Genomic DNA, 283,925 nt, shown 5'->3' on the forward strand with positions numbered 1-283,925 from the left:
GAGACATTTTAAAATGAAGTACTACGTGTACCGTGACTGTTTGGGCTTAAATACATTCCCTGCCTAACATGTCCTTCCCACAAGGCTGCGTTGGCTCTCCAGTGACTCGCTGCAATATGTATCTCCACTTTGTTTCCTTGCAGACCATATCTGTACGACATCGATTGTACTGGCTAAGAATGCTTACAAACCTATTTCCTGCTGCAGGATGATCACATTATACACAATTACACACTCTAGGAATTTCTCCTGAGATCCAGCTGGGTACAGGCTGGAGTGGCGGAGGAGCCGGAGCGTGTGCGGAATCATGAATCATTCATTCAAGCTGGCTTCAAGCTCTTGGGTTGTGCGAGCATGTGGTGAGCTGCACGAGCTGCTTATTGCCCCCAAAAAAGCCTGAATCACCTAAATCATTCCAAATTTGGTTTCCACTGTGTGTACATTTTCTGTGTCTTGCCACTTCATTATTATTATTTTTACCATACCAGAAAGGTTTATGCAGAATTTATTCAAAATGTCTCAGCAGGAGAAGTCTCCATGAGCTGGGACATGCTGTTCCAAACAGAGACCTTCTCAGCTGGAACAAAATCCATGTGCACAAGGTTTCTACCCTCAGAACAGACCCAGTATTGCTTGTCCTGTGTTACTGGTGGTGATGGCAGCAGCAGCAGCACAGCGATACATTTGCATTGCAGCACCATGGGGTCCTGGGATGCCAAGGGACCTAAAACCTCAGCATTTCCCTGGCCTGGAAATCTCGCAGCCTTATATGGGACAGAGCTGACTGGAACTCATGGAGATGCTGTTTGCCCTTGAGAAGGGCAGGGATGTCACATGCAGAGTTTTTCTATAAACAGGGAAGCTGATGCTTTTCTTTGACCCACTCTTGGATCTGTCTAGCAAAACCATGTGCTGTAGTGTCACGGGAGGGACATGGAGATGACGTATGGCCATGATGAAGCCCTCAATGAGGACTACAAAGCCCATCAAGCTTTGCTGGCTGTCCCTGAGAGCAGGGCACTGGCACAGCCGTGGTGCCAGGGCTGCAGCGTGGCACATTGCATCACCCAAAAACCTGACCCTCCACCTTGCTCTTCCTCTTTCCTGGCCAAGCTGCTCCAGGAGCAGCTCTCCTGCCCCACGCTGCTTCCTCTGGCCTGGTGACACACCCCCCTGCACAGCACCACTTCCCTGGTATCCAGCTATGTTTTATCCACTGTTCCATCATTATCTGCCAGCTCAAAAGACTGGAGCATATTTGTTAGTTAAAAATTTCCTTTTAGGGAGCTGGCGGCAGATTATCCTGGCTGCTTCTAACAATGTGTAATCTAAGCTGTCACCCACATTTCCAATATTTTACTTCTGGCAAGGCTACAGCAAGGCTGGAGTGGAGCTGAGGGGTTGGAGAGCCCTCCTCACGCTGGATGGATGGTCTCTTTGACCTGGGACCTCACCAATCACATCACCTCCACCCTCAGGTCACCTGAACTTAACTTCAGTTTCTTTAACCCTCTCAGAGATCATACTCTATTGCTTTCCTAAGGCTATGACTTCCAGTTGCTTCTTTTAAAATAAGAGCTAGAAGTCAGTCACACGTGGTTCCAAGACCTGCAAAAGTGCTGAATGTTGTGAGCGTTGGGACAAAAGTCAAGGAAAATGTCTCCACAGAAACACTTCAGACATGTTGTTTGGAAGACCCACCCTTGCCAAGCGGGCTTGTGCACTCCCCTTGTGTTCATCGTAACTTTCGTTTATATTAACCTCTGCAAAGAGAATTTAGCAGAGGATTTACTGGCACACAATTTTTTCTAGTTTTCTGGTATGGCACATCCACTCATCTGGGGGGGGTTTAGCAGGTGCCCAGCATCTTGTGACAAACTGAAGGGACGTTTCCCTTCAGTGCCACGTGAGATAATGTCACTTTGACCCCATATGTTTCTTTCTTTCTGACTAAATAGCTGCTGCGTTGGTGGTTTTGCTGTGCTTTATCTGAACTCAGTGTAAGGCTGATGTGCTCGTTATGTTCTCACATTCCTTTATCTACAAAGCCAGGACCTGAAACAAAACACAGGCAATTCTGTAAGGGAAAACACAACTGCTTTGCATGCCTGGAAGAAATTGTTGTCTTACAGTTGTCTTACAGGTTTTTTCATTATTTTAATGGCTAATCCTAAACCAACTGCATCTCAGCTCTAACACCAGATCAAGTTAGAGACTGAAAAGTAATGAAAAACCAGGCTGAAAAAGGGCCTGCGTGTTGCAGGAGCTCAAGTCCTATTTTTCACAAGCAACCTGGGCTTTTAGCAGCCTAATTGCCATTTGCTAGCAGCTGGACTAGCTCTTAATGCTCAGTTTTGCAGAGGAAAAGGCTAATTCTCTTTCAGTGAACAGCATGTGTCAGCTACAGCAAGTGTAAGACTCAGACTTTGCTGTGCATATCATCTGGTGCTTCTGAGAGCTCACAAAGGGCTAAGCCCACCGCCTGCCTGTGTGGAGGATGGTGGATTTTCTGTTAGGTTATGGCTAACTTGCTTCTTAAAAGATTGTGTCATGCACTGAAACCTTCTTTAGCAACTAAATACTTCAGAGAAATTTTGCAGAGAGGTCCCTCGTGGGGCTGTCAGTACCTTCCCTCTGTGCATTTTGGTGAAATGATATGGTACCAGAATGGCTTTATCACCTCTGTCCAAGCATGTGGTGGAAGGGGACCAACAGGACACGACTCACCACAATCAGCTTTGGTCAAGTAGGACTTGAAAGTGGGCTGAAGCACGGGCTCATTTTTACAGCCCCCCTGACAGGCACCAGGGAGGAGGGTTCTTACTGTCAGGACAGATTGGAGCTCTTCCAGTATTCAAGGGCACAAAAACACTTCCTGCCTTTGCCACTGCCCCAAGCCTTTCAGCTGACTCCTCAGCAGAGGCAGGGTTAGAAAAGCACCAGTATCAGAACAGCGCACGGACAAACATCATGTTTGGTATTTGTAGATGTTTCAGTTTCCAGAGCCCTGCATTGGGCATGGCTGGAGCACCACTCTGACAGCGTCAGACAGCAGCGATGGACAAAGAAGTCAGTCTCCAATTGCTGTCATCTGTGGTGTGTCTCTTCCCAGTCATCTCCATGTGCTTTTGAGGGTCTTGTAACTCTTGGGGGTGCCAAAGGTCTTGGCAACCTCTGTGCAGGCTGTAGTACTGATTGTCCTAGGAGCCACAAACTGAGAAACACAAATTTCTGAATTAATTAAATATATAATGACACTTTAAAGTCTCTCTTATACTCTGGCGCTTTGAGCCTGTAGGGGACAGAATTTCAAAGGAAGTTTTCTGGCTTATCCCTCCAACTCAGCACTGGTACACAGAGGAACTGGGTCTCAGTCATGTCTTTGTCGTTTGGGGTTGACATAATTTTCTTACCAAGGTTCTCCTGAGTGTCCTGACAGCTCCCTTGTAGTAACCTACTCATGAGAGCCCACACTGCAGGCTCAGATGTGGGCGGGGTTTCCCCCTGCTCAGAGGATCAGCCCACCCTTTTCTGCTTTCTTAACTGAAGGTGGAGTCACTCCACTGAACGTGCAGAATGCCTTCATCAGATATTTGCAAAACCACACAGTTTCCTGCCTGGTGTTTTGGTAGTTATTCAGAAATCACATGTTAACACTAAAGTCATCAGCTTGTTTAAATGTACCCGGTTTCTTTTGATCTATATATCCTTGTGCTGAACCAAGTGTGACCATGCTTGTCCCATCCTGGATGCACCTTCATTCCCAGGTTTCTACTGACCAGTGAGATGTTGCACAGCCAGGAGGACCCTTGTCTCTTCTTCCTGGGTTTGCCTCCCCTGGGTAAAGATGTATAAATCAGTGTATGTAAACTCTGCAGGACCTCCTGGGCCTGAAGCCAGCCTCCATCCACATCCCTGCAGCAGAAGGCCTTCCATATATAAACCCAGACGCAAGCACCTCCTCTCTGAGATGGTGAAGTGGTATTTTTGGGTGCTCTGGTAATGATTTTCTCTTTCAGCTAGTCAGAAAACCCATGCCTTGATATTGTCCATCCGTTTCCTAAGTGTACAGCATGTCTTACCTTTGGTGAATATTTGGGTAAGCTTTTTTAAGCTTTTCCTTGCTATGACAGGACCTAGAATATCCCCCTCCTCCTTCTTTTTTTCTTTTTTTTTTTAAACCATTTTCATCTAATTCCAGGAGGAGTGCTTTCATAGACTGCCACATCTCCATGAAGGCATGAGGAAGTAAACACCTCTGAGCAAAGCCTCCCCAGAAAGGCAACAGCAGTTGGCTCAATCCCTGTCTTCCTACTCAAACCCTCACACTTCAAGCACTACTCAAACGATTACTTTGAGTTGCTTTAAGTACCTCCAGTTGTTTTCTGACTCGCTTCTGCTTTGGGCCTTGATGATGAGTGGGAAGCCTGAAAACACTTGTAAAGTCTGTTCTGTAGTTTAACATTTCTTTTATTCTTTTTTTGTGTGTGTGTGTGTGTGTATAAAAGACTTACGCCTTTTGCAGGGGAAAATGGCAAGTATTCAACATGCTTCCAACAAGGCAGAAGCATCGTGCCTTTGTGGCCCTACCTTCTTTGCAGAACAACACATTTCAGAAGCCATGGTGAAGACACCAATCATTAAAAATAAAGGGAAATCTGGAAAAATATAAATGCCAAGGAGGTTTTGGGCCTGGATTGCCTCTGGTCTCACAGGTCTTGGAGCACCCTGTATGCTTGGCTGCCACCAAAGCCCTGTGGGACCTTTGTTGCCAGCACCTTTGCCAACTGCAGTTCCAGTTTTGTAACTCCTTTCCCGAGATGTTGAACCCTACCCACACCTCAGGATAGATTATAATTTAAAAAAAAAAAACCAACTCACTGTTCCTGAAATGTGTCTTAATTAACTCTCAGCAATTTGCATTTGACAAAAGATAGAAGCCAGTTTCTCTTGTTCTACTGATCTGTGCTTCATGCCAGATGGGGGTGGCTTCGGGTCAGGTGTTTCCCAGACCTGGGGCTGTCTTTGGGATGCAAGGCAATCCAGGAGAGAAAAGGGAAAGAGAGAATATATATACTGGTTGGCTTAGGGTAGCTCAGCTCCAGATTGATCCACATAAAAAATGTATTGGGATGATAAATAATTTTGATAAAAGGTACTTGACAAACGGAGCAGCTGTTCCACCCCATGGATGAGGCTGTAAATCCAGTATTTATGGGCAGGGGCTCCCAAAGGACTTCCCTGCTGTGCCAGGTGGGTTCTGGGGAACGTCCGTTTTCTGGCAGCTGACGCATTCTGGATCTTACACATACTAATATTATCCCTGAGATCTCAGCAAAGAAAGGAGAAATTAGTATTCCTCAGCGGGACTGTGGGCACGTAGTTTGCTGGGGGCAAGGCCATGTTAGGTTTTCTGCAAGCAGTGCAAAAATGGGGTTTTGATTGGTTTCTAACCAGTCACAGTTGGCATATTTTAAATGATTATAAAAGACCTGACACTCTCCTGAAGAGCACGATTGCCCTTTAATTTTTTTTTTTCTTTGTAGAGGAGGCACGAAGGAAAGAGGTTAAATGACAAAACCGAGTCCTGCATCACTAGTGTGGAGTGTTCCCAAATATCAACATGAAAATGTATTGCCAAGAGGACATTTTAGACCCCTGATGCTATAGCCAGGCTGAGGGGAGAAACATCAGAGCCTGCTGCATCTGCTGAGGAGGCACACCCATTATTACATATAGCTCTGCTTTATCTAAAACTTGCAACTTTACCTTTAAATTTTAGCATTCTGATAAATAACACAGAGGTGCTTCAAAGGGTGTGGTTGCTTGCTATCCGGGAGAAGCCTCCTTTAGCTCAGGCCAGGCAGAGAGTGAGTCTGAGCTACAGAAACCAGGCAAGGGCACAGCAAGCACTCCTACTGCTTTTAACACCTCGCTGGGAGTGGCTTCTAGGCTGGTGTGTCCTCGGTGGCTTTGGCCCATGGTGGCAGCCCTCAAGAGAAGACAAATGCAACGGCAGTAGAAGAGGCATAAAGTAAACCTTGTGCTGGTCCTTGGTGTCAAATATTTTGGGGAAGAACAGCAGCTTGGAGGGGAGCTGTGGGTGAGTTAACCTCCTGGAAGTGAACCATCCACTGTCTCTTTCACCGTGGTGCTCCAGGACTTTGCTGCTTGAGTGCACCACCCTGTTCCCTTGTATGAATCTGTAGGGGAAGGGTTTTCCAAAGAGCCCTTGCTGATTTTCCATTTACTCCCCTCTCGCAGTGATTACAGAGGTTTGTACTTACACAATGCTTAAGTAAGGAAGTGATGAACTATTTACAGGGGATTTTTCTCTTGTATACAGCTATAGGAAAAATCCTGGCAGCAGGGTTCACACATGTAGTCCAGCTCTGCTCCAAGGATGCAATGGAAAAACACTTCTCTCTCTGGAGAGGAACCCACATCAGCAGGAGGACAAGCAATCAGTAAGTGATAATGAATCAGTTAAAGTGCATTTGAGATCAATAGATGCAGGTTAGGACACATGTAGCCAGTCATTTCTGAGTCTCTTTTAACACAGCTGTATGTTAATCTAAACCCCAATTATTATGCAATTTACAGAGTATAAATTTTTCAACATTCTCAGTTCAGTTTGGGCAGAGTCCTTCAAGTACTGCCTTACATGGGCTAACAGTGGGGTAAACCAGTCTGGACTTAGGAAACCAGAAAAATTGGGGCCACATGGTCACAGAATTATTGTGGAATAAATCACATGTTGGGGCGCAAACATGTTTCTTTGTTTGCTTCATTCCTTTTCTTGATCATCTTTTGAAGAATGATCCAGAGCCCAAAGCACCTGAAGCTGTTGCTAATTGGGCAAGGGCCTGTGTGTCACTTAGATTTACTCATTCCACATACACCCCCTCACAACATAATTAACAGTGGTGGCACTGCTAGATAATTAAATTTAGTTTTAGGCAGAGGTCAAGTGACCTGGATAACTTATATGAGGGCTGATGGCCTTCAATGAGTAAATCAAAAATAGTGATCTCAGGGTCCCCCACTGCTCATAGCAGAGCTTTGGGTCATTAAGGTGCTCATTGCTCACCAAGGCCTGTAGGAAATATGGCATTTTCACATTTCCCCACTTTACAAATGGAGATGAAATAGAAAAAACAATGACCTGTCACAGAATGATCCCAGTGTCTGTGGCAGTGGAAACGGAAATGGAGCTGAGGAGGGATGAAGGGACTGAGCGGGAAGGGCTGTGTGCTTCTTCTGTGGTTATTCTGTAATGAAAGATGGGATGTGGTAACTCAATTCCTTCATTTGGCTCGGTGGTGCCCTGCCCATGCTGCATCTCGCCCATAGCTGTGCCAGTGCTGGCTGGAGCAGCAGGGTCCAGCTGCCATGCCCAGAGGGGACCTGCCAGGTGGAAACTCAATTTCATGCCAAATGACTCACAGCAAAATATTTTTGAACCAGTTCAACTGAGTACTTTGTTTTGAGTCACGGTGACTGTAGCTGCGAGTTTTGTTTAGATGCTCCTGGCAGAAAAAAACAGTGTATGGAGAGACACAGATAGATTGGTAAATAAATAACTAAAAGAGTAACATATTGGAAACTTAATTTTTTTATGGAAAAAGCTTCCTGCAAAAAATGACTGCTCAGCTCAAGCTTTTCCTGCAGCTTGGCTGGGCACCAGTACAGCCCACGTAGCAGCCATGGCATCTCTGGAGGTCACTGGGTGCATATCTCCCCTCCAAGGCTCCTATTTTGCCCCAGGCAGCCTGGAAACAGAAGCCCTCTCTGGGATTTTCCTGTCACTTCCCTCTATCACTTTATACATTTCTTATTTCAGTGATAACAGGAGGGTTCTCTACATTTTTCCCATCTCGATAGGCAGTGGATAGATCATAATTAAATTGCAGCATAGCTTGGCACTTGGCACTCGTGCTGAGGATCAGGGCAATCTGTCTATTTGCGGGATTGGATACACATATATATATATATGCATATATTAATCCTTATGTTTTTCACAAATAATGCTGTGTGTTCTTGGATGGAAAGCACATTAGAACAAGCCAGCGTCCTCTCTCATCCTGTTTGTTCCTCCCTTCTCTCCCTGAGAACAATGACAGCACGAGGAAGTCTCGCATTGGTTTGTTACCAGTTTCCAGGCAGTTTTGCTTCCAGCTCCCCAACTACAAGCGCAACATGGCAATCCCTGGGCTGGAACAGACACAGACAACATCTGGTCTAGAAAAACACCACAAAAGATTCGGGAGTTTCTTGAGTTTAGCATTTTGATCAAATTTACCTTTTTATATGTGAGTGAGGGCTATTGACTGTGCACGATATTAAGGAGTGATGATTTGTAGCTTGGGAAAAAGGGTTAAATCCAGGCAGGCTGCCGTCACTGCGGGTGATGTGCAGCCCCGCGCGACTTCCGCTACCTGCCACTCGGGCAGTTCATTACCAAAAAAATCACATTCTGCTGCGCCCTCACAGCCCTGCAAGCTGAAACGCCGGCGCTGCCGTCCCCAGCCCCTGTCAGCCCTGCTGCAATCAGGACTAGTAAGTGATAAGCCAGGGATGCATTCCCCCGCTGCGGGCTGCCCAGCGAGCCGAGGGCAGAGGCACTGGCAGCACCAATCCTGCTGTTCTGGGGAGGCTTCAGCAGCTCCTTCTGGCCTTTGCTCCGTCCGTGTTCCGCAGTCCTGCCTGGTGAGGCTGCACCTCCCGCACCAGCAGCAGCACGCAGCCTCCCCACAACTGCATGGCTGTTTGTAATACCATTTATTATTACTTTTTGGAGCACATCTCCAATCAGAAAGTGTAAGAAAATCCCATCCGCCTGCCAGTTGACTCATGTGTAGGGTTTCCGCTTCCCAGATCTGCATATTGTAAGCTCCTGACACAAGTTGATGTTGTAAGTACGGCTTCCATACGGTTCTCTCAAAGGCAACAGATTTTTTTATACATATATATTTATATACGGCACCTGGTTTGGCAGGAACCACATCCGAAAAAGGGAAATAAGGAAAACTAAAAGCTGACTCTACCTAGCTATTGCTGGCTTGGGAGGGGGTTTGGCCAATTCCAAACACAGCATCAATCTCTGATTCCTACTATGGATCAGCATGGGAATTGGTAGGGCTGGGATGGCTCCCGAGTGCCGAGCGAACAGGTCGACAACAGGTCAGCAAATCCAGGTGTGACATCTGGATCCAGCTGCAGAAGAGCCAAATCTCACTGAGCATCCCGAGGAGCACAAAGCAGGCGGATGGCTGGTCCTCTGGCCTTGGCGCTTCCCACACTCCTGCCTGGCCGAATTTTGGGTTCAGCACCTGAAACTGGGCGGCTTTTCCCACCGGACCTGACAGGCACCACTGTCCTGGGGTCCTGGGATGGGGGAACCCAAGCGGCCTGGATCCCTGTGCCTTTCTGCCCAGGTCCAGCTTGGATCCGAACATCCCTGCCCGCGCTCTCTCGGGGGGATCTGCGTGCTGAATAAGCCCGTTTGTGGGGCACTGGGCGTGCACCCCCGAGGGTGCCGATGCTCGGTCCCTCCGCGGGTCCCGCGGCCACCCCAGGCTGTGTCCCCGTCCCCTCCCTCGCCCCTCGCAGCCCCCGCCCGCCCCTGAGGGGGCTCTGCCCGCCCCCGCGCGGCACCGCCCCCTGGCGGCGGGTCGGGCGCCGCCCCCGCGGTGACAGACAGGGGCGGCGCGGGGCCGTGCGGGCGCGGTGCGGGGCGGGCGCGGCGATGCGCCGCCGCCGCCGCCATCCCGACGCAGCCCGCGGCGAGCCCTGCCTGCCTGGCCGCCCCTAGCCAGCCGCGCTGCGGGCGGAAGGGCAGGGGCGGCGGCGGCGGCTTCTCCTTCCCGGCGCCCCGCATGAGGAGAGGCGTTAAATAGCGCCAGCGCCGCGGCGGCCGCCACTGCCCGCTCGGTGGCGGCGGGGCCGCCTGGCCGGCGGCGGAAACATGGCGAGCGACTCCCCGGCGCGGAGCCTGGACGAGATCGACCTCTCGGCGCTGCGGGTGAGGCGCCGGGCCGGGGCTCGCGGGGAGGGATGCGGGAGCGGCACCCCCCCATCCATCCATCCAGCCAGCCAGCCAGCCATCCATCCACCCATCCACCTATGCATCCATCCATCCCCCGGTGGCGGGGAGATGGGGCTGGGGGGGGGCCGCGGGGCTCGGGGTGTGTGTGTGTGTGTGATGTGCGCCTGCACGTATGTACATGCGGGTGGATAACCGTGTGCGCGTGCATGTGCATGCCCGCCGCCGCGTGTGCGCGCATCCACACGTGTGTGCATCCGCACATGTGTGTGTGTGTGTGTGTGTGTGTACCCGCCGCGTGGGGCTGCGGGCACGGCCGTGCCCCCGCAGGTGTGTGCGTGTCCGTGTGTGCGTGTCCGTGTGTGCGTGTCCGTGTGTGCGCACCCGCGCAGCGCGGCGGGGACGCGGGTGCGTGCGGCCGGGCGGGTCCCCGCGGCAGGGGGGCGCGGGGCCGGTGCCCCCCGGACCCTGCCGCGCTCCGATCTCCCCCCCGGCAGCACGCGTGGGCAGGCGGACACGCAGGGACCGCGGGGCCGGGCATCGCCGGGGTGCGGGGCTGCGCCCCAGACCCCGCTTTCCTCGCCCCGGCTCCGCAGCCTCTCTCCATCTCTCTCCCGCTGTGTCCCTGCGCGCTGCCTCCTCCTCACCCCCCTGGAAAATGAAGCCCAGCGTGTACCCTTGAAATGTCAGGCTCGTCAGAGGTGTCAGCCTCGGCGTGGGCTGTGGCCTGATGTCCCCCCGGTCCATTTTTCCTGTAACTTTCTTCCTTTTCCCCCTTTCTCCATTTTTCTGGCCGTAAGAACAGCTCGTTGGGAGCGAGCACGGGGAGTCATTGAGAGAAACAGCATTTATGCGGGAGGCAGCAGCCAGGCTGCTCCTCGCAACCCGCTGGCATAGACAAATAAATAAAATTAGGCAGAATCCGCTGAAGACTTGAACAAGTCTTCAAGACTTGAACAAGTGTATTTTTAGAAATATTATTTGCTTCAGTGCAAAAAAAAAAAAAAAAAAAAAAAGAGAAGTCTATCTTTATTCACTTGCCCTACTTTCTTCCTGGTGAGTTTCTGGTTGATTAATAGTGTAGATGATTGCTCAGCAATACACAGTGTACATGAGATTGGAATGGGGGAACCATCTGCCTTAAAAGCAGACCTGGAGCTGGTTTCCCCTCTTAGGTAGAAGGTGCCTTGGGAGAAAGGTTGCTGAAGCCGGTGGAGTTATTCCAGGAGAACAGTATAATTTGGGGGGGAGGGGGCCCTCTCCTCCTTCCCCACCCTCTGTTTTTTTATTTTAATTTTTTGTTTAACATCTGTGTCGGGAACTGTATTTGAACTAGGGTACCATTTCTTTTTAAAACTGTAGCCACACGTGCTTAGGTTTGGGGTTGGTTTTTTTTTTTTTTTCTGTTTGTGGCTTTTTAATAGCAATGCACACCATATACAGTCAGGGTTTTGTTTTCACTTTAGGAGGAAATGTATATTCCCTCCCTCCCGCTGAGACCCAGCGGCAGCGCCTGGTCGGTGAGCAGAGCAGTGCTGGCATTTCAGGATAAACGGATACAAGGGGACCTGAAACCCCGACCGACAGCGGGGTGGGACAGCAAAGCCCTGCTGCCCTGCCCAGTGGTGGCCAGTCTGCCAGCACGGGGCTGCTGCCACTCAGACCTCTGCCCCCTCTCAGGGGAAAGACCTGCTATGGCACTTTCCTGTGAATTATGAGAGATGTGGTGGTTTGCAAGCGAGACAAGAATAGGAACTTAATTTGCCAAGGAATAGATCTTCTTCTAAACTAAGCTCCTCTAGCACTTAGAATAATTGTTAAAGGTCGTAAATTCAGCAGATAGGGCACGAAGCGTGAATCATTCCATGGGGTCTGAATCAGAAATCAATAGTAAATTTGCTGCCTGAGCACAAAACATGGCAGGGAGGAGTAATTCCCCAAGCCTTGCAAAATTTTTATGTATTAAAAAAGAAGTGTCACATTGCTGCGGGTTTGTAGATGAGTCTGGGGGGAGGAGATGTTGCTCTTGTGCTGCTTGTGTGTTTAAAGGGGTGAGGGGTGACTCTGTGAAATGCTGGGAGCAGGTAGTGACTCAAAAATCTGGCTAAGGGGATGATTTGTTCCCAGCAGCGGGGAAAGGAAGCGCTCAGGACGCTTATCTCTGAGTTTGACTCACTGAAATGTTCCAGGAGGCTGGGGCTTATGAACCACAGGCAAATGTGTGTAAGAAAGGTGGACCTTTGACTCCCAGTTTGCTCTGTCCTTTGCTTTGGCATTCCTCCTCCTGTCCCAAGGAAGGGAGGTGGATTTGCAGCGTGGCAGTGTGCTGTTGAGGGCTGAGCATGGCACAAGCAGAACCCTGCACACCAGCATTCATTTCAGTTTGCTGCTGACCACGGGCTTATAGGGTGGGATTTGTAGATCTGGGCTGGAAGGTGACATAGGAGGTGGCAGGAGCTCCTGTTTTTGCCACACTGTAGAGTTTATTTTGGCCACTCAATCGGGCTCCACCACAGCAGTGCATCTGCTTGACGTGCTGGCGGCTGGGCCAGGAACAAAGCACTGAATTCTGATTAAAATGCACGGCCTGGTGCATCGAGTAAGCGCACTTGGGGCTGGCTCCTGCCTTCTCTGTGACATGTTTCTGTCCATCACTGGGCACCGTGCTCATTGCTGTGGTACCCAGGAGTGCCCTTGTGGGTGCAGAGGGCTGATGGTGCCAGGGTAGGAAGGATTCTTAAACCAGAGATCTTGCAGTGGTGGTGCTGGTAATGAGGATCGTTAATGTTGCAGAAAACTGTAACTTAAAACAACGAGGCCATCGAACAGGTAGCGCTGCATATTATACTGACAAGGGGATAAGATAAACTACATTGTAATGTTCTTTTGTATGGGCAAGGAGATATTTTTGCTAGTCCACTCAGCATGTTTAATAGCCGGATGACCTGGTGGTGTTATTAGCAGAATAATGATTAACGCAGGGATTCACACAGGCTGTTGACAGGCATGTTGGAGAAACAGATTTTTGCAATAAATGAGAATGAGCATGAGGAGGGATGAAGTGGGCTGTGGTCTCTGGTGGTATATGCACAGCTGATCCCAATAGGAGAGAGCAGAAAGATGGGGCTGGGTTTGGTGTTTTTTCCCCTGCTTTTCTTTTTGTCTCAGAAAATGCAAGAGCCCGTCATCTCTTGCTGAAGGCAGTGGCCTTGATCCTTCTCAAATATTCAGGTCAATAGCTTTTCCTCTGCTGCATCTATCTGCAGGGCTGGGCCTCTGGCTGATGTACCAGCGGTGGCAGTGGGCTCTTCTGCAGTAGCTGCCACACCTGGATTCATTTGAGTTGCTTTGTGAGGTGTGTGGGAGGTTATAGAAGATCTCAGGGAGGAAAACCTTTCCCAGGGAGCTAATAACCCCTGGGTTGGGACTGGTTTGGGGCCAGCAATCCCCCCCCTGCTCACAGCTCTTCTTTGTCTCCCAGGCAGGGTCTTGCCCTGGGCATTGGTCACCAGGCTCACCTGGGATATACAGCTTGGCTCAGGGTTTCCTGCAAGGCAGGGAGTTTAAAAAGAGCCTTTTTGGGGAAGAAGCAATTGTTTTCTTCACGTACCTGGATGTTGCTTTTGTTTTGAACTCATTAACAAAACCGAGGCTTTTGTTATTTACTTTAGTGAAGTGCTGACCATGCATTCTCTGGAAACTGTATCCTAAAATCGTTTGTTGTTTTGGAAAAGCCTGGCCTTTCATGCTCAGGCTTGGAGAGGAGACAGTGCAGAATTTAAGGAGCCGGTGAGTATTAGCTGTTGCTGGGAAGAATTGGATGAAACCCAAAAATGTCACTACTCTTCCTTTAGCTTTGCTTTGTACAGAAGTGAAGTTTCAGTGGCCATTTGTTTGCATTAGTTGATCACTGTCAATGAAGATAAAAGCTGGTATGTTAAAAACCCACAAAACTCAAACATGCTGGCATTGTCCTGTTTCTAGAACTTTGCCAGTTTATGGCATATTTCATCATCATTAAAGATTTAGGAGAAGTTCTAATGGGGGATAAGCACTGCGAGCCACCACTCAGGAGCATTACCCTGGCAGCATTATTTTAGGTTTCTTCTTCCACCGCCTTTTAGGAAAACTCTGTAGCTCAACAGAATTTGGGCAGCTTTTGTAAAGGTCACCTTCCTAAATAGAAATAGGAACAAACTTGACTGGAGATGACTTCTGGAGATTAAAAACAAGACATGAAAAGCTTTTTTTTTGCTGTGTTTTACGTGATAATGCTACCATGCAAAATTTGGGGCGGATGTTCAACAAATAAATATATTTATTCACAGTTCCCGAGGAAAGACACTCTGAGGAGTATTCCATCGGGGACTTAATCTGTCCTCTTCCAGTGTCATTCAGTGCATGTGTAAGCTATGGACCATGACAGTATCCATGTACTTTGTCTGTTTTGGAGCCTTTTGAGTTCTAAACCATAAAACTTTGCAGCAGAATACTGGTTTCTGAATCATAGAATGGTTTGGGTTTGAAGGGACCTGAAAGCTTATCTAGTTCCAAAACCCCTGCCATGGGCAGGGACACCTTCCCCTAGACCAGCTTGCTCCAAGTCCTTTCCAGCCTAGCCTTGACTACTCCCAGGGATGGGGCATCCACAGCTTCTCTGGGTTTTATGTTTCAGTGCCTTGCTACCCTCTGAGAAAATAATTTATTCCTAACATCTGATCAAAATCTTTCCTCTAATTTAAGTCATCCCAAAGGGATGGCGATGTCCAACTCCATTCCTTGAACCATTGGTGCAGGCATGCATCCTCTATGCAACCTGTGCGTATTCTTGTGTGTGCTCATTAAAGGTTCCAACAGAAAAGGGTCTGTCTTCTGTCAGATCTTTCTCTGGGGTTGATTGTATTCTTTTCTCTGCCTTTTGGAGTTGTGCAGCCCAGCTGCTGCTCTTCTGCAGTTACTCTTCAGCACTGGTTACTCTTCCTCATCTTTGCAGTTTTTCCACAACACAGTAGTGTATGGTGTTTTTGAAAGCATGGAGAGTTCTCTGTTCTCACTAGTGTTCCTTTGCTGGGCAGCCATAAAAATTAATAATTTGGAGTGAATTTATGGCAAAATATATGCTTGAGCAGGCTGAAGTTTGAGCACTAGCACTTTGTTGAATCGAGCTTTGAAGCAACAAAGAGCATTTGATTGGTGTGCATATTTAAAATAAAGGGTCTGTTTTTAATCCATGTGACAAGGAAGAGTTAGAAGAGGTTTTTAACCTTGCTTTGTGAAGGTAGTTTTTATCTGCCAGGCTTGTAGATGTAGTGGTGCAGTTTGTATGGGGTGAGGGAGGAAACAGTTTCCATTTTTTCTGTAGGTGAATCCCCATGAATGAATCACCCATCTGTGGAAAAGGTCCTTGGAAAGTATCATTCATGTAAGGCCAGGTCAGGTGAAAGCTGCAATCACCTCCTGGACTCAGGCTCAGAGCTGCTCCGTGCAAACCCGTGCCTGACTCCTCCTAATGCACTCTTACCCTTTGGAAGAGTAATTATAGACACCAGTGGGAGTTCTGTGACTCTGACCTGCAGACCAAGGACGGGGTATTGATCCCTTTCTCATTTCTTCATGCCTCATATATAAATGGGGAGAATCCTGCTAGATTTCCCGTGCTTCCCCTGGTAAAAAACTACCAACAGGCAAAAGAGTGCCTGTTGTGAAGAAACAGCATTGGCAAAAACTGTTGTGCCTTGGGGTGTGGAGGATGGTGTTGAGGGCTCAGGACCTAGCACCTGAAGGCAGCTGCTTGCCCTGGGCTGCCAGGGGAGCACACATGCTGTTTTCCCTTACTGCCAGCTACAGAAGAGGCTGTGAGCCTTGCAGAATAAAAGGCAGACCCTCATTCCCCCTCCCAAGGTTTTGGCTGATTGTTTCTCCCTGCTGGTAGCCTTTTTGGCCCTGACTGCTCTGCAGATGTAGAGCCTCCACCACATGAGTTTTCTGTTTGCTGATGCTCAGGTGCCTTCTTTGTTACCTTTCACACAGCCATTAAAGCAGGCTGCAGGTCAAAACCCACTAGTGTAAGTCATTGATAGCTCCGTTTAGTGAGAGGTTGTGTTTCCCACTTAGAAAGCCAGTAGCTTTAATTTCCTTCTCCCCAACCCCCTTCTCCTGTCCCGTTTTGTCACTTTCAAGTGTGGCTGCACGTTGGAACTGATGGTCAGTCTGCTCTGGGCTCAGGAAAACAATTTACATAAGTGAGATTTGATGTTTTCCATGTAAATCATTCATGATTTCTAAAGGAGTGTTGGCTAAGGAACATGGTGCTTGGAAAATGGATACTTCCCCTCTCCCTGCATTCCTCCTCCATGGCTGTTTCAAGATGAGCCCTGTGAGGGGCTGAGCATCCCCTTCCTGCAATAGGATGAGGATGCCCAGCACGTAGGCCCCCAGCCCTGGGGACCTCCTCCAGTGGCTCATTAGTGAAAGGAGAGGAAAAGCCACCAAGGTTGGAAAACACTGATAAGAAGTTTAGTTGGCACTCAGTTCTATCTCTCTGCACGCCTGATTTTTATTTTGTAATGGCCAATCAGAAAACGTTTCCCTTTGATCCAGAATGTCGCTTTTCCGTGTTAATTGGCTGCAGTGCTTGCCAGAAGTTCAAGGTTGTGTGTTGGTAGTACATGATGGCAATCAGGTGGGCAGCACTGGAGTGGCCAGGTTGGATCCCAGCTCCTGCTTCCACCCAGGGGGAGCCAGCAGCATGTCCTGCCCCACACTCAGAAGCTGAGTTACCCCGACCAGCAGAAGGGGTTCCCTTGGCTCTGCTGCAGGTAACCAGCTGTGCTCTGCCACAGGAGCCCTGTCAGAAGCTGATGGCTTCATGGAAACACCATCCTTTGCCAGTCAGTGACGCCTGGGTGGGTGACATGGTCCCATCCTTCCTATGGATGCACTGGGGTGAAAACAGCCCTAGCCTCTGGCAGATGTGGTCCCTGCCTGGTTTGTGCAGCTGTGAGCAGTGAGCTGCTCCTCCGAGCAAAGCCTGAGCAATGCAAGTTCAACATCCTCTTGGTTCTGAGCGCTCCTGCTGCAGCGAGGGTGGGTGTTTCTGCTTGCCTGAGCGCACGTGTGGTTTTCAGCTTCAGAGCGCACAAAACCTTTTGTTACAGTTTTTGCTTGTTCCCTCCAGCGGTGGTATTTCAGGGTGCAGAAAGTGTTGCTTTCAGAACAGTAAATTGTTCTAAAAGCAGCGCTCTTTAAAAGCCAGGGATATTGCCTCACATGCATATTCCTTTATAAGCTAACAAAAAAAGTAAATAATTTATGTGGCTGACGGTTTCCCCTCCCCTTCCTTTTAAAAACTCCCTTTTCTCTTAATTTTGAAACTCAGCAGGAAAAAGCCTGCTGCCAGCTGAGTCATGTGTTTAGTGCATGACAGAAGTGACTGTTTGGGATCATGCCCTTAATCCGCTGGATGGTGACTTTAGGATGCATTGGAGGTGGTAGAGCCTTTGCTGAGGAAAAGATCGCACAGCTTGAGCCTAATAAAATGTGTCTAATAACCGCTGTAGCATGCTATAGAAATACATGAGATCAAAGCTTCAGAGGCATTTATTTTCATAATTTGTGGGTCAGATCCTTGCAGGACTAATTGGGTGCTGTTTGATGTCCAGGCAACAATAGAAATCTCCCTGTAAATCAGAATATATTTGCCTTTTCCTTTTTCTTTCATACAAAAGCATAAAAGCTGAGTGTGATTTTGAGATAAACTGGCAAAAGTGAAGGCACAGGTCTCCTCCCTACCTCACTGCAATCTTTCTTAGCTGTATTAAGAGGGCAGTGAGGCACTGGAATAGGTTGCCCAGAGAAGTGGCATATGATCCAGGCCTGAAAATTTTCAAGGCCAGGTTGGATGGGGCTTGGAGCAACCTGGTCTGGTGGGTAGCATCCCTGCCCATGGTGGGGGATGAGCTTAAAGGTCCCTTCCAACCCAAATCATTCTGTGATTCAATTACACTGAGGCCATATAGCTGGCACAGTGACGAAAACAAACGTGTCTAGTTGCCAGATGTTGCTTTAATTAACATTGGTACTTCAGGAGCATTAAGCCTGATGGCTGTTGCCTACCAGGCTACTGCTCCCCAAAACATGAGCCAGGATGAAACCAGAGAATGAGTTTTGATGGTGCAGCTCAGTGTACCTCACTAGTTGTGAAACTCTGGTGGTATCTCAGCACTGTGGGAGGTCACCCCCAAAACACAGCAAGTCGGATATGCTGTGGGCTTTGCGGGGCACTTACAAAGTTCTTGTATTTATATATATAAAAACAATGTGTATAAATATATATAAAAATAAGCATGGTTCCAACTGTTCCCTCTTGAGTGGAACAGGACAGCAGGGTGTGGCTATGAGTGGCACAGCTTGTGTCCCTGTACCTGGCACATAGACCTTCTTCAAAACACAGGCCAGAATTTTCCAGGCTCACTCAGATAGGAGATGCCAAAACAGCCGTGAAACATGGCTGGGAAAGAAGGTGCAGTGCCCTTAAACCTGTGGGGTTTGTGGTTTATGGTCCCACTGAATACTCGTGGTAGGTGTTTGGGGAAGGGGCTTCTCTCGTGTGTCTGCAGGTGCCACCATTTGGGGAGAAAAGAAAGATGGGTGTGCAAGGCAAATGTTTTTGGAGGAGAACCAGAGGCCAAAGCAGCAAAATGAAAAGGACTTTAAATGTGTTTTCTGGCCATGCAGACAGGCTGTCTTCAGTGCAATAAATCTTCAGCCTTTACGTATTGATTAGCTTCAGTAAATAGTGTGATGACTCTGCTCTTCCCATTGCTATTCTGTGGGGATCGGTGTGTTAGTATGGCTGAAGAGGCTATAATAGCTAAATGGGATTCCAGTAGTGAGAGCAGTTTACAAATGCTCTCCAAAGTGATCCTCGCAGCCAGTGTGACTGTGTTTGACTGCTCTAAATGTAAACAAGTGCTCCACTGGTGACGAGGCTGGTAATGGCCATGTTTTCTAATGGGCAAAACTGTGTTCTCCTTGCCAAGTGTCCTGCAGTGACTGTGCCCTGCCCTGGCAGGGATGGTCCACTGGTTGGGGACCTGTGATGGGCTCATTCTGGGGGGGGTGAGTGAAGAGGAGAGGCTGAAATATGGGGCTGCCTGGCTAGAAAATGGAAAATGGCTGAAAATGTCCTTTCTTATACCAGCCATGCAATATGATGCAGTATTCAATGTGATGCTGGGCACAGTTTGAAGTGATTTTGCTTGTTGAGCTTTGCCCCTGCTCTTGGAGCCAGGGACGTGATGTGGCAGCCTGAAGGTGGTTGTGTTTGAGCTGTGGGCAAGCCCCAAATCCCTGAGCATTTGCTACAGTAAAGCATGAACAGAGCAGGAAGATGGGAGGGACAGCAGCTCGTTGTCCTTGTGGAGCAGCAATGGGAGGAGGGATGGATGGATGGAGAGATGCTTTAGCTGCTAGTTGCCATAGCTGAAAGCCCATCCAGAAGGCTTTCCATTGGCATCTCCATGTTTTGTGACAACCTGTAACGACACCATGGTGCAAGAGCTCTTCCAGAGCTAGTTTGGACCACGAGCTGAAATTCCAGGTTGCTCTGGAGACAGTGGAAGGAAAGATAGGATGGAGCAGATGTAAAATTAGCATAACAATACACCTTTAATTCAACTTGAAGGAAATAATTGAAGACTAGTTGTCACTTATGCTTGTGACCTCTGCCAAGATGACTCATGCTGCAATATAATATGAGTCACTTGTTAATGATGGCCTGTTAAGGAGAAAGTGCCAAATCCCTGTAACTTCTTCACTGTGCACTGTAAAAGCCAGGATGAAGAACGGTGCTCAGGATATTATTGCCTAGAAGTAACTGATACTTAAGAGTGCTGAAGCACCTTTACTTTGCTCTGGGTGACTCTGGCATGGAAAGGCAAAGGTCCTGAGCAGAAATGCTACTTCTCTGGCCTTGGTTTAAGAGCCACACAACACTGTGTACCTCTCCTCCCCAGCACTGCCTTGACATGATGTTGCCCGAGGGTGGGGACCCTGATAACTTTCCTTCCTGCCAGATGGCTCAGCTGGCCAGAGGACAAGTGCCTGCTGGTGGGAGAGAGGGAGGGAGGTGAGTGGGTGCTCAGCTGTGCAGAGGGCATGGAAAGCCATGGCCACCTCTGCAGAACATGGGGAGGGAGGTCTTGGGGACAACCTAGCCAATGGGACAGTGGGAAGGTAGAAATAAAATAACTCTGGGAAGGTTCCTGGGCCACCAATGATGCAGAGCCCTGGGCTGGAGACCTGCAGCCAGAAGCAAGGGGGAGGGAGGTGAAGAGCTGCAGTCTGTGGCCCTGTGGTCCTGTGCAGTGAGGGCTTGGCCAGGCTCAGCTTCTCCATGAACTCCTCACTTCTGCAGTGTGAGAAGTTTTTTATGGCCTTAAGGAACTCGCAGTGCTCCTGCAGCAATTGACTTGAGCACTCACTTGTTAATCATCTACTAGATGTCTTAAATGCTTCCTCTTAGTGAACTAGTGTTTTTCCTCAATAAATGAGATTTCACAATCCACAGAAGAAAGTGAGAGCCTGGTGTGAAGGTGCTTGTGACCAGGGGCAGGAGCTGACCAAGAAGTGATCAGCTCCTGTGCTCGGGAAGGGGTTTCTCAGTTGACAAAAGCCTCATGATTTTGTCTGTAGTCAGGAAATTCTGTGAAATGCTGACACACAAAGTTAACTTGAAAGGGGAGTATTTTCCCCTAGATCTCATAATTGTAGAGAAGCATGGAAAAAGGCCTTCCTGAAAGATCATAATTCAAAGGGCAAATAGAAGACTTCAAGTAGTTTATTGAAAATTCAGAAGAAAAAATGGAGATAAATGTGTGAGGCCTGCCTTCTTCCCCAAGTGATAAAACAGATCCCTGAGCTGCTTGTGCCATTCTTTCATTTTCCAAGTGAAAAGCTGCGTTACCTCTACCATCCCTCTCTTCTGCCACCTGTTCCACGGTGTATTTTGCCCTCTGGACTTTGCCTTGGCAGTCCAGACAGATCTAGCGTCCATCCAGGATCTTGCTGCCTTAGACAGTACCAGTGTGGGCACAAGGAGACAGGATGGTAGTGGTGAAGGGCTGTGGAGGAACGTTGAGGCATGAGGGGATGAGGAAGAATGGACCTGAAGGGAGAGAACTTTGCACTTGCATGTTCCTATGAAGGCAGTCTAAGGCCTGCCCTATGTACTGAATGTACGAGTTGGTTGTATTGCAGAAAATGGTGTGTAGTACCTTAGGAATAGTTCTCTCTGAGGTGTGGAGGAATGTTACTTCCTGAAGAGAAGCTGCCAGTGCGGTAGGACCCAGATCTTCACCACATCTGCGTTTTGTCTTGCTCGTTTGATAATGATCGCCCTATTCTTTATCAAGTTCCCTCTTTGGCGTAGGGCTCCCGCTGCTGTGGGAGCTCTCAGGAGCTCTCATAGTGCCTCTTGCCCAGGCAAAGGTTTACCATGTGATTGAACTGGAGGGATGCCTGGCAGGTGGGCAGACCATACCCCCCCAAAAATGGAGCAGCGTGGTTATCCAGTGAGAAAGGGCATAAGTTCAAAGCTGAACTTGGTTTCTCAATAAATCGTGGGTTTGTTTTTGCCTGTTGTCGTGACCTCTTCCGTGCTGTTGGTGTAAAGCAAAGTGCCTGCACAGAGGAAATGTCCTCAAGAGAAGATGCAAAAGCTCTGCTCATTATCAGAAACAAGTAAAACTGCTCCAAGCTAATATGGCTGCCTAAAAATAGAAGTGGTGTTAGGGGGAGGGACTGTCTTCTGTGTTCGTTTGCCCTTGATTTTCATGACATTTTGCTGCTCTATATTGTGTGTCTTGTTCAGGGGACTGTGTCCTGGTCACAGTGGAGTAATTCACAAGAATGTGGGCTTGTGTCAAAAAACATCATGAGGAGGACTGAAGAGCTTGTTGCGGTTTAGCAGTGAACTGGCAGAATGCAGTTATTCAGGTTTATTCCCTCATCCTCCTGCTCCTCACAGGTTCACAGCCTGTCCCTTGCTGTGATCTTGAAGCCTCCCCTGAAGGAGGGGGAGGCCTGAAGAAGGGATGTGACTGGCAGTGAGGCTCTGGGGTGGCATGGATCCCTGGTGCTGTGAGGTGGTGGGAGCAGAGGACATCCATCATGTGTGCACCTTGCCAGAGAGGACAGTCATACCTCAGCTGAAGGTTGCAGCATCTACTTTGCAGTTAAGGAAAAAAAAAAGAAAAGAAGAAAAAAATTACTTATGAGACTTAATTACTGAGTTATTGTTATTCAGTATTTAAAGCCCAAGTTTCATAACTGCCTTGTGATATCAGCATTCATGTTCTTTGTCAGTATTATGCAAGCAGCTCACCTTGTGATCATGAAATACTGAAAAGTGCTTTCTAATGCTCACCCTCGTTTCTCAATGAGTCCATAAAACCTTTTCTGCTTTCCATTAATTATGGAACAATGGGACATTTTCCTCTTAAAAAGAGCTGAGCCTTCTTTGTTTTTTCTTCAAGTTCTTGAGCCGGCTGCTCCTCTGAGACCTTTCTGTTCCATATGGCTAGACCAGAGTGGACATATCCTCTGTCCTTCACTGCACTGTCTTTTGCCACTTGGGACAAAGCAGGAGGTTTGTGGACCAATCTTAGGGGCAGAGGTCTTGCTCTACTGAAGTGGTTCCAGCTGGTGCTTGGCTGTTTCTGGCACTGGTGTGGTTGGTGTGATTTGCCTTCAAGGTTAACTGAGGCAGCTGGGAAAGACGGGAACAGGTCCAATGGGATAACTCTATTTCCTTCCCAAAAGAGCTGAAATACTAGCTTGCTTGTTGCTATTCAGTTGTTTTCCAAGTGGGAGTTTCTGTTTAACACCAGAAGAAGCCCTTTCTGGACCCAATCAGGAGCTGTGCTATAAGTGAGGCCCTGGGAGTGCAGCCCTGGTCACACCTGTGGGAGCATCTGTGCTGGGTCTGGATTTTCCCTACCTCCACATCCAGATTTTGCAGAAAACTCAGAGTAGACCTCTAGTTTTTCTCCTGATCAGTCCAGTTCTGCCACTCAGTGGCATCCAGAGAAAGGGTGGGACAGGGAGGGTTATCCTGTTCTGTGGGGGTTGCCTGTGGGCTGGCTCTGCCAGAGGTCGTGGGGTCTTCATATTGTTGGGAGAATCTCGAATGATTTCCTTGACTTAAGAGATGCAGAATTTAATCTTTCCTCTGAGCTTTCTCAAGAAAAAGGAAATAGTTGTTTTTTCCCATCCCTGTAGGAGGAAAGGGTTCAAATGTTTTCTCTAAGCACAGATGTGGAGTGTGCTGAGCACACTGGAGAGGATGTGTCTCCAGGCTCCCTGGCCAGTGCTGCTTCTCCACTTCTTCAGACTTTTCCTTATACACACATCTGGAGATCCATAACTCTTTTCACATGCTAATGAGGACTTTATAGATAACATCCCCTGTGAGGAAAGGAGTGCTAGGAGAGTCTCATAGCAGGGGAAATCAAGGTGAGGAGTGGTCAAGCATGTTCCTTAGATTGATTTATAAGCCATGCAGCCCTGGCAGAGCTCAGAGGAGAAGTCAAACCCTTTGGCCTCTCATCCTGTGTTGTAGCCATTAAACTATGCTCTCCAAAGATTAGATAACCTGTGGTTTTAGTGTCTGCAAGTCTTGATGAGCAAATTCCTTTGGATAAATGCTTTTCTTGTATACTTGCCAACACAGAGTGATGTTTGGGACATGAGGGAAGGGAAATGACTTGCAGGCGTCAATTTTCAGGAGATGAATCAGATGAAGAGATAATACCCAACAGGTTAGAGCTGTTGGAATGACTCAGTGCTGAGGATCACATTCTGTGTCTCTGGTTTAGACTCAGTGATATGGGGGACCCAGGGTGCAGCTCTACTGCCAGCAGCTTACCATGAGTTTGGATATTACTGAACAATCTGGATCTCTGGCAATGATGAGCACTGGAGTTTGGGCTTGGGATGGATGCTAAAGGGATTGTAGTAGCACAGTATTTGGCGTTACCCTGAACAAGAAGTCCAGCCTGGCTTTAGATTGCTTTAGATTGCAGTCTGGGGAAGCCGGTAGCTGAGTTGGTTTCCCTGCATCATGAATATTCCTTTTCAACACATCAGGTCTTCAGAGAAGGAAAGTATTGAAAAAGCATCTTGGTCTTGTACTCGTTTGTCTTCCTCACTGTAGCCTGGGGCTGTAAGATGGACCAGAGCTCAGCTGAGCACACACTGCATTTGGCTTACAGTGAAACTGCAGCATCTCCCCTCCCTTCTGAGCAGGAGAGATGGTGATGGGCCAGCTGGGTCTGCAAGGAGGGATGAGGTGATGCTTTCTGGGGATTTAGGGTGGCCTGGCAGAGTTTGTTGTACTGTTTATTTTCCTTTCTGAGGCAGTGTGTTGTTGCTGAAACACGTGGATTTGATTTCTGGTTATGAGCATCATTATCTGCTTCTGTAGCCATTAGCTCTCTGTCTTGCCCATGTGGGAAGCTGTAAGTTACTTCACCCGATAAGGCTTTTCTTATCTGTTCTGCTGTTTGTGTAGAATTGAAATTACTCTAGGAGCTATAAAAAAGAGGATAGAGCCTGGGAGTTGCAGCTGAGAAGTTGTGTTTCTTTTCCATACACAGATCAACAAAATGTCAATAGAACCTGTGAGTGCCTCATGCATCAAGCTGAAGCTGAGTTCTTGGTTGTGTATTATGTCTAGAACAAAACATATGTCCTGTGATTTCCTTTCCTTCCTTACATTGTGCAGCATCATCAGAACACCCCATTTGGCCTTTTAAACTCATCAGCCTGCTTGTGAAATATTCAGTAAAGCTTGGGCTGAGTTTGCATCACTGTCAGTGGGTTGCATCTTTCTGGAGTGGCTTTGATCTTGCTTACTCCATGCTGAGTAATTTACACTCCTCTCACATGAGCTATAGCTTCAATGGATGTGCCACCCTCTGAGAGTCTGGCCCTTGCAGGCTTCTCTGTTTCTCCTAATCATAAGCATTTAAATGGTATTAAAGCTGCTTATCCCAGTCTTGTGCTTTTTTAGAGTCATTAACACCTCTGCAAAGAAAGTGTAAAACTCCAGTAAAGTCAGCTGGTGGCACTTTGCAATGGTTTGAATGGTTCTAGGGGGAGCAGAGGGCTGGACTTCCTGTGCTGAGGAGGGTCTTTCAGAAAGGGGGTGCTGGTGGTGGTGCAGTGCCTACGGGTAGCCAGCACCCAGGCATGGTGGTGTTCCCCTTCAGCCTGGGGTCAGGGCTCCTTTCCGGGTGTGAGAACAGGCACCTCAAGCTTTTGTTGAGTTCCTCCCCCAGCACGATTCCCTAGAAGCCAGAAACATCCATCTCTCCATGTTTTCTGTTTAAGGGCACATCTCAAATGATGTCAGCAATTTTCTATTCTGTTACCTTTACAAAGAGACGTTGGTGTTCAAGGGTGATCCCACCAGGAAGTCATCCAAAAAAAACCCCAAAGCTGGCTTTGTTCTTCACCTCGTATGTGTTCTTGTGCAGCAACTGTGCCACAGTGGTCTGATCTGCCTCGTGGCCATGGAGAAGTCCCACTCTCGCTCTCATTCCTTGGTCTGTGGAGCCAGTTGAGCTCTGCACTAATTAATGGGAAATTGTCATGACTAACGTTTGGCTGGTAGGAAAAACTAGTAAGGGTGAATAATAGCACAAGATACATGGAAGTCAACGTTTTTCTCCTTGGAGGCTGTAGATGTAATCCACTTAATATTCTGTGAAATACAAGATTAATATTCTTCGGCATAATACATGTGAGGGCTTTTCTTTTCAGTTTGCTGGCAGAGGCACTGCTGCATTGCTAAAGCTGAGGGCAGGGGATTAGGAGGGGGGGAAGGTTGCTGACCCAACTTCCAGAGGATTCAGAAACAGCGAAATCTGACTAGAGGAGATTAAACTTCTTCCTTGCTGGCAGGACTTTTCTGCAAGAAGTGTGGCTCGCACTGGGATAGCCCCTGTTGAAACCTGGTAGGGTGTCTTTCACCTCTTTGGATGCCTAAATTATTGGGGAATAGATCTGATTTGCTTGGACTGTGTGGTGTGACTCTGCTGGTGGGCTCCCAGTGCAAAGCTGGCTCCTGCAGAGTGTGGAAACCAGTTCCAGCCTTGCACTTGTCCTCCTTCACAACATAGTTTTGCCATGATTTAAACTCATAGTACTGCTAAGCTTTGTAGAGGTTCCTTTAAAATAATAGTAAAGCAAAGCCCCTGTTCTTTCTCTTTCACAGGATGGAAAGAATGCAGTGAGTTGCCAAGCTTAAAGAGGAGTAGATACAGCAGAAATAAATAAATCAATCAAGACCATTTATTTTAAGTTGATTAATCTGATATGTTCATAGTTTTCTAAAATAAAATCTAGCCCCAGAGAGTTTAGCAAATCAAATAACAATAACGGCAATTAATTTAGAAGCAGTTACTAATGTTTCTCATCCCCTTTTCAGATCCCTAAACACACATCATTAATCTCACATCTTATGATTGTGGGCCAAATCCTCGTGGGGATGTGCAGTGTCTCTCTTGGGTTAGAGAAGAGCTGACCCCATTCCTGAGTATGGGGAAGGACTGTGGGCAGGGCTGAGATGAGTGGCTGGTGGATGCTGGCACTTTGTGCCTCCAGGAGGGTTTGGTCTGATTTTTCAGTTGAAATTCCAATTATTATGGGCTTCCTCACCTGCTTTGTTTTGTACTGGCCTTCAGCAGGATGGTCCCTGTAGTTTTACAGGGCTTGCCTAGCTGCTGTATGCATGTTTATATTAACGTTTCCAGCCTGCTCGTGTGAACTAATAAAAATCCTGGAGCTCTGCAAAGAGTTAGATAATGTCACAGGTGGTTCCAGGGACCAGAGCTAGCAGAGAGCTCCCAAGGCAGGGAGGTGTCACAGGGCTGTGATTTGACAGGGAGCACAGCTGATCCTGTGAAGCAAAATGTGGTGGTTGGATTTACAGGACATCGAGATGACTTGGAAAGTAAAACATACACATCTTCCTGGGATGTCTGGGAGAAAGGTCCCTCCACTTTGTCTTGTCCAAAGTGCTGCTCTAATGCATATATTAAATGAACTAATAAACTAAATAATCTGTGCGTCCCCACCGAGTTTGGTAATTCAGGGCATTGGGGTTTGAAATGAAAAACATCTCCCTGAATTTCTGAGAGTGTTTCACAATGTAGGAAGCCACCAAGAAATACAGAAGACTTGCTGTGGGAAATACTTTACACCCTGGCAAAAAAATTCTTGCAAATCACTTCAGCAACTGTGGATCAACCCTGACTTTTAGGCTGTTTTTTTGGCATGCATTAGGCAGGAGCTTGCTTTTTGCTGTGGGACCTTGTTTTCCACCCGGTTTGAGTGTCTGTCATAACCAGCCTTTCAGACTTCCTGCTGGATCTGGCATTGCTGGAGACAGCCTGTGAAATGTAGGAAAAAAGGTGAGAAGCCTTCCTTTCCCCTTCCCCACAGCTTGTTAACTCTTGGATGAGACACGTATTTCTAGACTGAAACATGCAAACTAACATATATTTGATATTATTTTAAAAAATTTTGCTGTTTTGTCAAGACAGTTCAATGTAAAAGTGAGTTTATAGTACACAGTTTTGGCAGCTTGTTGGTATAGTTGTGGGGTTGGGGTTTTTTTCAGTCTGTCCTGCAGAGTTCTGCTCAATAATTCGAAGTGATTTGTTCCCTGTATTGTCCTTTCTTGAAGCTACTGCCACTGGAGAGTTACCTGCCTTCTTGCTAACCAGCCCTTGTAGAGCCAAGTGTGAGGAGCTGATGACAAGTGACAGGCTGTGGGTAAACTCTTTGAAAAGCATGAAACCAGCAGATAACTCCATCTCCAGATGATCTGTGAAAACTGGGCTGATGTGAGAAACTCTCGACTGAATCCAGCAGGGAGGTGGTGCTTCTCCAGTGTATATAGGGACAAGAAAATATTGAAAAGTAATGGCACATCTTTAATCTGGGATGCAGGGATTTCTGGAATGCATGCCTTCATGCCTGGCTGTGTGTTGCTTGTTGCACAGATCTCTGCTGTTGAAGGCTGTAGTCTATGGGTTGTTGATACTACAACCCTTTCATCCCTGACAACTTTTCTGGTCAGCTCAGCCCACAACCATAATTGAAAAATAGACATAGAGGTACGAAACCATCCTAGTTTAAAAAAGCAAAAGGTTTTAAGATTGCTTTTCTTTTCTTGCTCCAAAATGCTTGTGGGAGTGAGATGTTCTCCTGTTTTAAAGCATCCCTTTTGGCCACAACTCTCACTGCAAGGAGGGAGCAGGGCTGTCATTTCTTGATAGAGGTGATCCCATATGGTGACCCCAGCAGCCTCCTGTGAGGGCTGCAGAAGCTGGAGTGTCCAGCAGTGCCTCAGGAAGGTGCAGACTGGGTTCTGTCACCCCTGCAGACACACTCGCACGAAGCCACAAGTGTGACCTGCTGTGGAGAGTGAATGTTCACCTGCATGTGAGAGGGTGCTCCCTGCTCTTGGCATGGGCTTGGCAGCAGCCCTGCTTTATGCAGTGTGTCTCCAGGAGTGGGATGTTAAGAGGCTGTCATTCCCAAAACAGCTGCCTTGCTAAGTAATTAAACCAACTCCTCCGAGACCCCATAAACCTTTGACAGCGTTTAGTGGTAGGTAACAATTTTAGCTTGACGCAATCATTTGCTGGCTAAGCTTGAAACTCTCTGTTTCTCAGAGGGATGAGATCTACACATTTAGGAATAATATCTTATTGGTCTGAAACTACACGAGTGACTTCCAGTGAGGAGAGCGTCCAGCTGCTGTGCTCTAATTGATGTCTGCCTCCAAAGAAGTGTGGTACAATACTGGTAGTGACTTTAGATCTTCTGGGGACTATAGATATGATTTATAATTGGCACTGCAGCTTTTTAGAGACACTGAGCTTAGCCAAGCCTTTTATATATTGCCCCGTTGAAGTTGTGTGCTTGAATTAGGCATATGTTGAAGGGGTTGATGGCGCTGAGGCTGCTTTCATCTAGCAAGGCATTGAAAGCCTTGGGGTTCACTTGGCAGTTGTGCTTTTGCTGATGCTTCTGGTCTGATTGGCTTCTGGCTGTTCTAAATGAACAGTCTTCTGTGAACTGGAAGGTGGGCTTGTCATACAGCGGCAAACAATTCACAGAGTCTGTCCTGGTGATCTGTGTAATGTGCTGTAGAGCTTTGAAAGGGTGAGAGGACTGGCTGCTTTGGAGGGAAACTAACTTCAAATGAAGAATAAGTACAATTGTGTTGTCTTGAGGGTTACTGAATATCTCAGCATTTTCTTACTGTGCTGAGACTCACGGAGGCCACATGTTCATCTTCATTAGCCTCAAGTCAAAACTAGCTGCCTTTTGCTTGAATGCCATCAGGACAGATGGACTCACCATGTTGCTAGCAATGCTTTTGAAGGAGTGGGGCGGAGGCTTGGACCCTTCTTGTTTTGATTGATGTAAATGTGTAGCTTGTGGGTGGCTTTTTCTTGGACTGGACTGCTCTGACATGCAACGTTGGAGGAAGGTTAATTTTAGATGTGTCATCGTTGTCCTCTCCTGGTGTCACTGCTGCATCTTGGGCTGTGGGACCCACCATTTGCAGTGCTACAGCTGCATCATTTTGGTTGGGAAAAACCATTTTTTTCCAGGTCACTGCATGTGTTCCTTACAGGCTTAGAGCTCCCACGTTTCATATTTGTGGAGAGGGTACAGAATGGCTGCTTTTTCTTTTGACATGCTAGAAAGGAGAAACTAGGTCAGAAGAGCTCTAATTTTGTGTGTGCAAGTGTGAGTCTGTGAGCAGGAAATCTGGAATAGTCAGTTTATTGTAGCTTCAGTGGCTTGGCCTCCACAGGGCCAAGTGGGAATGAGCTGTGTATGTGCATAGGGGATTTTGTATTTTTCTTCCCTTAGCACTGGTGTTGGCTATTCCTTTGCTGGCTGGGGGCTACAAATCCACACTTACATCCTAACTTGAACAGGTAATAGTTGAAGAAGTAATACAGTTTTATTGACTGAAAAGCCCAATGTGGTGATTAGTTCTTATTTAATTTTGCTGCTGCCAGCTATTGGCAGGTCTTAACTTTCTGGAAAAGAAAGAGACGCTCACATGGTGACTGGAGCTTTATTGCAGTGAGAAGCTGTGGAGGAGAGTGTTGGAAACCTGGGAAAGTGGATTTATGATTGAGCAAGTGGTAATGGACAGAGCACAGCTGTGGCTCTCAGTAGGGCCTGCCTGGAAGAGCATCTCCTGGTAAGAATGCTGCAGAGGAGTGGTTCAAATAGATTTGTAAACAGGCTTCTCAGCTGTCCAGGTGGGACATTTTTCTTCTGTTAATAACTTAGCCTTGAGAGCAGTTTTTCTTAATGCTGTGTAGTAATGCTGTTTCTAGACTAACATCTTTTAAGTTACAGAGCTGGGTATTTGGGGGTGAGGGAGGACAAACTGCTTCTTCAAAATGAAAACAAAGCCCTCGGGGAGTTCATTATTACTCTTCCAAGTAGAGCAGCTTGTATTGCTTGAGTAGGCAGGAGGTGCAGTGGTAGATGCCATTGATGATAGCTTGTTTTGTGAGTCTCTGGATGGGTGGGCGAAGGAGGGGAGGGTACCAAAGCTAGCAGGAGAAGGCGTGAGATTAAGCAATCCCTATGAGGGCTGAGTAGCATCCAGTAGTCCAGCATGGTTCTGCTTCATTGCTTGGCTTTTATCTCAAAAATACCTGTGCAGCCTTCTGAGGTTTTTTGCACTGCTTTAATTAATGGGCAGGCTTAGTTTCAGTCACACATCTGTGTGATTGAAACTTGAAAAAGTCGTGTCCCCAACCTCTTTTTTAGAAAGTTCACAGTAATTCAATCAGTATTTGGTTGCCTTGGCCAATGCCTTTCTGCTTTGTTTGCTGCTGTCTGCAGCTATATTAACAATCCTCTCCTGGCTTGTGTAGTCCATCTTCATATTACTCACAGGGCTGTTAACTAGAAGCGCCTTGGAGATGGAGGCAGCCAGCTGATTACTAAAAAGCAGCTGTGTCTTCAAGTGCTCTTCAAACCCCTCTATTTTTCTCTGAACTGCGTGTCATTTGGGGTAACTTCCCCAAGGTGATCCAGTACAAGTGCTTCAATTCCTGCTGTAGAAGCCAGTGGAGAAAGTGTTGCAAAATGAGTGAAGTGATGTGCCTTCAGAAGGAATAGCAGGGGACTTTGTAGAGCTTGAGGTTACTCAGGTCCTGATGCCTTGGAGATTTATGGCTGTCTGCAGAGCTTCTAGAACTTCTTGCTAACGTGAGAGGTGGCTTCACGGAGTATGGTCCAGCCCGAGCATTTGGCCTCGGGGAAATGAAATCTGGGCAGGTGTATAGTGTGAGAGCTGAAGGCTGCATCCTTGTACTCGTTCCTTGCAGTGATGCTTTGCATAATCAGAAATGTTACCCTGATGACAGTTTTGCCTATTGAACTCTACTGCTGAAAGGCTTTTCTGTTTCTCCTGCATTCCTTGCAAAACCTTTCTCACATTCTGGATCAATGATCTTCAACTTCTGGTTGGAGCTTGGTGGGGTTGGAAGACTCAACTTTCTCCAGGCAGTTGACACCTCAAGACAACCACTTGGGTTGAGAGTGCTGCCATGCCAAGCTGTGTGATGCCAGGTGGGATTTTGGCTCTCCCGGGCTGTCTGGGTGCCATGGCATTGCCATTAGTTTACAAGAGCCAACTTCTTGTGAAGAATGACCCTGTGGTGCTTCCCAGTGCCAAAATTTCTCCTTGCAACTGCCAGGACTCGTCTAGGCAGAGTCACCTGCACATAGACAGAGCTCCCTGGGTCTCGTGTTGAGGGTGATGAGTAAATGGCCTTTGTAAGCCCTTGGTTTTTCTGGGAGCTCTTGTTGAGGCTGTTTCATTTTGGAGATGTAAGGCAGAGGCTCATAATATCCTGATGCTTGGGAGCATTAGTTGCACAGGCTTTATATCTTGGTGGAGATTAAAAAAACTCTTCTGATGCCACGGAGCTGCTTTAGCTGATTCGTGCCTGGGGACACTCCTCTGTTACTGACCCGTAACTGCGCTGCCTCCAGTTACACAGTGCGTTTTCCTTCTCTAGGGTTGTAACATTTGCTTAATGACCGGATAGCTCCATGATTTTTGGCTGGAAGTTGTCATTAGCTGCTACAATTGGGGGACTAAGTGCACAATGATTACAGAGGCTCCAATCTCTGATTTCCCCTCGTGCGCATCCACAGCAATCGTGGTTTAATTGGTGTGCCCCTGGGTTCCCCTCTCCTGAGCATCTTTCCACTGTCTCCTCATGTAACCCTTCCTGTTACATCCTTTTTGTAGGAGGCTAGAAGGGAGGAAAATGAGTCTCCTTCAAGGAAAACAAGCAGATTTGGTGTACAGGCTGTATGTAAATATTTGCTGTGTTTATGGACACCTGCCTGGCCATATTTAAAGATGGCTAACTTGTGTTCTGCTCACTCAGCAGTCACCGTAGCCAGCACTAAGACACACCTGCAGCCCTTGGCCTGTAGGTGACTTAGCCCTGGGTGTGGAGATTGCTCTCTGAATAGTCTCCTCAAGCAAAGTGTTGGCTCTTTTGTGCCTTGGACTTGTTGAGACGTCATGGTGTAGGCAAGGACATCTTTCAGCTTTAGTTCTGTGGGGGGGTCTGGGTTAGGCAGAAGGGAGCAGTTTTACCCAGGAACCCACGAGCCCCACTGTGTGCTCCATGCTGATAAGTCTTCAAAAGGGAGGCATGTTCTGTTACTGAAATTTGAATACATCCTGCTTTATCATCCACACACAGAAGTCCCTTTTCTGATAATGCACCAGTTTCAAAAGTGCTTATTGAAATAAAGTGGACTTCTTTTTTTTCTTTACCCATGATACTGCTGGAAAGGGGGATGTCTCTGTGTTTTTATGTGTCTCAGACTGCTTTTAGCCACTGAAACTTTAGTACCACTGATTTTCCTGAGAGATTAGTAGAAACATAACGATTTCCCACTTGAATTTGAGCCTGTACTGGCTGTAGCTGTGGCAGCATGATCATATCCTGGCACAAGAGTGCTCAGGTCCCAACCCATCTCTGCCTGGAGGGACGCTGGGTCTGCACAACCCTTGCCACAGGTGCTACTCTGTGAAACATTTCCCATCCCGTGAGCAGATGAAAAGTCCTGTTGAGTGTTTTGTTGCTTTATGGAGACCATACTTTATGGAGAGCCTGAGCTTGCTCCTGTGTCTTCTGGCACAAGTTCTGAGTAGCAGTAGCGGGGAGGAGGGCAGGACCCTACCTTAGTTTAAGGGCTCTTGGCAAAGTCCTGGTGCTACTACAGCTGTACAAATCCTTTTCTAGTTCGAGTGAAGCTAACCTAGAGCTGAAAATTATTTGTGGGTTTGCCTAAACTAACAGCTCACCCCATTTTTTCCTTTTATTTGTGGGCTTGTTATTCCATGCAGATGTTTTCAGTTAGATACAACTCTTGTGAAGGCATTTTGGGGTGTGGGAAGAGGGGACTGCTGCAGGCTTATCATCTGTGTGTCCCTCCTGGATCAAGGAGGGGGCATCTGCAGAAGGTGGTAGGTGCCGGGCTGGAAGCAGCTGTGTGGGATGAGCTTTGCAGCCACCCCCAGCCAAGTGCAGCCCAGCGCTGCTGTGAGCCTTGATCTGCAGCACAGGCTATATTTGGTCTGAGATTATTCCCTGCTTGGCCTGGATTGGTCCTGGTTGGGGCTCTGCAGGGTGGATTTCTTTTTCCCCTAGCTAACATCACCCATGCTGTGTGCCTCTTTATTTTTCTCCCTCGCTGCCCACTCCAGCCTGCCCGAGCTGCTGTCGCTGCTCTCTGGTACCCTTCTGAAGCATCTCAGCAGAGGCTTTGTGGGATGTGCAGGATGTGCCCCTGGTACCAGGGACAGCCTATTCCCCAGCAGCCATTAAGATGCAAATCTCTTTTCTGTCTATGAATCAGTCCAGGGGAGGCCAGTGGGAAGCAGTTTTTTTTCCTTGCCTGCCCGATCCTTTGCTGTGTATTTTCTGGAAAGGCCATTAATAGCATGTTATTCCTGGGTCCTAATGGTGGCTCCTGGGGAGAAGCTTTTACCTTTGACTGCCTGCTGCATGGGAAGAAGGCAGGCTGAGGAGGGCAGCGTGGCTGGGAGGAGATATCAGCCCCCTCTGCTCCCTGACATTGCTGGTGCTCCCAGAGTGTTGGCTGTGCTGAGGTGGCAGCAGTCAGGGGAGCAGTGTCACTCCTGGCTGTGCTGAGAGATGTCCAGTTACCTTGGCAATGCTTCTGGAAAAATGCAGGGAGAAACAGGATGGAGAGGGGACATGGCAGCAGAGAAAATGCCTGGCTGGTTGGGAGCTGGAGTGGAAGATGTGGGTGATGGGAGTGATGGGGGAAAGCCCTCCTGGCACAGAGCTGCCCCTGGCTGGCACAAAGCTGCCCTGGGCACAGTGGCAGCAGAAGCAGATGTGGGGCAGGCAGGTCTACAGACAAGTGATGGATGGACTCAGGCAAACCTGTTGGAGCCACAAGTGTGATGTTTGCACACATTAGAGCAGTGAGCCTGGGATGGTGGGATAGGGTGCTCTTTCGTTTGGGGATTTGTGGAAAGAGATTGGAAAACATATTGCAAAAAGGAGTTCTTTTTATCAGAAATGGCCAGCTGCATCCCTGGGTGTTTCTCCAAACCTCCTAAGCATATGCCCTAGGCATGGCTTTCTTCTGCCTTAATCTCCTAGTGAATATTCAAAAATAGATATACTTGTAGCAGTGGAAAAGCCTCTTTCTGAGTTGTTTCAGCACTGCAGAGAACAACCCTTAGGAAAGAAACTCAAAAAATAAACAGCAGCTGCTGCCATGTTTCCCCCTCCCCCGCCTCCTCACCCAGTGTGGAAACCCGGTGAGTTGGTTCCCTTTCCCATCCATTCCTGGCATTCCCCTGCCTGGTACCAAGGCAGCAAAACCCACAGGCTATGCACACCCATCTGAGATGCTGCATGCTGGAAACCTGTTGTGCTGCAGCTTCACCTGTGTCTGCCCCAAGTGTCCAGAGGAAGGTGTGTTTGCACCAGGACAGATGTGTCCTCGGTGGTCTCCAAGCCTCCTCCAGCGCAGCTTCCCTGCCCTTTGCTGCAGATTGTCCCACTGAAGGCTGAATGGGGTGCCCACCCTGGAGTACCCCAGGGCTTCCTGGGCAGCCTGAGGAAGCTGCTCATATATGATGGAGGAACAGGCAGAAGTGGGATGTGGCATTTCTGAATGATCAGAGGGGTTGCTGTCACCCTGTCACGGAGCTGTGCCAAACCCCGGCAGCTCCACGGCAGCACGTGTTCCTGGCTGGGTGGAAAGTCACATCAGAACTCAGATTAATTCACTTTTGTGGCATTATTACTGGGTTCAACCTTGCTTCTCAGCTGCTCACAAAGATCCAGTGTTTGACTTTTGGACCCAGAAGCATCTTGAGTTCATGCGGCTTTGTAATGAATGAAACCTCTGTGTCCGTAACGGGGTGGTGGGTGTCCATCTCCTCTCTCCCCGGGAGTGCTGCTGGCTGATCCTCCTTGGCCTGTTGGAGCTGGTAACTGACCTGTCTGCATCCCCTTGGATTGCAGCTGGGCTTGCTGGGATGCCAGGACATCCAACAGCTCAAGTGACTCAAACCCCAGCAGGGAGGATAAGTGGTGGTGTGGGAAGCAAGTCACTCCTTGGCTGGGTGGGCTCAGGGACACACAGACCCCAGGGATGTCAGGATGTCTCCACATCCGCCGTCTTCCAAGGGGATTGTGCTCTCCAGAATTGGAGTGATGAGTACAGGAAAAGGAGGAGGAGCAGGAGAGTGTAAATAAAGCTTCTGGAACGGGAAAACCCACCGAGAGGAGAAAATAGCAACACTGGTTATTCTTTCTTTCTTTCTTTGTTTCCCCACCCTCCCTCGTGCCTCACTGCTCGTATCATCTTTGGACTGTGCTGGTGGGTGCACGTGTGTGTGACTGCACCTCCCCTGGCTGGGGACATGCCAAGTGGAGGGGGATCTGGGGACAGGGTTTGGGGTTTTGTTGCCACCTTCACAAGGTATTGTGTCCTCATATAGCATTGCCCTATATTTGCTCGTCTCAGTTGACAAGCCAGGATGTCAACAGCCAGGATGAACCAAACCAGAAATGGCCTTTAGACCAAGTAACAGTAGTGCTGCTGACCTCAGGGATAGACCTGGAAAGCCCTGCTTTGAGGCCCAGAATGACATCCTGTCGGTTAGCTTGTTTTATTCCAAAGCAGATGCATGAGAAAATCTAAGTTTTAATGGCGAATGTTTGCTGTTGTATTTGAAGCGTACACTGAGTGTTCATACATCGAGCAGATGACAGTCAAACAGGTGGATGCTCCCTCACAGGCACCTGCCTGGCATCTCCCAGCCCAGGTGCTGGAGGTGGGCAGCCCTGGGCAGGTCTGTGCTGCCCAGAGTGCTGGGGGTGCCCACACAGCACCATCACCGCGACAGTGCCACGCTTCTGCTCACTGTCCCTGTAATTCCCATCCCTGGTCTGCCTGAAAACCTTAAACCCCTCAAATCCCTTGTCAGACAAATGTTGATCTTCACTGAATGTTTATTTTTTCAGAAGTCTATAAATATTGTTTATTAAATATTTTTTTTCTTTTCTCCTAGGATCCTGCAGGAATCTTTGAATTGGTGGAGCTCGTTGGCAATGGTACCTACGGGCAGGTCTATAAGGTAAGAGTTCCAGCTGAAGTGATCCTGTTTGCCTTGGCTGTGTGTTGAGCATGGAGCATCCCAGCACATCACCCTGACTAGGCTTTGACCATTCCAGACCTGACAAGAAGCCCTGCTGAACTCTGGCCTTTTGGTCTTGTGTGCAAGTACTGTGTAGCACACAGAGCTCTTATAATAAGCAATTCACATTAGTTCTGAAACTGTCACAAGAAAATGAATTGCTTTTTTTTTCCCCCCTTTCCCCCCAGTTGCTTTTTATTGATTAGATGATGAGGAGGGAGTGAAAAGTCTGTGCTTTAATAGCTAAATCTCGATCTCTTCTAAGAGCTGAGTTTACGGCTGCAATAGGCTGCCAAATGAGTTTGCTACAGTCTAGTGCTCTGCTTGCACGTGGGCTGGCTGCCGTCCTTTCCACTGGCAGAAACCTGCTACAGGATTAAAAACACTATTAAAATGTTTTTATTGAAGTGCCTGTTACAGGCAGTAGGATTGCTTTAAGTTTTTCTAAACATCTAGAAGCAGCAATCCAGATGAGAATAGTGAAGGGATTGTGGAGAGCAGGATTTTAAAAGCATGAACTTCTTTACAAGAATATTTAAAATGCCCACCTCTACTATATTATATCACCTGTCCCAAACACATCTTAGCTTGGGGGATTTCCAGATTTTGTCGTCTTGGTGGGGTCTTTTTATTGATGATTCCTGTGCATTTGGGGTGGGATTGAATTATTTCAAAGTCTGGGGTTTCTGTGCTTATGTATGGTGGGGAGATGTTTCTTGTCATGGTTGCATGAGGAATTTGCCAACTGTTTTGGTTCTGTTGGGAGTCAGTACCTCCCCTGGGCCTCATTCTCCAAGAAACTCCTGTACGTGTGGGCACAAGTGCTGTATACACATGTACTCATGCGTGTGTGGGCACACAGGGATCCTGTTTACCCGTCATGCCCATGTTTCATTTTGACTGTAGAAAGGAACATACTCATGTGCTCCTGCTCTGTGGCTTTGGAGACGCAGCTCTTGCCTGTCGTGCTCTAAAAGACAGCAAGCTGCCCCTGCTGAAGAGAATGGTGTTTAAAGAACCAATGTTCCCCATCCTCCTGCTGCTGTGGACTAATCCTGTCAGTAGAAGGATCAAGGGATTGAAGTGAACTGAAGATGAACTGGAACTTCTGGAGTTTTAAATGTGTGAATTTTTGAACTGGAATAGATTTTAAAAAAAACCCAAAAACAAAGGAAAAACTGCCCCACCCCAAGGCTGTTTTTATCAAGGTTATATTCCAGGGAGCCTTCCCCTCTGGTATTCATTGTTTTCCCACCATGTGCTCCCTGCCACGGGAGCTCCCTTCTGAACTGTTTTTCTTCTCAGCTGCTAAAATAACGGTGGAAGGTGACCTAATTTTAACTGGTTCATATTTCTAACAATCCGTGGAAACTATGTGCCTGTAATGGCCTTTTCAAAGCATCATGTTTTTGTGGAGAGCAGAAAAGGGAAATAAGCTGGTGCTGCTGGTTGTGTGGCTCAGCTGATCGGATTTCCTCTTGCTGGGTTCGATTCTTTCCGTGAGTCTGTGTGTTACCTCAAAGGAGATAAAAACCACCCAGAAATGTCCCGAGTGTAGGCTGAACGTTTCTGTGTTCCTTTTCCCCATGTTGTACAAGGGGAAAATACTCCTCCTAACTGTTTTTAACTTGCTGGAGTAACCGGATTGTCCTCAGTGTGATTCACGTGGTGCCGGTGCCAGACGGAATGGTGCCGGGGGCGGAGGGGAGAACGTTGCTGTCCAAACCAAATTAGTAAGTATTGAGGTATGAGCTTAGGCTAAGCTTGCCTTCACAGCTCTCTTAAACTGAAGTCCGAGAGTAGCACACACTCTATAAACAAAAGGAGACTTTGATATAAAACATACATAACTGTTTATGGTGTCCCACCCTAAAACCCAGCACGGAAATAAGATCTCTGCGATTCTTTTTCTCCAGATACCACCGCTGTATTTATCTCTTGCAGCAAAACAAATGGATCAACTTTCAAGACACACAGACCTTCTGGCTCCATTCTAAATCAGCCCTTAGAAGTGATCCATACCTAGGAGCAGTGTCCTCTGTAATTAGATGGTTGTTCCACTGCCATTTCCAAATCCCTCTCAGGCAGGGCTGGACTGCTTACGGAATCATTTAGTTTGGAAAAGGTCTTTAACACTGAGTCCAGACAGTAACCCAGCAATGCCAAGCCCACCCCTCAACCATGTACCTAAGTGCCACATCTGTTAAATCCCTGTAGGGGTGGTGACCCACCCCCCTGTGCTGTGTTACCTGAGGTGCACCACTGCTGCCCTCCTAGAGGCTGTGTGCGCCTCTGGTTGTGTTTTTAGGTTCTGGTGCTGGGTGCCAGCCCAAGCTCTGCATGTCCAACCCCTGTGCTCTCAGCTAGGAGCAGTCACCTGGTGAGCATCACCTCCCCTTCTCATGGCTGGTCCCTCTCTGAAGCAAGAAAATCAACTTTCCTGTTAGGAAGAGGCAGAAGTGAGATGTTTGTACCAGGCAGGGGATAACATTTTATGTCTGTGTGCTGCAAGACTGCCAGAACAGGACTGCAGTCCTGATGTTTCCCCTAGAAAATCTGATATAGCAGCCAGGTCTAACACTGCTGCATGGCCACGTTTGTGCTGGAGACTACAGGTGTCCTGGTGGTAGCCAGCTGGCCTGCCCAGGACCTGGGGGGAAAATGTGCAAGGTGCAAACTTCCCACTGATCCCATGGGATAAAGGGCATGGTTATGTTGTTCTGACAGCTGAACGATCTCACAGCCCAGCAGGATGGGGAGCCTGAGGAGTGTTACAGGAGCCCTCAGAGAGCAGGGATTCATGGAGCCAGCCCCTGCCACACCATGTGCCTTTCTCCTTGCTCAGAGGAGGAGAGCCATGTTGGCCAAGCCTGGCGCACCTTGAGAGCTCCCAGAAGGAGGGCACCCACTGCCAGAGTGTGTGCACCGGGATGCAGCTGCTACTTTGATCCTGCTTTCTGGGCCATGGTTTGAAGATCCCTTTCAGGTGGTTCACAGTGCTTCTGGGAATCAAAGCCTTGTTCTGTGAGCCTTGTGCTCAAGGCATGGCAACTGATTTGGTTTGACCTCTGTGTTTTCAAGTAAAGGTCTTTCTTTGCTCAGGACAGCAGGTTAAAATATCCCTTTGGTTCTTCCCAGCTCTGGCCATACCCCAGTGACACCTGGGCACTGCAGGAGCCCTCGGCAGCGACCTACTCTGCTCTCACTTCTCTAACCCCAACCACAAGCTCTTTGCTTTGGAAAAATGCAGAGAGAAATAACATTCCTTGTTCTCTGCTTAACAATCTCTTGTGAATAGCTCGATTTTTATTTTAATGAGGGACCACACTGGTGATGATTTATCTAATTGAATCAGAAGCTTTTCTTTATTTTCTAATAATCCTGCATCTTATGTTACAGATTGTAAACTGGTTTTGCAGAAAGACTGAGAACTTGCTAGCTTCTGTGCCAGACATTGTGGTAGTAGTGAATTTTTGTGTCCTTGGATTTTATTTTTGTTATAGGTGTTTAAGGAATGACTATGAGGAATACAATGAGTTGGACTTGGGGAATTGAACCTTTGCCTCACTGGTTTATAGCTGATGGCTGAAAGCAAAACTCTAAACACAAAACTCAATAAAACCCTTCAGAGCATTATCTAAATTGTGAGGAAATGCTGCTTTTATGTCCCAGAACATTACTATTACTGTTTATTTCTACTCTGCATGAGAGCAAACAAATACTCCTTAAAATACTGTGTGTGCTAAGATTGCCTGGATAGATCAGGGCCACAACCGGTGGTGTGTCCAGCACCAATAAATACATGGGTTCAAAGTCAAAGGACACTGGGTTACTCAGAAATACCTGTCCAATAGATGGTTGCAAAGCTTGGGGACCCATGTGGTGGGCTACTTACTGTGCATTGAGTAAGTGGAAAACCAGAGCAATCCCCCAGTGTTCTTATGGGCTTAGCTATGGCCATTCAGACAGTGGCCCATGGATGGTGTCAGCCAAGAGGGATTTTGATGCCTTTGCAGTAGTGAGAAAAAAAATCAGGAAGTAGATCAGATGGTAACCTTTGTACCTCTCATCTTGTGTATTTTACAACATTGAAGTAAATGATGTTGAGATTACATACTCATGTGTTTCTTGCCAACTGTACCAGGAGGACAGTGGTCATTAATGCCAAATACTGCTTTGCCTTGTGCCCTGTGGATATGGGTCTCCATTTACAGCTTCAGCACGGTTTTATTTCACAGGGAACAAGATAGAGTTTGTGGGCACCTCTGTAACTGCACAATAACTATTGATTGTTTAATTATCTGGTAAATGCCATATAATCACCAAGCTATTACGCAGCAATAGTCGGTGCTCTAGTTTAGAGTGTGTGGGATCCACGTGCCGCCAGTGTCAGCTGTGGCCCTCCAAGGAGCTCCTTTACCATCACCACGTGATGGGGCAGGGCAAGGGAATCACCCCTAGGAGCCACCCAGGGCAGTGGAGCACTCTCAGGCTGTCCATGTCCTCTGCCAGCCCAAGTGAGGCAGCTGTTTGAAAAAACCGTGGTTTTTGTAATTGCTCTTTGTTGTACTCTGTGTGTGTGTGTCTGTCTGGGGTACAATACACAGGGGGAAAGGTTGAGGAAATGCATCCCAAGGTCTTTCGTGAGGATGTATTTTTTTCCAGCTGGTATTTGCCGGAAGCCAGGGCTGATCCACCTGGAGGCAAACGCCCAGATTTGACCCAGTAGATGGAGATGTTGAAGTATGTGGGTATGAGAAAGTGAATAAAATATTTGAAATCCAAGGTCACCTGTTGCTGGAGAGCTGGGAGCAGCAGGGGTGCTGGGGCGGTTTGGTCCCTGAGACTGTGAGAATGTCCCAGGCACAAGCCTGTGTTTGATAATGTTGTCCTGGACTTTACATAGATGCCAGAGGAGGAGGGTAATGTGTCCCGCGCTCCTGGGTGCTGTTCGTGCACTCCATGCACAGTGGCATCTTTCCTCCTGGCATCCCCAGGCATTCCACCAGTGCAGGTTGGTGGGGTAGCAGGTAAACATCTTTAAAAAGGGCTTTTAGAAGACTCCTTTTTCCTTTAACTTATTTTTGAGGGTGGATATGAGAAAATGGAGTGGGGTCTCTGCTGTGTTCAGCCTGCCTGACATCTGTCTCAGTCTGGCTGCTGCTGATCAAGTGCTGGGCCCTTGCATCAGCCCTGGTGAGAACAGAAACTGTCCAGGTTCCTGGGTCATTATCAGGAGTTCAGATAATTAGCCTGAGTCAAGAATGACAGTAATTGTCTTTAATCATCAGTTGGTTTATTGTCTCCCTTTCTGAAAGGCTGATGGTCAATAGCTCGATAATTAATCACTGTTGCTTTGTCTGTGTGGAAGAAGCTACCATGCCGCACACAATTAGTATTTCCTGGGGATTGTTGCTGTAAAGAATTAACTGTAGTTTATATACCCAGCTTTTACAGCTGCAGACTGACTGCTGTGCCTTACTTGAGAGTCCAGACTGAATGTGTGCACACCGGTGCCTGCAGACCACCCTTGTCCCAGCGCCTGGCCTGCGGTGCTGGGTGCTGCTGCTGAGCACACCAAGGGCACCTGGTGCCCCCATCCCCAGGCTGCTGAAGGAATTCAGAGCCCCATCATGCTGCAGTCTAAACAAGCAGCTCCAACCCTAGACAGCCAGCTATTGCATTTGAAGGTGCACTGTGAGCATTTCTCTTTTCCCACCTTCTTGTTTCTCAGATGAACTGTGATGGTGTGAAGTTGGGTGTGACTTGAGCCGCGTTGGTGGTTCTGGTGTTGTATCCTCAGCTTTGGGTCCTTTTTTGTGTTTTCAAGCTCTTCAGAGGTTACTTTTGCTGCAGGGCACAGGGCAGGCTGGGTGTAACCACACGTGTGTGAATGTGTGTAGCCATCCTTCCTCATGCTCTCATGGTCACTGCACATGAGGGGTTGGTCCCTCTGGTTTGGGAAGCTCCCTGGCTTTCCCCATGGTTTAGTGCTGCACTGAGAGCCTGCTCCAGGGACTGAGGCAGGGGAGCACTTTGTGTGTGTGCCCACCCTGCCCTGTCCTAGGCTCTTCCTTCCACGGAGATGGTTTTGGGGTTGGCTGGTCCACTCACATCCACATCCAGACACAGACCCTTGTGGGCGGGCACCGGCCACACGTCACCTTCAAGGTCAGGGATGGTCTGTGTGGGTGTGAATGGATTTACAAGACTTACAAGCTGCTTTATAATCCTTCTGTATTACAAGCACAGTATAAAATATTAAGCCATTGTTTCCGCTGGGATGGCTCTGTGTGCTGGAAGAGAGGATGGTGGTGCTGCCGTGTGGGGATGCTCACCAGGGCTGGGGTCTCCATTGCTTCCACAGGCACCAGCTTGCAGGTGGTGCTGGGCTTTTATGAGCTCTTACTGGGTGACAGGAAGGGGCTGGGCTGGAGTACTGGTGTGTGTGATAACTCCTGTAGCCTTATCAGAAGGAAAACGGGTGATCTCAATTTTTTCAGCTTCCCCACAGTGTTATAGTAGCTCTGGAGGAGAAGGTCCTTTCCATGCTGACTCAAACGGAGTGTGTGTGTTTCTGAAACACAGATTTGTTTTTGCCATGCAGGCAAGGAAGTCTGAACTGAAAAATGCTTAAAGTGATGCTTCATTCTTACAGAAAAAAAAAAAAAAAAAAGGCAAAAGCTTTGTTACCAGAGCAACTGGTACATCTTGTGCTGCTTCATTTCTCTGAAACACAGAGCGAGCCCTCAGCCCTCCCTCCCCCCACAAGAAACCAGCCCCCACACACCTACGCACCAATATGTCACATTAGCTTCGCTGCTTTCTGAATAATGGAAGGGAAAGGTGCTTTTTCAGTCCCAGAGAATGCAGGTTATAAAAGGTGATTTAAAATGTTTCTGCATTGCTCCCTTTAAATCTCTGTTCCCTTTCCCTCCCTGCAGAGTTTGTGAAGGGAAAGGGCAGGGTGAAGGTCAGGAGCAGACTGATGCATCTGTGGAGTGACATTTGTCCAGTCTCTCTTGTATTGCTGGATGCTCTGATTCTGTAAATACTGCACAGTTTTGCAGGACAAAGGAAATATCTGCGATGTCTTAGGGTTAAAAAAGCTGCTTTTAAAGATGCCAAGTGCAGTCAGTGGTGCTGCAAAGCATGGGGAACGTGTTTGTGTGGGTGCCAGGCATGGATAGGGACAGAGGGAGAGCCCTCTCCTTGACTTGTGGGCATTAGAAGGTGCACAGTGCAAGCAGCTGCTTTGCAGATAACAGGAGCAAGCACCGTGTCCAGTGCCACCTTCTCCTGTCCCAGAGGAATGGCTGGACTGGGAACTCAGACTTGTCTTTTCTCAGATCTTTTGTGAGGACACTTAAAAGTGAGAGGTGGGGGTGCAGTGTGGGACAGGCGTTTAGAAAAGAGCCAGCTTTTAGAATTTGGGTTATTACACGTGAAAGCATCGCTCTCTGTTTTGGGAGGGGTGGCTTCTTGTCTGCTGAAGCTCCCATAGCTCTGCTCGCTCTAGGATCTTACCAGCAGTATTTTACTGGCTGTGACTGGTGGATGAGATGTGCGTGCTGTAAGGCTCGGGTGGGTTACAAAAACTATTTGCTGTTAGTTTATATCCCTCTAATGGTAGCCCCGGGCTGCAGGGCGCAGGTGAGGAGCTTCTTGCTCTCAGCTTTTTGCAGTTGCAAAGTTGGATATTGTATTTAAGAAGTAACAGGCTCTTCTGGTGAATTAGAGCCGGGTGCAGTGCGCAGGGAGCCTGGGGCCAGGTCCTCACTGCTCTGGACTTCTCCAGTGACCTTTGCTGAATGACTCCTCTCTTCTCCTTTCCATCTTTCCTTTCCCATCCCTGTCTTTACCTCCTTTCTCGATATCATCAGAAACAGCAATGCTGGTGTGGTCTGGGGGGGCAGAGCTGGGAGCTGCTGGGTGGCACCAGCACTGGAAATCCATCTATGAGGCGATGGGGAGGCTAGGTGCCCCTGCAGCAACATTTTGGAAACAGAAGGCTGGGAGCAAGGCTCATTCCCAGCGGAGCAAGTAGAGCAGCTGCTACTAGGTCAGCTGAGGAAAACAACCGAGAGAAGCACTGAAAAGTAGGTTTTGGAGCCGGGAGGTGTTTTGTTCCTCCCAGCTCTGAAGGTGCCACTCTCAGCTAGGAAGGCACTTTTTAGAAAGCTGAGAGAAGAGGATGGGAGGAGCAGCAGGCTGTTGGTCCAGGCTGTGCATTTGAAGCATTTGTGAATGCTGTGGTGTTTGTCTTCAGAGACATTTCTTGCTTGTCATTTTTTTATGTCATTCCCAATTTTGATGCAGCTTGACTTGTGGCTGACCCTGAGGACTCAGAGGCAAGCAATGCCTACAGGGAGCCAGCTGGAGCTCTGCAGCTTCTCCTGGTTATGCTTTGAAGGCTCACTGCAGAGAGAATGGTGTCTCTCTTGAAATCTGCTGTTTATTCTTAGGTTTACCTGGGAAGCCCTTTACACTAATTACCTAAAGATGGAAAGCGCCAAGCAAACACAGCCTGCTTCCAAATGTTGTGGGATTTTTTCCTCTTCTTGCATAAGAATGGCAGATTGGTGTAAATTTTTTTTGGTTTTGTTTAAGTCTTCAAATTTTTTTGTGTGTCTTTAGGTGTCTTAAATTCTTGTGTTGAAATGTGCACATGGAAGTGTGTGGCTAAAGGCCCAGGTCCATCCTCACATCCCCTTGTCCCCCAGCCCATCTCAGCTCATGTGTAGGTAGCTGTGAAGGAGTTTGGGGCTGCAGACAGTGCTGCTATCAGCTGGAGAGGGATGTGGGGGAACCTGAGCCGTTGTTAGCACAAGCTGTGGTGATCCAGCCCAGAGAGTCCTGTCAGGTGCCATAGTCACCTCTCCCTGTGCCCAGTGCTCGCCCTTGGGTGTGGAGCATCCCAGCCCGTGTGCTCACACAGTTATCTGCCTTGGGCTGGGCTACACACCTGTGCACTGATGTCCCAGGGATTGCTGGTATTCTCAGACTTCCCTCCCCAAGGTTTTTTTTCTCTCCTCTGGAGCAGGGCAGTGCTCTTAAAGAGGAGTTGGTAAATGCTCGTTTTCCATGTGTCACCTTGGTTTTCCCAGCAGAGAGGTTGTGATGGGATGCATCCAGGAGACTCAGAAGTAGCCCACAGGTCTGCAAGAGGATGAAAAATTTAAGGGCTGGATGGGGGATGGTGGGCTTTGTCTTGCTGTGAATCTCTAATTTATTGTGGTGGTTGGACCTGGGGGCTGTAGGAACCTCCTCGTTTGTTGGGCTATTTCATTTGTGAGGTTGGGGGGTTTCACCAAGAGTCACCCAGTGTCAGCAGGAGGAGCACCCTGGAGTGGAAGGGATGCTGCTTTGCTCCAGTTTCTAATATTTACAGGGATGTTTGTGACCCCTGGCAGTGAGTTTCCAAAATGAACAGCCTTCTGCACACCTTTGTTTTTTTCTTTATTTTTTAACCCCACTGTAAAGCCGAACCTGACAAAAAATGATACTTGAAATGACCTGGAATGTGCAGGAGCAAAAAGGGACAGGGAGGTAATCCAGTCCATTATGTTTAAAAATGGGAGCCCTGGAAGGATGGAAGGGAGAGAGTTTTGTAAAGGACCAAATTGGGTATCAGATGCCTGTAGTTAATTTTACAAAGCTGCCCACATGCCTGGTCTGGAAGCTGTGCTGGCTTTGTTAGCTCTCAGTGGCCACTAAGGATGGAGAGGCAGAAGCACCTTGGCTGGGCAAGACCCATTAGTGTGATGTGCTGCTGTCACTGGAGGAGATGCTCCTCCTGGGCTGCAAGGAACAGATGATGGTCCCATCACATCTTATTTCAGGGGATGTGGCCTTAGCCTGATGTAATTATTTTTTTTCCCCAGTTTGTGCTGAGTGGGGATATTGTTTCAATAGGTCTGGTTTATAATGAACAAAAAATTTTCTTAGCTCCTTACAGTTCTTCTGCTCCTCAAGAAATGGTTATTAACAGGGTCAGTGTGAAGGAATGTATTTTATGTTTGCCTGTGTGGTATCTAGAGCAAATGAGGTCAGGATTATATAGTAAAACAGCTACATTAAAAAAATAGTAGCTCATGGATTCCTTATTATTAGTTAAAAGGTGTGATTCGTGCCTCACAGGTTGGTATTGTGTTTTCCTTGAAGTAACTGTTGGTGTTTGTGCACTTCAGGGTGGTTCCTCCATCTGGGCAATCAGTCCTGGGGTCTGCAGGGATTCCTGGTGGAGGCCTCAAGTTTGGGATGGTATGGGAATCTTTGGTACTGAGCTCTCAGTTGAGCTTCTCCTCTGGAACCCCTATTTTAATGGTCAGTAGTAGTAATCAGATGGAGGGTTGGAAGGGAAAGCTAGGAATTCATTCCAAGGCCTCTGCTCCCTATCCTTAACTTTCCTGATGATGGTATAATGACCAGGGCATTGGGCTGGTGGGGCTGTGTGCCTGCATTCAGGTCAGTGTCCTGTGTGGCAGAGTTGATTTGCATTTAAAAAGCCCCAAGCTTACAGTGGCTGTTGCTGAGGGAAAGTTGAACTCGATGGCAAAGGAAACAGAGGTAAGCAGATGTGCTGGGAGAGACCACCATCTCTTGTGCCCTGCTCTCTGGGGCCAGCACAGTGAGACATGCAACCATTTCACCCTTCCAGGTTAACTCTTTTCTTCTTGCTTTGCATCCCCATTTGAAAAGATGGGAGGTTTCCACTCTGGCATATCTTGCTGTTGGTAAGTCTTTATGCCAATACTTTCCTTGGCGTTGCAATTTCTCCCTGAGCAAAACCATTATTTGAGAAGAAGATGCCTCATTCAGTACCTAACCTGAGCATTCAGAAGTCTCCAGCCAACCTCCCCCCTCCCCACCTGGGACTCTTCAGAGTTTGAAGCTCTCATGGACAACACAAAGGCTGGAAATGCATCTTTGTTTTACAGAGGTAGAAATTCAGTATAAGCAGTGATCAGGGCTTAGGAAAAATTGCAAATTCCACTGGACTTGCCATTAGTCTCTTGTGTTTTTTAGAACAATTATGGCTGTAGTTGAAGTCGGCAGCACCAGTGGAAATGCCTTTGCGTTCCTAGGCTTCAGAGATTTTCCCTTTCACACTTTAATTCAGCAGGTCCAGGATCAAGGCCAAACCTTTTCTTTTCTACATAACTAATAGAAAGACAGCCAGTTCAGCAAAATTTCTGTAAATAGCCTGTTCCAGATGAATTGTGAATTGTGCATGTGAATGCCAGTAGGGCTAACACGAAGGGTAGTTTGCCAAAGAAAATGGAAATCTTGTGTTAGAGAAACAGGCTTCCAAAATGCAGTGTCAAATTACATTTTTGGGCTCTGCAGAAACATTGTTTGCTGTAGTCATGAAACTGCCAAAAATGCAGAAAAGTCTTGATCTGTGGCGCTGAAGGGCAGTATCCAGTGGGTGAGTCCTGGTCACAGAGAAAACACTCAGCATCAGCTGAAAATCCTGCAGCAGCCCAGCACTGAGCTGGGCCCGTGAACACCTGCTGAAAGGACTCCTCCAGTATTCTTAATGTTTTTTGAACTGACAAAAGCCAGCATCTCTTGGGATAGTCATGGTGTGATTTGGAAGTACTCTGCCTTTAGCATCCACACTGATTCAGGGGCTAGGGGGGCAGTGGGCATCACGGGGAGGTCACTCAGCTGGGCAGTGACCCAGGGCATGGCTGTCCCCCAGCAGGGATGCTGTCGATGGAGTTCAGCCCCCCCAGGAGCAGCTGGATTTGAGGTCTGTCACTGTTCAACCTTTAAAAGCCACCATGGATGGGGTACATTGTTCCTTCATGCTGGCTGCCATGTGACTCCTTGGACTGCAGATGGAATTGCACACATGCTGCTGTGCTGGTGTGATGGATTGTGCAGTCACAGGAGAGCTTTCTGCTTGAGGAAGGGCAGGGAGAGGCTGCTTCTCCAGCCATTCATGTGTCTTTGGCCTGGGTTGACTTGGGCTCTGTGAATCGTTGGCGTTTAGCTTTGTGCAGAGAAAGCAGAACACGTTTGCTCACCCAGGTTAAGCACTAACAGCACCACCTCCATCTTCCAGCCTTTTTCTCTCTTGTGGCAATCTTGGGGATTTGTTTTTGTTTGGACCTTTTTTATTTGCATCTGCCCATAGTAGCTAAAACTCGGCCGAGGAAATCTGGTGCTTTTCCCATGCTGTTCCACAGCAGATACAGGGTTGCAGAGCAGTGCCAGCAGCTACAAAGGGCACCTAGCAGGGGATTAGCCAAAGGGCTGACAGAGAGCACAATTTTGGGCTAGGCCATGTGTCTAAGATGACCCTTCTTCCTCCAAATCTGCCATCTTTCTTCTAGAAGGCACCCTAAACCTGTGATATGGCGCTTGGGATTGTGCTTAGTGAGGACTCTGCATATCACCAGTGAATCTAAATACAGTGGGACCAGTGTGTGACCCCTGTCCCTCAGCTGGCTGACGCCCTGCCAGGGGCATGTGCCTGTGAGGGTCCAAGAAACTCCAGCCAGCTGTGAGGCCATCCTGCATCCCTCGGAGGGGATGCATCTCCTGGCATAGCCACAGCAGTGTGTGCCTTTGCTTATGCTAATTACTGCCTTCAGCACTATTCCAGTGGTAGGGAATGTTCCTTGGGCTGTGGGAGCCCACAGCTGAGCTGGCATGGGGAGAAATCCAGTGAAAGGCAAGAGCAAATGCTCTTGGAAGCTCCAGCAAACACTCCCAGTGTTGGGTTTTCTTCTTCCCTCACTGGTGACTGTCTACAACCTGTTTGGGAAGGCACTTGAGAAGAAATAAGGTAATTGCATAATTTAATAACAGATTTGAGAGTGCCGTTCTGAGCACACCAGCAGTGTGGAGGAGCTGGGGCTGTGGAATGTGACTTGTCTTGCACGGGAGAGATTAATCACGTCGACTCCTGGGAGACAGGTCTGCTAGAGAGGTGGTTGTGTTGGATGCACTGTTCATATTGCTCAAATTAGGCTGTGTACAAGAGCTAATAAAATCAGGAGGAAAGAATTCCAGCAGAAGCGATCAATAACTTGAAAGCGTTTTAATTCAAAATTAGAAAAATGAGAATGGTTATGGGCAAGGAGAGTGTGTTAATAAAGGAAAATGAGTATTTGTTACTGCTGGTGTGAAATGAGATAATTTAAGAGATGTTCTAAGTGCCTTTTGTCACAGTTAATGCCTTTTGTTAGATTTCCAAGCAAAATGGAGCCTGTGACTTTCAATTTCAGGGTTCTCAGATGATCAAAATACCGTGGGGCAGCCTGATCATCTCATGCTTTACTGGAATGAGGTCATCAATAACTTTTGCCTGGGTGTGATTTACACAGTTGTCAGTGTCTGAATTGCCATAATATGTCTCTGCCTGGGAAAAATGCTGCATTTGGAAGGGGAAAAAAAAACCAACAAAGCAGAAGCTCTCTGGGTAGCTGGTTCACTGCTAATAATGGATACAGAAAAGTGATTACTTGTGATCCATTCAAATAGAAAGCCTCTAAAGCTGGAGGCATGGAAGCTGTTGCAAGGTCAAGCAGTGTCCTTTAAGGAGAAATAGGTGGCAAATGCTGTCATTGGCAGATAACACATCTGCAGCATCATGAAAAGTACATCTGAAATTAAGATTAAAGGTGCTTTGCACTCGTATGGAGTGGGGGAAAAGAGAAGATAGAGATGAAATCAGAAAAAAGAGGATTAGCTTTTGGTGAGTGACAAGCAATAGCTCTGGCCAGGGAGAGATTTAAGCAGCAAAGTGCTCACTAACCCAGGGAATTATCAAAGGTTTCTGCAGCTGCTTCCAACTGATGGTCTTCAAGAGCCTGGAATTCTTTGTGTTTGAACCTTTCTCTCACCCCAAGCCTGTGTGTGTACGTGCACATGCAAAGTCTCATCTGCAGCCCCGTATGTCAGGCTGGGAATGCAAAAACCAGAGGCCCTGGTCATCCTCACTTGCAGGAGTCTGCTTTAATTTTAGATGCCTTAGTTTACAATGAGGCAAAAGGGGACCTGACCTGCAGCTATGCTGGTAGACCTCATTCTTTTGTTGACTTACATTGCAGGTCAGGGCACCAAGAGCTTCTAAAAATGAAGTCATTTTGTCTTGGCAGATGTTTTCAAGTCTCTGCTTTCATAAATGGGGCTGGGAAGCTTTGCTGAAGATCCTGCAGGAGAAACTGGATCTCTTGACTGATGGGTATGAGCCAAAATTAGCTTATTTTGAGATGCTGAAGAGGATGGCACTAAGTTTTGTCAGTCCCACAATGCTGAGAAACCCTAGTTTCTGAAAATAGGTTTTGGCTATAACCTCTTTGAGGAGTAGAAGGACTTTGACCCTTAATAACTATGGTACAGCAGTGGCTTCACAGGTGGGAAATTTGGATTTGGGCTTCAAACTTAAGTGATCCCAAAGGAAAATACCTTCCCTGAAGCAGAATGAGAAAGATCCAAGGGATCAAATGTACTTCTCTTGCACCTTGGGAAAACACCACAGCCAAACAACACCTGTGGGTTTGTCATTCAGATTGGACCCCTTGGTGCAAATCTTATTTTTGCAAAAACTTAAAAATGTTTGGGGTTTACTCTGTTGTGTAAAAAAGAGTGTGTTTGCAAATCTCAGGCATTTTGGGGAATAGTGGTGTTGTCCTGGTGGTGATCAGCGGTGGCCAGGGCTTCTTGCTTCCTCTATGGCAAGATGCTCACTGACATCCAGATTATCAGGTCAATAAATACCCAGGCATCTGGGAGGCCTTTCTGGTGTCTGGTCGGTAGCTGACCTTTTGTTTTGCTGAAATGAAGATCAGCCTTGAGATCAGCAGACTACAGTGAAGATTGCATGTCCATGCTGTAGGATAAAAATAGAAACAGAAACTGGAAAGGGGAAATATCGTGTCTGTTAAAGATTATCCATGTGCTATTAATGTACCAGTGACCAGGCCTCTCCGTGAGCTTGTGGAAGCTTTACCTGCATAAAAAAGTTGTGTCTGAACTACAAAAACCTCCCAAGTTTGTGTCCTTCTTGTACATGTGTGGATCTTGCCTTTTTCATTTTCTCATGTGTCCAAACCAGTCTTATCAAAGGAGCATAGTGTTTAATCCAAGGCAAGTGTCAGAAGAATAAACTACTTTGGTTTTCTTCCAGAGAATCTGTTTGGACATTTAAAGACTCAGGAGGGTGGCTTGTTTTGTTTTGAAACTGTTCTTGTTATGTTTATCCAGTTGTTTTCATTCTCCTTTTATTAAAATAAAACGGGTGAGGTGTTGGGGTCCCTCCCCTGCCGTGTAGCCCTGGGAGAGGGGCCCTGAGGGCACAGACACGGGGTTCCCTGTCCCTGCTCAGCCTCGTTCCCATTGGTTGGTTTGTGTCCCCTGCGCGGGCAGAAGGACCCTTGGTCCCGTGACTGGGACAGTTCCTCAGCGGAGCCCCGGCCATGCGGCTGGAGAAATAAACATCTCTGAAACAGCTATCAAGAATCTGTCTGTCCATATATATATTTCCTTTCCACGGGACTCCTGGTTTGATATATGCGTGTTGCAGGATCACCACGGCAACAAATGGTGGAGATTGAGAGCAGAACGATCCCCGATCCCTAAGCGACTGATTTGTGTGAGTAAACCCTGGAAACTTTGGATTCCTCTTCTTGGTTTTGCTTTGCTATTCCATATCTAAACTATGGAGGAACCGTGGGAAGACTCTTGGCTCTCAGAGCCGCATATGGACATTTATCTTAAACTTAAAATGATTCTTGAACAACGATTTGTGAATTTTAGCTTGATTCAAGCTCAAAAAGAACTGAAACACTTCCTGTCATGGTTGTTTAAGAACTTTTTCTATGTTTCTTGGGATTTAATTCTTACCAAGGGCTTTTGGAAAACCGTTTGGACACAGTTAATACTAGAGTCAAAATATATGCCGATGGAAGAATATTTTCGTGAATATTATTTAGTTACTGAGACTGTTGAGCAATGTCAGCTGTGTCCTGGTGAAGGGAAGCGTGGCGCAGGGACCGTGCGGCCCAGGCCACGTGCACCGAGCGCTCTGAGAGCAGCAGCGAGGCAGTTCCCGCGCGCGGGCGGAGCCACGCGAGCCGCAGTGTCGGTGGCGGAGCGAGGCGCGGCGGGAGCGGCAGGACCCGGCGGTGCCCGAATGGTCCCGTGCAGCGCGTGGTGGAGCGAGCCCCGGGAACGCCCGACCGAGAGGGGCGGCACGCGGGCGGCGGCTGGCGGCGATGGCGGTGGAACGGAGCCGCGCCCGGCCGAGACGCGCGCTGGAGCGGGGCGCGGGGGGGGTCGTCGCTCGGGGGCCCGGCCGAGACGTGGGTGCAGCGCCCGGCAGCGGCAGCGAAGCTGCGACCAGAGGAGGCGACGCACGGAGAACTGAGCGGCGTGGCCCGGCCCGGCCCGCGCGGCCCCGAACGCGACCCCGAACGCGACCCCGGGAAGAGCGCGCAGGCACCAGCAGCCCCGAGAATTCCAACACGGGAGCGACCGAAGGAGAGAGCAAAGACGCAGCGAGACAGAAAACAGCAGCCACTCGAAAAAAGGAAAAGATCATAGCAACTAAGACCTTAGGGATAGTAAAATGGTATAATGTTAAGCAAAATTATGGTTTTATAACAAGGTATGACAACCAGCAAGACATATTCGTGCATAGAACTGCTATTAAAAAGAATAACCCTGAAAAATGCATCCCAAGCTTGGGAGATGGAGAGGTGGTGCAATTCAAAATTATACAAGGTAGAAAAGGGTTACAAGCATCGCAGGTCACTGGGCCTGATGGTGTTCCTGTAAAAGGCAGTATATATGCAAAAAATCGTAGTCATGTTAGACAGTATCTCCATTGTAAGCCCCCCCTACAGTTTCCCTTTCCTAATCCCACCTTTCCCTTTTACCCTATGTCCTATTACCCCCAGTGTATTCCCAATCCGTTTTTTCATCCATGGTTTCCCTCACAAAACCATGCTTTTGCCAATTGTTTCCCCAAAAATCCCTTTCCAATGCCGAGTGGGGGATGAAAAGGGGGAGGGAAGAAGTTAAACCCTCTCCTGCCTCAGTTTCCCCACAAAGCATGCTCAGAGTTCTGTCTCCCTTCTGTCAGCCCTAAGATGTTCCAGAGAATCTGTTTGGACATTTAAAGACTCAGGAGGGTGGCTTGTTTTGTTTTGAAACTGTTCTTGTTATGTTTATCCAGTTGTTTTCATTCTCCTTTTATTAAAATAAAACGGGTGAGGTGTTGGGGTCCCTCCCCTGCCGTGTAGCCCTGGGAGAGGGGCCCTGAGGGCACAGACACGGGGTTTCGCTGCCCCTGCTCAGCCTCGTTCCCATTGGTTGGTTTGTGTCCCCTGCGCGGGCAGAAGGACCCTTGGTCCCGTGACTGGGACAGTTCCTCAGCGGAGCCCCGGCCATGCGGCTGGAGAAATAAACATCTCTCTGAAACAGCTATCAAGAATCTGTCTGTCCATATATATTTCCTTTCCACGGGACTCCTGGTTTGATATATGCGTGTTGCAGGATCCCCACTGCAACAGTTTTCGTAGTCTTGTACAAAATTCTTTCTGCATTTCTTGGCACTTAGTTATTAATGAGGCATTTGTTCTGTTTGCTTAAAAACCTCCCAGCAGCTAGCACGTGTGTGCTATGCAAATTATTTGTGGTCTGGTTAAATACTGTTTTACTAAGAAGGGAATAACTGAAATTAGTAGAGGAAAAATAAGTAACATTAACCCTCTGTAGGTTGTTCCCTTGTTAATTATTTTGGTGATTTGGCTCTTGAACTGAGTGTGCCGCTGTTGGAAACGGCAGTTTGGGACTTGGGCTTGAATAGTCACATACCCTCAAGTGCTTACTTCGTGTGGCAGTGGTCCAAAAAACTGCCAGCATCCTAATTAATGCACTTTTTCAATGGACAATATTAATATTATTATACTGTAAAATGAGTAATTTGAATAGAATGCCTTGCACTCTCTTGATCTCTTGTGGATAAACCTACAAAAGGCCACTGGCACTCATCCTTTCAGGCCTTAATGGGTACAAAGGCTTCTAAGTAAAACTGTTTGGAGCAGAGTTACCTAGAAATGTGTAGCAAATATAGTGTATCTGGTAGGGATGGTGATAATTTGTGAGAGTGGTGAAGGAAAATGTGAAGGGAAATGGTTGTAATAGATGAGCACCTCCGAATGATGGAGGAGTGAGGCAGCTCTCGGGGTTGACTGGTCCCACGACATTCATCTGAATGATGTCAGCCTGGCAGCAGTGATGCAGGAGTCCCTCAGCTGAGCTGGTGCTTAGAGGAAGGTAGTACTGAGGGCGAGAAAGCAGATATATGTCTGGCTGGAAAACAAAAGACTCTCAAGGCTGGTTTGTTTTATTGATGCCTACCATTAGAGGCTACCACAAGATTTACTGCTGACTTTAGCAAAAGGAATGGAAGTGCAGAGAATGCTGTGAAAGAAAAGGGATCCACCCAGGGGGAAAAGCAGAGGTGCAACTGAACTAGGAAACACTAGATTTAGCAAAGAGGTTGAGGTGTGAGGATTGTGGGATATGTTTGGGTAAGCCCAAGTCAGTTACTGAAGTATCCAGATTACTCTGTTCACCTGAGATATGTGCCCTGTGTGTGGACAAACCATCCCAAAGCAGATACTCTCTGCCTCTCCTAAGGTCTGACTGACCTTGAGTCCTCAAAGGAAGAGAAACTGGCTTTGGGGTCAGTATTGAGGGAAAACTGCTGCTGAAAAAACCAAACAAGTCTCAGCACATCTTCAGCACTTAGTGCAGAGACGGCTGTTAGCTGGGGGAATGAACTTTGCAGTTGCTCCATCCTCTCAAGAGCCCTTGCTGGTGCAAAGAGTGCAAAGGAAGGAGGTCCTTTTGATAGCTGCAGATTTGGCTGTGGTCCATGCAGGCCTTGGGATCCTGCAGAGAAGCTGGTCTGTCTTCAGCAGCAGAGGAGAAAACCTGTGTGAGTGCAGAATTGACGACAACAAATTTGACTGGCTCAGTGTAGGAATGAGATCACTTTTAGCAGCATCAGGGGAGACTTTGAAGAATGGATAAAAGGGAGCTGAGTGAGAGGGCAGCTGTGGATACAGATTACCTGGACCCAGGATAGTTTTTGGTGGCGTCACACACAATCTGTGCATTCCCAGGGTCTGGCACCGGCCGTGGTCTCTTATGGAGGATGCAGACACACCTTACATCTCAACAAGCAGAAGGCATCTGTGAAGAGCAGCATTTTTCTACAGAGGAAGGTGATGTTGTAGTGCTACAGGGTTCACTGTTTTAAATTGATTCAGTTTGCTTTGTATATGAGTAGCTTTGGCTTCTGAATGAAAACTTAACCATGGAAACTGGAGCTGCCAGTCAGAGCAGCAATCCCGTTTCTGCTGAGCCTGGCCTGACTCTGCTCTGCTGGTGGCATTTTGTGTCTGTCTGTGGCCTGTACAAGCTGTTGGAATGAGGCAGATCTCTTTTCCTGAAGGCAACTCATCAGCCCCTCTGCCAACAGCCAAGATGGGGAGATCAGACTGAATTACCCAGCTGACTTTAGATGCTGCCTTCCCTCTGCAGGTAGGACCTAAAGCATTTGTGTGTGCCTGCTCAGGCTGCATCCCTTGTCTGGTCAAAGATGGGTGGCTTCTCCTCTTCTCAAATAGCTTCAAATCCCTCTTTCTATGGTGTGTTCAGGGTGTACTCTTAACTTTGGTACCACCTGTGAGCTCTTCCCATAAGCTGGGATATGGTGAATCCCGTGCAAACACTGAACACAGATGATTTACACTCCATTGCGCTTTCACACCCTGGCACGTTTGTGCATCCAACCACAACACCAGTGGCCATGTTAGCTATCACTTGGTGCATCATGTTCCAGCTGGAGCACATCCCCATCCTGCGTCTTCATCGAATGTCATCCTGAGAAATGGACTCATAGCCCAGCGATCTGCACTGAGCTCTGGTACCTGGAGAGCAGCTCTGTGGGTCTGTTCCCATCAACTTCTGGGTAGGCTTTCCCACAGATATCAGCAGGTCTGCCACTTCGTCTTCCTGGCTCTGTTAATTCGGTTTAATATTAATTATTATAGATCTTACTTTATTTTTTAAGGTGAAAGGAGACAAGAAGAATGTTTTCAGGCTGTGCCAGAGATTACTTGAATCTCTAAACAAAGGACCCACTGTAAAGATTGGAGACATCCCATTAGCCAGGAGCTCATGGAAAAACTCTAGAGGCTTTTAGAGCCCAGGTTAGTGTTGTGAATTAAACACTGAAAACCTGTTTTATTATTGCAGCTTTATGTGAACTAGCAAACCTCCTACAAGGAGTTTTCGATTAAATGAGTGGAAATTAAAAGTCCACATCCCAGGTGCTTCTCCACTGTGGCCATGGGGGCTGGCTGGGGCTGGGGCTGGGGCTGGCAGGCTCCCGGTCAGCCCCGGCTTTTGCCCTCTGCAGCTCCCTCCCTTGAGCAGAAGATATTTTGGCGAGCGGCAAAACAGCCAGTGAGGCAAAAAAAAAAACCAGAGAAAGGAGAGAGGAATAATAATAATAATACATCTAATACTCCAGCCAGTTGGGAGGGGAGGGAAGCGGGGCCGAGTGGTGCAGAGCTGTGACTCACAGGCAGCTCCGCTCCCGTGCCGAGCCAAGCGAGCGCAATCCTGCAGCATCTCCGCTGACAGCCTTGGCAGCTCCGGGGCCGCAGGGCTGCCCTGCTTCCCACATCCCCTCATCCTCCTCTGCTCTCCTTTCCAGCCCGGTGTCTCCCACCCGTGGCGTGGGCACCGTGAGTGCTGCCCAGACCAGCCCGTGCCTCCGCACGGAGTCTGCCCTTTGCTCCAGTGGGATCGAGGAACGGGAATTGTGTCTCTGGAGCGAGGTGCCCGGTGCTGGGTGGCACTCCTGGGCACCCTCCTGCTGGGCACATGATCTGCTGAGCTGAGCTCCCTCGCTGCTGCTTCCATCTGCCTGTGTCTTTGCTGCCAGAGTTCATAGAAGTACCGAATCTATTTTCCTGCCCACACTTGCTTGTCCTTAGGTGTCCTCTTTTAGTAGAGCGGTTTCATTTTAATTGATTATTTTTTGGAACTTTTGGGAAGAAGCCTCAGAGAAGGCCTTAAAATAGAGAAATCATGTAAGTTTAAAGATTTTTGAGGAAGGCTGGGAAAATATTCTGCAGCCTGCTCTGTGACCTTTCCATGTCTCCTAGGAGGCTGAGATCAACTTGTTTTTGAATAATCCCCCATTTGCATTGAAAATATGGAAAATATTTGTATAGCTGCATGTTTTGCTTCAAGGTGAACAGAAGTAAGTTAAGTCTCAAATATACTGACTGGTGGCAAGCCAGGACTGCTGCCAGGAGGGTGTGTCCATCAGAACACCAATGCACAGGGCATGATTTTTTATTTTTATTTAATCTCATGAGAAGTCTACAGTTAGTCAGGCCAGGCTTAAGGTCAGGCTCAGCTCCACCTAGAAGCTCTCATGGCATTTTATTCAGTTGAGCTTTAGAGGGTTTATTGCTTCATTTTTTAGCCTCAAGCCAGAAATTGTTTTCCCCCTTTCTGCAGGAAGGACATTTTCTCACAGATCCTTTGCTTTGCTGATGACGGAAGGAAATTCTTCTGAGCCAAAATATTCAAATGATGGTTTCCTTCTAGAAAAAAAAAAAAATCCTTTTTTCTTTTTTTTTTTTTCCTCTTCACTGTAAAATGTGTGTATAACACAATACCTATCTGAGGAATGTGCAGTATTTTTGAGCTTTGGTTCCCACTCTGGGGTTTTGCTTTGTTTTTAACACGTCTTTGCAGCATGAGCTGCTGCTGTTCCAGCTAGCTCCGCTTGCTCCACATGGAGGCATTTAATGAGAGGTCTTCCAAGGCTCCCCTTTCTTAGCCACATGCCTTTTCCTGCCCTGGCCCGAGGTGAAGCCTGGCTGCTCCTGGAGGAACGCGGAGTGCCCTTTGTGGGAGCAGCTCGTGGCAGCAGCTGCTGAGGTGACAGTGCCCTCCATTCCAGCTGGAGCAAAGCTGTCAGCCAGCAGCCTGAGAGGAGCTCAGAAATGAACTCTTTATTTTCTAATTACTGTTATTTTGGCAGATTGTTCTGAAGGCTCTGTAACTGATCTCTGCTGCGGTGACTTTGGTGAGGGGTGGCTCACTCCAGCCTGCAGAGCTATGTTGTCCTGGTACAGCATTCTCAGCCTTTGTCAAAATACTGTTTCTTGCTAATTTTCTGTAATGGTGGAGGTACTTGAAGCTGGGACTGAGCAGACAGTGAAAACTGCAGTGGAAGGATCTGTATGTTCATCCATCTTTCCCTGCCCCACGGCATCCCTGGTTGCCCCAGGCAGTGCAGGTAATAGGGATGCTATTCTGGAATAGCTACCCTGATGTCAGGGCTAGCCAGGGAGATGTCAAGACACATACTGTTTTGAACAGAATGAGGTATCTGCTTACAAAGCAAATTACTTCCCTTGGTTGAGTTCCCCCCAGGTTTGCAGATTGTCTGTAGAGGTGAGACACCCAGCTTGCTTGGTGTTGCAGTGAGGAGAGGAGATCACCTCTGTGGTTATTTAAGGATAAATCAATCAATGCTCAATCTCATCCATATTTGCTCCTAATGTGTTTGTTTACATGTTCAGCCCAAGCATATGAACAGCCCTTTTAGAATCAGGGGGGAGAAGATGCTCCAATCAAAATGGAAAATTACTTTCTGCAGCATTTTATCTAAGATCCAGTCCCAGTTATTTTTCCAGGACTAGCTGGATGTGATGAAGAACTAGGTGCCAGCAGATTATTTCAAATTCCTTTTTTCTTTCCCTGGGAAGACAGAGAGGGGGGAAAAAAGCTGTCAGGGCTCTTACACCAATGTGTAAGAGGGTGCGAGGGAGCTCTTTGGGGAAGCCTCAAGGGGTTTACTGCTGCCAGGGTGGTGGTACAAGGGTCCCATCCCTACACCTTGGGGTCACACCCTGGCCTGTCAGAGGAAACAGTCACTGTTCCTTCGTAGGGACCGAGGAATCCGTGGTGGCAGGACACCTCGAGGCAGGCAGCTGAGTCATGGCTGCAGCAGGGGCATGCTTGGGGAGCAGGGACCGTCACCCCGGTCCCCCCCAGAGCATCCCTGCCTGTCCTGCAGGGCTTCATATGGGATGCAGTGGGTGTTTGAGCACAGTGGAGGAGGCATCACCTCCAGCAATTAAGTTTTTCTTCATTCCCAGCATCTTTCAGTTCTGAAGCAGCATTTACATTCATACCCATTTTTCCCCTGGCTGCTGCTGCATTTGTGCCGGGGGAACCTTTTTGGCGAATGTCTCTGACAGAAATGTGTTTTCTTATCCCTTGAAGCTGAAAGCCATAAAGAAAAGAATGACTTTAATGAATAGACCTTGCCGAATCACCACCTTGAAGCTCTAGCTGCTCATGTGAATCAAAGCTGGCTGAAAGTAGGTCATATAGTAAAAATGAATTAGGCTTACTTCACATTTTATTGACTCTGCCAGTTTTTCATTCATAGAGGCTTGTAGTTTGGAGTGTATCTTGTCTTTTTAATGCTAGGCTGAGGTAAAAGGGGAGAATACTGTTCTTTATTCCCTCCCTTTTGCCTTGCATGTTTCTGGTGGTTGATTATATGATGGCTGGGCTTTCTCTTTCCTGTTTATTTATTCTTTTATTCTCTTGCACTCAAGAACTGCTTAAATGATGACCAAATTCCCATAGTACATTTACAAGTGGGTATTCAGCCTGGTCCCAAAAGTTTGTGCAACACCTAAATTAGTCTTAAAGCTTCTGAGAAGGGTTGAAGTGGTGAGGTGATGCCAGTCTGCAGGCAGAGGGGTTACACTGCATCTCCTCCTTGGTGCCAGGCTGGGCAGGAGGATGGCATCATGTGGGTTAGCACCGAGAGGGGTCAGTCCGCTTCTTCCAGCCTCTACCCCTGTGAGAAATCCTGGATTTTGGGGTGGTCGGACCTACCTTGCCATCTGGCGGATGATAGACTCCACCTGTTAATTTGTACAGTGGCTCAGCTGCATCGTGAGCAGTTTATTCAGATCAAACTTTAATTTTGGTGTAAATCCTTCAAGCATCAGTGGTTCCACTGCTCATCCATCAATCCCTGCTGGTGATTAATTACTCTCACTTATAAATGATGCTCTTTTTTTCCCATTAGTCATTGTCTGTCTTCAGTTTGGAGTCATTTGGTCTTGCGGTCTTTGTCTGCCATTTTCTGCCTCTGTCTGGAATTGTGATTTCTCGTGAAATTTCTGCTGGGATTAAACAATCTGGTCTCGGCTTTAAGAAGAAGCTGGGAGAAGGAGGATGGAGAGAAGGCAGAAACATTGCAGTGGTGGGATCCATGACTTTGTGCATGCATTGTTCATTTAGAAGACGTTTTTTAAGGGAGTCAAAAAATACACAGCACTGAGATTTTGTCTTGTGTTTAGGATTTCTGTTGTGGCTAATAGCAAAACAGGGAATGAGGGCAGCTTCTCTAATGATGGATGATTTTCTCCTGCCTTCCTGTCTCTGTTGCCTACTCTAGATGGCACATACTTTAAGGAGGTGAAAAATCCCTACTGATAAATTAGGATTTGTTTTGCAACCTTTTCTCTGCAATTATAGCTAACTGCTTTGATCTCAGCTGAAGACCTTTATCCAATGACAGAATATAAATCTTCTCTACCTGTGGTTGCATAGCTTAAAGAAATTCAGCCAGAAACTGTCTGGGTAGGAAGAGAGTCCCCCCTGGTAGCCCTGTACCAGCTGATTGGGGAGGGCACAGCAGATAATACAAGTAACCTCTGTCCTTATAATTACTGCTGGACAATCCACACATTACCTAAAATCCCAGCTTGAAAAAACTAAACTGTTTAATCTTGTATAATACAATGTGAGACATAGATGAAGGCCTGTAAGTAAGCCACTATTCTACACCAGAAAAGACCTTCATTGACTATTATGTGAACAATAAATCTTCCATTTTCTCTTAAGAAACAGTAATTTCAGAATCTTCAGCTGCGATGGGTATCTCCTGCTGACAATAGAAGTCTGTCCTTCGGCGCATCATCAGCATCTTGGTGATGGATGCTGTGGACTACACTGTAAAGATAATATAAAATACTGTCTATAGTATGTGCTGGCAGCCCTTTTTTAAGCCTTGCCGAGTATACAGGTTGGGAAGGTGCTCTGTGTATCCAGGAACACGTCTTGATTGTCACATTTTCTGTTTTTAACAGTTCCAAGATATTTTTGCTGTCTGGCTCTTGGTTGCTAGCAAGGAGCTCCAAGGAGATAAGCTCTGCTCTTTGGTAGGTAGGAAGCTGCCTCAGCAGACATGGCAGAGAGGGATGACCTCTTTCACTGCTTCACCAGCAAAATCGAAGCGGAAAACCGAGTGGATCAATGGGAGCCATAATCCAGTTTCCCAGCATGGAACTGGGTCACGGGAAGCGCGGGTGGACCGGGGGCTGAGCCGTGACCAGGAACCTGCCTGTGGGTGCAGCTCCAGCGCTTGGGGACAGCTCAAGGTCACATCCAACTGCTGTTCCCCTGCAGTCTGATGGGCGCTGGCTGCCCTACAAGGGAATTGGTATGGGAAGCAGGTGAGGGGTCAGACAGGAATTGTCTTCAATATACATCATCATTAGGCTGATGTGGACACTGCTGGAAGGCAAAACGAGGAGTCTCTGGCTCAGGATCTACAGCTGGAGGCAGCTCTGCTGCCCAGGCTGTCCCTGGAAGGAGGTTCTGCTGTACCTTGTCATGGTCTTGGCGACTCGTTACAGGAGATCTTGACTCCAAATATCATGGACCCAGCAGGACCACGTAGTTCATGATAGAAACTGTTGTGATGAGCAGAAATGGAAAAATAATTGTGACGAGGTCAAGACGAAAAAGGAAACGTTGCCAAAACCTTGCAAAGTGCACATTTTAAAAATACACTCCTCAGCACTAGCTTGTTGGCCACCAGACTTCGGCTCTGCTTCCAGGCCATCCACAGCCACTGAGGGCTCTCTGGCTTTAAAGATAGATTCCATTTTTTTGGTGCTGAGGAAGACAAGAGGATAAAGGGATGGAGCTAGATGGACTCTGAACTGTTTTTATTTCTCAGACTGTTTTTTGAGAAAATATTTCTTAAAAAGAATTGCAATCTTATTAAATGGCTGCACATCTAAATTTATTGACAATTCTGAGATTTTTTATTTTATTTCTTTTTTCATGGCTTAATGTTTTATAATTCCATGGAAGTCGGGTAGCAGCAGAGGGGCTTGGCCTCTGTTTTGGAGAATGCTCAGGTAGATCTGATTTTCCAGTAGTCTCATTACAAAGCCTCTTTGATTCCCCTAGAATTCAGAGCAAATCAGGGTCAGGGTGTCAGGTCGTTTCCTGCTTTGGCTGTAACGTCGCAGCACAGACTTTTTCCATGCAGGGTTCACATGCTTGAGACTTGAAACCACCTCCATCAACATTGGGAGGTACGTGCGTGCCTCCATCAGTGCTGCTGGTGGCTTTGGCCAAGTCCTAGCTGGAGTTCTTTTAGAAAGACTGCAATCAGGCAGGCAGGTGCTGTGCTTTGACCCTCAACTTCCTCTCCCCTCTCCCAGTCTGTTCTTAAACCATTGTGCATCAGGCACGCGAGGAACACAATAATAGTTTGAAGAGAGCATTAAATAGGCAAATAGCCAACTTTTGTCCTTAGTAGCTGCATTTCTTTTTTCCCCTTCCCCTCCTGTAATGTATAGTTTCTCTGTTATTTCTTTTTTTTCCCATTTCTTCATTTATTTATATCTTTTCCCTGACTGAAATTGCCCTAGTTACAGCTGTCACATCCTCACTTTGCAGTGGTCTGATTTGGCAGCCCTGTTCCCTCGTAAAACTTACAGACAAATGAGGGCGTTTAACTCGCAGCATCCTCTGGTTGCTCTACACTGTCACAACAAGATTAGAGCAATTCACGTAAAACTAGAAAACCCAGCTGTCTTCTAGGAGGAAAGTCTGTTCCTTCATTCCTTCACAGGATGTGAAGATGGAGCAGTTTTTTGGGGAGAGCTGCAGCCCCTGTTATTGCATGTCTGTGTTTAAGCCACGTTAAGTGTGTGCTGCATCCTCCTCTATTAACGGGGGTTTCGTGGTGTTCTCTGTCCGTCTTCTGCTTGGAGTCGACTGGGCACCATTTCATTGCTGCTGGTTTAAATCCCAGGCTGAGCCGTATTGTTCCTCGGAAATGAGCGGAAATAACTCGCTGAGATGACTGCCTAAGTAATTTACTCTTGGAGGAGCATTCTTTGTGCTCTCTCTGAAGCAGTGATGAGGAAGGAAGTAGGATGCTTCTCCTGCACAGCAGCACATTGAAAAACATCTCCACTTCTTTTTCAGTGACACAAACAGATTTTGCAGGCCATCCTAATGTTCTGCTACCTCCTGTCCAGTGACTGGTGTGATCCATTTCAGATTATCTAGTATTTTTCTTCCTGTCAGGAGCAAAAATTGGCCTTGCCTTGTGGCTGGTGACAGAGGAGCTCCTGGCATTTCCTGAGATGACTCATCTCTCGCCATGTTGTTACATTTGGAATGACTTTGGACTCTGTGGTGCTTTGGTGATTAATCTGGCGTTTCCCTTAAAGGGCTTGCAACAGTGATTCCTTGTGGCCTTTTTTGCTGTATAAGTCATTGAGCTGTGGTGATGAGAAACTTTGTGGAAAAGGGAACTTTTGGGGTTTCCTTGCTGCGGGATTAGTCAGATAATGCCCGGTGGGCTACAGCTTGAAAAGGATCAGACGTATGCGGTCAGGAGTAGGACAGGAGTAGGATTGAAGAGCTGAATGTTTCTGCTGTGCGACGTGGTTTTGGTATGATCAGGACTGCTGACCTTTCCGTGCCTCCCTTGGCTCATCGGTACCGTCAGCCCAGCGGGGACACTGCTCACTTTATTACAGTTCTTGGGTAACTGATGCCAAAACCACATTTTCTAGCCAGTCCTTCTGACTCCCCAGGGAGTTGCTGAATGGGCTGGTCAGCCTTGTGAAGCTCTGGGAGGGTCCTTGGTGTGGTACGTGGGGTCTGGTTCAGAGAGGGGTCATGGGGGACCCAGGTCCTCTGCTGCAGGAGGGCTCCAGAGGCACTGGTCTCTGCAGGCAGATGTGCTTGTGACTGAGGAGGACCTTCACACTTGGAGGAGATCACATCCCCCATGGAGAAGACTCAGTCCCGAACCCGTTTTCGGCTGTACAGATGAAAGGGTCAGGGCTGGTGAGCAAGGATACTTGTTTCTGGGGAAAACAGGGGCTGCTGTCGCTCCCATGAATTTATGACGTGCCCCACCATGGGAACAGGATTTAAAACCTGGAAGGCATGGCAGTTTGTTGTTTGGGAATATACTTGGTTACAGAGCCAGCCTTGTGCTCTTCAGTGGACCATCCTGTGAAGGAAATAGGGTCAGTCTCTGTGGTAAAGCACTGTGATCTGATACTGATGTTGCACTTACTACTGCATCTATTACTCTGCTAGGGACCACACTGCTCAGTCTCACCTTGGCCCCTCAGGGAGAGCCCAGGAGAGGATGAGCAGGTGAGAGATGAATTTAGGTGGAGGTGATACAGGAATCACGCTTTAAAATATACTGGTGTGGATAGAAAAACTTCCTGCTGATTTTAAAAGAAGTGGAACAAGTGGAGTCAGAGATCTCCCTGTGCCCTCCACAGTTTGTGGCATACATGTGTCTCCAGGCCAGATCCTGCTCTGTCCATACCTGTCTGCATCTCAGGCTTCTTAGTATAAGAAAATGAGAGTCCTTTTTCAGAGTGGCTTTGAAAGATGCTGGGCTTTTTGGCCAAATACCCAGGACTTCGCTGTGATGTTCACAGAATGACTTCTGTACAGACGGTTTGATATGAACCTTGGCTGTGCCACCATGAAAAAGCTGGGATTTTTGCAAAGGCTGGTGTTCATGGAAGTAATATAAAAATTCTATTTGTTGTCAATACAGGAAAGCACACGCTGAAGATCAAAGCTCATATTACAAACTACTCTCTAAGTTATACCCGTGTGGTGTTTGAAATGTTCTGCTCAACCCTTTTAATTAAAGACTAAACTCTGTGAGACAATTGCTTTGCATCCCTCCCCTCATCCCCCTTTGCTTTTTTGGCTGTTTCTTTAAAACATATTCCCTCTTTTGGGAGGAATGACTGAATTCTGTTGCTCCTTCATCTCCCAAATGTCCCAAGGTATGTTATTTTCTGGAAAGAGTATAGGCAGCGGTATGGGCTTGCTGTAGGAGCAGCAGGACTTATGGTCCCTGTTTCCCAGTGAGCAGCAAAACCCAGTGGGTACCATGCTCTGTCCCCAAACCATGGTGAGTTCAACCGTAGCCAGATAATGTGTCACCCAAAAGGCCTTGGCTGTTAAATACCCTGCTCTTCTGCTCTTACTGGCAAAGTTGTCCCTTTTGGTCCATGGAGAACTGATGGTCACCTCAGGGAGGACCATGGCAGCGTTTTAGTGCCCTGTTGTGCCAGTAACATCCTCCTCTTTGCTAAGCATCACTTTTTGTGGTTTCTTTTCCACTCTCATCTGTGACTCTGGGGTTCTTAGTGGTGTTGCACATCCGGGTGTTTCTGTGAGTGCTGTCAGCGCTTGGAAGGCAGTCAGAGGCTTTGATGTGTCAGGTCAGCTGAGCTCAGCGTAGCGTGAGGGTTCAATTGTGCCACCTAAATAAACAGCGTTTTACCCAGTCAGCTCTGCTTTTCCTGCCTGCTTTGAGAACAGTCAGAGATGGGGTCTCTGAGAACAAAAAGGCAGCAGTGATGTGAAGAGATGAATGAGGGACTTCTCTGATAGACAAGTGACCATCACAGAAGGGCCTGGTGGTGGACCTTGAATATTGCTGATGCCCATTGCCTGTGCAAGGAACAAAGCTCTCTCTGTAGTCTTTTCTTGTTCTTAATATCTTAATATCTATTTTCTTCTTGATACCTTGTGAAAAAATGGCATCAGTCCTGTGATTAAAGTTCAAATAAGCATCTCCTGTAGGACTGAGACCATTTTCTCATGTGAGCGCTGTGCATCTACACTAAATGGCTTAGGAGTCAGGGAGCAAACGACTGCAATGAAAAAATTGCTCTCATGAACCACTGTGTTCGCACACCCTGTTATAGGAGAATTCCAGAGTGTGTTCAGTGGTGTATTTGCAAGAAATAGATGGGCAGAAGGGACTGTGAGTCGGGTGCTCTTATATCACACGGAAGGAGAGAGCAATCTCATTCTTGCTGTTCAGAGGAGCAGAATGCACCTATATCACAGCAGCAAATTGAAAAGTCGTGGGTAGAAGATTAGGTTTACTAGCTGGAGAATGCCTCCTGGAATTCAGATAGAGCTGTGCCATTAATAGAGCATTAAAATTTGATAGCTCTTGGCTTTGTTGGAAGTCTGCATTTACAGCTAGTTACTGGGGCATGCTGTCGACCTGGGGGAAGTGGTGGAGGGTCACCATGGTGGCTGATGGAGCGTCCACCAGCATCTCCCTCTGTGCTGCAGCCCTGCTCCCTCCTGTGGGTCAGCTCCAGCACCTGGGTGGTCATAATTTGTGGTGGCCCTGCCTTGGGCAGGCCTTGGACCAGATGAAGGTCACTTCCAACCCGTACCCTTGCACGTTTAAAAAAGTTAGGGTGCTGGTTTTGTCTGTGGAGTCAGCAGGTGTGAGGAACTGGCTGAGCTGAGCAAGTCCTGGTTTAGCTGTGCTGCTTTCTGACTGTCCCCACATGTGAGGTGGGTGACCAGGTGACATTCCCACCAGCAGGCCAGATGAATGTCTGATTTCTGCACCATCAGTACCGGGATGTGGTGCATGTTCCCTTTGCCTGTGGGCAGTGGCTAATCAGTGGGCAGCCAAGGGAACGTCCCACTGAGCACCATGGCCTTTTTCTGGCAGCACTGGCTGGACATTGTTCCTGGTTCAAGGCCCTGGTGTTTCCCAGGCAGGGCTGGAGGTGGGAGCAGCAGGGTTGGCAGGGCACGCCGCATGCCTGAGCTCAGCACACATCATCCCCACTGCTCGCTTCAGAAGGTTTATTATTTTTAGACGAAGCAGGAGATGGGAATGTGCTGAGCTGGCTCATAAGACCTGCCAAAAAAAGAACATCTTTCAGGACTTACTTTAACTTCCATCCCTGTGTCGACAGAAGAGCAATCTACCTGGAATTGATAAGTGGTATTGCTTAGAATCAGTACAACTTTTGTAACACCTCCATAAGGTGTGAAATCTATTACATGACTGTTGGAGGAAATCTGTCAGGATAAACATTAGACTTTAAAAATAAAGCAGGTGTTTTTCATGCAGAAAAATTTAAGTACTAGATTTTTAATACTAGTGCTAAGAAAGACTAAGGTACTTTGTGGGACAAATCATGGCAGCACTCTTTGCACTGGGACTGTTGGTGCTCATGGCACAGTGTCAGGCACACAGCCCTCTGGTTGAGAAAAGCAGTGGAGAACACCATACTCCTGGTGCAAGGACAGGCAGAGCTGCTGGCTCTAACATTCATGGGATTGGGCTTTTTTTCATCTGTACTTCCCCAGTTTCACGAGTTAAACTCTAGAGTTGCTTCATGAGTTTGTAACTGATCCTCTTCAGCTTTCTCAGGGCCAGTGATGCTTTGAAGTGGCCCCAGGTCCCGCTGGGCAGTGGGAGCTCCTGGAGGAGACGCTGGCTGAGGGTGTTTGCCCCTGTCCCACCATGTGCCACAGCCCAGCAGCAACTGCAGAGCAGTTGTGTGACAGGGGGAATGCAAGGCCTCCCGTGAGCGGGCCTCAGCATGACGTGCACCTTCAAATATGCTCCTTTATTCTTGGCCCTTCCAACCAGCAGATAAACTCGTGACTTACAGGGTAAAGACAAACACCAGAAGCACACCCTTGAGTTATCTTGGGTGACATTATTACTGTGATGAAGTACCTTGCAAGGACATTATCACACTGTTTTGCTCCGTTATAAGGTCAGCAATTGAGGGCTGAGTCAAGGAGGGATACAGCATTTTTGTTCTGCACAGTGAGCTTTATAGGGATAACTCATTTTTCTCACAGACTGATAAACTACATCAAAAGTTTTCAAGACCTGTAAAACTAGGAGTAAATTTAAACTGTATGGAGTAGAGGTAGCCTTTTTATTTAAATCTTTTTGTGTACCTAGCCAGCAAAGCATTTAGAAATAGTGTTGGCTGTAGCTTCACTGAACCAGGGACAGAAGAACTCCAGGTTTGTAGTGAGAGGTAATGTCTTTTATTAGAACAGCAGTTTTTAGCCAGGCTGGAGGAGCTGCCTGAGCCTTGGGGCATGCTCAGTCCTTTCCTCAGCCTGGGAAAAGATGATGAAAATATTTTCAGCAGACTGTTGACTGTGTTAGGCAGCATCTAAATTGGCTTCCTGGGACGGCGATTCAGGTAGGGTGGGAAAGGCTGTTCTGTCTCCAGGCAGAATGGATGGGATTTGTTTGCTTCCGTAAGGAGATCCAGGATCCTTGGGTCAATGGCTTGATGTGAAACCCACTGAGATAGATGGGAAGACATTGGGGATCTCTTGGGTTTGGGGACAGAGCCCAGGCAGTCTTATTTATGTCCCCATCCGGCTGCTCCCACAGAAGACAACTTGCAGGTGTCCCTGGGAGCGGGAGAGCTGGCTCAGCGAGCTCAGCTTTCTCCTTGGCTATCAGTGCTTTGCTTCCATAAGTGAATGTTTTCTGCCAGAAAAATGTTCCCAGCTATATTTTTTTTTCCACTGGCTTTATGGAAACACTGTGCCTTTCTTCTGCTGGCGTTCCAGCTGGTGCCTGCCCTTCCTTTGGTGCATACCAAGTCCTCCCTTCGTCACGGAGAGGGGATGCCCAGACTCTCTTGCTCAAAACTGGTTTGCATTAGGAAAAAAAAATACACTTTTCTGCAAATTAAAAGTTTGTTTTCCATGGAGAGTCTTGACTTTGTTTTCATATAGTTTCTTGGGAAGTTTCTTCTCTTTTGTTATGGGCTTTTGGGGATTTTTTAAACTGTCTCTACTTGGTGCCAGCCTGGAATTGAGCATGAAAGTGATGATATGCTTTTTAGTTGAATTTCCTAAAGAAATGAAGCTGCTGCCACTGGCATGGTTATCAGGGAGTCTCCTCTGTCTCTAGGTCAGGGAGATTTCCAACCTCCCAGCTCATCCCAGCCAGATTTAACAAGAGTAGAGGTCCCTGGCACCAGCGAGTGTCCCAAAGACAGGTAGTTGGAATAAGCAAGAGACCCTCTGTGCTGCTGAGGGAACAGCTGCAAACACTGACATTATTGAGCATCGAAGAATTTATATTTATGAGTGGCAGAAAATAGTTTTCATAAACTGCAGTGCTTGTTTCTCTTTTCCTTTTTTAATGAACAGAATGACTCGTTTATACAAGATGCTTAAAGGGCCTTGTGTGCACCACTTACTTAATGGCTTGTAGTGAGCCCTGATGGGAAAGTGACCTAGTTCAAGTCCCCGGAGGCTACTGCAATAAAAATGATTATGAATAAAGCTACTCTTATCACCATATGGCAGTTTCAGGCCTTGCACATACAGAGTCTGCAGCGATTTTGTCCAGAAATGGTGAGCTTTTTCTTAAATAAATCTATCCAGCAAAGGCAGCAGAGGAGGGGTTGCCATTATTAGTATTCTTCTCTGTGACCTGGCGTCAAAATCCTTGGTGGCTGGAAAGGGGAGGATGGGTTTTGTTCTGCAGGTTGCCCTGGATAATGTGCTTTGGGGAGCTGAAATCCTCCCATGGAACAGAATCCGTTTTGCAGGTGCAGAGCACTTTACTTTTTCCTTATAAGCCCAAGCAGAGATTTAATTGCTGCTCTTCAGAAGTGCAAAACAAGAGAATGTAATAATTAGAGCTGTCAGGGTGTCCTTTCTTTCATGCTGATGCTGACATTAGCTGGTTTAAAGCCTATTTTTAACCTCTGCAACATTGAAGACTGACTGTGTATTTTCAGTCTGGCTTTATTTGTTTCAAACTTTGTAAATTTTAAGTAGTGGAAAATGGAAGAGGTGAGGAGAAAGAGGAAAAACTGGATGAAAAAAGGAAGGAAAGAGGAAAAACCAAATTAAGTGAAAAATGCATTGGTAAATTATGTTCACCTTACAGTGAGTATTTTTCTTTTTATGAGCCTGCAAGTTAACTGGAAGTTAAAAAATCTCAAATCGTAAAACCCCCAAGTGCCTGGTAAGATAAATATTGTGTTTAATGTGCCTTCAGACAGTACCTTGGATACAGCAGGCAGCAAGAGGACTGTTTTTCTTCTTCAGTAGTCATGGCTTTATCCAGCTCATCCCTGACTCCTCTGGGGGTTATCCCGATGAGCCAGCAGCAACAATAGGAAACCAGGAGGTGCTGATTCAGCACTCTGCATATATTGTATATAGGTACATATATATATGTATGATAAGTGTTAAAAGTGAGCCACTGCTCCTCTACAGCTTTGCTGGGGCAATGGGGATTCACTGGTTTTTACTGGAGGCTCACAAAAGGCTGAGCTGGGCGAGATGCACCCATGCAGGGTGCTGAGCACTTTGCCATGTTGTAGTAAAGGGTCTTTCCTTATCCTGGAGGGATAAACCCAAAGGGCACAGCGAAGCTGGGACTTCTTGGGTTGTCAGAAAGGTCACAGTCCTTCAGGGCTGGTTAAATACTTCATTTAAACTGAGGCAGGGATGGAGGAAGAGCAGTGTGGTTGTGTGCTCTCGGTCTTGCTAAATTAGTGGCAGAATGGGATGCTCAGTCTCACCACATGGCTTCCCATATATATTCTCATACATTTTTCTCTGTCTGGCTGTAGGGAGAGGTGGGGATGGTTCTGTGGTGGAGGACTCCTCTTGGATCCATCTGATGGTGGAGTGAGCTCTGCCACGTTGCTGGGTAGGCGCTGAAATCTTGTGGCTGTAGTTGGATAATCCCAGGGAAGGCAGTGGGAGTCTGCACAGAGGTGCATGTTAGCCCACCTGTTGTTACAGGAGAGCACAGAACGTGGTGTTGGCAGTCGATTTATTTTATTTCTTTGGTGTTTCTTGGCATGGGTTGCTCATTCCCTGCTTGCCTTCTTGGTTCCTTGCGGATGGATTAGAGCGTCATCATGCCACTGCTTCTGGCCCCTTTCTCACGCAAGGTATTGACATCCAAAATACAGATTTCTAATCCTAAAATTACAACCTGCTCTTTCATAACATGAAATCCGTTAGCTAATCTCCAAATACTTCCCCAGCCCCTCATTAGTCACTTTGCACTGTTAAACTCTCAGGCATTAAAGCACAAATGTTACATACACCCACTGGCTCTGAACCTGCCAGTCCCGAATGACGATGGGGTAGCAAAGGATGGAGCTTTCTAGCTCAGGTGGGCTCAATGCTGCCCTGGGGAGTTGGTGCTTTTCACCTTTTCCTTCTCAAAGCCTCTTGGAGTGCATTGTGACACCCAGTGATCCTGACTTTCCTCTTACGTGGGGGAAAGTGAGGAATGTAAACTGCTGGGAGGCACTGATCTAAATCTGACCTGAGAACTGAGGTTGAAAACTTCTTCCCATAAGGCTGGTCCAGCTGTAGTTTGTGTTCTGTAACCAGAGTTAAGCCAGAACCTGGCTCCCTCCATATTGAGCTCAGCTACTTGCCCATCGTGAGTGCTGTGGTTCTAGAAGCTCTTGAGTTTTGCTTGGTTTTGTAATTAACTTTTTCTGAAAGAGCAAACCAGGACTGTTAAGATTACTGATCTGTTTTATCCCTCCCCCAGTAATCAGGAATGAAATGGGCATTTCTGCCAGCACCAGAGCTAATAAACCTGGTTTTCTTTGTATTTATGTCTCTTGGTTGATTGAGTACTTCCCTAATTAAATTAGGATTCTATTATGTCTGCTTATACCTATAGTCTCTCACTCCCATTACTTTTTTGGCTGCTGAGGCTGCTATAATTGACTGGAGAACGAGGCCAGCAGGATTAAAAGCTGTTGGAGATAAACCTCCTGAAAGGCTGCGTCCAGCATCCTTTGCCACCCAGCTGCCTGTTGCCATGAAGTTGGTAGAAAATAATTATCTTTGATGCCTTTGAAGTTAGCTAATAGTGCTAAAGCTTGCAAGTGCACGCATGCATGCACCCACGTGAGTCGAATCCTGGCTCGTTCCTGAGGAAGCGGGGATAAAATGGAGGAGGGATGGTATCTTTTTAGTCCAAGCTGAGCGTGGAGGGTTTTGCTCTGCAGGGCAAGGAATGTGTGTGGTCAGCATGCTGAAGTGTGGTTTGGCAGGCGCGGAATGGCACGGTGCGCTGGTGCCATGGTAGCGCCGTGTGTGAGGGGAAAATGGGCTTGCAAGTGAACACTGAGGGGGTTTTGTGTGAGCAGCAGTTATTCCCAGATGTGATCTGTACCCAGAAAACCAGGCTGTGCCTAGAAGATCGTGTGCTTGAGTGCTGGGGTAAGTCCTACTGGTTTTGGGATGGGTGGGAGATGGTTGAGCGTGTGTGAAAGCAAAGGTGCTTCTCCAGGAATGCCACAGCACAGACATCAGTAGGAATAAATAGAGTGGAATAGCCCCTGGAAGGCTCAGTGCCCTCATTCCTGCCTGCGAAGGGATAACATGACACCCTCTGAGCAGGAGACCCACCATGCTGGCTGTTCCCACACAGGAACCCTGCAGGATGCTGGGGTGCATTTCGGGAGCACTGCAAGAGCTTCCCAGTCAAGTGTGCCCGAGACTTGAGAGTGGGAGCTCTGTCCTGTGACAAGGTTGAGAAAACAAGTTAGTGGGTCAAAAGGTGGCATGGTATCTTCCTCCATATGTTACAAGAATCATGGAATTATGGGAATTCTTGCTGGAAATAATTTTTAGCCTGAAATGTTTGTGTCAGGTTTAGTAGTGTAGAAAATATGTGAAAATCAAGGCCCTGTGTGGCAGATACCCATTTGTGAATAATTACATGGCAGCAATGCTCAATTAACCTTTTTTTTTTTAGAGAAACAAAACATAAATTTGCAGAAACACAACCTTAGGACTGCAGTAAAAAAGTGAGTTACCTGAGAAATGTGAATCCTTACATTTGCCTATGTGACGAGAGGGGGGAATTGCTAAATACTGGTGTGGCAGCACAGCCAGATCTTAGGAAAGTAGTCATAAATGGAGAATGTTCTCAGCCCACCTTTTTTCCCCTTTCTTAAAAGTATATAAATTCTTTTACAGAATGGAACATTTTTGCAGCCTTGGAATTGCCATTTATTTCCCTGTAACTAAATTAGATGTACTTTTGCTTTTCTGAGTTAGCCTGTTTCATTTTCCATGCTTTTAGGTGCTTTTTAGCTCTAATTTGTATTGTGTCCAGGTGCCACAGTTAGAGACGGTGGGGGAAGGAGAAACCCTCCATCAGTCCTGTCCCTGCACCCTTCTCGAGATGAAACTGTGGGGTCAGTGGCTTTTTACCAAGTCCTCCAACCTCCTTTTCAGATGGATGTCAAGTACCAGGGGGATACCTGGTGTCAGGTGAATGCCTTGCCATCCTTGCCAGGACTGTGGTGGAAGTGAAACAGGGAAAAACAGTATGTGAAAAAGGGAGGAAAATGGAAAGACTGAAAATGAAGGGGTGAGAGGAGGAGGGCAGTGAGGAGGCAGTAAGGGCTCGTAGGACTTGGAAAGCTGGAGGCAAGCTGCTGTCAGACAATGCCACAGAAAGCCTTAACTTGTATTTTTAGGGACACTTGGGTTTATACTTTGCTGCAAGTAATGGGTTTGGGGGAGGAGAAGAGAAATGACTGCTCTTCCTGCCACCTGCTCCACTAGGCTTTGTTTCACTTCTGTTTTCCTTTCTTGGTACCCACAGCATTTGCAGAATGAGAGGTGTTGGCATCCTCCCACCCCATTGCTCCTGGGACTTGCCCCAGCACAGCAGAGCGTTTCCAGGTGGCACATGAGCCAGGGAACCGTGTACCACCCATCTCCTGGAAATCTGCTTTATCCACTCAGTTGCTTAATAGCAACTTACTAAGTTGGTAACCTCTTGTCATCCAGGACCAGGTTTGCTATATGTTGGAAGATTTTCCCTAAGTGTTTGTTTTTCAAGTGGCTCTGGGCTCGGAGCAGAAGAGCAAGGGCTGGGTAATCTAATCTGCATAAAATCATTCAGGAAAACAGGATGCTTATTTTGGAAGGACAGGTATATTTTTGACTTGTTCACTGAACTTTCAGAAGAGGAAATGGTTTGAGATTTCCTCAAAGGGATTTCAAGCTGTCCAGGAATTTCAGGGGAGACCAAGATCTGCTTTTCTGTTGTCACTTGGGGTGTTTTTCACTTCTTCTTTCTGCCTTGTATTTTCACAGAACTGGGACACGTTTGTGCTAAATCACAACATTGTGCATTACTGATAATTTTGGCAGGTTTTATAACTTCTAAAAGACTCTTCCCCCATCAGCATTTAAGACAGAGAATGACTCTCATTTATCATCAGCATAAGCCCTTTTGGGAGGGAAGGGACCATCGTTTCAGGGGACATTAATAGGCTGCTACAGATGGCATGTTCTGAGCAGGTATAAGGAGCTTTTCCCAGGCTGCAAGTGCTGCTGAAATCTCTCATTCTTAACAACTATCATCCACGACCACAAAACCCAACTTGCTGTCAGGGGACAGCTTAGCTTGGCCATCCATCATTCAGGTCACCTTAGTGGTGACTGATCTCCTTGCATGGTTTACATCTACAGCAAGGCAGTTTATCCCCTTTATATTTACATTTATCTTCAGGGTAGGTTTTATTTGCTGAGTTCCATTTCTTCCTGGTCCATCACATAAATGCTTTGAGAGCCAGCGAAGACAAGGAAAGATACTGCAACAGAAATTTATAGGAGTGCTTGTGTGTGAATAGGAACAAGATTTATTGAAACCTTTGGTTCTTCTTGATCTGGAAGGTACTGGGAACAGTAGCCTTCAGGGAATACTTCAGCTCAGCTCTTTCAGAGGCGGGTAGGAATTTGGAAATCTGGAGGAAGGAAACAAAATGTTAAAAGCTTAAAAAAAGAAGAATAGAAAAAAGAAAGAGACTTGTAGCACAGGTACCTAATCCAGTTCAGATATTTGTGTGAGAAGTTTTGATGATGGCTCATTCTTTTGTCTGAAATTACTCATCTTCCTCCTTTGTTTGAAGCACTGGAGGCTCATGGCTTGTAGGCAGCAAGGATGAGTTGTGGCTTCTGCAGTCACCTCCTGTGCAGTCCTGGTGCTGCTGCCAGTGGCTTCTCAGTCACAGCACTTGCTCCTGGTGTCATGCCTCTAGAGGGTGATGACCTGAATGGAGACAAGTTGGGCATTGGCGGGGGAGCAAAAATGGTCTGTCGCATTTGTTGCCCCGCTGTGTAATCTTCTATTTTTGTATGACTGACTGAATGGCAGATGGGCTTCAGGGGAGCAGGGATCTTCTCTGTCATGCCCTGAACAAAGGTTTTCTCCCTCAAGTCTCCAAGCATATCCAGAGGTTTAAGTTCATGGTCTTTGCTGTAAAAGGTGCCTTTGCTGTAAACATGCTCTGCTTCTCACAGTGCTGCTCCTGTCTGAGCAAATGCAGCCCTGGCATTTCATTATTCTCTGGGAGTCTCCCAGCTGCCTTCGCCCACCCAGGAGTCCCCCAGGTTCACCTCTTGCAGAAGCCGTGACTGTGAGGAGCACTAGGACATCCCTGCCTCACCTCAGCCCTTCACCTGCATCGTGGGATGAGAGGAAATGGCTTCAAGTTGCCCCAGGGGAAGTGTAGATTGGCTATTAGGGAAAATTTCTTCACAGAAAGAGTTGTCAGGCACTGGAACAGGCTGCCTAAGGAAGCAGTTGAGTCACCACCCCTGGAGGAGTTTAAAAGATGAGTAGATGTGGCGCTTGGGGATGTGGTTTAGTGCTGGACTTGGCAGTGTAAGGTTTACAGTTGGACTCGTTGACCTTAAAGGTCTTTTCCAACCTAAACAATTCTGTGATTACTGAAACAACAACAACAACAACAACAACAAAAGAAGAGCCAAGCACATCTTATAGCTCCCTCTGGGAAATGTGATGTCTGTGGAAATATTAGAAACTAAATCCCAGGGTGATATTTCTGCAGCCAGTGTGTCCTGCTGAGCTACAGCTGTGGGAGGGATGAGAAATACCAGGCAATCTGACAAGTCAGTTTTCTGCTCCAAAGGCAAAGGGGCAGGTTACATTTATGATGGTATTTGTACAGAAAACCACATCTGTCCATGGGCTTTGGGTTATTTTTATGGGCATTAGAGAGGGGGTTGATCTTTTGCTCTCACAGACTGCTCATTACCCCTCTGATGCTGGTCAGATAGTAGGTGATAGTAACTGAATTTTTTCTTTTATCCTTCGCATTTAAGGAAACCTTCCCCTGTTCTCTCATAAATGCTGGCAGCTCCCTGTGTACTGATTGGAAACAGTCAGTGCTGCACTGGCGGAGCTGTCTGAGGCCAGGGTTGAAGCTGCAGAAGCCTGAGTCATTTCGTGGAGCAGATCAGCTTTTAATTACAATTTCTAGTGTGCTTTTTAAGCAGTCTTGTGGAAATGCTGTGTAGAAGCATTTGAATTAAAAATGTAAAGAAATTTTGTTGACTTTTTTTTTTCTTAAGTCTCCTGGGAAAACAAAAGCCCTTTGTGGCAGAAAAAAAAAATTAAGAATTTATAGGGCACTGTTGTTTGAAGGTGCAAATCACGGCTCTGCTGCGGGGTACGGGTGCGTGAGGAACAACTCCTGGTATTCACTAACGTGTTTCTACACTTAGGCAAGGCTTTGGAGGCTTTTTGCAGTATAGCATCACCCACTGCATCATCTTTATGGGGTAACTGCAGTACTATTTTACCCCTTTTGCTGGGGGATAACATCGAGCAGCAAAGAGCCCAGTCTCTCACCCAAGGTCAAGTGCACTTGGTGGGGATCCAGGAATAGCACCCAGCTGCTTGGCTCGGCCTTGGCCTCGCATCCCAGGAAATTGCCTCACGCCACACATCCCTGGCTGTGCTTTCCATCCTTTCTTGGAGTTTAAGACTCTGCAGCGCACTTAAAAATCAGCATTAACTCAATCAAGGCTCTAATGTAAAGGAAATTCATGCACCCTGTTAAGTGTATACCAAAACTTACCCCTGGCTGTGGGGGTTTGAAGGAGTGGGCAAACTGACAGGTTGGGTTTATTTCCCTGGAAAAATGCAGGGAGGTTTTCCCCTGTTCTTACATGTTGGTGGCTTCTACAAATCACCTTTGCCCACTCTGTTACAGGTGACCAGTCCCTGAATACCAAGCAGCATGAGCAAACTGGTGTTTTGTCTGACGGCCAGCTCTTGCTGAGGGGAAGGACCTTGAATATGAAAGAGCTTTTTAATGTGAATCTGCCTGTAACCTACTGGTGACTTTTAGTGCTTAGCAAACATTGATCCTGCTGGGAAAGGGTTAAAAGCCTGCGGTGGCCTGGGGGAGTGGCATGTTGTCCTGGCTGTAGGGAATGGGATTTCTGGGTGGCCTGAGCTGTCTTTAGGTAGGAGCAGGTCTGGAGTTATGCTTCTAAAGCTGTATCTTACCAATTTCTTTCTCTTAGTACAGCTGAAGTTGCAGGTTTGTGGTGTGACTCAGTGCAGTGCCTGGCCTTGGTTCCTTCCTGGCGTGCCTACAGCATGGCATAGTCCGTGTGGATTAGCTGTGGATGAGGTGCCACACTGAGCTTTTCAGATTTCCACTAAGATCTTTATCCAGTGGAATAAAAGGCCATCACCCCCTGCCCATATGTGTTCTCTCTGCAAAGCTGCAGGCAGCCTTCGTGAGCTGCCCACGTTCCTGCAGGCAGCTTTTTGGGCTGCTTTGAGAGCTTTTTTGTCTGCTTTGTTTCACTTTGCAAATAACAGTGAGTAAAATCCATAGCCTTCAGTCAGTTCCTTCAAACTGTACAGCATCGATTTGTGTCTGTACATGTTATTGCTCTCTGAGTAGGGCCCTTAATGGCTGGAGAGCCCTCCCGCATTGGTAACCACACCAGGCACTGGCTGCAGTCCCGGAATTGCCAAACAGTGACGTGCTGTGCCAGTGCTGGGCTCGTCCCTCGTGTCCCCAAGTGCTGAAGGTGGCAGGGACACTCGGTCCTTTCTGGCTTCCTCCCACTCATTCCTGAGCTGTACTGTTCCCATGTAATCCCTGGTACCAGCTTAACCTTCCTCTGCTTATCCCAAGTCCTCCTCCTCTTTTCCCTGCTTTCAAATTCCTGGCTAAAGCCTCTCTCTGCTGTGCTGCCTGTGGCAAGGCTGGATGGGGGTCACGCGTCAGGCTGGGGAGGCTCTTCTGGTTTGTGGGGTCTTTCAGGGCTCACTCCTTTCCTAGAGGAGCCCTTGCACCCCAGTTTCTCTGTTTTGTGGAGAAATGAGGACCAGTGAGGGGCCCTGGGTGTCCTGGGAGGAGGACCCTTTGCCATGCAAGGGCATCCCAATGGTGCCATCAGATCTGTTTGGCAGGGAAGGCAGGGAAAGGCAGTGACCTGGCTGCCTTGCTGCTTCATACAAAAGCTTTGCCTTGCCAGTGCAACGGTAGGAAATTCCTGCTTGAGAGAGGAGACTGGGAAATGGAGAAGCTGTAAAAGCAGTGCAGTTTAATCTGCTGATCGACGCCGTTGATCCCAGCCCACAAGGCTGGCTTAGAGGGTGAGCCACAGAGGGGCTGTTCCGCAGCGGAGTCAAGAATCTCATCTTTATCCCAGACAAAGCAGCGAGTGCACGTGTGACAGATGTAAATCAAATACAAGGGTGAAGGGGGCCTGCATGTCATTTCTCAGCCTCCCTTTTCCATTAAACAATTCTAAAATTTTGCTACTCTGTACCTGACTTGCTTGAAACATCGGACAACGTGAAAGCTTTGATGTCTCCCTGTGCAGCCAAATTCGTATGCATATCACAGAGGATTGCTCTAGGCATGGCTGGGTCTTTTAAATCAGTAGAACACAGGCACTGCAAAACGTTTATTGACTCCTGACAGTAAGTGACTCAGGGTAGGATGGGATGGACAGTAAGTTGTCAAGGCTGCTCAGGGCAGACAAAAACCCTAGAGGCGACTCTGGATGAAAGGGAGTGTGATGTCCATCTGCCTTCAAGTATGTGAGGTTTGAAATTGATATTTGAGCTGACATATATAGAGAAATGTGCAGCACAGGGTCTGCAGTATCTTGAGCTACAAAGTCATTGGGATTAGGGGAGCACCTCAGCGCTCCACAGCACAAGATATGGGGTTATTCATGTCGTTCTTACACTCATTTTCCTCACGCTACGACCTCAGTCACCCAAGAGATATATGTGAGACTTTCTGGCAGCTGTGGTATTTTCTCCTAAGCCCCATAAAACGTAAGTACCTTTATCAGCTTGTTACTTCTACCACCCTGAGACAGGGACTTGGAGTCAGCTGGCAACTGATGAATGAGTGAAGCCTGAATGTATGAATTGGCTCAGGTGCCAGTCAGCCTTGCCATGTGGGCAGGAATCAAGGGGGTCAGATCTGTGTTGATTCAAGTATTTGCAGGACTGGAAAGACTCAAAGAGGGAGGCAGTGGAAGGGTTGTAAGGATGGCTTGCTTAGAAAGTGGTTCAAGGTGACTGGACATAAATCCTGGCTCATGGTGTGTAGGTTCAGCCATTACCAGCATTGGGACTGGACCTCAGAAGTCCCCAAATTTCTACTGGATTTGGGGTGTTAGGGTTGGTGCACAAATGAACCCAGTGGGTTTGTGTTCAGGCTCCTTTCTGCAAGCAGGGAGTCGTGGAGCAGGTGACAGAGGTGAGAGCCCCATTTGATAACCCCTGCTGAGGTGTCCAGAGAGATCCATGGTGGGATCTCATCCTGAGTCATCGTGTCTGCAGAGAAACAGGGCCATGGGGGACGTGGGGCAGCATGGACAGCTGTGCTGTGCTGTGAGCTGAGCTAAGAGTCCTGCCCTGCAGGTATGTGGAGAAACACAGGGAATGGGAAAAATATGGCTGGGAGAGCAGGCTGGGCTGCTCAGTCAGCTGGGGTGATTCATGGGAACATGGGCACGGTTGGTTTGTGCCATTGGCAAGTCAATGAAATGCAATGGAATCCCTTCATGAAAAGCCATTGACAGCCATAGAGTTAAATTTCCTGAATTAAATGGTCGGGGAAACACCACAAATATTGGGCTTTCCTTTGTACTCAGTGTTCCTTACACAGGGACAGAAAAAAAGCACAAAACCCTCAACTAGCTTTAGATAACAGATGCCTCTGTGTTACCTGGCTCCCCTGTTGCTGTCTCCTGCCACCAGTGCTGTCCATCCCTGCTGCCAGAGAGGATGCCAAGCACTCAGGTTCACAGAAGGTGGTTCTCCCTTGCTGTTGTTGGTTGAAAAATCACCATGCACTTTATGTGCCACCTCCAAAACTGAATCTTGCTACTATAAAACTAGACCCGAAGTCAAGCATATGGCACTGCAGAGGTGTTTCCAGAAACTGCATTTCCATCACTGTGTGTAGTGTTTTTTCCGTAAGGGCCATTTTTTAAACTCGGTTTGCAAGACAGTTACTGATCTGGGGAATGGCTTAAAGAGCAGGTGACACTTCAGATGTTGCAAAGCAATTGTTTATTGTGTGGCACAGATAAATGGGGTACCAAAAGCCTGAGGAGGCTGAGGGGTACCTGTGTCCATTAGTGTTCTGGGATGGATTGCCATGAGAGGCAGCCGCACACGTTTGCAGGCATTAAGCCCTGTCTGCCCTGCAGCAGGGAGCAGGTTAGGAACAATCTCTTTTGAAAGGAATTGTTTCTCTACAAGTACAGAAGAAATAGCAGCAGCTGCCAAAACACACAGTTTTGTAGAGACTGTGCTGGTGCCCCTGAGCTCTGGACACAGCAGCTCGTTCTCATACTGAGCTTTTGCTCTGAAGTCATGAGCAGCCCCAGTCATTACAGAGAAGCTCCCTGGTGCCCTGGGATGCCTGTTCCTGTGTCCTGTACAGAGCTAGCTTCACCTGTGATGGGAATTGGTGCTCTGAAGCTGCTGGGCTTATCCCAGAGTTTGGGTTTGAATGTTGAAGCTGATGTGGTTCTGGCCATGGGTAAAGCCATCGTGCCCTGGGACCATGCAGAAATGCTTGGCTGTGGGCTGCAGACAGCAAAAGCGCGTGGAACTTGGGATCTGCGTGGCATTCTGCAGATGTGACAGCTCCCTGCTGCAGTCCAGACCTGGCCAGGTCTGTGATGGCCCCTGCCACACGTCAGGCAGCAGGGCTCTGGGGGGAAGGTGCCAGCTGTGGGATAGCCTGGCCCGTTGGAGAAGGCTGGGTCTTTCTTGGGCCACCCTCGAGAGCCAGGCATCTCCCTTGAGAGTACTGGGTGGGCCAGGCAGCACTGTTGCCTCTACAGCTCAGTGCTTGCCACTGGGAGGAACAACCTGGTGCCTCTATCAGAGATGTGGCCTGTGTGAAAGGGTGCCTTGTGGGTCTCCTAAAGGCAGATTTAATTTTAGTTATGAATACTGCAGTGTTGAATAGGCAGCGACATGAAACAGAAGCACAGTGGGGGTGTTAAGGGCTGGTAATAACATGGCTGTCATGAACTAATGTTGTTGGGAACAGGCTGTGCTGCCTCTTCTTAGCTGTGAAAATGTGCACTTGCAGAGGAGCTGGGGCAAAAGGAGGACAGGTTGTGTGTGAGAGGAAGGAGCACCCCAAGGCCTGGCTGCTGCCCTCCTTGCCTGGGGGGCTGCAGGTGATGGGCTGCTCCCCTTGGCAGAGACCCGTGGGGATTGCCCTGTGTTGGACCTGGGAATGCTGGGGCAGGGAGCAAAGCTCACAGAGGGCCTGGGGAGGCTGCATGGGGTTCAGTGGTAAATAGTGGCATCCCTTTCTTTCATCCCACTGATACTCTTTTGAATCCTGCTGCCTTCAGTGTGGGACCAACTCAGTGAATATTTTCCTAAACAGTGCTTGTCATTCTGGTTTTTATTATATATACATCACTCTTTGTCAGGAACATCTCTCGCTCCTTAGTCCTTTGGTGCCTCAGGTTTCCATAGGCTGCTCCTAAATCCCATTTGCAGTGTGTTTGCTGTGTGTTGATGATCTCCAGCTCTCTCTGCTCCCTGCAGTGGTGCTCAACCCACTCCTCTTCCAGCCTAGACTTGCTCACGTTGAGGCTTTGACCTCCCTTTCCCAAAGCAACGTTTGTTCCTGGGCTCTGGGAAAGCCCTGACAAATGCAGAAACACCTTGAAATCTGCTCTGCCGCAAGGCAAGGTTTGCTATGACCATGATGAGCAGACCTTCAAAAGCTGCATCTTCAAACACTTGTGGGCAAAATCTGTCACAGTCCTTGGTGTGACCGTGGAGGAGATACACAGCCTGGCATGGCCAGTGTGCTGGTGCTGAATGGTGCCACAGAGAGGGGGGACAGGCTTTCTAACCAGTGTTTTTCCCTGGGTGGAAATCAGAAGTGGAGCAGGCCACATCTAGAGGAATCATCTCCAGAAGCTTTTGGAAGGATTCAGGCTCTCTGATGCTGATTTTGGACTACTTAAGGCAATGGTTTTATCCATGGAAGAGGGAAACCTGGTTCTTCCTGAGCTGGAGGAGTCTCCAGCCTCATTTGAACTACAAGAGGGATAGAGGATGGAATAAGTACAAGCACTGGCGTAAGGGATGTGTTTCCCTTATGTAGGGAATATAAGACTGTAGTCTTGCTCACCTATATGCTGTAGTGCATGTTATTTCTGGAGATGAATAATATGCTAATTTAACAATTTAGTTTGTTAATCTAATAATCCTGCCTTCTTTACTTAACGTCAGAGCTATTGTGGAGCTGCATTAATGGAATTGCAGCTCTCTGAGCTGCAGGGTCCTGATCAGAGCTTGGATTGATACAGAGGACTGGAAACACTTCAGTCCGAAGGTCGGCTCTGGTGGGTCAGCACAGAGCATTAGCTTGGCCCTGTGCAATCAGAGGCTTCTGTGCTGGGAGCAGACTTAGGCTTTTCTAAAGGGAAGCTCTGGTTGTTCAGTCCAAACTGATGTATTAATAAAAAAGCCCAGCTGAGAACAAACAAGCAAGCAAAAAAAAATCCACTTTGTTTAGTTTATCTTTGAGTTTTCTGAATGTTTTTCAAGATTTTACTCTCCAAAAGCTTGGAAAAGATGACAGGTGTAAGGGGAGGAGTGAAATTTGTGTTTGTCCTGCTCAGGGAAGGTTGTCTGCTCTCCAGAAACAGCCCAAATGAAGGCAGCAGGGTGGGCAGAGGTGAAGATCGGTGCTCGAGTGAGCAACCAGTGTTCTGCAGGAGAGCTCAGGAGAGCAGAGGAGCAACCCTGGAGCCTCACCTGGCCACCAAGTGAGATGTCAAACACTGGATGCACCTTTTTTTGTTTTTCATAGGTTTGCCATTTCTGGTGTCAAAGCCTTGGAGTTTCAGGTGTGCCATGTTTATTGGAGGATGATGTTTACAGAGCGTCGAAGTGCGGGGGAACAGTCTGGGTGGTTTAAGTGGAATTTGCCCCAAGTCGAAAGGAACTGCAATAAGTCAGTCATGTCCTTTGGTGCCTTGAGGCAGTGGGATCACTTTGAAGCTTTGCAAAGCTGTTTTTAAACCCAGGAAATGATGGAGAGATGGAAGGGTGTGGAGAGAAGGAAGGACACTGCCATTGTGGTCACACTGCTTCTCTCAAAAAGCTCCCGCTGCAGTAAAGCAGAGAGATGGGGCTGAATTCCTGGGCAGGGTAAGGACTGGTCCCCAGGTGGTGTTCTGTGTCCCCACTGGCTTGAAATCTCACTCCCAGTACTGGAGTCAAGTGCAGGCAGCAACAATAAGGTTTGGCCCATGATTGCTCTGTTTTAATCAAAGAGATATGTTACTCTTTGTTAAAATAAACATTTTCCCCATCCTGTTTCATGACTCAATTTTTCTGATGCTGGCCTGCTATGCAGAGTATCCAATGTTTTAATTACCTTCTGAGATACATGGATTTATTTCAGATGTATTTGAAGAGATCTGTAAACCAAGTGCAAAGCTCGTGTATGTCATTTTTAGCCAGCTTGTTTTGGAGATTGCTGAATTTTCACACTAGAATAAGCCTATTTTTTACATCAATAAGTATTTTAGCCCCTCAGACTACTTGGAGAGGGGATTTTGGCACCCTCAAGATTGCTTTCAATGGGAAACCAAGTACATAAATGTGCCTATACTCTGTAAAAGCTGAGAACAAATCATGCCAGGTGCTATAAAATGGTCTAATGTACAGCAGGATAGCAGTTCAGATTCACGGCTCCTGTTGGAAGGCAAAGCTCCTTCTCCCAGGAAAAATTGGATGCAGTTTTCAGTGCATTAGTGCTAAAGTGCCTTCATGCTAAAAATCTTGGACCGAGTCCCTGGATTACCTTTAACTACAGGAAAACAAGGAACTGGCAGGACCTAGACCATAGACCTGTGTGAAGTTCTGGCTCATCCCAGGAGATCTTGGCTGCAGAAGGTCTTGAATGCTGAAACAGAGTCTGGAGGAGATGGGACTCACCAGTGAACACCTTGAATGGTGCCTGTGCAGAAGTAGGGGCTGGGCAAAGAGTTTCTCATAGCACTTACCAAAAATTAACACAGAGAAGTGAGCTGGTGACTTCTAACCTGGTAAAATCTCTGGTGTCCTGTGCCATTCCCGTTGTAGGAGGAATATGCAGGATGTGGTGGTGCTGAGGATGTCTGATGGCTGGGTTTGGAGGCAGGAGTAGGACAGTAGAAAGGTTGGTTGTTGGGCTGCTGGCACCAGGCTCAGTATTTTAACTGCAACAGAAATGTAATGGAAGAAATTTACTTGGGAGGTTTCTCTGCTGCCAAAGTGGTAATATTTGGACTTCCATGAGAGTTTTTGTTGTTTGTCTCAGTTCACTGAGATTCTCTGTGAGACACAGCGTTCCTCAGTGGTGAGGGCTGGCGTTGTGGTCTGGTCCCAGCAGGGCTGTTCTTGTCCAAATTTCAGCAGGGCCTTGCAAGAGCACCCTGATCCCACTCATTTTAATATTTACATGCAGCATGAGTAAGGGCAGTGCAAAATGGTTGGATTATAAGTGTTTTGCTGTAAAGTATCAGACATACAACATGGTTACTCCCCTAAGTGCCTGCAGTGGGAATTTTGTATGCACAGGGTGTTGGAGGCTGCGTATCCAGGCTGGGAAGTGTAAGAGATGTTGCTCTGCCTGGCAGAAGGAAATGGGAGCTCTGCATTTCTCAAGAAAGTGACAATTCTGGTTGTGTCCCACTGGCTGCAGCAGGTGGTGGGCCACTTATTTTGTTGGATGAATAAAAGCCGACAGCACAAGTTAAGTAAATATGATGGAATACATTTCTGGGTACAGAAATTGCAGATTTTGCTTAGAGGTGAAATCCGTGCTTGTGCTAGGAAAATTTTAAAAAGCAACAATCAATCATCCTCTTTCTGTCCTTAAAATGTGGACTTGAATTTTGGGCCAAGATATGAAGTTGTTGTCTAAAAAGGCTGATATTGAGGCCAGGGTTTATTTATTTAGTAAATATAATGCCTGATTGCATCAATTGATGTTTAAAAGCATTTACCAATGTTCTCTGGTCCGTTACACTTTATGGAGTGTGAGGACCACAACCTTTGAAGAAAAAAAACTGGTGATGCTTGCTTCATTTGTAGAAATTAGTCTTAATACTTGACATTATCAGGTTAGTGACAGTTGATATAACGTTTTGAGAGTAATTAGGAGCATGAATTTATGCTCAGGTGGATGTTTAATTAAAAATTGTGGCAGCTTTGAAGATCATGCTTGAATAATCCTGAGGCTGAAATGTGCGTTTGTACCCAAGTGAACTTTGACAGCAAATCTGGAGAGGGGGAAATGCTTTAGTAGCTCAGATTTCCTCCTGTAGGTTTTATGCCATCAGTGTCTGTAACAGTGCTGAATTCACGAAGAGCCAGAGGCAGAACCTGCTGTGGGACAAGAGCAGGGAGATGTTGGAGGATGTTTGTGTGTTCGAGGCCTCTAGGAGCTGTACCCCAGGTGGTGCTGGCAGTGCTCCTTCAAGCCATGCAGTGCTGGCTGTGAACAGCCAACATGGGGGTGACCAAAGTCCTCCTGGAGAGCTCTTCCTTCCTCTCCTTGGGTTTCTGGAGGTTCACCCCACGTGAGTGGGGAGGGAGCGCTGGGAAAACCCATGGTTACATCCAAAGCAAAGGCGGTGTCGTGCAGGAGTTTGAGCCCTGCAGCAGGGTGGGGATGGTGGTGGGATGGTGGGATGTGGTGGAAGGTTGGGCTCAGGGAATGATCCTGGTTCTCGTGCACCTCTTGCCCTTCTGTGCGAGCATCTGGAAGCAGCTCACCCCCAACAAACGGGAAAATCCTGAACAATAGGAGATCAAGAGGGTGGGAAGACAAAGTGTTACAGATTGCTGAGGAGCACATCTGCTCCTTTCCCACAGCAGACAGGTGACTAAAGGCAGGCAGGAGGTGAGGAGGGCGCATGGAGCAAGGGTGGCTCAATGATGGCTGTTCCCTGCCAGCTACCTTTGCTCCTGTCACCAAAAGTATTGCTGGTGCTGTGGTCTGAAGGCTACGAGTGACTGTTTTACCCAGGAAAGGTCCCATCCTCCTGAGGGCTTTGCCTTCGGGCACCTTCTCCAGCATGTCCCTGGGGGCACCAAAATGGAGGACTTTTGAAAAAGTGGAGATTTTCTCTTGAACTTCAACACTTCTTGCCTGTTTTGACCCACATCTTTGGTGTCGAGGAGGCAGAGTTGAGCAGGGGAGCAGGAATAAGGCTCAGTCTTAGTGTGGTTTTTGAGTGGAGGGCATTGCTGTGGTGATGGTTTAAAGGAAAAATCCAAGTTTTTATGGGTGAAGGACGCGCAGGAGGTAAAAGCATCACAACAGGGGCTTTTTGGTGCTTTTCTTATCCTCATACCCCAATCCTCTTTTGTAGCTTTCTTACAGCAGCACAGATTAACACTGGAAAACTTAACACTTGACATTAATTAATTCCCAATTTCAGCTTGCCTTGGCTTTGGCACAGGTGGCTCCACTGCCTGATCCAGCTGGATACTTTGGAGAGACTGCAGAGGCATGGGTGCTTCTAATCTTGCTTCCAGGCTTTGGGCACAGGCACTGGAATCTGTGTGGCCAAGGTGCCAGAGTTGGCTGGTGGCTGACGCTGTGAGAGGGCTTTGCTGCTGCCGTGGCGTCTTTTAATGGGTACAGGTTGGATGTTGATTTAATTCCTCTGTTATATTTCTCACTTCCAGTTCTCAGTGTCTTCCTTCAGCCTCTCTGTATACTTATTGCAAATTCAAGAACATCTGCAGTAGGCTAAAAATCCACTGGGTTTTCTAAACTATTTATGAAGGTTTCACAGCAAGTCTCAGTGCTGAGCAGTAGGTTGAATTAAAAGGGATGGTTGGCTAGTGAGGAGATGCCTGTTTTCCCTGGATGGCTTCGTCTGTCAGGGTGAAGCTCTACAATCCATCGTCATGAACAAACTATAGAACAAAAAAACCTTTGCTACAGTATCCCAGGGTGAACACTTACTGGTTCTACTCTGCCTGATTTTTGCGTGACTAAGTGCCCCTCATGGCTTACATTAACATATGTTTCCGAGTGGTTTATTTTGTTTTGGTAAATGCTTACACGATATTAAATTCTTACCATTGTCTGTAAATATTTGGGAGGTGTGCAAGGAGGCAGCAGATTCCTGGGAGAGGGATGCTGTGGACACATAGGGATCCATTTCTCCTTGGCTAGTACTGAGGGAAGCAGCAGCACTTCACCACGGCAAGGCTGGGGCATTTCCTTAAAATATAAAATGAGGTGGTGATGCATCAGATGAAGGCAGGTATAACTCCTAAATCCATGGTTTGAAATGCCCCAGCTTGCTTCCTCCTCCTCCTCCTCCTCCAGTTCACAGGAGATGGGGCGTGCCATGGTCCAAGTGTTTACCCTGCTGGTGCTCTGTGGGCTTTAATTAAAGTGTCAGTACACGTGAGGACTTCCTGGGCAAGCCAGCAAGGATGAATTTAGGAAGAGGAGGATTTGTTTCTGCAGATCATGCTGTCTAAATAGATGGTGTCTAGCGACGTGCCCCTCCTTCCCGACAGCCGCATCCAGGGGATGCTTCAGCCGCTGCCCGGGGCTGCTGGGCTGTGCTTGGTTCTGTTCCTTTTTATGTTGCACATATTTTAAAATAAAGCTCTTTTTCCGCTGTTAGAACATGCAGTTGCTCAGGACATATAAATTGTGTTAATAAATGAGCGAGGCGCCCTGGTGGGTGAATTGGCTTCCTGGTGAAGTCATAAATTTGGAGAGGATGATGCTGCCTTGCTCCACAGCCGGCGCGTGGGTTTGCTTCCTAGCGCCGTGCCTGGAAACCTGAGGGACCAGGCAGAGGTTCCCATGTCTGGTAATTTAGGGTTCTTGAGCTGAGATGGTGTGAAAGACCATCTCCAGCCTGCAGGAGGGCTGGGAGACCTGACACAAACCCCAGCTCATCGTGTACGCTGGTGTGGAGGCAGGACAAGCCTGCAATTTAGGAAAAGCTTCTATTTTTCCCTGTTTGTACCATGCTGCAGCTTGACCCCTCTCCACCTCTGCTCCTGGTTGTGTCCTTGCTGTGTTAATTACCAGTGCTGCAGGGCAGGAGCTGCCATTCTCTCTGTGTCTTCATATCTCACATGATGGGGCCTAGGGCAGCTCCCACGGTAAATAGGGATGGAAACTGGGAAGTAGGGGTGCTTACCTTTGCCTGCCAGCTCTCCTGTTTGGATCAGCACTTGCTGGCTTTCCTGGAGGAAAAGCATATTTTCCTCAGACTGCCTGGTTTGGAAGCAGAGCACATGTCCTCCAGTTGGGGGTGGGAATGATTTGATATGAACAATCTGGATATGATGTTGGGTGATTTGTTTCTCGGGAATGGAGGAAAGGCTGGGAATTGCTTTGCTTGATAGCAGTTGTGTTGGTTTTAAGACCTCATAAATAGTTGGAGCTCTTTTATATTTTCACCATCTCTCCCAGGCATTTTCCCATTAGGATTAATGTAGTCGAGCACTGTGCAACAAACAGTTCATTGCAGTGGTTTGCTGATTTTTTCAGTTGCTGAAAATTTAAAAAACCTCTCTAGGCTGCTAACCAAGGCTTTCAGAAAATGAATAAATTACTGGTCAGAGTGAATATGGTACCCTGCAGGCCAGGGGTCCCGGTGTGTCCCCAGGTCCATGAGAGCTGGGATGGGACACAAGTGGACTGAAGGCAGTGTGGGTATCCCAGCCAGCACATTCCCATCAGCTCAGCTCCAGCAGCCCATTTCCAGCCGAGTCATGCTCTGTGCTCAGGAGAGGCCCTGAGCTGGTTTTTGTGCATGGCTGAGCATTAAAGGGTATTTCCAGCACTTGTTTGCCAGGAAAATACAGCACTGAAGGCCCTGTACTAATTAATTGTAATGGCAGGAGGAAAGGGAGGGAATTGCTTTCCCATCATAGCTGCTGTGAAGATGCTCTTGAAAAAGCAACAAATAATGTGTGGATGCTGCCAGGGCGAGGAGATTGTTTAAGGATGTTGTTCACTGTGAGGAAAACACTGTCACTGAGCAAAACCAAACAAACTTCTCCCTTTTATTTTGCAGGGTCGTCATGTTAAAACAGGCCAGCTTGCTGCTATTAAGGTTATGGACGTCACCGGGGTAATGTATCCTCCTCCTCCTCCTGCATCCTTAAATTACAGATAAGGGGAGAAAGGGGAAGGGGTGTGATAATGTGTGGGGGTGGGTGGAAAACTGATGTTCCTGGGAAGTAAATTGCCTTTGTCTTAATGTGATATGTGCCATTAAGAGGTTTTAGTTTTAATAAATACTTGAGAAAAAAATAAATCTGAAAGAGATTTGGAGACGGAGTACTTTCACGCTGAAACAAAAGCAACATCCAGTTCCAGCAGTGGCTCTTTTAAATGCCTTAATAAATTCTGAAGAAAATCATAGAATTTGGGTTTGGAAGGGACCTTAAAAATCCAGTTCCAACCCCCTGCCATGGGCAGGGACACCTTCCACTATCCCAGGTTGCTCCAAGCCTTGTCCAACCTGGCCTTGGACACTTCCAGGGATGGGGCAGCCACAGCTTCTCTGGGCAATCTGTGCCAGGGCCTCGCCACCCTCACAGGGAAGAATTTCTTGCCAATATTCCATTTAACCCTGCCCCCTGTCAGTTTGAAGCCATTCCCCCTTGTCCTGTTGCACATGACCTTGTCAAAAGTAGCAACAGGATTGTGTATTCATAACTCATTTTTGTTTCTCTGCATCCATGATTTTCACTGAAGAGCTTTTGTTCACCAAAACTATGTTGCAATTATTGTCATGAATAACTTCACAAGGCAAGTTGAATAATTCCTGTGCATCCTACTGATAAAGAGGAAAAAAACCACACCACCCTGGTCTCAAAGGTGGCTCTTTCGAAACTTATGTCAGAATGAGAGAACCAAGAATTTACCAATTATTAAATGAATAACAAAATTGAGGGTAAGACTAGTTTCACCACTTCCCAGTTGCCACAAAAGAAAAACTGAGTTGCTATGATCCCTAAAACCCTAAACAGATCCATTTAGGAGCGTGGCATGAAGATGCTTTTTCTTCAATAATTTTTTTCTAAGTGCAGTACTACCCCTGCCAAAGTTCCTGCACTGGAAACAATGCCAGGCTTGGGAGTAAGAATGTGGTATTTTGTGTTTTGGGATTTTTTTTTTTTTTTTTTTAAACTGGAATAACACATATCAAAATTAGGACTTGATCACAATCTACCCACCTTAATTTTTGAGTTAATGTTTTAAATTAGCTTTCAGGAGCTCAGCACATACAGAAAAGACTCTCTGTGAAAGCAGTCAGCTGGCCTTGGGAATCTGTTTTGAAATACCTTAGATGCTGTGGTGTGGTATTAATATCTATGGGACCTTCATCCAGGTTATTTTTGGTGCTAACAGGTGAAATGATGTGTGGAAATAAGTCTGTAAATGTGAATGAGATTTGTTCCTGTTTACTTGCAGTATCTACAAGTGCCATTTATCTCGTTCCCGTGGGAAGCAGGCTCTAAGGGAATAGGCAGACCCACCAAGCATAAACCCATGACATAAATAGCAGTGAAATTCCCATGGGATGAAGTCTGATGTTAGAATGAATTTTAGCTGAGAAATCAAAATATTACTCTGAGGCCAAACACAGGCTTAAATTTGAATCCTCACTTAATTCAGTGGTTTGAAAACACCATTGCTTCCAAGGAAAGATATTGGAGGAAAGTACCTGAAATCTGATCCCGACCAGTAATAATTTCATACACATCTTAAAGTAGATGTCCCTGATCTAAAACTTCTCCTTGGCAAAGCTGGCCCTCATTTCTGAATGTGGAAGGTGTAAATCAGGTATTTGTCATGGGATGTGGTTTTTGGATATTTAATTATTTTCCCCTTAGGTTGCTTTTAGGCAGGGAAGGCATGTTCAGGGCAGGACCAGGCTCGGGCAGGATGGGCAGTGACCACGGTGCTGGCAGTGCAAACCTGTGCCATGGTGTGCCAGTTTAGACAAATTTGGAGGGAAATACCCTCTGATAGAAGGCAGGTTACAACCAGCCCTCCCCCACCAGGTTCGGGGAAAAAAGAAATTTTCCTCGGAGGAAAGTGAAAGAGATAGAAAACTATTTATTTAACAAACACACAGGAAAAGTGTAATAACACTAAATAATGAAACCTCTCGCTGTGGAGAGAAACCTGGGAAGATTTCAGAGTCCTTCTGTAGGTGTGGTCTCTCTCCTCCTCCTCAGAGCTGGGTGGGTGTGGGCCCACCTCCGGGGCCTCGGTGCAAAATTCTCCTGATGTGTTCTGATGTTCAAACAGTCCAGAAGAGAAGAAGGGAAAAGCCAAAGTCCCAGAAAACCAAAGTTCAGCTCTCGGTCTTCCTCCGGAGAAGAGGAGCTGAAAGCTGGCTGTAAAGCAAGAAGGGTGCTTCCTCTGCTCTTGCTGCTGCAGCAGGAGAGGAGTGTGTGTCTGTGTCCTTGAACAACCATTTTTGAAAAGTTCACTTGGTTTTTTCCTCTCCCCCCTCTCAGGCTCAGTTTAAGGGCACAGAAAGGCACAGAATTAATTACCGGGCATAGAACAGCAATAGGGGATACAACATCATAAAGTCAACCCAAGACACATGGTGAGGGCTGCTTGTGCCTCATAGCTTGTGGTGCTGGAGACACTTCCAGAGCCATGTCTTCCAGCCACTGCAGGAATGGTCCTGGGTATTGCTTCTGGAGGAGTTTCTAAAGCTGGTCCCTGCATTGTGCCTACAGCCATGCTTGGCACCTGATCCAGGCTCAGTGCAAAGGCTGCTGCTGAAAACCCAAACTCACTCCTTCACCTCCTCCTCACACACAATTTCAGTGCTTCATTTGATCCTGACCTTCCATCTCACCTGTTTTTCCAGGATATCTCTGTTGACAGTGTGTCTTTCAGAAGTCAGCAGAGAACAGACTTAGTGTGGCCATCTGCAGCTTTTAGAGGGTAAAGCCCAGGCTGGATGGGACTCTGAGCAACCTGGTCTAGTGGAAGGTGTCCCTGCCCATAGTGGGGAGGTGGAACTAGGTGATCTTCAAGGTCTCTTCCAACCCAAACCATGGTGATTCTGTGTTCACTGAGCTCCCAGAGCAGCGTCTCATCCTGACCACGTGCCTTACACTAAATCCGGACAGGCTCCTGACAAGGACGCTTTGTTTAACTCATCCCCACTCTTGCTAATTGTCTGTTAGGGAAGATTGCAGAATAGAGGCCCTCAAATTACAGCACTTCATCAGTTTGGGCAGCTGCTATCTCTGAATTAAGAGTTCAGATTTGTTTTTGAGGGGCTGGTCCTGCTGTGTGCTGCATGACCTACTTCCAGCGATGGATGCAACAGAATTGATTGATGGAGGCAAAGTGTGGCAGCAAAGCCTGGCCTGTGGCTTTTGTTGGGTTTGGGATTGGAGTATTTGCAGCAGTTTGCTGTGATGGTTCCATTTTCTTCCCTTCCTCACTGGATTTGCTGGGGATGATTGATCTCAGTAGGCCTGCTTGGAGCAGGAGCCTGGGCCAGAGCCCCTGAGCCTGGCCATGCAGACACGTCCTCAGGTGCCATCCACAGCTCTGATGCTTTGGAGGTGTTTTCCCCCCATTTTGAGTTCTTCAACTTGAAGACAGAGTTAAAATAAAACTGTAGACCAAGTATCCCTCTGCCTTCCCTTCATTTTTTCCTGGAGAGCCAGGAATGAATTGAGGGATGACTGAAAAGCTGGCTGGGTGCTCAGAGAGCTGGAGGGATTTTGTGCTGAGGGTTGCTCCTTGCTCCCGGCACTGTTGAGCATCCAGCTGCTTTTTAGTTGTTGCAAAGGGCTTCAATTAAAAAAATCACCTCTGTGGCCTGATAAACTTCATGTTACATTCCTTGGTTTCCTGGACAGATGAAAACGAGCAAAGTTGTGTTGACTTGAAGAAAAGAGGCGATAAAGGTTCTTCCAGAATAGTCCCCTGGTTTTCTTTGTAATGTTTGAGTCTGTTCCTCCTCCTCTTTTGTGCTTATACCCTCTGTGTTCTTACCAAAAATAAAACTGGAGGTTGTTTATGCAAGATCCATCCAGATATTTCTTGTACTTGTTCCTCCTATCCTCACCTTTGCTGTTCTTCCCTGAATGGAGGAGCGTAGTCACTAAATCACTTCCCATGGTATTTTGGGAAGAAAGACGTGTTTCTGTCCATGTTGTGTGACACCTGGTCAGGGGGCACTTGCTCCTCGAGAAGAGCTGCTCCTGCAGCTGTGCTGCTCTGTGGGTGTCTTGTCCTTTGCCCATCTGAAAAACTGAGGTCAAGAGAGGCAGGTGAGGGACACGAGGGGAATAAAGGAGGATAAAGAGCAAACAGCCCTTCTGGTCCTTTATAAAAAAGCTCACTGACATCAAGGTGCTAAGTGCTGCCTGTGGAAATACAGCGGGCTGGAATTCAGTCAGCTTAAAATAAAACCAGGGCACGTCTGATGGGTCTGAGAACAAAGAGGTGGGATATCAAAACAGGAATTGGTGTGGCTCCTCTGCCTCAGCTGCTTCAGCTAATGCCACTTTGCAGATGGGACAGAGAGGGGCTGGGACAGCCCATGGGAATGGTACTTGTCACCAGGACTGAGTTAGTCTGATGGAGTTTGTGGACAGGCAGCACCTGCCTGCTCCCAATGTGGTGCCACCCCACCACCAGCAACTCCTGATTTCTCCAGAGGTCTTGTGCTCCTTCCATGGTGGGCAGGAGTGATGTGCCAGAGGGCCTGGAGCACTGGAGCACTTCTGCCATGCAGTGGTTTCTAAAAGAACACCTTGGACCTCTGGTGTGTCTGTGAGGGTGTGTGATGCATCACTGGGGTAATGCAGGTATGGTTGAGCCTCACAGCAACATTAGACTCCAGTCCAGCTCTCAGGCTCCCAGGATCTGCTGCAAAGTGGCTGTAAAAAATGGTGCAAAAAAGCTGTGAGAGTTTGGTCAGGAATGGGGTGCTTGGAGGTTCACCCACATACAAAGACAACTCGGACCCTGTGAAGTGCCATCTCCTGATGCCTTTGGTTTTGTTTTTCTTTTCTTTTCACCTCATCCCAGGATGAAGAGGAAGAGATCAAACAAGAAATTAACATGCTGAAGAAGTATTCTCACCACCGAAATATTGCTACGTATTATGGTGCTTTTATTAAAAAGAACCCACCAGGAATGGATGATCAGCTCTGGGTAAGTTGCTTTCTTCTCTTTAAAATAACTGGGATTTGACACAGATTATTTACTCTGAATTGTCCTCTTACCAGCACCCAACTTACACAAAACTCCTTATTTTGCATCCATCTTTTTCAAAGTTATGCCTTTGAACAGGCTTTTGCTGCACTGCAAAACATTTCTCCATTTTGCCATAAAATCTTCGCAGGCTGATTGTAAACCCATTTTTATTCTTTGTTACTATATTCAGATGAAAATCATTCCATCCTCTGGCAGTTGGAGGGAGCCGGGAGCTTTGCTGGGAAGATGGAAGCTGAGGGGGGATGCTGCGTGGTTCCTGGCAGCTGTTGGTGCTGCCCCCTGTGCTTCGTGTTTCATGGAGCCTGTGCAGGCAGATAAAGAGGAGGGGAACAGTGAGGAGAGGTCAGGGAAGTCTGTGGCTGCTCAGCCACTTCGGTGGAGACGCCTGACGTTGCTGAAGGGCACCAAGCTGCTTTGTGTCTCCGTAAATCCTCAGCTGCCTCCTCCCGCTGCTTCCCTTGTCAGGGCCTTCTCGGGTATTAATTCAGCATTCCCAGAGCAAGGAGGATGGAGTTTAAATCTGCTCTATCCTTGGGGAGAGACAGAGCATCAGAGCCCACTCCCTTTGGCAGCAGCTGGTGCTCAGGGGCCGGGCAGGGCAGTGACACCACAAATCAGGGCTCTGGCCGTTGCTGTAAATTTAATTAAAGTTGTGCTGTGTTCTGAGCTTGGCTGTGCTGGTTGGAGTCTCTGGAGCAGCAGCCTGCAGTGCCCGTGGCCATCAGAGCAGCAGCGTAGGACCCTGCTTTCCTTAGAGCTCCATTGAAGAGAAGGCTACGTTGGAATTATCATCAGTACAATGACCTGGGTGTTGTCCTGTGGTCAAAAAAGTCTTTATTTCCTCACAGTCCTGTAAATCTAGTCAGTTCTGCCTTAGCCATGTGTGGTTTCCAAAGCTTTTCTGTGCCCGAGCAAGGTTGCTACAGCATAAATTTTCAGGAGTAACAAATATCCATGGTTCACCTGGGAGACCATGGAGGTGCTGAAGAGCAGCAGCACCCTTTTCCCTGTAGTTTCTGTACTACATAGGCTTTATTTTAGCAAAACATTTAGTGACTTCAGCTGTTTGCCCTTGCAACCACATGCCAGAGCATCCAGTGGGAAGTGGAGGGATTCAGAGGACATTCCCCCCAGGAGAAAACTGGAGTTAATGGACTTCTGTGCTTTTTTGTTCCCCAAGACTTTCTGGTACACTGAATTATTGGGAAGGCTTTGGGGGCTTGGACTCCAGGAGCGTTCCTAGCCTGGGTGTTCAGGGTATTTTTGGTGGGAACTCGTAAAAAACATGTTCTTTGCAGCTGGCCTGGGATTCAGTGAGGCGAAAGCTGTCAGGCTGAGAAATGCTTTTTCATCCCAAGAAATTCCATTTGGCTTTGGCTGGTTTATAGTTTTTTTTTTTTATTTTAACTGAAATATTAAAACAACCCACAATGTTCCTCCTTGTGCTGCAGGAGTGCCTGGAGGGGAAAAAACCCCACCAGCTGTGTGCCAAGTCCCCCAGTAATGAGAGGAGCCTTCCCTGGTGCTGGCCTCTGCTCAGTGGCTTTACACTGGTTGGGTCTGGGGTTTGTGTGCTCTGGCCAGGCCAAGAGGGTTTGGTTTGGTTTGGTTTCTTTCCTCCAGCTCCGGTACAAAGGGCTCTTGGCGTACACAAGTGTTAGTAAAAGAACAGCCCAAACTTTCAAAAAGAAAAGCTCACTAGAGAGCTCCTTGGATTAAGAGGCATGGCATGAAGAGCGATGGTGTGGAGCTGTGTCAGGGGAGGGTTGGGTTGGATATCAGGAAAAGGTTCTTCCCTCAGAGGGTGGTCAGGCACTGAACAGGCTCCCCAGGGAAGTGGTCACAGCACCAAGCCTGCCAGAATTCAGGAAGTGTTTGAAGAAAGCTCTCGGGCACAGGGTGGGATTCTGGAGGTTTTCCTGTGCAGGACCAGGAGCTGGACTCAATGATCCTTATGGGATCCCTTCCAGCTCATGAAACTCTAGGATTCTTCCATCAATCCCCATCACCATGGTATAGCAGAGGAGGCTGTATGTGCTGTATCACCTTCATATACCCCAAGTCAGGGGGAGAAGGTGGTCATCATCCAGCTGTGCTGCTTGTTCTTGCCCCCAGGAGAGGTAGACTAGATAATCTGAATTCTCTACCAGACTGCTATCTCTCCTCTCAATTTGAGGCCTTTCTCATGGGTTAGTGAAAAAGATTTTTTCAAAACCTGCTTTTCTTGCACAGGGGTGTGAGGGGTTTTTTTGAGTCCATGCCCAGTGTTGGGACTGGTGGAGCTATTCCTAGGAAAGCTCCCCAGCCCTGGAGGAGAGGTGTGCTGGTGCCACTGTGTTAAATAGGTGCTGTTTCAGGATCTGATTGAATTAGGACTCATGTGAACTCTATCAGTCTTGCCTCACAGATAAAGGCTTGTTTATTTTTCATTGGCTCTTTGTTGAAATAAAACGGTTTCTGATAATGCCCAAGTAATTCTTTTTATCGACACTCAGGAGGCTGATACGGAAATAAAAAATAGGGAACTCTTTCAGTGGAGATTAAGATCTCTCGGAAACGTGGCAGGCTTCCGACATGAAATATTGTTGGTGCTGCTGCTCCATTCCACAGCAGCCACTTGCCCTGAAAGATGAGCTCAAGCTCACTAAACAACCCTGTTTTCAGAAATTAAAGAGCTGTGCAGAGGGTGTTTTAGCAGATGTATCACAAATCTGCTATGTTAGGCAAAAAAAAAAAAAAAAGGAAGCAAAAGTCATAGGGACAACCTTTATGGAACATTTTAAAAGAAATTTAAAAATATGGGGTAGGTTTATTCTTATGTTGGATAATGTGTTGCGTTCTGAGGTGCTGTGGGTCTTTGTGAGGGTTTGTGCCTCTCACTAGCTGAGCTGAGGGGGTCCTGCTCTGGTGCAAGGGGACAGGGAAACTGGGATGATTTCCAGGGGATATGAGGACCCAGATAATCAGTTAACTGCTGCTTCTCAAAGTTAAACTCATTAAATTCCCCTTGCTCATCTCAAATCTAAGCTATGGGACACCAGGGTGTGCCTAACCCAGGGGGGTTGTTTTGAGATATTTTGGGGTGAGTGTTTTTTAAAATGGTGGGAGATGAGGCATTCATTAGGAAGTGTGAACTGGATGGGGGAGGTGACCCCATCCCAAAGGACCTTTGCCCTGAGGACTGCTGGAAGCTGCAGACACTGTGCTTCCCATACACTGTGCTCATGTGCACGGTCATGGAGGTGCCACTCAGCTGGACACTGGTCATCTGCCCTTGCTGTCCACTGTGCACTGAAACCATGGACAGAGCAGCCCCCTCCCAACATAGGCAGCAGGCACAGGGGCTGTGCTGAGTGTGGGGGCTGAGCAATGGCTGGCGGCAACCCAGAGCCCACCCAGGGCAGGGCAGAGCCCAGCGCGGTCCCCAGGGCCAGCGGGGCTGGCTTCGATGGATGGGCTGCCATGGCAACCCTGCCCACGGCCACATCTGTCACCAAGGGGGACAAATTGCTAATAGGCAGGTTGCCAGATACCCACGTGGTGGGGGTGGCCTCCAGGGTGTCCTCTGCAGCAGATAATCTGGGGCAATGTGGGGGGAAAAGGAATGAGGGTGATTTGGGAGCAGCCTCTCAGTCAGGGTGGCACCACTGCAGCCGTGCAATGCTCAGGGATGTGATTGTGTAGTTGCATATGTGTTTTTTTACTCTGTTGAGCTGTGGGGGCCCAGTGAATTGCTTTAGGGTAATGTGAACAGAGTCACACCAGGGATCTGGAGAGCAGAAACGGGGGCAGCAAGGCTCCATTGAAAATTGGGCATGAGCTGTCAAAGGACTGGGTTACACCTATGCAGCTCTGAGCAGGATTGCTCTTAATCTGCTTATATACCCTGAAAAATGTTTTTGGGCATTTGCTGATTCTTTGCATTACAGAAATTGGATCATGAAACATTTGAGAGGGGTCTGTTTTCAGCTGAGCTGTATCTCTCTTCAGTCCCTCCAAGCTCTGCAGTCCCAGGGGAGCGTGAGGGGATCGGGGCTGCTCCTCCACTCCTGACCGAGAGCTCAGGGTTACCAGAGCAGATTGCTGCTGCTGTCTGGCAGAGTGATCCAGCACTATTTAACTCTCACTCCTCTTCAAAGCAATGTCAGTGCTGTAAACACTTCAGGACTATGAGCCCAGCTCCTTTTGCTGCCATCCCTAACCTGAAGCCTTCAGCCTGCTCAGGACCCATGGTGGCAGCTGCCTGCTGCCTCCCCAAGGGGCGTGGATTGCCTGGCTGGCCTCGATGTGCAGGGAGGTGCAGGCAGGGCAGAGCCAGGCAAGTCATTTATGGAGGAACTCGTGTGAGAGCAGTTGGATGCTGCTGTTGGAGAGGAGAGAGTGCAGCCGTGCTGGCCCCAGTGCTCCCACCCCAGCACCAACACAAGCAATGAAAACCTGGGCTTATCTTGCTACTGAATATTTTATTTGCTGTTTAACACCAATTTGATTGCCATTTCTGTTTCTGAAATGGGCATCAGCTTTTCTGCAGATCCACCAAGGGAAGGTCTCTGTGCTTTTAATGCTCTGTCACTGGCTTCAGGTCCCACGATGCAGATGGTGAGGGACTCTTTTGCATGGGAGCCAGGTGGTGGGGTGGGATGAGAAATTTGGGTGGCCTGGGCATATGGGACCATGTTGCACCCAGGTTCTGTTTACACACACAGCAGAAGGATTGATTTCCAGTAGCATTTAGCCTGAGGGTGTTGTGTGCTTGTTTTCTGTAACTTAAAAGAAGTCAAATTGTTCCTGGGCTGGGGCATAGGAACACAGAAGGATGTGTTGTGTAATAAAGGATTTGATTTGGGGAGTTCCTCTAGACAAGCTGGAGCAGTTCACTGTAGGATGGATTTGGGTTGATGTTCTGAAGGGTTTGAGCTCTTCCAGGTAATACACAGCAGAGATCGGAGAAGAGGTCTTGCCATTCCCAAACTGAGGAAAGTGGTGGTTGATTTGAAAACTGCAAAGGCTCTTTAAACAAAAAATTCATGAGACAGCAGGACACAGAGATTTACAGCTGCAGCTTCTGAATTTGCCTTGCTTATGAAGTTTGCTGTCACTCTGGTATGAAGAGCTAAGTCAATGCTAAATGAACTGTATTTAAAAATACTTCCTCAATAAATGTCCTTGCAAATTAAATTTCAGAAGATGATCTTACCTTTAGCCCATCTTGATGATAATTTTAATTATGGTTAATAAAAATTCAAAATGCATTTCCAGTTTATTGTCTTACTCCATTATGACTTCATCCCTTAAGAAAATTGGTCATGATGCAAGTGTGTGAGGGCAAAGCACTTTCCAAGTGCCATTTGAAGCCTTTTCTGAGTATATTAAGCTCTGCCCTAAAATCAGCAAGGACTTATGTTCATTTTAATTTTTCTCCTGGAAGACTGTTCATTTCCAGGCTAAACATACCCTTAGTGTTGATAAATTGATATTATGGCAGTATCTGCATTGTTTTTTTCCCTCTCTGGTGCTTACCTGTCCTTACTGTTGACAGTATACACAGATATCCCATACATTTGCATGGGGCAGATTTTGGCTGGTGACCCGTCCATTTCTGCCCTTTCTTCCACTTCTTGAAGCCACTTTCATGACATAACAGGGATATTCCCAGAATTTTTCAGCACCTGTTCAGGAAGAGAAGAGAAACTCAATATCAAAACTAAAGATAGGAGCATGGTCAAAACCAAGTAAGGTATAGTCTGCTCAAGTATTTTATTTAGCCCGAAGGTTTATGGCCATCCTGTGTCTGGATTTTATAATCATTATAATTTATTATAGTCTTAAATCACTGCATTTGTGCAATTTGGTCAGGAGTAACCCTTCTGCCGTTTTAATTCTCTTCTTGGCCTGTGCTTTTGGTAGTGATGTCACTTGCTTGGAGAACGTTAAAATGCCATGTAAGCCTCATGTGATAAGAAACTTGAAGCATGCACATCGAAGAATCTGGCAAGGAACCACTGGCAAGCGAGTATCTTTAAGCAGGAAGCAGATCTAATTGGAAAACATGGTTTCACATCTGAGGAGAAGCACTTGCACAGGCCTTGGAGGAAGCTTCTTTCACACATGGGCTGTGCTTGCTTTCTGGAGCACGCTGATGGCTCCTGCACGCCCTGGGGATCTGTGAAATCCCTGGGAGGCAGACTCACATCCCGTGCTATTTTTGTAACGTTTATTTCACAGTTGTTCAATGACAAGATTAAGTTTGGGCTGGGTTAGATCATTACACTTCTATATTTGATATTCTGAAATTTTGGAAGTGGTACAAGCAGTGGTGGCCAGTCATGTTGGAACCAACCTGAGCAGCAGGACAGCAGCTCTCTTGTGGGAGGCCTGACACTGCTTGGCAACCTTCCCCTCAAGGGAAGTTTCCTGCTCAGAAACATGATCAGAACCAAAGGTTGTCTGGTTAATAAAAAATAAAAATTGAAAAGTACACCTGGTTCTTAAATCATAGGAAGCTTTCAAATATCTGCCTCAGTGCCTTTGTATTTTCAGAGTTGAAGAACTTATGCAAGAGCCAGAGTTTTGTTTTATTGCTGTTGATACTAAACATTGATCACAGGTATAAAGTAGGGCATGTAGGGGTAGGGTTTGAGATTCTGATCTCCTGCACTGATTTTCAGCACTGGACTGATTCCTGTTTCTTGCTCCCAATCTTCTGGAGGGCCACAAGCCTTTCAAGCCTTCCAGCCTTTTACTGTTTCATTTTATAGCAAACCCCAAATGGATTACAAGCTGATAGGTTCAGGATGATGTCCCAATGGCTCTGCGTAGCACTGTGGGGTCCCCACAGCAGCAATGCCAGCGTTGGGGTCCTGCCCTGGGGCCAGGCAGCCCGGGGGATGCTGCTGGTGGTGTCACTGCGTGACATTTATGTCGTTAATTACATTCCTGTTCCCTTTGGCAGCTGGTGATGGAGTTCTGCGGCGCGGGCTCCGTCACCGACCTCATCAAGAACACGAAGGGGAACACCTTGAAGGAGGAGTGGATTGCCTACATCTGCAGAGAGATTTTGCGGGTACGTGTCCAGGGGGAGCTGAATGTTGTTGGGAGTGTGGCAGTTGAGTGCTCAGGGGACATGGGAAGCCTTTGGCTCTGCAGACTTCGTGGATGCTGGGCTGCCATGGGCTGGAGCCTGTGTGGTGCCAGCAGGCCTGAATGATTCATGTGCCTGTATGATGCATAATAAATAAGTCCTGCTTAATGCCCTTTAGCTCTGTTAGTTCCTTGAGTTTTAACCCTCTTTTTCCTTCAACAAAAATATCATCTCCTGTTAGTGTTAAAAGAGCAAAGATTTATTTACTTTACAATTACGTTTTTAGTTAACAGAAAGGTGGAGGACTAATAAAGTCTGTGGAAAGAAGAATCTTCCTGATTAAAAAGCATCCTATGTTTTATTAAATCCACATGTCTGACTTTAATGAGGATGCTGCAGCTTTTATATTCACGATATAAATGTTTGACTGAAATGTCTTAAAATGGGCCATGCCAGAGTTTCATGTACTGAGAGATGGCAGCTTCAGCAAAGACTTCCCTGCATTTTGCACTGCTGAGGCTGGAGGATGGGATTGTAATGGTTGCCCTGCATTAACATCTATTGCTCTGGGAACTGAAGATTTGTTCAAGAGGAAACAGAAATATTTGGCATGTGAAGGAAATCTGTACAAGAGCCATCCAAGTGATAGGATGAGAGGAAATTGCCTCCAGTTGCACCAGGGGAGGTTTAGGAAAAATTTCTTCATCAAAGGGGTTGTTAAGCATTGAAACAGGCTGTCCAGGGAAGGATGGATCCCCACCCCTGGAGGGATTTAAAAGAGGTGTGGATGTGCCACTTAGGGATGTGGTTTAGTGCTGGCCTTGGCAGTTGTCAGGGTTATGGTTGGACTAGATGGTCTTAAAGGTCTTTTCCAACCTAAACAATTCAATGATTCTATTAAAGAAAATGAGGCAAAAATGATCTTTCTGAAAGGATGTGCCTGACACTGAGGCTGCTGTGGCTGTCCAGAGGTGGCACAGCACTTCTGCATTGTCCCTGAATGCCACTGTCCACACCAGCATGATGTGCAAAAGATGCTGGCACTGTAACTCATCAGCTGTTGTATGGACACTGCTTTCAGTGCCAGGAGGCCACAGTTACATGGGCTTATTTTAAAATGTGTATGAGCTCCGTGAGCCAGCTCCTTAAAATAGTCCTGGCAGTGAGTCAGAACCCAGCCTGACTCATGTCCTGGGGCCACCATCGAGTGCCACCCGTTGCAGTTTGGCCACAAGTTGGGGCAGGTGACCTCTGTGGGGTTTGGGGTGAGGAAAGGCTCCCACCTTCACATGGCAGAACGTGGCTCACGTGGTTCGGACAGTGGTGGACAGTTGGAATTCTGACACGAGGCTCAATCCCACATTGTTAAAGGATTTATTGAATTTCAGTGGAATTTTCACTTTGCTCCGATGCTCAAAGGTGCCTGTAACCAAGTATAATATGGCTAAAATAAGGACTCCCATACAGATATAATCTGTTCCACAGTTTTCCCAAGGTGACGAGCATAAAATGACTAATAACTACCAGAAGCGATAGCAGAAATCCTTTTCTTCCTCAAATATGAATGTTTAATGTGAAATGTAAACCTAATGCAAAATTAGTTTTTGAAGTAATCCATATTTTTCCTAAGATGGCAATCTGGGTGGATGTTACTTTGAAACTGAAATAATAAATGAATGAAATAAAAATGTGCATTGCAAAAAGAAATTAATGAGCTAATAAACCAGCACAACAGCAAAGCCAGTTTATCTTTAGCCTTTGAGACAGGCTTTTTATTTAAGCTATATCTCTGTTAGGGATATGTGCAAGTTACAATATTTGTATTTGCATGGTAGCTTTTTTAACACAAGCTTCTCAGTGTATTGAAATCCAGTTTATTGGACCGATATAACAAGAGAATTGTTTTGTTTAGTTTCTGGATGATGGAAATAGAGAAAGGAGACAAACCTATTCTGTTATTTCTGCCGCAGAAATGGCTCCCTGAGGCAACGGAGCACATGGGGGAAATCATGTCTGGAGCGATGGAAGAATTTGGGTTAATGCAGGTTCCTGCAGGAATGTGAAAGATTGGGTTTAATCCCTTTAGAACTGACAGGCTCCTTGCCAGGCATGTCCTCCCAGCATGGGACATGGGACAGTGTTTGGAGCATGTGATAAACAAAAGCATTCTCCAGTGCTTAACTCCAACTGTGAACCTTTCATTTCTGGAGCATAATTGGTTGAGGAGGAATGTCAGAAAATAACATGCTTTGAACTTGGGTTCCTCTAACCTTTCTCTGAATTCTCCAGGGATTGAGTCATCTACACCAGCACAAAGTAATTCACCGAGACATCAAGGGACAGAATGTATTGCTGACGGAAAATGCAGAAGTGAAACTAGGTAAGGGTGGGTTAGAGCTCCTGGAAACTGCGGCTGGGCTGGCTGGGGGGAAGCAGCAAAACTGGCTTGTACGTGACCTGAAGAAAGAGGATGGGTACCAAGAGCTCCTCTGTGGGTTTTGTCATGTTGGCTTCGATAGCATGGCCTTGGGTGTTGACTGAGTGCTGTGCCTTAAAGTGCCAGGGGTTGATGGCCAGGTTCTGCTTGGCAGAGGTGCACTTGCAGTGGTGTTTCTGTTCAGACAGCTCTGCCACAGGTACAGGTTAAACAATCAACACCAGTTTTTCATGCCCTGGATTGAAAACTGCCCTGTGTGCATCACCAGATGGTGTCAAGGGCTGTTCCCCCACAGCTGCATAGCAGTGTCCTGGAGGATAATCCATTCAGTTTAGTGTGACATGGTCCAGACTCCTTTCCCAAGCTAACCTGATGGAGGGGGCTTAATTTGCAAGAACTACTCTGAATTTCGTGCACTGTGTTAGTCACCCTGGCATTGGTGTGGTGATCATATGGAAGGCAGCAGATGAGTGCAGATGATGTGCTCACATCCTTGCTTGTCCAGTATCAATGTTAAGGCTGTCTTTGCACATTTTTATTTATGCTGGTATTGGAAAATCCCTTACACTGGTCATGTGTGGTGCAAGCCTGGTTTTCCCATGCCTCCTCTCTCCATCTACAGCAGAATAAAACCCTGGCTTAACAGATGGCACCACCAGCTCATTTGGCTTTATGCTGGTGAAGATTCCCCTCCAAGGGGAAATTGTCTGGGGCAAATCTCCACCATTGTGTTGTGCAAAGTGCAGTTAGTGGACCATAGAGTATTCTCTCATTGGTTTGATTTCATCATTTTTTGCTTCATTTTGCAGCTCTCTGCTTGACATTTCCCGTGGGCCGTTGTCCTTGGCCCTTAGTTCCTTAAGTCTTTTGCATTTCTGCCATTTGCAGCAAGAATTTAGGTAGAAAAATGAGGCTTCCACCAGTATTTGGCAGGCTTTAATTCAAATGAGCAAGCGTAGAACAAAGGCTGCTGCTTATTCATGTTGCTAACCCTGTTTCTCATTAGTATGAGGAGCTGTGATTTCTTTTCATTGCCTCCTGGCAAGGAGGAAAAGGCACAGGGTTTTGTACAAAACCTGGACATCAGATGATCAGGTTTGTCCTTGATTGACCTCTGTTGATCCCAGCAGAGATCAAACAGGGATGTCTTCAGCCACATCTTTCTTTCCTAGCCGTGTGGCGTTGTTCTGAACGAACACAATGTTTTACATTCAGCAGCAGAGTGTTGCTCAGGTTTGTCTCTGACCTTACGGTGCCCCGTTGTCTCCCTGCTCCGCAGTGGATTTTGGTGTCAGCGCCCAGCTGGACAGGACGGTGGGCAGGAGAAACACCTTCATTGGAACGCCTTACTGGATGGCCCCCGAGGTCATCGCCTGCGATGAAAATCCCGATGCCACTTACGACTTCAAGGTACCTAAATGAGCATCTTCTTACTCAGGAATCCAGAATATCCTTGCAGCTTTGAAAACACACTGGCAGGCAGCGCAGGCTCCTCCTGCTTTCTGGCTGTGGGATTTTGGGATGCCAGTTCAGGTCCATCCTGAAGCTTTGTTGTGCTGTTCACGTATCCAAATTTACTGTGAGGAGTCTTTCCCCGTGTGGAGAAAGGTGTCAGACTCAGGTTTCCTACCTGCTACCCTGCTTTTTGGTGCTGTGTATTTAAATACTCCGGTCAAACAAGCTGTATTTGCTCTATTTACTCTGGAGAGGAGTCAGGTCGGGTTTAGAAAGGGTAAAATCACATCCTCTGGCCTGCAGGCTGATATTTGCAGGGAGATGTGAAGGCTGCCACACAATCAGACATTTAGGGGGCTGACCTACTTTTCACATGTCTCTCCAGCCTGTTTGAAGTTTATTTTTGGAATGGTGGCAGCACAACATCGCTGCTGAGTTATAATGTGGCACAGAGCTCTGTGCCATGCAGCAGATCCACAGGAAGGTTCGGAGTCCCACCTGCCCATTCAAACTGCAGAGAGGTCTGATGTTTAAAGCAGGGAGAGCTTAATATAGTTTATCCTGTTTCTGCCTTACTACAAGTTTCTGGACACACATCTGTAGAAATATCCCTTGGGTTTTTATTCCTTGTTTTTTTGGAGTGTCCAGAACTTGAATTTCTAACTCCAAGCCTGCTAAGGTCCACTGAGTGTGTCCAGAGAGGAGGTCAGGACACTGACACATGAACTCTGGGGGGGAAGCTCAGGCATGTGTGAAGCTCACTGTACCTCTGTTTGTGTGCATGCTGAGAGGTCGCTTCACAAGGTGGTGTTTAAAAAGGGCTTTGAGACCCTCTAGTGTGAGCTGCTTTCTAAAAGTAGAACACTCCGATGTAACAGAGCCACAGCCCACCATCGTGGTACAATTTGGGCTGCAATTACTGATCATTCAGAGAAATTTTTGAGAAATGAATGATTTTAAGGTAACCAAATGATGCTTTGCTATTGCAGCCATTTAAGTGCATCAGTCAGCTTTTGAACCGATGGTTTTCCAGACAGCAGCTCTCCAGTCCGAGTTCAGACTCTGGGTTACGGAAATAGTTAAGGATGGGGACGTGTAGAAATAGTTTAATCTCCAGTTACCTATTACTCTTTGATTAACCAATTACAATGGGCATTTCCTCAGCTCTGCTGAGGGCAGTGCCTCATGACAGGGCTGCACCCTGCACTGGCTGCTCTCACCACTTCTCCGACAGCTGCCTGTGCCACACTCTCATTAATCACAGCTTTTTATTATTCTTTCTCTTAAAAAGGACTGATATCTTCATAGGCTACTTTCTACCCTCTGAAATCCCCGAGGATTTTCCTCTTGCCAGAATAACTGGGGCACTTAATATGCCGTGGACTGATGCACAGGCGGCAAGACCAGAATCCCTCTATTGTCCCCGAGGATCAGATGCTCGCAGCGAGCCGGGCGCTCGCCTCTCTGAAGTTGGCCCTGGCCATTTTTCCATGGCTGGGGGTGTGGAACAGGAGGCTGATTGCTGCTGACACGCTCCATGCAGGGTGCTTTCAGAGCTCCTGGTGATGTGGGAGCCACTGGACATTAGCCCATACCCCGGATCACATCCCCGCACCTGATGCTCTCACTTTGAAGTAGGGTGGGGAGGATGTAAATGATAATTATTTCTTTTTAAAAGGATGCAAATCAGATGCTCTCAGGTTTAGCTGACTGGCTTAAGGTACTATATACAAAAGATGAGATTTATAGGGTGAGAAAAGGAATCCTCACAGGCTTAATCTGTTGGACAAAAAGCCTCTGATCTCACTGTTTTCTTAGCCAGAAAGAGATGCCTGTGTAATCTATGGAAGGAGGCAGTAAATACCTCCTCACATAAATAAACCACTTTAAAAAAGAACAAATAGAAACCCCCCACTGCTGAGGTTATTTGTTGGTTTTTTCCCCAGCCAGTCTTCCTTTTTTCTTTAGAGATATCTTCTCAATAAGCTTAGAATCAAAAGCACGGGGAGAAAGAAGCCTGCTTCCCTTCCCAAGTCAAGGCAATGCAAATACATTAGCACAGCATCCCTTTGCTGGATGGACTGAAAGGCTTTTCAGTCTTAAAAATAAAAACCACTCAAAAAAATCCTGAATTCCAGATCATTATAAAATGTGTGCTTCCCGCTGAGTTTTCTGCTTTCTCTGGGAGACTTAGAGAGGTGATAATCCCTTTCTGTATTCCTCCAGCTTTAAGATCACTTGGCATCTTGCATATAATACTGGGCACCTCAGTATGGAAAGACACATTAGGAATTTGGAAGGAGTTCAGTGGCAACCCGGAGGGAAGGGGTCATGTGTGCTGAATCATGTGGAAAGACTGTGATAATTAAGTATGCAGCAGAAATCCCAGCTGACCAGAAACAAAGAATGGATGAGACTGTGCTGTGAAAGGGCTGAAAATAAGATTTGAGAGAGAATTTTTAAGCAGGTACAAAGATGTGTAGCAAGGACAGCATTTGTTAAGGGAGAACTTGAGCTAAAAACAAGGAAAGGTGCCTTGAGATTGAAAATCCAAGTTGTCTTTCCTGGGGGGGTGTATGTGAAAAGGTGCTTGTGGTTCTCTAGCTCTGGCTGGGGTTTTGGGACTCTGTGCTGGGAAGAACAACCTTTCTGGGATTTATTCACGAAATCGTAGGTTTAGAGGCTTGAGGCAGTTTAGAAAGGGCAGCTCTTGAAGTGGAGAGGAGAAAGGTGAAGTGGGACTGCAGGGACATGGCAGACAGCAGGGCAAGGGAGAGCTGGATGTACAAGAGGAAGGGTGGAAGGCAGAGTCCATCCCTTCCAGCTTTAGATGAAAGCACCAACATTGGTCTGAGTCACGTTCACAGTCCAGCAGATGGGTTATGCTCGTCTTCTCTCCCTGGGCACGTACAGCCTCTGCCTCCTGCCCTGCCAGGAGAGCCAGTCCATCCCCTGGGACTCGTTACCAGGGCTGGGGGTGCAGCCACAGCTCGTTAGTGATGGTGGGGTGGGGGGGGAGGCACTGGAGGGCAGCTCACTGCTGCTGTCTGGCTGGAGCTGGGGATTTGGGTGTCCCTGTTGGCAAGGGGGAAGATGGAAGGAAGAGTGATACAGGTATGAAATCAAAGAGTTTCCCAAATAGGTATGTCGTCTCTGCTCTGATCCTTCAGGAGACTCAGGGATGAGCAAGGCTTGCGAACAGGGTAAATAAAAGTGTCCATTTCTCCTTCCACTGGCAATGTCCCTCTGCTTTCTTTCACAGAGTGATTTGTGGTCTCTGGGGATAACAGCCATCGAGATGGCCGAAGGTGCTCCCCGTGAGTAGAGTCATTGCTCTGTTCATTATCCCTGGGTTGTAACATGTTGGGGTTTGCTGAGCACCAGCCAGAGCTCGGCTCTGTGCAAGAAACACAACCCCAAGGTTTTCCCAAGCAACCTGGGCTTGCTGAAGCGGAGCTCGCAGCCGCCATGGAGACAAAGCTGCCAGGGCAGCATGGCCCAGGGGGCAGGATGGCAGTGAGCAAAGGCAGACCTGTGTGACCCTGATACATGTTTGGGCACTCTGGGACATGGTTTCCTCAAATAAAACACGGATGAAGGAGGGATGGAGGACTGGAAGCAGGTAAAACACCTAGGAGCTGGTGTGACACCAGTAGTGACACGCTGGGTTCACCTGGTGCACCTGCACAGGTCACACTGCCGCAGTTTTCAGCATAATCCTGGGACCGTCCTTGCTGGAAAATGCAAGTAAATAAAGCAGAGCATGGTGGCATGTGATGTGGCTGTCCCATGCTGTGGCCCATTGATCTCAGCACCTCACAGGTGCTGAGGACGTGGAGCTGCAGGAGCAGAGGTGTCCCCAGCCAGCTCCTGCATTGACCCTGACACTGCTGGGGACACTCACAGCCCTTGGATGGGGACATCAGCCCTCACTTGAGCCCCAGGGCTGGGGATTGTCTGTAGGGGGTTGTTGCTGCAGTCATCCTGCCACGAGGGTCTGGCAGCCTCAGAGGAAACTCAGATCTCCCAGCTGGATATCTGTGCCATGTTTAATGCCTCTTTTTACAAATTGCAGCTCTGTGTGACATGCATCCCATGAGAGCCCTCTTCCTCATCCCCCGCAACCCGGCCCCGAGGTTGAAATCAAAGAAGTGGTGAGTTTCTTTCTCAATCTTTAGGAACTGTGAAAACATTTCTGGAGCAACCTGTTTCTGCAGCCAGGCATGGTGGGGACATGGTGTTGGCATTTATATAGTTTTAGGGGTTGGTGATGATCCCCAGAATCAACCCCAGAATTGAGGTTTGGTCTCCTTTGGAGAAGAAATTTGTTCTGAAGGATCCACCGTGGGATGGAGGGCTTCCTTGGTATGCAGAGAGAGAAGCATGCTCACCCTGCCATTTCACAGTGCAGAGTTGGTTTTTCCAGGGCAGTTTGTGCAGCCTGAAGTCTGATGACACTTTGCTTGGCTCCCGTTTCGTTCCAGTTAGGTTCTGTTCTCAAGTGGAAACATGTATCCAGGCCAAAAAAAAAAAAAAAAAGGATGGTTTATCTTGAAGGCCCAGGAATGCAGAGATTTGTACTTAGTTTGGGCTTTATTTTAAAATTTTGCAGGAAAGGATGCATCACTGTTTTGGGGGAAAAAAAAAAAAAAGGAAAGAAAGTGAGGCATGCCAATAAAAACCCACAGGAAAAATATTCCTGAAGCCCAGCAGATGTTGTTTTGTTACTGTATGTTCTGTGTTGATGGAAGTGGAGTCCTTAAAAACACTTGTCTTTGGTTTGTGCTGTTTTCCTGCCCCAGGTTCAGCAGTGGTTTAGTCAGGAAAGATCTGCCACATGTTAGAGAGACAGCACTGCCCCTTGTTCCCAGACAGGCTGAGCTCACAGGGGGAAGTTTTCCCTTAATCCTTTAAATTTTGCTTATTATTTTATTTATTACAGACCAGTAAAAAGGAGAAGAGCCCATGGTAGGTATTGACAACATCTGGGGCCACAGCAGCAGGTATTTTGTTGCTGACAGAGGAGTGAGAGGGACTTGGAGTCCTCTGCTTTGGATGCACGGTGTTGGGCTTTTAGGACCAGCCTAAAACCTCACCTGGGCTTTGGCAGGAGGCATCTCAGTTCTGTCAGCCTGATCATCAGCTGCTCCAGTACCAAGCCAGGAGGAGAGGGCCCATTCCCAGCTGGCTCTGCAGAGGGTGTCAGATATTCTTGCTCTCTTTGCATGACCTTTTGAGGATGCCATTAGTCAGCTGAGAAAATAGTGTAGGTGCTTGTTTTCTGCCAGATCACCAGTCTGCTCCTTTGTTATTCTCACTCCTACAGCACAAAAAGAATTGTGAGACTTCAGAGTTTATTTTTCATACAAAAGTGCTGTTTATTCAGCAAAGACTCCCTCAGCCTCCAGGCAGAGGGGAGCTGATGAAAGCAGATTTTGAGCAGGATGTTTCCCCATGTCCTTAAGGTAAAAATGGAGCTGGGATGGAATTTGTGTTTTAGTCCCTGCCCTGAGATTGCAGGATGTGCTTAGTGCAAGGTGGGGGGTTCCTGGGCACCACCTTCCCACACGTCTGGCAGCTGTCCCAGGTTTGCACATCCTATGGTGTCTGCCCAGGGCTGTGCTCTGCCTGTGCCGGGGTGGCATCCTGGGTGCTTTGAGGGAAGGATCTCCTGGGAAGCCATAGTGTAATAAAACTCCAGCTTCAAGGGGCAACGTGGTGCTCACCTGGCCTCTGCTATCCTTCCATGAACAAGCAGGGATCCCTGGTGTCCAGCAGAGTTGGGACACGTGTACCTCAGGCAGCTCAAACCTAGATCCATCTTCCAAGCTGTCATTGCAATGGAAAGCTCCGAATGATCCAGATGAAGCTCCACCAACTCCTTGAAAGCAAATTTTTATGGCATTTTCAATGTGTCACTGGGCAGATTTGTTGTCCTTGGCTCATTTCTCAGCTGGAGGTTTTGGACCTTGCCAGAATGGGTCCTGGAATTCTGCAAGCCCGTCCAAGGAAGAATGGAGGTGTTTGACCAGGCTTTTGGGGTGGCTCCCTGGCAGTCAGTGGGCTGACTTTCACAAGCACAGGTCACAAGAGCAAAGCAAAATGGAGAAAGGTTCAACTTGAACCTTGAGTTTGTCCTTGCTTTTGTGCACAGCAACACGTAAATAAAAGTACACCACATGGGCAGACCATCTTTTTCCTTACACGTGGAAGTAGTGAAGGGACTCCAGCACCTTTGAGGGTAAGTCAGGAAAGCCAAGAGGGAACACTGGCATGGGAGCCTGTCCTGAATTAAAAATTGCAGAGAGGAAAATAATTTTGTTGCTTGCTAAATCCTCAAACTAGCTTTTAAAATAGTGCTGTGTTCCTCTGAAATTAAAGTCGTTGGTGTATCATTTTCTTTCCCAATTAAAGCCAGCCAGCAATGAAGCTTTATTTTCTTCCTCCCCTGTTTGCAGGCAAAATGAACTCAAACTTTAGTGATTTTGTTCCCATAAACCTTTTCTAGCCCTGCCTTGTAAAAGACATGAAACCTCTTTGTTAATGAGGTGATATTTGCACTGTGATACCACTTTTCATCCAAGCAGCTGCAAAGACTTTGCAAACATTGATTTAAGCTTTACAAACCCCAGGAGCTGGAGGAGTGTGTGCTTCAGGAAGGTGGGCTGACCTGGGCCTGGGGAGGGGATGAAAATTGTGGTGGAGTTCTCCTAGATCAGAGCCAGGGAGAAACTGGTGTTCTGCTCCAGTGAGGGCTGAACTGTGCCACTGGACAGGCTGGCTTGTTTAGAGAGGAAGATTTTTGGGAAATCCCGTGGCCTGAGCTGGAAAGTGGACAGGAAATCCCTGTCCATAGCTGCTCAGGCACCAAAGGTGTCTTAGGGCATCACGGGGCACTGGGACCCCCATCCCAGCACTTCCAGGAGGAAAACCTTTTAGCTACTTCACCTGTACTGTATTTCCATATGCTCTGGACCACACATCCAGGACTGGAGTCTCTCCAGCTTCACACCAACGAGGGAGAATCATATTTTAGAAGTGGATTTTTTTTTGAGTATCACATTGATTTTCCCTTCTGGGTACACTGAGAACACTGCACTTCTCAGGGCAAGGTGGAGAAGGCAGATTTGCTCATTAGCAAAGCTGGAGGGAAGATTTAATTGGATCCACTAGCATATTTTATTTTTGCATCTGAATTTGTATGGATTAGCACTTAAAAGTTAAATCACTTCTAGTCTCACAGCTTAAAAGTAAAATCCCTGAAAGCTTATTGTTTTACTACTAATGCAATTCTGTAGTATCTTTTGGCTTCTGACATTAATTTATATTCATTTTCTTATTTGCTAAAGCAACACAGACTACAGTAGCCTGTCAACATCTTCCTTTCTTGTAAATCCCCATTCTCTTGAGTTTATAATGTGGTGAAATTAGTTCCAGGAAAACTTTGGATATGCAGCACTTGAGACTAAGACAAATTTGTTTATTAAAGATTTGGCTGAAACTGTTTTAGCTGAGGTTGAATGTAGCTTTGTGGGCAGGGAGGCTGTGAGGAGGGCAGGGCTCTGTTCCCATCTCTATCAAAAGAGCATGTCCCAATTTCTTGGATCAGGGGCTTGGTGGCCCCCTGGACCTGGTGGGTTGTGATGCTGCTGAGAGAGCAGGGAAGAGCTGCAGGCAGCAGCATTGCCCAGAGGTTGCCTGAGCTTGACCCAGCCCTGCACTATTGGGACTTAAATCTAAAAAAAAAAAATTAACCTAGCGTGTCGCACTCATCTTCACAAAGATTCATCTCCTGAAACACTGCCCGAAACAATCCACTCAGGCACTGTGTTTATATCTGTGCGCATTGTATCTCGTTTCTACCTGCAGTTTCACAGGTTCAGAGGGAAGGGAGGAGGAGCACTCCCTTGCTTTTTCTTGGTTGCCGCTGGTGACATCTGGCTTTGGTGGTTCTCTGGTCATACTGATGGTTCCCAGCTTTCTGGGATGATGAGCAAGAACTGAGCAAAATCTTCTCAAACACCACCAAGTTTTTTTCACTTTCTAACATGAGAATCAATACATTTACCTGTTAATTCTGTACCTTCCTTCCCTGTTCTTGACCAGGTCTAAAAAGTTTCAATCCTTCATTGAGAGCTGCCTAGTGAAGAACCACAGCCAGAGACCAACCACGGAGCAGCTGATGAAGCACCCCTTCATCCGAGACCAGCCCAACGAGAGGCAGGTCCGCATCCAGCTCAAGGACCACATCGACAGGACTAAAAAGAAGCGAGGAGAGAAAGGTCAGTGGAGAAGAGAGGAGGGTTAGTGGAGAAGCAGCACTCTGAGCAATCCTTGACCTCTGCCATGTGCTCAGGCATCCCTGTCTGGGCAATCCATGACCTCTTCCATGTGCTTGGGGATCGCTAGTGCAGACCAAGGCACATCCATGTGGGTAAAAGAGGGAAGGCAGAGAGGACTGGGTTGCCCATGGTCTCAGTACCAGTACCCCTCACTCAGATGGGTGAGTTTCTTTGCAATCTGGTTGAGTTCAATAGGTGTGATCCTCTGTGTGACCACACTTCCTGTGGTTTTGGGGTCAGATTGTTTTGTTTGGTTTGATTCCTCTCAGTCATTGAAATGAAAATAAATACCCATAACTAAACAATGGGTGTTATGCAAAGAAGACAGGTGACTGTTATTAGAGTTAATCAGTGTTTTTAAATACTGGTTTTTTCCTAATGAAAAATGGTGTCTTTTTTTAGCCCAGGTGGTAATTTCCACAAGGAACATCTAAGCTTTGATTCATTAAAGCATGTGTATAAAATTTACGTTTGCATAGATCCGTGCTGGCGTGTGGGAGGGTGAAGCTGCTAAGCCGAATTTTCCCCAGCTCACGTATTTCATGCTAAGTGTGTTGATCTACGTGACATCCCTGCAGCACCAGCGATGAGCAGGGCTGTGCAAACGAACATCCAGATAAGACCCTTGCCCCAAAGCAATTCCTCTGACTAGGAATAACCTATTAAACTGAATGTTTTCAGTGAACTCTCCAGGCCCTATCAAAGTCCTCTGCAAGAAAGATCAGATAGCAGAAGAAACTTGTTAAAGTATTCAGCTGCTTGTGAACTGAATTTTAATTTGAAAGCTCATTTGTAGAATCCAGCAAATTAATACATTGCTATTTCTCTTCTTATTGGTAGCAGAATTAATTTTTCATGCGTACCTTCCAGCCCCTTGTAATAGATTTCACTACAATCAAAACAATAAAATGGGATCCCAATGAAGTATTAAATGTGTTTAGTCTGGCAAATGAAGGTTGGACCCTAGAGATGGAGAGTAATTGGATAAATGTGAGCCTTTCTTTGGCTATAATTCCCTTCATCCGATAAGGATGATATCCCAACAGAAATTGCAGTATGTAACACAACATTGCAGTGAGCTTTTATGTAGATATCTTCATTGTCTGGAAATTACATGGATTTGCATAGGAAGAGTCCATGTTTAGGGAAAGAGGAGCTGGTGCCTTCAGAGCCTTGGTTGAATCCCACCATCCTGTGACTGCGGCTCCAATAGCTGGTGGGGCACCTCCCGTTGCAGAACCGTCCTGAAGAAGGGGGTCACTCACTGTCATATGGGGATAAATTCTTATTTCATGGACTTCCCCATCTCTATATCAAGGGGCTGTGGCTGTCAGGGCTGTTGCCCACTGTGCTGCTGCTTCCCTGGCTTTGTGGCCCCCATAAAACCAGAAAATATAGAGCAGTAATGCTGCTTATTCTTGGTCATGCGAGGTAAAGAGAGTTGGCTGTTCTGCCTTCAGAGCTCTGGGGTTTTCAGCCACTGGAAAAACAAATGAGTCCAGCAAAGGGCACTGATGAGCAATTCTGTTCCTAGATGAGACAGAGTACGAGTACAGTGGAAGCGAGGAGGAGGAGGAGGAAAATGACTCTGGAGAGCCGAGGTAAGAATCAGCATTTCATTTGTACATCCCTTTAGCTCTATATAAAATCAGTTTGGATTATGGGCTCCTATGAAGTGAAAATGGAAAAAGGACAGTCTGAGCATTGAGTCCTGTTCCCTGGCAGAACAGAGGATGTTCTCGCTGCCAGCTGGTGCATGGGTATAAACTGATGCTCTGGATCACCTTAACCAAAAGATGGGGAACAAAACCCCATTGCCTGTGGGATCTGCAGCACAGCATGGTGCTGTCATGGGAATGTGGATATTGAGATGTGGAAAAATGTGAGGTGAAATTAAAAACCTCTTTAAAATGTGGTTCCTTACATCCAAGTGCGACTCTATGTTTCTGTATAATTTTTCACCATGAAACCTCCCTGGTGCTGCCGCAAGCCCTGTGGGGCTGGAACTTTCTTTGGTGGCATTTTTCGTGGCATTTTTCAGAGCCATTGTAATTAGTATCAGGTTATTCCATTATTTCACTGAGATAATGTAGTATTTTAATAGCTGGCAATGATTCATGCTAAATGTGCTTTGTGCACAGCTAAATATAGTGTGTGCCAGCCACTGCAGCACCAGAGGCTTTGGTTAGAAACTTAATGTAAAGGAAACCTTTGCATTTACAGTGAGTAGATGACTGGTGAGCCATGAACAGAGCTCTGCCACCCTGGCCTGGCACTTGCAGGCCCCCATCCCTCCATCCGCCGCTGCCCAAGCTCCGTCAGGTGTTCGGATGCTGTTGGGATGGAGGGGGGAGGGTCCATGCTGGGAAATGACACAGAGGCAAGAAGTTCAAGGCTGCATGGAGGGGATCTTCTCTGATGCTTCTCCTGTGTGCAGCTCCATCCTGAACCTGCCCGGGGAGTCGACGCTGAGGCGGGATTTCCTGCGGCTGCAGCTGGCCAACAAGGAGCGCTCGGAGGCGCTGCGCCGGCAGCAGCTGGAGCAGCAGCAGCGCGAGAACGAGGAGCACAAGCGGCAGCTCTTGGCCGAGCGGCAGAAGCGGATCGAGGAGCAGAAGGAGCAGAGGCGAAGGCTGGAGGAGGTAACTGGCCAGGGCCGAGCTGGTTTTGGGTGGAGCAGCAGGATTTCTGGAGGCAAGTCCCGAGGGACTGTTCTCAGCCTGGTTTAAGGTCATGTCCTGACCTCTCTAGTCAGTAACCCTGAGCATTTTGTTACACTGGTCAAGCCCCTCTGCTCATCCTTTTGGCATAGCCACCTCCAGCCACTCTCCTCACCATAGCAAGTGTTGCCAACTTTTGTGAAGGTAATAGAACTGGTTTGCTATAAATAAGCCCTTGGAATACCAAACCTAAAGGGGTCCCTAGAACTACTGAGCAGAGTTAGCCCATGATTGGGGTGACAGCTGTATTCAGTCAAGGTGGGCAGAACTCATACTGGTCCAGCATCTGTCAAGTTCATGATCATTATTTGCTCCTGTGGCCTGTTACAGTTGAAGAAGCTGAAAAGCTCCATTTTCCCTATCCCTGGATCCATGTGCCGTTTGTGTCCCATTTAATCCCTAATTTCAACTTCAGTCCTTACAGTCCCTGCCAATTACAATTCCACTTGCAGGGGAGAGGCAGATGCCTGCCTGACTTGTGCAATGATCCATATGTGCCCCAAAGGATAAGATTTCATTACCCTTGTCTTAACATACCAGCCACAAATGCAATTGGTCATAAAATTATCCACCCCATTTAAAATCCAGCTGCAGGATTTGACTGTGTGACTTTGGGTGTCCCTGAGCTGCTCAGCCTGGCCACGTGCTCTGGAGGAAGTGCTTGCTTTTGCTTTAGCTCCTGGTTCTTGTATTGAAGAAGTTCACCAAAAAATAAAGGGGCTTTTCCCCACCTCTTGGGTTTTTTGATGGAGTTTTGCACAGACACTCATTGCCTTGCTCTGAACTCAGCCCAAGTGACTCATTGAAGGGTTCATATGTTGAGGGTCATTCAATTAGCTTTCTGAAGAGGTCACCTATACGTCTGATAAAAGGATTTTTTCAGTGAATGGACTATTAGAGCATCCACCCCCTTAATTTCCACTAGCCAGAGGTCTGTTACTCTGGTCACCAATCTCTCCCTGTACTGGGTAATGCCTCAGGCCAGGGGCACAGACAGGAAGGAATTTCAGGCAGCTGATGGTGATGGTATGGCTCCTCTTCGAGGTGGTCCTCTGAGCTCCTCCAGGGCAAAAATCAACACAGGCAAATCCCAGGCAAAGCATTTTTTCAGTCTGGTAAGTATGTAGGTCTGTCATGTTATCAGAGCACAGTGTGTTCAGTACTTTGTAGGTCAGGCTTTGCTAGAGCCCTGCGCCCTTCCCAAGGCTGGCAAGCTGCTTTGAGAGAGGACATGGTTTGCACATAGATGCACCCCAAAATCCCCTGCCCCAGTGGATGTTTGTGAGGACTGTTGTAAGGAAGCCTGGCTCTGCCTTTGTCCCAGCCTGCTTGCTGCAAGCAGTACAGGAGCAGAACAACAGCAGAATAAAAGCAGACACCAGATTAGCTGCAATCCTGTAATGAATACAATGCTTGCTGGTGTATTAATATGTTCTCTTCACATAGAAGAAAATTGTTCTCTCTTTGCTGCTTCCTAGGCAGGTTTTGAATGGAGGACTAATCCCTTTGCTAAGCTGGTGAGCTCTGCCCTGAGCTAGAGAGTTGCTGCCTTGCTGGGCTGGGCTGTGCTCAGTCCCCTGGGCTCTGCCAGCTCCCTTCTGTTCTGTCCCCAGGTAATTAAAAGTTAATGCCACCATAGCCAGGATTAAAGCCCAACGCCTTTTCTAGTGGCTCTGAACAGCCCCATTGGGCTCTTCACCCATTGCCTTCTTCCCATATGGCTTACAGCTTTTGGACCTCATTTGAAAAGGAGATGTGCTGGAGCAAAGCTGGCTGAGAGGTGTTTGCAAGCTCCTGCCATGTCAGAGGAGTGGGGAAAGGCAGGGGGGCTGTAGTTGAAGAGCATCCTCTGCCCCCCTGATGCAATCAGTCCCATGGGCTCAGCCAGGATCAGGGCAGATGCTGGGGCCAGCTGGCAGCTGTGGTGGCCCCATCTTCTCAAGTGCCCATTTCCTCAGGTCCATCTGTCCAGGTTTAGCTTCACCTGCATCCAGCCACAGAGTAAAATGAGCTCTGTTCTCTATTAGACACCGTTTGCGCGGCGGGCAAGAAACAGCTGAGTTGCTATGGTGAGGATTAAAGCAGGAGTCCTTGAAAGAGGTGCAGACCTTCTGTTGCAAACGTGGTGGGCTGTGGCAGTGGTGAGAACAGATGCTCCCCAGCACGGCTGGCTGTGGCTTTGCCAGCTGCAAGGTGCCCTGAATCTTCAAAACCAGAAAATCTGTAAATGCAGAGATCAGCAAATGAAGTTTCATCGCTGCTGCAGGGACATACCTTGGTCTTTGCTCTTCCCAGATATTTTGGGGCAGGAAGCATCTGATGGCCAGACAGAGGTAGCCAACAGCAGCTGTCACAGCTATGCTGAGTTGGATGTGTCTGCCCCGAGGCTCCCAGCACACTCCATGGATGTGGAGTGCTGCTCCAGCACTCGTACCCATCCCAGCAGCACCCAAAGGCTCCAGCAGCAGCCAGGCTGCTCCTGCCAGGCCTCTCTGCTTTTTCCTACACCAGCTTTGCACTAACTATTGTTGATGACTCTTGGCCATGGATTTATTTTGGTTAATGGGAGCAGGATTTCTTCCATGCTACTTTATGGTCTGATTAAGATGGGGTGTGGCTCCAGCAGACTGTACTGTACAAGCAGATCTCTGGGAGGAGAGACCAGTGGAAGACTCAGATTACTGTGTTTTCAAAATAAATTTGACCTTTAAAACCCAGTAGAGCAGCCGGGACAAATAAACCCTTGGAGCTGGTGGCTTTTGGGTCTCCTAAGTCAGCCTGTTCAAGCTGCCAAACATATTGCTGTGTTTACAGAAAGAGCTCCTACTCATCATAAGATGCCATGGAGGTGTCCAGGCTGAGGGAATGAGTTGGCATTTGGGCCCAAGTGCAGCTCCAAAAGGATTGACTTAGGATGCCAAGCTCAGAAATGGCTGGAGTTAATTTGTACTGGAGATGCCCAGCAAAAGAGCTGAAGAAAGGCCTGTTAGTGGGATAACTGGCCCATTCCTCTGTCAGTGCAGGCCTTCAGGAGGTTTGGTGGTTTTCCAATGCTGTCTTGAAATACTGGCAGGGGTAGAGCTCCAGCCCTTTCTCATGTCTCATCTAGCAGAGCTCAAAATGAAGGAATCTCATTTTTTCTGTCACCTTGATCTTTCTAAATGGGGATTTCTGAACGTCTCACAAAGTACCTCCCATGTTAGGGCTTTTTTCAGGAAATCCACCATCTCCTGATGTTGCTCCAACAATAACATCAAATGCATATAGAAAAAAGTCAAGTGAGGAAATCTGGTGCTCTTCTTATGCACTTCTTGGTGCCCCCAAGACCTGCTGCCATCCTCTGCATGTCTCCTTGCATCTGTCGGACACTTGGGCCTCCTTTTTCAGAAGCTGACCAATTTCCTTCTCTGAGGCTGAATCTTCTTTCAGGCAGCCAAAGAGATTTAGATTTGCAGCTGTCTTTAATTGCAGTGGAAGTAAAAAGGCCCAAGCTAGTTTTGAAACCAGGACTTTCATGGGAGCAGCGTTGCAGCTTTGTTTTCCCTCATGCACAAAGTTGGTCTCATGAATTCAAAATGTGCACCAGAACTAACCCTCAAATTTGAGAATTAAATATCAATAGATCCAACAGCACTGCAGAAAATGTTTGTGTCATCCAGAAGGGTGAATAGACATGAATATATTTTAATTTTTCCCTATATATACATATATTAGATATATATAGTTCCCTAATCAGCCTTCCATTTGTTGCTGGCACAGAATGAGCCTTGATGCACTGGTTTAACCAGCAAAACTCCAGCTGAGCTGTAGGAATAACACATCCTGGGGTCAGGAGCTTTAGGGATCCTGCAAGACAAATCTCTGTGCAGACCCCTTGGCAGCAGTGGGCAGATGGAGTCAGAGGGCTTTATATAACCTCATTTTTCTGCCATGTTGTGGATTTTTTTCCTTTCTAGGTATAAAATGAAGGTCAGATCTTTACAGGGAATGTACAAGGCAAACCTAAGCATCTTGCTGTTTGCATGTGAGGTTTCAGTTAGTGCACTTACAGAGCTGGATGTTCAAGGGATAAAAAATTGCTGAAGCTCCTGTAAATGTTAACCAGCAGAAGATCATCGACTTAAAGCTCTTAAAAAGCAATGCAAAAAAAATTCAGCAATTAATTATAGATAAATTTAGGTTATCTAAAATGGTGGTGTGTTGTTTTCTTCTGCATGTGCAGGTGTCCTATAGCTTGTAGGAACCTTGTCATTAAGATGACAGCCCCGTCACAGTTGCATGGTACGTGGGGACACTGCAGTGGTCCCAGCAGCATTCCTGCACCCATTTCCAAGGAGAGCTGTGTTACAGCAGCTCCTGTAGTACGGGTATGAGCTAAACCTCATTTTTCTTTGGTCAGGAAGCATGTAGGGCTCATAGTTTCTGACGCATGAGATTTTTCCTGCATGGGGCATCCCTTCATAGTGATCCCTAGTAAAAGCTCTGCAGTGGTTCAGAGCAAATCAGATCCCTGTTTGCCATGGTGGGAAGTTCTGACCCAGTTTCTCTACCAGTGGGAAATACCTCTCCATGCTCCAGTGCTTGGTCTGTCAGGAAAGATGATGTTCCAGCCACAGTCGCCCTTTCCCTGGTGGCTCAGATAAATGAGCCTGTCACAACAACGCAACCACCTAGAATATTTGTTTTCATTTGTCACTTGGAATTCCTCTTCCACTTCTTTCCTGGCTCATGCTGGTGTTTGGGAGCAGCAAGCCAGGGTTTCCAGGAGCTTCTTCTTGCAAGTGTCAGTGGCTCTCCAAGCTCACAGGGTTCGAGGGGTGGCGGCAGCTCACTCGTTGCTCGTAGCCCAGGATGTGTCTGATCTAGCAAAGTGAGCTTGCTCTTTGAAGTCCTTGTTTCATGCCAGGCCTCCAAGGCCCTTCCCACCAGAGGTTTTGCCTTCATGTGTCTTCTCTCATCAATATTTAAAACCTGTCATATCTGGTGCAGCGCAAATAAGATCCCATTCTGGCTTACAAGCGGCTACATATAGCTTTACCTGCAGAGTTATATAAATGCAGTCCTAATTAATTGGTGCGCTTGCCTTGCATGAATAATGGATCTGGATAGTGTAAATACACACAGTAGTTTCAAGCTTGGAGAAATGTGGGAAGTGTGCTCTTGCAGTGGGAGAGGGAGGGCAAGAAACAAGGAGAAAAGAAGTCAAGGAAAGAGAGATCTTTGAATCTTTCCTTTTTTTTTTCTTCAGTTTCTAGGTGCAGTTGTTTTCAGCTGCATCTCCCTGATCCAAATCCCTGCTTCAAAAAGGGTCCCCCTCATCCTAGTGCTGCTCAGACCTACAGGGGAGACAGGGGCATTGCTGGAGGCTTTGCCCGCTGCAGTGCCAGGTCCTCTCCAGATGTTTGCCAGCTGCTGCAGCAGGCCCATGCAGGGAAGGCAGCTGATGCAGCCCCGCTCTGCTGGGCTGCAGTGTTCAGCTGAAGGTGCTGGTAATGCGACCGTGACAAATGACTTGCTTATAATGTGACCTGACAAATGTGCTGTGGAGCTGGAGGGAAGTGCTGCACTCCTGGCCTCTATGAATGTGTGTGTTGGATCCTGCTCACAGCCTGAGCCCCAAGAGCCTGGCTGCAGCAGGGTGCAGAGGGCTTTAAGTATCCACAGGAGCATCAGGCCCAGGTTTGAAAGAAAGTGGTACCTGTGGGCCTCTATTCTCATTCCTTGAGTTAAATAGGCTTTTAGGAGGCTGATGGCGAGATGCTGACTTGAAGGAGAGAAGCCAGAAGTGGGGCACCTCGCTGGGGCACATGGTACCCAGGAAGGATGGTGTGCTACTCCCTCCTTAAGAAAATCTCTTTTGCCTCCTTCTTTGGAAGGATTTGGATTTGTTCACCTACTAGATGGGAAATAAAGACCATTTGGGTGATTTTTATTTAAGAAATAGCTGTGGTATTCGGGGCCTTGCCTCCTGCCAGCCAAGCCCAGCCTACACAAGTGTTATGTGCTTTATTCAGCAGCATGATAGTTTAACTAAAAAAACCCTAGCCATTAAAACCCACCCCAAAACCAGTGTGACACAACTGTGATTGGAAGCTCAGGGTAACATTTATTCAGCACATTAGTTTGAAGATCTGTGCATCAGAGGTCATGGTAGAAGTGACTATCACTTAAGGAGGTCAGGGAGTGCTGGTGAAGCCAAGAAATCCTGTGTATCACCAGGCTGCTGCAGAGTGACCGTGTCCTGGTGGTGAGCCCTCTGCAATTTCTAGTATAGAGTTCCAAAAACTACAACCAGGCCCACATTCATTCCCCTGTTCCCAGCGAGGACAGGCGTACACACAGAGTAGCACACGCGTCCCCTGCGTACGTGGGCAGCGCGAGTGACTGTGCCTGGCGTGGGACACTCCGGTGTCTGGAGCTGGCAGGTTATTTGAGGTTGGATGCAGTTTTTCCTTCCCCGAGGCGAGTGCAGCAGCTCTGATAAATATGGCTATAGGTGGCACTAAAGCTGTGCTGCAGCTGAAGGAAATCATTGGAGTCCCTGTGGATGTTACCTGTGGGTGAGGAGGCGGCCGCAGGACAGGCAGCGGCTCCTGCCGAGATTGGAGCATTGGGGTCTTTAAATGTTTGTTACAATATCTGTAGATTTATCTTTATGGATATCTATCTGTAAAGATATCTGTAGATGTATATCTCCACAGAGACACAAATACATAGAATATGGACGAAAATAGAGTATCTATATAGGTATCTACGGATAGATACAGACTTTAAATCCATCTATACAGTGCATGTTCCTGCAGAGCAGCAGTTTCCCACAGAAGCTTCTTGGTCTCTGGAATGCTCAGCCGGCTCTTCAGCTGCTGGCTCCAGCCCTCCCCATGATTTAGTGAATGCATGGCAGTGCCAGCTTCTCCAGTGACAGCATTCCCACTGCAGTCTGCTCAGCCACTGTGTGTCGGCAACGGGAGAAAAAAAAAAAAGAAAGGGGGAAAAAAGGAGGAAAAAGGGCCAGGTTTCTGCTTCAGTGGGTGCCTTCCCATTGGCACGTGGCTGCACCCAGGAGATGATGGAGATGATGGAGTCAGGGCAGGTTGCGCGGCTCCAGTAGCCAATCCCAGCATTTGAGTGCCCTCTGCCGATGCTGGCTGTGGTGCTGCGGTGAGGGGCTGCTCGGCAGGGCAGCACTTAGCTGCCAGCCCCTGCTCCCAGGATGGTTTGGGCAGCTGGAGGAGTTAGGCTGGGCTAAAAGCACGCATGTGGGGGCTGCAGGTGTCACCCAGGGCCCCCAAGATGAGTCACAGCAGGCTGTAGGTTGTCATCACCCCAAAATTCCCTGGATTGCTGTCAGCAAAGGTGCTACAGAGTGGAGCAGGCAAGGATGCGACCCAGGAGGGAGTGGGTAGGCATGATCTGAGAATGGCAAGGGAAGTCCCATCCTGCTCATTTGGTGCTTCAAAAAGGAAAAATGCTTGGATTTTGAGTCTTTGTTGGTTTCTGGTCTCAGCAAACATTAAGAAGGAAGCATTCCCCTCTCGTAGGCTGCCTCCCTCATCCTCATGGGTGGGCTTGGGGCTGAGATGTGTTACCTGCAGGCGATGGACTCGTGCAGTTCCCGGGTGTCCAAGGCCTGATTAACCCCCTGGCTGGCCACACTAGAACGTGGGGACCATGCACTGCCCCCATGGCTTCATCTGCAGGTGGGAGAAGAAATCATGATCTGGTGCTGGCTGGGAGGATGCTGTGGGTTCTCCACAGCCAGTGCCAAGCACCGGGAGTGTGTGAAGATGGAGTGGGATCAAGGAGTCCCTCTACCACCCAAATGGACCAGCCTGCTGGCAGGGCATCTCCAGAGGTGGGTGGGAGCACTCTGGGTCTGTGGGCAAGGTGACACCCCAAAATTTATGAGAAAAAAGACTTTTGAGCTCTGGGGGAGAGGAATGGGGATGCTGACCTGTGCCTCCTGCCCCTCACAGCAACAGAGGCGGGAGAAGGAGCTGCGGAAGCAGCAGGAGCGGGAGCAGCGCCGGCACTACGAGGAGCAGATGCGGCGGGAGGAGGAGCGGCGGCGCGCGGAGCACGAGCAGGTAACGGGCTGGGAGTGGGGCCGTCGCCTTCAGCACGGATTCCTCTGCCTCTAATCAGGGATTTTCTTGTAAACACTCATTTTTTTACCACTTGAGAGCAAATTGCTTAATTGTTAACACTGCGTGTGTCGCTTTCACTGCTGTTGTTTATTTCTGTGTGGATCCACTTGCTGGCCTGCAGATGTGAAGGCACTTGATGCAGGTTTTCCACACCCGCTTGTTGGGGTCAGATTTTTTATTATTCTTGGGTAACGTTTGCTATTTCCCAGTGGTTTCTGTTCTTGTAGAGTGGTGGACACCCTGGGCTCTTCAGGCAGGGATGGAGGGTGCCCGGGCTGACTAATCAGATCACTTGGGCGGGGCGGATGTGGGTGCCCACCTCATTCTTCCTCCTCTCCAGAAATACTGGCTCTTTTACCTTCTCTCTCTTTTTCCTTTGATCCTTGCTGCCCGTGCCTCCAGGAGTACATCAGGCGACAGTTAGAGGAGGAGCAGAGACAGTTAGAGATCCTGCAGCAGCAGTTGTTGCAGGAGCAGGCGCTACTTCTGGTAAATGGGAGGCCACGGCCACGCTTGCCGCTTTCTGCCCGTGTCACATCCGCATGTGCCCGCGCGCACCCGTGTCCCCCCAGTGCCTCCTGCCGTGCCCAGACGTGGGGGACTCTGCTGTCACCACCCTACCTGGAGCCTCCTGTCCCACTCCGTGGCTGCAGCATGCCTGGATCCCCCGTTCTGCTTGGGGCTGGGTCCCCTCTTGGTGCACGGCTCTCGTTGCGTCCCCTCCACGGCATTGGCGTATGTGTGCCCTCGTGAGAGGAGCAGCCCTGGTTGCTGCTGTGAAGTTTTGGAGGCTGTTTGCAGCATGTTGGGGTGTGTTGGAGCTGTTGCGTGCCTGCATCCATCAAACCCACCCTGCCATGCTGTTCTTCATGTTCTGAATGCAGGCTTTTGTTTTAATTTCCTCGCAGGAACACTGTCTATTCCCTTGTGTGTTGTTTGCATTCTAGATGTCCTCTTTTTTATTTAATTTGGGTTTGAGTTATCTTTTTTAGTGCTGGTAGCTGTTACTCCTGCTGCATTTTCCTTTTAATCTACAGGGGTCATTATTTTTTGGTCTTGCTATTTTATTTAGGAAAAACAAAAACCCTCACACAAGCCCTTGCCTTTTAAAAGGACTTTTCAAAATTATTTACTCCTTAAAACTCATAGAGCTGTAGGGATTCAGAAAGATCACACAGTTGGCTTTGCAGTCTGGCTCTTCCCAGGATCAATTAATTGGTCCTACAGAGAAGTTGGCTGCAGTTGGGTTTCGTCTGACCATAACATTGTGGAATGGTTTGGGTTGGAAGGGACCTTAGAGACCATCTCTTTCCAACCCCCCTGCCATGGGCAGGGACGCCTTCCACTAGACCAGGTTACTCAAAGCTCCATTTTGACCAGGTGATGTTTGGCACCTCATCAAATTAATTGTTTGTTTTTCCCATCCAGAAAAACCTGTGCAAAGTCAGTGGTAACTCCTGAGCAAACATCATCCCTCAGTGGGTCTCACAGGGTTTCCCTGACAATGCAGCACTCACATCCCCCATTCCTACCAAGCGGGGCAGTTCAGTTGCTGCAGAGCATCAATGGCAGAGTCACAACTCTGAATTTGTTGGCTCTGCTGTCTCTTCTTGGGAATGCTTTACAGCTCAGTCCCCAAAGTCTTTCAAATCGGTGAGCTCTGCCAGAAAACAACCTTTCAGATGCTCAGGCCCCATTGTTCACCCAGACAGATAAATCTGCAGGTTGCAGGCTGGCCGGGCACCTTGTCACTGTGTTTTCCCCTGGGCAGGAGTACAAGCGCAAGCAGCTGGAGGAGCAGCGGCAGGCGGAGAGGCTGCAGAGGCAGCTCCAGCAGGAGCGGGACTACCTGGTGTCCCTGCAGCAGCAGCAGCAGCAGCAGAGGCAGGACCAGAGGCCAGCAGAGAAGAAGCCCCTCTACCATTACAAAGAAGGGATAAATGCCAGCGAGAAGCCAGCGTGGGCCAAGGAGGTAGGGGAGAGCAAGGAGGATGATGGTGCTCGTCTGTATCCACAGGGCTGGGTCTGAAACACACACACAGCAGGTTGTGCTCCACAGGGTCAGGATCCAGCAGATGCCATCAGCTGTGCTGGGAATGCTCCCACTACGGTGCAGTGTGTCTGTGTGTGTGTTTGTACAAGCAGGGGGGAAGGAGGTTTTGCCATGAGGGCAAGGGAGGAGGAGAATGGATCCCTCCTGGACGGGTTCAGCCTATATGGGGGCTCGTGGACATAGAATCATAGAATGTTAAGGGGTTGGAATGGACCTTAAAGATCATCTCCTCATTCTCCTTCCCGGCATGTCCACAAGTCTGCAGGGGTCAGGGGTGAATGCAGAGGGTGGTTGTCATGGGGTTCCTTGCTGAGTCCTAATTCCGCATGGTCAGGGGTTGGACAGCTTTTCCCTCCAGGCTCAGAGCTCTATCCCTTGGGGTTGCTCTTTCCTGATTTTTTCACTTAGGCAAAAAGAGGGAATTGTAATAGTTGTGAGTTCTTGAATATTAATTATTGCTTCTCTGAATAGTCTTGAAAAGATTAAGACATGCATTGTCTGCAGTGCGGATTCAGGATCATGTGCAAACTCTTTCTCCTTAATCTCTTTGTGGTGGCTTCAGTAAGACTGGTGCCTGCTCTAGCTATTCATTTTTCTAAAGTTCTCTTTTGTTTACTTTTGTGACCCTACTCCTGGGCAGAAAGATATTTTAATAACTTCCCTGTTGCTCCTACTAAGCAGGAGCAGTGCTCGGTGTCCTTTAGTCCTGGCAGACGTGTGATGTGCATCCAACATGTAGCTGGTCTTTCCTCTTGGCAGTCCTCAGCTGCATCCACAATACCTGCAAGCATTGAATGCTCAAGGAATTCAGCTGCCTGTTGCTAAGAAAAGGCCAGTGATATGTTCTTGGCCTTTCTGAACCATCACAGAGATAGATGTGGGTGTCTAAAATTCTTTTCACCTCTTTACACACTCTCTTGGATTTTTCTTTTGTTGCCTTCCAGTTCAGTCTTCAGTCTCTTTTGGTGCCAGTGCACCAGGTGATAGATTTTCATGGAGTTGCATCATCATTCTCCAGCCCTTCCAGTGGAAAAGGAGGTTTGATAAGTGGGATTGCAGATGAGGTGTTCCAGATGTGCTGAGCTGCCTCTGACAGGACAGGCTTCCACCTGGGTGGTGCCTCTGCAGCTTTATGTGGAACTGGGTCGCTCTTGTCCATCTGCTGGAGCGCTGAGAGTAGGTTGTGGGCAGGGAAAAGGGAATAAACTCTATCTTTCGTTGCCTGGTTTTAAGTAAACCCTCTAGAACATAGCTAAAGTACTTCTGGCACTGTCTGCAAAACTTTAGCAAAGATACATAAAAAGCAATATTATTTTTTATCTGGGGTGAAGGAGAAAAGTGCTGGATTTAGCTTTCCCTTTCAAACACAAAGGCCCATTTCTTCTCTTTCATGGAGCTGGCATCTTTTTGATGCTGTCACTGGAAGCAGGACATTGGGAACTGCACAACATGACTAAGAGCAGCAGAACACGGCCTCTTACCCTTTGCTGAAATCATAGGGAAGGTGAGGTTTCCTCTTGTTGGGGAACTTCTCCAGCTTCCACCAATTAGCTCTCCAAACCCTTTATTCGTTCCCTGTGTCACTCTCTCTGGTTTCTAATTAAATGCTGCAAGCTGTGGCATCTTTCTGCTGTTGGGAGCAGTAGTTTGATGTACTGCCTCAGCACAGCCCCCTTGGGAATCTCCCAGAAAGACTCCTCTTGCCTCCATCCCATTTTATCTTCTGCTTAGTCCCACTTTTAACACAATTCAGGTACTTTGCTGCCTATATTGAAGGCCCACCTTTGCTGGCTCCACAGATAGATTTGTGCTGATACTTAATGAGCCTACCATGGGTCTTGCTATAGTTTAGCAATTTCCATACCCAACCCATGCATACTAATTTAACAGAAATACTGAGACTTTGTTTTCCTGTGGGAACAATGAAAAGACAAGTCTGGTGCTCAGCCTACAATTTCTGGAGGCTGTGCAAAGCTTACTTGGATATTTCCTGAGGATTTTGCATTATATCCCATACTGCCCTTGTTTTTATGCTTTTTGGTCTCAAGTCTTCTCTCTCAGGAGCTTGATCACCATAGCTGAGCCCTCCTCATGCTGTGCCCCTCTTTGCTTTTCATACCTTTCCTTTATGCACACATTTTCCCACCTCACTTGTTTTCACAGGGTGACCCCAAGACCCTGCAGAAGTGGGATGAAGCTTTAAGGTGAGGCTGTGGCCTCTCCCCTTGTGGTTGTGTCCCTGCATCCCCTTGTTAAGGGACTGGCCTGTTGGTGATGACAAAGCTCTGGGTGAGGACCCAGCCTGTGCTGCATCTCTCACAGCTTCCCTAGAGCACAGTCAGGGATTTCTCTTGATGCTAAATGGAACAGTCTGAGCAGATAGTCCTGCCAAGATGCATGGATGCACATTCCCTTCTGCTGCCCCTTCTACTCATCTTCCTGTTGTCCAGGCTTATCCACTGGAAGTTAACTTGGGAATGTAGCTTGGTGCTGTCCCAGACCTGCCCTGTTTATCCAGGCACATCTCTTATAATCAAGGACTATTTGGCTGTTTTGGAGATCATGTTGGGAGCCTCTGGTGATCCAGCCAGGGATGTGGCATTAACACTCTGAGCTGTGGTCCTGTAATTAGCGGCTCCCTCTGTTACTGACTGTTCTGTTAGGGACCAATATTTGCTAAACAAGGTGTTGAAGACAGCCAGGGACAACTTGGTCAGCTGAAGGATGGGTTTGGGCGGGAATATACCACACATGACCCTGCAGAAAGGAGGGGACAGGTTTAATCAGACGTTTCCCACATGGTGGCTGGCCCCTGTGGTGCTTTCCCACTGTTCAGAGCTTCCCAGGAACTCAGGGCTCAGCTGTGCATCGCAAGCTGTTCTGTTCTCTGCCACAGCCAACGCCCACATCAGCTCCTCCTTCAGTCACCGTGGCTTTTATCCTGCTCTCACTTTGAAGTGATGTATTAAAACATTAGCAGCCTTCTACTGGGACTGCACAGACACTGCTAAGGATGTTTCCTGTTTTGGGGAATCTTGAGTTCAATTAGAGATGGTCTGTACTTGAGCAATGATGAGTTCCTGAAGGGTTTTGCTGCTTTTTCGCCCTTTCTGCCTAGTAGTGGAACCAGTAGGGCCCCACAAAGCACAGACAGAGAGTCCCAAGAGCATCTTCTGCTGTGCTGGTGCTACAAGGTGCGAGTGAGGAGATGCTGGCAGTGGGAAATCAAGCACCTTTCTCCTTCCCAGTACCCAGACATCCCCATTTGATCGCTCTCCTGCCTTCTTCTCCACACCAGCTTGGACATCCTCCACAATCAGCTGCACATTAGGGCCTGGCACTGTGCCGGGGAGCAGCAGGAGCGCTCGGCGGCGGCTCCATCTCCGCCTGTCGCTGTTGCTGCCAAGGTTTGGCTGATGAGGAGATGGACTGGAGCAGCCTGGGACCCAGCACCTGTGCTGCTGCTCGCTTTCCAGAAGGAGTTCTCCTTCCCACCCTGCTCCCCTTCCCATCCCTGTGTCCTCTTCCTTGGGCACTGCTGAGCTGAGCTCTGCACAGCCTCTGCTGGCTGGTGGGCAGTGCCTGTGGAGGTTGTGGTGACCTTCTAGGACACAGCAGTAGCTCAGGTGGCCCCTCATGAACTTAAAAAGGAAACAGTCTGTAACACAAATTTCTTACCTAGATTTTACTCTGTGTCATGCTCAGTCTCTGAAAAGGATTCATTTTTATTCATATAATGGCTCTTCTGTTTCATATTTACTTACTTAAGAAAGAGCTGTGGTTCTTTCCAAGCAAACCTGTTGTAAAGATTGCCTTTTAACGTGGCATCATCCACGGTGGAATAGAGACGTGCTCAGGGTATTTAACACTTTAATGACACATAAATAAAATATACATCAGATCTCGAGGTATCAAAAATTCTGCATAGCATATGCTACCTGAATATCAATGCACAGCCTAACTGCAGGATGGCACAGCTGGGTGAGCTGAAACCACTGTGTTCCCATCAAGGGTAGCTGAAAGCAGTGGGCTTTGGGTTGATGTTCTCTCTCAGTAACAGAGGATTTTCCCCTCCCATACATGACAATGTGCCAGACTCAGTAAATCCAGATCAAAGCCAGCCATTTTCTGGCTGCCATGTTTATTCTTTTATTCAGATCAAAGAAAACCACTCATTGTGGTGTTTATAACAGTGAAGGAAAATCGTCCCCTTGCTTAAAGATCCATTTGAGAAGAAGCAAGAGCTTCTTATGAGTCATCTTCTAGGAACATCTCTCTGAAGTGTGCTGCCTTTTCTTTATTTTTTCTTTTTAATTTCTTTATTTTTCCACTTCGTATTCAGAAATTAATTAAACGTATAAATACAAATAGTCCTTTTCGTGCCTTTAAAATGCATTTATTGCACAGTTTGTTGGATAACTTGGATTCCATGATCACAGAATCACTTAGGTTGGAAAAGACCTCCAAGATCATCAAGTCCAACCTGTGACTGATCACCACCTTTTGATCAAACAATAGATATGATATACCTAAAGAGAAAAGAGCTTTCTGTATGTTTATGCATACCCTGGATTTCCATTGGAAATGGGTTCTTTGGGGCACTGACCCCTCTGCCGTGCCCCACAGGTGGAGGAGCGCTCCCGGCTCAATCGCCAGAGCTCGCCGGCCATGCCCCACAAGGTGGCCAACAGGATTTCTGACCCCAACCTGCCTCCTCGGTCAGAGTCCTTCAGCATCAGCGGCGTGCAGCCAGCCCGGACCCCACCCCTGCTCCGACCCGTGGACCCGCAGGTAATGGTGCTCCCCCGTTGCCAGGATGCTGGGGGTGCTGGTAAGGAAACAAGGAAGAGTGGATGGAAGGGAAATAGCATCTGGCTCCCTGGTTTCTCAGCCTTAAGCATATTCATGAGTAAGAGCAGCATCTACATGCATGAGTGTGTTCCTCTCGTCACCTCCATGTGTTAGTAACATCATGCTGGTTTATACCTTCCTTTGAAGCATCACGTACTGGTTACTGCTAGAAACAAGCTGGAGGACCAGGAGGAACTGCTGGTCTGGTCCAGTGCAGCTGTTGCTCTGATCCTCTTTGGATCTGGTTTATGTAAAGGACTAAAACCGCAGCACCTGGTACAAAAGACCCGGGATGCTTTGATGCTGAGGATCATCAGAAAGAGGTTTTGCTTTCTTTGCCGCTTTGATTCAAGGTTTTGTTTTGGTTTTCCATTGAGTTGACATCAGTCACAAACACATCTGGAGAGGGCATAGATCACCGTGACTGTCACAGAGGAGGGGCATCGTTATTTTAGAAGTTTCTCCCAGCCATGAGGTCTGCAAGTACTCGGCCACCACAAGCTGTAGGAGTGTCAGTGCTGGCTCTGGCCAAGCCCCTGGAATTGCTCCCACAGATCCACAGATTCCAGCAGGGATTTCAGAGGGAAGTACAAAGCCTTTGCTCCAAGTTCAGTTGGGCTTTCTATGGAATATTTGTCAACTAAGTGCCAGCCACATGTGGCACCTCCAGTACAATGCCAGCTTTAAACAAAAATGTGCAGGAAGGCCCTGAAACATACTTTTTTTGCCCAACATACATGGTCCGTATGCACTGGGAAGTGACCAAAACCCCGCTTCACTGTCATCCCTCTGACTGACCAAATATTTTTCAGTGACCTTCTTGGCGTCCTGTGCCATCAGTAGCTACAAAAGACTTTTGTTTGGCAATAAAATCCTAGTGAAAGAGTTGCTTGAAGGCCAGAGCCCCGTGTCAGGGTGTGTGTGCATACACGTGTACCCGTGAGTCACAGACGCGTACAGAGATACACGTGTAGAAATTTCAAATGGAAGTCATAACCCTGCTGTATCAAAGGAGTGCAGCTTCACAGAGTCCTGGGAAGAAGCTCTGATTTCACAAACTGTAACCTTGTGATTTTCTCAGATTTCCCAGAGCAGATGTCAGTATTCCTTAAACTTGAAACCTGTAGAGCTGATGCATGGGATAAGGGCCACCGAGACCTGTAGAAATTCATGCCTCAGGATATTTTTTAAGCTATCTATGCCTCACAATTCCTGATGATTTTTAAAAATCAATTATTATTTCTTATGTTTCCTTCTTTTTTTTTTTTCTCCTTCATTTTTAACATGGAAAATCCATGCCAGACCTCATTAGCACAACCACAGAGGTGCAGGTGTAGGATCTGGACTTCGGGCCAGCAGCAGCAGAGCCTGGGGAGGGCACGGTGTGTGCGGGAGCGTGATTTTTAACAGATCTTGCGTTGAAGTGATGTAAGTCAGAAGTTCCTGAAACCAAGGCAGTGCTGATCTCAGACCAAGGGGGCTTTTCAGTGCATCCAAAGTGCTAATCAATTTTTTTTTTAAATCAAATTTTTAAATCTTTTTTTATTCCTTTTTTTTTTTCCCCCCCTCCATTTTGACTGATAGTTCTGTTTTGACTTGGTGCTTAGATTCCACATCTGGTCACTGTGAAATCCCAAGGAAGCTCCTTGTCTGGGTCTCAGTCACTGCATGAACAGCCTGCAAAGGGACTGGCTGGGTTTCAGGAGGCTCTGACGGTGACCTCTCACCGCACTGAGATGCCAAGGCAGAACTCGGACCCCACCTCAGAAAACCCTCCTCTGCCCCCTCGCATTGAAAAGTTTGACCGAAGTTCTTGGTTACGGCAGGAGGAAGACATTCCACCAAAGGTAACACAATCGCTCCTCACTTTCAGCACGTCAGAGGCAGTCCCAGAGCTGAGTCCCTCTGGCAAAGCAGAGTGGGCAGGACTGAGCCCATGCCGAGGTTCTGCAGCGGGTGCTGACCTGCCCAGGGGCTGCATTTCCTGAGGCAGGGGTTTGCAGGACGTGCTGGGAGCTGCTCTTGCCTGCAGAATGGCTGCAAAACAGCGCTGCCCTCCAGCAAAGAAAGTTCTCGAGCCCGCACAGAGGCCAAAACAAATTAATCTCTTCTTTCCCTTGGATAAAAAACAACCTTCTACTTAAATGGAATTATAGGAACATAAAATTTGTCATACTCAATAAGACAGGTCCTTTTTAGTCCAGTACCATGCCTCCAGTTGCAATCAGTATTTGATGGAAGACTTGTAAGGGCTCCAGCAGCTTTATACATTCATTGACATTTTGACAGTGTCTGGCAGTACCTCTTTAATTAGGATTCTTCTGGACCAGTATTTCAATCGTGTTGTTTATACACCTTCACTTTGGAAGAATTATAACTTGGCCATTAAAGTTCCCCTTAAAGTGAATCAGTGCTAGGCTGGGAGGATTTCTACAGAGGAGAAATGATTATAAATTGATTAGTGGCAGGGCAGCAGTATTTGTCCCTGAGTGAGAGGCAATTTTTCTGTGTATTTACAAAGTGAGTGACTTGCCTTTTTACGAGCAAAGTCACAGTTACCAGGTAAGCCTCCCTTGTTCAAGGGATCTATGGTGGTGTCTTGGGTGTTAATAATGCTCCTATTTCTGCTGTCACCAAGCAAGAGGGGACGTCAGGGCTCTGCTGAAGGAATAGCAAGCCAACAGCTCCTGGAACTGTCTGTGTGCTTGGCTCCTCCATAGTGCAGGAGGGTGGCTGCCTGATTTTAACCTAATTAAGAAAAAGCCCCTGCAATTTAATGTTGGCTTTTGCCATGAGTCCTTTGAGGACACTCAGCCACAGTGATGCCCTACGTGGTGAGACCGTGGCTCCTGGGAGAAAAGCTGTTCTCCAGCACGATGCAGTATTTTCCCCCTTGGCTGAGGGAACATGGACTCTGGAAGGGATCCCCACCAGATCACATTTAGGGCTGTTGTGTTGGCAGTACCACCCCTGAGGAACCTGACTTCACGCTGGACTGCCCGAGGTGGGTTCGATGTGTTTGCAAGCAGGAACAAAAGGACTGCCCCGAGAGGCAGGACCGGCTGTCTCCGTGGTCCGGGGTCTTGTTTCTGCCAGTGCTTATGGCTGGATGCTTCAGAGGAAGGTGGAAAACTCCCCAGGTCCTGACTGCAGAGTACCCTACCTGGAGGGGAGACTGCTTTGTACTGAGACAAGCTGCAGCTGGTGATGCTGCAGAGTCTAAAGCATCGCCAGCTCACTAAATCTTTTCTTATCTTACCTAATGCAACCGTGTGTTTATTCTCAAAAAAAGCCAAGCCTAATCCTTTTTCTTGCTGATCCTGACAAGCCCTTGGCCTCTCTATTACCTGGTGCAAGGTATTGCACGGTGAGTATTGTCGTGCCTCTCCACATCACCTGAGGTGCTGAGGGATGAGGCCACTGCACCTGTGGCCATGCAGTGATGCCCAAGCTCCCATGAGATGGGGCAGAGCTCCAGGGTTACCTGTCACAGCCCCTGTAGGCTGTGGTTGGCTTTGGGTGTTTGTGCTGAGCCGTTCTGCCAGCAGCAAGGTTTTGGCAGCAGCATCTGAAGCTCAATGAAGGTCAAAGTGTTTAATCACAGTGTTAGGTGGGTCAGTCTGGATCTTCCCACTGTCAACCCTCTTGTTTGTCCACCAGTCAACACCTCCTGTCTGCTGGCATGTGTCATATCTGAGCTAGATAGAAAACCTCCGTTGTGGCTGTGAAATGCACTTCAGTCTGAATTTTACCTTAAAAATTACTTTCATGGGTTTTGTTAGATTTAGATTATATATATTTGTGTGTGTGTATGTGCATACATTTCTTTTCGAAGTAAGTGCCCTGTTTGGTGGTAGCCAGGCTGCTCTGGGGGCTCCTGTGCCAGGGGCATCCGTGAGGGCACCTTTGCAGCTTGCTGCTGCCTCACACTCCAGCGATTCCTTCTAAAAGCTGAGAGCCTTGTATTGCCCTAAATACTGCCTTTCTCTCTGTGGGAAATCAGTTGTAAATCAGCCTTAAGGCAGTGCTGGAAGGTGATCTTGTGATGGCTCAGGTGTGTGAGCAGCCCAGACTGGGTGACTGCAAATGTCTCCATTCTCTTCCAGGTGCCTCAACGAACCACTTCCATATCCCCTGCCCTGGCAAGGAAGAACTCCCCAGGCAACGGCAGCGCCCTGGGGCCCCGGCTGGGCTCCCAGCCCATTCGGGCAAGGTATGGACATGGAGGGATGGGCAGGGGTGATCCCAGTGTGCCACTGCTGCGCTGCCCCCGGCACCGCCCCGCTGGGAGCCCAGACGTGGGCTGGGGTCTAGCCCTGCTTTAGCTGACTGGAACACCACGACATTTGCAAGGCTTCTCTTGTCTCTGGGATGAATTTTTGCATCCATTAGTGTTTTGTACTGACAAGGCTGCGAGCACTGGGATGACTGGAGGCTTTGCTCCCTTGGCTGAATGCATTCATGGACATTGTGGGGTTTGGAGGTGGATGCTGTGGAGTCAAAGAGCGGTTTGGGTGCTCCCCTTAGGTCCTGCTTCTCACCCCTTGCATATCAGTGGATCCCTATAAGCCAGTGGGGAGGTCTCAGTCATACATTCCATACATTTCTCATGCATCAGAGCGGTTTTTCACAAATAATGACTGAGGAATGTGCTGCAGGACAGACACTCATACAGCTTGCTGAGATCTTCTCTAGATGTAGATCAAGGATTAAATACCTTTCAGCTTCCCAGGACTCAGGCCTTTAGCTTAGCCAGATCCAGCTCTCTGGCACAGCAGTGAGCACCCGAGGAAGGTGCTGCGTTGCCCCACGGTCCCATCTCTGCCCTGTCACAGCTATCCCTGGGCATGTTTAAAACGAGCAGGGGAGCTGACAGGCTCTGCTCAGAGCTGGATGGAAAAAACACAGCTTAGTCATGCGAGAGCTTGTCTCTGCTTCGCAGAACGAGACCTCAGACGGGCAGATCCCGGGAGAAATGCGAGTTCCAATTAGCCTTGCATGATGGAGCTCCTTGGTTTCTTCTTCCTGCCTTGTCCTCAGAGGGTGAGGTCAAAAAGTGAATGCGGGGATGTTCATCGTTGTGCTGTCACCAGTTTGAGCAGACGCCTCCCTTTCCAGCTCAGTGCCCTCCCTGTGCCTCAGCAAACTCACAGGCAGCAGCCCCGAGTCGCTGGCAGGGGCAGCAGTAGGAGGAAGAGTATTTCTTCTTGTTCTGCTTTTTTTTTTTTAATTAGATAAAAAGCATATCATGGATTGTTGGTCTTCTTTGCCAAAGGCTGAAACATTTTGAATTCTTGAAAACGTTGTTCTTTTAATTAGCTGTTGCTTGAAGGACAGTTTAAAATGCAGAGGGATATTGGACTGTGTAGTCCTTGTAAGGGATGGTATTGGAAGTAAAAGGGATAATGGGAGTCAGGGATTCAAGTTCAAGGTTGCCCAGTGTTTCCTGCAGCCTCACTGTGCCAGTTCTGGTCAGTGCAGGTAAATACATGAGTTGCCAAAGTTTTCAAATATGCTTCATCAGTTAATTTAGTCATATGGCATGAACTGGAGGCCTTCAGTTTGATGAAAATTGGAAATTATTAGGACGCTACCACACGTCCATTAAACTTAAGTATTCACTGAAATAATTTCATGCTTCATGTCTCTCACAGTAATGTAATATTTTTCTTTTTTCCCCCTCTCTCCTATTGGTTCTTGATTCTCCACATGCATAAATGTAAATATTACCAAAAAATCTCTTCTTTTATTTGTCACCCTGTTGTGACAAATGAGGGAGTATTTACTGTACATTTTAAAGAGGACTTTGAATAAGATCATTTCCAGAAATATTGTATAAAATCAAATTGCCTAACTCTGCATGAACATCTCTTCTGATGTCATTTCAATGCCAAGTAAGAATTCATTTCCTAAAGGCATCTGATACCCAGAGAGATATTAGTCACTCTTTGTGTATCAAGGGCACTTTTTATTCTAGATTTATCTGTGTTCACAAGGGTGAGAGAAATCAAGGAGGAAAAGTGGATATCTGATGCAAGTTTGAAGTGAAGCCATGAAAATTGGAGACACTGAATAAGTGGTACAAGTGGTCTGCAGCCTTGTTGCAAACTTTAGATCCTTGCTTTGCTGCAGTCTTTGTCTAACAGCATGTCGAAAATTCCTGCTTTTATGAAGAATATTGGTGGCTACTTAGGTAACTCCAGCTTTGCAAATCTACAGACAGGGAATCCAGAGCAAAGAATCTTTTAGCTGTTGCCACATTTGACAAAATAAGAGCAGAAAGCTTCTCTAGGCAATTTTTTTTTTGTCATGGTTGTAGTGCACCCAAAATTGGTGGCCTCAGCCCTGTCTCCTCCAGCTGAGGAGGACTCTCCTGGCCTTTGCAGCTGCCCCCATCAGTGTGGGAAGTGTCTGGAGCCCTGCGGGTGGGTGTGACCCTGGCTGATGTGCCCCCTCTGTTTTGTCCTCCCACAGCAACCCAGACCTGAGGAGGACAGAGACCATCGTGGAGAGCCCCTTGCAGAGGACCAGCAGCGGCAGCTCCTCCAGCTCCAGCACTCCCAGCTCCCAGCCCAGCTCCCAGGGTGGATCCCAGCCCGGCTCCCAGGCTGGCTCCAGCGAGCGCAACAGAGTCAGAGGTGAGCTTGGAAGCATCCCTCAGCACCGGGCACACTTTGTGAGGCTTCCTGACAAGCAGGAAGGGCAAGAGGTCTGTGATCTCATGCTTGTTTTTTAAAAAATTAAAAAAATCGAAGGATCCATCATGTCTGCTGTGCTTTTGTGACCTGCTGGCCTCCTTGCAAACAGAGTTGCCAACAGCCCCTTTTCCCTAGAGGCTGATGTGGGATGGCCACGGCATCGCACTGCCAAGTAGCCTGTACAAAAGGAGATGGGGGTTATGCTTTAAGGTAAACAAAAAAAAACAACCAGTGTGCTTCCTGTCTTCATCCACCCAGGTGCACCTCTTCTGACGTGGTATCTTTGGGAGTGTGTTTCACTTTTAATTGATACATAATTTTTTTTGGAGCTTCATCTTTGTGCCTGAGATGGGATCAGAGGAGTGACGTAGCCTATAAGAAGCTTTCTCTCAAATGCTTTTGCCAGGCAGCAATGCTGGCATGGGGTTTATGTTTGTAGCCACATTGATCCCTCCCTTCCTAGAGCTCCTCTTAAAGATGCTCCATTCCCCTGTTTAATGGCAGTGAAGTTGCCACAGCCCGTACACCGCACACATCTGCATTCAGGCACAGTCCCACACTTCCAGTCCCCAGGGCTGAAGAGCATTAAGACAAATGCTGCCTCCATGCTTTGACTATTTTACAACTTGGCCATAAGATGATGTGTCTGTTGTTGAAACCATCACTCCTCTAGATAGTCAATAAAAGGAGTTTGTAACCCATTGTCATTTTGGGTTTGGTTTTGTTTTTACTAATGAGGAATCCTGTGACAAATAATGTCCTAGCAATGTCAAATACTGCAGAGCTTTTCATTTACCACACGCCCTGCTCTTCTGCAAAGTAAATTTCTTTCTTTAGTAGAAAAGGAGCAGTAACTCTGCAAGAGGGCTGTCAGTGGAGGCTGAGCAGGATTATGACTTCTCTTGCTCTGTTGGTGGAGAAGCAGAAAGGAGCCAGGAGGGTTTTTCAAGACAGCAGAAGCAAAGTGATGATGAAGCCCCTGCGCCCACTTGTCCCAGCTGACAGGATGCAGTGGTGGCTTTCGGCAGCATTTTAATTCCCACTCTCTCCACCTGCCTCTCACCCAGGGAATGCCAAGCCCGAAGGGTCTCCTGTGCTCTCCCATGAGCCCGCCAAGGTCAAGCAGGAGGACAACAGGGACGTGACGCGACCGAGCCGACCCGCTGTGAGTCCTCAGTTACTTCCCGTGGGAATGCTGCCAGCCAGCTTGGCCGCGTTTCCCTTCGGTGCGGTGGCACAACTGCGGGGACCCCAAAAACGAGGCTAATACTGCTGCTGCTCCAGCAGAGAGACTGGAAAGCAGCAGTATGGCGAGAGCCCCTGGGAGATTTGAATGCTTAAGAGAGTGCATGAGTTTTTACCAGGAGCCCAAGCCTAGGGGAAAGCACTTAAGCCTGTGTTTCCAGGCGAAGCAGAGGCTTAAGGGCTTTGCTAGCTTGGGTGCGGCAGTGGCCGATGGCACATTGTTGTGTTCCGTGCTGCATGTCCCCCGCAGCACCCGCGGAGGGATGCTCTGCTCAGGAAGGCTGGGGAACCAACCAGCCCCTGACAGCCTTCCCAGCTTTAAACCCCACCTGGTAGTGGTCTCTGTACACTCCCCTTTTAATAGTCTGAGCAAAATCTCATCCGAAGTGTTTCCTCCTGGTTTAATGCTGTTGACATTTGTATCTTAAAACTGCAGAGTCGGCCTAATAACGATATGAATTTCCACTGCTTCTCTATTTTAATGTGTATTAATGTTTTGTTGATGATGTTTTTTTTTTCTCTACACTCCACAGCATTGAGCTAACAATTCTAATTTTATTTCTAACCTGCTTGCCCTTCCTCTGGCTTTTTCCTGTCCCGATCTGTTTCCTCTGATGCTGATTATTCTTCCTTTACCCACAGAGCTATAAGAAAGCTATAGATGAGGTTAGTGATATCTTTTCTCAGTGGGTCATGCCTATGCAAGGTTGACTAGTTAGTGCTTAATTCCGAGCTGGGTTTTCTTGGTGCTGGCGTTGATAAAGGCGGCGATGCGATCTCGGGTCGGACGGGAGAGCGAACCGGTGGCGTTCCAGCGTCGGGAGCCCGCCCGCGGGGAGGGGACAGCACTGCTGGTGTGCTCTGCTCAGCCCTGGGCTGCCCAAAACCCCCTGGCCACACCATTTGCATGGAGGCCAGGGCAGAGGCATCCCGGCGTTCACATGGGGGAGCACGTGGTGCTGCCGTTGTTCGGCGTGTTGGAAGGAGAAGGAGCGAGAGCGGAGGTTTCTCCTGCCGGTGCAGGAGGTCGGGCAGCCTGGACCCCTCACCACATTCTGCTCTCAGCCACAGCCCCCGGCCACCCGCTGATTTCAGTGGGGCCATCAAGTGCTGTTTGAAATGTTCTTCTAAGCCTAATTCGAATGAAGGAACCTGGACAACAGAGCAGTGGAAATACAGTGGGTTGTTCATTCTCATGGACCAGCATCCACTGCAAAGCCAGAGTCAGCAGAGCCATCTTGGATCTTGATGCTGGCAGTGCTGGTCCTCATTCATCTGCTTAAAAAATGAGAGTCCTGAAGTACACCTTTTTCATGTATGATAATATTTTAAATGTGCATCTGGCAGTGGTGAGTGTTTAAACATTCATGGGAAAAGACCCAGCATTGCTAATTTAGCATTTCACTTGCCTCACACATGCATCCCTGTGCACACTGCTGATACTGGTAACTGCAGGGCTGTAGTGGAAAGCACTGGTTTCAGCAGCCTCTCCTGCAGCCTCTTTTCTCTAAAAATAGAAGATACGAAAGAAGGAAGATGTGCTGGTTAGTTAACTTGTTCTCTTGGATAAAATATGAGCAATACATTTTGTTTAATGAGGTGCTTTGTTAAGAAAAAAGCACATAAATCAGTGTCTAAATAGAGGCAGCGTGTGTGCTAAATTCAAACTGAAGGAGCAATGTGATTTTGGAAACCAATCTGACTTGATTCCAGCAAATATTAAATCTAAAGAAGGCTTTGTAATTAAAAGTAATTAAAGAGCACTGTCACTACCAACTTATATATTATGTCACCCTCAGTAATAACACTTGGAACATGTGTGGAACTACAGAGCACTTTCTCTCCAGTTGTCAGATTGTTTTTGGTCCAAGAGCAACTCGGTGAAGCCGTTTAATCCTACAAAGTGCTCATTACTTACAGAAAATGATAGCATCAAAGAATTAACCATCCTGAGGCAAAGCTTTAACTAGGAAATATGAGTTATCTGATGATATTGTCTGGGAGTATTATTACTCTTGTAACTTCCAAATTAGTTATTAAAAAGTAATTAAGCTGATTTTTAAAATACTTGGCTATTGGCTAGCGATGGCCAAAGAAGGCTGAGAGGGTGCCTTGAAGCACATTAGAAATGAAAGGTGCAAAAGAGAAGTAATTTTCACAGTCCAGTGCTGTGACAGGGAGGAGCTCAGTCCTAGTCCTGCGCTGCAGAAGTCCAGCTGCAGTTTTAAGAGGCTCTTACAGAGTCCTAAAATCCCTTTTAAAGTGAGAGGCTCTAATCCAATTCAAAGGCAAGTGCTCAATAAAGAGCATGTTTGATACTCTAAATGGAAAGCATTGTTAAGCTGCTGAAATTCTTATTTAGGAAAAGAAGCAGTCGTATCATAGAAGCTGCTACAGCGCTAATTAAAATAATTAGTTGTCGTGACTGCAGATTTGACTCTATTTCAATCCCAAACATGTTGGCATCAGAAAGGAGCTCTTGAAATACTGCAGTCTCTCTTTAATCATGATAAAGAGCCTTTCTTTAAAGGTACAGAGAGCATTTGGAGTGATAGAGAATTACAGAATCAGGGAATGGTTTGGGTTGGAAGGGACCTTAAAGTTCATCTTGTTCCCACCCCACCCTGTCCATAAGCAAGGACACCTTCCACTATCCCAGGTTGCTCCAAGCCCCATTCATCCTGGCCTTGAACATTTCCAGGCATGGGGCAGCCACAGCTTCCCTGGGCAGCCTGTACCAGGGCTTCACCACAGTCTGAATAAAGAACTTCTTCCAAATATCTAATCTAAACCTACTCTCTGTCAGTGTGAAGCCATTTCCCCTTGTCCAGTCACTCCATACCCTTGTCCAAAGTCCCCTCTCCAACTCTATTGGAGCCTCTTTGGGTACTGGAAGTTGCTCTGAAGTCTCCCTGTGGAGCCTTCTCTTCTCCAGACAGAACAACCCATATAAAACCCATCAGAGGTACCTGCTGTGAAACACGGATTGACCAATTTGATTTTTTAAAAAAACAAGGCCTTTTTTGGTGTACTAATACTTATGGGTCTGATGCAAAGCTCTCCAATATCCAGGGGAGTTTGTACATCAGAGGCAGGGCAGACCTGGGAGCAGAATGTGCAGCTGTCACCAGTGGGAGCCCGCCGGGAGGTGTGGGTTATCAGCAACCAAAGCACAGATTGCTTACAAAACATTCCTACCTCACCATTAAAAAATAAACTGGGTTTGCATCTCAGCCATAGAGCTTTTCCATCCTTTTCTCCACATGTCAACAGGATAGATTTTAAGAGCTCCTTTTGCAACCATAATTAATATTGCCGTAGTCGCCCTGCTGGAACGGTAAACTGGAAATGCAGTAAATGAGAGTATGGCCGTAAGACAATTGTGGAATTTAGTCTTTTTCAATGAGTTTCTTTCTCCCTAATCCTTTATCTCTGACCGAATGCACTGATGGCTACCTCGGTCACTAATATAGGGAGAAATGGTAAGACTGACAATTGCGATGCTTTGTTCGTCATGTGCATGTCTTGTGCAACAGAGTTCTCTAACCCATTCTAATTCGAGCTCTCATGCTTTTCTGCCCTACTGCTTCCCCCTGCATTGCTATAAAAGCATGTAAGATAACAAAAAGTCTCTTTTCTACACGGTGCCTGCCATGTTCCTTGTTTTGAAATAGCAGTGTCTATTTTATATGACTGTCGGGTCTGAGACCTCATCAAAGTCATGGTAAACTGAAAAATTATGAGTAGGCTTTGGGACTGCTCCTATCTTTTTTCTTGTTTCAAGACTTTTTTTTTTTTTTATTTTTCCCTTAGCTTGTAGGCTGCCACATTTCACATAAAGTGCTTAATGGGTCCCGCTGAGGGATTTATTTTTTTGTTATTATTATTTTTTGATCGTGTGGCTGACTCAGAGCTGTGACTCCAAAGTCTGGCTGAGCTGGGCGCTTCTCCTCGTGCTCCTCACCGCCTCTCAGCAGCCGCCCGACAGCGGGGACTCACCATGGAAGCAGCTCTTGACGTGGGGATTGCACCACTCCATGGGAGATGCTGTCATTGCTTCCTTCCCAAATGCATTTATTACAGAATAAATACCATTACGGGGTCTCTTTGAGAAGTTTGAAAGAAGAGAAAACCCTGCAGGAGAAATTCTCCGAGCCAATCTTTGAAGTGACGTTGTTTTCCAGTTTACTATGATGGTGACTGAACTTCACCTTTTCCAACAAATATAATTTTGTCGTGTATATACATATAAGTGTGTGTATATATATGCACATACACGTTCCAAAGAGAAAAAGAAGAGGTTGGCTATTGACTTTTCAGTGAGCGTAAACCAGTTTTGTTTTGTTTAATAAATGCTACATGCTACAAACATTGTCTTACGTTTGTCTCATGTTTGTAACGACTCTGTAAAGCTATTTCTTGTTGCTCGTGCTGTTAGCATTGGCTTTTGGAGAGATGTATGTGACGTTCTTCTTGCTCTGAATGTAACAGCCATCGCTTCCTTGTTTCCTTGCCCCCATCCCCTGTAGGATCTGACGGCTTTAGCCAAAGAGTTGCGGGAGCTGCGCATTGAAGAAACCAATCGGCCCCTGAAGAAGGTGACGGACTATTCCTCCTCCAGCGAGGAGTCAGAGAGCAGCGAGGAGGAGGAGGAGGATGGGGAGAACGAGACACATGATGGGACCGTGCCTGTCAGTGACATCCCACGGCTCATGTGAGGAACGCTTTCTTTTGGGGGGACAAACCATGAAACTCCAGGGTGGGCTTTTCTGGAGATGCAACCCCGATGTGTCTTGGCCTGGAGGTGAAACTCTGGTGTGTCTTGGCATGGAGGAGCAGTGGCTGTGATGAAGGATGTGTCCGTGTTTGGTGGCTGGCACTGGGAACAGCGTCATGGTTGCAAGGGATCATGTACTCACATGAGTGTTTTTCCTGTTCCAAACTGGAGAAATTAATGTGAAAAACTGAGCTATTTCCGCTGCATATTCAGTTAATGTTGGCTCAAAGCTGATGGAGCTGTTCCTGCTGATGATCCAGGCAGGTTTTTGGCCAGAGTGGGCACAGCTGACCTCACCAACACCATGGGCCCTGCCCATGGGATGGGTGTGTTAAAGCTCTGCCTGCTCTTGAGTCTTTTCTTGCCCCAAATTAAGCCATGCTAAAGTGTCAGTACTTGGTGGCCTGCCCAGTGCCAACTGGTAGAGCCAGGATTGTAATAATTCTGAATCTTTGTCTTGGATTTCTGCCATTGGCTCAGTCAGTGTTGGTGGGTTAAAGTGGTGAAATGACGAGGTCAGCAGACTGTTGTGTCCCATGGGACACTTGTGCTTTTGAGTCTCTCCAGATCAGGGCAGCACAGCTTCAACACTCGCAGGGAGCTGTTGCCATGCAGAGAGAGTTCCTGGAGCATCCCTGCTCAGGCTTCCCACCCAGTGCTTTGCAGGGGCATTTCTGGAGGTCTTTGCCTGGCAGCAGGATCTAAATTCTGCCCCTTTGAATTTGCAAAGGAGCTGTGGGAAAGTTTCAGGGGATCATTTTGATCAGTTAATTTCCATTTTTCCTGCTAAATGAGTTGCAGTCGATATAGGCATACCTGGCTTCAGGAACATGGTTTAGCAGTGAGCATGATGGTGCTGGGTGAATGGTTGGACTCAAGGAATTTAGAGGTCTTTTCCAACCTAAACTATTCCTTGATTCTCTGATTCATGGTGGTGGGTAGGGCATGGAGCAGCACAGAAGCCCTCTAAGTGGCAGGGAGACCATGTCTCCTTGGGTCAGTGTTATTCAGAGTGCCAAGCTCCTGGATTGGAGCTTCCTTCCAGCAGAAGAATTAAAACAGAGCTCTTGGAATTGGTTGGAGCAAGTCAGGAGGCAGAGGGATGGCTCTGAATGTGCAGCAGTCGGTTGGGCAGTCAGGCGTGCGAGAAGGGGCCTCAAGCTGCTCATGGAAGAGGAGTTTAATCAGGAGTGGTTAATCTGTGCTGACATCCTTCTTCAGACACCTTGGGTTTGACACAGCACTTCCCAGCAGATAAATGTCTCACTGGGTGCCTTGCAGTCACATGTGGGGGATGACAGGCACAGCCGTGAGCTGGATGCCCCCAGCCCCTGCCAGTCCAATGCCACATGTCCCATAATGTCCTGTCTCTGTCATGTCCCAGAGATGGAGGGTGGAGATGCAGGGGTGTCTGCAAGCAGAGCTGCACTGGCCCATGTCTGGGAAAAAAGAAAGCAAATGCCCTGAGTTACACCCTTATTTCACAAAAGGGACCTTAACTCGAGTTCAGCCTCGATGTACTGCGGTGGTTTTTTGTCAGAGATTTATTTTTCTGTGTTCAGTGTTTGTCAGTGGAAAGTGGGGCCAAGAGAGATCATCTCATCTTCTGCTGCACCTTCTGAGTGATCTTCATGTCACCCATGTTTAAACTTCCTTGGGTATCCTCCCTGAACATTTGGCTGCTCTTCATTCCAGCTCTATCCAGGTCTCTCCTGCTGCAGGATAAACCTATCCGTTGCTTTGTGTCCCAGTGGACAGGAGGGGTTGTTTATTCCCTCCTCCTCTGGAGATACCATTTCTCCATCTGAACACTGATGACTCCCTTCAGCTCCCTCTCCTTGAGCTGTGCAAGCCAACTCTTGCCTGTGGCCAGGGAATTCTTGCAGGATGACGTGGAAATCTGGGACCTCAAAGCTACCACAGCCATTCATTCACTGGCTGTACGGTCTCAAAATTAACATAACCTCCTCTGGCCCTGCTTTCTTATTTTAAAACTGGAATAACTCTGCTATTTTCTCATCCTTTGATGAAAGGCTAATGGTAGGGAGGTGTGAGCTCCTCTCATGAAAGGTGCCATAGGAATATGGCACGCTGTTGTCTGGAGTGCCTTTGTGATGCTTGTCCAGTTGTAGGTTTGATACGATACAGGTAAGGAGCCAGTCCCACCTTGGGGTCCCCAAGGCTCAGTTCTCACCTTGGAGCAGTAACCCCATGATTAGTGCAGGCTTGTTTTGGCTTTTCACCGACCAGGCTCCCTCACAAGCCTCCGGGCTTGTTGGTGTGCACAGGAGTTAAAGAGTGCATTGCCTCACACTGATGGAAGCAAGTGGTCTGTGTGGCTTTTAAATGCAAAGTAACAGGTCTGATCATCCAGGGGTGCTTGTCATTTGCCTGACGATTTGTTCAAGTTATATTTAAGCACCCAGGCTGCCAAGAATGTAATAGTAAAGTAATGGGGGCTGCTCAGCACCTGTGACATCCAGTCTCAGGCAGTCCTAAAATTTAATAAATTCCAGCCTCCTTCTTGAGATAGGAGCATGGAAATTTCAAGGTGAAACCACGGGTTAGGGCTACATTTTCACCGGGAAAACAGCAGAAAGCTACAGGACACAACTTGTCCTCCTGCCCACACCTTCTCCAAACCCCACCCCTCCCTTGTTATTTGCCATCAGGTGCTCTGGTGTTCCCTTTTCAGGAGTTGAGATGGGGAATAAAGGGAGTAAATTTTGGGTTTCTGTAGCTTTTTTAAGTAGAAAAAAATGACACAAAGTAGAGCAGGAGTGCCACTCCTTGTTACCTGTTCATCAGTACTCCTCTCAGGACACCTTGGGATAAGAAAGAGAATGGTCCCTCTCTTTGGTCTCTGTGCTGTATCTGTAGTTTATCAACCTAACCCTGGTCCTGTATTTCTGGCAGCATCAATCACTTCCCCATACAGCTAAGTGGATATATTTTTCTAACTCTTTTTCCTGGGAGATACAGAGCCTTACCCTTATTGAAATAATACGGTACTAGAGGATTTTTCATCTAGTTTAACAGAGGAAATACTCATCATTAATGCTTTTCCATCCTGTTCCCAGACCAACAGGAATTCCTGGAAGCAACGAGCCGTACAACCTGGGAATGGTGACAACCCATGGGCTAGAGACTTCCCACGCAGATACGTTTAGCAATATTTCAAGGGAAGGGACTTTAATGGTGAGGGAGGTAAGTTGTAAAACAAACACTTCCATGGAGCATCTTCAGGAGGTTTTGCCCATGTAAGCACAAAAACTAACAGTGCTGTGTGTCTGGAACACAAAACACCAAGTAAATTGTGCTCGTTAGCGCTCTCGTTAATGCAATTTACACTCGGAGCAAATGTGACAAGTGCAAATGTTTCTCAGAACTACAAACAGCAGTGAATGGCAGTGCTAGGGCACGGCAGGGAGGAGGCTCCTGCAAATGGCTCTGCTGTAACCCCACCATTGCTCCAGGCAGCAGGAGTTACCTTCAATTTACAGCATTTAGTTAATTCACTTGGAACTGGCCCGAAGTTTCCCCTCTTCTTCCTAGCCTTTGCCGCCTGTGACTGTTAGAGCCGTGCAGTGTTTGTAGAGCATTTGGGGGCTTGTAGCAGAGGCTGGTCCTGCTCAGAGCCCACTGTGGGAGGCATTGGGCATCCCAGATGGATGTGAGCCAGTGCTTTAGAGGTGGGAGCAATGCTGAGGGATGGTACTGCAGGAGTGGGGCAGAGGAGGCACCTTCAGTGGCTGTGGAAGATCTCCCTCAGTGTTTCTTGGTTTCCCAGTAGCTGGAACGCTCTGGTGATGCTGCTGGAAGTGCAGATGGACAGCTGGACTCCTGGTGAGAGGGCAGGAGGCCCTGGTAGGGATGCAGTTAGGGAGCAGGGGAGTCAGTGTCCCACCAGCACATAAGGGTGGTGGATGGGAGAGGAGAAGGAGGGAGGGGAGCTTGGAGTCAGCAATCATAAAGGAAGGATGTTTAGGTCAAATGCAAGCGAGACTTGAGCAGCATTTTAGTTCTTAATTCCATTTATCTAAAATATTCACATATGAAGGAAAAAGGTGAATGCAACTTTGAAAGAGAGGAAGGAGTTTGCAAAAGAAGTCACAGCATGTTTTCTGCCTTTCTCTATCAGTTTTGGGGGGGGGTGGTAGTACAGTCCACCTCATCCCTCACTGGACTGGAGCTGTTCAGAGCAGGGGTCCCCATGGCTCTGCACCTCCCAGAATCAGGGAGGATGATTGGGTGAGTGGGAGAACAAGGTCCTGTGTAACTGGCAGCTGTTTCTGAAATGAGCTTGTGTTCAGCATCACAGCAGTGAAACCCATGCTGTGCCAGTGAGGCTGTGTGAGAAATGGGATGCAGAAGGGTTCAAAAGCCATGGGCAAGACAGGCAGCTGGAAAACCCCACTGGGAGGAGAAAGCATGATAAGAAATCCAAACTGTAGCCTCGTGCTGGGTGTTTACTGTTTTTCCCCTCCTCACCACCATAGCCATCAGAGGATGGTCTCACTGAGGTTGGTGGGCTTTGGGCAAAGGGCTTTTCACTCTTTGGTGGGATGGCAAAGTGTGGTTGAAGGTGATGGTAATGAGCAATCAAAAGATAAATGTCATCAGGACTAGTCAGGGGCTTGGTGAGCCCAGTTAGAGTTTCCACTAATCCCAGTAAATGGGTAAATCTCTGTGACAATCTCATTGATGTGCTCCAGGTAGGTGAAGTTCATCAAAATGGCAAAGGGAGAAACTTCCCAGTACCTGCCTTGCACAGGGAGGGGATGGAGAGGAAGGGGAACCCCAAGGAAACCCAAGGAGCGTCGTATGCAGGGCGAGCTGCCGGTGGTTCTGCCACTCCTGCGCTGCTGCTGCTGCTGTTCACTGCTGGTTTGGGTCACAGAAACATGGGACAGGGCTGTGCTGGCGCTTGCAGTCAGGCTGCTCTTTGCCATAGCTGTGCAAAGCTGTCCAGGCTAACGCTGATGGAGGGCTCAGATTCTGCTGTCGCCAGGGGCCGGTGGCCGTGTGGGAGGAGAGCTGGCCATGGGGTTTGCACCCACAGGAGCAAGCGCAGAATCTGCCCTACATTCCTTTTCTTCATACAACAGTGATCAGGCTTCTCTCGCTGTTTCGTGGCTAATTACTCTGTATTGACTTTGTCATTAATCCTGTCTTTAATTCTCCTGGAGCGGGGGGTTGGTTTGCTGCTTGCCAGACTGCATGGGGATGGAACAGAGAGGGTCCTTCTCCTGCGCTTGCTCTGGGAACGGGGAACTGCCGACAACTTAGTTTTGTTTGGTTTTTTTCTCTTCTTTTTCTTTTCCCTCCCCCGCCCCCTCTCTTTCTTCCTCATGCCTTGTGTCTCTGCAGACCTCTGGTGAAAAAAAGCGTTCTGGCCACGCAGCCAGCAATGGCTTTGCAGGTCACATCAATCTGCCTGACCTGGTGCAGCAAAGCCACTCGCCGGCGGGCACGCCAACCGAGGCCCTGGGGCGAGTCTCCACGCATGCACAGGACATGGACTCGGTGCCTGAAGTAGGTGGTGGGGGGCTCCTCTTTCTCCTTTGCATCGCTTTTAAATCAAGTATTAACATCTCTGCCCCGTGACGGGGCTCTTCTGTTTCCCTCCCTGGCTTTCTTGGCTCTTCCCTCTCTGCATTTCTGGTCCACGTGGGTGAGTGTAGTGGAAATACGAGGGAGTCAGATGGGTTACTGCTACAGGGGTCTGTGGCTGATGAGAGAAAGATTTATTAGGTCTTTCAAGCCCACCAGCTGGAGTTCTGGTGGTGTGACACGAGTGCTGCCAACTGATGAGAAAGTCCCATGTTTGTTTGACACTTGGATATAAAAGGAAGTGCTGAGACCCAGTGATGCCATTAGCTGCAACTGGGCCCAGCTTCCATCTGTGCAACCTCTGATAATTATCATGGCTGAAAAGGTCACCAAAAATCAAAGCCAACAAAATTCCAGATAGTTCTTCAGAGTAGGAAAAACCTGCACACGTCTAAAATCGTGTGTTTCCTGTCATGGCAAAGTGTTTCTCTTCTGGTAGGTGTTTTACAGGGACACAATTGAACATCAAAACTGTATAAAGTGTAAAAAGTCTTAGAAAGTACAAGATGTGACAAATAAACCAAGGGAACTGATGTGTCCTGCTCACCATCCCTAGCTGTGGGAACCAGACACAGTTCTCGTTTCCCATGAGAAATCAACCCATTTGGTGCTAATTAAGCTATTGTATTTAATGTTTTTGTTTCATTTTGTGGATTGTGCTTCAAAAGTTCTGCCATCCTATGTTCTTCCATAGAAATTACGTTCTCACTTTATGGTGTACTTTTACAAGCAGTATAAAAATAAAAATTTCTTGGAATTGGGCATTGATAAAACGTAAGAACAGATGGTGCCTGACTTGACCTCAAGTTTTTATCCGTTTCCTCATTGGCATTAAAAGCAGCAATGAGGGAGTTGATCCTGAAAGTAACACCTTCCACGGTCATCCTGGGGCTGCTGAAATGCAGCCTGGGATCGGGTTTAGATGTATTCATTTATAGAATATCAACCAAAAAGATCTTTTCCATATCTAAGACTGTATTTTTAGAGTTGACTGAGCAGGGCGTGGGTGTGAGTGGAAACTTGGGGATTTTGTTCACGGGCTTCCAGGTGACTCATGCAAGCACGACCTCAGCCTGCATCTTGATGCTCTTTGTAAGCCACCACACAGGTTTAGAGGCTGTTGAACAGGACCTGGAGGAAGATGAAGTCTTAATATTTAAATATCAGGCTAGGAAGCTATTAAAATGTCAGCTTCTGAGGAGAAAAACTGAATGTGAGCAAGGAAAAATGCTCGGTGCATTGGGATAAGGGGTTTATTCGTAATTCATTTGCTGGAAAGCACCTGGCTCTCAGCTGATAATCCCTGCAAATACTGAAATCTTCTCTTCCTTAAATTGCTATTGTTGTATGGAAAAGACATCCAGCACAGGGAAAAAAATCTATGTATTTCTTGGATAGGGGAGAAGCACAAAGTAGTGCTATCTGTGCCCGCAGCCTTCCCTGCCGCAGGCTGTTAACTCCTTCTGCGGGCCTCAGTTGCCATGTTCTGTTTAGAAATCCATCCCGTTTCTATGGAAACAGCCAGGCTGTCAGGGAATAGGGTTGGGAGGGAAGCAGGATGTGCAGCCTGATTTTGGAATGGATGCTGGCTTGCCCATGGATGCCAGCCCCAAAATGCTTGGAAAAGTCACGAGCCACGAAGCTGCTCCTACACCTGTTTTTTTGTGCCCCCGAATCCTTTGTAGCCCACTGGAGGACAGGCACAGGCCCAGCCTGGTTTCAGTGGGGATGTACCAGGGTGGTGGTGTTCCCCATGGCACATCTCCCCACGGCATGGGGGACTTGTCCCCATGGCAGCTGTCACACGGGGTCTGTGGCAGTGGGCATGGGGAGCAGCCTGGGCTTGGTGACTGGGTGAAAGCTGAGGAAGATTAATTTCACAAAAAGGACAATGTCCCAGAGAAGAAAAACATGAGCTGTAGTGGTGCTGCAGAGTGAGCTGGGTTTTGCTGCTGTTGCAGCTCTAAACTGAGCTCATCCATAAAGCATGTCCTGGGTAAATGCTGGAGTGGGAAGGATAAGCTGCTCAAAGAAGGTGGGAATTCACGTCACTTTGACTCCAAAGGCAAGGATTTCCTTTTGCTCAGAAGGTGGTCTTAGCCTCATTTTCTGCCTTAAAGCAACGGTTTTAAAAAGAAAGCAATGTGACACTGCAGTGTGTTCATCCCCAGATTCCCTCAGTGAAGTATTGGCTCCAGCATTCCCTGTGATACCCTCAGGTTAAGTTTTGTTAACTTAGAAATGCCCTTTTCTTCAGTCCCCCTTGAAATGCTGGGGACAATTTAAAACTGTGCCAGCTGCCCCAGGCCAGGGCTTCACAGGGGCTCCTAGCACCATCCTGCCAACTTCAGCTGCTATGGGAAAGTGGGAAAAGCAAACCTTCGCCTGCCTGACATCCCAGAGAGGGTTTAAGGCATGCAGACAAGTAAACAGGTGGACTGATGATCTTAAAGGTCTGCTCCAGTCTAAATGATTCTGTGATTCTCGATTGGTTTTTATCTGCGTTGGCTTTTGCCTCTGGCCCTGTGGCTTCTCTGCTGACTGTCCTCATGGCTGTGCTTCTGCCTGTGAGGAGAGAGCAGAGCCAGGCCCTGCTCCTCCCATTTTCTGTTGCTCACAGACACTCAGAAATCCAATTTAATGTTTGTTTCTGATTAGTTTTGGGGAGGAGGAGCAGATGTTCATAGAGGGCTCAAAAAGGGCACCGCAGAGGCAGGCGCTGTTTGCTAATTAGAAAGTCTTACACGTACACAGATGCACAAAATTACTGTTATTTCTGTGCTCTGAGCTCTCTCTTTACTGTTTATTTTCCAGTATGGTATGGGAAGTAGCACCAAAGCCTCTTTCACCCCCTTTGTGGACACCAGAGTGTATCAGACCTCGCCAACCGATGAAGATGAAGACGAGGACGAAGAGTCATCTGCTACTGGTAGGAGGCAGTGTGGCCAGTTTGAGATGGGAGTGCTTTGTGGAAAAGCAGGTCGGGGAGCCTGAATAACCCCAGTGAACCTCTCTTACATTTCACTCACTCTTGTCCAAACATAACTCCTGCCTGTATCCTTGCCCTCTCCAGCTGCCATCCATCTTTTTCTCCCCCACCAGCAAAATGCCACCAGAAAGGTCTGGGAGGAAACAGGGAGCAGCAGAAATCCACCCTCCTGTCTGCTTGGGCAAACTAATGTCTTGTAACACAGTGATGCCTCCCTCATCGAGAAATAACCCGAATATTGTCATTGTGTCCCAAAAAAGGAGGTGACAGAACAGTTAACCCATCACCCCTCCCTGTCCTCTGGTGTTTCCTTGCCAGCCCTGTTCACCAGCGAGCTGCTCAGGCAGGAGCAGGCCAAGCTGAACGAGGCGCGGAAGATCTCGGTGGTGAACGTGAACCCCACCAACATCCGTCCCCACAGCGACACCCCGGAGATCCGGAAGTACAAGAAGCGCTTCAACTCGGAGATTCTCTGTGCTGCTTTGTGGGGTAAGCCCCGGGCACGCCCGGCCCTCGGCGCGGCTCCCGGGAGCCCGTGGTGCTGGGACGGAAATGTGTCACCGCAGCACCAAGGCCCTGCTTCTACTTGGCCCCTTCTCCCTCCCCCAAGGCTCACATCCCCCTGCGCTCTAGGAGTGACCCTTTCTGTCCACGGGAAGGTCCCAGCATTAGCTGGATTGGCCACACTTTGGGTGGCAGCAGAGACAAGCTCGGGGTGTTGTCCTTGGGAGCAGCCGTGGCTCCTGGCGCCCATGGCCCTCTCCTCTCCAGGTGTGAATCTGCTGGTGGGCACAGAGAATGGCCTGATGCTGCTGGATCGAAGTGGGCAGGGAAAGGTGTACAACCTCATCAACAGGCGGCGATTCCAGCAGATGGACGTCCTCGAGGGCCTCAACGTCCTCGTGACAATATCAGGTGCTCCTCTCGTGTTTTCAGCCCGTCATTCACCTGCTCGGCCACAAGCCCCAAGTAGTTCCAGCTCAGACAAAACCTGCTCACTGGTGTCAGAGGGAAGCTCCCAGGGGAGATGGAGGTGGTTTATTCTGGAATCAAATGAGTTAAATCTGCCTTCAAGAGAGTTTGGTCCCTTCACCTGCTGACTGCACATCATCTCCAGCCTCCTTTAGCCGTGAAGGGGGGTGCAGGATACAGGCAAGGCAGGTAGTCACAGCTTGAGGGGCAGAGAGCTCTGCTTTTGGCTCTGTTTGGCTCTGGCTGAGGGAGCCATCATCCGTGGCTTCAGATTTCCAGTTCAGACCACGGCTGTGCTCGGGCTGTCCCAAGTGTTGTGAGGGCCACAGACTTTTCACTGTCCCCATGTTTAGCTGGGAGCTCCAGAGTGCTCATGTCAGGCTTATGGGGTGATTTCTGGCAAAAACCCCAAAACCTCTGTAGTCCAGCCTCCCAGGAGAGCATCCAGCATCCTCCTGCAGAGCAGCCCCGAGGAGCACACGGGTGACGGAGCCAGGGCAGAGTCTTCTCCTGCTGATACCTGTCCCACAAAGCTCACAGAGGGCAGCAAGATAATGCTCATTAGGAAATTGCTTGATATCATCCTTCTATTTGCTTTCACATTGTTAACACCCCCTGGCCTTGCTCAGCATTCACCTGCAAATTCCTGCTGCCTCCATTCAGACAGAGCTCCAAACTCCCAGCTCCATCATTTACCTTGGTCTGCAGCTCCCCTGTGGTTTTGGGATACAGCTGTAGGGATAAGGGGTTTAGTACAGCTGGAAAATGAGTGGGGGGAGCACCAAGCCCCAAGATGATGCTGAGAATGAGTCCTGGGGACTTGTAGAAACCTGTGAGCAGACAGGGTTTATCATTTGGGTCCCATCCCACCAGGCTTGGTGTGAGCTGTGTCCTGTCCCTGTAATGGGGGCTCTGCAGCCACAGGGATTTTGCAGCCATGTCACAGCCATCCAAGAGCAGGCAGCCGTGCAGGAATTTGGCAGCCCCTCAGCATTGCAGAGCCCAGCACCAGGCTTGCTGGCAAACAGCAGTGCCTGTTGCAGGTCAAGGAGCTCCTGTCTCATCTCCAGGGTGGAATTAATGTTGTATGAAGGAGAGGAAAGGGACGAAACCAGGTAGCTGAGTGGTCGGATAAGCTTTTAGCTGTATGAAGGTTGGGGTCACTGCCCCACTGAGCCCCACTGTCCCTCTGTGAACACTGATTTATAGGAAAAGGATTATTTCCAGCCTGTGGGAAGCAAAACCCTGGCTTTTCCAGTGTCTGCCTGCAGCCTGTGAGACAGAGGGCTGGGCTTTGCTTTCCATATATTTCTTCCCAAGGAAAAACCCAACAATTAAATTGCTATTTTCCATTACTGTTTATATTACTTTTATCATGGAATGGACTTGAATTCCATCATCTTGTGATTGAAAATAAGCACTGAAACCTCAAGATGGCCCATGCAAACGTGCTCTGCTCTGACAGGGACGTTTCCTTTGCCAACAGGAAAGAAGAACAAGCTGCGTGTGTACTACCTGTCCTGGCTGAGAAACAGGATTTTACACAATGACCCTGAGGTGGAGAAGAAGCAGGGCTGGATCACAGTTGGGGACCTGGAGGGATGCATCCATTACAAAGTCGGTGAGTGGAAATAAATGTCTGAAGAGATGTGGTTTTGTTCTCTAGTCTTAGGTCTGACCTGACAATTTGATATTAGAAGTATGGGTAGACCATAGCCACAAGTAAATTTGGAATTAATCTTTATGCATTAGGTGGACTCCATGTAATGAGAATCAAGAGAGGGATAGCCTGAGAAGCTGTTCCTGGAGATGTGTCAGAAAGAGAGTGAATGTTTTTAAAATTGGGTTTATTTTTATTTTAGTGAAATACGAAAGAATCAAGTTCTTGGTGATTGCCTTAAAGAACGCTGTAGAGATCTACGCTTGGGCTCCTAAACCATATCACAAGTTTATGGCATTTAAGGTATGTTTGCCTTTTACACTCTGTAATTGTAAATACATGAGATTTCTGTACTCAGAGCAGTAAAGCATCCTGCTTATGTAGCTGAGCTCCTCAGGATGCCTGGCAGGCATGGGAGACGGGATCCTTGCTGGCTGAAGAGATTGGATATGTTCTGCTTACGGCCAATGAAGAAGTGTTATTATTAGTTTATGCTAGCAGGCTTTACTTAAGGAATGTGCAGAAAGCTGATCAAATGCATATGAGTAAAATTGAGTTGGGGATTTGGGTGGGTGTTTTTTGTGGGGTTTTTGTGTTTGGGTTTTTTTTTTTTTCCCCTCTGACTAATTTTTAACATACAGTACAAAAATAGGCTGGCGTGATTTTCTATTTTCATTTTCAAGGTCCTCTCCCCTTCTGCAATGTGGATTCTGTTTCAAGACAGAAAGTTTGGGAGAGTGACCCTCTCTTTCTCTCTTTCTCTCTCTTTTTTTCTCCCTTTTCACCTACCTTGGCTTCCTGAGGGAGACCTTCCTCCTCTCCAGCCTGCCAGTAGTGGGTATTTTGTACTTAGTCCTTTAGAGCACTTTTCATCCCAAGCTCTGTGCAGAGACAAGTCACAAGGGGCAATGCCTTGTGGAGATGTTCATGCTGAGTAATCTGATTTTACATCTTTCCAACACAAATGGACTTACTCAGTATTAGGTCACATTTGCATTTTCTGAACAAAAGCCAGAATAAATGGGCTCAGTGACATGGAGAGCTCAGCAGCATCAAAATGGTCTGGGATCCAACTTCCATGGGCTCTGAGAGTGTTGGTTGGTGTTCCTGGTGCTGCTCCTGCAGCCTGGGGGGATGAACATCCTTGCCTTGTCTTGTAGGCAGGGATCTGTTGGGAGAGGGAAATGCCACTCACTGATTTTCCCTGTGGGGATTCAGAGTGGTCCTTGCACAGAGTGCCAGGAGCCCTTTCCTCTCCCCACGGGTGTTTCAGTGTCCTGCTGAGCACCTAAGCCATGGGGACATTGATCCATGGCTGGGGGTTGGTCCCAGCCTTGATGCAGCAGGTTAGATGGAGCAGGGAAAGCAGGTCTTTGCTAACCTGACTGATTTCAGCTGCTCAAACCAGAGCGGTGATCCCTGCCAAGAGAGGAGGTGGGTGGTCACGGATCTCTGCGGAGAGAGACTGAACACACGCTCATGTAAAACTGAGCTGTCGCCTTCCTTTAGAGACCAAATCCTTGTGTTGGCCTCGGGCTCTTGTGAGAGAGAGCTGTGTTTGGCAAGGGTGGGCACTGATCTGCTGGGATGGCTGAATACCCTCTGAGGCATCTGACAGGGGAACAGAGAGGCAGCAGTATAAATAACCACATATTTAGTAGGAAACACAGTCAAATACAATTTCAAAACCATATCACGCTGCTGCAATGGGGATTTGTTGGTTTTCAGTGATGCTCATGGAAGGGATTATAAAAGTCTTTTGCAGATCTCCAGCACAAGCCGCTGCTCGTGGATCTCACTGTAGAAGAGGGTCAGAGGCTGAAGGTTATCTTTGGATCCCACACTGGTTTCCATGTGATTGATGTAGATTCTGGGAACTCCTATGATATCTATATACCATCTCACGTGAGTACAGAGGCAGTGCTGCTGCCTGAAGAACACGGGGCACCAGTGAGGTTTGGACAGGCTCCCCGGGGGCTCAGAAGGAGGGACCAGTGATGGGTGTGACATTCCCTAGTGCTGTGCTCACTTAAAGAGGACGTGGAGCTGTCACATACTTCATGTTCATCATTTGCACAGGCTGTTTCTGCCCTCATGCAGGAGCAGTAAAGTTTAAGGTTGCCATGTCCCACAGAAAGGAGAATCTGTCTGTACACTGCATTACTGCATGGAGCAGTGTATCCTCTGCAGGATTTTCTTGTTGGGTCATTTAAGCTCCATCCATGCTGCTGGCCCAGCATAAACTGGTCTTGGGGAAACTGTGTCACTAAACAAATCCAGGAATTGTTGAATCTGATCCAAGCAGCAGTCTCCTTTGTGAGAACTGGCAAGAGCAGTGGGAGAAATACTGGTGCAGTTTGGGATGGTTTTGTGTTGTCTTAGCTATGGAAAGGTAGATATGGGTGGAAGGTCAGTGTAGCTGCCCTTGGAGCTAGAGGATGATTGCTAAAAAATAGGATATTTCCTCCCTTTCCTGCCTGTAAAATTCTGAGTTTATTTACCTTGATTTGAACTGGTGATGGATTCATCGGCTCAGTCGCTTGCTTGTGTTCCAGCCAAGTGTCAGCCATCAGTCTTGGGGGCGTGTATGTTGTGATCTGTCTGTAATTGCTGAACCTGTTTATCCTTGCTGTGTCAGACAGCTTTGATGGTAGGGTAAACATGACAGTTTATTCCCCTTCAGGCTTATCTCTGAAAGCCTGTGCCTGTTTGGGGAATGGAGGGAGGGCTTTGTTCTCTAGTTGGTTTGGGCTTTTTTCCCCCCAAGGCTCTGCTCCCTTCCCCTTTGTCCATTCAGTGTAATTCTGACTCTCAGGGTCTGTTTCACCTGCAGATTCAGGGCAATATTACTCCTCACGCCATTGTCATCCTGCCCAAGACAGACGGGATGGAGATGCTGGTGTGCTACGAGGATGAGGGTGTCTATGTGAACACCTACGGGCGGATAACTAAAGACGTGGTGCTCCAGTGGGGAGAAATGCCTACTTCCGTGGGTAGGTCAACCCTTCCTCTTCACCTGCTTAAAATACAAGCCACAAGTAAGATGAGGAGTTGAGAATGCTGAGATAGAGTCGTTTGGGCTTTTATCAAAAGGGATTTCCCTCAGCCAGCTCTGAGATGCAGCTGCTAAATTTCTGCAGTTTGATCTTCCATAATAAAAGCAAGTGATTTCTTGCAGATTTGAAATTTTTGAGTATGAGATAAGATAAATGTAAGATAATGCAAGCTGTTGCACTGGTGGGATACTGTGTTGAGTGGAGGGGGGCTGGGTGTGAAGCTGGGAACCCTTGCATTGCTCTTCTGGCTCTGCTGTTGCTCAGCTCCACAACCCATGGAGGTGAAACACTGCCCAGCTCCTGACCTTCTGAAATCAGAAGAAGTGGTGCTGCTTCTGTTTAAGTTGCTCAGCAATTTCTGGATGAAAAGTGCTCTGAAAAGGCTGCTGTCCCTGCAGGCAGGGCACGCGGGACTGTCAGAGCTCTTCCACTGATCTGCTTAGGCTTTGAGTAACAGCTGATGAGAGCTTTTCTGCCCATTGCATAATATTTAACTCAACACAAGTTGTAACACCTGCCAAACGCTTCCTTTTGACAGCCTACATTCATTCCAATCAAATAATGGGCTGGGGAGAGAAAGCTATTGAAATCCGGTCCGTGGAGACAGGACACTTGGATGGAGTATTTATGCACAAGCGAGCTCAAAGGTTAAAGTTTCTATGTGAAAGAAATGATAAGGTAAGTCCACTTCAAAGCCTGTATCTGTGCTGCCAGCTGCAAGGAGCTTTTAGACCTTATGTCTGGTTTGTCTTGAGTTAATAATTAATCTGAAGGTCCTGTTTAATAAGAAGTGCCCATAAGCTTATTCCCAGTTAATTTTCTCCAGTGGAGGGAGACCTCAGCCTGCAAGATCTCTTCCATGTCTAGCTGAGATCTGCATTGGCTTAGCTTGACTTTCTCACAGTTCTTTTATTTGAACATTAAATTGAGGCTTCCAAGTGAACTCAACAAGTTGAGTAGCAACAAGGGTGTGTAAGTGACCCTGATTTGAGCTCTGGCGCAGAAACATTTTGATGCATCTTAAATTATTTTCTTCTACAGCCTTGTCTGTTTCTGTGGACAGCAGAGAAAAATACTGCTCTGGAGGGTCACCAGAGTTGCATGGCTGTCATGTAGATGACCCTTGCCACAGGTGTTGCAAGGAGGGCAGGGAATGAGGAGAAATTGCTGGAGGAAAAGGCATATTTGCATGGAAGAGATGGTTAAATGCCAAGGTCTGTTTCTGCTGATGGTGTTCCCTCCTCTCACAAGGTTTCACTAAGATAAGTCAGGACCAAGCAGGAGGGAGATCTTTCATAATGAACACAATCACAAAACCAGTGAAGAAACTGGTTGCTGTGTCCCCAGAGCAGGGTTTAATAATGTGCAGTAAGTGAGCTTTGAGGCCATGATCACTTTAGTGACTGAACAACATAAAGCTGAGCACTGCCCTACCTGGGGCATGGAGTTAGGCTGAAGCGCCACAGGAAAATGTATCCTAACTTTGCAGTTGAGTATGTCATGGGAAGCTGCCCAAGAAGCTGAATTTAAGTTTAATTTAAGTGTAATCTAATTGTAACAAAGCTGGAAAAAACCCACCTTGATCTTTCTAAAATACTGGAACCAACTGATCACTGATGGGTTTGAAATACTAAACCCAGATGTTTCTCTTTCTGGACAACTGGTTAAACTGGTAAGATTGAGTAATTTTTGGTTTTAATAAGGACAGAGGCTTCAGACTGTCTGCTTCAATATTTGCAAATTATAACTTACATATTTTTTAAGACTCCCATTGGGATCAAATGCTGGTGGATCCTGCTAGAAGCACCAAACCAGTTCTTCATCCAGAGTCCTGATCCGTTTCTGTGCTTTGAGCATGTTGAAGGGAAGTTGTTTTTCTGGGCTTTACTTTCAGGAATAGCTGAAATACCAGGACTAACTTTTCCAAAAAAAGCCATTTCAGACTGAGGCAGATATCGACCCAAATGGTGAATGTTTAGCAAGATCCAGACCACTGACAGCAGTTTTTTGTTAGTACTTCATAATAAATGATGCTGTGGCAGTAAAACCTGGTATTTTTAAGGCATTCCAAACTCCTTTTGGTAGTGAGAGAGAAAGAGCTTTAATTACTGCATTTACTAATGAGTGGCTCAATTTAATCCCAGTCTGGCATGGGTTAGCTCCATCCTCTGAGTATTTAATAAGGGTTTTTTCTTTCCAAACAGGTATTTTTTGCATCGGTGAGATCCGGAGGAAGCAGCCAAGTGTTTTTCATGACCCTCAACAGAAACTCCATGATGAACTGGTAACAGAGGAGCACTTGGCACTCACCACCATGGCATTATTTGTAATTTAAAGGACATTAAACACATGGACTAACACTGTAGAGGCAGGTGTGGAGGGCACCGAGGAACCCTCTCCCCACGCTCCCCCGGTGCCGCCAGCCCCGGGGCAGGGACTGCAGCCAGGGATGGACTTTCACGCTTGGAACCCCCGAGGTCTCCTGATTACGCTGTGTTATAGTGGGTTATGAGTTTTCCTTTATTTTATTTTATTTTATTTTTTAGTTTTACTTTTTCTTTGTCCCCTACTTTGTAAGAACGGGGAAAGAAACAGTGTCAAAAAGTCTGTTTTTAATTCTGTCTGCCTGCTAGCATCAAATATATAGTATGTTGTAAAGTTACCAATTAAATCTGGTGAGAGACAGCACAATAAATGTACCTTTTATCTTTGTGATGAAGGCCATAACCATATAGCTGGGTAATTTTAGAAATCTTTTGCCTTCACCAACATTTACATGTTGCTTTTGGCAGCAACGGCTTAACGGATTTTTAAAGAAGAGAAAAAATAATAGGTTTTTTTCCCCTCTTTTGGGAAATGGATTTTAAATGGCTAAACTACTAGCCTTAGACTAATAAAAATCAGCTACCATTTTTGTCAAGTCTGTCAATCCATATTTCTATATGGATCTTCACATAATGGTGTGTCTTGATAGGGACAGAGGTGCCCTTTCTTGTTGCTCCAGAGGTGCCCGCCAGCCCCGGGGCTTGGCCACGGGCACCGGGACAGGGGATCGGAGGAGGAGAGGACGGCGGAGCTGTCGGAGGAGCCCCGTGCTCGCCCCTGAGGGGGATTTGTGGCCGCAGACGGCTCCCGGGATGCCGTGGGCACCAGACCGTGCTGCCAAAGCTGGCGCAGGTTGTGGGCGCTCGTTTCCCCGAGTCCGGAGCCGGGCACTGGCGTGCGGAAGCAGCCGGCACAGGGATGGGGACCACGAAACAAGCTGCCTGTCCCCCACGTTGCTGGATTGGGCTTGTAAAGAGCTTAAAAAAAATATATATATGTGTGATTTCTTCGGCCAAGGGTCTGAATCTACTTGTTTTCCACCCCCTCCACTCCCTAGGAATTACCCAACATACAGTGAAAGACAACATCTGTGCCGAACCGTGTGTGTGTGTTTAGTTCAGGTTGAATCGTGTCCTTATAAACTCTGCTCAGTTGATTTCCGTTTTCGGTGCGTATCTGGGGTTTTCTTTCTCAGTAGCTGCAAGCATGGCCGCCTGTGGTGTTGGGGTGTCGCATAACAAGGTCTGTGTTGCTGGTTTTAACCTACCTCGTTTCGGTTGGGGTTTGTTTTTTGGTTTGGTTTCGGTTTTTTTTTCGTTCCGCTGTCGATCACAGCGCTGTTACCTCCAGCGACATATAGAGAGCTTAACTGGCAATCTTGGTGTACTCAGTAACGATGGCTTTATTAAAAAATGATTAAATCAACAGGACTTGGTCAAACTTGAATCTTTATCAAGGGTAAGAGGTGATGTGGGGTGGCAGGGGTGGGATGGGCTGGGCCACCCTCACCTGAAGCATTCTGTGGGCAGGGTGTCAGGGTTTGGTACCGCAGGGATTGCCAGCGGTGGGACTCCCAGGATGTGGAGTCCAGGGAAAAACAGGTGGGATGTGCTTTGTGGTGCCTTCTTCCAGCACCAGGCACCCTCCCACTGTGCTGGTGCAGCCTGCAGCGTGTAGGGATGGCCACAGGACCACAATACTAGTATTCAAACCCCATATAAATCCCATCGCCAACACTGATTGCCACCAGCTCTTTGTATTTTCATTGTGGTTAAAATACAAATTAAATAAAGCCCAGAGCTTTTATTGTGTTGCAAACTGATAACTGTTTTGGGGTGATTTTGTTCTACTTCAAGTGACAAATGCACAGCTTTGGATGATTTTTTTATTACGGGTTTTTGGGTACAGTGATGAAATAGAAGGAAGTCGTTGAGTTTAAATGACTCAGGTGGTTTGTGAATGTATTTTTCTAAATCTCAGAATCATTTGAAGCAAAAATCACAATAAGCCAATATTGCCACAGTCTTGTTGATGGCATGTGTGTATGGAGATAACACAGAGCAAATGCTTTTCTGGTGCCAACCACAATAAAACACAAAACTTCACCATTAAGCCATGCCTTTTATGTTTGGGTAAATAAACCTGGGCTGTTGGAGGACATGGAAGTAAAGGGGATTTCAAGGGCTCCCAGCCATGATGGTCTTTGTCTGGAGACTCTTGGGAAGGTGGTTTTGGAACAGGAAGAGTGCAGGGAAGTGGGACGTCCCTTGTGATGCTGCCCAGCAATAGGCAGTGGCCAAGGGATGTTGTGATGGACCTTCACCACCTGAAAACTGCTCTTCTACAAAATCAACTCATGGTTATTATAAAGACATTTCCCCTCCAAATGTTACTAGCTTTGATTTGCTTGTCTTTTGCTGTAAGTAAAATGTGCTTATGGTTGATCAGTGCTCTCAGAAACTACTTATTACTAGTGTTTAAAGAAATAAAACCTGGGGCTCATTTTAAAACCCTGTTTCTGGGACTTTTCACCCAGGAAAGGAAATCTATTTGTTCAGCTGTGCAGTGCTGCAGGAGGAAAAAGCAGTGTAATGTCTGTGCATGCAGGGGTCGCTTGAGCCTGTTGAAGATTCATTTATTTACAGAGTTGCTGTGAAATATCGTATAACTTCAGGGATGAGTCATGGTAAATGGAAGAAAAGCCCTGAGAGCTGGCATGAGGCCGTGCAAGGGCCCTGGTTAGCTCCACCACCCTGGGGAGATGCTGGGTACCACTGCCAGGTGAAGGGTGCTCAGAGGTAAGGCTGTAGCAGCTGCTTGTGGGAACTGAATCTTTTCAAACCTGTTTCAGAATTATTATCAAATGGCCTTTTTCTTGTTGTGAGATGGTTTGGGGGTTGACACTATGTGTTTTGGGACAGAACAGGGATGCTCAAGATGACCCTGGCCCCAACCCCAGAGCTGGACTGGTTGCTGGAAATGGTTGAAGTTGTGCTGCAGTTCCTTGTCTCGACGTGAGCCCACTTAAGGTCCTTTCCTGCTCATGCAACAATTTGATACTCTGTCATTGGGGCCAGAGTGAGTATTGTGTGGGCTGGCAGAGACTGAACCTGTCTGTTCCCAAAGGTGGGGGGTGGAACTCCCATGTCATACCCTGTCTGTGTCCGGGGTAAGTCGCCCACCTGGGCACAGCTCTGAGGAGATCCAGCAGAGATTTCCTCAGCAATAAGGATGCAGTTCCTGGCACAGGATGCCTGTCACAGCCCTGCAGCATCTGTGTCCTGCCCTGTGCTGCCACTTCCATCTGTGCAGTCGGGACCTGCAGCAGGAGAGGTTTGCTGGGTTTGCCTCCCAGTTTTTCTATTCTGGGACACACTGCACCACCCAGAGTTGGGGGTGGGAAGGGGCTCATTAACCTCTGGTATCTTTACAGCAGTGCTGTAAATGCGCCAAATTCTCTCTCCTAAATGTGTTTTATCAGCCTGAGCTGCTGTCTCACATGTGGCCCCAGCACTGCTGCCTGCCCCAGCTGATGTGCTTAGAGAGGAGAAATGAACACGTAATTTCGGTTTTGTGCTAGCCACTGATGTGCTACATCAGCCTGCTCTTAGAGATCCAGAGTCTTGTAGACCAGATCTACCTTTTTTCTTTGTTTTGGTTTATGGCATACTTTTCCTTTTTTTTTTTTTTTTAACATCAAAGCTGCCTCTGAATGACCCAAAGGCAGTAAAATGGGTGTGCAAATTACCCCAGCACCTGGGAGTAGCCTCACAGCCCCTCTGGAATCTTTGAATTCCTTCCACTGAGGTGACAAGCGTGTTCAGCTGTTCAAAAGCAGAGCCCTGCCATAAACTTCAGCCCATTGCTTCTATCACACAGTGTAAGATTATCAACAACACCAATTACACTACACACAACATAGAGTGGGCAGTAAGCATGGCAATTCTGCCTAACTAACATTATGCACAATTCTTGCACTTTATTATTTAAATAAAGCATTAGCAATAATGCAGGCACTGTTGTTTGCCAATCACCTAACCACTGCCTGGCCAGCTGGGGAATGGGTCAGTGTTGCTTTGGGCTGTGCTGTGCCACTCTCTGCACCCTCTGGACTGTGACCACAACTGGCTGTCAGATGGGCAAGAGATTTGATGGACTGATCATTCATCCTGGTGGAGCCAGGCCTGATTCTCTGTCCTGTAGGACCATTGTGCTTCTGCTTTTCAAGCTAACAGTCAGCCCCTTTGGGAAGTGATTGCCATGACAGGAAGATTTACACACCAACCTTTCCCATCCATGAGCCTCAAGCTGGCCTCTGCTAATCAGCACATCCACATCCAGCCCCCTGTTCAGAGAAACACAAGGTCTGGAGTCTGTTAGTGCCACTGAGAGTTCAATATGTGCTTAAATTGCCTGGGGCCAGGCTGTGGAAGAGTATGTGACAGCCCAGCTGGCACCAGCCAGGGGCTCAAAGACACAGGTGAGGCAGTCCTGGCACTGGCACACAGCATCCTGCCTGGCAGGGAGGGTGAGAGGGGCCAGGGAGGGATGGGAGAAGTCTGGGATAGCTCCATCCTTTTGCCACCATACCCGGCCGAGGGATATGTGTGGCTGTGGGGCTTCCTGCCTTTGGCATCCAAAGTTTCCATGGAAGTTGAAGGGCTGCTTCTGGGGAGGTAAGTGGTGTTCACCCATGCCTCCCCAGCACTGCTCCAGCTGCTCCACACCCCGTCCCCAGGAAGCCAGATTACAGGAAGGTTCTGCTCTAAGCAGCAGTGGGGAGGGCATGGAAAGGCCACCCTGCTCGTGGGATGTTGGTGGCCTTTGATCCCTCCAACTCCAATAGGATGGGAAGAGTAGGGAGGGAAAGCATCATCCTCTTTTGGCCAGGCACCTGCAACAGGATGGGGATCCCAGAGGGGTACATGGGAATCCTGGAGGGGGACATCTGTCCTGGCAAGGATTTCACAGTGCCCGAGGGTTTCAGTTTGGGGTCTTGGGTCAGGGCTCCCATTTGTTTTCTGATTCAAGCTTGAGCAGCCTGGTAACTGTCAAATCCTGCCAGTCCCATTGTGAAGGTATTTAACTGCAATGCAAAGAAACTGCTTGTAAATGCCTGGGTATCCACACACAGCGAGCAAACAAACACCATTGGCAAAGATCTCAGCAGGAAGGACAAATATTGGGGAAAACTAAAAAGCTCATCCTTGGGGCCCTTCCTGTCACAGCTACACCAGCCCAAGAGGGGAATGCAGGTGCTGTGGCTGAAATCAAAGCCTGCTTAATGCAATGAACTTTCCTCCTCCAGTTAAAGTTTTACTTTACTGGAGACCAGTGCAAAGATTAGTGGTCTTACACTCATCTTTGTTGTTTTTTCTCTTGCTCTTCCTCTGTAGAAAGTACATTTTGTGCCCATGTGAAGCCTGGCTGACTGAGAGCATTTTCCAATGAGTGCTGTGATTTGGCTGCCGGACCCATCAGGGGCTGATCTGGAAGATAATGACTTTAATCAGCATTAATCACCTTCCCAGCTGACTCAGATTTTGGCACGGTCTGCTACCACTAAGGATGCCACTGTCCCCCCAGCCCTGCAGCTCCTCTCTCTGACCATGTCAAGGACAGCAAAGCCCAAGCCAGAGCGAGACCAGCTCAGACCAGCTTGTGCAGATGTGCAAAGTTCATGAAAACCAAGTGAGCCAAGGCAAAAATATTTGGCAGCATCAGTAGTATTTGGCAGCATTGGCAGTATTTCCCAGAATCCACAACATTTGACAGTGCAACCATCAGCTGGTAGTGCTGAAAGGCTCACTGTTCCACCACTGTGGGGTTTTTAATGAAAGCCTCTTTTATTGTAATATTCGGGGTAATTTTGCTACATTTTATGTCCATATACACACACAGCTGTCTCCTCTGATAGGTGTGTACTGGCATTAGAGCTGCCTGCTGGGGGGCTCTGTGTGTGCAGGTGTCTGTGTATGGACACACAGAGAGACCTGTATACATCTGTGTTTATATGTGGCTCTGGATGTGATATATACACATGAATATATTTTAAAGCAGGTGCTAAGTGCTATTTAAATAAAACAGTCATTTTCTCACTGCTTTGCTACATGTGCTGGAGAGGTTTCTTCTCCCTGATTCAGCAAGAGGTTTGTGATGCGACGTACACCCAGCACAGAAGCTGAGGAAGGTGTTGAGCATCTCAAAACAGGCTCTACCGTGTTCTCAAGCCCCTGGTATGTCACGTTTCCAATGGTTCAGCTGAGGGACAGCCCCAAACCAGCCCTGCAAGCTGGATCATTTGAATTTTCCAGATCTACTCTATGTCTTTGCAGGTCTCCCATTGTTTCATGTGTGTCCCAAACACGGGGATTGGTGGTGGCTGCTTTGAGCTGAGTGGTGGCCAAATAATGCGTGGAAGACTTGGGTTTCTCATTAACTCCAGAGCTGATACAGTCCCATCTCTCCAAGCACCAGCCTGTTTTCCTGCCTCCATCCCAGCTCTGCTGTCCTTCCCTCCCTGCCCAAGCCCCTACCTCGCTCTGCAGCCCAGGACAGTGACTGTTCCCAGGAGGAGGGCGGAGGAGCTGCGAGGTGGATGAGAAAAGGAAAATGCAGACAGAGAAGGTAATCATGGCTCGTCGGTATTTTTGCACTAGGCTTTCTAGTGAAATGATTAGAATTTCTGCAGGAGTGCAGCACTGAGCAATGCCTTGCAAAACCAAAACCAACCAGAAAAAAATCCCCTCCACTAATTAACTGTGCACAGGGGCAAAAGGGGAAAAGGGCCAAGGGATTATTTTTTATTTTTAAGAGCTCTGTTGGCTCACTGAGTAGCTTTAACTGTGATGGGAGGAAAAAATGCTTGAAACAGTGCTGCTGAAAAACCCTTTTGGTGTTTTTTTCCCAGCTGTTACGCTCCAGGGGTGGGGATGGTGCATGACTTACTGCTACTGCTGCTGCTGCTTGCACTGCTGTGCCAGGCAGAGCTCTGGCTCCTGTGAGCTCCAGGGCCAGGATGGTCAATGCAGCAGGGAGAGCTGGACTGTCATTGTGGGGCAACACCTCTCTGCCCTGGGGGCCTGATCTTGCCTGTCCCCAGGGGCTTTCCTTCTCCTCTGGGGAGAGCTAACCACCCGTGCTGCTGCAGCAGCATCCCTGGATGCCACTGTCCCAGCCAGCTGGGCAGCAGGGTCCCTTGGGACAGGGATGGGATGCAGCCCTCCCCCACTTTTGGGCACTGCTAGGACCATGTGATGAGGTTGTTCTGTGCTTCCTGCCCCAGCACCTCACGGGAACATTGGTCCTCTCGGTCTTCACCGCGGTGTTGGGCTTCTTCCAGTACGGCTACAGCCTGGGGGTCATTAACGCCCCCCAGAAGGTAAGTTGAGCCCCTCAAGCTTTGCATGGCCAAGGAACTACGGCTTCAGGGCAGCCAGGGCCAGTCTGTGCCTTGCAGAAGCCCTCAGGAGAGCTCTGTCCCTTCCCAGGCAGTCTCTCCCACAGAGCAAAGCCCCCACGACAAGGCAGTGGGGTGAGAACACAGCCAGGACCCTCCGCTGGCACTTCCCCAGGAAAAGGAGTGGGTCTCTGCACATAATGGAGCTGTCTCCACTGAAGCACAGTCCCTGTACCCAGGCCAAGGGACTGCACCCCCCCCACACCAAATGCAGTGCCAAATCCGGACACCAAGCTCAGCCCAGCCCTGGGAGGGGGAATGCTCTGGCAGCCCCTCCCCGCTGGGGTCTGGGTGTTGTGGAGCTGGGGTGAACCCCGAGATTTTACCCCTGCAGAGCCTGCAAGGAAAAGTTTCTCCTGAGGCATAAAATAATCCAAAACAGGGGTTGGGGTGGTTATAGATCTGAGCTGATGGTGTTTTTCATCTTTGCCTGCCACAGGTGATAGAAGCGCACTACGGGCGCGTGCTGGGCATCGTCTCCCCAGACAGATATGCCACCAATGCCTCTGGGGAGGATGGCACGTTCCTCCAGGCTGGAACAGAGGGCACACTCCCACCCCTGACTGACATCAGTGAGGATCTCGCTACCTCCCCACACATCCTCACCATGTACTGGTCCCTGTCTGTGTCCGTGTTTGCCATCGGCGGCATGGTTTCCTCCTTCACTGTGGGCTGGATCGGCGACCGGCTCGGGAGGTGAGAGGCTCGTGTGTGCTGGGGCTCTGTGCCACAGCCCAAACCCTTCTGATTGATTTTTCCCATAGAACCATTTCCTCCCTGTAGAAATACAATTTGTGTTATTTTCCCCAATTTAGGAAAAAAAGGAAAAAACCCTCCAACTTCCAAAGCACTGTTTTAACCATCACAGAGGTTGGGCCAATTAAAATCCTCAGTTACAAATCAGACATTTTATTGCAACTTGAGCATTTCAGACAGCAGCTGATGAGCAGCCTTGATTAACTTCTGAATTCCCCCTTTTCTTTCCATGGCAAAAGGAAGAGGAGGACATCTGAATGGCATTTGCACAGGATGTATAGTATCATTTATAATATCATTTTAACTACTCTGATTGCACCCTGGCCCCATACTTTGCAGTGCCTACAATCATTGTTTTTCCCCTATAGTGCTGATTAAATCACTTCATAGCTCCTCTTGTGTGTTGCAAAGGCTGCTTTGGCTGAGCAAGGTGCCAGAGGAGCTGTGCTGCTGCTGCCTTGCAGGGTGAAAGCCATGCTGGTGGTGAACGTCCTTTCCATTGCTGGGAACCTCCTCATGGGGCTGGCAAAATTTGGGCCATCCCACATCCTCATCATCTCCGGCAGAGCGGTCACGGGGCTGTACTGTGGTGAGTCCAGGCTGGGTCAGCCACTGAAAGCAGCTCCTTGGCATCAGGCTCCAGGGCTGCAGTTCAGAGTTTCCTGTATTTTTTAATCCTTTTTTTAGTTCAGAAGGGGTTTCAAAGATGGGAGTTTCCCTCTTCTCCCTGTGTCTGCCCTTCTTGATCCAGGATCTTTCCCAGAAGTATTTGGGTTGGCTCTATCACATGTTCATTTTACATATCCTAGAAGGGAGCAGGTTGCTCTGTATCTCAAGGCTGGGGTTTGCTGGTGGCTGCTGTAAGAGGACATCATTAGCCAGCCTGGTTAACAGGTTCCCTAGACAGAGAGACCAGGAGCACTGTGCACAGAAAGGTTACGGTAGCCAGCAAATAATATGGCATTCCATTAGAATTAGCTTAGAAATAACAGCTCTTTATCACTGCTACTACTATGCAAATACAATACTCCACTCTGAGGTTTCAAGGCAACTTTTAGGAAAGCTCCTTGCCCTGTGGTAACTTCTCCCAGCAGACAATCCCTGCTCTGTGCTATGATTCAAGCTCGGTGTATTCAAGCAAAAAGGCTTCCCAGTTTTGAGCTCTGACCTTTCCAAGGTGCAGGTGGGTCCCAGCCAGGCGTGAAGGGCTTGGTGGGGTGTGGGGTGCAGCACACAGGCTCCATCCTCCTTTCCTGTTTGGGAAGTGGTTTCTGCTGGTTGCTGAGCTGTGTCTGGAAGTGGTGATGCCTGTGTGTGCTCGGTGCAGGGCTCTCCTCCGGACTCGTGCCCATGTACGTCAGCGAGGTCTCTCCCACGGCCCTTCGAGGAGCGCTGGGGACGCTGCACCAGCTCGCTATCGTCACAGGTATCCTCTTCAGCCAGGTAAGAAGGAAAACACACACAACCAGAGAGAGCATTTCAGAGATTAGGAAGACCCAGTGATATAATGGGGTGTTGTTCACCATTCTACCCCAAAACCAAAGTAGTGTGCAAAACAATCTGCTCTAATGGGGTTAAACCCCTGCCTTAGGTAAGAGGTGTCTTAACAAAGACAACTTCTCAAGAAATAAAAAGTACTTCTGCAAACAATTTCTCCTCTCCCTGAGGAAGTTTTCTCAGCATCTCATCAACATCAGGCTGGATCCTGAGCATTCAACCCCTGGTAATCAGGTTCTCAAAAATGGCTTCTTCAGGGAAGCAGGGAGCCCAAAGTCCCCATCAGCACTGCCCACCATGGCACAAGTCCCAGCTACACAACAGGTGGGCACAAAAATGTACAGAAAACAAACACATCCAGAAAAAGAGCTGGTATTTGCCTAGTTTTCCTCCAGCTTGTCACTTCAAAATGCCATAGTGGTCAATCACTTTCTTTTCTTACAGTGCAAAATGATCCACTCAAATATGCCTCAATTATTCCAGGTCCTTGGACTAGACTTTCTCCTGGGCAATGATGAGATGTGGCCCCTGCTCCTTGGTCTGTCTGGTGTGGCTGCCCTGCTGCAGTTCTTCCTGCTCTTACTGTGCCCCGAGAGCCCCCGATACCTTTACATCAAACTGGGGAAGGTGGAGGAAGCTAAAAAAAGTAAGAAAGATATTCTGGGCTTGTCTAGAGTGGTTTTTATACTGTACATAGTATTAAACACAGAAGGAAAAGTCCAGCTGAGGACTCCCATGTGACTGTGGTTGCTCCATCTCATGCTCTGAGCTGCTGAGGTACAAACTAGCTCTGGATCAAAAACTACGGAGACGTTTGCATGGGACCAAGCAGCACTGCTGAGGGATGAGGCTTGAGAGTGATGTCTCAGGGCTGTTGCAAAGCTGATGTGCTGCTTCCCCTGACCAAGCAGACCCACCCTGGATACCTTGGGTGTGCCACAGGAACCCTCAGAGCAAGAGGGCACAGCTGTCCATGTGGTTGGCTTACCTTAAGTTTTGCCTAAAGAAATTCTTGTCCTTACTTACACCTTACCTACCACTGAAAATAAAATTTCAATCTTTTGTTTCCCTAAGATTTGAAAAGGCTTCGAGGAAACTGTGATCCAATGAAAGAGATTGAAGAGATGGAAAAGGAAAAGCAAGAGGCTGCTAGTGAGAAGAAAGTCTCCATAAAACAGCTTTTCACCTCTTCCAAGTACAGGCAGGCTGTCATCGTGGCACTGATGGTGCAAATATCCCAGCAGTTCTCAGGAATCAATGCGGTGAGTCTCCCCAAAATGTTCGTCTTTCAAGAAATCCATGTTGAGCGTGAAAAGGCAGCTCTGGTTCAATCCAAGTCCTGCAGGGATGAAAGAAGGCTTTCCCATGGCTGCAATGGGCTCCTCAGTCCCTGCAAAGCTGGCTGTGGGAGGGCAGGAGGGAAGAAGAGTAGGAGGGAGTCCAGCACAAAACCAGCTGGCACAGCAGGCCCATGCTGAGCCCTCCCATGACCCTCCACCTACCCGAGTTTGTCAGCAGTTTGCTCTCTTAAATGACATCATGCGCACCCCAGAATCACTATTTTGTAGCCATTTTTAGCTAAACAACTTTTGCATCACCTCCTGGAATACCAGACATCACCACCTGACACCCAGAAGCATTAAGTAGCACACAGGGATGCCCAGCCCAGCTGGCTCCAGGCCATGCCCAACGTATCCATCAGCCACTGGGTCAGCCACCCGTTTACCTCCTGCCCTTAGCTTTCACCCAAAAGGAATTATCTTATTCTTGGAGAGAAGGAAGAAATGGGAGTCATTGCAATGACAATATTTTAAAATTCATGTAAAACTTGGTCATATTAAGATATTTGTCTTCAGTGCTCAGTGCCGGCAATCTGGATTTTGAGATTAAACATGGACTACATAGAAGAAAACAGATGTGCAAATGCAGTAGCTCAAGAGGGGAATTTCAACAGGATTTTTAACTCCCTCAGGCTCCTTTGAAATTTTCAGCTTTAATTATTATAACAAGCAGTTAAAAGTTGAAAAATTATTCATAATTAAATTACACCACATCTCAGCCAAGCAAACGCAACTGTTCCCTCATGAGAACAAAAAGTTTCACCAGCCCTATTGCCTAATCCTTCATCTTGATGTATTTTGATAGATCTTTTACTACTCCACAAACATTTTCGAGAGAGCTGGGGTTGAACAACCAGTTTATGCAACCATCGGTGTTGGAGTGGTGAACACTGTCTTCACTGTTATCTCTGTAAGTAAACACTTCTGCCCGCTGGACAGAAGCTACAATGTGGTTTTGAAATATGATTTTATCCCAGAGCTGGGATTTGCAGCGTTGCAGGACTGACCCTGAACACCTTACAGGGAAAAATCATTCCCTGGAGAAGTTTCATTTGAAAATTCAAGTCTTGACATAGAGCATGTTGCTATCAATCAGCACTGCTAAATGTCTCATCAGTAGAAACTGCACCACTGTGTTCAAGGAAGCTCTGAAAACTCTGCACTTCCCCCCCACATAAAAGTTGCCCTTGGGATTGCAATTGTGCAGGTCCTATTCCCCCAGGGAGCAGGCACGGGATGGGGGCTGCGATGGAGAAGTCACCAGCTCACAGTCTGCTCTTACCTGTTATCTTTCAAACTGTTTTCTGTATGTACACAGCACCTGCACGAGTGATACCCAAAGGCTGTTCCACAGTAATAAAAGTAATCCAGAACCTATCCTCATCCTATCTCAGCAGGGCTCTGCAGCAATAAAAGGATGGTTCTGTTTCCACAGGCCTTCCCTTTGTTTGTCTCTCTCCTGAGAGGATTAATACAATTCCTATCAGCTGGCAATTAGTTTTATGATGTGGCCATTAATATAAGATCAGGAAATGCCAAGCCTATTTCCCTATTATCTCTCAAGAGATTTAGGGAATAAAGGACTTTCACCAACATGATGCAGGACTGGCTGCAAGACAGAAATACACAGCTCCAAGAGATTTAGGACAAGCAGGAATCATTTTAAACTGACAGAGCAGGTTTTGATTAGATATTAGAAAGAAATTCTTGTCTGTGAAGGTGGTGAGGCACTGGCACAGGTTTCTCAGAGAGGTTGTGGATGCCCCATCCCTGAATTGTCTAAGGCCAGGTTAGACAGGGCTTGGAGCAACCTGGTCTTGTGGAAGGTGTCCCTGCCCATGGCAGGGGGGTTGAAATTGGATGATCTTTAAGGTCCCTTCCAACCCAGCACCTATGAGATAGGAGGTCTTGGAGTGAACCTGCTTTAAAGTCCATCACAGGCCCCATACTGAGGAGAAAATGTGATATTTATTGTGAAATGAGGCACAGAGATGTGCAGCTGGAAGAAGCCTTTCTTCAGCATGGAGGGTGTCCTGCAGTTCGGTCCCCATCCCAGGGCTGTGTTACTTGCAGCCTTGGGCATTTGCTCTTTGCTTCTTTTGTCCATGAGCACTTAAAAATTACCTGCTTTTGTCAATAAATGACAGACCCAAATCAAAAGACAGAGGCACTGACAGCTGGGTGGACCTTGGCATGGGGAGAAGGGAGCAGAGATTCATCCTCTACAACTTCACATGTCAGCACATGAACTGCCTCCAGCAAAAGAGACGGTCTCTGGGAAGTGTAAATCATGGCTGTAGTGGCAGGAAAGGTGGAGCTGCTGGCCAGAGGTGTCCTTTCAAGCAGAGGGAAAAGAGCAGGCAGCCTCAGAGGCTGCTGCATGGTTAGGCCAGGCTAGCTGCACTGTCCTCGGAGAGACCTACAGCTTCCCGCTCGGTGAGGTGTCTGGTACAGACTTAGGTATCTGTCAAAAGCTGTGTGAGACGACTGGAATCCACCAAGAGGAGCTGAGAAGGAGAAAACTAAGCCTTGTGACTACCAGGGAAGCAAAAGGAGTCTGGCAGTGATTGGAGGAAAAATCCTGACTGCAGCTGCTACACAAGTATCCCTGCCCTAGACAGGCAAGGTGCAATGGCCCGTGATGTGGCCTGAATCATGCTACATTTTGAAGGCTGATTTCGAACTAATGCAGACCTAGTAAGTTTTTAGTTACTGGAAGAAAAAAAGAAAAGGGAGAGAGAGAGAAAGTCCACAGTCAGCAACTCATGTAGGAGTGGTGGGAAGTCCTGAGAGCTTGGAAATACATGGGCTCTGAGAGTATGTGCCTTTGCCTTGCCCTTGGCAGGGTGACTGCTCAGTCTGGCTTCCCAGCAGCCGCAAGCAGAGTTTCTGATACTTGGAAACCAGCCCATAAATCTCTACCACTGGAGCTAAAAGAGCAAAAGAGCAGTGTGGCAGTGGTAACAGGTTGGTTATTGCTAATGGCCCTGATCCTGAGAGTGGTGGTGCTGGACACTGAGCTGCTGCATGTGTTTCTACAGGTCCTTCTGGTGGAGAAGGCAGGCAGGCGGTCCCTGTTCCTGGCTGGTTTGATGGGCATGTTAGTCAGCGCTGTGGCCATGACAGTTGGGCTTGTGCTGCTGGTAAGGATTTCTCTCCATTTTTTCCTCCTTGGTTTGAAAACAAGAGAAGATCCCATCAAAGTCAGTCCAAACCACTGTGCAAGCGCCTGTCCAGATGAAAAAGCAAGTAAGGAGTGGCCTCCTTTGCTGAACACCCTGGTTATTAAAGGCTGCCGTTCTGCCTCATTTTGCTGAGCCGCAGGCAAGGAGATGGCTCAAAGTAACAGCTGAACTGATGGCTGTGAACTCCTCCAGGCAGCAATGCTGGTACTACATGCCCAGCCAGCACCTGGCACAAGAGTTTAAAACCTTAATTATTCATGTCCAGTCCCCCTTTGTCTGAATAGAAAGGAATTTCTGAAAAAGAAGCCTACATAAGGTAATTAGTGATAATTAATGAGAGTTGTGTTGGGACTCTAACACCAACCTCTTGCAGAGCCAGTTTGCCTGGATGAGCTATGTCAGCATGGTTGCGATCTTCCTCTTCGTCATCTTCTTCGAAGTGGGGCCCGGGCCCATTCCCTGGTTTATTGTAGCTGAACTGTTCAGCCAAGGCCCACGCCCTGCCGCCATTGCTGTCGCTGGCTTCTGCAACTGGGCCTGCAACTTCATCGTGGGAATGTGTTTCCAGTATATAGCGGTAAGAAATCCCTTAAACCATACAAATAAACAACTGGCATGACCCCACTGCTTGGCTCCCAAAGCAGCCCATCAGGATGTGAATGTGCCTCCCAGATTTCCATCCCCTAGACTGGCTGGGCACCGCAGCCACTGGGAGTAGGAAGGGGAAGCCATCCCTGTGGTGCTGATGGTGGTCTCCCCTGTTCCCACTTTCCCACTGCAGGATCTATGCGGACCATACGTGTTTGTGATCTTCGCGGGTCTGCTCCTCGTCTTCTTTCTGTTTGCGTACTTCAAAGTACCGGAGACGAAAGGAAAGTCCTTTGAGGAGATCGCAGCCGCGTTCCGCCGCAAGAAGCTCTCGGCCAAAGCCATGACTGAGCTGCAAGACCTGCGACGCAGCGAGGAGGCATAGACATCCCACGCACCCAGAAAGGAGGGACTGGGCATGGACCTCCTTCGGGAACCATGAGAAAAACGTTGGGCAAAAGTCTCATTTCACAAAAACCTTGCAGCTGGCAGACCAGGAGGACCCATCCATTGGATTTCTTCTGGTTGCTGTGGTTCACACCTCCCAGCCACAGGTGCTAACTTGGCCTTTTACTCTAAGACACTTGGGACAACTGGGCTGCAGGAAGAGCCAGGGAAAGGACTGGAGGAGTATGTTACATGTGTGTCTCCATGCCCTATGGGAAGAGCCCATTGGGACAATGAGCTTACCAGACGGCACTGAGCAGGGCCATCTCTTAGCTGAGATGAAGGAAAGGGGGCTGGCTGATGCTGCAGTGTCATGTTTTCACTTTTTTATCCCCTGCTCTCTGCTTCATTCTGCTGAGAGACCTGGTGCCTTGAGAAACCAATTGCTAGTGCAGTTGTGTCACCAGCACACAGCACTGATCACCCCAGGTGCTAAGGAAAACAGGTGGAGCAAACTCCCCCTCACTCTTGCTTCTGCAGAGGAAGACGGTGGATCCCACCTGAACTGGTTGGGATGATCCTCCCTTGCTTTGCTATCTGTGCATTATGGAAATTCTGTCTGATCTCATACAGATTTCTCAGTCACAGTATTTTTTGGAGAGTCTTAGAAACTGTGGCTGGGCTGATGGGTATTTTCCTTACAATTCAGCCAGACTACTTAGCTCCCTCTTTCCTCCCAGGAAGCCTCTCCTCTCTCCCTTCTTGCTGCTTCAGCACAAGGCACAGCACAACACTGACCACACAAGAGGCCTGGGCACTCCTGGTCTCCGTGTGAGGAGACTGGAGTCCTGCTGCCACCCCTTCCATGGTGTGACCATTGCCAGGGCACCTCCATCCCCATCTGCAACTTCCTTCCCTTCCTTTCACGCAGTGCTCAAGACCCACAGGCTCCAGGTCCAGCCAAGGGCTCAGGCTGCCCATAAAGCAACAATTAATGATGACCCAAAGAAGAAATGGGTATTGAAAGGTTAACTGGAAGGTGCCACTTACCCAACTCCCACTTTGCATCACTTAGCATCTTGCTGGCTGGGTGTGCTTCAGCCAAGATCGTGTGCAAGCAGGAGGTTGTGCTGTTTCCATAGCCTTGTTTGTGCTCCTTTTGCTTCTTTATGAGACACTTTTATGTGGCAGAATTAAACTCCAAGGATTTTTCTTCCTTTTTTGGGGAGATAGTTGGAACCATTGTAAAAGCCTGCTCTCTGCTTGACTTTTAAGATTTGCATATTACTTGTTGTGATACCAGGTTACTTTCTAGCAGCTTTCTCGGGGTAGAAACCCATTATTTATTTAGAGATGAAACACCAGCATTGCTTGGTCACTGTGTGCTCACCACAGCTCCTGGTGAAGCAGTGGCCAAAATGTAACAGAGGATCAAGCATAATGAAAAGCACATCATAGAAGGGCTGAGGAGGATCATGCTGCTGCTATGGGTTTGGTTTTAGGGGAGGTTTATGCTCCTTTTTGTGAACATTTTTCCTTTGTAGACTTTACTCTCTTGGTACTAAGTCCCTACAGCCAATTCTCATCACTTCCAAGTGATGGGAAGTGCAGCCACGAGGTCCACTGGGAAAAATGTCTGGCCACAGTGTGTGCACTGAAGCAGTAAGATTGCACCAAAGGCTTTGCTGGAGCAACTGCTGGGATTTAACTAGAGGAGAACTGGGTCACTGCTGTCATGTGCTGCAGTGGTGAGTGACCTGGGTCTGACACGGGGCATGCAGGGCTGCTGGAACCAGGCTGGGGCTGAGAAGAGAGCAGCAGAGCTGGGGCACAGGTCTGTGTCGGGCTGTCCATCTGTGTGCTGCACACAGGTCCCCCCAGGTGAGACCAATGGACAAAGCAGACTCAGAAGCTCTCCACAGTGTTTACTGCCATAAATATTATAATGGATTGTCTGAATGTACAAAAAGGAGAAAAAAAGAGAATTCTTGCTATCAGCATTGTTATCTAGGTCTGTTAGACAAAAGATGAACAATATCTATGGCAGGTGTTGGCTTGCGCTGCTGTTTCTTCCCCTGTCTGTACATCCCAGACACACATCCAATGCCAGATGGGAGCTGTTTTCCTAGCAGGACACATTTGCTCCATAGGTGGTCAAAGATGTGCAAGCCCTCAGCTAAATCCCTTTGAAAAGGGTGGTCCAGAGGTGAGACTGTGGGGTTGGAGGCAGCCCTGGAGCTGGTGGGAGCTGGCTCTGGGCCAGGATGAACCCTGACTGGAGGGGTGCCGCTGTCTGGCCCCAGCTGACCCCGCTGCCCACTCCACCCCACTTGTGAAGCACCTCTGCTTGCATGGTGCTGGTGCAGCCTAAAACCTGGTGCTGGGGCCTCTCTAGGCACGAGAGGCAGGAGGAGCATTTGGGGAGAGGTGAGGTTCAAAGCAGATTTGCTGCTGCTCTGAGGGCCCAGGCAGGCTGAGTCCCCTGTGATCATACAGGGGGTACAAAACTATTTCCTAAACTTCTGCTAAGTTTTGTCCTATTTTCTGCGGGGCATCAGTGACGCTGCTGGCAACTCAGCAGTGAGGGGCCTTATTGATCAACATTGAGCAGTCAGTCCTTGTTTTCCTGTGTCACTGGTGAATGACAATAGAAAGCCTGATCCAATTATTGTAATGCAGCACATAATTCAGTTTAACACAGCCCACAGCATTAACATTGCCCATGGCTACAGTGCTGAACTTCCTGGAAGTGCTGCCTAGGAGTGCAGAGGCACCTAAGGAAAATGGACTGCCAGGCTGTGTTTCCTTGCAGCAGCTGTCATGTGGAAGGTAAGGGAGTTTTCTTCTTCCAGCCTGGGACAGGATGAGCAGAGTGAGGCACTGCTGACCCTTTGTCCTCCCCATGGCTGCAGTGGAAGGATCAAGCTGGGCTGAACTATCACAAGAGCACTTTAACCATATGCCAGCACAGGACAGGGTCATTAGAGTTAGTTAAATCTGACGATATGTTTACTTTTGTCTTGTCCTGATAATTAGGACTGTACACTTTATCTATCCTTGCCACATGCAAGTTCCAGTTAAAACTTGTCCTTGAGACACGGCTTGTTGAATCATTATTTTTATCTCTCACCATTACAGTTTTACTAAGTTGCTAATCATTAAGAAAATTTAAAAGAGCAAGTCAAACTTATTAGCTAAATGGTTGTTGCATTTTAGTTAACGTGTTAAATATGTTCTCATACCATGCCTGGCTAATAATGCAATATAATTAATAATCCCTGAGAAAGCATCTTGTCAGCAAGAGCTTTGACAGTGTTTTCCTAATGTGCTGAGATGACAGCCATTAAGACTTTTTTGTTGTGCCAACGGTATCTAGTCTCCCACTCTCTAGGCTTAATTTTAAAATTAGTTTGACTTCCCTAATTCAATAAACTCAGGACATTTGACTCCATTAATGCTCTCCACACTAATTTATCACAGGTTTTTCTGCCTCACTTCAACTTGTTTTTCATCACTGAGAAGCACTACCCTGTATCTCTGGAGTCAAACCACTGATAATGATGAAGCTAACCCAAGTACTACATATACAGGGACAAAGTCTTTGAGGTATGAAGAATTTTCTGAGGTGTTCAGTGTGCTTATCTTTCACTGGAATCTATGGGAGCTGAGGAATTTCAAGGCAGGACATCAGGGCTGGATCCAGCAGAATGTGTAAGCATCAGATTAAATTTAAGGTAACTGTGCTCAAGTGTTTCACTAAATCCTGAAGCAACACTTGCAGATTTTACCCAGAGGCACAGCCTGAGTAGCTGTGCTGAAAAGAAAGGAATCTCCTCCCCAGCACTAGAGCAATAAATCCTGGCTGTAGATCAGCAGTCCTTAAATTTTACAGGCTGTAGATACAACTCCAGACCCGAGGCTTGGGTAGTGTCCTGCGGTTTTGCCTCCCTGCAGGAGGGAGAGAGAGCGGCTGTTCAGGAGAGAGAGCGGCTCTGTGACTCTGAAAAGCATCAGGTCCCTGCGGGTCGTGGGTGGGATATCACCGCTCCAGCACAGTTGCAGCCCCAGGAGGAGGGAACAGCTGGAGTTACTTTGTGCTTTCCCTTTGGGGAAGTTACAATTACAGTGGTTCCCGCCAGCTCACAGTGTCACTGCACTGTCACCGCTTGCCTCTGATCCCCAGCGTGTGCCCAGGGTGATTCCCTGATTCGGACATGGGCTTGGCACAGGAAGCTGACAGCGAACAGCAGTGACAGCAGAGTGGGTGCCTGTGGCAAGGTCACTGCAGAGGGTCCCTGACCCCATTCCTGCCACACAGATACACCTACATAGGAACTCTGAAGTCCTTCTGAGCGTGACACTGTCCTGTGGAGGGGGATCACTGATTCACAGCCTCTCTCACGTCCTCCTGCTCAAGGCTGCGCACACAAGCTGCTGTGAACCCTCACCCCAACAGTCAGGACACAGCAGGATCCCAGGAAAGTCAGCTCAGCAGCTGAAACAGAGACACTGCTCAGGCTGGAACAGGGCTGTTTACACCACTCCGCTCATGGCCTGGTATTTCTAATCGTGTGACCTGACCCCATGGCCCAGAGGTGTAAACACCACCTCCTGCCTTCCAGTTGGCCGACTGGAAACGAGGTGGGATGTTTCTGGAAACAAGGCGGCATGTTTCCCCCAGCACTGGCTGAAATGCATATTCTCACGGCTGGGCTTTGATGAGGAGCTTTAGGGCATCAGACACTTCTCCAAAACATAACTGAGAACACACACAACTCACTAAGTTTAAATCTTCCAAAAGTTTTCTAATCCCTCTTCACTTCTTAAAGACACAGATAGGAGAAGCAAAGCTTGATAACATCCTGAGCCTACTTGAGAGAAAAGGTGTGTGTGTGCAACACTGGAAAGAAAACGCCTTTAAATGTGAAAGACCATGGTATTTTATTTACAAATATGCTTTGAACCCAATTGCTGTTCTTGTATAGAAAAGTGGGATAATCACATTAATACTATCAAGAAACACACTTCAGAAAATAAATGTTCATCCAGACAAAGGAAGGATGCCTACAGGTAATGACTGATGGATTGGATTTCCAGTATTTTTTATTGACTCTCAAATAAAGGCTGTCTTGGAATATTTGTGTCTGAAAAAATAAATATCATCTACAGCTACACTTCAGTAAAAAGACTTGATTCACCCCATAAGATCTCTCAAGTAATTCAAAATGAATCTGTTAATTGTGGAAAATCAGCCAAATTTATCAACTGATACTTGAGAAAAGAAAAAAATATATCAGTAGTGCTTAGCCCCAGGCTGCTGCAGTTTGGGTTCAGAGCAGTTGGTCGTTTTCTCACGAAGTATTTTATTAGAAGATAAAAAGCCCTAGAGCATGTGCAACTTGTCACACACATGCAGGTAAACACACACTGCACATGGTAAAACAGTTAACAGGATGCCCCAGATTCTGCTTATCAACTGAGACAGCAATAAAATGGGCAGGATAAAGTGTTATCATCTCCATAGCGGGCTGGGTGAGGCAGCATCCAAGGAAAGCCCAAGTAAAGGAGAAAGACACGATGCTGGGACCTCATGAAGTGGCCCCATGTAAATAAGAGCCAAATTTAACTCCTTGGCTGTACAATTTGGAGTGGGATCTGTGTAACAACAACAGGGGGACCACAGGCAAACAGATCACAAAAGTTAACACAGATTAAATAAAACATCTCATGATGAAGCATTTAAAAATGTGATGTTAACAGTGACTTGTGTAGCTACCCCATTAGAGCACAGATGACAAACTCAGGGTCTCAGGGCAAAAAACATAGGACAGCACACAGCACCCTGTGGTGGTGATAGCTGAGGCAGGTGCTGCCACTGAATTTTCCTGGTTTTGTTGTGTTTGTAGGTGATCTGCAGGGCAACCTGCAGAGCTGGAGCACATCCACCAGCAGCTCCACAGGAACGCTCCAGGTGAATTTGTTCAAAGATCTCGAAGTATTACAACATTTCCCTAGGAAGGATTTAGTAAAAACAGTCCTTTGGCCTCGTTTTGCTCAGGATCCCACGGTCAGGCTTCCATGGCCACAGACCTCTCCTGAGGCAGTGCAGGGAATGGTTGTTGGACAGGATGAGGGCTGTGCCATAGTCTAGAACACTTAGGATTGGAAAACCTCTTTAAAGACCATCTGCTCCAAATCCCTGCCATGGGCACAGACATCTTTCACTAGATCAGATTGCTCTAAATGCCATCCACCCTGGCCTGGAACACTTCCAAAGATGGGACATCCACATTTTTTCTGAACATGGTTTTTCCAAACCTACCCTCTTTTCAGTTTGAAAGCCTTGGTCCTTGTCCTGTCACAATAGGCCCTGGTAAAAAGTCTCTATCTCTCACATAACTCTCCTTTATAAGAGAAAATACTGCAGGAAGGTCTCCCTTCTCTTCTCCAGGCTGAACCTTCTGATTTTCTTTACAGAGGATCATCTTCATGTTCCTCCCCTGCATCTGCTCCAACAGATCCCTGTGTTTCCTATGTTGAAGACCACAGAGCTGGCCACAGTATTCCAGTACTAATAATTCCACTATTCATGGAATATCAAACAGAAGCTCTCGGTATGGATCTCAGCCATCTCCGTCCCTTTTGGCTGATTATAATGCTTTCAAAACGCTCGTTTCTGATTACTCTGAGAGGGGGCACACGAGGCAGACAAAGGAGCTTTGTGTGTACCGCCGTGCACGGCTCACACGGCTTTGGGGACATTTTGGGGACGCACATTTCCCCCCACATTCGTGTAACTCCCACCGCCGTAGCCAACCAGCCCGGACACACCCGCGGCGGCCTCAGCCACCCAAGATGGCGGCGCGGGGTGCGGGCTGTGGGGAGGAGGCGGCGCGCGGCACCGCCTGGCGGCCGATGAGCGGCGCCTCCGCAGCGCCCGGCACCCGCCCGGCACCCGCCCGCTCCCCGCCGGCGCCGGGGCGTGGCCAGCGCGCGCGAGTGGGCGGGCGCGGGAAGGGCCGTGGGCACGTGGTTCGGGGAGGGGCCTCTAGGCCACGCCCCTCCCCGCGGAACGGCCGTGGGCCAATGAGCGGCGGCGGAAGCGGAGGGGCGGGGCTGGGCCGTGCGCGCGCTGCCCGCGCCGCCCCTTCCCGCCGGCCGCCGCAGTGGTGTCGGGCGCGTGTGCGCCGCGCCCGCCGCTCCCGCCCCGCTCCCCCGGCACCGCCGAGACCCCCGGCACCCCCCGACTCTCCTCGCAAGGTAACGGGGGCCGCGGGGACGGCACGGGAAGGGAGGGGGGCGAGGCAGGCCCGGGGGCGGGAGGCCGGGGGCTCGCGGCACGTGGCGGGACCCGCCTGCCGCGCACGTGTGCGGGGCGGGGTGGGGGGGGGGGGGAGTCCGGCCCGCGCTCCCCGCGGTGGGCGGTTGGCTTCGTGTCTGTCCCCCTCTCCCCTTCCCCGCCACCCCTTCCTGCCGCCGGGGCTCCGAGCAGACCCTCTCTCGTTATCGCGCAGCCCCCCCGCCGCCAGCCCTCCCCCTCGCACCGCCATGGCCGACGAGCTCGACTTCACCACGGGCGATGCCGGCGCCTCCTCCACCTACCCCATGCAGTGCTCGGCGCTGCGCAAGAACGGCTTCGTGGTGCTCAAGGGGCGCCCCTGCAAGATCGTGGAGATGTCCACCTCCAAGACGGGCAAGCACGGCCACGCCAAGGTGAGCGCTGCCGGCCCGGCTGTCGCACAGCCCGCAGTGTGCGCTCCTGCGGCTCCCGGCTGGCCGACAGGGAAGGGTGTAGCGTTTCATTTGGCTCTGCGTCCCGCCTTTGCCTTTCTCGCAGCAGTGTCTCATCATTCCAGAGCTGGCTCAAGGGTTTCCAGTCATACAAAGCAGGAAGGATCGAGGACCGGGGGGGTTGTTTTTTTCTCCCAACTTTAACTAGTTAACGTTTTTAAAAAAAAAAAAAAAAGCTTTAACACTCATAGTGACAAAACCAGTTTCTGTAGTGGGGGTAGAGTAAGTTCTGGAAGGGGGGCTGATGAAATCACTAGGGCGTGGTTGGCTTGTGCTGTCGATACCCACCAGAGCACTTCTGTGTCTGCCCGTGCCGGCAGACTTTTACTGTTGCAGTGTTAGACCAGGAGTGCCCGGGCTGTGTTACATAATCCAGAGCTCCGCGGACGCTCGTTACTCTGTGGGCCTGCTCTGGCCCTGTTTTGCTGCCTTTGCCTCGCAGCTTCTTTCCTTATTCCAGCAGTGAGAGAGGAGTGCCTGTGTCCCAGTAGGGATGTTCTTAGCTGCTGTCTGGGGCTGCAGCCCTGCTGCCCAAGCAGTTGGCTCATGCAGCTGTCCAGAGCTTGGAGCAAGGCTGGAATCCCTCTTCATTCATTCATTCAGCCACACTTTAGGGTGGGTATATCAGAGTTTGGAGACAGATCTGTTACAAGTGCAGACTACAGAGATTTATAAGTTTCCACAACCTTGTGCCATATGTATAGGGGAGTAGAGTATTTAGGATTTTTCCAAGCTAGAGTCGACCAAGCTCTTCCTAGTATTTCCCCTTCTCCTTCCCCTTGGCTTGTTTTAATAGACAGATCCAATTTTCTTAAATATAGAAACAGCTGTGAGAAGAAAAGGACCTGAGAAGAACTGGTTGAACTGGTCATCTAAGCTCTAGCTGCAGTGAGCAGTGCAGCTGGCATAAAGGGAGGTGGGAGCTGCTGTGATCGCTGTGCATGACCACTCTTTCCCCTTAACCTCCACTGTTCTGTTTCTCAGAACAGCTAGGTCTTTAAATAAACATTTTCTTAACCACTGTGAACTCTTAGCTTGCTGCTGTAAAGGTACAGAAGGCAGTGGAAGATAACAGTGGCTTGCTCTCCTGTGGGGTTTCTGTAGTGTACTGTGGAAGGGAGTGAGAGGCCTCCTCTTGATGTGAGGGATGTTTTCATACCACAAGCGAAGGGTTGAGGTAGAATCTGGGATTGCACATGATCTCGTAGGAAAGTGAGTAGAACCAGCAATACTGATGGCAATAGCATCTTGCTTCTCCAGGACCAACAGTAACTGAAGTTATTTTTCTGCTCTTACAGGTCCATTTGGTTGGTATTGATATCTTCACTGGTAAAAAATATGAAGATATTTGCCCATCAACTCATAACATGGATGTTCCAAATATCAAGAGGAATGATTACCAGGTGAGTTAACAGTCATACCAGGCTTTATACTCTTTGTACCACACATAAACTCTCTTCATCCCCAAATTTGCCTCTCAATAAAGTACTGTCTTGATATGACATAGCATTTACTGAATTGCTAAAACTGTCAAAACTCACTGATGGAGAGAGAGAGAGCTCCTTGGTGTATAAACAACCTCAGGTTAGAGTAGTAGTCTTTAGGCATGACAGGTAATAGACATAATTCGTAACCATGCTTCTAGCTATTGTTATAACGCCACTTCTGGATTCCTTGTGGTACTGGCATGCTTTAGAATATGGAGAGAGGTTATCCCTGCTGCAAGTTAATATTAGTTAAATGAGAATCAAGATCTCACATAAGTAAATTTGAATCTAAACATAAATTGTCATTTATAGTTTCACTCTTACATATGGTAGATGAATCCCCAAAATAGTCTTAAACTGCATCTGATGCCAATTCTAACTTTTTTGCTCCTTGTGTGGAAAGTGGCTATAGGTGATACTAAACAGTTCTGAAGCTCCTGAACTCTGCACTGAAATACATGTATGAAAGGAGCAACTTCTGTAATGCTGTCTGTGATATGGTTAGTGAGCTCTTAAAAGCACAGTTCAGGTTGACTTATAACTTGTTTGCTATCTTCTCATTGCATTGGGAATAGTTCTAGTCAGGAACTGACACATCCACATCATCTGGAAAGCTGCAGTTGCTTGACACAGGCCAAGTTCAGTGTTTTAGCAACTCTTCAGGACAGCTGATGCTGTTGGAATAAAGTGTGACCAGCCTGTCTTAGTGTTCAGACCTTACAAGAAATTCTTCATGTTATCTTGGTGGTCTTTCTCTATTGTTCTGGGATTCTGATCTTTTGGATTCACTGTTACATGTCCCAAATTTTCCAACCTGCTCTGTCAAAATAGCCATTCCTCTTAGCTCAGGCTTTTGTTTGGGCTGAAAACAGCATTATAAAATGGCCCAGGTCTTGGTGGATGTTCCCTAATTTATTGATTAGTTTAATGTAAATGATTGTATCTCACTGTAGACATGCAGGTATAGAAGTGTATAGTTACACTGTTGTGTCCTTTTTACACTTTATACAAGCAGTGTAGTTGAGTGAACACCATTCCAGATACTGTTTCTAATTCACAGATAAAGAAAGCTGAACCAGTGACCTGGAAGCAGTACATTTCCTAAATCACACATACAGGGTTTGTAGTGTCCCACCTACAAGGATGTAACCAGCAGGGTTCTGTTGGTTCTTGATAGCAGAATGCCTTTGCTACAGTTGCCCTAACTCTTAGCCCACTCAACCTTTGTTAAAAATGGATTTGAATAAGGTCCTTAATTGTTACAGTACTGAAGAATTATTGTAACAGGGAGAGTTCACTGCCTTCTGCTTACATTAAGCTACTACCTGCTGGTGACTGCTGATGTTAGACTTGTAAAAATGAACTTCTCTTTGCAGCTGATAGGCATTCAGGATGGGTATCTCTCCCTGCTGACAGAAAGTGGTGAAGTTCGTGAGGACCTAAAGTTGCCAGAAGGGGATCTTGGCAAAGAAATAGAAGGAAAATTCAATGCCAATGAAGATGTGCAGGTGAGTAGGGAGGGCAGACAAGAACAGTTCTGGTTAATCCCACTTGTCGATACAATGAAAAAGTATTATTCTGATATTGACCTCTTGTATCTCTTTGTGAAGAGTGGGTTGGAGGGGTGGGGATTGGTACTTGGAGATGCAGAAGGACATTTGTACTGGAGCACTCAAAAGAGATGGGATAGATAGTAAAATGTGAAAGTTTGTAACCTCCTTCCTGTGGCCTGGGCTGGAGCTCACCTCCGTGTCTTCTCTTCCAGATATCTGTCATAAGTGCAATGAATGAAGAATGTGCTGTAGCCATAAAGCCTTGCAAGTAAAGAAGATCTCCAGGCTCGGGCAACTGCTCAGGTCTGGACAAACCACAAATCTATAAATTTGGTCCTTATTGTCACCAAAGCTCTGGCCTTCACAAGCAACCTCATTTCTTTTTTGAATTGTTAAAAAGCAGTGCTGGATTCTGGATTAGTGTTGCAGGCTAACTGGCAGTTTTCAAAATCACTGAGATTTTAATTCCTTAATTGTAACTATTTTAACATTCCTGTGGGTTTCAGCTATGGATCTAAGAAACCAATCAGGTGTTACTAGTGGATATATTTTTATTTGCTTGAGCAAAACAGTGTTTGTCTGTATGAACAGACAAAATACAGTATTCAGGGGCTTTTAGATAAGCTGGTAGGTATCTAGGATTATAAAGTGACCTAGAGCACAAATAGTATTTTTCTTGACATCTTTAGGTAGAACTGACAATAAAAGTAGCTTTTTTTTTTCCCCTTTTTTTAAAGCTTAAGTACTTTGTGGATTGGGACTCTTGCAGAACTGTAGGTGCCAATCGCAACTTTTAGACCAAGCAACTCAAGTGATCAGAAATGCCAGCTGGCTTGACCAAGCCCCAGTGGCCATGTGCAACTAAACTGTATTACCTCTGTTTTCTTCTTTGCCAACTTGTTGGCTTATTGTAATGATAAAATGATTTTAAAAAAAGCCTACCTGTGGTTTAGGCAGGCCGTTGGAATATTGAGTAGATAAGACATAGATAGGTCAAGGGGACACAAAGGTGAGAATGGATGTTAAAGCTATAGACTTTCACTCGAGGCCTTTGTCAGACTTGAAAAATAAAATAGAAAAATGCAGTTCAATTGCTTTCCTTTATTATATTTATCTTAAACTATAAAAGAGTGACAAACTCCATGGGAATCTGTTGCAGTGCTTCCAGCTTTAGGTTTTAACCTTCAGGTTCAGACCATATTTTTGTAGCACAGGGACCACATGTTTTTCAGAAAGTGGGACAAACTGTAGCATTGAGCCTAAACTAAATGCATGTGATTCTTTTTTTAAAAAAAAAAAAAACCTATTGTATTTTCAAAACATAAACTTGACAGATGATACCGAACAACCATGGCTTCACTATAAGAGTAACTAACTTGCTACCTAGTTAGGGAAGCTGGCTCCTATCCTGGGGAGTTCTGAGTCATAGCAACACGCATGCATGCCTCTAACTATTTAGTACCTTAACAAGGCTTCACAGCAATAGTTATGGAAGGATAATTAGCCTGCTCCTGTTTAAGGCGTTCAACTTAGAATTCTAAGACTTGGTGACTTTTCATGAGTGGGGAAACTTCCTTAGTCCATGGCTCAGACCTCTCTTCACAGTTGATAAATTGTTTCCTGAACTTGCCTTAATGCTCAGTGGCTGATGGAGGCTGACACGGAAGCTGCCCTGGACAGCACGCACAATTCACACTACTGGCAGCCAGAGTCGGACTTCATGCTGCTCTTAACTGCTTAAAATGTTTTCAGCTTCATAGTTTGTACTCTCTAGTCCCCGAAGGGCTCGTGGCAACTGTCCTGAGCTGTCCTTGGCTACACTGGGGCAGGGCTTAGCAAACCTTGGAGGTGCAGTGCAGGTGGCAAAAGCACGCATTGTCCGCAGACTTCCCGTGCCAGGGAGAGCAGTGCCAGTGAAGGTAAAGACAGCAATAAATACACTCTGGTAATAAAGCACAGCTACCTGGGACACCTGGCAGAGGTAGGACCTGCCACATGCTCTTGCCTAGCACAAAACATGTTGCAGGTGAATTCTATAAATAGCACCTTGACGGAAATGGCAAAACTGCTTTTAAAAGAAGCTGTAGATTGAAATGCTTCAGAACCGTTCTGAAGCAGATGAGAAATAGTTCAGGCTAGTCTGCACTATCCTCCTTTCTGCCTCTCCATCGAGCTGGTACCTGGAAGTCAGGCTTTGTTGGCTTTGGAGGTGACTGAAATGATTGCTGATGGTGCTGACAGCAAGCTGAGCTGTGTGGTGTCACATGGGAAGTCAAACTAATGCAAGTTCTATCACCATATTACAAATACTTCCAATATGCTTGAAAACTACAAGACTTGAATTTGTCCTTGCTCTGGTAGTGTTTTAGTCTATTATCAGGTGCCTGTCTGTCCTCTGAAACCTTGTTGGAAGACAGGTACTTGGTGCCACTGGCCCACAATCTGAGCAGTTACTTGGACTAAGCTCTCTGGGAGCAGGGCTGGTGTAAGCCCTGTTCCTACAAGCAGGGTCCTGGCCTGACTAGAGTTTTCAGGTACTACAGCAATTTAAACATAGAGGTTTTATGACCTCCAGCTTGCTGGAAGAGCCCTCCTCGGGACTTCCACATGTCCTTCTGCTGCAACCTTCAGTTCTGCAAGATTTAAATGATTAAGTACTTCATTATAGGTTTGTTCTTATATACTTAGTTGTCTTTGTGAAGCACTTCAGGCACCATGGAAGTGCAGAGCATCATGCATGAAGTTTCCCATAGGTAATACATAAGCATGTCTTAAAGCATAATCTCCAAGTTTCAGTAAGGTTATAAAAGTTGCTTCTAAATTAGAACATGTATTTGAGGCATTTTTTTCCAAAGCAAGATGCTTCAGTTTCCTGTCAGAATCGTTGCAACAAACTTTGTTTGTGATCAGTAGTCCATAGAGATGTGTATTTTTAATATCCATAACCAAGTGCTTAGGGAAGTTCTCTTTTCATAGCTTTACTTTAAAACAAATCTTACCGGTGTATTTGTTCTGTATTACTGTCTTAACACTTAAATTGTGTCAAAACCATAAACAACTTACAGATGATGGCAATTGCTTAGAGTAAAGCCTGTGAACACAGGGAGCTGGTGAGCAGTATTTCCACTCCACACAAATAAGGCGGTTTTTTATGGCTCCTGTTCATTGAGTTTCTCTTAACAACTTCACACAATTGGAAAGACTGCAGTGTTTCCTGCCTCAAATGTTGGCAAATAATACTTTGAGAATCCAATAGATCCTTCTAATTTTTGCTTGTAATGGTGGTTTTTCAACTGGGCTCTTGCTGGTTGAGCCACGTTCTCAGGGCTGTTTTTTTTTAAGCTGAAGTTCATTGTTTCTCTTGCAGGTTTTTCTAATCCAAAGTGTACCCAGAAACGGTGCACGGTCTGTAGTTTCACAATACAGATAACTTTACATAATCTGTTAAGAAGTCAAGTTTGTTGACAGTTCTAACTCTTAATGGTTACTGCAGGTCAGTCTCACAGAATTCAAAATTCAATAAATCCCACCTTTTTTTTTTTTTTTTTTTTTGATTGAGTAATTAGAATGTAGTTTGTTACAGTACAACTAAACTTCAGGCTATAAAGAGACCTTGTTCAGGATATTTCGAGTATCCACTGGGAATGTTCCTGAAGGTGTGGCTCCTGGAGCGATCGGCAGCTCAGCGTGAGGTGGTCGGAGGCTCTGCAGCACCTGCACTGTGGCCCTGCAGGATTTGGCAGCCGAGAGGGACTTGGTTTGTGAACTCCAGGGAAACGTTTGCTGTGCTTTGCTGTATCGCGGAACCCCTTTGTCCTGTGCTGTCTGTTGTAAGCAAACCCGGCTGCCGCGGCTCCTGGAATGCGGGGGAGCGGCGAGCGATGGCCACCGATGGCCACCGCGGCTTCTGCTGCTCGTGGGACACCCCCGGCCCTGCAACCCGTGCGGCGGCAGCTCCGGTGTCTGTTTGGGAAGCTCTGTTACTGTTCTCAACACCATGGAAACGATCAGGGGAAAGATTTGTACGTGTGTGTGTGTTTTGCTCCAGAAATAATAAAGGTGTCAGTGCTGTGGGGAGCTGGTGCTCGTTACAGTGACGGGAGCGCGGGGGGGCTGCCAAGGGACTTCGCAGCCACTTCCAGGGGCGGAGGACGGGTGGCTGTGGGAGGAAGAGGAGCCCGTGCGGCCGTGTCCTGTCCCAGGGGAATAACGCCGGGAAATTCCACACGGGATTCCCTTCCCAGGGCCGCCATCTTCCCGGGAGCGCCAGCCCCTCCCGGCCTGCTCCGCGCCGCGCCGCGCGCCTGCGCGGTGACGTCACATGGCTGGGGTATAAAAACGCGGCGTGGCCGGCCTCACTTCCTTTCGGCCGGAGCAGCGCGGCGGAGCGCCATGGCGCCGGTGAGAGCGGGAGGGCGGCGGCGGCGGCCGGGGGAGCCGTGGGAGCCGTGGGAGCCGTGGGGCGGGTCAGGAGCCGGCGGCCGTCCCGCTGCGAGCGGGGCTTTCCCCGAGAGGGCTTCTTGTGGGAGGCGGCGCGGCCGGGCCGAGCCGAGCCGAGCCGGGCCGGCTGCAGCGAGCAGAGTTGGCCGGGAGATGGCGCTCCCGTTACCATGTGTGTCCCCCCTTGGGTCGGATAAAAGTTTTTTACGGCGTGGTTTGTTAATGATGGGGGATTCTTTGGTGTTTTAGCAGAAGGACAGAAAATGCAAAAAGTCAGCCTGGAAGTTTTGCCTTGACCTGACCCATCCTGTGGAAGATGGAATCTTTGATTCCGGGAATTTTGTAAGTTGTGGTTTTGCTCATTCTTGTGACGCATAGTATAATAAAAGCCTTAGTGCAGTAACTGAGTTGCAGTTGACAAGCTGCGTTCTAAATGAGTTAAATCATCAGCTGTTCTTTAAAATACTGTCATTTAAAAAAGCCATTTGGTTCTATAGCATACTTCATACCTGTCCAGCAATAGAACTGTTTTAGATTAAATTCTGTTTTAGCACTGGGATGATTTTTTAATAATTGCATGCTGTAAAATATTTTTGTGCTGTAAGTGTTTCTGTCAGGACATAAGTAAACAGTGGTTTTTAATGTTGTTACCTGACTAGGGTCCCTTCCCTAGTTCATACCTAGGGTGCCATTCCCTAGTGTTCTATTTCTTTAATATTGAAACAGGAACAGTTCCTAAAGGAGAAGGTTAAGGTCAATGGGAAGACTGGAAACTTGGGCAACACCGTTCACATTGAACGTCTGAAGAACAAGATCACAGTGACGTCCGAGAAGCAGTTCTCTAAAAGGTTGGCATGGGTGTCGTTCTGCTGTGTTTGTGGGGTTTGAACTGTGGCATGTTGACCATAAAAACAGAGTCATTTAGCTTGGAAAAGATCTTCACAATCAAGTCCAGCCATAAAGCTGGCACTGTCAAATTCACCACTAAACCATGTCCCTTAAAACACACATTAATATTCAGCTCTTGCCTGCAAAATGAGTTCAAATTAGTCCACTTCTGATACTTGGAGAGGTGTTAGCTCTAACCTTCATAGCACTTGTAAATATTAGTGAAACATGTAATTAAAACAGATTTATTATATCAGATATTTAAAAACCACTTTTTAAAACTCAAGGCTTGATTGCTAATTAATGTTGACTCTAAGCATATTAATAGAGGTACTTTATGTCGGTCCTTAGAAATGTATCAGGAGAAGATGGACCTTTAAAATAACACTGAACTAATGTCGTGGATGGCTGTTTGATTACTTAATTGCTTGTATTATAATGAATGCGTGCATGATGTGGGTTGTTGCAAACAAACCCTTTAAACCAAATGAAGCCTTAAACTGTTTGGTTTGTTAGGACACACAAGAACTGAGCGCATTGATGAGAGGTACGGATCCTTCCTTGCATCCCCTCTTTGTTTGCTGGTACAGGTGCACCAGAATCTGTTACCTTAGACTGAGGTTTAGAACCACTTAACAATGCTTTTCAGTTGCAGGCGTTTTACTGTGTAGTCAAAAAGCAACAGATAATAAATTCTTACATACTTGTAGTGAAAATACACTTTTATTGCCTGTTACATGTGAAAACTTCCCATTTCTGGGTATAGTTACTGTGGTATTGCCCTGCTCAAGACATTGTCTTGGCTGTAGTGCAGACAGCAGTAATGCTTGTTCAGTGAGAAACTTCTAATGTGAAATTCCTGCTTTTCAGGTACCTGAAATACCTCACCAAGAAGTACCTCAAGAAGAACAACCTGCGGGACTGGCTCCGCGTTGTCGCGTCCGACAAGGAGACGTACGAGCTGCGCTACTTCCAGATCAGCCAGGATGAAGAGGGATCCGAGTCTGAGGAGTAACTGAACCTTGGCCTTATGCTCAGTGCAGAGTACAAAAGACTAGAACATCTATTTATAAAAACACTTTTAACTTATTGGTGAATAAAGATTTTGTACCCTGTTGGACAGAGCATGGTTGGTTTTGTAGTATTTTTCTTAAATTCTAGTTAGAAAACAGCACGGGAATTGTTTGACTTGCAGTTTTCCTTCCACTGCGAGGAATCAGCTGTTCAGTTGGCACTGGTGAAAGTCCCAGTAGGAAAAAACTGAGCCCTTTGCCCATGTGTAGGACAGTTTAATCGATTGTTAATCATGTTGGTATAAATAGTTCTAGAGCTTGTTGTGACTGAAAGTTCCAGCTCCTTCAGTGAATTTATGTGAAGGTAATGGCATAATACTTAATACAAGTTTACTTCTAGTTATTTTAGTTTAAAAATAGGCTTACAAATTGTAAATATTTTTTTTCCTGTGTGATTTACCTCATTCACTAGTTGGTTGTGGTATTCCTGTGTGTAACCAGAAGTCAAACTGCAGGAGAACAAAGATTTGAAAGGTTATATTAGATGGATAAATAAGGATATGAAGACAAACCTGATTGCCAGCAACCAGCTAGAACATCTTAAGGGAAGGAGTGAGATGTCCTTCTGTATTGACAGTGCCTGAATCCCATAAAATCCATACAGATTTCTGCTTTTATGATATATTTTACAGTTCTTGTATTTGACTTCTGGGATTATTTCTTTAAAACAGGTATTTCTCTAGTACAAGTGGAAAATTCTTCATTGGAACAAATAATTCCATAACTATGAACTAGTTCTTCATGTAATATCAAGAGAGATTTGTGTTTTCATTATGGAAAGAGTATTTGTGAGACTGAGGTTGCAGTAACTTGCATGTAGATGCATTTCATTGCCATGTAGTGTCCTCTGCAGGTGATTACTTGGAATATTTACTCATGTTCCGGTGTGTTGGTGAACTCTGGAATAAGTAATGCCCTATTTGTTCAGTGTCATAAACCAGGGATATATTTAGACTCTGATACTGAACTTTGTGCTTGAATAAGTCTGGTAGTTGGGGCTGAAGTGTGCCCACTAAATTTTTTGATCTGATGATTTTTTTTTTTAATATATTGGCATTGTTTTTACTGACAAACCTCTGAGACAGATGATTTAGAGACTTGACAAAGCACAAAACAATACTTTACAGTCAAATGATACCCACTTTTGCTACCTAAATCGAAATGAGAAGTACAGAAGGGGAAATTAATTTTGTCAACAGCCTTTTGGGTATCATTTGTCATTTTCCAATGTGCTTGAGCAGCTGTTCCTGGCCCAGGGAGAAGAGAAGCAGCAGCAGTGGAATAACTGCTACTTGTGCCATGTCTGCCTCAGTGGTTGTTTTATTTTGCTGCTTCAGAGGTAGCAAAAGGAAGGGAGCAGTGTGTGTAACTGGCTGCAAGACACGATGTGTTGGACTTCATATGCTTCAGTGGAAATAAACTGCAAAAGTCCTGCTGCAGTCTGGGCCACTGGGTAGCGCTGCCTTGGGATTTCCCACTGGAGAAGAACCAGGCAATGTAGAAGCAACAATTAAGGGTGGTTTTGTGTTAGAAAGCATTTACAGTGGCAGTAGTTGATACTGTTTTGAACAAGCCACTTTTTTCACAGTAAGGCTGCAAGTATTTGTAAAACTGATCTGATCTGTTTTCTTTGCTGCACAAAGTTAAGCAAAGGGCCTGACTTAACAGTTGTATTTCAAAACAGAGCCCCGCCTGGTTTTTCAGAGCTGTGCTTTTATGTGACAGTATCTCCTTTACACCACACTGACACAACAAACCTGTTCTGATTAAATGGAACAAGCACGAACAAAAATCGGAGCTAATGGGATCACACTGCCTTGTTATCCTTCCTTTCAAAGCAGGCTGGCAGCCACCCATGTGGTGGTAGAGCCTAGATAAAGATTGTCACCAGTCAGAGGAAAACAAGGCCTGGGATAGCAAGCAAAGCAATTTATTTCATAGCTGGGTTTGGAGAAAAAACTGCCAACGTGCTCCTGCAGGTTGTATTGCTCCCTGAGGATGGAAGGCAGGAATTTCTGTTCCCAATGCTTGAAAATATTGTTAAACTTTGAAAAAGCAAAATTCTGGTAACAACTGTGGATCTAGAGCACTCAATAAATTTAATAAAATTTTCCTTTAGATCGAGCCAGGCTTTTTTGTTCTGTCCCTGTGTTGGTGCCCAAGCTCCACTGACCATACCCAGAGCTTCCCATTCTGAGTGTGGATGCTATTGCAGCTCTTGTGCAGGTTGGACTTTTATCAGGTCCTGGTCCCTGTATGTGTTAGGCATGGAAACCACAAAAAGGTTTAAATGTAAGTGGAGCTTGTATGGTTAGATTGTTAAAAGGTTCATGGAGAAAACTACCACTACAAATGAGAAGCTGACTCCAGGCAATGCTTCAGAAAAATTGTGATTCTTTCATAATTTCATGTATTTTTGCAGCTGAAGTGGCCAGGTGTGATGCAGGTGGCAAGCAGGAAACAGAACCTGTTATTGTTCAAATGTAAATTTATGCAAATTACCCAGATTAGAGTTGAAGCAAGCTTTTTTAAAAGCCGGAGGTCAGTGTTTCTGTGCTCTTAGGCAGAGAATAGCTCAGCCAGGAACATGCTTTGCCAATTGCTTCTTTCCAACAGAATCTGCTGTAAAATAACCAGTTTTGTTCGCGTTTGTTTTGAAAGTTAAAAGATCCCAAACAGCTTGATCATGCACAGGATTGACTGTTGGAATTTTCCATGTTTAGTGCTGGACAAGAGCCCTGCTAGATGGAGGGCCAGGCTCTCCTCAGATCTGCAGGGATGTGCTCCTGTGTCAGCCACGGGATGAAGCTGTTGGGAAAAATAATGCACCCACAGAATAGAGACCTAACAGGTGACAGGAGCTGCTGCCAAGTTCAGCAGCCACAGAAACACCCCAGTCTCAGATGATGCTCAGGGTGCTTTAGGATTTCCAGAAGGGGCAAGTGCAAAATCCAGCAGGAGTTGAGTGCTCCAGGAGCACTGCTTTGCCTTCCCCCAGCTGAGAGCCCTGGTCCATCAAGCCAGAGGTTTAATTTGGGAAGAGGAATAATCATTGCAGAGCACCAGAATCATTGCAAATTGCACTGGTAGCACAGCAGATGGGCCAGGGCCAACACCTGCCAGCTCAGGGCTCAGGAGGGCAATGGCACCATAACTCTTACAAGGCTTTAATACAGCCAAGATACTTACATAAATATATTTTATAAATATATATAAATAAAATAACAAGTATGTTCTTCCCCCTTTCATTTTTCAATGGTTTTCCCCTTCATTTCTCAAAAAAATGTTTTCGCTGCTGTCTTCCAAATAAAATCAGTTTATGGGAGGCATCCCACACATGTAAAATTCCAATGTCTGTCAAATAAGAAGAGACAGATTTTAAGCACAAATGGCTGTTGCCAGAGCAGCAGTAGCAGCACCACACAGGCTATTTATGTGTGAGCATACAGAGATATTATTTTTCTGCACTGCCAGTCTTTTATCACTTTTGCTGCAGCAAAACTCTCACTGTCTTCTATTAAAAAAAGAGCAACAAACCCCACAGGGTTTCACCAATTTTAGGCATCACTAGCTAAGTTACTTCTAATGTACCTGTTTGCTTTCTGTCTGCTTGCCCTCCCAGCCAAAAACCCCATCAGAAAGCAGCTTCATTAAGTATCCAGAAACAGTAAGATCAGAAATAAAGAGGTAAATAATAGCAGGAAATATCTGAAAAATGTGTTGTTTACAATATACTCAGCATGTGGCAGGTATTAATGGAGGTGCAGACTCAACATTGTCACGTAACATCAGCACAAAGTAATTAGAAACTGAGAGGCCCATGGAAAAATAAATACTCAATAATAGCTTGGATGTGCCCAGCAGCAGGAAATGAGCTTCAGTGATGGAGGGATCTGATTACACCAAATATAGACAAAAAATAGGAGCAATTGTTGTTTCTTTTTACAGACAAAAACAAAGCAAAGGCTTCTTATTGGGCAGATCAGAAGGGATCAAGTTACCTCCTCATTTTGTATGTGTATGAGTATAATATTTGCATACGCTCTACATAAGCATCTATTTTATTTATCATCATGTGTTCAGAGAGCTCTGGGGCTGCCCCAGGTGTCCTGGTGGGGCTTGGCAGGGACTCCTGTCAGCACCATCCTATTGCAGCAACTAAATCCACTCAGCCCATCCTGCTGCCTCCTACTGCTGCCTCACTGTCCTGGGGACACAGGAATAACTAAATTCCTGTGGAGTGTGCATTTTTGGCAGGGTGCTGGCATGAAGCCCCTTTGAGGCTTGCCTCAGCTCTCTGGCTGCTATTTGAGCCCCAGCTCATGCTGGAGCAATGCTGGGTGGGAGGAGTGGCCTGCAATAACTGGGACAGTGGCTACAACATGCCCCAAATCGGATCCAGCTGGATCCCATGAAGTCCTCATGGAGGAGATTGAGGGATTGTTTCCAAGGAGGGTTTCTGTGACCACTCTGAACCTGGAAACTGCCCTGAGAAGCTTTTTGTACCTGAATCCCTTTGGTCTGGGCATTAATAAACTCATAAAACACTGAAGAGCCACCAGCCAGGAAAGATTTTCCATTGCTGTCCTTCCATTCTGGATTTAAATGAGAAACTAAGAGAGAAATGCTTTAATAGATTACTATCTTTTTTTTTTTTAATTAAATGATTTAACATGTCAAGGCACTTCAAACAGCCCATCCCAGCAAGCTTTAAAGCATGATTTAAGCCTCACGTTTGTTACACGGTTTTTGCTGTCAGGTTGGAGGTTTAGTAAGGATTTTAAATGGGAACATGGGACAACAGGATTTTTTAACAGTGGCCCAGTGCCCACACAGTGGCTCCATCACCACACTGATGTTCCCTGCACACCAACAGGATGCTCTAAGCCCAACCTCCAGGAGCCAAAGCCAACAACAGCATCAGCATCTTCTTAATCCCTGGCACAGGGTGCAGGCAGAGGACAGAAGGCACTGAATAATAAACAGCAAGGTGCACAAACAGCAGAATTGAAAGCAAATAGCTAAAACTCTTCAGTTTGATACAGAAGAGTAAAATGCTTCTGGGAGCAGTGCTATCACTGAGTCAGGCTGGGGAGACCCTGTTATCCCCCACTTCTTGTCCAGGACAGATAAGGGAGTGTTCAGCCATCCCTGTTCCCAACCTGATAACATTTTCCAGCAAAACTGCATTCATCAGTCTTCCTCCTTCCAGCTCATTTAGAAATTATTTGCACTGTTGGCAGATAAGGGTCCTGAGATAAGGGTAGTTTTGCTGACACAACAGGCTGGGAGCTGTAAAGCCTCTGTGCTTCTCCCCCAGCAGCTGCTTCAGGGTTCTTCCTCCTGCCACAGCCTGCCATGCTGAGACCCCCGGGGGTAAAGACCCTCCCCGTGGCCCTCAGCTGCAACGGGGCACAGTGTGGGGCTGGCAGGAATCATTTGCAGAGCCTGTGGGTGGGAAGAAAGGGGCAGCTGAACTGGGGTGAGAAGCCTGAAGCCCAAAGCAGGATAAATTGTCCATCTATCTATAAATATGTATGGTTCCCAGGGAAAGTGCCTTTAAGAGGACAGGGATCACAGCAGCAGGTGCTGACAGTGCTGCCCCACATCTGAGCTTGCACTGAGTACTTGAGTTCCAAACTCCATCAGGATATCTCCATAATTACACACAGCAGTCATAGAAGTGTAACTGAGTATTTGGTGTCAATCCTGAGTACTGGGGACTGGGATGAGCTGGATGGCCCTTGGAGGTTAGCAGGGAGAGGAAATCTGCTTATTCTCAGTGACTTCTGACCTTCAAACCCACACTGGAAAGCTCAGGAGGGTTCTTTTCCTCTCCCCTCAAACACAATAAAGAGGCACAAAGTGACCAATGTTTTTGCAGGTGCAGAATTATCTGTTGGGAGAACAAGCTGCAGAGATTGTGACATGAAGCTGCGGCTTTCCTGCTCACCCTTAGCAGGGAGCCTGTTTCCCACATCAGCCCAGTAACCAAAAAAAATCAAAGCCCATGAAACCAGAAGCCAGGCAAAACCCTGGGCTTTTGTTCCAGTATATTTTGGGGATTGTGTCTGTCAGTACCCTTGGCAGGGGCATCTCCCTGCCCCAGCTCCAATGCTCTTTGCCAGGGTGGGATTGCTGGACCCAGTGCAGAAAGGACATTGTTCTGCTGTACACAAAACCCCTGGGGAGGTTTTTGCTTGCAGGTCAAGAAGCTTCTGCTGTTGATTGCCTAATTCCTCTGGGCCTTTTGTATTGCACACAGCCAAGTAAAAAGCGTTATGATTATGAGGATGTTTATGTGTGCTCTCCTCAGCTTTGCTAGGCCCCAGAAGGAGCTGGGATGCCCAAGTTCCTGTAAAACAAATGGTACTCCTGTGCCAGCCCTTTCAAGACAGTTTTACAAATAGACTTTAGAGATACGAGCTCAAAAAATCAGTCTTCCAGCGTGGCTACATTCAGCACAGTTACTCAAAGATATGAGAGAAAATATGAGTCAGAATCAGTGCTGATGTTAGGCCAGTATTGCACTGACAGAGGGATGAGTGAACACGGGGTACAATCAAGCTCCTTCCCAGTTTGCCCATTTTTGATAGTCTTATTTGCAGGGAAATACCTTGCTGAAACCTGAGGGCTTCTGCAACATCCCATCAACCCTGGCCTGGGCTGCAAATGGAGCAAGGTGGTGGTGAGCTGGTCACAAACACTCCATGAGCTCTTACCGAAGTGCTGGAGGGAGTAATACCAAAGCAATGCACTTGGAGAGCTGCAGCGGGCAATCCACACGAGGCACCAAGGACTGCTCATTCATTATTTACCCAGTACCTGGGACAGCTCTGTGGTTTATTCTTTTGATTTGAAATTCGCTGCACTAGTATTTATCTAGATTCAGAAGTAGAGGTTAAGCAACGCTGCACTGATTTTTCATAAAACTTCCCCAGGGTGAGACAACATATCAGATCCACTGCTCATGTCAGGGGGTGATAACAGAAGAGCTTGCCTCCAAAATGGAAAACACAGCAGCAAAGTCCATCTCAGCTGCACAGGGGAAAGATCAAGGCAGAAGATCGTATTTTGCACCAAGTAGCTGTAGCCATGTTCTGCCCAGGACCCCCCACTGCAGGCAGGACACAACCCAAATAGCCCAGCTCCAGCCTGGGTGGGCAGCAGCAGCTGATGGCCCAGGCTGGGTTGAATGAATCAGGATTATTTTACAACCTGTCACACAGTCTTGAAAATAATTGGAAATTTGAGTAATTAAAAGTTCTAAGGTGAATCCAGAATTATGGAAAAGAGCTGCTTGCCCAGCTGGTACACAACATTCCAGCTGGTGCACAATGCACTTTTACAGCTGCATTCATTATCCATAACCAATTTTACAAATTTTACATTTCCCTGGGTATTTTTCTCAATGAACTCCAAGAATCAGCATGTTGGCATGCACATCCACATCCCCTTGTACTTCCAGATTCCTCCTTTGCTCTTACTTCTAAGGCAGTGCATTGATGTCACCACTTAGGTACTATTTACAATACCTTGAAGACCAAATATTGAAGCTAAAATGCTTCAAGACCCTATTATTAATGAGACCACACTTCAATTCATTGCAGATGCAAAAGAACAACCGAATAGGCGAGTGAGAAGCAGAGCTGGGATGCAAGTCAGCATCCACATCATGGGATGTGGGTCTATTGGCTGTGACAGCCCTGGCTGACACAGGCAGAACCACAATTACCTCATGCCAAGCCTTTAAAAACATGGAATCATATGGAAGAGATGAGATATGGGAAAGCTAGATCCCAAGTGAAGTTGGAAGCTTGTAGTCTAGATATGAGGAAAATGCTCACTGAGGATAAGCTGATGGGATGCTCCAACTCACTTGCTGAAGGAGCTGCCCAAAATCATTACATTTATGGCAAAGCACATACTAGCACAGACCAGGAGCAAACAGTGGATATCCAGGAACAAGAGCTGGGGGGAATTGTCACCAGACTAGTTCTTGGTTGATTAGCCAAAATAAAAACATTCTTTAGAAACCCATCGATTTGGGTAAAATATTTGCTAGGAAGATTTCCTCCCATTTCCCTTAAGAGTTTATCACACTGACTGGAAATGAGTATTTTTCCTAAAATTTTAAAGACCCAGCAGACATGGGACTGAAGGTGACTCCTGGGAGCAAAGAGGAAGAAAGAATTGTGACCCAGAGAGGCTGTTCTGACTCCAACTGCATCCTGGCCCTCTGCCGGACTCAAATACCCAGCCAGAATAATGCATGGGGATTTTGTTGCCCTGTCTGGCAGACTAAATGCCTTGAAAAAGCCACAGCCAGGTCACACCAGCCCTGTTTGCCACCTCTCCAGCACAGACCTGCTGCCATTCTGTGCTGGCTGCTGCCTAAAGGTGAGCAGAGATGCCAGAAGATGCTTCATCATCTGGTGAGAGTCAGGTTTTGCATCCCTGCTGTTTGTTCACAGCCCCAGGCCCAACAGAACGTCAGATGACAGTGACAACAAGCAGCTCTGGTGGGCAGCAGCCTCGAGGGCAGCACTTGTTGGCTTTGCAGAGATACCCGAGGACAAATTCTTGTGTCTCTCCCCACCCCAAAGTGGTGCTGAGGATTCCTCACCCAGATCTATTGTCATGTAGGAGGAGCCGTGTCCAGCAAACACCATCACATCCTGCTCCATGCTGGGAGCTTCCAGTTCCCTAAAGTCATGGAAGATCCACCAAGAAACCCCCTTGACTTTGTTATGGGAAGTAACTGAATACCAGCTTTTGTTTGCAGTAGGGATATTCAAAATACCATAATTTACTGAATGAGATTAAAGAAATTCTTCCCTGTGAGGGTGGTGAGGCACTGGCACAGGTTTCCCAGAGCAGCTGTGGCTGCCCCATCCCTGGCAGTGTCCAAGGCCAGGTTGGACAGGGCCTGGAGCAACTTGGGATAGTGGAAGGTGTCTTCCTTCCTAAGGGGTCATTCTGCTCATGGCAGGGGGTGGAACAAGATGATCTTTAAGGTCTCTTCCAACCCAAACCCCTCTAGGATTCTATGATTTTACTGTCATGCCTCTCTCCTTTGATCCTGAATCAGAGGAACCAGGATAAGTGAAAGAAAGTTGATTACCAAACAGATGAAATTTCCTGATGACTCCCTTCAAGGTCTCCGCCGGCACAATTTAGATGGATGCATCAACATGTACAAACTATAATGCACTGGGAATTAAGAAGCATTGCCCTGATGAGGGAATATTTGCTGTAATTTGTTTTGCAGGCACTTAACAAAACCAGAATAAGAAGAAATGGGGAGAGCACCCAACCAAGTAATATGAAAATGGAGCCTCTGGCAGCCCCTGCAATGCACACTTTTAATGCAATTAGAGCGCGGAGTGGATGAGGGACCCCGGCCACAAAGTAGCCAAACTCGAGTTGTGCTTTTTTACACTGCTGCAGGACTGAGCACAGTCTGTTCCACAAGTGACTGGAAAATGCATTACAGCTGTGAGGAAAATGGATTTTTCTTTTCTTCTAAACCTATTGTGAAATATGAATTGGGAATTCATTAGCTATGAGCTGCTGCAAAGTAATGTTGTTCTTAAAATATTCTCCTGGTTCCAAAGGACCTTGGTTAACTGCAGACAGAGCACAGGGGTCTTTCATTTTATAAAATATCCTGGGAAGAATCATTAGAAATTACTTACAGATTCTTTCAGAGGCTTTTTAATTTCCATTTGCAGAATCTAAGTGAAGAGATGACAAAGCAGAAAGGCTTTAAACTGGAGGAGAGTAATTTAGATTAGATGTTGGGAAGAAATTCTTTACTGCGAGGGTGGGAAGGCCCTGGCACAGGTTGCCCAGAGAAGCTGTGGCTGCCCCATCCCTGGAAGTGTCCAAGGCCAGGCTGGATGTGGCCTGGAGTAACTTGGTCCAGTGGAAAGTGTCCGTGCCCACGACAGGATGTTGGACCTGGATGAGATTTAAAGTCTCTTTGAACCCAAGCCATTCTCTGATTCTATGTGAAGAGTGAATCTGCAGCTGTTGAGTGGTGAAGGAGAGAAGGTGTCACAGGCTCTGCTGCTCACAGAGACAGGAGTGGGGAGATTGAAGGAAGAGTATTGGGCAAAGCAGGCTGTGACTGTGGTTTATCCATGTCCCAGCACCCTCATGTGGGATGCTCAACAGCTTTGGATGCAATGAGCAGCATCAGTCCTTGGGACCTGTTCAGGCTCCTTCAGGTCCACCCAAGGTCCATTTGAGGACAGGCACAGCTGGGACATTGTCAGAGCTGTGGGGCCATTGCCCCAGGTGGGGAGGTGTGTGTGCCCAGCTGGGCTGGGCTCCATCACTGCAACATCTGAGCAAGGTTTTGGAGGTACTGGGACCAGCAAGATCCACCAATGATGGACATAGGCAGCAGGGGTGGGATGGACGTTCTGAAACTTTAAAGCCTTCTTGCTAGTGGAGGAGTTTGGTTTCCATGGCCTCAGCAATACTCGATATCCTGCCAAGAAATCACTCATCATGCTAAAATCTGCTTTTCAAGAAAATGAAGAACAGTCCTGTTACTGCAAGGTCTGCTCAGAGACCGGTGTGAGCCACTAAACGTAGGTGGCTGTACATCTCTATACATCTCTCTGCTCTGCCCAAAGCTGGGGTACAGTCTGCCTTTGTGGTCAGGTCCCAGCTGTGCTTTGATTCCAAAATGCCCAGGAGGACCAAACCCATAGCTTTGGCTCAGGCCTCTCACAGTCACCATGTCAGAGAGCAGTGGGGTTGTTATCCAGAAAGCCCAGTGGATGTGATGGGCAGGCTCCCAACACCATCATCCAGCTGCAGTTAAACAGCCATACCAGGACAGTGGATCCTGCAGGAGTCACTCCACACCACCAGAGTGGGAGCAGCATTTGAAGTCAGCACTTATGACCTCTGTCCATCACCAGCACAACTAAACCTTTCTTCCTCCACAAAACAGCAGATGCCAACACAAACAGAATAACCCCCCTGATTCCCTGCTAATCATTGAACAAACCCACTACAAAGGTGACCTGAAGCCCTTGGGGAGCAGAGTGGGGACAGGGATGCACTGGGGGATGTCAGAGAGGGGAAGTCTGGGCTCGGGAATGGCTGTGCTGTGCTCTGCAGATGAAGGGAAACAGTGGCTGTCCACACTGACAGAGGCAAAGGTCCTCTGGTGTATTCCCCTGCCTGGCCTGCCCCTCTCCCACCACTCTTCTAACAGGCTTTGAACCCATTTGCCAGCACTGTTCCAAATCTGGCGTGGCAGTGATGCTCTCAGAGTGCTGCATTTGCTCAGATTTCAAGACAGTGAGGGACCAGGCAGGGGAATGGAGAGAGGCAAGAGCACCTCCTCCTGAGGTCCCTGATGGCACTGGGGACACGATGGGAGCACTGGGCAGGGAGAGGTGGCAGGGCAGGACAGAGAACCCATGGAACCAGGCAAAGCACAAGCTGCCAGCTTGTCTGCTCATGGTACAATTGATTTTCAAGGGCTTTGAACAAAAACTCAGAGGAGGAATGCAATGGTTTTACAAGTACCTAAAAGAGAAGCTGAAGTCTCCTTTCTTCTTGCTGCAGGCACACTGATTTTCCTTGAGGTTTAGAGGCCAAACAGCTCCAGTGTCCAGCACCTCTCGACAAGCAAGAAGCCACAGGCTGAGAATTAGGAAAAAGAAGTGGGTGAGGTCTTCTTCAAAGCCAGAAATATCTTCAAAGCTCTAAAGACAAGATCTTCTTGAACAAAAGAGTCATTCCCACCTCCACTGTCACTTACCTGAGCTTTTCATTTGTCTGGAGAGCTGATAAAATTCACATGACAAGACATGCCTGGAGAAGAATCCTTGCTTACAGGTTTTTAGTAGCAAAAATATGCTTCCCCCAAAAAAGATTTGAAGCCAACCAATTAAAAAGCGGTTTCAAAATAATACAAAAGCAACTTGAATTTTGGTTGTCCAGTTTTTTCATTTCATTCCAAAAGGAAAATGCTTAAGTAAGATACTAACTCCTATCAGTATGGACATTTATTTCTGCTGGCATGGTACCTTCATGCCAGTCATTTGAAAGTGGTGAATAAACCCCTGCCTGCAGAGCTTACAGTGAGAAAAGTGAGAGCCCGAAGAAAGAACTGACAGCAGATAACAATAAAAACAACAATCACTTTTTCTTTTTTTTCTCTGGAGCTGACATTTTCCTGTGGAAATGTGAAATGAAAAATGTCTTGTTCAGTAGGAAAGCAACTCAAGACAGGCAGTCCCTGCCGAGAATCCATCCCACCAGCCTCGGAGCAGAGCAGGTAGAGGTGAGCTGAGCACTCTGATGCTCAGCCACCCAGCCCAGCTCTGCTGCCTCCCCACCCCTTTTCTTTTTTCTTCCTATTTTTCTTCCTATTTCTACCATTTGCCTGGGGCTCTCCTCCCAGGAGAACTAATACTTTACAGCAGCATGCTGATAGCTATTCAAGTCCCACCAGGCGCCTCCCTGCCGGCAGCCGTCACGGATGATCCAGCATCGGGACCATCCTCACCCTCCTGCGGACCTCTGGGATGTCTCTGAGCTCTCTGAAGCCCCAACACCAACCCCCCTCATGTGCTCACAGCTTCCCTGCAAGGCTTTTATCCAGATTCATTCCCTGCTGCCCTTTGCCACCACCGGTTCCGTTTTCCCAGTGGTTTCACTTAGATGTAAAATGCTTCATTGCCCACCCTGTCTGTGCGCCCACCCTCTCCCACTGCCAGGCTCCAGGGACCACCACCAGCGCTGAGCTTTGCTTCCCTTTGGGGCACTGTGCCTCCCTACTAACGAAGAACTGGAATATTTTAAATTAAAACCATCTCCCTCATATATATTCATCACCACCAACCACGGCAGATGCTGCATCTCTTGACACATTCAGCAAAAGGAAAGCCTCAGCAGCAGCTCTGAGTCTCCAGCTGCCAGCGCAGAGGTGCCTCCTCCCGCACGCTGCCCTGGCCAAGAGGGATGATTGATTTTACAGTATCACAGCCAGATCTGCTGTCACAGATGACAGCTCTGGGGAAGACTTCTCTGCCCACTCCTTGGGAGCTATGAAAGATCCGTAGTAATTATTTTTCCCTAAGAAAACAGATGAATTAATCCTTCTGCTAGGGTTGCAGTTAGTTTTCCTAAAACTGGTGTTTTCAAAAGATTTCAGAAAGTAAACAAGGCTGCCTAGCACCATTTTTCAAAATCATTCCCAGTCGTGTAGTTCAAACGCTCCATCACATTTCCAGAAGAAAATAGATCAGATTTCTGAAGTGCTCAGTGGGTGCTGCTGGCTGCTACAAAACTGGGGACGTTTTCTTGTGCCTCAAAAGAGAGCAGCAGATTTGGCACAGATCTCACATGGTGGAGATGGATGCCAAATACGTGCTTTCCCTGAGATTTAGCTGCATTCTCTTTTCTGAAATGATTCATTTATAGCCTTCAAATGTGAAATACAGATATTCCAGGAGAGAGAACGGGGGAATCCAGCGATGGATGAAGTGTTGTGATGTGATTCCTGTGCACAGCCTCGCTCCTCATGCCAACAACACTCTGCTCTAAGCCCCAGGAAAAGATGTGAAAACCCTAAACTTTGCAACATGGACATCTCATGACACAGCTAAAAAGGTTTAGTAAAGGGGTTTGATGAGGCAGCCAAGGAAAAACCTTACTTTTTCAGGTGGAATTGCCTTCTGTGAAAGTAGCTCTCAGAAAATTCACTCAAATTTCATACAATTTGTTGTAAATTAGTTTCATCAGTGACAATTAAGCAGAAATGCCACCTGAAAGACCTCTAACCTTTGAATGTCAGACTTGGACATCAGCAATGCAGACAGCTCTTCTCTGCAACTGCTCTGCAGATAACCGCAGACCTTAGGATGATTTGGGTTGGAAGGGACCTTAAAGACCATCTCATTCCAACCTCCTGTCATGAGCAGGGACACCTTCCACTAGACCACTTCCTCAATCAAACAGTCAAACCTTCTTTTCTGTGGCTGCACATAAATAACCCCCACTTAAAAATCAGTTTATTTGTCAAGCTCCTCCGTATGACTTTACAAATGCTTACATTTGGCAGGGGAAATCGTGATCATGTTAAAATCAGTGGAGGTTTGCTCAGCAGCCCCACGCAGCAGCATTTCACCTGCTGGGCAAAGATTAAGTGGGACAGGTGATCAGGATCCCGGCTGGGTCTTCATTTATGGATTTAATAATTTTATTACCTGAAATGAGAGAGCACAACTTTATGAGCTTAGAGAATTTTGGCTTATATAGCTAAAAAAACCCAAAAACCAAACAAAACAGGTTGAGAGAGGATACAACTGCTGTTTATAAGTAAATAAGGAATATCAGGAGGAAAAGAAAATAATTAGGCTAACAACCCTAGTTAGAACTAGTGGGAATGAGCTGGCCATAAATTATTCAGAATGGAAATGAGAAGTTTCACTCCATTAACAAAATCTTCATAAAAACATCAGTTCTTGCCTCCAGTTACTCTAAAATATGGGGATGGGAGGGAGGGGCAGACAGGAGAATTTACCAGAATTTCATTCCACCCTTTATACAGGGCAGCAAATACCCAACCACAATCCAGTGCAAATACACACACTGCAGACCAACAGTCTTGGGGAGGAGATGGCCAATATCCCTGGCTCCTCTAAGTTTATGGTTTCTTTGTAATTGCCATTAAGCACCTACTGGCATTTTATAGGATGGCCTGAATGCAAATTGCAGGAAGGTCAGTTTAAAAATACATTTGTTTAATAAACTAGTATTTTTTTCAAACTTTTTTATGAAAATAAATGTCTCTGTGAAACTTTAATGAGACAGCACTGTGGCCCTTGTCTAAACCCAGGGTCAGGGTATGAGAAAGACTGGGCTGGCTAATTGCAGTCTGAGTCTTATTTGACTGCCCAAAATAGAAGAAAATACTTGGGGAATGAGGAGTTCATTAGTATTTTCTTGCTCTCACTGTCTTGAAAGCAAGCAGTGCTGGTGACCTGTGATCTTCTGACCAGAGAAAATTCATAGAAAGCTAAAAATAAGCAAAGTTGTCAGGTGGAGGGTGGTTTTGAGCAACACCCTTTCTGCTATAGTGCTGTGGGCATGACACTGTCCCCTCCCAGCACAGAGGGGACAACCCCCTCACTCCCAGAGGTCTGAATCCTGCCTGAGGCATTGACAGACACATCTCCCTTTGCTCTCCAGCATCTGAGGGACAACCACCACCAACCTGCAATACATTCCCAAGCTGGTCGGTTGCAATTCCTTGAACTTGCAATTTGTCTTTAATTGTAGCGCTCATCAAAGCTGTTTATGGCTATTAATTCTCCCAAAGCCCTCACAAGGCTGTTACACCCAGCAAAAAGCAAAGCAGACAGAGATTAACTGATCAGCACAGGGTATTCACAGCTCAGCAGGAGGGGCCCTGTCCTGACCCAGATCACTGCTGTTTTATAGCAAATAATAAAAGCAAAATCACGCCAGGCTAGGCCTGAAGTCTGTGCTCTGACAAAGTGCTGAGTGCCAGGCTCTGCTGTGCCACCAGCTCGTGGGCACCCAACATCACTGCCTCACCGGGGGACGCTGCAAAAGGCAAAGGTGCAACATGGGATGGGAAAATCCAGCTCCAAAGGTTTGGAGCTCGCTCTGCCTCTTTCTGAGGTGGTTTGCTCCTAAAAAGTCCTAACAACCAGCTCCAGGTTTGGTCCTAGCAACCCTTTGGGTGTCCTTAAGGACCTGGGGTCTCCCTGGGCACTCCCTCCTTACCACCACCGTGAACTCCCCTCTAAAACCAGGTCCCGCCAGATAAGCCCACCAGCTTCTCCACACAATAAACATGGCATGATCAGGTTTCTCTACAACTGTCCCAAACCTTTTCCACTAGCCACCCCAAATCTAGAGTGCCAGAGTTTCAGGGCATGTCCCATTCCCACATGCCACTGATGCTTGACCATGGCACTTTCACTGATGGTAAATCCCTCCTCACACACCTGGATCATCCTTTAATGAGCCAGCATGGATCGGCCCCAGTCTGGGGACATCCAGGTCTGGTTAAGCACGAGCTTGGCAGAGCCACCTTCACCCCCTCGATGTCAGAGCTGGCCCATGGAAACGCCAGGCTTGCTTAGCTCAACACATCCCTTATCAACAAGGACACTCCTCACAGTGCTTGCTGTCCCCCATGCCTAAACCAGAAACATTTCTGTGCGAGCCAGGGGCTGTGCCTGGGAGAGGCGATTCCAGCCTGGAGATAACGCGGATACACCGCCTTTGTTCCCTGGGAAATGTGCTGACGGGAGGGAGGGTCTCACACGGGGGAGCTGCTCTTTGGGGCCATCCAAACTGATGCTGCCGATTGTTGGATGCGAGCTGGCGTGGGGCAGGCTGGCTTTCCCAGAGTGCTGGAGCAGCGAGGCTGCGGGGAGTCCGCGCTTTGTGCCGCTCCAGGCAGGGTTTATCTCGGGAAAAGGCACCAAGGACGGGCTGCAGACACGCGGCGGATGGCGGGGGGAGAACAGCCAAGCACGGTGATATCACAGCACTGAGTCATTAGCTACGGCTCAGAGCCGGGGTAAGAGACAAGGGGTTGTAAATAGATACCATGAATAAATGCCAGGAGAAAAAGGAGCTTCGATTTTACTGAGGAGGCTATTGCTGATTAACCGTTTTGCAGCTTGGTCTGTACTGAACACCAAAATCCTTAAATAGTTTCCATGCCAAGCATGTGCAGCCAGGGAACCTTGAACTGCACAGCAGAGATCTCATCTTCCTCGGAGTCCCTAGTGCCCTGATGCTGCCCAGCATCTCTCAGGGCTGGGGTTGAGTGGTTTTCCACACCAGAGGAAGTAAAGGCACACATTATGTGTTGACAGGAGCTAATTAGTTCCACAAATACACTCTCCTTCTGAAGATACCTGAAACAATCAGTGATTTTTCATAGCTAAATGGTTTTGACAGGCTTTTCAAAATGATGGAAATCTGTTTAACTAAGGAGTAAATACATTTGTGTAGGTCTCAAGACAGAAGGGTGAGGATGCATTTTCAAGATGAGCTCCTCTGCAAATTCAGACCCTGAAAGTTCCAGAACGCATCAAGTAACAATAAAGGAGTAAATAATAAAGGTAATAATCCATAGATCAAAATGCTGCATTTCCTCTCTGTAATGGCCCTGGTGCCCAGCTTGCTGTGCCATGGTAGCTGAGCATGATTTCTGCTAAAAACACGCATCTCTCCCTCCTTAGGTATCACACACCATGACGTTCTCTCGAAATCATTTTCCCTGAGCATTGCTTAGCAACTCCTTTCTGGTTATCTAACTCCAAGCAGTTCATCCTAATGACCATGCTGGATTTTTCTTTTTCTTTCTTTTTTTTTTTCTTTTCAGCTTTACCCATGCTGTTTCTTCTAATAAGGAACTGCAAGTGGCAGCAATTCGAGAGTTCTGGGCAGGGAAGGACACGGTGCCTGCTCTCCTTGCTGTGAGTGGGGACCTGCAGGATGCTCCTGGAAGCCAGCACGGCTCCCGTGGTCCAAAATGCACAAAAGGCCCTCCACTCCTTTAAGGCACTTCCTCTGCATCACTCCATCCTGAACTACCCAATCCTTTTTATCATTCTTAAAAATTCTTTGAGCACTAAATGCCAAAATATCTCACTCCCTTGCTGGTGGAATCGTGGGTTGCAAAATGAGATTGCTCTGGCTGATGTCCCCACACAGCCCAAGGCACTGGGAGAGTCTCCCTGTGGAGCAGGCAGCAGGTCTGCCACCTCTGAGGAAGGTCTGCATTATGGGCTTCTATATTTTTCCATTCTATACCAGGCATTAATTAATGTGCACATGCAAATTGTGCTGGAGAATTGTGTGAGGAGAGACTGTCATCTAAAACAGGAGGAAAAGTAGGAGATGTCTCTAATTACATGCATTTATTCCATCAAAGTGTGCTTCTGGTCAGATCATTAACTGCAAAGCACCACTCAGAGTGCAATCTAATATTTGGAGGAGTCAAACTTCTCATGCCTTCTCATGCCAGACGAATATTTCAGCTCCTGCATCAATCTCTCTTTCACCTTTCTCATCACCACTGCAGTGACAGGTCCCTTTTCATGGCTTGTAGCATCTTGCCAGTTTCTTCAGGCAGAAAATTTCCCTTTCTGAGTCACTGTAGAATTTCTCAGGCTGTAGAGCAGCCAAAGCCTCCCCCCGTTCTCCAACTCGCTGTACGATTTGACAAAATCTTTGCCCCAGCCTGAGGACAGAACTGCAGCCCCATAAACAGCCTAAACATGAGGGGATGTCTGCTAAACCCTGTGCTTTGCAAGCAACAGGTGAATTTATCTACATGCTGCTGGGCAGAGGTATCTGCACAGGCCAAGGCAGGTCATGAGGGCTGTGACTACCATAAGGTGATGGACATCTTACTTAGTAGCTGCAGGTGGGGAGGACACAATTGTGGCTCCAGACAGATCAAATGTTGACTTTCAGGATGGATCTAGGGTCCTCTGAAACTGATCATCTCCATCCTGAAGATCAGAGTTTACACACAAACCTACTGCTAAAATTCTATTTCACTGGGACCAACAGATTGAAGCAAACCCTACTTATTTTAGAATGACCCTGCCTGAAACCCACAGGGATGTGGTAGAGGAAGCCTGACTTTCCTGGGCAGGAGTGTTGTGGCATCAAGCAAGCAAAGGCTGTGCCAGCACTTCCATCCTGCCCAGTCTGTGTGACCTGCTCCAGCCTGGGCAGCCTCAGCATCCCAGGGGAGCCTGTGCTGTGCAATAATGGGTTTTTTTTGTGCAAACCCAATGGCACATAGCTGATAAAACAACATTGGGGGATTCCACACAGCCCAGCACCACATGGCTTGAGTGATGAAAGCTGGAGACTTCCTTCCTGTGCGTGATCTGGCTCCACTGTGGCATTAAAACCAGGGCATAACATGGAAGGGAGGGTGAGGGGACTCAGCAGGGCACGCTCCAGCATTGGCACCTGCCGGTCCTTCCCTGCCCAGCCTTGACCTGCAGCAATGTTTAGAGGGGAATGATTCCTAGGCAGGATCTGTGGTCCACTGGCTGTGCAATCTGAGGCAAATGACTTGGGTGTTCCTGTTTCCAAGACACCAGCTTCTTGTATACATCAGAGATATTTTGAAAATGAAGGTAAGAGGACCCTTGAGGGATATAAGGAATTTGGTACCCACTTCCCACTTATACTTAAGTATAGCTGATATCTGGAGAGAGCAGAACAGAGGAAATAGCTAAAATTAATCTAAAATTATCTCTTTCTCCTTTAAATAGCATCCCTCCTTGGTTTGGGGTTTTTTTGTGCAGGTACCTTGCAGCAGTGCCCACATCACCCTGGCTGGCAGCAAGCAGAGGGTCACAGCCTGTTCTGAACCACAAACACCAGCCCCTAGAGAAGGAGGCAAAAACACGGGTCAAAAGCTGCAGCCATTTGGTGAGTAGCTGCAGTTTGAGGTTATTTCAGCTAATAAAATTGCAATCCTCTCAATGACTGGTCCAAAAATAGGTTACAATTTTGGAGAGAGACAAAAAGCATCCAGGTTGCTCCTGGGGTCGTTCCCTGCCCTGCAGCTTCACTCTGCTTTCCAAAATAAGGAGCTTTGCCGTCAATGCATGGCTGCAAAAGCTCGGCTGGGGGGTAATTAGGGCAGGACTTCAACATGCATGGTGGCCATCAGTCCCCTGCCGCCAGGGGCATCTTGGGACAACGCATCTTTTAGTACAAAAATATTCCTGCAGTCTCTGAGATCTGCAGCTCAATGTAATAACATCTCTCTGGGGCAGAGCACTGGCAGATGTGCAGCAGCTAAATGGATTTTGCAGCCTGAACCAGCCCCCCAAACAGCCCAAGGGGAAAGCAAAGTTCCCCCCAGCACCGGGGGAGGAGTGGCCCAGGGAGCAGCAGTGATCCACTCCTTTGATCCCACATCCTCTAGATGGGCATCCCTGCCCCTTTCAAGGTAAAAGCTGCCTCTCCTTTTCATCCTCATGTGCTCTCTGGCAGAAAAAAAAATGCAGTGGAAATGCCTTACCCTGATGAATTTATTTTAAATTTCTGCAAATTGAGTAAATTCCAGCAGGATGAAGAACATGAAACAAACCCTGAGCATAGAGGACATTTCAGCATCAAAGGATTTCCTGTGTGTCAAGACCCCAAACACAGACCCTGCACCCTCACAGCTGACTCTTGAAGCAGGCAGTGCAACACCCAGACCTGTGTTTCACCCTTCTCATTGCCTTGAGAGAAGGCCAGTTTAAGGTCAGGAAAGTATTTAATGCAAGGGAAGAGTATCTTAAAGAGACTCTAAAAATATTAGCAAAAGCATTATCCAAAAATGTTATATTCATTAACTGATTAAATCATACAACAGTGTAATAATTTATTTTAAATGTTAGCTGTAGCACAGTGCCTAGATTGCCAAGTCAATACATCTTTTCCAGTCTCAAAAAAACCCCCTTTCTACGGTAGATATTGGCATCAGCACAGAACTTAAGACTAATAATGCAGCTATTAAGAGACTCCCCATGGACAGCCCATTCCCGAGAGTGTTTGAGGCCAGGTTGGATGGGGTTCTGAGCAACCTGGTGTAGTGGAAGGTGTCCCTGCCCATGGCAGGGGGGTGGAACGAGATGTTCTTTAAGCTCCCTTCCAACCCAAGCCATTCTGATCCTATATTCCATCCCCTCTCAACACTGTCCAGCTTTTGCATTTTAATTGGGGCCCATCCGCACACAAGACTTGTGTGTTTCACTCCTGAGCAGGCACTTCTCAGCCACACATCTGAAAAGGCAACCTGGAAGCTGCCAATATTTCTAGAGACACTGAAATGAGCAAAGGTGGATGGAGAAGGCAGAGCTACATCCCACGGTAAAAAAGCTAAGCAAGAGCAGGAGCAGCAATAGCTGCTTCCTGACAGTGGGTACAGAATAATGACTTGCAAAACTACACTTCAAGCCAGTGTGGGGCACTAAGTAGAGAAGACACAGTTCAGATTGTGAATAAGAACCTCTCCCATCTCCTTCTCATGTTTTTCTCTAATAAAACTGGTTTTTCTGAGCACGGCAGAGGTTGCAAGCACAGCCACACTTCAATGCAAGTCCCTCACCTACCCAGGCAAAGAGATGCTACTTGCCAGCTCGTTTTTCGGGTCCCTTTGTGAGTCTAGTTAAAGCTTTCCTTTTTTTTTTTTTTTTTTTTTTAATGTCAGAAGCAGAGCTGCTAATTAAGTGCTGAAAATTATACTGAGGATCCACTATCTGCTGTGCAGCTACCTCCATGCTCATCAGCTTCCCAGGGTGAGGGAGGGGTGGAGCAGCAGCAGAGAGACAGAGGGGATGGGGAAAAAAAAATCCAGCAACTTTTGTAAACAGTGGTGGATTGGGAATGCCTTTAACCTGAATTTCACAAGAAGGAATAATAACAAAAAAATACATATATACATATATATATATATATATATAAAGGTTGGATATCTAAAGTAGAATGCCAGCCCGCCAAGCATTATCCTCTCTCTGCATCCTTTCCAAATGCACAGGGGACCGTTTCCATTTTTCCTGATTCCCCTGCAACTCTTTCTCATAAAAGAATAAGGAAAAAAAAAAATCAGATGCTAAAAGCACTTTTAGTTCCCTGCTCCTTCAATGTGGGACAGGTCCTGACGTGGAGGAAGAGGAGAACACTTGTTTAGATGAAACTTTATATGATGTGAGACCCATCCTGTTTGCAAGTAATCCTGAAATCCTGGGACTAGGAGTCTTTTTTACTGATTCAAGGGATTATTTAGTAAAAAGATCCCTGTGGGAGTACAGGAAACACCCCCAAAATCCCTGTGGAGCACAGGACAATGTGCAATGGCAACTGGCCCCTCAAAATGTGCTGCATTTATATGATTTGTGTTAATTTGTCATCTTAAATGGACCTGGCCACCAGGAGAGGATGGGGTCAGGAGGTAGCTAATAGCACATGAAGTGCTGTTGCTTGAGGAGCATTCCAGGGAGAACTGCAACCAGGCTCAGGGGATGCTTTTAATTAAGATATAACCTAAAAAGGCTTTTCTTGATGAAATGCCAAAAGTAGGAGCACTAGAGAAGAAGCAAGTGATTTGGGTGAGATGTCTAACCAATGGAAATGATTAATTGCCCTTAAACCAGCAACAGAGCTACTGAGATGTTTTGCAGATATCAGCAGAAAAGATGATTGCACTAAAATCCTGTTTTTTCTTTTCCCCTGGTTCTGATGACCCTTCTGGAAATCCCTGTGCAGCCTCCCCCGCAGCCTGAAGAATCAGAGCTACCAACAAACATCCTTCTGACCCTTGGAGAGGAGCCCCTGCTGTGCAGGCTGATCCTTGCTGCCAGGCTGAAGCCTTCCTTTCAGAAGAGGTTTCCTGGTCCTCCTTGTGGGTATGTTTCACAGGAGATTTGAATAACAAAAGTTAGAAAGTCTGATCATGGCTAATAAATAATATCTGCCTGAGCAGGAACATGATCAATCCACCACATCCCTCTGTAATTCCAAGAGAAACCCAGATGAGTCCGTGTGGGGACACTTCCTATGGGTCCTCCTCCAGGAATCCAGGGCTTCAGGATGGACTTCCGAGGCCAAAGAAAGCCTTTTCCTAGTCATGGCTTAGCTGGAGGATTGAACACACTTCAGTTGGCTTCAGCTGTCGCTGCCGAGCTGTTACATGTTGTTTATGCTTTGCCCACTAAGTGGAGCTGGGGACTCTCCCATCCTTCCCCTCCCGGGGTGGTGGCAATGGTTTCTTTCCCTCCCTTGGCCAAGGGACAGGTCATCTGCTGGCAGAGTGGCTGCAGTTCTCACAGACCCGCTGGTGATGCCACGTCACTCAAGTTTGAGGTCTTGCCCCTGTTTCTACAGAGAGACTGAGTTTTTGAACCCAACCGAAGTAGCCTTGTGCAGAACAGGAACATCTGCACCTTCAGAAGGTGAGGGAGGACAGAACTTCCTCCTCCAACACTTTCCTGCTTCAGCTTTTTTCACAAAATCCACTAATTCACCTCTCTGATATCTACAGGTACTGACAGAAATGTCTGTTAACGCAGAGGGTTTTTCAGGAACCTCCTCATAATATGGTCCCCTGCTGTGTTTTTTACACCTGTTTTATATAAACCACCTAAAAATACCAATTGATGATACAGCAGGTCAGCAACAAAAATATTCCTATAATCTGCCATGAAGTTCAATTCAATCATTAAGACAAACTACTTGTTTTGCTAGAGACCATCCAACACCTGTACAAGTTTATACATTCCCAGCAAAAATTCCCGGGGAATCTGGGAAAGCAGCTGACGATGGATGAATTCATCCGTGCGCCACCACCTTTCCTGCTGCCAAAGACCACGTCAGAAATAACCTCAGAGGAGAACAGAGCACGTCTCTAGGGAGGGTAGAGGACATGGAAATAAACCAGGGTAAAATTACAGCTTTACAAAACTCATTGCATTACCCTGCAATGGAAAGATAATTAGGAAATTGGTTTTGTACTAATGATTCATATCTAGCTGGGCAGGAGCTCTGTCAGGAATACAACTTTAATTTAACATAATACTGCAGTACAAAACATGCTTTGCAATATTTTTATGCCCAGATCCTCCCAGTGTTGCTGCCTCTCCTCTCCCACCCCTTCTCCCCAAATCACTGTCTCAGACAAGGACATTTGGAGACCACCTGCACAACCCAAATAGCAGCTAATTGTCCTTAATGCTCTTGCCATGAGGCAGGCTCAATCTGAAATTGCTGGACCAGTGGGATTATTTTCCATGAACCTAATTATGATTTCTGAGAGTCAATTTATTACAATATGATCTTCTAATTGGTGAGTCTGAATAAAATCCATGAGATCACTGAAACCTTATCCTGAGACTGGTACACATGGTGCTCCTACCAGGAACAGTCTTAAAAAAAAATCCTCTGATTGTCACATTCCTGGAAGTCAAGATTTTAGGATATGTTCAAGCCTTCCTATTCAACTATAACAAACTTTTTCCTGTGTTAAAGGAAATCATTCTATTCAAGTTATGTCAGCACATTGTCAGTGTTGACTGAAATAATCATAATTTGCAAAAAACCTGTATTTATGCAGCATATATATTAAGGTTGCCTCTACAATGGTTATCCTTGCAGACAAAATATTTTCCTGACAAAAATTTACAATTTCTCATGGAAGCATTATCCATGGAAACCATGCTACTGATATGCAATGAGACACAAATGTCACCCACCACTGCACAATAACCTGTGGATGAGGAGTAGGTTGATATATAGTTCTTCAGCTTGTGAAACAAAGTCTACAAGCTTTTCAGCGATCACCCTACATTTGTGTGCAAACAATGAGTCTCTTTACTGTGTAATTAATTTAATTAATACAGAAGTATATAACAAATGGTAAATTTCATCTCTCCCCTTTTTCTTTGAATCCCTGACTTTGGAGTAACTCAATATCTCTTCCAAATTTATAATGGGAGCTTCTTTCTCAATAGTGGCCTTGAGGCACAAGAATATACTGATTATTATGTACTTACAGAAAGTAAAATGAGAAATATCCTATTAGTCTATTCATTTTAATCTAAGAAAAGAGAAAAGGATTTCATAGCATGAAAAATTTTCTAATATATTGAACCATATTGCCATTATTGCTTTATTGCCTGTTATCACAGGGCTCTTATCAGCACATCCTCTTGGTAAACGAATAAACCCTTTCACAACACAGCTCTGGCACAAATGCTGACCGTGGGATGGGACAAAGGAGACAGGGGATGGGCTCCAGGGAAGAGAGAGGATGCCTGTCCTGCCCCTGAGGGACTCACCAGCAGACACTCATCCATGTGGGCAGCACTGCTGTCCTTGGAGGCTTTTCCTAAAGCAAAGAAATTTGGTGACTTAAAGACAAACAGGACCACGACCAACTCCTAAACCCCTCCCCCGCCCATTCCAGCCAATAGCACGGCAGGAGCTGCTGCCGCACCAACCCCTGCTGGGGGAGACAGAGGAGACCCCCAGTGCTGGTTCTGCTTTCGGGCACCAGTGGGGCTCCAGGGCTGCTGCAGAGATGCACCAGTAATTTACTGGCTAGAATGTGCCTTTGAGGGATTATTTCAGTGAGTGTCTCACTCCTGAGAGGACTTCACACATTATTGAGTTAAAACAATTAATAAACACTGGCGAGAGTGTCACAGTATGCAAATGCACTGCTGGTGGGGGTGGGCTGTATTTTGGTGAATATATGTGAGAAAGAAACATTTTTCTGACCCTTCCAAGATGCCTGAAGGGGATCCTCCCAGTTAAATCTCTGCCTCTTTCACTCATACATATAAAACCATAACACAGGTCTAAACTTTCACCGTGAAGCCTGTTCTGTGCCAAGTGACTGAAAAATCACTTCATTGCATCAGTTTCCTAATTATCTACAGGCAGACTGGTGCTACCTTTCCTATTAGATAGGGTTCCCATAGCAACATTACTTTTATCACATAAGAGGATTTACCAGATTAAAACAGACGCCTTCAGGTAATTAAAATACATGCAATTTCTTTGTTATTTACATTTCTGCTAGTGAAGAACCACAATACTCAATTCAAACCAGGATGTTGAGGATCTTTGCGACCGAACAAACAAGAAATAAAGCTGTCAGTGTTTGTCTAGTACAAAATGGGGACATGCCAGCTGCAGGAGGCATTGCACACAAAAAGCCTCCCAGTTTGGAGCATGCAATGCTGAGAAGAGCAGGCTGTGCAACCTGGTATTTGCATTTGGAGACGGTGCCAGAAGGTTGGGATGAATGGCCTGGTTTATTTTCTGGAGAGTGAGTTTTCAAGAGAAGACATAATGCTTTGGACGTGTAAGAGCTTTAACCCTGGTGTCCTGGGCTGAATGATGGCGAGGGGTGGATTTGAAGGTGGTCACCTGTTTCCCAGGTGATTTCAGCAGGACATGGCCTTTGCCACCTCTGCCTTGCAAGGTGTCAAACCTCCAGCTTATCAGAGACTATGCAAAACTCATTCTTCCCAAAGCTGCAAAATTTGAGTTCCCATTACAAGAGCTCAAAGATCAAAACCAATGCATCTAATAATTTCCATCTTTCCCCAAAGGGTTTGCATTTTGGGTTTTGCTTTGCCACTTTAGTGCTTCCAGAGGCTCTTTCCCAGCTTTACACCTGTGAGGCTCCTGGATGCCCCAGCCTGTTGCAGGTGAAGGCAGACACAGGATTCAAGGTCTCCTGTAAGGTGATAGGGATTGGAGCAGCCCTGGGAGCTCTACCACTAGAGTTGGAGCAAAAAAGAAAACAGCAGGAAAAGTCAGATCTGGAAAAAAAACAGCCTTTCTTTGGGAGATGAAGGGCAGTTTGCACAGGGGATTTGCTTCTGCTGATGCTGTGGCCATCAGGTAAAAACTGGGAGGTTGGAAGCAGGTGTTTGTCCCTGTCCTGAGGACCAGAGACTCCAGCCAGTGAAAGCACTTTGGTTAGAGGGCTGAAGGAACCTGCACATCAGTGACTGTGAAGACAGGTCATCCAGAAAGCTGAATCTCAAACTCTTCACTGTGAAACTACATCCCACACCACAGTATATTTGCATGGCTTCCAGTAAACTGAACTGCAGAAAGTCCCTCTAGAATTAAATCTGTCATCGGTGTATTTTAAGATCTTTGTTTCTAATTAATGTACAATTTGAGTGACTGCTATGGAAAGTTCTCTTGTTTGAAAGTATTGGGAGTATTAAATTCAATGTTGTTCTTCACTGTGTGCTGAACTACACCACTTATTTACTCCACAGCTGAAGTCTGGAGGAGTGAGGACTTAAATCACTCCATGTAGGAGGCAATTTCAACTTCAGCAGCAGAGGCAGTTCAGACTTCCAGCCTTCTTCATCCCTACTTTGAGAGTTTCAGCAGGAATTTAGTGCATGTTGTCTAACCCTTGGCAAGTCTCAACTCCTCCCAGCACCTACCTCTGCACAGACCAGAGGTGGTTGAAAGTAAAAAGACATTTAAATGCAGACAAGGGTGTCCTCATCATTTCCTCTGAGTCTTGTAACAGTTTCTCATGGGGATGAATAGTGCAGCTCACCGTCTCAGAAGTGAGATTTGCAGTCCCCACAATCCACACAGACCCACCATACTGAGTCACATTTCAAGCGTCTTTGCCAGACATTATAACTAGGAACTATTTTCTGAAGTTAACAAAAGAAGAGCTAAGTTCCATTGTTTGGCATTAAACACCATGTCCAGCCTTGCACGACACGAAACTGCAATTAAAACCTGACTGCTCTGATGTAGGGCAGAAGAGAGTAACTTGCAGCTGGAACTACATCAGGCCCTGGAAGTGCAGTTTAGCCCCTGGAAATCCTGTTTAGCCCCTGGAAGGCCAATCTAATGCTGTCACAGATATTTCCATTGCAAATGGCTCATGAAGCCCATACGTGACATCGCTGTGGCCTTGCAGTATTCTTTTAATTGTCCTGGCAGGTCTTCAAAAAGATACATTTGTTTTCAGGAAGATGAAATGGAAATAAATTTTAATGAAAAATGAGCACAAAAGTGCTTACACAGAAGGAAATCAAACCAATACTGTTATGTCTGGCAAGTCTCCTCCACTCTTGGAATAAGCGGGTTAACTCTTGATTAAAAAACCCACAAAGAAATGTAAGACAGGACAGTGCCCAAAAAGCAAAGCTGTAAGCCCAGCCAACACCCATCATTCATCAGGGAAAAATGTTGATTTGGGGTTATTTGGAGCAGATTTAGATGCTACCATGGAGTTTTAATGATGCTGACCACTGCAGAGTGGCCCAATGGGCTGCTCGGCATCTCCTGGCGAGGGCCTTGGGCTTGCACTGACTGAACTCTTCTTGGTGAATCACATATTCCTGAGTGCTGCAGACTAAATCTAGCACCAGAACAAATGGCTCACGTGAGAAGATGGCAGCCCACGGGCTCAGATGATCACCTGAACTCATAAAAGATTTCTAAATGAACAGAAAGGGATGTGATGTTGCATTTGGAGGATAATGAGGATGTTCAGTTCCTCATTGCTGTAAGACCTGTGGTTCACCCATGAATCCTCTGAGCAGGCTCTGACAGCTTTTCACTCTCTTACAGCATTGTTATGCAAATGCCCAGTAGCTCCAACCAGTAGATATGACAAAAATGACACATTCCTACAGTCTCTGAGTGCAGGATGTTCACAGGCCCACTCACAGAAGCGGTGATCTCTGCTCTGGATGGTAAATTAATCAGCCTCTGAGCTCTGAATCTTTTCTAGCTGTCCCTAAAGCATTCATCTACCTGAGGGCTCAACCTTACTGATCTTTACAACACAAATATTACCTGCTTGGACTTACTAGGATTAAAATTGCAAACCACTTATTTTCTAGGCATTCATTTTTAGTATAAACTTTCAAACCCCACTGTGAGAACTCCCCATTCCCTGCTGTGTAGTCGAGCAGCAGCCACTAATGCAGCTGGCACAGGCTCTTGCCAGGCTACACCTAATCACTGCCCTCTGGGCCACGGCACAGATACAAAACCAGGAACGAACAGAGCTGTTGTAGATCACAAGTTTGATCAGATGAGAACTTACTGAGAACAGCAGCTGGAAAATGTGCCATTTGTCAGAGAATTTGGAAGGTGTCTGTACCCTGGAGATCCTTCAGCAGTGCTTTACCACTGGTCTTTGGACTTCAGTCCAGTTTGCCCCAAGGGTTGCTCTCAGCCCTGTCACCAGATTAATCTCTGCTTGGGCAAAGAGTGATGTAGACTCATAGAATCCTCTAGGCTGGAATTCTAGGATCACTGAGTCCAGACATAAATCTAACACTGCCAAGTCCACCAGCTTCAGGGTGGCCTCACGCCATAACATGACAAGATGTGTCTGCCTGAAGGGTTCCTGCCTGGCCTAAGACCTCATCCAGCTCCTCCACAGCCAGCAAGGGATGGAAGCACTTCATGGGGGCAATGTATCTCACCTGCCCCAGACATCTGTTCATGAACCCTAGGGATCTTCACAGAAATATCTTGGATTAGACATGACTCATGGAGTGATTCAAGCACCTGTGACTCAGCTTTCAATTGATTGTTGTGGTCATAGCCCAGCTCGTACAATCTCATGTGAAGGTCATTTGAATGAAATGAAATAGGCATCCTCCTGAGGATCATTTACTGGCTTTGACTCTTCCCTATGGATTTTCTTGATTCAGAAAATGGAGTGGCAACATACAGTCTCTTCCCTACAAAGCCTGACTCATTTATCCACACAAACACAACAGAGGCAGGGGGGTTAAAACTGATTTGTTACTCTGCCTTGGCATTTCCCTTGGGCACAGCTTGTCTATTCCTATGATCCTGCTTCTCATGCCCCTGGTTTATGTGTGTTCCCGCTTTCCTCTAGACTGCCTGGACAACAACTGTCTTGTTTAAATTCAGTTTTTTAAATCATACAATTTCTCATCTTCCCTAATAAGGGAAACTATTCCCTACCTGGAAAGGGTCATCCATTATAAGTTAAGCAACAGTGGAAAGGAAACCCTGGGATAACTTGGTATTATCTTGCAGCAAGCAACATCAATGTCAGCAAACAAAACGCCACACAGTGGTCCTGAACATGTGACAAATATTTTCCTTTTCTTCTTTAAATTAAATCTGAACCAAAACCATCAATGCCCCAATTCTGAAAGAAACCCCTGGAAACAACAGTTCAACTGGGCCTTCCCCGAGAGACAACTAATTTTATGCTTCATCAGAAAGAACACATTTCACTCCCAAGAATAATTTTAATCCTTTCCCTAATTCACGTACGTTAACACTCAGAAGTGATTGGAGTTGCATGACATGAAGTAATCAAGTTTAAGCACTGTACATAATGCTCAGCAGTTTCTGCACAAGGCAGAACATACCCTCAACAAATTTATTGGCAGAGTTGCCCTTTTGAGACTGAGAATTTTCTGTTGACAAAAATATTTCCTTTATTCCCACAGTATTTGCCTAAAGTATTCCCTGGAACACCAAAAGAACAAGACAATAAAGAGGTTGCCTTCATAACTCTTCATACACAACTTATGGTTTGTATGGGGCTCTCTGAGCTTTTTTGTGCCTGGCTTTTTGACTCATCTGAACAAATTTACTTTGGGTCATATCCAGAAGCCTTTATTAAAGCAAAGATTCATCACCTCCAAATGACCAAATCTTGAAAGAAGATTCAGCCCCAGAAATAAAACCATCCATTCCATCAGGCTACCCCTCTGCTAATAAATTAAATAGGTTTAGGAGCAGTCTCTCAGATATTGGCCAGCTGGCACAGTATGTGTCCATAATGCTTAACACTCCCAATCTGCAGAACAAAAAATTTTTGTGAAAATTGCCTGTGGGGAGCATTGACCCATCCTGATGCACCATGATATCATCCCATCCCGTGACCCATCCCACCTGCACCATGCCAGGGGTGTGCCATGGACATCTCTGACAACTGAATGGTATCAAGGACTGACCTCCTGCACCAGGAAATGAGACCCCAGACTCCTTGGACACGAGCACAAATGCAGCCTCAAACTCCACGTTGGGCCAACGCTTGTTGCTGGGTTTGCACAGTCCTTTATCATGGAAACTATCAGTGAATCCAAACATAAGGCTCACAAATTTAGCAAACCATGACACTCTTTGGGTTAATCTTGGAAGCTTGAACTTGCACTTTTCCAGTTATAATGCCTTCTTGATACAGTTGGTAGGAAAACCTGGATAATCCTTGTACAACCCACCACATTACTGTATTTCTTCACTTAATCCCTCATGGATATGAGTGAGTGAGAGGAAGCACTAAGAGAACAGGATGAATTGGCACTACTGACAGACCAATGTTGTGAAATATGCTCAGTATTGAACATATTGCTGCCCCTGAGCAACAGCGAGGGAGGTCTGGGCTTTGGCTGCCTTGGCACCACACAGAAACCATGGTGTGATGCCTTGCTCTGCTTTCCTCCCCCTCCTCAGGCATGGCTCTTGCCTAGGGAATGACTAATGCCATATTCAATTTCCTTAATATGGCTTTGTATTGCTTGTACTGCAATGTAAATTTATATTGGAGTCTGAACAGGGAGAACCTGTTCTGAAGGGAGGGGAAGGACAGCCAAAGCCAGAGCCAGGGGGCTCTTGGGCTCACCACCAGCTTGGTGCTCATGGCTCAGGAGTCACCCTTCCTCAAGGACACCACTGTCCTCTTCAAGGGAGCACTTTTCATTTAAGTCAATTATTTCAAAGTTCTTGCTGCTTGCTCCAGTGTCTGCTTCCTCCAGAGGTCTCACAACAAAGCCAAGGGGAGCCCTGAACATGGAACCTGAGCTGTGTTTTGCACTGTGACCTCCATTTAGCACCGTTCCTCTGGTGCTCATCCTCTCTGTCCAGTCCTTCCCTTGTTCAGGCCAAGCCATGGGCTAAAGAATGTCTCAAAAACTCTGAGGACGGTTTTTCTTCTCTACTGCTTAAAATGCATATTAAAAAAAAAGTTAAATACCTTGTATTGTCTGTGTAATACAGGCAGTACTGCACCATCTGTGTTTCACGCTCAGGGAGAGAGAGGCAGGAAGCACTTACATACCCAAGGAAAGGCTATCAGATTAAATGGAACAATGGGGGGAAAAAAAGCCATCCTGTAGCCTAGTTTGTGCTTCTACACTGTTTAGGATGATATGAAAGTGCTACTTGATCAAAGAACAATTTCCAGGCCATTGTACAGTCAATTGGATTTTTCTTGGATGCTGAGCTGTTTCCCAGTTCTCAAAGATATTTAACCTGGAAACACGGCTGCAGCAGCCTGAGCAGAGAAGTTGGCAATTGTGTGCAGATGCACTAAATGCTCATCCATGGCTTCACATATGTTCACTGCCCTCCCACACAGCCTGTGGGATGTGCCCTGCGCGTGGCACAGCGCTGCACATCCCACAGGGACTGGGAAGGCTGACAAAGGAAAATGTAAAAGGAGGCCAACAGAACAAAAGATGGAGACAGGGAAACATCCATGGTAGTCTGGGATAACAAGGGACCCAATATCCCAATTTACCGAAGCTGACCTGCTGTTTCCCCACGCTCTCAGCAGCAAAGGCAGCACCTTGGCTGGGGCATGAAGAGAAGCAGTTCAATCCCTCGCCCCCAGACACCACCACAGGATCACACAGCGTGTGATGGAACTTCAGAATTAAAATGAGAATCTCATCTACACATAGCTCTTTTCAAACTTAAAGGGGAAAAAAAAGAAAAGACATTATGGAGGAGTGGGCCGGGCTGGGGAAGCCATGAGTAATAATTCGTGACCCCATGCTGAGGCTGTTGTGAGAAAAAGGTTCATTCTCTCCTCCTTCACCCATTTTAAGTGCTTTAGAGTTCTTCATTCCTCTCACAGAAACTCAGAGTTATATTACCAACCTCCAGAACAGTCCTAGCACAGCACAGCATGGTGTTGTTACACTCTACAAAAGCTTTCTGCGTGCACCAAGTGGGCCAGGGGCTGGTGCAGGCTGGTCCTCCCAGGCATCAGCAGAACTCTGGCCAGGGCTGGCCTTGCTCAAAAGGCCTGGGATATTCTCCACTGACATAAGTCAGGTCTTTTACAATGTAAAATTGAAAAAGAAAAAGAAAGAAAATAAATAACTGCACCGTAAGTCAGGAAAAACCATAACTCCGGGGGAAAAGAGCAAGGCAGTCAAATATTCCATCCTAACACCTCAAAAGGAAAGTGTTGGCTACTTTGGACTACATTATTACTATCACTAAATTGGTACTATTATTTCAGAGTATTAAGGCCATGTCCCAAAAGTGTCTCTGACCAGAGTCCAATGGACTGCAATGAGAGCGATTAGGACAGCAAAATGTTTTCTAAAATGCCTTCTGCCATCTGCCAGTCCTGTGTAGCTTTCCAGCACTCAGATATCACTGATAGTTGCCCATCTGCAAACCCCCTACCTTGCTTCCAGCCACTCCATAAACATTTCTTGGTTTCTACTGCCCTACAGTCCTTCTGCATTTACAGTTACTCCTACAGAGACTATGACAAGCACGTGGACTTTTTGCTCAAAGTCATCCTGGAAAACATTACCCAGCCCTCCTGTTCCAAACCTGTGGTTATATATGAGACTTCATCTCCAGTGCTACCCAGCAGGTAGGGGACTTTATCTGCAGGAGGGGACTCTCAGCACAGCCCTGACAACCTGAGGGATTCACTGAGCACAGGACTGAACAGGGATGGGAAGTAAAGCAATTGCATTAGACAAGAAAGACAGAAATTTTTTTTTTTTTTTTTTTTTTTTTTTTTTTTTTTTTTTTTTTGTGCACTCAATAGAAGAAAAATTACTGCAGGGAGAGACTGTGGGTGAGTGATGGGTTCTCAGCTTAGCAATATCTCCAGAAGAAGTTCTGTATCATTATATTTTGCTCTTGAGAGCAGCGATGGACAAGCTCACCCTTCACATCTTCCCACAGTTAAACAGAGCAGACTCTCATCATGCTGGCTTTGTCTTGGTCCCCACTTGCCTTGACCTTTTGGGAAGGAAAGGGGTATTTGCAGCAGGCTGTGCAATCAGACTGGGAGCTGCCAGTGTCTCCCCAACCCCCCACGACCCGGGGGCTCCTTATCTCACCTGGAGTCATTGTCTGAGCAAGGTGGGGTCCCCCCAGTGCCAGGGCAGAGCCAGGGACTGCTCTTCTGTCTGTGAGATGAGGCCAGTGATCTCCTTCTCATACGGAAATCATGGAATGGTTTGGGTTGGAAGGGACATTAAAGCTCACCTCATTCTACCCCCTGCCATGGGCAGCAACACCTTCCACTGTCCCAGGTTGCTCCAAGCCCTGTCCAGCCTGGTCTTGGACACTTCCAGGGATGGGGCAGCCACAGCTTCTCTGGGCAACCTGTGCCAGGGCCTCATCACACTCTGAACAAGGAATTTCTTCCAAATATCTAATCTTAATCTCTCTTCTTTTAGTTTAAAACCATTCCCTCTTGTCCTATCACTGTCTGCCTGTGCAAAATGAGAAATGTTCAGCTGAAAAACACAGAAATGAAAAATGTTCAGGTGGCAAAAATCACAGAGGAAGGTGAATGTTAAATATTCAGGCAAGAAAAAGCAATGAAGTTGTTCTCCATAACACAAAATCTGAAAATGGGGACAGAGCACATCCCAGTGCTCTGCTATTACACACTGCAAATAAATTGTTTCTGCAATAGGAATAGGTATTTTCCGAGCCAGAAAAAAAGCAGAGGAAGAACTAATCAAATTCAGTGTTCTTCAGCAGTGTAAGACTAATGCCTCCCACTCCAGTGTCATTTCAATAATTTGAAAACAGAAGTAAAACCTTTAATGTCTATTTTGCTTTTCTTGTAGCTGTTTTAAGGACCAGAGGATCTCGGTGTATCAGTATCCCTCCACAAGCATTCCTGAGTCCGTCTCCAAACACCCCTGGGTAAAAAGTTCATCGTGAGGGTGGGTCATTGTGAAGATGGTGGCACAGACCTGAAGGTCTGGGGTCAGGTTCAGACCTCAGAAGGGTTGTGCCATCCCCAGAGCAAAGTTTTGGCCAACCACCTGTTCCTGGCTAATATCAATGGAAATCTCTGGTTGCTTTGACTGCTGGAAAAGGCCTGGAACCCCCTGGCAGCTGCAGGCAGGGAACAGGTATGTTCAGTTTGGGGGAAAAGCAAGCACAGATGTCAAAATGCCACTTTATCAGATTGATCAAGCAATGAGATAATTAAATAAACAAACCCAAACCCAGAGGTTATTTTTTTTTCATTACTATCTGTACTCATTGCTTCTCTTTCCTTCATTTCTGCCCACTGTTTGGTTGAAGTTTAATCCATCTGGACCACATGGCTTCCATGGATCAGCCTCCTGTGAGGCAGTGGAAAACATGCATCCAGATCCAGGTAATGATTTTGCATGCCCAAAAGGCGTTTCACATAGTTTTAGGATATACCTCACCCTCACTGTTCAGACCTCTCCTTCTTTTAGCTCATCCACTGGATGCTCAGGTGGAAGACCAGGAAAAAAGTTTTAAGAAAATAAAAGAAACTGTTCAATATTCTGGAAATGTTGAAGCAGGGAGGAGAATTAAAATCAAAACAACACTGCCCTTCCACACAGAGGAAATTACCACTGTTTAGCCATCTTCTATTTTTCAAATGTTATAAATTTCCCCTTGCTATTAAAGATTACTTGCACTGCCAAAAACTGACTTCTCTTTTCCAGCTCCTCCTTGTAGTATATAGTCTCCATTTTCCTGTGGAGACAAAGCCATAGTGAATAATAGCACTGCGGATTTACCAGATAAATAACAAAAGAAGTATTATTAGATACTCTAGACTTTGCCTTGAAAGCAACAAATATGTGTGTATTTCCAGCATTAAAAAAAACCCAAAACAACAAGCTTCTAAAAAAATAAAATGCACTTCTTGGACTAGATATGACTTTTAATTTTAAAATACTATTTAACCCTTGCTCATGATGGTGCTGGACTGGCATAGAGGGGGCTCTGATCAGTTTTTCTCCTACATTTGCAAATGGACCACAGTTCTGTTCTGGGAAGATTCCCACGTATAAAGAAAAGGATAAAAAGAGTTGGTAAACCTTTGTCAGGTTCCTGAGCACCAACAAAAGTGCAAACTTGAGCTGTTCCTTCAGATGGATTTGGTGATGGCCATGCCTACCCCGGGAACGCCGCTGAGCTGGATCCCTTCCCCAGCACATCTCACACCAGCCACAAAAGCCAACATTTGCTTACAAAGCAATTGTTGTAGAGCCAGCTCCTGACTTTTTAATTTATTGAATATTTGTTCCCCTTGACCGAAACTCCAGCAATCTCTCTGCCAGAACTAATATTTTAAATCGCATATTTTAACATAATCTGCATAACTTTTCTGAAACAAGTTATCGCTGTCCGTGCCCTCCTTATTTTACATCCTGCTTAATCCCAAGGCCAAGGAACTCAATGGGGGCTGCTTGATTTTTTTGAGCTTTTGACAAGAATTTCCAGACCCAACAAGAGCACTCTGCCAGCAAAATGCTGCATTTGCCACACGCTCTCTCCTGCGTGCAATGGACACTTGACAGCAGGACCACACTTGGTTTGTTTTTATTCACTCTCTGCCATGTATTTTAAATTTTTGTCCTTGCTCAAAAAGCCAACAGTTGTGCTCCCAACATTCTTTTGTAAGGTCTCTCGTGGCTACCACACAGGTCTTCCATCAAAACCTGAGTAACAGTTAAAATTTGTCTTTTCTAAAACGTTCTATTCCATCTTTAGTACTGTTATCATTAAAAAAGTTTGGGTTGGTGCACATCTACTGTCCACACAGCCAAACAGGAATGTTTATCATAATGACAAACGGACTTATTTTGGTTTAAAGAGGTGCCCTTTTGCAGCCTGTTCTATAAATAACACAGCTTTTGCATAAGGTTCTTTGGGTCCATGTGTGACAAGAGTTACCACCAGCAGCAGTTCTATATGAAGCTGTTTTGTATCCCGTGTTACACAACGATTACAACCTGTTGTATCCACACTGATACCTTTCAATGGTTCTACTCTGTCCTTGCACTTCCTTCATGTAAAATCTCCTGTTTTTCATTTCAGGAGGGGAACAGGACTGAGGCTGTTTCCCATCAGCACCAAACAGCACATTTGACAGCCAACCTGACACAAAGGCAAAGGAAATTCTGCTTCTATATTAGTACCAAAAAAAGCATTTGTAATTGGTGATAGTTCTTGGACAGCTCATCTGAGAGCTGCCTTCTAAGTCACATTCCCTCTCCTATACAGGAAGGTGCTCTGAGCCCAGAGGAAAACACACCACTCTGTAGGTGTCTTTAGTTCAGTCGGGCCTCCAGCCTGTTAGAAGCAATTTCTTCAGGAGAGGATTATTGACTCTGAGCTGCATCATCCGTGGGATGCAGCAAACTGACATGATTTAGAGGATGGGAAGGAGAACACAGAACCCAGCTGAAAGAGCAAGGAAAATTGACAAGTGTGTGGACTAAATAAATTGAAGGAATAGGAAAGCAACAGTGACACACTAATAAAATAAATAAAAGCAGGAATATTCCTCAAAACAGCTGCCGGAAACACTATTTTTTTACTTGGCTTTCTCTGCATTCTAATTGCCATCCTCATCCTTGCAAATAAAATAAGTTTCATAGATAGCATTTTCTTCCTCTACTGCAAGGTATTTTGAACTGAAGAAGAAGCTTGCTGCAAGCCCTCCCAGGCCCACACTTACCATACTGCTGGACAAGGACACCAGACATCCTACTGGGGTACACAGAGAACTAATAACAGAAAACTGGTTTTCCCAGATCTTTAAATGGAACAGGAAGACCTTTTTCTTTTTTTTCTTTTTTTTTTTTTTTCCCCCCATTTATCTCCATCACAATTGCCTTGATTAATTGCACCTCTCAGATCAGCTGCCCCGTACTGACGGTGTTTACCCAGCACAGCCGGGAGCTGGGTGGGTGGGATGGCTGTGGGTAGGACCCTCCACCAGGGTGAATCAGCCCAGCTGAGCCGACTTGTGAGGCCATCAGCTGATTCCTGCCAGCTGAGCCTCTGCTCCTGTGACTCATCCTCCTCCGAAGCAAACAAAGAGCCCCCGAACGCCAGGCTGAGTCACAGCTGCTTTGAAGGTGGCGGTGGGGTGGCTCTCGTGTCCCACCCTGCCCCGGGGGGGATGCTGGGGAGGAGGTTGTCCCTGTGGCAGCGAACCTCGAGTCAGAGCTCTGAAAATGACAGCAGGGGGGATAAGAAAGGCCCCTGAGAACAAGACCTCCCCTTCCAGCCCCCTTCTGTGACAGCTCGTCAGTCTGCTTCTGCCGGGGCAGCGGGGACAGGGATGATGGCTGATGCAGGGGATGACCGAGTTCCCGCGGACTGTAATTACACGGGATTAAAATGCGGAGCTCTGCAGTTACATCTTGACAGAAATTACAACCTCAACAGGGGGGAAAGTCGGGGAAGGGCACCAATAAAGCAGAACAAGCAGGCAAATTCAGCTCTGATTTAAGCACGTCTCTGCTGCCAGATTTGGCCACTTGGCACCCGCTGGCAGCCGCGTATTACCCGGTGATCCTTCCTACTGAGGCAAAATCACAAATTTCCTCGGAGATTGCTAAGATGGCTCTAGATTTCTGCTTCACTCTCGGGTAGCCTTTCTTTCCTTCCCACAGATACCCTCTGCTTTTCCTGCAGAGAGGAACCGGTGATACATTCCCCTGCTCGCTCACCTCCCTGGCCAGCAGCACCCTGGGCTGCCCATCCCCTGCTCCCCCCTGCCTTCAAGAATCATTAATTATCATAAGGAGAAACATTTCCTTTAACTGCACAATGTCAAATGACTCTTCAATTTAAGTGTTCATCTGTTTTCATCAATCCAGGGCCGTGCTGCTGTGTGATGAGACCGACTGGTGGTATTCCACTTGTGAGCATGCTCTGACTGGGAAATATTCAGACAATCCAACTGCCAGCAGGAAATAATATCTTGTAAGTCATGGAAAAGCCAGGAAAAAAAAAGGAGGATAGGCTTGGATAAGTCCTACAGATAGGGAATTGTGAGGGTAAGGGCTGACATTGGTTATCTTTGAGGAGCCCATTAGGCTGCACATCTGCATTTCCAAGTAGGACTAAACTCGATCAGGAGACTGGGTTTGCTCAGATGCTGTTTTAATGTTTAATTTATTCAGAATAATTTAGCTTCATTTGGGGAGTTGCAAATGAACTGTTATTTGTTCTGTGTCAACAAATCACCGGGGTTTCTTGCTAAGAAATATAAGAAGGAAAAGAGACATATTGTCAAAGCCAATGCTCCTTATTCATTACCCACCTTTCCAAAGACCAGCTGGTGGAGAGAGACAAGGGATAAGTCACCCAGCAGTGGCCAGGGATGCTCCACAGCAACTCTGTTGAAGCACAGCACACCTCCAGACCAATGCCCAGCAGGAAAAGGGATATTACACTCCTAGACTGCTATTTCCAGAGTCTGCACTAAAACGAATGGAATACCCAGCAAACCACATCTTCCTGAGTCCTCTCTCGTATGCTTGAGCACCAGAAACTCCATAAAAGGCCCAGGATAAACTGACTTTGTGATTTGGTGTGGGCACAAGAGGATAAAAATTGCCTGCAGGCATGTCCATCTGTAGTGTATTTAAGGAACTGGTGGTGTCAGGCACTGTGTGTGGCACAGGGCATCGGGCAGCTCATGCTCCCTGGTGAATGGGAAAGTGGCAATTCAAGCTAGGTGAAGCCTGTTTATACACACATTAGTGTGGGGTGGTGGTGGTTAAATAACTTTCACACTACAGTATGTGCTGTCCTACAGCAAAATTTCATTATGCACAACTTTTCTTACTCCAATTTGTGTAATAAAACCACCTCAGGAAATTCTGTAATGCTAAAATTAGCAGCCAAGTCTCCATTCAGGTCTCAGACTAGAAATAATCCTGTATCAGCACAATAAAGTTGTTAACAGAAGACCGGTTTAAATTTCTCCTTAAAGCATAGATCTTGGGTTTAATTCCTTCCTCTGCCGTCGGTGCTCCTGCTCCTCCTGCTGTGGGGCTGCTCCTGTGCAGGCAGGTCCCCACTGTGCCCTGGGGTGACCAGTGCCACCACACAGAAGCAGCTTTTAGGTCAGCAGCCACTGGTTACCATTTCCAAGAAGCACAGAGCAGCTTTGTCCCTGGTCCCTCAGCCTGATCCTTCCCAGTGGGAAAGACCCAGAGGCCATTCCCTGTTCTCAGTGCTGCACCCATCAGCCCAGCACAAACAGAATGGAAATAAGAAATGGGTATTAAAACCATTTTTTATTAGGCTAGTGGGAAAACACTGAAGCATTAACATTTTATAATTAGTTGTGATGCTGCAAATCTGAAAGATGACAATGATGAACTCCGCACAGAGGGTTTCTCCTCCTTCCCTTTGTAGTGCTCTATGATTCCTCCGCTGCTTAGGTTTGTCTGCTGGTTTTCCCACGCTCTTGTTTGGTTAACAGCTACCTCTTGTTAGCTTTGCCCACTCTGCCAAGCCCCCGGCCACGCTGGAGCACCTGGGGTCCCTGTTGTCCTCAGAGAGGCCATGGAGCTGTGGCACAGCCCTTTGCCCTGCAGCAGGGCAGTGAGCCCACAGCCCTGGCTCATGGTTCGATGCAGGTCATCAAAATGCAGCTCAAATACCGTGTTTTCACAGAGCAAGTCAAACACAACACTCACGTGAGACGGCGGTGATCCAGGATGTAAATGCCATCTCCAGCCCTGGGTGGTAAGGACCACCGAAGATTCACATCCCTCTCAAGGAGCTGGAGAGGGGGTGGGAGGAGGGGGCTTTCCCTCGCCCCCTCCCCTGACTGCAACAGGCGGCCTTTCCTAACCAGGAGTTGTATAAGCCAGGAGAAACATGACTGAATCATCTTCTTCAGAGTCCCTGCTGGTCTCTGTTCTCATAAATCAAGAAGGTAAATATAGATCAGCCATTGCCTGGGTTTATCAGGGTGTGTTTGAGCAGAAGCCAGGCTGTCGATGCTGTATGTGGGCAGTGAGGACACACCCTGAGCATTAATCTGGTTTGTCTAATTGATGTGGTTGTTTCTCTTTTACTGACTGGATACATTAAGAAATTGTTCATTCACTCCTCCTGGTTTTTTGCTGAAATCTACTTCACTGTACCCAAAATCAAGAAACAAAGCAAACCCCTTCATTTTCCCTTATGCCCTGCATGGAAGAGATGGCACCAGCTCCTGCTTCAGCTCTCGTTTCCAGCTCTGCTCAGTGCTGGTTTCATGAGACTGAAAACATCACCTCACATTAGGTACATCTTTTCATAAAAGCCATTAACTCCTCTGTGGAAAAGCCCAGTGGATTTTTCCATGATATGTAATTTCCAAAAGCCTGTCTTTATAAATGTGCAACGTCAAGGGCCAGGAAAAAAACAATAAATAAAAAAAAAAAAAAAGGCAGCAGAACGGGTCAATGCAAGCAGCATTTTATTTATGTACATTCCACCTGATTTCCAGAGATACATTGTGTCTACACCTGGCCCACTCCTGAACCAGTTCATCAAAGCATGCACTTTTAGCACTAGATCTCATGGAACCAGACACAAACCCAGTAAGTGATTTACATTCTGGATCGACAGGTTTTTTTCTGTGAAAAACTTGTTTTTTCCTCAGTTTTCCAGTCCTTTCCCTGCACTGTGAGTCTTTTGCATGGTAGCTGGCACATCAATGATGAAAAACACGCTGTCCTAATATCCTCCCCCAGCTCTATAGAAGCTTACTTGAAATCTATTTACTGCTGGGATGCGCATATTAATGTCTTGTCTTATTTGCCTCAACAAACAGAGAGGAGCTATTTTAAGTTAGTAGAAGATACACAAACTATTGAAAGTCCGATCTTTGTTTTCTAGAGAAGCCATCTGGCACGCGTTCCTTCTTTTGCTTTAGTTTTAAAGCTTCTTTGGGGTGCTCCTACGAACAGCACCTCCCCGTGTATCAACAAAAGGTCAATAAAGGATGATTGCCCAGGTAAAGGGACCTGTGCGAGGGACCTGACACATGGCAAGGCATTGCTCCAAAGCCAGGGCATCGGGCAGCCACAGGGCTGAGATCCCATTAGCAGCTCGTAAGCGAGCCAGGACCCCGATCGCTGATAAGGATATAATGAATGCCAAACTAAAACCTAAAACTATGCTACCGCAGGCTATGATCTTATCAACCTCCCCCGAAAGCTGAGCTGCACCAGCCCCTGCGGGTCTTGAATAGGAGATTTCAACTAATATGCTGCAGGTAATTCAATCCATGCCGCTCTGCTTTTCCAAGCAGCACTCGGCCAAGGCTGCATTACGATATTAAATCCACTGTGACTTCAGAGGTGTATGCTTTGGCTCCTCGTCCTTCAGCTGACATGCGAAATCAGGTTGAACAGACCTGGAATGACCCAGCTAAAATATCTTGGCTGAGCTTCAACTGAGAAGCTGCGTTTAGTCCAAGGAAAATTGCACTATGGTGCACATCTGGATAAGGCTTTTGCCTTCAGTGCTGACCCTTCCCAGTGCTGGCCCTTGGCTTTAGCAGTAAGAAATCATCGGGGAAGAGTACATCAATGGAAATGTCTCTGACAACAAACTATCAGATCAATATCGTCCTCTTTTGTTCTGCAGTGCTGTCGGTTTCAGAGCAGATGTGCAGTGCTCTCCTGCTGAACAGCTGATGCTACTGAGCTTCAGACCCTGGGATGTTTATAAACCTTCCCCGTCCCACAAGGCCTGCTCCTGGGACAGCAGCGGTTATTCTGGACACGCAAAAAGCGGCACTTTTGTGAAAAACAAACAACAGACAATAAACCCTCTTATTTGCATGCAAAGCAAATGCACTGACACAAACAGCAGCCTCTCATCAAACCCTGGGATGGGCAAAGCCCTGTCCATTATTATTAGCAAGATGGATAAATCACACAGCCAGCTATTAAGCTTGGGAAGCATTCAGATATCTTTCTTTTTTCCTTCCCCAGAAAAAAATGTTTTGTTTTATTTTTTATCCAAGCAGAAACAGTTCAGTCTCTGGGTCAAATCCGGCAAGCAAATGGTAGAATATTCTGCAGACCACTGATTTAACCTGGCGTTCTCAGCTGTAGTGAGTGACCTTTTGTGTATGGACCCAAAAGAAATACTGTGGGTAACACTGCTGTTACTGAGGACTACACAAACTGCTTCTCCCGTGTGTGGACAGCCCAGCTAAGACTAAGCTGGACCTGTCACCATAGTGTGTCACACTGGGGACAAGCAGCTCGTGGGTGTTCCCTAGCCCTTGATGCAGCACTGCCCACCCAGAGCCTGGCTCTCCCAGCCATCTAAAACAAGGTACAGGTGATGGGCAACTGAAATGAATTCAAGGTGGGGGCCATGAGAGGTAGCAGGGGAGAACTGTGGAGATCAAGCACAGTCCGGTGTGTGCAGCACCACAGCAGAGCAAGTCAGCCCTCAGTAGCCTCCCAGAACTCCCTTGAACTGTTCAAGGCCAAGCTGGGCCTTGGAGCAACCTGGTCTGGTGGAAGGTGTTCCTGCCCATGGCAGGGGGTTGGAATGACATGGTGTTTAAAGTCTCTTCCAACCCAAACTTCTCTGTGATTCTATGAATAAGCCCTGTGGCAACACGTCTTCCCTGCCCCCTGCTCATTGCAGGGGAACCAGGCTGTGTGTCCCCTTGCCAAAGCCTCGTCCTCAAAGCATTCCCACACTGTTAACAAATTTACAGCACCTGCTCCTACAGCAAATCAAAAATAAGATCTCCAAGCTTTGCATTGATAAGAGTGAGTTTCTGCCTAAAAGTAGCCCAGCATGGCTCCTGCTAGAACCACAGCTTTACTGAGATGAGAAACCAGCTAAGACAAGCAGTCCTCTCAGTGTCAGAGGCACATCTTTACAGGGCACGTGATGGGTGCCAAACACCAGGACCCACCACACTGAACCACCAGACGAGTCAGTGTCAGCCAGTACAGGCTCCATGTGGCACATCTCATCAAACTCAGCATGGCTGGTAGATTTTGGGGGGCTGAAAGACATCAAGTAAGTGCTGCTTTTCTGGGGAGCATCCAAGTGGATGCCACACTCGTGCCTAGAGCAGAGATGTTGTCCTGTGACAACTCTATATCCAGAGCCACATCCTGTATATGATCTGCCAACAGAGCCATTGAATGTCCCTGCACTGGTACCTTCATTGTGCTGTTACTTTATCTGCTACTCTCAGAACAGACAACTAAGACCAAATCCTGCCACCAGCTTCACCTTATGACTTTATCAAAATCCAGATGAGCTAAACCCACCTGCAGGACAGCAGGAACTGATCAAGTATCCCTTGATTAATCCATAATCATCACAGCATACACTGTGAGGCCTGGATGGACAGGTCCCACTTAAAGGCTACACAGTGGCCCAAAACATTCATATTAAACCATGATATGAAGAAGCTGAGAAGGCAAAAATGGGACTTCTGTCTGGTTTGGTTATTAAAAGCAGGCTTCTCTGAATAAGAAAAAAAAATAGTGTGTGGTCCTTTAAATAAGGCAGCAGCCTCCAAACACTGAATCATTTAATCCCCTCTCGCTGGCAGCTGCTTTATCCCAGCCTCCCCCCAGACAGGTCTGCAGCCCCTGTCCCAGTGCAGGAAGGGCAGCCCCACTGGGGACTGCAGCTCCCCAGTGTGGGGTGTCCCCACCCCACACTGCCCCCAGCGCCATCACAGAGTTCTTGGTGTGTCTGTGGCCAAGGTTAAGGCTGCTGTCTCAGTGCCGGTAGGAGCTCCCTGCTGGGGATGGTGATGGTACAGCCAAAGGGCATCACTGCTTTTGCACGCACCAGTGACAGCCTCCAGCCAGGGGAGAGGCCACAGCTCGTGATGGAGCTAGGCTTGGACTGTTTGTTTGCGTGGGGAATTCAAAGGGATTTATTTAATGCTCCATCACTCCGTGTGTCTCTGAACAGCAAATGTGTCTGATGGATGCATTATCCATCTTCTCTGCTCAACCTGGCATGGATGATACAGAGCAAGAAAGAAAGGGGCTGGGAGAAATTTTAGCTGGATAACACCAAATGACAAAGCACTCCTGGGGTTTGCTGGGCTGGGATTTTACCCCAGTTTCTGTTTGTGCCCACGTACCACTGAGATTCCCCTCTGATGCAAAGGGAAGCGCCTGATATGGGTTTATGAGAAACATCCCTGTGGATGTTTCCTTTCAACCTGTCCAAGATGCCTCTTAGCAATGCAGAATAACCCCAGAATAATCCTTTCCATTACCTTAAGCATAAATTAAACCCATAACCAGTTCCACCACAGACAAGTAATTTAAATAATGGAGGGGGGGGCCCTGTGAGTGCTGGGCTCATCCCCTGCCCAGCAGTGTCAGGGCTGCAGTCCCTGTGCATCAGGGTAAGAGCTCATGGGGTCAGGGAGGCCCAGCTCACCACTCCAGGCACTTTCTTTCACCTGCCCAGCTAATTGCACCATCCAGCTGGACTGCCTCACTGAGGTCAGGATCCCATAAAACATTTAGAGACAGTCCCTCACCCAAAGAAATTAGAGCCTGTGCAGCCAGCTCACTCCCAGAGACTGGGCAATACTTCCAATGTCATTTCATATGGGATGCAAAGAACTCCGAAGCTCACCCAGGACTCCTGTTGCAGAGCCAGTAACTCAAGTGAGGTTTTATGAATCTCAAGTCAGGGCTTTAGTGACAGAACTCTTCTTCATCATGCTGGTATTCATTGTGGTACTAGTCATCAGATGAGACAGCAAGATTAATCCTTCTTCTTATCCTCCTACATGGATGCCTCCATCTCTCTGACCCCTATAGGTACTCACTGAGGTTCCAGCTGATGCAAAACGAAGAAAAGGGGAGGTCAAGCATCCTGGCACAGTTTCTAAAAATACCAGTACCTCTGCAGGACTCCACCTGGTCTCTGCTCAGAGACACTGTCAGCTGAACTTTGCAGTGGTCATCTGGGAGATATTGCTCTTCTGGGAGACGGCTTGTGCTGCTACAGACCAAATCAAAGAGAGAACACTTGTCAGAGCCATGGACACGAGCCGTTGGACATGCAGAGCAAGCAGGTGGAGGAGTAACCAGCTCCCATCACTACATCCCAGTGGCTGCTTTCTATGATGTCCCTGTGCAGCTGGGTGCTTGCAGACAGAAGTGCTTTTCTATGAATTCTATGTCATTCCTGACAGACAGCTGACACTCTCCAACCACCTTCACTAAATGATAGGAGTGTGATGTGCTGTGCCTTCAGCCCTGCTCATCTAACAGAGGCTGCTGGAGGGATGGCAGCCAGCACATATGGACACACAAACGGCACAGGAGAGGTGCTGCAGCTTCTCCCTCTTAGCTTCAAATAGGCTTTTTTCTTTGGAAACATAACCCAAATCAGTGCACTTTTGTAAAACCAACAAAAATGTCATGGAGTGACCAAGCACACACATTGGGACCCCAATGTAAATCCAAGGGGAACCCAAGCTGTTTGTCTTGAACATTCCATTAGTCAGTTTCGATGATGTCAAAACATTTTGAGAAACAGCACTGAGGAAAACTCATCAAACTAATGGAACTGGGGATGATCCCTTCCTCTCTGAGGAGATTTCATGGAGGGAAAGACAGCTGATAAGGTGAGGATGCTGGACACCCTAGAAGAATCTAAGGGTCAGCAGGCCAAGAGATGTTGACTGTTTACACACAAAGCTGTGTAGACAAAGAGATAACCCAGAAAAGCAGGAACTGTGGTATTTAGGCGACATGATTAATTAGTCACGGATGAGACAAGTGTGAGGGGACTATGAGAGGTAAACAAACATTTTCATAAAAGTAAGAAAGAAAGTCAATAGGGCAGCTTTTGCTGGCTTCTTCTCTCTCTGTATTTAGAGTCATAAAAAAAGAAAATTATGTCCCATGAAATTGGAATGGCCAAATTTGATGCTGATAAGAAAAATAGCCAAGACAATGAGATAGCAGCTGGTGGAGACCCCTGCTACAAGGTGTTATTGAGGCCAAAGCCTTGGTCAAATTCAAAATATGATTAAGTATTTAAATGACCAGTCAGATGGCCACTTGCTACAGAAAAGTGGGCAGAAATTAGTTTGTTCTAGAAATTGGACAGTGCCTGGGGACAGAAGAAATTCTGCTGTAAATGTATCATCGTGTGCTTGGCTGCCGTGGAAAATTTCACCTTAATCTGAGGGTGACCTCACTGATCGGACTTGTTGAGAGAGTGACTTGTCCTCATTCAGTTCTTCATCTACGTTTAATCAACCTGAAGAGAACCATTAGAGGGGTAGCTGTAAAAATTCAAGATTGGAAGTTGCAAAACTCATGAGAACAGGGTAAAGATTAATGAGAAAGAGCTTAAGTGATCCTCTGACAAAACATTTGCGACATTTTTTACTCAAGGTGGTGGCAGGTTGTTGTGCATAGCTAACAGCACGTGCCACTGGATTAAACAGAGGAAACCTTATAAAAAGGGGATCAAGGCTGGGATAAAACAGGATCTGGAAAGCTATTAAACAGCAAAGTCTTCTGGAGCAGGATCTCTGAGCAGTAGAGGGAAGGTGGAAGATGGTGGTGATATCATGGTACTGCATGATGATTTTAAGAGGACACAAAAGTCCCTCTCTGCTGCTACCAACGAAACTGCCTGTGCTCTGGTACACCAGCCCCAGTTAATAAATATGAATCAAATTATTCTGAACCCACACATGGGTAAATCCCCCTAAAACTTGGCCACACTGCCAATCCTTTCAGAAACACACCGGCCCATGCCCTTTACTCACACGCTCGACAAGCACCGAGGAGTTGCATGGGGACACAAAAGGCTGGTTGTGCTGTCAGCTGGAGTTCACCATGGTCTTAAAAGTGAAGCAAAACAAGATGGAATAACAAAGGGACAAGGTTTTCTCTTTTGCACAGATGTAGTCCGAGGGAAGCTCCTGATATCAGCGATCCACAGCTGTATCCAGTGCCCAGGGACTGAGCAAAAGCTGCTGAGGGAAGGCAGTGAATGTGAAGAGAAACAGCAACCAAATGGGAAGCATGGGGACCACAGACAAGGACAGGAGAGCAGCTGCAGCTCTGCATGTTGCTTTCAGGCAATCAAAGAATAAGGAAAAGAATAAAAGCAGGGTTTCAAAAACGCTGGTTGTGAGGCAGGCAATCAGCTGACTGCACTTTGGCTCTGTGCTGTACAATGTGATGTGTGCTGGCCGGAGTGGCAGGAAGGGAACAGAGCATCCTGTCATCCTGTGATGACACCTTCTGCTGGCCAGCAGTAACCTGGGAGATATCTTTTCTATGCCTATTTAGGAAGAGAGGGACTGCAAGGAGACTTCTGTGAGGGAGGGAAGAGACCAAGGTAAAGCTGAGTTGGAGAGAGGAAGGAGTCTGGTGAGAAACTGGAAAGATTATGGCACTCATCTGGAAAGACACAGAAGCTGCCACAGAAGTCAAGGCTGGAAAGGAAATCGGAGATGACATGTGGTCTGCTATCCTGGCCAAAGACAGGATCATGGATACAGAATCACAGAATAGTTTGGGTTGGAAGGGACCTTTAAAGGTCATCTAGTCCAACCCCCACCCTGTCTGTGTTTATCTGTGCGATGTCACTGTCTGTGTGTCCCCAGAAGGTCCCTGCCATTGATGCAGCTCCTGTCGGGGCCACTCACGTTAGGCAGACATTGGCTTCTGAACTGAGCTGGTTGAACTGAAGGATCCCATCTTAAATTTTTATCAGCAGACATTTATTTCAGTATTCGGAGAATGAAAAGTTTGTCTCTGCTCGAGACACAGCCCTCGTTGGGAATAGGTCCTGTTAGAAGCTATAGAATGAAGCTGTAACAGAGACTGAAAGCAGATCCTCACCAGGCACCACTGGAGATGAACCCAGTTTGGATTTGATGTTTAACTGGTACAAAAGAGATACAGACAGGGAGTGTTTTTAGAACAAACCAAACTGCAGAAATTGAGAAACAAAACTGCAAAAAGAATAATCTTGAACATGAATTCCAGCTATCCTCTAAAGTAGCTATGAGTATAAAATATTAAATATATCCTGCACCTGATACCTAACTCCTCCCATCTGGGCCGTGCAGAGGGCTGGACAGCACAGCATGCTGCAATGCATGAGGCATTATTTTAGTCCGAATTCTGCCTGTTCCCGAATTACAGCATTAGCACCTAAATCTCACAGTGCAGCTCAAGGAGAAAACAAAACCGAGGTTCCCCATGCTCTGTCCCTGGGGCGAGGAAAGCCCTGCGCTGGAGAAGGCAGCCAGGAGTGTTATTTTCAGCGCCCACACAGTCTGGGGGAGGCCACCCGCAACCCTCAGGACACTTGGGCAGGCAGAGAGGACTCTCTGGGACAGGAGGTGGCCACGGGGGTGGCAGCTCCGTGCAGGGAGGTCTCCCGGGGCTGGCACGGCCCGTGGGTATTGCCGGCGGTCACATGCGGCAGGCGGGGAGGGGAAGCGATGAATAATTGAGGAGCTGCAGCGCCCTCCTCCCTCCCTCCTCCTTCCATCCCTCTCTCCCTCCATCCATCCCTCCCCCCTCTCTCCGCCCTGCGTGCGCGGCCGGGAGCCGGGGTCGGCGGTGCCGGCGCAGCCCCCCCGCCCCGCCGGCTGCAGCAGCGCAGCCGCCCCCGCGGGGAGCGCGCCCGCGGCGGCCCCGCAGCACCGCCCGCCCGCTGCCCTCCGCGCCGGCGGTGAGTGCCCGCTCCGCGGGGAGGGGAGGGAAAGGGGTGCGGGGGGGGCTCGGAGCCCCTCGGGGTGCGGGGGACGAGCGGCGAGCCCGGGGAAGCTCTGCCCGCGCCCCGCCGGGGAGCGCGGCCGCCGCCCCCCCCCCCCCCCCCGCCACGCAGACGGAGCCGGGTTTCTGCCCCGCTCGGCAAAGGGAGCGCGCCGGCTCCTCCGGGCCACGGAGCACCGGCCCCGGGGGACCCCAGCCCGCTCCAGCATCCCCTTGCCCCGGCCCGGCGCGGCCCCGTGTTTACGGAGTGTCGGGGCACTCCGCGGCGGGGAGGAGGCGGGGGCGCCGGCGCTGACGGCGTGGGATTGATTGGAAACGGGGGAAAACGGAGTGAAAGGAGGGATACCGGGTGGCCTGAGCGAAGCGACAGCTCTCGCTACAGGTGACCGCACGGAACACGCTGCGGGAAGGTCGGGACGCTGCGGGAGGGGGGCACTGAGGGGAACAGAATCCGAGCAGAGGGGAAACAGCGGGGGAGGCGGGCGCGGGCAGGTGGGACCCGCGGGGCCGGGGACACCCTCGGGGCCGGGGACCCCCGCGGGGCCGGGGACACCCTCGGGGCCGGGGACCCCCGCGGGGCCGGGGACACCCTCGGGGCCGGGGACCCCCGCCGGGGCCGGGGACCCCCGCCGGGGCCGGGGACCCCCGCGGGGCCGGGGACACCCTCGGGGCCGGGGACCCCCGCCGGGGCGGTTCGGGTGTCGGTCACGCGTGCGGCGGCGGCGGGCGCTGTCCGCGGTGCTGAAGCCCCGACGGGGCGGCCCCAGCCCCGCCGCGACCCCGCTGGCCCCGCACACGGGCCCCGGTTACGGCTCCGTCCTCCCCCCGTCGCCTGCAAAACTCCCTGCGACTTGGAGGCCGGTAATGGAGTTGGCTTCCTCTTTACGTCACCCCGACTCCGTGCTGTTTATTGATTCCGCACGGGTATTTTGGAACTGCCTGGTACCAGCCGCCTGCCCGCCTCGGCCCCGGCGAGGTGTGCTCCAGCAGCACTGTTGAAACGCCTAATCTCTGCTGTCACAAGTGCTCTGCAGCCCCGGTTTCGTGGCCTATTAAACGATAGTTTATACAGATCGGCTTAGTGCCCTCCTGTCACAGGCTGTGCCGAGAGTGCTCTAACACGGGGCTTCTGAAATCAGCACCGACCCTGGAGACGAGGGGGAAGCCGTGTCTGGCCGACCCCAGAGAAGATCTTTGTCTTAAAAGAACCATGTCTGATTTAATCTAGCGTATTAAGTAATTAATTCTCCCAGTGTCCCTGAGTAGTAGGCAAGTACATTTCAGCATGCCAAGGCATTTGTTTAACTGCCCAAAAACTGTCATGAGACTAAAAGCCTGATTGCTAAAGATATTTACGTTTGTTTGTTTTATTGGTACACATTGCTAAGGCATGTGACTTACCAGAGCTGAAAAACATATTGTAAACAAACAAAAACCCTCAAACAAGCCAAAAACAACACTAGAGAGAAAAGTTACCTCGATTAAACTCAGTATCTGTTCTTAAAATGTGCTGCTCCATGGAGAATCCCTGTTGTGTGAGAACAGAGAGTTAGGGGGTCTTGCAGAGGTCCAAGGTCTGATTTCCCATTTTCATCTATCAAAGGTGGTAAACTTTTCCAACAAAACAGTTACTGATGAGTAGTAAATAGTGCCAACAAAGAATCTTGGGTCCTCTTGACATGGACTCAAATGTGCAGTACGTATCTGAGAAGACAGCACGGATGCAATAGCTGTGATAAGACAAGTCATTGAACAAGAGCAAGGGAAAAAAAAGGCTTGTTTAGCTGCTCCTCAGTAAGTGGAGATGTAGAAAGGAAATTTACCTCATCCCTTGAAAATAGACTGCTAGAGTACAGCAGACATCAACAAAAATGACAACAAAATTGGAAGTAAGGAAAAAAAAACAAGGAAAGAAAAGCCCTTACAGTGGAGAAATTACAGCACCTGAGAACTCACTTCATTAAAAAGCAGGGTGGGAGGTGATGTGAATCCTTGAATCTAAGAGCCTCTGCAGAAAGAAATTACCAGGCACTGAGTTATTCCTCCGTCTGCCAAAGAGAGGCACAACATGCACTAGTGCTGAGATGCTAAAGCCAAAACATTCCAATTTAAGGGAGGGATCACAGTTTTGAACAGAGGAGTGCTGATGACCTGATGAAGGAGCCATCAGAAAACCTGCTGGATTCTCCATCTGTTTATGTCAAGATTTGATGTCCTCTCAAAATATGCAACTTAGCCAAAGCAAGTCATTGGGCTCCCTGCAGGAGCAATTGCCTGGAAACTAATGGCCTGAGACTCAGACAGAATTAACTCGGAGGACTTAATGGTACCTTTGATCCTTAATTCCCCAAATAAGGCACAGAGATGTTACAGCTTTACTCCCAGGCACCCCAGCCACCCCTCTAGATTAAGTACAACCTCCCCAGTGGGTGGGATTTTTAACCACATGCCAAGAGCAGAACAAATGACTGACCAACTTGTATCTTGAATCCCCCAGTTCTCCAACTCGTTTCATTAATTGACTCTCCCCAAAAAGAATCTTTGTGCATGTTGCAGTAAAGGGAAGCATTCTCCTCAGGGAGTTATTCATGACTCTCAATTCGAGACATAGCTTATCCTTCTCTAATTTTTTTTGGATTATATGAAAATGATGAAAGTTTATTCTTTGTGTAACTTCAGAGTCTCAGATGGGATCATATCAGAAAGGATTCCAGCCAAAATTATTTCAAAGGATATATTTGTAGGCTGATTTGACACTACTTCCTTATGAAGACAGTCTGTTTTCTCAGTTCTGAAATCACGCACATATAATAAGATTTCTTCCATGTTCCCTTAAAGGCAACAGGAGATTTTCTAGAAAATCCAATGAGCACAGGAAAACCTCCTAATGGCTAAATTAATGGTTTTCCTCTGAAGCCCTGCAACATTCAAGAAAATAAGACAGCAATAACTTACACAAACATAAACACAATCCTGAGCTCCTCATGAAGCCAAGCAAACAAAGAAGATAGCAGACCAGTCTGTAACTGACTTCTTAGCCCCTAAATAATCAAAACTTTGCTTTCAGAGCACCTGAGCTAATAAAATAATCATCATAACATTTAAGCAAAATGTTGTTTGGATTATTAAGACATTTAAAAAATAAGAATGTAAAAACAAAGGAAATAATTCTTCAGCTGTGTGTGGCAGTGGGATCTGTACGTCACACAAAAACAACATTAGCAAGGGGGCAGCGTTTGTGACTTTCATATTAATTTTAAAAAAATTGAAATCCCCAAATCACTCCCAAATTTGCGCCCTCTACAGTATATGAAGGTTGGGTCTGAGCTTGTCAGTCTGTAAGAGACAGTAGATCTAGGGATGCAAAGTATCCAGAGCCCAGAAATACAGCAGGCATTTTCCAGCTGCTTCCTATGGATATGAAAACCTGGCGAGAGTCTCACCTCAGTCCAGGGTGAGTCTGCTGAACTCATTAAACCACCCACGTGTAAATGGGAGCAGAGTCAGATCCACAGAGATTCCTAAGACATTTTTCATTTACAAGGAATGAGACGTAGCTAAGCTATAGTTGTCAACAAGAAAATGCCGAAGTTGAAAGAACTGGAAACAGCAAATTTTCCTTGTATATCAAGAAAAATTCTCTTGAGTTTCCTTGGCTCACTGAATAGCAGTCTTACTTCCAGACTATGCAATCATCTTCAGGGGTCTGGGTGCTCTAGCCAGCATTATGCTGCCACCACAGCCCATCCCTTGCTGTCACCAGGCTGGAACATCTCTAAGAGAAAACTATTTTTCCCACAATAAAACTGTCAGAGTGAAGCGCAGGCACTTATGAAACAAAGCCAGAGAGGTGGAGCCACGCAGCACATGACTATTGTTTCTGTTCCTCTGCACAGTCACCGTATCAATAATTCATTGAAAGCCATGATACCATAAATTAAATCCACCTGGCAGGTGAACAGAAGAAGAGCTTTTGCAGCACATGTACTTCCAGCACCACATCCTAATTCTGAGGGGGCAGAGGTACAGGATCCAAGTGGCTTGCTGCCTACAGGGAAATGGGTTTCTGTTTCCATGCTACAACTGTCTATGGGTGTATCTGTGTCAAAACTTCAGTAAACATCTATGAAACCACACGTGTGGGCTTAGGGCTGCCCCTCTCAGCAGCCATGGGCTCTTGTTTGTGGGTGACCATGACCTCAGTTAGTGGTTTGGTCTGTTCCTCCTGCACATCCTCAGCTCCCTGAGTGTGGGCTGAGCCTTCCTCAATGAAGTTTTTTAAAGCTAAGGGTGGATACACCCCTTTGTGCATCACTTGCACACCTGGGCGCATTCCACCCACAGCAGCACAATTAAAACTTAGCTTTAAACCTGTGCCTGAGCGCCATTGATCCAGGTCTTAATGATGGACCTGTTGAGTTGTGCTAGATGAGCCACCGCCCCGTGGTGCTCAGCAATGGCTCCAGGTAGGATTTGGGCTAGTAGTGAAGGGAGCATCTGCCTCTCCTGGCTATCCTTCACTCTCAGGGAACAGGCAGGAAGCTTTGGGCACAGGTCTCGTGCTGCTGCAGCCCCGAAGAAATGTGCTCAGGAAGCATCTGGATACTCCAGAGCCTTGTCTAAGACACCTGGGCAACAGCAGGTGTGTTCCACTCATTAAACAACCGTCTGGGAAGCAACAGGGACCAGGAGATGTGCAATTAATAACCGGGGTCACCAGCTCTGCTCGAAGTAAATTAAGACAGAAAGAAGCAATATGTCAAGTTCCTTTGGCTGAGAGCTCTGGCACAAACAGGAATCACAGCAATAATATTTCAGCAGCTCTCCTCTCACTTGTGTGCGGGCACACCAGTGGAATTATGCTTGCCAGGCAGGGCAGCACACCATGGGGAGACTCTACTGACTGTAACTGGGAGACAAAATGTTCTGTCTCAGGGAAGGAGGGTGGGTTTTGGGGCTCACTGCTAAGGGAGGCTAAGAGCAAGGATGCAATTAGCTACTTTAAGTTAAGGTAATCAGGTTAGCTCACACTGATTCTCTTGCTACATAAGGACATCTCCGGGCAGTGCGTGTGCATAGCTCAGGAATATTATAATGCTCCTTTATGCTATTATCACTTCTAGGAACACATAATTCTTCATTTAATTCTGCTTCTCTAGTACCATACTAGAGACTGATTTAGTGTTAGATGTGAGTTTGTAACTCACTGAGAAACATCAAAAAGTCTTCCTGCTACAGCGCCAGGTATTACTCACTCCACACATCACTTAGATGTTGCAGTGCCTTTGCCTGACTGATGATGATAAACAACTAAACACATGAATTCTATTTTAAATCACCATCTTTGATCCACTTGTGATCACATTAGTCATATAATCAGTTGTGCTGAAATGCAGCAGAATTACTCATGTAAGGCAAGGGGGTTTTGTCCTAGTGAATGAGAAGAATAAGCAACAAAATGTAATAAAATCAGCAGGAGCTGCTATTTACTTCCTTGGAAGTGCATTGAACCTACCTCAGGCTTTTGTTGAGGAATTTAGAGACACAGGTTACAACCAGCCAAATTCTCCCCCAGCTCGAGGCTCCTATTTGCATATGCAAAAAGCTCCCATTGATTTGCATATGCTACTACTGCTGCTTCTGGAACCTTTAGTAGGCTTGGGACTGAAGAATGTGTTTTTCCAGCTTCTTCTGAGGAAAGCAGTTGTTTGAGAACCACTCCTGCATTAATTAGCTGATAGCCAAAATAGTGGAAGCAGGGAAGTGAGGCATAATCAATTACATTTGTATAACTGCTGATGGAACACGATAAGTAATTAATGAGACCATGTGCACATACAAAAGATAAATGCATTTGAAACTCAGCAAGAGCTGAGTGGTGTTTGTAAGCTTGATGTGCTTACTGTGTAAAAGGCCAGTTTGGACTCCTACTGAATTATTACAGAAAGGTAGAAAGACTGCTGATGAGTGAGAGTCAGCACTGAGAGGGAAAAGCCCAGCAGTTTCTTGGTGGGTAATAAAGGAATCTCTGTAAAACCAGCAATCTTCAAAATAAAACTAGAGGTTTAAAAATACTGGATTTTCAGGTCCTGTATTTGATATTCAGGGGAATTTTTTCCTGGTTTGGATGACGAAGCCGAAATGTTAAATCAGTTCTTTACTGAAGGATTTGTGTTTTCGTCACTGAGTTCAAAATGCTACCCAGAAATGAAATAAGTTGTCATAATGACGTATCAGCCAGACTCTCACAAGAGTAAAAATCCATTTTGTTTAGAGAGCCTCACACATTAATAAATAACCCATTCTGTGAATTATGTCAAATGAAAAAAGCTCTCTTGTCTGGCCTGCAGCAAACCATAACGACTTTCATTCTGTGGTGTAAAAGTATGGATCCACTGAGGAAAGAAGAAGAAAACACAGCCCAGTAATTACAGAGATTTCCTCCTGTGTGTTGTTAAAGCAAAGACAGTTTTTAAAGAAGCATAATTCTAGAAGAAACCCTCTGATAGCCCAGGTCTACAGTTTCAGTGATACAAAGGCAGCCCTTGTCCACTCTAACAGTGAGATTTGGTACAGAAAATGTGTTATCTCATCAAAGAGGTAATTACTGAAAGTACAGCCTACTACCCAAAACCAGGGAAAAGCTCAGAGTCACAAACCCAAGGCTGCAACCATCCCGCTGATGCTGCTGGCAGTCGTGCTGTTAGAGGAATCTCTGCCCAGCATTGCAAATGGGCAATTCCAGAAAAATCAGACGATGCTTCTCCTCTTGTGACAGCTCAGTGTCTGGAACCGCTGCTCCCAAAAACCAAGGTTGCAGAAGGATGTGCCTGCATATTTGCAAGGTCAGGTTGGATGGAGCCTTGGGCAATCTGGTCTAGTGGAAAGTGTTCCTGCACGTGGCAGGTTGGGTTGGAACGAGATGATCTTTAGGATTCTGTCCAACCCAAACCATTCTATGAATCTGTGATTCTTTGTGTGAGACAAATCTGCATTCCTGGGCACCCCTCCCACAGTGTTTAAAATGCCCAAACTTCAGTGGTCAGTACACTGGTCCTTGAAAGCCTGAGCACCCAGACCTGTGAACCCCAACTGCCTTCAGGAGCTTCATGTGTTCGACATCACTGCAGTTTGTGACTGCAGAAGGGTGGGGGAGGCTGTACTCGAAGAATTGGTATCGATATCTGCACTTGGAATGCAAAATCACACAGCACCACAAATGAGCATTTGAAAGTGCACAGAGCCTCCAGGGTCCCTGTGCAGATGAGCACATGCAGGTACAAAACCAATATTGACTTCAACATGGCACATCTAGGGGAGCATTAATCATTTTTAGCATGCTTTCTCATCTGCTTCTGTAGAAAACCCAGATAAATTAACCACCACACACTTCTCTAAGGCAGTGAATTTCTCCATTTTACTGGTGGAGGAACAAATTTTACTAATTTCATGTGGTTCAGTACTCTCCTGGAGGGAGCCTGTCAGAACAGCTCCAAGATGCTCCTGGTTCCCCACCCCCTGCTCTGCTCACCCATTTATTGATTTGCCATGTCCCTGCATTTTTGCAGTTTTTAAGGGTTTTCCTTTCCCACCTCAAGACAACAGTGACAAGCTAGACCTTTTTGCAAATGTGCAAACTGATTATACCTCTTTCTCTGTAGTTCTCTGATTTTTTTATTTGTGTTTTTCTTCTGGCGGTTAAATAGTTTTGTTGCAAACCCAAATGGAGCACTTCATGCATATTGCATTATTTACAGCTCGGCACGCACAGACTCTTGTATCTGTCACACCCTGCATCCATTCCTACACCATTCTGCACCATGGGAATGATTGGTACCCATGAAAAAGGGCAGAAAACAAGTGGAAAACCAAAATTCCTGACACTGGACTGGGGCAGGTGGATTCACCAAGGGAAATGTTGTGCCTGCAAGGATGTGTGTGAGCATCTCCAAAAGGAACATTTCAGCTTCCATCCCATTCAGGCTGTAAGAGCTGTAGGTGCTACCTCCACATGCATCCAGCTCCTAGGAAGGAGGAAAATACTGCTTCTTTCAGTCCCAGAGCTGTTTCTGACTAGCCTGATGCTTCAGGGGATCCCATGGGACCCTGGACCAGCTGCTTGTGAAGTTGGCATGTAATTAATCCTGGCAAAGTTTAGAACAGCTCAGTATCAAGGGATCTGCTGGCCTTCCCTGTGACAGGCTCTAATTTCACCTCTGAATGCATCACTTCATCTCCCACCTTGTCCAGGCAGGGAGATGAGCCTGCAGCCACCAAAACCTCCTCATTGCTCACCTGCATGGGCACAGATCACTGCTCAAATATTGATTTGCTATTTACTTAGGAAAAGGGAACCACCAGCTGCAAGACAGAAAGATGCTTTAACATCACTCCCATCCTTCCCTCTGCCTTTTCCCTGATTTTCCAGGCAGTCCAGTCTGTCCCCAGCAAGGACAGGAGTTAAAGCATTGTATCCTCCCTGAAGGCTGGAAAGAGGAGGAAAGGGTGATCCCTATGTACTTGCTAATTGTATCACTGGATCACACATTTATGATCTCTTAACTCTTGCACTAGAGACTAGAGTACAAAGTTTAGGAATTCCTGGGGGCTGCCTCTAGGTGCATGGCACCCTTGCCTTATGTCTTTGGTCAAATGAAACATTTCCTCTTTTATTTTGCTTATTTGTCAAAAGAAGATAATGCTGTTTAGCCATCTTGCATCTTACACTGATGGAAGTACCACAGAAAAGTGCTGTCCAACCTCTCCACTTCCGTTTTGCCATGAAGACACAACAAAATATCCCATTTTTCCAGCTGAGGCACAGAGAAAGCTGGTCTTAAACCTGAAGTATTATCAGTGGTTTAATTTAGCGACGACTCTAGTTTAAATTAACCACAGCTCCGCTTGAACTGCTCAAGCAGAGGCAAAAATGGAAAGATCAAAAATGAGAAAAGCCCAAAATTACCAGCAAAGGCACAAGGCCAGATTGCTGGAGCTGGACCCACGTGAGCGGTGCCGGGATCGGCAGGGACCAGCCCTCTCTCTCGGCTCTGTGCCTGGCTTTTAAATCGCTTTAAGGACGGCTGATGATGGAGACAGAGCCAGTTTTTACAGTGGCAGCCCAGCTGGGGATCAACACTGTAAAAACAAGCACGTAAAGCTCCAAATCAAATCGCAGTCGTAATGAAAACATCTCGGCGGCGAGCAGCCCCGGCAGAAGGCATCCCTCGGCTCGGAGCTGCTGCCCGGCTCCCGCATCCCCCGCTGACGTCAGCCCTGGCCCTGCTGGAGGAGCTGGAATGAAATTCAGCCCCTGTGCCTCTCCAGACAAACTCGCCTCACCGTTACCGAGCTCACAATTACAGGGAAAAGGGAACAGGCAGCAGGGAGGTCAGCCTAGCGCATTTGTTCCTCTTTCTCTTGTTCTTTCTCTGGGATTGCAGCGGGGTTTGCTGCCAGTAGCTGCCTTTTCCATCATCTCTACCTCCAGCATCCCTCTGAGCCTTTGGGGCTCCCTTTGTCCAGGGGTGATGCTCGGCACACAGTCCCTATCCAGGGCATGCAGGGGTCTGAGGGCTGGTGCTCCTGCACCATAAACCCCAGAATTAATGTTCCTGGGGTCCACAGCAGGCACTGCCTTGGGGTTTGATAGGAACCTGCTTCCATCCCGAATTTCCAAAGCACAGCTCCCCCGGGCAGGGAGAAAGGGACTTTCCCCCCAAAAAACCCCTGCAGCAAACAGGGCACTGGTGTCATGCTTGCCATGGCCAGATCCATGCTGATCCAACTGCTGGAGGCACCAGCAGTCCTTCCCCTGCAGTAATTACTCTGTGAGCCATGGAAAACCAGGGAAAATCCAATCTTTTCCTCTTAATGAGTGCCCCTGCCTGGCTTTCCATCGATACAACAACAGGAGCTCTCTTTGTTCCATTTACCACCATCGATATTCTGCTCCTTGTTGCAATCCCAGCAGACTTCAATAGAGATCTTTGCTCAAGGATACCCCTATGGACTTCTGGACAGAGGAGAGTCATTAACAGAAAAATCAAAAGCCATCCCAGGGCACTGGTGTGGTTTGGGGACAGTTTCCTGGAGAAGCTGGAGCTATGGGGGGTGATGAGGATGGGAGATGCTGGGGGAGGCACTGTGCTGCATCTCCCCAGCAGAACGAGTTTTGCATGAAGAATAATTCAGCATCAACCCAGACACCAAGGAAGATCCATGCCTGTAAATACCTATACCTCCCCTACTGGCTTGATTGCAGTTTTAGTCAATTTACCCTGATGAAGAGGAGTGTTTTGGTACAAACAGTGGTGCTGACAAGTGTTTTGGTACAAACAGTGGTGGCAGCAGCAAGTGCCAGCCAGCAAGGAAAACCACCCCAACAGCCTGACGGTGGAGAGCTGAGCAGCTCCAAAACCTGGCTGCAGCTTGTCCCCTCTGAGCTACAGGTCCCTTCATCTTCCTGGGTTTATGGTGAAGAGAGAAGATTAAAAAACAAAAAAACACCAAGTAAAAATTACCTTTGCTTCCCAGTTCCTGCTTCTAGACAGCCAGGGTTAGTGGAGCAGAGCAGAAGTGAGCTGCCTCTGCCCCATGGAGATGGTTGCCATCCGTGACATATTTTTTCGTGGTTTCAAATGGAGTGAAAGGATGTTTTCCAAGCTACAGAGCAGCAATGAACTGATCTCACTTAAACATCTGGAATAGTTTTGAATGACTGCTTTAACTGAATATAGCAGCAATTACGGAGTTATTTCTTTTCAGAGGTTTTGAAAGGGTTTTTTTTCTTTGATGAGTGAGGAGGAGCCTAACCCCATGAATTGCAGGGCTTTGTTGGGCTGCCGTGCAGGAGGACCTGATCACAGCCCAGCCCCACACAGCTGGAACAGCTTGGCAGCCTAAATCTGGGTGCATCACTAATCCACCAGCCAGTTCCTGCTTTAAATTTAAACCATTTAAAATATTTAAGGGTTTTTTCATTATTTTAGCAGTTAAGATTATTCCAGGACAAGACTGCCATATCTTCTCTTGGAGTTCTTAGCAATGCTGGTGAAAAAATAATTTCTATACCACGATGTGGCTTGAGAGTGAACTGGGCTGTCCAAATCAGTCATCTCTCTTCAGTTTGAGGACTACACTGATTTTTCCAGCATGGATGTGAATTCCTTCAGTAAGGAGCATGCGCCACTTGTCCCAAAGCCTTCATCAGGCACCCACAGATACGATGATGAAAAACTGAGGTCCCAACTCCCTTAAAACACAGGACAGGTCGTCCCTTGCCAGAGCACGACTTGGTGAGGGCACCAAGGACCAGCCTGAAGCTTTGGCACCTCCATTCTACACCATCCTACCTCTTCTGAAGGCCCAACTTTTTGACTAGTTTAAGTCAATTTAGTGCAAACCCTAGCATAGCAACCTAATCTTTCAATCTCAACTAAGAGAATCCATGAAATTAAAGAAAAATAATTAAATAAAGGATGGGAAGTGGGAAGCGCAGCAAGACCTCTTTTCCAGCCCATCCTCCAGAGGTGCCATACTTTGGATAAAAGGAGGATGAATTTGGGTGTTTTTTCTTAGAGCTGTTGTTTTCCACACGGCTAAAACACATTACTGGCAAGGCAGAGTCACCGTGGAGGTGCCAGGACATGGGCACATTGCCCTGAGGAGAAAAGGAGGCTTGGAGAGGACCTTATTGATCTCTACAACTGAAAGGATGTTGGAACCAGGTGGGAGTCAGTCTCTTCTCCCAAGTAACAAGTGACAGGACAAGAAGAAATGGCCTCAGGTTGTGCCAGGGGAGGTGTAGATTGAATATTAGAAAAAATTCTTAATGAAAAGGATTAGGCTGCCCAAGGAATTTGTGGAGTCACCACCCCTGGGGGCATTTAACAGATGCAGAGATCTGGCACTTGGGAATGTGGGTTAGTGGTGGACTTGGCAGTGCTGGGTTAATGGTCGGACTTGATGATCTCAGAGATCTTTTCCAAGCTAAACAATTCCATGGTTCTATGAGGACAGCTCTGTTTCATTCTGGCTGGTGCAGACCCCCTGAACTCTGGCTCAGCCATCCCCTTCCAACACAAACCTTCCTTTAAACCAGAAAGTAAAACCTCACCTGTGATCCAGCCCATCCCACAACCAGCTGACTCCTTGAGCAACCCAAAAGCCAAACCCAGGTTTTATTCGCAACCCAGAGATCCACATTTGCTAAGGAGCAGTAACAATTTCTCCTTATTATTATTCCTAGCTAGAACATGCAGCCTTTCAGCCTGTGGTTGCTCGAGGTAAAAAGTCAGCACAATTTGAACAGTGATCAACCAAAACATGAAATGAATGCTGTGTTTCATTTAATAAACTTCAGCAACACAAGGCTGCCTGGTGGACACAATATAATTTGGCTTGGATGTAAAGATGGGAAAAAAAAATTGTTTTGTTTTCAAGGCAATTAAAATAAAAGAATATTTCTGTATTGACAGGAAAGAAGCTGGCAGGTGAAATTCATATTTAATGAACTATTTTTCCTGTTCCCTTGTATTAGCTTGCAGATTGTCAATTCTCATTGTTTTGCTCAAAGTCAAGAAGTCACCACGAGTCACTTGGAAGTCACCGCTGCTGGTACTATGAGAACTACACAGTTTGCTGAAGAACAGCAGAAAGGGAGGGAGGGGGGAAAGGCAGTTGCTGAATCGTTCTTGAAAATATGACTGGGAATGAAAAAAGCACAGAGAAAGAGAAAACCAAGATAATGCTGTGATTTTTGAGACAATCCTAGAGCAGATGAGCTCAGGCAAGATAATTTAAAAGTATTAAAAATGGCTGCAGCTGGCCATGCTGTTGGTCACTCTCTCTCCAGTGGCCAGTGGAGTCTGCACTGCTCCTGCCAAGCTTCTCTCCCAGTTTGCCTTAACTACACAGAAGCCAGACCCCAAAATAAATTGCAGTTACACCAGCAAAAGCATGTCTTTCAAATTAAAAATATTCCTTACACAGGATTTAAATAACTGCAAGAATGAAGTGATAAATTGACCAAAGAAACCACACCAAGGAGTCTTTTTAACCTTATGATTCACAGGAACCTGAATTAGCATCACCTTTTGAAACTTTCCCCCTCAGTGTTCACCACTATGAGGGTAGCACTCAAAAACCCCAAACAACCAGGATAGCCAGAGAGCTGTAAGAGTGAACTTCCATAGCACCAAAATAAAAAAAATCACCTGTCCTTGTAAGGACCAGTTTGTGGTGATCCAGCCTCAGAATCAGCTCCAGCCTGGCACAGGCAGGCAGTGGTTTCAATGCACTGGATAAAGGAGCAAAGCTACAGTCCCAGACCCTCTTTTTTTGCAGGACAGGTAGAACACAGAACCATAGAATGGTTGGAGTTGGAAGGACCATTCAAGATCCTCATTCCAGCCCCCCTGCCACAGGCAGGGATGCATCTACTATCCCAGGTTGCTCCAAGCCCTGTCCAACCTGGCCTTGGACTCTTCCAGGGATGGAGCATCCACAGCTTCTCTGGGAACCCTGTGCCAGGGCCTCACCACCCTCACAGGGAAGAATTTCTTCCTCATATCTAATCCAAATGTTCTCTCTTTCATTTTGAAGCCATTCTCTCTTGTCCTGTCATTCCATGCCCTTGTCCAAATTCTCCAGCTCTCTTGGAGCTCCCTTTCGGTACTGGAAGGGACTCTGAGTGTCCCTGGAGCCTTCTTGTCTCCAGTCTGAACAGCCTCCACTCTCTCAGTCTGCCTCCATGGGAAGTGTCCCACAGAATGCCCCTGCACACCCTGCCATAGCGATGCTGGGCTGACACACGGTGCCAGCAGGAGCATCTCTGCTGCTGGAACTGCAGTGCTGCCAGGCTTGGAGTCAGGCTCTGTCCCCACCAGGGCCCAGTGTGCCTCGGTAGCCACCAGCACCTTACAGTTACATGTAGGCATCATCACTTTTGGTAGCAATTAAGCCATGTAATGAGAATCTGGAGGAAATCAGGTTCCTGCTGTTTGTAGTGCTGTAATGATGACTGAGGCTAAACCCGTGTGAACACAAAGGAGGGCAATGCATCGCTGTTGCACAAAACTGATGAGGGGAGGAGAAAGGAGATTTCTCCACAGCAGCAGCAGCATTGCTTAAAGCAAAGCTCTGCCAGCACTGGAGCCCAGCAAAAACCAACTTAGGGAGCCCTTTTGGCTCTTCCTTCTTTCTTTGCTGTTTTAGTCAAAAACTTTGCTTCTCTCTCTTGCAGGGCCGCCAGCGCAGGATGGAGATGCAGCCGCAGCCCTGAGTGGGGGCTGCTGACACCGTCTGTGACCTGCCTTTGCCCAGCCCAGCACCATGAGTGGCTTTTTCTCACGGCTGGACCCGCGGCGGGTGCCCTGGGGGGCCGCGGGCCATGCCCTGCGCACCCGCGTCCTGCGCACCAAGCCCGTGGAGTCCATGCTGGAGGGCACCGCGGGTGCAGCCACCCAGGGCGCCCGGCTGGCCAAGGTCCTCACCACCCTCGACCTCATCTCCCTGGGCGTCGGGAGCTGCGTGGGCACTGGCATGTACGTGGTGTCCGGCCTGGTGGCCAAGGAGATGGCGGGGCCCGGGGTCATCGTGTCCTTCATCATCGCTGCTGTTGCTTCCATCTTGTCCGGTGAGTTTTACGTGGGATTTTGAGTAACTTGCCATGTCCTGCTTCCTCTCTGTTCATGGGGGGATACCTGCTCGGCACCACAAGCTACAAGGAGGTAGCACCTTCCCCACCAACTAAAAGCCATTTCCCACTGCTCTCACCCAGCTCATGGGGTGCACAGTCCTTCATTGCCTGAATATCAGACCAAACCTGGGAGCCAGCAGCCCAAGCACAATTATCCCGAATGGCTTCCCCAAGGATGGAGCCTGTGGGCAATATTTTTGAGACATTGGAAAGTTTTGCAGTGCATGTCCCAGGCCGAGAGCATGGCCAAGCCACAGCACTGGAGCGAGAGCTTGTGGGAAACTCAATTCCAACAGGAAGGGTATCGGTGGCTTGGGCAGCACCAGGGCCAGCTTCTTCTGTTGACATGGCTAACAGTTAAAAAATTCCTCAATTAGTTCTGGAGTTGATTTCATTGGCTCCTATTCATGCAGGGTCAGTCTTTGAATTTCCAAACAAAAAGAAAAAAAACAACAAACAAATGTGCAGGGAGAGAGAAATTACATATTTTAGTGAAAACACGGTGAATCCTATCTCCTCTGTAGGAACCCAGCTGAGCATATGGCTCGAGCTGCAGTTTCTACATGAAGCCAGTACTGCTGGCATTTGTCCTTTCCAGATCAGTGCTAACACGATGATGTGATGTTCCTGCTCTCTCTGCTCAGAGGACTTTGCGTGCTGTGTCAGTCTGGTATCCAGCTTTTGTCTGTGGCTTGGATAAGGAAACCTGAGCAAATGGCAAAGGGCTTTGATAGAAGACAGGAAGAGCCAACACAGCAAAGTGACCCAGCTCAGATTTTCAAAACTCTGGATTTTTGTAATGAGATGTGGATGCACATCATGCTCTCTCCCTGGAGTTTGCAGTGCTACTCCATGGAGATCCCACCAAAGTGAGTGGGAGTTTGAACCCCTGATGTCTCTGCAGCCCAGAGGCACAACCCTGGCACAGCCCAGGGATGAGCCTCATGCTCTCTCCAAAGCCCACAACAAGAGCTGAGTGCTTGCAATAAGATCCAATGCTTATTTGAGTTCCCAACACAACAAATGAACCAAAATTCCTGGTTTTTAACTAAGGCAGTAGATAGCATCAATGTCTCTCCTTTCCCACTGCCTATTTTCTCTCCACTGCAAAGGTTTTGTTGGCTGTGATGCAAACCAAGAGCAAATGGAGTTTGGGTGGGTCTCTGCTAACAAAAACACACTGTTCTCCAAAAGGGGCTTTTTCACCCCAGACACAAGCCTTGCCCCGCACCAGGGGTCCTCCCGCCTTCGCCCACAGGAGCCTGCACTGCTTCCTGCTCCGCTTTCATCTCCCCTTGCTTTTGTAGCCCTGGGAAAGTGTTTTGTGAGGGATGCAGTGTTTTGATAGTCTCCTTGGCTGCTTCCTCACTTCATCATTAATGCTGCTGTTGTTTGTAACAGCAACACTTTTTTGGCAAGTAAAACCAAGTAAGAATTCAGGAGCTGGACGGGCTGTTAGGCTCATTTGGGATGTGATTTCTTCTCTCCCATTGCTCCTGGTGTGCCAGGCACTGAGTTTGGGCAAGTGTGCATGGACAGATTTCAAGGAGCTTTCCCTTTGTCCACCACAAATCACTAAGTCAAATCCCACTGCTTGCAAAAGTGAGCCCAGAAGGGTTTTGGATTAAAAAAACCCAAAAACCAAAGGAACCAAAACCATCCAGAAAGTCATCTGGCTTCCCCTGGGAGACAGTCATTGGGAAGCCCTGCCATTGGGAAGCCTCATTAAGCCTGGTTTCAGATAGGGACTTTTCCAATTCCATCTACTCAACAAATTCCACTTACACCTTCCATAGTTTTAAGCAACATGTACCCCCTCTTATGTACTTACAGACACACTATAATTGATTAAACTGATAAATTAAATCATTCTCTTTTATTGTCTCACTAGAAGGCCTTTCATTCAGCTCCCAAGTAGAAATGCTTGCCCAGCTTCCCTCCACAAAGCCTCCAGAGCACCTCAGGCTCCTTCCATCAGCTGCAGCCGCCAGGATTCCCCACTTTCACCCCTGTTTATCTAAAACCCCTCCTTAGCAAAAATCAGCAGTTTGCATCTCTTCCAACCCCATCGCCCTCTCTGCAGCCTTTTCCATCAGCCATTTCTTGTTCCTTTGGTGTTCTCCTCTCCTAAAGCAATACAACCTTGTTCAGAGCACGGTGCCACACTCTTACCCAGTACAGGAGAAGGCTCAGGAGCAGCTGGAATGCACGATGGAGCAGGGGGGAGCTGAGCACGTGCCTCAGGTGCTGCCTGGCTGTGGGATAAGGGGCTGCACCTGCAGCTGCCTGGGTGAAGCTGGAGAGATGGGAGTCCTTGCTCCGTGGGAGCTTTCTTTATGGAGCTGCCTTTTATATATCAGCACATGGTGATCATGAAATGCAATGGACAGGCTCAGTGGCTTGATGAAAATAACATGCCTTCCTCAATAAGTTGGCTGCTCTTGGTTAATGAAGGATGCTCCCTCTGGATTTCTTGTGTGGTAGTGTGAATTATTTGGAGTTACCTCCAGAGTGGCTGAAAGGCCCCTCTCAGAAGGCTTTTTTCACCTGAAACAGCTCTCATTGTGCCAGTGCCCTGTGGGATGTCTCATGGTTCCCATGTAGCCTTGTGCCAAGTATCAGTGAGAGGGTCACCACCGCGCCAGCACACCAAAAGCACCAGTTCCTCGTGCCACCAGTTGTGCTTCCCAGTGGCTGTTCTGTGGATGGGGTCTTGGAAGGGCCAGTGCCATGGACCAAACCTCTCAGCTGTGTTTATATCCTGCTGATTAATGTTAATAACTGTATAATTACACCAGTGTAATGACTGTCCACAAGTGTAGCAGATATTCAAGGCAAAGAAATGACCTTCTGTAGAATGTTTGCTCTTTCAAAAAACCACCATGTTGGCTTGTTTTCTGCAGAAATTGCAAACACTCTTGATTGGGGGGAAGAAATGAAGTCTGTCTCCAGATTCAAACAGTTGTGACAGGAAGGATGTGCCCAGCCTCTCTCTGCAGTCCCAGAGCTGGGCTGGCTGTGCAGGAGCACTGGGAGAGCTGCGTCCCTCTGGATACAGGGGAACAAGGTGCTGAATAACTTGGGCTGCCAAGCAGTAACTGTGTAACACAGTTTTATTTTGCAGTTAGATTGTAATAATAATAATAATAATAATAATAATGACAATACCAACAATAATAGTAAAAATAATACAGTGCAGATGCAGCAGAGATTAGTATACATTATATATATATGTGTGTGTGTGTGTGTGTGTAATACATGCTGATACCTAATGCTGATATTCACAACCTATTTCTGTACCCAATGCATGGTGAAAAACTGCTCTTCTGTTTTGGGATATTAGTAGAATAATCGAAACCTCAACCATTTTATACATATTCATCTCTTTGCTTTGGCATTATCATTGTGTATCGATAACCATCCTCTTCAATCTTGTCGTTGGCTAAAACGAGAGCTGCCTACAAGAAAGAGTATATATTTTTAAGGCCATCAAAGAAAGAAACTAGATGCTTGTCCCCATCAGAGCACCAGTTTCATAAATCATTCAGACCTGTAGTTATCTGTGAAGGCCGTACCTTTGCTGAGTGCATGCATTTTTCATCAGCTCTGAATAATGACTGTCGGTAGAGCTGGATGGATGATGGAAACGTCTTGTGGCTCCTGTTGGGCTGCTTTACAGAAATCAAGTTTTGAAGAGTCCCATTGCAAAGCAATCTTCATTCAAGTTAAGCAGTGAATGGAATATAAAAATCCTCCAGTACCAAGAAAAGAAGCACCACCAAATTCAGCTTAAGAGATTCAACAATTCTGTGTTTGTACTGTGTAAAAACTGCGCTAAAAGTAAGAGCAGCCGCCTCATAATGTTTTTATAAATTATTCATTCCCCTCTCTATACTAAACTGATTGCAAATTTGAAGCAATTATTATCTTCTAAATGGAGAATATCAGTTGATAGAGAGCTCAATAATTACTGCATGCTTACTCAACGGTAGTAACAGCCTTAACCAATTCACACATATGAACTTCACTGGGGTCTTTGGGGAAGGGGCTTAATCAGTGTTAAAATGATTAAGCAGGACCCTTCCAGCACTTGTCCTGAATAATATTTGGAGAATTTGAGACTGAGTACATCCATTCCTTTTAAATAAAAGCCAATGGTTGTTTTAATACATCAATGTGTCAGGGTCAGGTTTTTATTAAAAATTATCCTGACATAGTAAGTGCAGAAGTTCAGAAAGTACTAAAGTCTGCTGAATTCTCCTCCCAAACAGTTCCAGATAAATATTGCTTTTTGTTTTCCTTTTCTTCTTCTGCACAGTTAGTTTTGCAATTATTCTTTAGAAGACTTAAATACAATATTTTTTAAGTGTTAAAATAACTTATGTTCTCTATGTAAGATGTCTTCAAACTCCTCTTGTATGAACAAGAGCAGGGATGATCAGGACAGTGCTTGTGCCTGGATCTGCAGGGCAATAATGCAGGATGTGTGTTTGGAGATTGGAAGTTTGGGGCAGGGAGAGGTGTAGCCTTGTGTGAGCCCTCCTGTGGCATCTTCCTCTGGGATGACGCTGTGCAGGACTGGTCCAGGATCCCATGTAAACATCTGGCTGGTTTGAACTGTATCATCTCAAGAAGAAAAACCCATCACAACTTGATTTTAGTGGAAATTTTTCTGTTTTTTCAGCCAAGAAACTGGGGGGGGAGGGTCACCATGCGATGTCTCTGTGTTCCTGATGCTGACCACAGCCCTGACACCTTCCAGCACCTCCAGGCAGGCAGTTTTACATTTTCCATTTCCGAGCTGCATTTTCCTTATGCCGCTTCCTATTTTTCCGAACAGGCGTTTGCTACGCTGAGTTTGGCGTGCGGGTGCCCAAGACCACAGGCTCTGCCTACACCTACAGCTACGTGACCGTGGGGGAGTTTGTGGCCTTCTTCATCGGCTGGAACCTCATCCTGGAGTACCTGATCGGGACGGCCGCGGGCGCCAGTGCCCTCAGCAGCATGTTTGACTCGCTGGCCAACCACACCATCAGCCGCTGGATGATCAACAGCGTCGGCACGCTGAACGGCCTGGGTGTGTCCAGCTGTGCAGAGATACCTCCATTAATTAGGGCCTGGAAAGTAATTGGAAGCTTGTCAGAAGTCAGACATGGATATTAGGCTTCATTCATTATTTACCACCTGTCTGGCTCTGGTACTTTTCCTCGGCAGCCTGGCGCACAGGCAGGATTTGAGGGGATGGGATACACGGTACTCTGAGCCCCTTTGGGATGAGCTGGCATTTAGAATAAATGCACAGAAATAGTCGAATGTCAGAGGGTAAGGGCAGCACAGAAACACTTCACCTGGTGCAAACACTCTGCTTGGTCCCCTTGGGGCACACACAGAATGCTGTTAGAGAGCACAAGCTGGTGTCTGCAGTACTGCCATGGACTGGGGGCTGTGGTGGTCCTGTATGACCAGCAGTTCCAGCAACAGTCCATGAACCCTACCAGTAAGTACATCATCCAGCTGTCCTGTACCCGTGTCATGAAAACTTTGTGGCTGATTGATTTTTAATGAGTACTTGGCAAATACATGTTATGCAAATTGGGACATGATCATTGGTTTGCTACTCTCCCAAAAGTCCAAACGGTGTCTTGAGACATCAAGATTTATCACCTTAATTAAACAGCTTTAGCTGAGGGAGGCATGGACCTCTGGAGAGTACCTTTGCAGTGAGATCAAAGAGTTCTGCAAACCTTCAAGGTCTGAAAAGTGTTTAAAATTGCCCCACAGAGTTCCTGGATATTCTCTGGATGGAGAGTAACACATCTCATTTCTCTCACTTAGGCAAAGGAGAGGAGTCGTACCCTGACCTTCTTGCTCTGGTCATTGCTGTCATTGTCACCATCATTGTGGCCATGGGGGTGAAGAACTCGGTGGGACTGAACAACGTGCTCAATGTCATTAACTTGGCAGTTTGGATCTTCATCATGATTGCTGGTCTGTTCTACATCAAAAGCGACAACTGGGCTGAAGGGCAATTCCTGCCATTCGGATGGCCAGGGGTAAGTGCTGAGAGCACACAGGGACACACAGCACCTAAGTGCTGCCTCACACTCAACTTCGTTCATGGTGTGCACGCCCCACTTCTGCTGCACCCTCCAGAACCCAGCCCTCCTAAATCCACCTGTGCTTTGGCCAGGGACCTCCAAATACCACGAGGGCAGGTTTGGATCCAGACCTGCTCTCTCCACCAAACACAAAGAGTACTGCAATGCTTTGCCCTTATCTCCTAACTCCTCTTAGCATAAACCCAAAACTTTCCCAAAATGTCCTTCTGCAGAGCCAAACTCCACATGAAAGTATCCCCGAGGAAATGCCACTAATTGCCAGGCAATGGAGCAAAATGCTGTGGCTATCGGAGAGCTGGCTCAGCCTCTGCAGAGCGGGGAGATACTTTTGTTGGCTGGTTTTCAACAACAATGTTCTCAAGAATTTGTTTTGAGCACTTCATAATGCCACCTGCCAGTACTTATTTTATGGATGTTCCCTCAAAGCTTACTGAGAATTTGGACATATTTGGCTTTTTTAGCTTGCTTGCACTGGTTTTTATCCAAGGATGAATAGAGACTGAAAATATCTCAGCTGGCCTAAACCCAAGATAATTTCTCAGATTTACACTGCTCAACTCCATTGGGGTTTTGTGCAGAAAAATAAGCAAGAAACTAAAGTAAACCAAGAGTCTTGATTATTGAAAGGGTCCCAAACTGCTCTACAGTCCCTGCACCTTCCTTCAGTAAATCAATACCTCTCTGGCAGAGAACAACAGTGAAGAGAAGAGCACTGAGGCTCACTTGTGAGCAGAGGTCATATTTACCTTTGGGTTGTGCTTGGCTTTTTATGCCATACAATGGGAGTGAAAAAGAGAAAATAGAAAGTACCTGTTTTGCTCCAATTCAACACACCAAATATTTCCTGGCAAAAAAAGATACCATTTTAAAAGATAGATGCATACCCAAAACACATCAAACCCAGTAGGGTGGTCTCATCCTTTTCAGCTGGTTCATTGTCTCACAAGTTGTTTGTAAAAGTAAATCCACCACTAAGCACGTGTTAGATCCCCATGAGCATAGGGGATACTTAAAAAGGATAATTACAGGCAGTCCCTGAAAGAGGTGAGTTTTACTGTGTGCACTATCACTGGACAGCTGGGATGACAGAGGTGTGATGGACAGGTGGCACCCAGCAAGCTACCAAGATCTATGCAAGGGTTTCACAGCTCCAGATCAGCTCACTCATAGCCAGGCAGTCTTTGCCCTGCTCCAGCGTTCCTCTCCTATAAATGTCCTCGCTAATATTGTATATTTTAAAAAATCACATAAAAAATATAACCAAACAGTACAAATAATTCCTCATCCAAGTGCTCCAATGTGTGCTCCTAACCTATCTGCAGCTTCCAAGCAAAACAGAGGTTGTTTGGGAAGCGGCTCACATCTGACGGCTGCTGCTCTCTCCTGCTTCCTCTGCGAGCTGATCTTGCTGCCACATGAGACATCTTGCTAAGGCAGAATGTGTAAACATGTTCCAGATCCCTACTAATAAAAATGGATTTGGGGTGGAGGAATGTGAAAGCAAACCTGAAACTGGTTGATTGTCTCCTCTGTCCCTGGCAGGATCTCTCAGCAGATTCAGACACTGCACAGGCGCAGGTTTGTAGGGTGAGCTGCAGATGCCTCCGGTGGCTCAGGGCACAGGTTGAAACCTTTTCCCCAGACCAGATCGGTGGGTTAGGGGTGCTCCCAGGGTCAGTGCCCAGCTCCACGTGTGCACCCCCTGACTGCTCACACTCATCCTTTAGCTCAGACAGGGCAGAGTTGGGCTGTTCCATTTTTGCTCAGCTCCCTCTCCCTGGCTGGGTGCTGGCCTCCCTCCTGGCACCCAGATGTTTGATCCTCCCCGTAGGTGCTCAAAGGGGCTGCGACCTGTTTCTATGCCTTCATTGGCTTCGACATCATTGCTACCACGGGAGAAGAGGCGAAGAATCCCAACACCTCCATCCCCTACGCCATCACAGCCTCGCTCGTTACGTGCTTGACAGCTTATGTGTCTGTAAGTAGTCCCTACACAGGTGTGAATGTACATAAATATGTATGAATGCATATAGATATATATTTATGTATCGTGAGTCCCTTCTGGGCGCCTGCACGGTGCCTGCCGAGGCTCCTCTCCGTTTGTTCCCGGGCTCCTGTCACCTGACGAGACCCCTCTGCCAGCTGCAGGGATGTGGTGGCAGACAGATTTTTTCTCATCCCCATCCACAGCTATTCTTGCACCCAGGAGAGCAGCAAAGAAGAAGGAGCAGCAGCATTGCAGCATCCTTTCTCTGTGTTTCTGGGAAAAGCAGCACTGCCTCTGCTGGAGATATGGGAGAGGATCCAAGTGAGAGGAAGGATAGGCAGGGATGGCTGTGTGAGATTCCACTGCACTGCACCCCAATAAAAGCATGTCTATGCTCAGAGATTTTCCCTGCAAAAAAGTAAAAATTAGTTATGAAGGAGAAAAAACACTCTTCTGACTATTTCAAAGAAACTCACCCACTGCCTCTCCTGAAGGGGAGTGGGCTTCTCAGGAAAACAAATTCTTTGACTCAAATAGGGCCAGAGAGTTGCTCCAAGCAATGCGATCTAGATTTGGGGTCTGCAGCATTATTCCCACACAGGAATGCAGCCAAAGTGAGTGTTACTAACCCTGACAGTCCCACCAGCCTCACCAGTCACACCAGTCCCACTTGACTCCTGCATCACCACTGAAGCAAGGTTCAAGCATCCCCTTCTTGCCTTTGGATAGCAGAGACTAAGACCGCACAGTTTTCTGGATTAACCACCCTACAGCAAAGTGCAAACAGTCCTAACTCCAGCATTTTACATCCCCTCCACAAGGGACATAGGGATACAAGCCAAATCAGACCTGAAATTTCTTGGGTTTCCACTCTTGAGAAGCAGCCCTCACGCCCTGAAAGTCCCCAGCAGCCCCCAGTGCTGCTGCTGATACCCCTGTCCTGCTCCTCTCGCCTTCCCCAGGTGAGCATGATCCTCACACTGATGGTGCCCTATGATGCCATCGACACCGAGTCCCCGCTGATGGAAATGTTTGTGGTCCACGGCTTCTATGCAGCCAAATTCATCATTGCCATCGGGTCCGTGGCCGGCCTGACTGTCAGCTTGCTGGGCTCCCTCTTCCCAATGCCCAGAGTCATCTATGCCATGGCTGGTGATGGGCTGCTCTTCAGGTCAGTCATGCCTATGCTGGCATTCATTTTTGGCCTCTTGGGATCTGAGGGGAAATTGTGCTGGAGAGTTGGGGGGGCCTGCAGGGAGCAATGGGCACGCACAGACTCAGTGGGTGCAGAATGGGGTACAAGCCAAAGCAATATCCTGGGGGGAAAATATCAGGACCAGTCTACCCTACAGTTTCTCATTTGGTGCTGGTACCTAGACGTTCTGATTACATGAGGATGAATGCTTAATTCAAGAGTTACTTGCAAAGGAGAGCAGTTTATTTGGATAAAATCTGGGTACTTATTTGCAAGTATCTGATCGCTCATTGCAGAGCTGGTCCGACCTAGATCTAACTCCAGAGTCAACCTCAGCGGTGTTGCCAGTCCCCAGCTGGAACTGAAGTTCCAAAAAGCAACAAGACCTGAAGGGACCCCTGAGTCTGTCCCCTGCAACTGGGGAAAGGTTATTGCAGCAGGGAACCTCTGAGATCTGTGATTTTAACTTTCTGTGACTGTTTTGCTCTCCAGGTTTTTGTCCCACGTCAGTTCTTACACGGAAACCCCTGTCGTGGCTTGTATCGTGTCCGGGTTCCTTGCAGCTCTGCTGTCCTTGCTGGTCAGCCTGCGGGACCTGATCGAAATGATGTCCATTGGCACCCTGCTTGCCTACACCCTGGTGTCCGTCTGCGTCCTGCTCCTCCGGTACCAGCCCGAGAGCGACATCGACGGCTTTGTCAAATTCCTCTCTGAGGAGCACACCAAGAAGAAGGAGGGCATCCTGGCCGACTGTGAGAAGGAAGCTTGCTCCCCCGGGAGCGAAGGAGAGGAGTTCTCTGGCCCACCGACCAACACTTGTGGTGCAAAAAATCTGCCGTCGCTAGGAGATAATGAGATGTTAATTGGGAAATCTGATAAATCCGCCTACAACGTGAATCACCCCAATTATGGCACTGTCGACATGACCTCGGGGATAGAGGCAGATGAGTCTGAGAACATCTATCTCATCAAGCTGAAGAAGCTGATCGGCCCTCGATACTACACGATGCGGATCCACCTCGGGCTGCCGGGTAAAATGGATCGTCCGACGGTGGCCACCGGCCACACGGTCACCACCTGCGTGCTCCTGCTCTTCGTCCTGATGTTCATCTTCTGCTCCTTCATCATTTTTGGGTCAGACTACATCTCCGAGCAGAGCTGGTGGGCTGTCCTCCTGGTGGTGCTGATGATCCTGCTCATCGCCGTGCTGGTGTTTGTGATCTTGCAGCAGCCAGAAAATCCCAAGAAGCTGCCCTACATGGCCCCGTGTCTGCCCTTCGTCCCTGCCTTCGCCATGCTGGTGAATATCTATCTCATGCTGAAGCTCTCCACAGTCACGTGGATCCGATTTGCCGTCTGGTGTTTTGTGGGTGAGTCCCAGGTTCATTTATTTTAATTTTTTAACTGACACTCTTTTGCAAGGGTGTTAATAATAACAACTTCCCTAATTAGAGCGCACAGGCTGATGCCTGGGATGTACCCAGTCCTTCTCATCTGCCCCTTGTCATCCTGAAGTTCTTAGAAATCTCATTTTATCCAGCCCCCGAACCACAGCTAAATGGAAAATTACACCTCCAGAAAACATCGGTTTCATGGAAGAGAATGACTCCATGCAAAGGTGACTATTTTGATGGCTTTTTTGATGCAAAGTAGGCGGGTTCTGGAAATTGCCTTGCAGGCAGGTTTCGTACAGACATCAGCCTGATTTCTTGCTATGTCACCCACTTGAGCTCTTCAGCAGCCCACACCACTATTTCAGCACTGCTTTTCCAAAGCCCAGATCTGCCCAATTCCAAAAGCCCTGGGAAAGTCAGATCTGTAGACTGTATTTCCTTTTAGCCCAAGTTCTTAACTTTGGGGTAGGGGCATCTTAGGATTCACAGACTGTTGTGGACCCTTTTTTTTTCCAAATTTAGGCTTTCTGACACATAACCAGAAGTCCAGCATATCCACAGTGCCTTACATTGCAACCCACTTACTCCACAAGCAAAAGAGAAATAGAGCAGCTCTCATAGCTCTTCCAAACCAAGCCATGGGGCAGGAGCTGGCACCTGCATTTTTGGGCTGGAGAAGACATACTCAATGCTTTTTTGGCCCTTGAGGGCAATACATGAAGCTGCAAATCCAGGGAAAGCTCTTCCACCTGGGAGAAAAGATGACTGCAAAGCATCAGTTTAATCTGCTGTGATTAAGCACTTTCCCCTGTGGATACAATGAATACCTCTTGAGCTGCCAGCAATGACAGTGGGTCAATTCAGCCACTGCATTAGGTGTGCTGAGCTCCACCAGCCCATCCATGGCTGTTGGGGGTGGGACATCCTACTGGTTTTTGTGGCAGAGATGTGTGGTCCTGATTTAACCTCACATCAGTCGCCCATGGCTAGTCCATGGCGTGTGGAGTCTGGATTTCTCTATGCACGTGTCTGGGGTAGGTTAATCCCATGATCCACTGGAAATTAGATTTTTGGATACATTTGCTGCCAGGGAAAGGTTTTGTGCAGGAAGGTGAGATCAGGTAGAGCTAGCAGGGCTGGTGGGTATCTGGGGTCCAACTTTCTCCCTCTTGCCCACCCCAGGTCTGCTCATCTACTTTGGCTATGGCATGTGGAACAGCACTCTGGAGATCAGCGCCCGGGAGGAGGCCCTGCACCAGAGCACCTACCAGCGCTACGACGTGGACGTCGACCCCTTCTCCGTGGACGACGGCTTCTCCTTCGCCCCCGAGGGCGAGAGCTACCCAGCCTGGGGTCCCTCTGAGGACAAGGGCTTCTCGTACCAGCAAATGGCGGGGGCCAAGGAAAGCCATCGGACAAGTAGCAGGTCGAAAAGCAAAGGCCGGCACAAACCGCCATCGGATGCTCTGATCGCCAATGACGAGTTGGACTACTCACCCGAGTAGCGGGACAGGCAGCAGGGCGCCGTGCCGCCCAGGCAATGAGGAAGGGTCCCCGTGGCTCCCCTGTCCTGCCCCACCCTCCCCAGGTCCTCCACCACCACCCTGCTCACCTCCGGTCCTCAGGACACACTCTGCAATTGCCGTTGACCCCGAACCAAAACCACCCATGGCCCGTCCCCGCTCCACCAGTCGGGTCTCACTCTGGTGAATGCTGGCTGATCCCCCAGCACCAGCTGATCTCCCAGCACCAGCTGCACCAGTGGAGGCAGTGGAGTGGGAGATGTGCCAAACCAGGAGGGTGTTGAGAGGTGGAAGGAGACGCAGGAGGGGACAAGTCAAACTGTCCCTGGGGAATGTCCACCCGGTGGCCTCAGCGGTGGGATGCCACTCTAACATTTTTGGCACTTTCTTGGCGTGTGTTTTTTTTTCCCCTTTGAACCACCTAGAAGTAATAGCTGAGCCAGAGGCACAGACGGGTGGGTACGTACAGAATGGAAATGGACACACTCTTCCCGGGGAGTAGCTCAGAGATGCATACTTGGTTCCATCACGGTGTTTCCATGGCCCGTTCTGGCTCAGTGCACACAGCAGTGCTTCCCCCATCCCAAGTCCAAGTCCATCCCCACATCCCAAGCCCAAATACTGTGATTCAAAATTAGTCCATGTCTCAGTCCAGCCTTTAAGTCCCAGCACGGCCTAACACCCCAAATCTGCGTCTGGGAGCCTGATCCCATTTCTGGTCATAGTGAAGGCTGTGACCCGCCCCTGGTTCAACCCTGCTTGTATAAATGGTCAACAAGGACCACACACTCTTCCTCTGAGCACCGCCAGTCTGAGGTTGGGCACTGCTTCCACCACTTTGTGTCTTTTACAAAAATGACTGTCCTGTCATTCCCTCACCGTACTGGGCACCTTCCAGTGCTCACTCTGCCCTCAGTGCTCCAGACACCCATCCATGCCCTCACAAAACAGCAGCATCCGTGGGTCAGCCACGTCTTGGCGGGGCTGGGCCATGGGTAGCAAGCGGAGAGGACTTGACGGCTGAAATTTGTCTCTCTACTGCTGTCTGCACCTTGTACAGTATTCTCTGGTTTTGACCTTGGCTTGGTGGGTGCTGTATGAAAAACACTGAAATGCTGCTCATTCCTTAAGCGTCCATATTTCAGTCTGAAATCAAACAGAGCTGGTGGCTCACAGGGCAGGGGTGGTCAGCAGGTGGATGTTAAACCCCCTGAACATGGCCACAGCCCCTAGAAGTGCCATCAGAGTCCCTGCTGCCAGCATCCCTACAGACCCATCAGTCAGCAGTGTGGGGGTTTGGTCAGTGATTAGCGGCAGGTGCAGTTGCGGAGCCCATCATGCTTAGTGTAAAACACTGTGGTGGAGGAATGTCTTTTTGAATAAATAGGAACCAAAACCCGTATCAGACAGCACCTCCCATCCTCCCCCAGCTGCTAAAGGCTGCAGATGTATCCATCCCAGGGGCTCCAGTGCAGCCCAGACCAACCCTAGTACCATGGGCTGCTGCTGGCATCCCAGGAGACAATTAACATCGGCAGGGGCAGGATTTCTGATATGGAAATATCCTTGTGGATACCAAGAACCATTAACCATTTGGTTCACTGGATGAGGCAGGGGCCTCCAAAACACCTGGCACCCTCTTAGGACAAGCAGGTGCAAAGGGTGCCTGGACCGGTGCCCATCCCCTTCACTCCTGGGACTCAAGGGCTTGATGGAGACGCTCTGCCTGGGGCTGCAAGTTTCCCTGCAGCTCCTGTCCCAAACAGTGACAAACTACAATCATTTTCTCCGTGGAGAAGAGCATCCAGTTCTGCAGATCTTAACCTGGATTGGTCTGGGCAAGCCAAGGGAAGTGGTGGGAGTGAGGATTTAGCTAAAGGACCTGTAAGTTTTGCTCTGGCATCGACTCCTGCTGTCCACCCCTACCATGCTTCTACAAGCAGAAATCCTGAGTGTGTCCCACCAAAAAGCTGTTGCCATGTGCACCGCTCACGGGCCAGCTCGGGAAACCTCCGTGGCAGTGCTGAGCTCCTCTCGCGACGGTCACCGCTCACCCATGCTTGGCTGCTCTCCTCCTCGATGCCTTAGAAGTACCCAAGAGAGATGGCACCTCGCAGGTCTGGCTTTATGTTTTCAGGGAGAAAGATTGATGTTATTTTCCTACCAGCTTTTGTACTATACCGTATCCAAGGTAGTCGTTTTCGTCCTGCTTCCGCACGGTTTTTGGGCATCTGCTGAGCCACAGACTCATGCCCAAGTACCCTGTTGAGTCGAAGCCCGTTCTTCTTGCAGCCTTAATCTCTTGCTACGGGGCAGTTACCAGTACCAGTGTCTGTCGTCACGTCTGCTCTAGTTATGCCGTATAATTCGACAAGGGCTTGACCCCTTGCTCTTTGGTGTCTGTAGGAACCTCTCCGTTGGATCTGAGTCGCCTTTTGGCTGCCCCCATTCCCTTTCATCCATTCTCCTTGCCCTTCCCAGGAAAGTGCTGGGGCAAGACAGCTGTGCCACATCCTGGGACCACCAGGGAACAGCATTTGGTGCCATGGCACTGTCTGAGGTGGATGGGCTGCCGTCAGCCCTCGCTGTGCTGGGGGTGGGAGCTGTACTCTCCTCCTGGGCCCACCACGTCCCACACAACAGAGGTGTTTAAGGAGAAGATGGCCAAGCCACAGGCTGGGTCTTGCCTGGGTGTGCCTATGGCCAAGGGCTGGTTTACAGGATCCCTGCTCCCTGTTCCAGGTGGCAGTTCCTGGGAGATGTGCATGTTCAGCCTCTGGGAACTCATGTGCTGTCTCTTGTAGCAGCATTGGGCTCTTCAGTGGGCACAAGCAAAGGCTGCAAGGGCAAAATGTCCAGGTGTGCCCATCGCCTCTGGGCACTGCTGGCCAGGGTTTGAGAAGAGGTGTAGGTGTTTGTTTTGCTGTAACCCCAAATCCAGCCTTTCCCTTGGGTGCCCTGAACCATCAGGAAGACACGGCAGAGCAGTACCATCCTGCTCCCACCCCTGGTGAGAGGCACAAAGCCCCTCCATGCCTGCCTGCCCTCCCTGTGGCACATGCCCTGGGGGGCCAAGTGCATGGTACAGATGGAGCATAAATACCTCAAACCTTCCAGGCCGACTCCGTAAGGTCTCAGCCCCTCCACGAATTCACTCCACATGGTCACAACCCCTCCAAGGCCCAGCACTCCGGCATCCTCCACATGGCAGCAAAATCACACCCCAACAACAAGGGATGTTGTAAATCCAGCTTGTAAATGACCTCCACTTCGTTTTGTTCAGTCTTTCTGATGTATATCTTGCTTTTTTTTTTGCAGGTGGTACTTTCTGGTGTAACAATTCTCTGCAGTTCTGGTATGAAGTTGGTGTATTTGTTAAAAGCAGTTTGTTCTATCCAAATTTTTTTTTGTGGTTTCCAGAAGCCCATTGGTGCATTGTACAATGGGATCTTGTAGTGTGTCATGAGAAAGAAAAAAAAAAATGCAGATATGTTATGGAGTGATTTTTATTTTCAAATGACTGTGTTGTTGACAACTATACATATAATACATATATATAATCAAGATACTAAGAAAAAAAAATCTAAATTTACCAAAATCTGTATATTTTAATAAATGCATAAAGCTTTATTGTGTGCCTTTACATTTAAAAATCAAAGAGGAGCTGAGGGATTTGTAAAGAAAGCCAGAGACAAATGTGTCTTAGTATTTGTTCCCATAGTAATGTAAATCTTTTAAATGAAAGACTAAACCAAAAAATAATACTAATAAAAAACTCCCTTGTAAATTTGGTTAAGCCAATCAGTACCTGAAGGTCTGATTTTTTTTTTCAGTGCTAAATTGAAGCTAGAGATTAACAAAATCTTGCTTTAAGTGCTTCAAAAATTCCATTTTAGAAGATCCGTTTCAGTGAGCCTACTTTGTTATTTACTTGCAGTGTTGTGAGAGAAAATGGTTATCCATTTAGACAATTAAAAAAAAAAAAAAAAGGAAGAAATGACCTAGAACCAATGAGCACAGGTTGACTATTGCAGTGCAAAGGCCTGGGGTGCCCCAGTGTCTTCCCATCCACTGGCACTCACCTTTCCTTGGGGGAACTGAGGTGTCACAGCACTGTCCCCTCCCTGCATAGGCAGCAGGGCTGTGGAGAGGCAGACACAGCTGCCTGTCCCCTTTGGGGTGCTCAGGGCCTCCAGCATGCCCCCAAGGGCTCCTTCATGCTGTCCCTGTTATTTGGGGGGTGGGAAGCCTGCCAGGTGCTCTCCCCATCATGGGGATGGGATCAGCAGCTCCAGCTGGTCCTGGTGCAGCTGGAGAGAGCTCTGCTGGGCATCAGGGACCATCACCTCCACACCGGGGTGACCACCACAGCTCACAGCTACCACTCCACACTTGGTGTTGGGAATGGTGTGGAGCAGTTTTTCAATTCAGGACAATTATATTTGATCCTATTTTGAGCCTTTGGATCAGCAAATGAGCACTAAAAGCCTTCATGAGCCAACAGTGCCGTGGCCAATCCAGACCATGAGAGCCCCACAGGGGAGCAGGGTGTTTTGGGAGGACACAAAGCAGGTGTTTCAGCTTTGATCCTTTAAAAATTACAGGAGTTTAATGTTCTATGTGCTTCCTCTGAATACTTCCCCTCTGTGGTGCTAGCACTAATACCCCATCGTATTCTTGGCCCCATCTACTCACACCCCACAGCTGCAGATGTACATTTCCCCTGCAGCTGCTGTGGAGCTGTTTTGCTTTGTTTGGTTTTTAATTCTCTTCCCTGAAATAAATTTTTTTCCTTCCTCTGAGCCGCTCTCCCAGGGCCTTTTAAGGGTTGGATTTGGGGTCGGATGCTGTGACTATGAGCAGAGCACGCAGAGCCCCAGCACCATCCCCTGCCAAGGGTCCCCAGCACCACGTGCATGAGGATCACGGAACGGGTGAGACTGGAAGGGACAAGGTGCATCGCAAGGGTGTGGGCAGCAAAAAAGTCCCCTAAGCGCTGCCTGGCAGGGCTCGTTCCCAGTCAGGTCACGCACCTCCCGCAGCACCAAAACCCGCCCCTGGGCATCCGACACTGGTGCTCCTGTGCTTTTCCCTCCCAGTTTGCTCCAGGGCTGCTTGCAGGGCAGCATTGCGGCGCATTTCTGCTCCGAGGGGTCCCACGCCGCAGTCGGTGCCGGGGTTAAGCGAGTAAATCCGCGGGCACAATCCACAATCCCCGGGCAGCCTGCACAAGCTGGCACGTCTGTGCCCCCCTCCGCCCGGGGCAGCCGCACATCAATGGCAGCACTGAGAGCGTCCTCCGGCGCGTACAACAACTGCCTGTGCCCTGCCTGTGATCTCATGGGCACAAGTGTCCTGCCACCGCCCGCCCTGGGGACATTGCACTGCGATGCACAGCTCACACAACAGAGCCGCGTTCAAGGCTGCTCGGTGTGGAAGGCAGATGCTCGGGCTGCTGCCCATCCCTGGGCCAGGCAGGCAAAGCGTCCCTGTGGAGCACAGCCAGCCTCCCTCTGGCTCCTTTGAAATGCTCCAGCTTCCCACGTGGATGAGGGGAGAGGTGGGAGCTGCAGCATCCTTGCCCATGGCTGTGTCGCTCAGTTTGGTTTCTCCAGCTGAAGCAGATCAAGGACAGTCCCGAATGCACGAGGTTTGACTGACAGCCTTGTTTTCCCATTATTCATCACCCCAAAAAACTTGGTTGCTCAGACCCTTCTCCTCCTCCTGCCTCTCCACTGGGGCTCTCCCCTTGCCCATGTCTGAACAGCAGCTATTCCTCTTTTCCTTCTCTTGGCTTACACAAATTGTTTGAACTGAGTTAACATCTTTGGGAACAGATGGGATTTTGTATCAGCGTAATTAAATTGCTACAGCCTCTGGTAAGGACAGAGTTAGATCTTGATCTTACAGAGTTTTAATCAGAGCAATGACCCCAGATCAGACTCCTACTTCAGTTGAGAGCACTTGCAGCAACTCGAGGTCTCAACTCCACAGTGCTCAGGGTCATCTCCACCACTTCAGGGGCTTTCTATTTCTTCCCAATGTAAAGAATCCCACAAGTGGCTACCATAGGTACAAGCAGCTAGTGGGAACATTGAAAGGATAAGATAATGGACAGCCCCATGCAGGAAGATTAGTCATAGTTTAAATATTCTTCATTTAATGCCACAGCAGAGTAGAATTTTTCATCCTGAACTGCTATTTAAAAAAAAAAAATCTTCAAAATCATTGGCAAACCCCTGTCATGGGAAAACTGGCTATGGAAACACACAGGAAGGAAGGAAAAAAAGTAAGTCGGAGGTTGCAGGTACTCTGTTATTTATTGTACAGTATTTCACTGAAAGTACAAAGGCATCATCAGTACTCACCAGAATTGTAACAGGTACATTATACTGCATGTTAAAATGTGCTGCTTTAACGAGGCAAGATGGAACACAAACTTAGAGGAAGAAAGAAAGGCGTTTAAAAAAATGTAAAAATACATTTTTTAGTAACTGATCTGTACAAAAGAAAAACAAAAAGAAACTAAACCAGAGGGCAGGGATTAGAGCCCCCAAAGTCATTTATAACTATTTAAAAAGGCACTGTTATCTACCATGTCATTAGGACCTTTGGGTTCGGTTTCCTTCATACTGATGACTGTGGGGGTGAGGGAAATACTGTTACTAAAATGATCAGACTCATACAAAAGTATTTACAGAGAAAGGCAGAAAAATCCCCTCCTCTTGTTCCAAAAGAGAAACATTTGCCTGGTGGGAGAGGACAGCCTTCCTCCCTATCTTCCCTCCCCAGCCATGCCAGAGCCGTGACCTTGAGCAGGGGAAACCAAACAGTGAGGAGCGGGGAGAAGCTGTCAGAGTCCTCCTAACAGTGGGAAAGTGTCTCTCATTTCTGTTTTATTGCTTTAAACTCTCCTATAATCAGGGGAGCTAGAAGATAAATCCCTAAAACCCGCACGACAACCCCAAACCATCCTGGCTGCAAGAAGATGGGGCAGGTGGTCGGGACAAAACGGGGAGGACCAAGAGGTAGGGCTGGCTGGAGCTGTCTTTCTAGAGAAAAGGGGAGGAAGAGACGGGGAGAATAATGCTTCAAACTACCAGACATTTGTGCTGCTTTTCTAAATCTCCCCCTGGGAGCCTGACAGCCGCTCGTGTCAGCAGAAGCAAACCCAGGGCACACGGACCCACCAGCCAAAGCATCCGACGGCAGCCGTGGGGCGTCCCCGGGGCGTCTACACGTGGGCGCTCTTGGCGTGGGTGGGCGAGCTGGATCCCGAGCCGTAGTAGAAGCGGTTCTCACCGAAGGTCTGCGCGTCTCCCGAGCAGCACACGATGACACAGCCGCCGAAGAGGCATAGGGCAGAGCCGATCCAGCCCGTGTACAGCGAGTAGCCGAAGCTCATGATGGTGGTCTCGCGGTGGGCGCACACCGGGAACCAGATCGTGGCCACCACGCCACACATGGCTGCGGAGAGAGAGGAAGGACAGCGTTAGGGTTGCGAACTGGAGGGGACTCCAGGGTGTCACCCGGCCACGGGACACACAGCATGCAGCTGGGGACAGAGGGGAAACCCATCCCTCCTCCATTCCAGTCCCATGGTGGGACCCAGAAGCAGCGGCATCAGGGCTGGGTCCAAGAGATCTCCAAGAAGGAGGCAAGATGGGAGCCTCAGGAGTGAGAGATGGAGAGAGAACAGCCATCTCTCTCAGGCACCAACAGGAAGGAAAAACAACTGCTGCCTGACACAATTTGATATATTTATTAGAAGGGAAACAGATTTGTTCCCTAGAAATATCTTCTAAGAGGGAAAAATGAGAGGCATCCCTGAAACTGATGTTCTGGAGAGGTGAAGAAATAGGAATAGATTAGACGTGAAGCAAGGCCATGAAAACCATATGGATCAGTGAGAGAATAAAGTCTGTGGACCAGTGTGAACTGGTTTAAATCCCTATTTCCACATGGACTCACGTGCTGTGTCCTCAGCCCATGTCAATCCTCATCATTGCTGTGGCTCTACTGAGTGGTCACATAAACATCCCCAAAATACCCCAGCACTCTAAGGAAGAGTAGGGTTTATTAAATACGAGCAGAAAATGAGCAGGGACAAAATAGGGGGCAGTTAGGCATTGCTGGAGTTTTTTTTATGGAAAAGGAAATGCCTCACAACTCCGGAAAACAGATTCCACTTCCCTGTGGAAAATTTCTATCAAGCGATGGGGACAAACCCAGCAAGGCTCTCCAGACATTTACTGAATTGAATAAAAATGGGACCTGAAGAGTCTGCAGAAGCAAAAACGGGATCCTATCTAGAGGCTACAGCGGGTCAAAAAATGACTGCAGGCTTCACATTTTACTTGAAATTCCATAGGGGCTTTTTCCACAAAAAGCAGGAAGGCAGCTGCACTGGTGTTGTGAGGTGACATGTGAGGGAGACAGTCCCCACAGAGTCCCCACATGCACCGAGGGCAACGGGAGTTGATGGTGTTAATCACCTCCCAGGAGCAGGTCCTAAAACAATACTCCTTGATGGCCTGTACATCTGAGAAGAATTAATCTGTCAATATTTACTTGCCTCCGGGACAAGCTGTGCAGGACTCCATCCTTGTGGCTATCAGAGAATCAGAGCAAAACAATAATAGGACCGTGGCAGCGTTACAGATTTCCACCGACCGTGTTAAAAGGTATCTGGAGGCAGTGTCAGAAAGTTAAGGTTGCAAGAGGGAAAAAGAAAGGGGTGAGATTAAAAATAAAATTGTTTAGTTAAAGCAGAGAACAAACCGTAGCTCCTGGCCGGTACAGCAAAAAACCCATCCCCAAAGCTGCAGTTATTGTGAGAGAAAATATTTTCTTATGGAAAAGAGAAGAACATTTGAAGGATGCTTATAAAGCCAGAAATAATTTTGAGCCTCCTCAAAGGAAGGGCCCTGCAGCTTTGGAAGGAATTTTGGAGAAGGCAGAGAGGGGAGAAGAGCATTTCTCCTGCGTGTGGAGTGGTCCTGCAAACAGCTCGTGAACCTCCAACGCTTTAAAACAAAAACGTATCAGTTGGGAATCCACAAAGCATTCTAATGGGCTCTGGGAACAAAGCTGCTTTGTTGTCCGAAAAAACACAATCATCTTTTCTTTCTCTGTCAGCAGTAAATATATATATTTTTGTCTATAGACTGTAAGAGCCTTATCTCTCCAGACCCTCCCCCACAAGACAGGACCGAAGCAAACACTTGCACTGGGGTGAGAAGAGCTCTCAGGGATGCTCACACAATGGCATCTCTTGTGCATGTGGCTCCACTACATGTAAAACCACCTTATTTTAATGCTGACAATACCAGAAAGCTGTGAAACACAAGCCAAGGACTTTGCATGGGTTCACTTGACCTCTCTGTCCTCAGAGGCCACCAGCTGCTGTCAGTCACCAGTGACCCCGCTGCTGAGCAAGAGGAATGCCCTGGAACAGGACTGGGTTTCATCGCTCTGCATAGATTAGGTTGGGCTGTAAATCCTCTGAGGGGATGGGAAAAGGACAGTCAGCAATTGCAATATCTCTCCATGGGCTCAAATTTTGTTCTGGTTGTACTACAGGGAAAGGCTGAAAAAAAAGATGATTTGCCAAGAAACCCAAAGAGATTGGAAAAGGAGTTTTAGGGGAAGTTTCAAGTTTTAAAATGGCTGCCTACATGGAAAAGGAGTGTGGATAGAAGTTACTATCCCTTCTCTTGTGCTAATGTCAAGAGACCCTTTGCCTCTCTCTAAACAAGAAATCTTCAGACAGTAGAACTGCTGTAGCCAATACAGTCTAGCAGAAAAATAAAAGAAGATCTGCAAAGAGAAGGAATATTTTCTATTAGAGCAACCGAGTCAGTTGGAAAAACAGGCCTGTTTTGGAACACACGTTTGGAAATCCTGCCTGCCTTTTGCAGCTGGAGTAGGCAACCTCGTAAAAGCCACTGTCTCTGCCTAAAAAATCATCTCAGCACTGCGTGGCATGGATGTCCTTGCTCTATCAGGTTGCTGTGAACCCACAGGGATACATCCCAGCTCACAGTGTTTCCAAGTCCTTTTTAACTGTGGATTTGGAGTAGCTCAGTCTGCTGAGCTGAAACTCTTAATACTCAACATTAGAGATGTATTTGAGTCAGATGGACGTGCACAGAGACAAGAAGCACAGAAGGTTCTTGAGGAGCTGGGGGAGAGGGAACAGGATTACTCTAACTCAAGGGACAGTGTGTCCCTGCCAAATTCCTTAACAGTAAGTTAAAGGCTTTCTGCAGAAGAAAGAATACTTTTATTTCACATCTAAATTTAACTATTCCGACTTGCTGACTCAAAGTCACATGGATTTCTCTTTCAAAGCATTTAGTCGAAAAAAACAGATACCATTTCTTTTTTCTATATTCAAAACAATCCTTTTATCTTAATATCTGTGGTTTACAAGTAAATCTCATGCAGTCTTCAGAAAAACTCATTAACATCCTTTAGTTAGTACACAATGGGTTATTTTGTAGTAGCAATTTCCACTAACATATTTCATCTATTTTCCAGCATCTGAATCCCTCTCCTCAATTGGGAAAATGCCCCCTTGGTTACCAGCAAGGGGTCCTCTAAATTAGTATCAACAACACGGGCTGGGCCAGGGTTTTTCCGTCAACACCAATGTGTGAAATGTTTTCATACCAGCTCAGAGCAAACCTCTGCTGACGGTTGTTTTCAGCCATAAATCAATTCTCTCGGTCAGATAGGATCAAGCAAAGCCATAAACACATCAGCAGCAGGATAGCAGGGCGTGCACACAGGTTGCACTCCAGCAGCCTGTGATTATCAGTGGACAGAAAAATCAATGGAATATCTGAGCCCATTGTTTTCCTGGCAAGTTTTCAACTTCTTATATACATAATTTTTTTTGGCTCTGTGCTGTGTTTCAATCCCTGTTTTCCCTTACAAAAAATTTCAGTGACAAACTGCCATCCCTTCCCCGAGCAGCAAGTGAAGCTTGCCATGGGGCCAGCTCCCCTGTTTGCATCCCCACTCTCTATTTCTGCTGCATTAGGGAGCGTTTTGGGGATCATTTTCTTTTAACAAGAGCTCTGGGTGTTGCTCTCCCCTAAGAGGAAAAGCCTGGAGCCTGTGAGGTTGTGGAAACCATGAGTGAGAATTCAATGGCGGGAGGGTGAATAAAAACAGTCCAGGGCATGTTACTTCTAGAATATAATGGATTTTAAGTCAGTATTGTATCTTTCAGGACCTGATCCGTGCTTGTTAAATGCTCTGGAATGGTGACACCTCATTTTGCAACTAACAGATCATTAATCAGCTTAAATAATGTCAAAGTCCTAAACCCTGTACATTATTCTTCTTCCAAAGGACTGTCTTGCTGATCAGCCTGGAAAAAAATGGGCTTTGTAAATGTAAATGTGGGCTGGTTTGCTCTTCTTTTTTTTTATAAAAAAGCAACTTAGGAGCAAAAGAAGCTTATTTATTCTTCATTTGTGATCTGACAAGAAAAGCATTATAGTAATTGTGACTAAAACATTGTGACCAGGCTGCTGATCCCAGCCCAGATCATTCAGGGCATCAGCGACACGAGTAAATCACTTCACCTGTAGGTGCTTCAGAGCTCACAGGGGTTAAAATCAGGAAGATTTGGTCCAAATCTGACCCAAAGAGCATTCGTCTGCCAACGCCTCCGTGATACAAATGTGAGAGATGTGATCTCTCACATTTCCTTTCCTCACAGGATCTACCTAGTGGGAAAACCATGTTCTGAGGCAGAGGGGAGCCTGGCTTACGGAGCACCACAAGTCTCCATCATCTCCTCACATCTGTTCTCCTCCCTGGTGTCCCACTGTAGAATGACTGGGATGGCATAGTGGCACACCAGACCCCAAACCCTGGTGGGACACTGCAGCATAGAGGGTTTCACTTGTTCTAATACAGCAGTACCCAACACTGTCACTGCAATTTGTCACGTGTGCTGGTCCTCTGGTCACCCTCTTGCCCTTTGGGATTTTTAGGGACAATCCTCCTGCCTCCACGTCTGCAGCCATGCAAGCAGGGCTGACCTGCAGCATGGTTCTCCTTGACTGGAACCAAAAACTCGTGGCTTTTGTGGCAAAGTGCAGCTCTGCTGGTCCTCCCTGTCCTGGGCAGGGCAAATCCATCAGAGCAGACTCCTCTGGCACTAGAACCTCATTCACAGGCAGAACCCCCCTCACTTTTTCTTTCGCTTTTCCAAGCCCGAATACCTGACTCAAGGTTCTGGGGCAGGGATGAAGGTCACATTCCAACAGGGCTGTTTGTGATTGGGATATCCTAGGCAGGCCCTATAAAGCTGATGTTAGGATTTCCAGCTGTGCCCTTAAACTCCACAGGCACCAGTAGGGCCCCTTGGACTCAATCCCTTAGATTTGGGATGTATGGACTTGTACTAACCCCAAGGTGACGGAGGAGGGATCACTTGCACAGAAGGAGCATCCAGAGGACAGCCCTTCTGAGTGTGCAGCTATATTCAGTGCCCACTTGAAAAAAAAGAAGAAGAAGAAGAAAGAAGACGGGCATGATGTCAGTGCTGGCCGCCAGCGAGCAGCAGAGCCACACAAAGAGGCCACTTTGCGTCTCCCCTCCTCCTCTGCCACAGACGGGTGAAAACAAGGCCCTGCAGGCTGTTGCTGAGATGACGAGGCCTCAAGAACATGCAGGTGTTGCATGGGGGACAATGAGCTCCACAGTCTGTGCTGCTCAAAACAATCTCCTCCACAAGCACCGAGGATGGGAAGAAATTCCCAGGGGAGCTTGGAGGCCGAGGATGATGCTGGCCAGAGGGGGTTGGGAGGCACAGGGAACATGCCAGCCCTCTTCCCATGTCAGTGCCAGCCCTCTTCCCATGTCCGTGCCACCTCTATGCTCCTTCCCCTACAGTTGCCACAGCACCAATCCCACTCAGTAAGGGCTTCCCTTCCCACATGCCTCAGCTTACATTCCCTGGATGCCCAAGGAAAATTTGGAGGCTATCCATTCCCTGTAAGTAGCTTGGAAGTTTA

At 47.4% G+C, this 283,925-nt stretch overlaps 6 protein-coding genes across 14 annotated transcripts in view; 5 read left to right on the forward strand and 1 right to left on the reverse strand.

The window, feature by feature from the left end:
• The first annotated feature begins 9,761 nt into the window (after positions 1-9,761).
• TNIK (TRAF2 and NCK interacting kinase) lies at positions 9,762-163,580 on the forward strand. 9 transcript variants are annotated; one of them, XM_048314988.1, is made up of 34 exons: positions 9,763-10,024; positions 36,750-36,815; positions 90,534-90,590; positions 95,546-95,671; positions 102,687-102,797; positions 105,105-105,195; positions 106,532-106,662; positions 109,970-110,024; positions 110,783-110,861; positions 114,814-114,989; positions 116,584-116,650; positions 117,487-117,691; positions 125,746-125,856; positions 126,319-126,405; positions 127,688-127,888; positions 132,596-132,760; positions 134,428-134,667; positions 136,927-137,033; positions 139,295-139,458; positions 140,586-140,683; positions 141,406-141,429; positions 143,071-143,073; positions 145,293-145,477; positions 148,621-148,747; positions 150,911-151,075; positions 153,968-154,082; positions 154,461-154,631; positions 154,914-155,057; positions 156,601-156,735; positions 156,977-157,077; positions 158,530-158,679; positions 159,608-159,767; positions 160,369-160,508; positions 162,035-163,580. In XM_048314988.1, exons 1-34 carry the CDS (start codon positions 9,968-9,970, stop codon positions 162,116-162,118), a joined length of 4,098 nt encoding a protein of 1,365 aa, XP_048170945.1. In that variant the 5' UTR covers positions 9,763-9,967; the 3' UTR covers positions 162,119-163,580. The 9 variants fall into 9 exon arrangements, with proteins under 9 accessions (XP_048170951.1, XP_048170945.1, XP_048170944.1 ...); XM_048314987.1 differs by lacking the exon at positions 143,071-143,073 and adding an exon at positions 144,237-144,245; XM_048314994.1 differs by lacking the exons at positions 143,071-143,073; positions 150,911-151,075 and adding an exon at positions 144,237-144,245 and having other exon boundaries at positions 9,762-10,024.
• Positions 163,581-168,615: 5,035 nt separating this feature from the next.
• On the forward strand, positions 168,616-182,504 carry SLC2A2 (solute carrier family 2 member 2). Its single transcript, XM_048314996.1, has 11 exons — positions 168,616-168,782; positions 169,441-169,536; positions 170,054-170,310; positions 170,835-170,959; positions 171,698-171,813; positions 172,351-172,513; positions 172,942-173,129; positions 174,013-174,117; positions 176,249-176,350; positions 176,766-176,969; positions 177,174-182,504. Exons 1-11 carry the CDS (start codon positions 168,768-168,770, stop codon positions 177,363-177,365), a joined length of 1,563 nt encoding a protein of 520 aa, XP_048170953.1. The 5' UTR covers positions 168,616-168,767; the 3' UTR covers positions 177,366-182,504.
• A 2,067-nt stretch (positions 182,505-184,571) lies between these two features.
• EIF5A2 (eukaryotic translation initiation factor 5A2) lies at positions 184,572-192,275 on the forward strand. The gene is made up of 5 exons (XM_048314446.1): positions 184,572-184,627; positions 184,882-185,080; positions 186,457-186,561; positions 188,022-188,153; positions 188,411-192,275. The coding sequence occupies exons 2-5, from the start codon at positions 184,916-184,918 to the stop codon at positions 188,468-188,470; spliced, it is 462 nt and encodes a 153-aa protein (XP_048170403.1). The 5' UTR covers positions 184,572-184,627; positions 184,882-184,915; the 3' UTR covers positions 188,471-192,275.
• Positions 192,276-192,496: 221 nt separating this feature from the next.
• On the forward strand, positions 192,497-194,651 carry RPL22L1 (ribosomal protein L22 like 1). The gene is made up of 4 exons (XM_048314445.1): positions 192,497-192,599; positions 192,888-192,980; positions 193,365-193,486; positions 194,397-194,651. Exons 1-4 carry the CDS (start codon positions 192,591-192,593, stop codon positions 194,539-194,541), a joined length of 369 nt encoding a protein of 122 aa, XP_048170402.1. The 5' UTR covers positions 192,497-192,590; the 3' UTR covers positions 194,542-194,651.
• Positions 194,652-243,878: 49,227 nt separating this feature from the next.
• On the forward strand, positions 243,879-274,689 carry SLC7A14 (solute carrier family 7 member 14). Its single transcript, XM_048314125.1, has 8 exons — positions 243,879-243,925; positions 258,215-258,607; positions 263,511-263,747; positions 264,506-264,723; positions 266,621-266,767; positions 267,739-267,947; positions 268,464-269,341; positions 270,548-274,689. The coding sequence occupies exons 2-8, from the start codon at positions 258,304-258,306 to the stop codon at positions 270,868-270,870; spliced, it is 2,316 nt and encodes a 771-aa protein (XP_048170082.1). The 5' UTR covers positions 243,879-243,925; positions 258,215-258,303; the 3' UTR covers positions 270,871-274,689.
• Positions 274,690-277,189: 2,500 nt separating this feature from the next.
• Positions 277,190-283,925, reverse strand: part of CLDN11 (claudin 11) — a 10,450-nt gene continuing 3,714 nt past the window's right edge. The window contains exon 3 of the mRNA XM_048314127.1: positions 277,190-278,355. Coding sequence (XP_048170084.1) covers positions 278,123-278,355 — 233 coding nt within the window. The 3' untranslated portion in view covers positions 277,190-278,122. The remainder of the gene's footprint in view (positions 278,356-283,925) is intronic.

The sequence above is a fragment of the Corvus hawaiiensis genome, chromosome 10, assembly GCF_020740725.1.
Source record: "Corvus hawaiiensis isolate bCorHaw1 chromosome 10, bCorHaw1.pri.cur, whole genome shotgun sequence".
NCBI lineage: Eukaryota > Metazoa > Chordata > Aves > Passeriformes > Corvidae > Corvus > Corvus hawaiiensis.

Excerpts from the sequence above, each read along its gene's own strand:
- TNIK (XM_048314987.1), top strand. The coding sequence starts at position 9,968 with ATGGCGAGCGACTCCCCGGCGCGGAGCCTGGACGAGATCGACCTCTCG. Across the intron at positions 156,736-156,976 it reads ATGCATCCATTACAAAGTCG|TGAAATACGAAAGAATCAAG; the intron begins GTGAGTGGAAAT and ends TTTTTATTTTAG. Across the intron at positions 160,509-162,034 it reads TATGTGAAAGAAATGATAAG|GTATTTTTTGCATCGGTGAG; the intron begins GTAAGTCCACTT and ends CTTTCCAAACAG.
- SLC2A2 (XM_048314996.1), top strand. Across the intron at positions 170,311-170,834 it reads ATCGGCGACCGGCTCGGGAG|GGTGAAAGCCATGCTGGTGG; the intron begins GTGAGAGGCTCG and ends GCTGCCTTGCAG. Across the intron at positions 170,960-171,697 it reads GGTCACGGGGCTGTACTGTG|GGCTCTCCTCCGGACTCGTG; the intron begins GTGAGTCCAGGC and ends TGCTCGGTGCAG.
- EIF5A2 (XM_048314446.1), top strand. The coding sequence starts at position 184,916 with ATGGCCGACGAGCTCGACTTCACCACGGGCGATGCCGGCGCCTCCTCC. Across the intron at positions 185,081-186,456 it reads GCAAGCACGGCCACGCCAAG|GTCCATTTGGTTGGTATTGA; the intron begins GTGAGCGCTGCC and ends CTGCTCTTACAG. Across the intron at positions 188,154-188,410 it reads ATGCCAATGAAGATGTGCAG|ATATCTGTCATAAGTGCAAT; the intron begins GTGAGTAGGGAG and ends CTTCTCTTCCAG.
- RPL22L1 (XM_048314445.1), top strand. Across the intron at positions 192,981-193,364 it reads TCTTTGATTCCGGGAATTTT|GAACAGTTCCTAAAGGAGAA; the intron begins GTAAGTTGTGGT and ends ATATTGAAACAG. Across the intron at positions 193,487-194,396 it reads GAGAAGCAGTTCTCTAAAAG|GTACCTGAAATACCTCACCA; the intron begins GTTGGCATGGGT and ends CCTGCTTTTCAG.
- SLC7A14 (XM_048314125.1), top strand. The coding sequence starts at position 258,304 with ATGAGTGGCTTTTTCTCACGGCTGGACCCGCGGCGGGTGCCCTGGGGG. Across the intron at positions 267,948-268,463 it reads GGTGATGGGCTGCTCTTCAG|GTTTTTGTCCCACGTCAGTT; the intron begins GTCAGTCATGCC and ends TTTGCTCTCCAG. Across the intron at positions 269,342-270,547 it reads TGCCGTCTGGTGTTTTGTGG|GTCTGCTCATCTACTTTGGC; the intron begins GTGAGTCCCAGG and ends TGCCCACCCCAG.